The sequence below is a fragment of the Caretta caretta genome, chromosome 1, assembly GCF_965140235.1.
Source record: "Caretta caretta isolate rCarCar2 chromosome 1, rCarCar1.hap1, whole genome shotgun sequence".
NCBI lineage: Eukaryota > Metazoa > Chordata > Testudines > Cheloniidae > Caretta > Caretta caretta.
In genome coordinates this window covers 259,806,759-260,087,786 of record NC_134206.1, presented here as the reverse complement: position 1 = coordinate 260,087,786, position 281,028 = coordinate 259,806,759, and the positions used below count along the sequence as shown (strand labels likewise).

The 281,028-nt window shown below is 47.3% G+C and overlaps 12 protein-coding genes and 3 long non-coding RNA genes across 42 annotated transcripts; 9 read left to right on the top strand and 6 right to left on the bottom strand.

Moving 5' to 3' along the window:
• Positions 1–2,949: 2,949 nt before the first annotated feature.
• On the top strand, positions 2,950–8,985 carry DNAL4 (dynein axonemal light chain 4). 4 transcript variants are annotated; one of them, XM_048834293.2, is made up of 5 exons: positions 2,950–3,101; positions 4,830–5,046; positions 6,142–6,248; positions 6,641–6,724; positions 7,785–8,985. In XM_048834293.2, exons 3-5 carry the CDS (start codon positions 6,204–6,206, stop codon positions 7,947–7,949), a joined length of 294 nt encoding a protein of 97 aa, XP_048690250.1. In that variant the 5' UTR covers positions 2,950–3,101; positions 4,830–5,046; positions 6,142–6,203; the 3' UTR covers positions 7,950–8,985. The 4 variants fall into 4 exon arrangements, with proteins under 4 accessions (XP_048690250.1, XP_048690244.1, XP_074980260.1 ...); XM_075124159.1 differs by lacking the exon at positions 6,142–6,248 and adding an exon at positions 3,526–3,669 and having other exon boundaries at positions 3,023–3,101; XM_048834287.2 differs by lacking the exon at positions 6,142–6,248.
• Positions 8,986–12,176: 3,191 nt separating this feature from the next.
• On the top strand, positions 12,177–29,812 carry LOC125629002 (extracellular serine/threonine protein kinase FAM20C-like). The gene is made up of 10 exons (XM_048834280.2): positions 12,177–14,387; positions 17,294–17,469; positions 17,623–17,701; positions 19,876–19,968; positions 21,442–21,557; positions 22,210–22,390; positions 23,776–23,885; positions 27,793–27,874; positions 28,127–28,186; positions 28,553–29,812. Exons 1-10 carry the CDS (start codon positions 13,891–13,893, stop codon positions 28,824–28,826), a joined length of 1,668 nt encoding a protein of 555 aa, XP_048690237.2. The 5' UTR covers positions 12,177–13,890; the 3' UTR covers positions 28,827–29,812.
• A 17,241-nt stretch (positions 29,813–47,053) lies between these two features.
• On the top strand, positions 47,054–71,365 carry SUN2 (Sad1 and UNC84 domain containing 2). 3 transcript variants are annotated; one of them, XM_048834254.2, is made up of 18 exons: positions 47,054–47,262; positions 49,110–49,269; positions 50,304–50,392; positions 51,117–51,251; positions 51,639–51,734; positions 52,699–52,792; positions 53,184–53,254; positions 55,408–55,544; positions 56,163–56,372; positions 56,830–56,907; positions 58,106–58,149; positions 59,392–59,557; positions 59,955–60,182; positions 62,382–62,466; positions 62,948–63,063; positions 64,252–64,419; positions 65,354–65,446; positions 67,793–71,365. In XM_048834254.2, the coding sequence occupies exons 2-18, from the start codon at positions 49,145–49,147 to the stop codon at positions 67,904–67,906; spliced, it is 2,049 nt and encodes a 682-aa protein (XP_048690211.2). In that variant the 5' UTR covers positions 47,054–47,262; positions 49,110–49,144; the 3' UTR covers positions 67,907–71,365. The 3 variants fall into 3 exon arrangements, with proteins under 3 accessions (XP_048690211.2, XP_048690181.2, XP_048690192.2); XM_048834224.2 differs by having other exon boundaries at positions 50,304–50,494; XM_048834235.2 differs by lacking the exon at positions 47,054–47,262 and adding an exon at positions 47,684–47,785 and having other exon boundaries at positions 50,304–50,494.
• A 2,046-nt stretch (positions 71,366–73,411) lies between these two features.
• Positions 73,412–92,569, top strand: LOC142070477 (uncharacterized). Its single transcript, XR_012666364.1, has 2 exons — positions 73,412–75,068; positions 83,491–92,569. It is a non-coding gene; the product is annotated as an uncharacterized LOC142070477 (long non-coding RNA).
• On the bottom strand, positions 75,612–98,665 carry GTPBP1 (GTP binding protein 1). Of its 2 annotated transcripts, XM_048834268.2 has the most exons (13): positions 98,246–98,665; positions 97,405–97,516; positions 95,262–95,442; positions 94,131–94,479; positions 93,110–93,233; positions 82,412–82,526; positions 81,807–81,951; positions 81,481–81,663; positions 80,420–80,555; positions 79,362–79,540; positions 78,656–78,856; positions 78,015–78,056; positions 75,612–77,600 (listed from the first exon to the last, which is right to left on the bottom strand). In XM_048834268.2, the coding sequence occupies exons 1-13, from the start codon at positions 98,483–98,485 to the stop codon at positions 77,508–77,510; spliced, it is 2,100 nt and encodes a 699-aa protein (XP_048690225.1). In that variant the 5' UTR covers positions 98,486–98,665; the 3' UTR covers positions 75,612–77,507. The 2 variants fall into 2 exon arrangements, with proteins under 2 accessions (XP_048690225.1, XP_048690232.1); XM_048834275.2 differs by lacking the exon at positions 78,015–78,056 and having other exon boundaries at positions 98,246–98,664.
• A 6,233-nt stretch (positions 98,666–104,898) lies between these two features.
• Positions 104,899–109,336, bottom strand: LOC125628970 (uncharacterized). 2 transcript variants are annotated; one of them, XR_007354323.2, is made up of 3 exons: positions 109,160–109,336; positions 107,118–107,288; positions 104,899–106,922 (listed from the first exon to the last, which is right to left on the bottom strand). It is a non-coding gene; the product is annotated as an uncharacterized LOC125628970 (long non-coding RNA). The 2 variants fall into 2 exon arrangements; XR_007354324.2 differs by having other exon boundaries at positions 109,235–109,336.
• Positions 109,337–109,404: 68 nt separating this feature from the next.
• Positions 109,405–119,629, top strand: JOSD1 (Josephin domain containing 1). The gene is made up of 5 exons (XM_048834161.2): positions 109,405–109,480; positions 109,902–110,690; positions 115,306–115,434; positions 115,555–115,749; positions 117,279–119,629. The coding sequence occupies exons 2-5, from the start codon at positions 110,506–110,508 to the stop codon at positions 117,376–117,378; spliced, it is 609 nt and encodes a 202-aa protein (XP_048690118.1). The 5' UTR covers positions 109,405–109,480; positions 109,902–110,505; the 3' UTR covers positions 117,379–119,629.
• A 326-nt stretch (positions 119,630–119,955) lies between these two features.
• TOMM22 (translocase of outer mitochondrial membrane 22) lies at positions 119,956–124,306 on the bottom strand. Its single transcript, XM_048834200.2, has 4 exons — positions 124,150–124,306; positions 123,882–124,000; positions 123,239–123,356; positions 119,956–120,673 (listed from the first exon to the last, which is right to left on the bottom strand). Exons 1-4 carry the CDS (start codon positions 124,255–124,257, stop codon positions 120,599–120,601), a joined length of 420 nt encoding a protein of 139 aa, XP_048690157.1. The 5' UTR covers positions 124,258–124,306; the 3' UTR covers positions 119,956–120,598.
• Positions 124,307–125,136: 830 nt separating this feature from the next.
• Positions 125,137–132,615, bottom strand: CBY1 (chibby 1, beta catenin antagonist). Of its 3 annotated transcripts, none has more exons than XM_048834187.2 (5): positions 132,246–132,615; positions 130,337–130,456; positions 129,560–129,665; positions 129,361–129,476; positions 125,137–125,998 (listed from the first exon to the last, which is right to left on the bottom strand). In XM_048834187.2, the coding sequence occupies exons 2-5, from the start codon at positions 130,412–130,414 to the stop codon at positions 125,918–125,920; spliced, it is 381 nt and encodes a 126-aa protein (XP_048690144.1). In that variant the 5' UTR covers positions 130,415–130,456; positions 132,246–132,615; the 3' UTR covers positions 125,137–125,917. The 3 variants fall into 3 exon arrangements, with proteins under 3 accessions (XP_048690144.1, XP_048690127.1, XP_048690136.1); XM_048834170.2 differs by having other exon boundaries at positions 132,251–132,547; XM_048834179.2 differs by having other exon boundaries at positions 132,237–132,257.
• On the top strand, positions 132,590–177,459 carry FAM227A (family with sequence similarity 227 member A). 10 transcript variants are annotated; one of them, XM_048834088.2, is made up of 17 exons: positions 132,590–132,645; positions 134,117–134,298; positions 134,403–134,557; positions 137,553–137,638; positions 139,355–139,445; positions 145,237–145,340; positions 151,514–151,666; positions 151,987–152,088; positions 162,260–162,364; positions 164,198–164,321; positions 166,174–166,281; positions 167,148–167,227; positions 171,321–171,423; positions 171,808–171,932; positions 175,006–175,163; positions 176,356–176,511; positions 177,051–177,459. In XM_048834088.2, the coding sequence occupies exons 3-17, from the start codon at positions 134,431–134,433 to the stop codon at positions 177,154–177,156; spliced, it is 1,728 nt and encodes a 575-aa protein (XP_048690045.2). In that variant the 5' UTR covers positions 132,590–132,645; positions 134,117–134,298; positions 134,403–134,430; the 3' UTR covers positions 177,157–177,459. The 10 variants fall into 10 exon arrangements, with proteins under 10 accessions (XP_048690045.2, XP_048690057.2, XP_048690050.2 ...); XM_048834093.2 differs by having other exon boundaries at positions 132,603–132,645; positions 134,192–134,298; XM_048834100.2 differs by lacking the exon at positions 134,117–134,298 and having other exon boundaries at positions 132,599–132,645.
• LOC142070420 (uncharacterized) lies at positions 148,373–181,165 on the bottom strand. 3 transcript variants are annotated; one of them, XR_012666362.1, is made up of 5 exons: positions 181,064–181,165; positions 177,112–177,307; positions 158,061–158,704; positions 157,615–157,737; positions 148,373–148,975 (listed from the first exon to the last, which is right to left on the bottom strand). It is a non-coding gene; the product is annotated as an uncharacterized LOC142070420 (long non-coding RNA). The 3 variants fall into 3 exon arrangements; XR_012666363.1 differs by lacking the exon at positions 148,373–148,975 and adding an exon at positions 156,408–156,733; XR_012666361.1 differs by lacking the exon at positions 148,373–148,975 and having other exon boundaries at positions 157,206–157,737.
• DMC1 (DNA meiotic recombinase 1) lies at positions 180,660–222,929 on the top strand. Of its 8 annotated transcripts, none has more exons than XM_075124154.1 (15): positions 180,701–180,742; positions 180,983–181,096; positions 189,045–189,135; positions 189,699–189,743; positions 190,842–190,988; positions 191,293–191,375; positions 194,327–194,379; positions 197,572–197,613; positions 199,351–199,423; positions 200,137–200,228; positions 211,603–211,676; positions 211,797–211,911; positions 212,784–212,844; positions 216,493–216,609; positions 218,575–219,651. In XM_075124154.1, exons 3-15 carry the CDS (start codon positions 189,079–189,081, stop codon positions 218,741–218,743), a joined length of 1,128 nt encoding a protein of 375 aa, XP_074980255.1. In that variant the 5' UTR covers positions 180,701–180,742; positions 180,983–181,096; positions 189,045–189,078; the 3' UTR covers positions 218,744–219,651. The 8 variants fall into 8 exon arrangements, with proteins under 8 accessions (XP_048690086.1, XP_074980255.1, XP_048690078.1 ...); XM_048834121.2 differs by having other exon boundaries at positions 180,983–181,124; XM_048834135.2 differs by having other exon boundaries at positions 180,703–180,742; positions 180,983–181,124; positions 217,402–218,702.
• LOC142070689 (uncharacterized) lies at positions 181,328–183,650 on the top strand. Its single transcript, XM_075124626.1, has 2 exons — positions 181,328–182,703; positions 183,092–183,650. Exons 1-2 carry the CDS (start codon positions 182,124–182,126, stop codon positions 183,631–183,633), a joined length of 1,122 nt encoding a protein of 373 aa, XP_074980727.1. The 5' UTR covers positions 181,328–182,123; the 3' UTR covers positions 183,634–183,650.
• A 9,379-nt stretch (positions 222,930–232,308) lies between the features above and the next one.
• Positions 232,309–263,229, top strand: DDX17 (DEAD-box helicase 17). Its single transcript, XM_048834066.2, has 13 exons — positions 232,309–232,613; positions 237,660–237,798; positions 247,254–247,353; positions 247,682–247,815; positions 249,319–249,384; positions 249,715–249,856; positions 252,887–253,047; positions 253,132–253,304; positions 253,655–253,765; positions 254,265–254,326; positions 254,718–254,777; positions 258,978–259,217; positions 259,969–263,229. The coding sequence occupies exons 1-13, from the start codon at positions 232,570–232,572 to the stop codon at positions 260,469–260,471; spliced, it is 1,935 nt and encodes a 644-aa protein (XP_048690023.1). The 5' UTR covers positions 232,309–232,569; the 3' UTR covers positions 260,472–263,229.
• Positions 263,230–263,978: 749 nt separating this feature from the next.
• Positions 263,979–272,946, bottom strand: KDELR3 (KDEL endoplasmic reticulum protein retention receptor 3). The gene is made up of 5 exons (XM_048834062.2): positions 272,362–272,946; positions 270,345–270,445; positions 269,018–269,176; positions 268,019–268,271; positions 263,979–264,385 (listed from the first exon to the last, which is right to left on the bottom strand). Exons 1-5 carry the CDS (start codon positions 272,450–272,452, stop codon positions 264,345–264,347), a joined length of 645 nt encoding a protein of 214 aa, XP_048690019.1. The 5' UTR covers positions 272,453–272,946; the 3' UTR covers positions 263,979–264,344.
• Positions 272,947–281,028: the final 8,082 nt, after the last annotated feature.

Sequence of the window (281,028 nt, the reverse complement as noted above, 5' to 3'; positions counted from 1 at the left end):
ATCAGTTTCATTGCTGCTGCATTTAGAAACCTGTGGCCAGCAGTTAAATTGTCAAGAGTCAGGGCACTCTACTATTGCTTGGGAAAGGCATAAGCAGCAGCCTAGATGAGCACTGAAGTTATTCAGAGGGGAAGAAGACCCATGTGGAGGCTGGGGATAGGGGCATCTGACTACACCTTTCATGTTCTCTCATGCTTACCTCTGTGCCTTCTTTTGGATGGCCCCTTACCTCTAGAAATCACTCCTGGATAGAATAGCAGAAAGAACTCCTCACTACTCATCTCTGGGGAGAGAGAGCTCCTTCTTCCAGCTGCTGGACAGGGGTGGCGGAAGCTTCAAACAAATCCAACCCAAAGCTGATAGGAAAGATGGAGCCTGCAAGCAGAGTGCAAGGACAGCATCCCACTAAAAAGGCCTGTACCCTGCCTAGCAGTTGGGCTTGGGGAGCTAAATTTCTCCTCAGGGTGTTGCTGTTGGAGCTTGCTGGTGGGGACGCCATTCATGTATTGACTTTGGGCTAATCTAGCCCAAAGGCCCTATTAAATTGTTCAACCTCTAGTTTAGAAGGGAGTCAATGCTTGGCTAACTGGACAGTAGAGCTGATCAACATTTTCTGAAGGAATAGTTTTCCATCCGAAAATGCTGATTCCACATAATCAAAATGTTTCACAGGAACATATTGATTTTGTCCAAATTTTCAATGGGAAATCATTAAAACTGTTTGATTACTTAGTATTATATTATAGTCAAAATGAAATGTTTCAACCTTATTGAAATGAAACATTTTCATAAGGTGGCGACAAAATATTTTCAGAATATTTCATTTTGCAAAAAATGCTGAGCTTTCAACTATTCATCCCAATTCAGGACTAAATGAAATTTCAAAATCTCAGAATTTCTGACAGGACAGAAATTCTGTTGTTTTTTTTTACCAGACCTACTCTATAGCGAGAGATGCATCACTTTGGGGACGTAGAGGATTTCATAGACAATTACAGGTATAGAAAACCCTCAAAGCAAGCAGAAATGAAATGTATAAAGGTCTTTGCTGAGGCCGGGGGGGGGGGGGGGCGGGGAGTGGTTAGTGTCACGCCAGCTTCTTGTTGAACCATAACACCCTTCCCCTACCCCTCCTCACCCCCCAAGATTCATACAGGCGTTTTTCTCCTCCCCAACATGAAAGTCTTAGGCTTCTCCCAAATGAGTTTACAACGAGAAACTCAAAAGCTTGAGATTTTCCAGACCCTTCCCAGCCGCACTCTCTGCTATTTAAAAGGGGTGGAGGCCTAATATCAAAAATGTTTTTTTAAACCCGAAAACATTACATCCAAAATTTAAGTGGGTTCAGATAATGGTAGAGCTCAAGGTCTATTGTCTTTGCAGTCTGTCTGATCAGAATGCACAGTTCAGGGTCTTTAGGTTTTGATGGCTGATTAGAAAAGTCTCCTTCTCAAGTCAAAAGCCTGAGGTTAGGTAGCAATGGCCCCTCCCCTACAGATCTGGTGTCCAGGGGCATCCCTCTCCCAGGCCACAACTGTCCTTAATCATGCTAAGGAAGTGGCATAGCCATGGGTGAAAGGGGGTTAAAGCTAAACAGGAACAAAGCACTCATATTCCAGACTAAGAGAGTTATTCAGGAACAGCTATTGGTCTGTAAATTCACAACTTGCCTTAATCTTAATTAACTTTCAAGTGTAGACAAGCCCTAAAGTATTGGTTAGCAACCTTTTTGGGCTCAGTACCCATTTTTAAACCTCGATGGCCTGTGGCAATGCTGTAAATAGCTCATAAAGCCCTCAAGTGGCCCCAGAACTGCCCTGATCTATTTGAAGAATTGTCTCTTGAAAATATTACACTCCTCACCTCCAAGGGGGAAGGAGGTGGCATTGCAGCACTGCTGCTAATGCAATGATCTTGTTGCAGAGGACTAATGAACAGGGATGTGAACCTCAAGGTAATGTCAGCACGAGAAGACAAGGTGTTGGGGTGGCATAGACGTGTCATGACATCACAGCATGGCAGGTCTGCACATTGCAGCAGCATGAAGGCGTCTTGGAGTGGGTAGTGCTGTGGCACAGTGATGCCCAGGCATGATGCCCTCACAGTGTTGTGACAGTAGGGCAGTTTTATGAATTGCCAGTCTCAGTGGCGCCGTGGCATGGATAGTGTTGTGGCATGGACGTGTCACAATGCCATAGTGTCATGGCATGGATTATGCCATGACATGGCAATGTGATGGTATGCAGGTCTCACTGTGCCATGCAGAGGCTGCTTTAGCTATATATCAGCTAGGCACCTGCCTAGGGTAGCAGATTCCTCGGCAGCTGCCAAGGGTGGCAGATTTGATCCAGCTGGCCCCTCCATCATGACAGAGGGGCCGCCGCGCCAATTTGAGTGATATTGCAATACCGCACTCCAGCGTGTGACGCCACTTGTAGCTGCCTAGCAAATCACATTTGGCCTGGCCGCACCTTTGTCATGACAGATTGGCAGCCGGGTCAATTTGAGTGTTATGGGGCACATGGAAGTGTTGCCTAGGGCTGTAGATTTTGTTGAGCAGCCTCTGGTGCTATACTGTCATGGCATGGGTGGTGTCAGGGCATGGAAGTGCACGGTGCAGCGGTCTCCCCACGCCCTGCTATCTCAGTGTGGGTGGTGCTGTGCACACCACTGGCATGGCACGGCAGCCTCAATGTCATGCTCTTGCAGGCAGGGTTTTGCTATGTGGGTGGCACTGTGTTGTCAGGGTGCCGTGCCAGGGCGTGGGAGCTATATCCCGTGACGCTGAGGGGCTAGTGCCTGCTCTGAGCACACCCCCTCAAGAACCTGAACCACTGCCACAGGGGCTCCCTCCCAATACTTTGAGCTCACATGTGATCAGGCAGGTATTGGACGCCTACCACCCCAACCCCGAGGAGGAGGAAGGACCCTTTCACGCCATCGACAAACCTTGGAACCAATAAGACGTTTCGAATTTTCCAAACCAACCAATGAGAAAGGGGAGGCGGGACTTCCGGCGCTGGTTGCTAAGGCAAGCACGTCTCTCTTCCTAACAACGGAGCGAAGCTGATATTTTGGGGTTCAGAGCCGAGGAGGCGCAGGTGAGACCGAGTCCCTCCCCCGCCCCCGCCAGCCCCCTGCTCACCCCCCCAGCCAGGGCTGTCAGCGGGCAGGCCCCACCCCCCAGCCATGGACCCCACCCAGCCGGGGCTCCCGCCGCAGCCAGGGTCCAGCCCCCGCCCGGGATAGCGCCGTCCCCTCCCCCCAGTCCCTTCTAGGTTCTGGTGATAACCCCTCCCCCGGCCTGTGCGATCTGCCGGGCCCCTCCGTGATGGGGTGTGGGGAGGCTCTTGTCCTTCTATGGCTTGATGGCCCTCGCCACCCAGTGGGGGTCTCCCCTGTGATCTGTGTGTGGGGGGGGCTCTGATAACCCGCCCTTGCCAATCACCCAGTGAGGATCCCTGCATAAAACACCAAGGCCCAAAGCATTCTCTGTGTGTGTGTGATTATTTTTCCTCCATCCAGGCCATCTTTTCCCTCTACCCCCCATCGCCCCCATGTCAGGTGGGTCCGATGCCTGGAGCAGGGGGCGTGTGAAGGAGGTGCTGTGCTCAGAAGCGGGTCTGATGCCGCAAAACAGGAACGGGTCTCCAAGGACGCTTCCGTGGGGTTGTTATAAACCAGCTCTATTTAAAATTAAAAGACTTATGGGTGAAATGCCTCTCAACAGCATTTCTTCCCAACCTGTTTGTGTGTTTAAACTGTCTGCTGTATATGAAGGACTCGGAGCTGGATTGTGTATGTCATGGGGCCTGGGGTTGTGGGTGTGACGTTTGGGAGATAAACCTGAAACACCGCAACAACTCAAAGGAACTGCCTCATTCCAGCCATCTAGTTTGCTATCCTGGCTTCCACCATCTGTGACTCCGTGCTGACTGAGTATTTCAGAGGGATGTGTAAAACTCCCACAATCCCTTCTGGGAGAATCCGTAGCCCTAGTACTTGTTACTTCAGTTATTGTGTCTGTAGACTGGCTTTACTATGGCCTCAAAGAGGTGCTGGGTGTGTTATTGCCCAGTGATGGATCATTAGCTTGTCAGGACCTCTTATAATGCTCCTGTTTTCTTTGAGGGGATAGGGGAGTGTCTTATGCCAGATAGGAGAACCAGAGGAGACCAAGGTGAAATGTTCTGAATTTGCCCATCAGAGAGTGCTGTAGGACTGCGTCACCTTCTGAGCGACTGGCCAGGCACAGGCCCAGAGAAGTGGTGCAACAGAGTCTGATGTGGCACTTCCCTGATTGGCAAACCCTGGAGTTGAAAAAAGAAGTCGAAAAACAAACCAAAACAACCCATTAACTATTTCCATCCTGAAATGCACACAAAATCTGTTCCTGTTGCATGCATACTTTGGCCGCATTGCAAACTGTATTGTGTCCTGAACTGGACAACAGCCTAAGGCAGGGGATGGTTGATGCTATGCTCTCTGTTCGGCTATTGGAAAGCATTGCTGTAATTTCACTGTGTCCTGCCCCTTCACTAGCAACCAAGCTGCCATCAAGTCAGAGCCCTATGTCTCTTTATGGAGTTGTGCCCTGAGAGGTGCAGCACATTTGAAGTCTTGACTATGGAAAGTGACAACTTTTTGTAAGCTCTTTGTCTCTGTAATATCTTGTAACAGAGTTCTCCAGGTTAATTTATATACCCTGGAAAAGGTATGGAGAAGCAGTAAGCAATGGAGGAGATGGCAGGATTCACATCTTGCTTCTCATAGTGATCAAACTGAATCTTTTTAAAATTAAACTTTCTTCCCCCCCCTCTTTTAACTAGTTGGGCAGAGAACCACCTGCTTCTGCTGAAACTGTGCTCTCCCTGATTCTCGAGAGTTCCATCCCTCTCGCCCACCTGCACTGCAGCATCTGGCTGGTCCTAAGTAGGCACCTCTGCCCCCTCTCAGGGTCACAGTGGAAGGACCATGGCAGACACCGGGGAGGGGAAAAAGGAGGAGGCAGATTATAAAAGACTTCACAGCTTCCCGCTGATCAGGGTAAGAACAAGGGTGGGCATGTATGATCATGAGAACGTCAAGGTACAAGGATGGGAGATAAATGTATTTCATTCATACCTACCCTCCAAATCAGTTTGTCCTCAACTTCTGAGTAGCTACAAGAATATGATCGTATCATATCAATTCTGCCTGAGGACTGCACCCTCCTACCATTTCCCCATGTTCCACTCTACTGTGAGGCAACTTAGAAGCAGCCTGCTCCAAAGTTTACTAATGTTGCCACTCAGTCAGCCACAGCAAGCTAGGGCAATAGAAAGCAATCCCTTTCTGACCCCACTCCTTCAGCACTGAACATGCTGCCTTTACAGCACTCCCACCACATTCAGGGTACTCTGTGCAGCTTGGGGTTTTTCGGAGGAGCTTGGAAAAAAGACCTCTCTAGGCAATGAGATATGGAACAGAGGGGAAACTATGTGTAACTTAGATTTCCCTGTAGGGCTTATTGCAGTAATATCCAAGGGCTGCCTACCTACTTTTACCAAAATATGAGCACAAAATATTATGATCTATGAGGAAAGGTTAAGATAAATAAATCTTAAATTCAGCTTGGAATAAACAGGTGCAGTTCCATGGGAGTGTCAGGGCTCTAATCACCAGTGTTGTAAATAGTAGTATAAATTGTTCAGAAACTAGTTGTAAGTAGTAACGGAGCATAACTTTTACCTATTTGGCATTGAGTGGCTGTGCAGAAATGAGTGCAGCTGACATGTTGAGGCCATACAGGAGAGGTTGGGATGTATAAGAAAAAGACATTAGAAGGAGAACAGCTAACACACCTTCCCTTTATCTTAATTCCCCCTTTAGTTATTTTTTTCTCATATACCTCCCTCTTCTCAACCCTTTATTCTGCTCTCTCTTACTCTGGTCTCCCATTGACTACACTGATGCAACTGAGAGCAGACCTTGACTCATTGTATGTGTCACGCTTGTCTTGGAAACACAAGGAATGCCAAATTGTTACAAGTCTCGTTGCTTTGTCACTTACACCCATTTTCTTCTCCAACTCTCCCCACTGCTCACAACACTCCTGAATTTGGCCCTAAATATGTCTAACTTGGCTATGTGGCAATGAAGCACACCAAGAAGGGAAAGGAATGGTTTAGGAGGATCCCAGAGGTACAGCTAGGAGTGAAAGGATGAAACTGAGCGAAGGGAAAGCCTCAAATAGCTATCACTGCAAGGTATGTTAGGCTGTGGAATACTCTCCTAAAGGAAAAATTGGAAACTTCATCACTTGTAACTTAAATCACTGAATCTTTGGAATATAAGAAGGGAACAATTCTGCATTGACTGGGAGGGAGGGATGAACAAGAGGTGACCTAATAAGCCTCTTCCATCTTGAACATTTGCATTTCTCCAAAGGCAGAGCTATTTCTGATCTCAAGCCCTTGGCATTTGAGCTCCTATTGGTGATGCTCTTGCGTCCTCTGTGGTACAGATCAGAGGAGCTAGCATGTGTGATTTGTAGGGCACAGCTGTGGCATGATGGAGGGAGCAGCTGACACCAGTTTATCTGCTCTTCTGTCTTGTGCCCAGCTCTTTGGGTTGCTGAGCTCCCTCTTGTTTTTCCCAGCACACAGACATGCCAGAGGAGATGCGAGTGGAGGCCATGGAGCTGTGTGTCACCGCCTGTGAGAAATACGCCACCAACAATGAGGTAACAGTCAGTGCTAAGAAGGTTATTTTGTCTGGACATGCTGGTTGCAATCACTCTGTCTATATGTCTCCATACTTGGAGAGTCTTCTGGAGCAGGAGTAAAGGGGGAGGCAGAAAGGAGGTCAGACACTCTGGTCCCGATTTTCTGCTGCTTTGTTCCTGCACTGGGCACAAGGAGAAAAGGGATGGGGGAGGAAAGGTGATTGGAGTCTCAGACTAGGCTCCGAGCATTGAGAGAAGCTTCAGGCCTGTTCTAACTTAGTCTGCATCCCATTGGCTCTTGTAAGCCAGTTTTCTGTATTCTGAGCGAAGTGGGAGAGAGGTCTCTGATCCAAATATCACTTGGCGGTGCTGTACAGGTAGGGGGGTTTTGCTCCCTCCTGAATTAACATACTTGGTCTAGTACATCCCGTTATCCCTTGGTCTCAGATGATTTCTCGCTGAGCAACAGGGGACAGTCTGCTTGTTACAATGCATGTTCAGTGCTGGGAATGAGTAAGAACTAGAAGGGAGAGTGGGGGAGTTTTTCATATCTTCCATTTGCCCCTCAGGCTGGGAAAAATGCCTTGTGCCACTCTCCAGCATCTCCCCACATCTCCCATCCATTCTCTAGCTGATGCGTGGTGTGGGGGGAAGGAGCTATTCACAGCCTGGCCCAGTCACAAAAGTTGTGTCTTGCTGATTCACTGCAAGGAAAAAGGAATTCCCTCAAAAACAATAAAGAATAATGATCTGATTCTCCTGTCAAACTCATTCTTGTGTGACTTAAATGGGCCAAGTCCTGATTCAAACCAGTGTGAGTGAGAGGAGAATCAGGTTCTAAATACAGACCTCTAATATCTCCTACTGGGTTTTCAGAAGTCTGCAGCAAAGGAGTCTGGGTACTCCTCAGTGGAGCTCTGCTGTACTGTAACCTCACCCTAGCTCTCACCCTCCTCCTGAGAGTCATGTTAAAGAGAGGGCAACAGTGGGGAATTTGTATGCACAAACACACCCCTCCCATCTCTCTGACCTGCTGCTCCCTCTGCATACTCCTGGACTCTTTCTCTTTATTCCTCAGAGTGCTGCTAAGATGATCAAAGAGACAATGGACAAGAAGTTTGGCTCTTCGTGGCATGTAGTGATTGGTGAGGGCTTTGGCTTTGAGATCACCCACGAGGTGAAGAACCTGCTGTACATGTTCTTTGGCGGCAGCCTGGCTGTTTGTGTCTGGAAGTGCTCCTGACACATCTCCTCATGTCCAAGGCTCACCACATACAAGGGATTTCTTCATTCCTTTCACAGGTTTTTGTACAATCTTGAGGCAGGGCTTTATTTTTAATAGGAAAATTTGGGGATTCTTTTTCATACGCTGTGTCTGTGCGTATGTAAATCTGCTGAGCTATCTAATCCAAATTCAAGGGGTATCTCACTTTGATCTTGTGTGTCTCATTGCTTAAACAATAAGGTTAGGCAGGAAGGGATCTGGTGGGTAGGTTATCCCGTGGGGTGCTGTTTATGAAGCCATACATCAGAGCTAGGAGTGTGTGTGAAAGGGAAAAGGGTGCTAATCCAGCCATGCCATCTTCTTCTCCTGTCTTTCCACACTATTTTCTCTCTTCTCTGAAGTCCCTCCTACAGCACGGAAAGGTGATGATCAATGTTGACAGTATTCCTCCCCTCTCATTTTCTTTCTGTCCCTATCTAGGATGACCTTTTGGAACAGGTCATGTGAAGGATCCTCCCCCACTGTCCCAAACAGTGCTGGGGGCTAAGTCTGCTGTCCTGCACCTCTCTCCCACTCTCTGACAAGAACACGACAGCTGAGCTGCCTGGGTGTGAGAAGAAAGTGACAATTTAGAAATCCAAACCCAGTGGGTGGTTGCTGTGCAAACTGACCCCTCCTTTTCACACCCACTGAGCAGTGGCATAGCTCTAAAATGTTTGCAGTTTCTGGCACACGGGGGAGTGGGTGAAAACTCAATACAGCATTTGAATGCATCCTTAAGAAAGGCAAAAACTCTTTGCACACCATAGGTGCCAGTATTGTGCACACTCCATATCTTGTTTAGAGGCTGGTAGTGGGGGGGGCTCCATGTGAGCTGCCAGTTTGTCAGTCATCAGAGATTTAATATACATTTGTTCTTGAGTCTGTTTTATCTTTTTGAAGCTGTGGGGAAGATGTTAAGAGAGAGAATGAACCTACTTGTATTTTACATATATGGCTTATTTATATGAATATGGGGATTTTTTTTAACAATAAAAAGTTTATTACAATGGTGGCTTTTGTGTTTGAGGTTTTCTCTTTAGAACCCATCAAGGTGGGGGCCCAAAGGGAAGGCAGCCAACTGTGACTTAGTTCAGACTTGGGATATGTCTTCACTATTCTGCTGTTGGCTGGGTGACTTGTAGCAGTGGGAGGAAGGAGTTCTGTCCTCTTTAATTTTGGTTTTGTGCTGGTGGAAGGATTCAGTGCTGAGGGAAGGTTGCCAGATCAACAATGCTGGAGAGCAAAGTCGTCTGTTTTATCTCTAGAGCAGGTTCAATATGAGCAGCAGCAGGGCAAACTACTCACGCTCCACACCTTCTGCCAATCTGCCTCAGTCCTGATCTAAAGGGGCAACCTCTAAAGAGGATTTGAGTCTCTGTGGATCATTGAATTGTTGGCATTCTCAGACGAGAGCCCAACAATGCTACAGTCCATGCCAGGTCTTGTCTATCCACAAGACCTTTGGAAAGAAAAAAGTGGAACTAATTGACTTGCATTTAAAAAAAAAAAATCTCCATTTGTCCCCTAATCTCTGTTTTACTTTAGACTGTGAGCTCTAAGGACAGGGCCCATCCTTTCTTGAACATCTGAAAAATGCTTGGCATACCATGGATTCTACTGTAAACAAATAATCTAGTATTACAAAAGCCATCAGAATTTATTTTTTAAATGAGACTATCTGTGCCACTTGCAGTAGGAGCAAAGGCCCTGTGTCCTTTCACATAGGCCTCACCTGTCAGATGGGAAATAAATTTTCCCCTCCTGCCAATGTGGAAGTGGGGACTTAGAGTAGCAAATCCCCATATCCCCTGAGCCATCTACTCCCGTTTCTCTTACCTCATAGGAATTACAGGCTGCATCCCACAAATGAGCCAGCTCCCCCTTTTTTTAAACGAACGTAGCGCTACTGGAAAGGGCTCTAGGGTGATCCAGACATTTAGCCAATGAAAATCTTGGTCCTTTTGTTCTAAGTCTTCCATCCTCCTCAGTGCTATGTTTACGTTCCTTAGGGCCCAGAGGGTAAGTAAGGCAAGTGACTCTGGAAGGCCCTGCCTCTTGTGGGTTTGCAAGCTGTTATGGTGTTTCTGAAACGACACTTTAGTTTCTTTAATTTTATTTCTTTCATGCTAATGAATAGTTAATAGCTGTGCACGTGTGCACACACACACACGCATCCTGGTCATGGGTGCCCATGCTAGGGTCAGGTTGACCTGTAGAGATCAGACAGAGGGAGGGGGGTTACCTCAGCAAACAATCTCTTGGCCCCACCAGCCATCTGTTATCTGGCCGGTGGTCATGTGGCTGCAGCCATGTCTCTGTGACCTGCACAAAACAAGCACATTCTGCTGAAGTTGGCTGGTCCCCAGCAATTAGACCCCATGTCAGGAAGATAAAACCCCTCAGTTACCCCAGTTGCACTTGCTTTAGGAATCTGGGAGGTTCCCATCTTCTCCTATGCCTTTCCCAACAAACACTTCCCTCTACAGACAGCAATCTTGGGCCTTTCTGGGGCCTACCCTGTTCTGGGAGTAGCCACAGTCATTTTCACTATTGGCTGGAGTGTTCCATGAGTGCGTCAGCAATGGAGTTTCAAGGAGATGCCTATTGGTCTGGCAGCAAGTGTGTTTCTCCTGTGTTAAGGGGCAGGGAGAGGAGAGGTTTGTCCTAGTGTAACTTTTCTGGCACCCAGTCCATGTGCTGTTACCATCATCCTACCATCAAACAGTGCTTGAGTCACAGGTGGGGAGGGAGGTGGAAAACTGCAGGGTGGCATGTGTCGGCACCAACCAGCATGACCCTTCCTATCTGCCAGTTGGGAAAGGCCACAATCCTTCAAAATCCAATTATAAGCAGTGAATCATTTGTGACTGACTTTACTGCAAAGGGGAGCAGGGATCCATAACGTTCTGCTATTGGACTGCATGGTGGGGAGTCCCTGAGTCCTTGAAAGCACTGGAAAGGTTGCAGAGGGAATGACCATCATGGACTCCCTGCCCCAAGGGTGACTCAACTCCAGCAGGCAGGGGATGGGAGGCATGAATCTGATCACTTCCCTGCAATGATGTCATGGCAACCAGATGCACTGCTACACAGCCAGATGAGGAGTGTTGGCTTTGAAGCGCTCCATCTCTCGTTTCGCTGCAGGCTCAGACCTGACTCCATGAAAAATCTTTTGGTTAATATTTAATGCTGGCATTGAAGTGATGCAGAGCCTGAGGGTTGCCAGGGCCGTGCCCAGCCTCCTTTCTGCTTCCCACTGTGACACTAACTCACTGTTGTCACAAGGGATGAGGGTTTTGAACACTTCTCGTGTAAGGCTGGGATCTTTGTGAATGGGCAGGCTCCCATACATACACTGATGATGATGATGAGCCCACAAGCTGGGTATGGGATCCTCCTTGCACACAGACTGACCTCAAACCCAGCTCTGTGACCCGGGGAGGTGTGGGGTCCCCACACACCGACCCAGCTCGGAACTGGCCCTGTGACATAGGAGATAACCTCACTGCTCAGTTGTGGGGGGTCCCCATTCACAAAGCAGTGACCAACTCATTTCACATAAGCCACTGAATAGCTTATGGTGGTAAAAGGTTTTGGGAAGCAGGAACCTAATGGGTCTGTATTCCATCCGCAATCCCTTTGAGCCACTTTGTTCCTCCAGGCCAGGGCCAGCTTGGAACCAGTGGCCGCCCTGTGAAGGGCTCTTCCCCAGTCCCTCAGCCTTATCCACTCCCTGCTGCCTGGCTAGGTCAGCAGGACTTTGAAGTCAGTCATTTTGCTGGAAAGCTCTGCTCATGTGAGCCCAGAACACGGATGCACTTAAGAGTTAATGTCTTTAGCAGAGACTAAAGGGGGAAATAAGACCTGTGCATTTACTATCGGCCATGTTATTACTGCAGCGCCAAGGAATGAAATATAGCATTGTCAGAATCTGGGGCGGCCGAAAGCATCAGCTGGAGACCGTTACTAGGCAACCATTGCACCATGGGACATGAGCAAGCAGAGAACTCATCGTTCTCTCCACAGCAGCTCTGTGTGTATGTGTTCAAGAGAGTGTGCATGTGTCCTAGAGAATGTATGACTGTGTCAGAAAGAAAAGTGTGAAAGGGAGGGAAGTGATACTGAGTCAGAGGAATGTGTGTAAAGAAAGTGGGGCTCTGTGTGTGCCCACTGGTGCCATCCAGCCCCCTGGACCTGGGCCCAGGTTGGATCTGCTGACATGGCCACGAAGGGCTTCACATCTTAGCCCCAGCCCCCTGAGTTATCTATTCTCCTTTCCGCAGATCTCCTAGGTGAAAGGAAGATTTAAAAGAGAAAACTGGCATCTCTTTGACTCCTGTACCCTAGTGCTGGCCTCTCACCCACAAGATGGTCTGGGTCCCACTGCCTGTTGCATTAAGTTTGTGATTGCAAGCTTTGCAGGGTTGGTTAAATCCGGGAAGCTCTCCCTTCTATTTACCTCCTTGGCCTTCCTGATGGAACCAGCTTTGTGTGCTATACATCACTGGAAAGGTGAATTTCCTGCAGGAAGGTTTCCCAGAGTTAAGGAACTCTTCAAAAAGATTGAAATCCTCCATACCCGTTTGGCTTAGAAAGTTGCTAGCAAGCTCATTTGGAACGGAGTGAAGATGCAGCTTCCTCTCTCACACTTCTGATTCCTACTTGTCCCATTCTGTAAAGTGCGGTATCAGCAGAAACAATGTAGTGCAAGGGGCAGGTATCATATAGTGCAGGTACTTGAATAACTCTTCCATGGCACCTTTAGCATGACATCAGCACCCCTTGCTATTCCAGTGCTGGAACCCCACCCCAGAATTGATGATGTACCTAAATTCTGACCCAAAACATCCTCTATTATTCCAGTTCTAGGATTCCCCAAAGCAGTTGTACCATCCACCTTGCTCCTGACTTACAGCAACAAGCCTGGGACCCCTAAAGCAGCTTTGCCAGCACACCTCACTCCTGATCTGCAGCCACTCTTGATGTGCCAGTCCCGTCCCTCTCTTCTAGCTCTGCCAATACTTAAATTGTTGATATATCCAGTATGAGTGTCTCTGTGTCTGCATGTCCGTGAAGAGGTTGGTATGTTCAAGAGGCCTTGTAGGTATGAGGGGGGATGTTAGTGTATATGTGGTTGAGTGAATATATTTACATATGTGTGTGGTTATCTGTGAGTGTCCCATTGCGAGCAGGAGGTGGGAGCAAGTTCTTTATAGGTGGATGAATATGTAGGTGCATGCACGTAGATATAAATGCAGATGTAGATGAGGGCATATTAGTGTATATGGCAAGGTGACTGGGGGGTATGTGAGTGGGTATGTCAGGGTGAGTGTGTGGGGCTATGTATGATTGTATGTCAGTGTGAACAGAGGGGGGTACTAGAGTATGTGAAGAGCAGTCTGGGAGAGAGGCTGCAGGGTGGATTAGGTGAGGGGATTGTCTGCAGTCACTTCTGTCATTGAACAATTTGCTGAAACTGATCTGGAACTTGCCCTGTTCACTCTAACCTTGGCACTGCCTGCTCTTCTCTTATCAACATTGATAAACCAAGCTGCAACCTCCCTTCTTCTCTCTGTCCTGCTGACAGCTGCCACATCCAGGGGGTCCTCTCCACAAGGGACCTTGGAGCTGCTCCGGACTCACTGCTATGGAGAGACACAATCACCTTTTGTCCTGAACAGCAACAGCAGCAGAAGAGAAGGTGACAGGTGTTGCTAGCTTAGTTTTCACCTGCAAACCCCAACTTCTGCATTGCCCTTGTTTTTTAACGCTGAAACTCTAAATCCAGGGTGCTACACTGCTTGGGACTTCTCCATCCTTCTTGTTTTTGGCAAGGGGATCACACCGCATAAGTATTAACTCTGTCCTACCCACACGTGGATGTTCGCTCCTTGCCACGTGTATCAGCTTGGAGAGGATGTTACGCCGACTGCAGATTCTGCTCCAGAGGAAGTTTAAAATTTTGCTTTTCTTTCTCCTCCTCTTGGCTCTCTTGATGCACATGGCTTTGGATTTGGCTCTCCCAGCTGCTCCCAGCTCCTGCAGCTGTATCCCAAAAGCAGCAAACCCCTTGGGCCTCCCACCATCTGGCCCATTAGTCTCAGTTCAAAAAAAGTTGAGCCTGCGGATCCTTCAGGATTTCAGTGGCAGCAATGGCTCCTTGGAGAAAGGCTCCCATTCACTGGAAGGGAGGCCACCAGCAGGTGGTGGAAGCAAGATGGTTCTCAGAGATGGTGACTTTGAGCACCAGTGGGAAGATGTGAAGTCGGCACGGACAGGGCGGTCAAAGATGGCAGCACTCTTTGAGCATCCCCTCTATAAGATCCCAATCCCGGAACTGGTGAAGGAAGACAAGCTCTTCAGTGTCAACCCCAAAGAGAAGTTCACACTGAAAAACAGTGGGAGTGATGAATGGTGAGAGACCACCTAACCCAGCGTATTCTTTAGGAACACAATAACCAGACCAGCCTATAGTCCATCTAACGTGGTATCGTGGCCAGGGCTGGCCCTAAATGTATTTGGACCCTGGGTAAATAATTATTTTGATGTCCCAACTCATTCTTCCCCCCTTGGTTTAGAAGAGCCAGGTCCCAATCCCAGAATGCGAGGATGCAATGCCAGCTGGCCAGCCAGCCTTGCAGGGCTTGTGTTCTAGCACAGAGCTGTAACCATAAATGTGGCATCCTAAGCTGTTACCGATGTATAGATAAAGCCAGCCATGGGCCTTCCTCCATTAGTGGCCATTGTCAGATCCTCTGCAGGAAGGCACAAAATCCCCATAATGCACCTAACTGTGCAATACCATACCATATTTTGGTGGGGGTGGGGATGTTTTGAATTCAATGGGTGATCAGCTTCTGCCCAGGAGCATGGGCCATTGTAACTTTATCCTAGTCAGAGTCACTGTTATTCCACATCTCATAAATGGCCTCCTTTTAAACTTTACTAAACTATTTGCCTCAGCTGTCCTGTGGCAGTAAATTCCACAGGTTATTGGCTATGGCCTGTGTTTTCAGAAGTGACTAGTGATTTTGCGAGCCGCACTGGAGGCTCCTCAGAGGGCAGCTGCATGGCACTTTCTGACAATCAGGCCCCTTTAAAGTGTCTCACTGGGCTGCCAAAATCAGACGATGTGAGTAAGTATTTCCTTTAGTCCATTTTAAATGTACTTCCTTGTAATGGGAGGGCCCCCTTGTCCTTGTCTCCTGAAAGGAAGTCAAATGGGAACCTCTATAAAATTCATTATATTATATTATATAAGGTACCTTTATTCTATCGCCTCATCTCCTTTCCAAACTCAACAGTCTTTAATCTCGCAGTGCATAGGAAGTCCTCTTCCCCCTCTCCATAGCGCTCACCATTTGTGTTCCTGTTCTCCAGACTGCCCCCCTTTGAAATGAGATGACCAACAGTTAAGTTACCTACAGTCTCAGCGTTACTTCCTGCCTTGCATTTCATGAGATGTTCTCTCATCTGCAAGGGACTTGGTGGTGCAACGATCACACTGTTGGCATGTGGTTATTTGCATCCCCACATGCCCATGTCACCACTACTCCTAGATGAAGAAATAAAAGCCAGTTGGTAATTAATATTGTAAATACGTAGTAGCTACTTTAAAGGAACCACACTGTAGTTATTAAAAATAGAAGTTAGAAAGAATGGAAATTCAGAGCTATATTCCACAAACAATCTTAACCCTATCTATCTCAGAGGATTAGTTTGTCATATGTCTATAATGTAACCTGAAAGATGGGTATGTGTTGTTTAAGGTATAACTATTAGATGATGTAGTTTCAGTATACTTCCAGGGGAGGGGAGTAGATTTAGAGTATAAACTCTTTTGGGGGTGGGACTGTCTCTTTGTTCTATGCTTGTACAGTACCTGACACAATGGGGCCCTATTCTCAAGTGCCCAGATCCTCAAAGCTATTTAGGCTTCTAAGTACATTTAAGGCTCTGGGCCTAGGTGCTACTGTAATATAACATCATAATGCAAGTGTGCAGAAACTACACTGTATGATAGTTTTAACAGAGATAACGTGAACTCCTCTCCCCAGGTAAATCAGAGGTATAGGACAAACTAATCAAAGGGAAATGGTGGGTCAGGATAAAGGGTCGGTGTTAAGGTTGTTTCTGGAAAATAACTATGAATCTCCTTTGTTCTAACATTTAAAAATATATAAATACAGGTGCCTCCTTTAAAGTAATTGGTGTCATACAACTAACTGTACACTCTGGTGGTAATCCTTATGCTGGGGGAAATTCAGTTAGATTTGGACTCCAAGTTAAAATACATGCAAAGCAGGACTAAGAGGTTTAAATCTATTGTCTTTCTTAAAGTGATACTGTGGAATCCTTCTCGGATCATCAAATAATGCATCCTCCCTCTTCTGTGCCCAGCAGACACTGTGGGCCAAAGGTTTAGTCTGTCCTAAAATACTTGTCATCTGGTAAGACCAGATGCAGAGGATACTTTGGAGAGGCCCAGTCCAGGAAGAGCCAGGGATGGTGTAGGTCAGGACTGAGGTGTGTGTAGGAGCCTAGGCCTGGAAGAGCAGGGAGTGCTCTCCCACCCTCTCTTTGTATTGCCATTCCTCCTATCTCCTTTCCATCGGCTGCGAATGACTCTCGTGTTTGGGGAGGCTGGATCCGAGCGCTGAAAGCTCCTTAGAAGCGGGACGCCGGCACCCGGACTGTAGCCCTGCTCCCGCTCGGCCTCCTCCCCCTGATGCCCCACCCACCTGACGCTCCCTTCTCTCTGCCCCCTCCTGCCTTAGGGGCAAGCGACAGAGTGGGAGGGGGTGGAGAGGAGCAAGCCGTGGGCGGGGAGGGACCTTGGGGCAGAGCATGGGCAACACCATGGTCCAGGTGCTGGTGGCATCCCCACCTCTCAGGAGCTTCTGCCGGCTAGGGTGACTGGATGTCCCGATTTTATAGGGACAGTCCCGATTTTGGGGTCTTTTTTCTTATATAGGCTCCTATTACCCCCCACCCCTTCCCGATTTTTCACATTTGCTGTCTGGTCACCCTACTGCTGGCAGTGCTCCAAAGGAGGCAGGTCATGGCGCCTCCAAAGGGAGGTGTGCCACATCCGGCATTGCTTGCCCCGCATGGTGAGGCTTAGCCTCCCCAAGCCTCGTATACCCGCCACCCCTGCTCCTCTCCACCCGGTCCCCTCCCAGCTTCTTGTTTGCTGATAGGTGTGTGAGAAGGGGCTGATCTTGTCTTGGTGTGACCATACGGGAACACTTTGGAGATGGAGAGTACATTGTGCATGTCCTAAACCCTGTTGTTATGCGGTGGTGGCTTTGGGGCTGCAGGGTCAGCAGCAGTAAAGCAGAGATGGTCCTTCCGACTGGGAAGACCCCATATGATACCTACCCCACGTGGCTCAGGTTCCACATTGGCATCAATCGCTATGAGCTGTACTCCCGGCAGGACCCCATCACTCCTACCCTGCTGGAGGAACTGGCTACACAGAAAATCATCGGCTCAGGTACCAGTCTCGCTTGCCTCCCCCTGTGTGCCCTCCGTGTCTGCGTTGCTTTTTGTCCCTCTCTCTGAGTCTGTCTGTCTGTCCGTCCCTCTCCTCATTCTCTTTTCCCCTTTTCTCCTGCCCTGGCCCTGATTCTCGTCTGTATCATTTCAGTCCAGAAACCTGGAGGGACCCAGCTGAAGTTGATCATGACGTTCCCAAATTACGGGGAGGCACTCTTCAAACCCATGAAGTGAGTAAGGCCAGCAGGAGAGGGGCCAGGGCCCCGTCAGTTCCAGAAATGGGCCTGTACCAACATCCTGGATCCAAACACCCTGGGCTTGGGCTTGGGCTTGGGCTCATTGTAAATCATTTCATTACCTGGTGAGGAAATCCAGGTAGGAGACTGAGGGAGGCAGGGACTCTAGCCTTATTCCATGAGCTCACTTACCAGGGCCCCTATAAGGGAAGCTGGTGGGAACCTGAGGTGACCTCCCCCACTGGCACCTTCTTCCTGGGAACAAATAAGATGTGCTGTTCAGCTGTTTGTTTCTGATGGGGCGGTGCGACCTCTAGTGGTAGAGGAGAGCAAATCCTCAGAGTGGATCATTTTGTATATTCGCAAAAAGAAAAGGAGGACTTGTGGCACCTTAGAGACTAACCAATTTATTTGAGCATAAGCTTTTGAGAGCTACAGCTCACTTCATCGGATATTCACATCCAGTGAGGTGAGCTGTAGCTCACGAAAGCTTATGCTCAAATAAATTGGTTAGTCTCTAAGGTGCCACAAGTACTCCTTTTCTTTTTGCGAATACAGACTAACACAGCTGCTACTCTGAAACCTGTCATTTTGTATATTGTTTGCACAACTTGCAGGACTTACAAGAGGTGGGGGGCAGAGAGGACGGTTGTACCAGGGGGTCCCGAGCAGGGTGCCCCCCAAAACGTCTGTAATATCTGTGTAAATAAATAAAGAAATGGGAGGGGTGAGGCCCCAGCCAACACGATGTACTGCGGCTGTTAATTTCTCTCTACGGGCCTGACAGCATGTTAGGGTGACCAGATAGAAAGTATGAAAAATCGGGACAGGAGGTGGTGGGTAATAGGCACCTATATAAGAAATAGCCCCAAATATCAGGACTGTCCCTATAAAATCGGGACATCTGGTTACCCTACAGCATGTATATGTAAAGAATAACAGGAGGAATGTCAGGATGGGGGACTCTATCCTGGGAAGCAGTGACTGAAAAAGGGTGGTTTCCTGGTGAATAATAAGCTGAACTTGAGCTCCCTGTGTGATGCTGTGGCCAAAAGATGCAATTCTGGGACGTATAAACAGGGGAATCTCAAGTAGTAGTAGAGAAGTTATTTCATCTGTGTATTTGGGATTGGTGCAAGCACTGCTGGAATACTGTGTTCAGTTCTGGTGCCCACAGTTCAAGAAGGATGTTGATAGATTGGAGAGGGTTCAGAGAAAAGCCATGAGAATGATTAAAAGATTAGGAAACATGCCTGACACAGTGATAGACCCAAAAAGCTCAATCTATTTATCTTAAAAAAGAGACAGTTAAGGTGACTTGTTTATAGGCTATTAGGGTGACCAGATGTCCCGATTTTATAGGGACAGTCCCGATTTTGGGGTCTTTTTCTTAGATAGGCTCCTATTACCCCCCACCCCCGTCCCAATTTTTCACACTTGCTGTCTAGTCACCCTATAGGCTATAAGTATCTTCAGTCTAGCAGAGAAAGGTATAACATGACCCAATGGCTGGAAGTGGAAGCTAGACAAATGTAGACTGGAAATAAGGTGTAAATTTTTAATGGTGGGAGTAATCAATCATGGGGACAATTTACCGAGGGCCGTGGTGGATTTTCCATCACTGGCAATTTTTAAATCAAGATTGGCTGTTTTTCTAAAGATCTGCTTGCGGAATGATTTTGGGGGAGTTCTATGGCCTGGGTTATACAGGAGGTCAGGCTAGATCAGTGGTTCTCAACCTCTTTACCATTGTGGGCCACATATGCAGCTCTCTATGTATTATGTGGGCTGCAGCTGTGTGCTGTATGGCCATGAGGGCGTCACATGGGCTGCAGCTGTGTGCTGATTGGGCCACAAGCAGCCCCAGGGGTTCAGAACCATTGAGCTAGGTGCTCATAATAGTCCCTTCTGGCCTTGGAATCTATGAATCTATGAAACATATAGCAAATGATAGGATGACACTGGGGCAGTTCATGAATGGGGATGGGAGGTGGTTTCCACAGCTCTGGTGTCCACAGTGAGTTTGGAGAGGGAAGTGACATAAAACATGCACCTAGATCAGAAAGTGAATGATTCTAAGTTTCTCCCATAGTGGTGAGCAGGCTTAGGCTCGGCACTGGAGGCTTTAACCTCCTCTGTCCCATCCCTGCCCTTCCCTTTCATTTCAGGCAGACCCGGGACCAAGAGACCCCAGCAGATTTCTTTTACTTCTCGGACTTTGAACGACACAATGCAGAAATAGCAGCCTTTCACCTGGACAGGTGCGCGCCTCAAAGCCCTTCCAGCTCTGTTCTTCAGGAGACAGAGAGTACATCTATTAAAGGGGGCTGGCAGCAGCCCTGAGATCTTAGCCACAGGATCTGCCATCTGCAGGGAGCCCCCTTTCTCCATCTGGTGGGGAAAGAGGGGAATCCTAATTCAGACTGTTAGCACCTTGGGGAAATAATTGTGTATGGCACCAAAACATCATGCACATCTACGATGCTATGTAGATTCAGCTCCACATTCATTCATTCATAAGATCCTGCACACTCATTGCTTATTCAGTGGGCCCAAACCTGGCCCTGGAAGGCATATGCCTTTGCCAGTGCACCTCAGTCTTGACCTGCAGCATTTCCTACTTTAGCAGTCCTGGGACCCCCTGATACAAGCAGCTGTCAATACCCTTCAATCCTGACATTAGAGCACCCCTCGCCTTCCCCCCAATCCAGCTCTGCCATGTCCTCTTGTCCGGACCCATAGGATCCCCACTGGCCTACCCCTGGCCAGTTCTGGTCCTGCCACACAGCTCTGCTGATGTACCCTGATACTGACCCCAGGCACTTCCAGTGCAGGCCTCTCCTAAACACAGATAGTCTGAAGCCCCGCGACGGGGGGATGGAGCCTGAAGCCCCGCGACTGGGGGATGGAGCACGAAGCCATGTGGCCAGAACCTGGGGCCCCGCTACTGCACAGCCAGAGCCTGGGGCTGGAGACCAAAGCCCTGTGGCCAGAGCCTGCTGCCCCACCACCCCAGGGCTGAAGCCTGAAGCCTGAGCCCCACTACCCATGGGAAGGTGGGGAACTCACCGCCTGCCTGCTCCTTCAGTGTTGTGCCTCAGGTGTCTCCAGAGTGGGGCATGGCCCAACCCCTGCTGGCAGCCCTCGCAACCAATACCAAGGGAGTGCATCTTGGCGCACCAGGGAGGGGGAGGGACTACTGCTTTGCTCCCCATCACATCCCCCCCCAGTCACAGTCCAGGAGGCTGTGGCCGCAAGAAAAGCCCCTGGTGGCCCCATGTGGCTACAGTGGCTGCATTTGAGAAACACTGCATTAGCGTATCTTCTCCAGGAACTTAGGAGTTGCTGTATTGGATCAGATCACCTGTAAACAACCTCCACCTAAGGGAGAGCAGGGCAATGACCTATGGGGGCCATCTAGCCCAGAAACCCGTGTCCAACACCTGCCAGTATCTGAAGCTTCAGAGGACGGTGCAAAATCCCTGTGATTTGCACCTAATTTGTGCAATACTACGACAGTGGGGTAGCAGAGATTTTCCTGAGCCCACATCTTACACACCAGAGCATGGTGATCAATAGCCCTTGTCATTTTTACTCTAGCTAAAGTCGCTGCAGATGCTGTTCTTATTGCTGCGTCTTCCATCTCATTGTGAAACAAACACTCAGTTTAGGGAAGAAACTGCTTTGGTCCTGCGTTTTGTTTAGTTCCTTGTGTGCTCTCCTTGTCCCCGAAGGATCCTGGATTTCCGGAGAATCCCCCCAGTGTCTGGCCGTTTGGTGAATATAACTAAGGAGATTCGTGACATCACAACTGACAAGAAACTGGCTAGAACCTTCTTCATTTCCCCAGGTGAGTGTTCTCTGTCACAGGCTCCCCGGCTGGGCTGCTGCGGGGGAACTGCAACTCCGGTGACAGGCAGCTTCATGCCCCACGTGCCACTGCCCAACCCACATGTGATTAAGGAATGATCTGCAGTGCATCTGGAAAGAGAACACCTGCCTGAGTGCTCTGGAGCCGTTCCTGGGTTATCTGCCTGGGTTCTATGTCTTCCTCCAATTCAGATTATCGGCCTGGTTGCTCCATCTCACTAGAGATTACCTGCCCAGGAATCCCATCTTCCCTTGGAGTTACCTGCCTGAATGCCTCTTTCCCAAGATACAAGACTTCCCAATGACTTTACCAGCGGGCATGTCCTCTCCCCCAGCCCATTGATCTCCTGCTAGCCATGTATTTCAGGCTGTGGGTGTTATAGTGGGATCCCAGCTATGTCCTTGCTGCGTTCCAGCCACATTGGAGCCCTTTTAGGTTAAGTGCACAATGATAGCACCTCTTCTAATTCAGATCGATTGCTGTACAGAATTACTGTCCACGTTCTGCAGGTGAGCTCTCCTGAGCCAGCATGCCATCGCACTCACCAGATAGGCTGTTACTCCTTGGGTGGGTTGGGACTGCTGCTCTTTGCTGACCTTTGCTCTGTCCTGATTTGACCGGCTCCCCACAGCCAGCAATGTCTGCTTCTTCGGCGAGTGCTCCTACTACTGCTCCACGGAGCACGCCCTGTGTGGCAAACCGGACCAGCTCGAGGGCTCCATGGCGGCCCTCCTGCCTGACAAGGAACTGGCTAAACGCCACTCCTGGCGCAGCCCCTGGAGACGCTCGTACCACAAGAGCAAGAAGGCGGAGTAAGTGTGTTGGAGGGGAAGTTAGGGGTGCAGGTGGGGTGGGTGGTGAGTGTGGCAATGGGATGGGGGCTGCAGGAGAGATATGGCGGCGGGACAGGAAGACTGACAGCTGTGTGGGGAAGAGGAGGGAGTGGGAAAGGTGGTACAGACAGTGTCAAGGCACTGGGTCAGGGATGCAAGCTGAAAGTGGTGATGTTCCCCACACCACAGCCACACATGAGAGGGGACATCAGGATTGCCAGGTGTCCAGTTTTTGCCTGGAACACCCGGTCAAAAAGGGACCCTGGTGGCTCCGGTCAGCAATGCTGACTGAGCCATTAAAAGTCCAGTCGACGGCACAGCAGTCGACTGCCTGCCGTGGGTCCATGCGGCTCCTGGAAGCAGCAGCATCTCCCCCCTCTGGGTCCTACACATAGGGGCAGCCAGGGGGCTCCGTGTGCTGCCCCCGCCCCAAGCGCCAGCTCCTCAGCTCCAATTAACTGGGAACTGCGGCCAATGGGAGCTACGAGGGTGGTGCCTGTGGATGGGGCAGTGTGCAGAGCCGCCTGGCTGCTTAGGAGCCTGAGAGGGGACATGCTGCTGCTTCAGGGAGCTGCTTGAGGTAAGCACTACCCGGAGCCTGCACCCCCAGTGCCCCAACCTCCTGTCCCAGCCCTGATCCCCCTTCTACCCTCCGGACCCCTCAGTCCCAGCCTGGAGCACCCTCCTTCACCACAAACCCCTCATCTCCGGCTCCATCCAAAGTCTGCACCCCCAGCCAGAGGCCTCACACACACCCCACACTCCAACCCCCTGTCCCAGCCCACAGTCCCCTCCCACACCCTGAACTGCTCATTTCTGGCCCCACCCCAGAATCCACACCCCCAGTCCAAAGCCCTCACCCCTTCCCACATCCCAACCCTCTCCCTCAGCCCCCTGCCTCAGCCCGGAGACACCTCTCATACTCCGAACCCCTCAGCTCCACCTCCCATCCCAGAGCCCCCTCCTGCACCCCAAGCCCCTCATTCCTGGCCCAACCCCAGAGCTCATACCCCCAGCGAGAGCCCTCACTCCCTCCCGCACCCCAACTCCCTGCTCCAGCCCAGTGAAAATAAGCGAGTAAGTGAGGCTGGGATGGAGTGAGTGGTGGGTGGAGCCTTGGAGAAGGGGTGCGGCCTCAAAGGAGAGGTGGGGCAAGGGTGTTCGGTTTTGGGCGAATAGAAAGTTGGCAACCCTAGACATCTACCATGGAGTGTCCCTTGAAATCCGTTCCTGGGTGTGGGGGTTGAGAAGGCCCAGGGAAGCCAAAATGGTTAAAAAGAGTCATCCAAAGTTTCTGTGATGATCTCCCCACTCCCGGAGCCCAGGACACCCTGTGATTTCCTCCCTTCGGCCTCTCTTCTAAGGTGGGAGCTGAATCAAAATTACTGTGCTCAGGTGAGAAAGACACCACCTTACGACAGTGGCTCCCGCCTGCTCAACCTCATAGACATGACTGTGCTTGACTTCCTGATGGGTGAGTGTGTGCCCCTCTAACAACCTGCCCATGCCTTCCCAGGCCTGGGGCTACAGATCTGCCCACATGTGACACACTCATGCCTGCAAGGAGGCTCTGAGGCTTTTGCATAGACATTTTTATTCACAGATGACTAGGGTTGCCAGTTTTGGTTGGCTGTATTCTTGGAAATTTCATCACATGACATAATCTTTAATTAAAGATTAATCTTTAATTCCTGGAAACTCCAGGCCAATCCTGGAGGGTTGGCAACCCTACAGATAACCCATGCCTGCAGATAGTAGGGGGGCAGAGTCAGGGCAGCTGGCTTCAGCAGTGTTACTGAGCATGCTCAGTCTGTGTGAGCATGCTCAGTACAAGCCAAGCAGCAAATCTGGGAAGGCACGTGATCCTGCCTGCCACTTCTGCTTTTATTTATAGATCAGACAGAACTCACAGGGCAATGACAGGGCCCCTTCTGGGGAACTTGTCTGTCTCCCTGCCTGCTTTCCCACGCTACCCCTTCACAGCTGTTACCGCATGAGTCCCTTGCTCTGCCCCCTATTGGCTGCACTCTGGTATTGCACTTCACACCATATTAGGTATTTCCATCATTACACTTAATTTTCATTTTTAACTTCCAGAATTTTGTTTTAAACCAAATGAACCCTGGGCTCATCCACTCTCCCCCGTTCTGAAATGTCGTTCTTAGCACTCTGGTTATATATTACACTTTCTCCATTACCAGCAGAAAGCCGTTTCCTTCTTGACTGTTATTAATGCCACTGGCACCATAATGACCTGCCCTAGATCACTGAGGTTCAGGTTGTTGTTTGGGAGGATGAAGCCCAGCTTGTCAAGTGTTCCAGGGTAACATTCACAACAGTGGGTGTAATATTGTCCTTTCACATGCTTCCTTGTTGACCAACCTACAGCATTGTTGGTCTACACCACATTGGGAGAGCTACTTTCCTTTTAGTAAAGGTGCCTTTTTATCTTATCTGTGTCAAGATTTGCACCCCCACACATCTAACTTCAGCATCCTGCTTTGCTTAGCTGGCCAGCATTTTCTACATCTGTTTTTGCATCTTCCGGACTGAAGTGTACAGCCAATGGCTCTCCCCTTCGAGCACTGCCAACAAGTCACAATTTCCCCTGCAAAGGTCGTAGAAATAGTACCAACTAATGAAATTATCCCGTTCTCCAGCTGTTGTGGCCCTGGGAACTCCTTAAATCGAGGCAATAAGGCTCAATAGCATCTGTAAGCTTTATCATTCATCTGTCTTCTCCCTTCTCACAATAGGCATTCAGAGCATTATGGTGCCATCTATTGGGAAGCAAGGGTCAAAAAAATGGTTAAATCCTGCTGTTACAGTAGCCACAGAGAGTATGTCTACACAGCAAAGAAAACCCTGTGGCTGGCCCATGCCTGCCAACTTGGGCTCGCGGGACTTGGGCTGCAGGGCTGTTTCATTGCTGCGTAGACTTCCAGGCTCTGGATGGAGCCCAAGCTCTTGGACTCTGCAGGGTGGGAGGATCCCAGAGTTTGGGCTGTGGCCCAAGCCCGGGAGTCCTCAAAGCAATGAAACAGCCCTGTGAGCCCAAGTTGGCTAGCACAGGCCAGCCACAGGGTTTGATTTGCTGGGTAGACATCCGGAGTCAGTGCATCCTGACCCCTGCCATGTGACAGGGACCTGATCTTTTGTAACCCCACATCTGATGACTAAAGCCAAGAATAAAAACCAGTTGGTTATGTTCTGAATGTCTGTCATAGGATGGGAGAAGAACTTACATTTACTTCAGTGGGGCCATGTGGGATGTAAATCTATGTGGCCTATATGTCTTGTGCTCTTACACTGGGTGGCTAGTGTTTTTAACTTATCTCCAAGCTGTTGAACCTTTGCTACTGTCAATATACAGCATTTGCTGCACAGGGGCATTCAGCCAAAAGACAATGATGGCTATTGCCCAGTCATTGGCTAATGCTGTTAGTGTTTTTTTCCCTACCACTCTCATTCCTACCCCTCCTGTTTCAGACCCTTCTTCTTTGCTGTGGATGTATTCCAGTGCTGTGCCTCGGTGCTGTTCACAATGTTCTGTTCACTGAGGGATCTGAAGAGCATGTCTTGATCACTGCTTGTTTGTTGTCTCTGCTGAATCCCAGTCTCTTTAACTGGTTACATAACTTGGACAGTTTCCCTTTTCCACTATGTTTTGTCACTGATGCAAGCAGTTAGGCTGATTTTGCTGCTGGTGCCATTGGACTTACTTCTGCTCCATTTATGGCTATTGTCCGTTAATAGCTTTCAGGGTGCCCCAGATTGTTGCAGTGAGAATAGTTGGAGGCCTTCAGTCTCAGCTCCATGCTGGGGACAGATTGATCCTCCAAGTCCCACACACAACTTAGACTTGGAAATTAATATCTTAGATTTGTCCTCAGTGATCTCTTCTCTTTCATCCCTTTCTCAATTTTCATTCTGCTACTTATCTACCTCTTCCTTTTCTGGGATTCAGTTCAGGTTACACCCTATCAAATACCACCAGACAGATTAATGGGGCATGCTGTTGTGGGCAATAAGACTTACGAATGTATTGCTAAGCATTGCAACTTCACTCCCTCTTTGGGAGTTGCCAGTTTCTCTGCAGGCCATTTTCCTCCCTTGACCCTTCTGTTAGCATTATCCATGTTTTCAAACACTTCTGTCCTTTGACCCCAGAATTCAAGGTTGTTCCCTTAAGCAGATGTCTGAATGTTGATTCCCCAAACTGTAAGGGGTCTGTAACAGACCATGCCTCCCTCTCTCTAATTTTCTTTTGCTGGAATAAATTTGGAACTATGGCCAAGACTTTCAAAAGTGTTGAGTGATTTTAGATGCCCAACTTGAGACATCTTAAAGTGGCCTGATTGTCAGAAGGTGCTGAGTACTGGCCCTCTGCAAATCAGGCCTTTTAAGCTGTCCCAGATCAGAGACCCCAAATCACTAATCACCACTTTTTAAAATCTTGGCCTGTGTCATTGTGCTAGCCAGTGTTCACCCTCTGGAGCAGGCCTTTTGCTGCACCTGGATGCCTTACGCCTGACAACATACTGGAATAGTGTTCACCATTTTTCTTCTCGACTCTTCTTTCTGCTGCTTGGACAACAGCTACATCCCTGGTATCTCCTTGGCTGGTATCTCATCAGTGTCCTGCAAGGGACTTTGGAGATCTTCCCCGTTAGCTTATTTCACTTGTTTCCCCACATAGGCATATTACTGGATAAATCGTCCATTAAGCAAGTGTTATACTTTCCCCTGAAGTATATTGCACTGGCTATTGCTAAAGAGAGGAGGCTGGACTTGATTGACCGTCAGTCTGATCCCTGTGACTTGTCTGCTTATCTCTGTTGTCATGATTAGCTGTTTAACTCTACGGGAGTTTCCCTGGCCATTTACAGCACCTTACAGTTCTCAGGGTCCTGACATAGTAAGTGTTCCATGAGACTGAATTTTGGTATCTGGAGACAAGCAGATCCAATCACTTTCTGCTGATTTTTTTGCTTCCAGTACTACCACTGAATGCATGTGTTCAAGCAAAAAGAAAAGGAGTACTTGTGGCACCTTAGAGACTAACCAATTTATTTGAGCATGAGCTTTCGTGAGCTACAGCCCCACACTGACAGTTAAATCAGTGCCCCTGGCTCCTGGTGAGGACATGCACTGCTGACACAAGAAGCATAGTGTGGACAAGCAAAGTGATGTAATTACTGTGGTGGCTGTGTCGACGTAACTTAGGTCAACATAATTTTGTAGTGTAGACGTGCTCTTTGTCTACTCTATCCCTGGAGCGCAGGATGTGCTTGAAGCAGAATGTCCAGTTTACCTTCTCTGCTGCTTCCCCCCTTCCCCTTTGCCTTTCCCCTTTCCCCATTCTCCTCTCCCTTCTGCAGGTAACATGGACCGACACCACTATGAGACCTTTGAGAAGTTTGGCAACAACACCTTCCTGCTTCACCTGGACAACGGCCGAGGGTAAGGGTGGGAGATGGACTCCTGCTGACAAGGAGTATGGAGAACAGCAGACACAGGGAGGCCAGGGGAAGGTTCTGGCAAGGGGTGTCTCTGCATATGCTGGGAATGATGTGGCAGTCCAGACATTGCTTGTGATGTCATTGCCATATTGCTGTTGAGGTCTCTGGCCCAGGTGGCTGGACAATATTGCACAGCCCATAAGGGGCACATTACACTCATTCAGGAAATCGATACTCTCTTTGCTCTCCTTAGATTTGGGAGACATTCTCATGATGAAATGTCCATCCTGGCCCCTCTCCAGCAGTGCTGCAGGTAATGGCTTTCTTTACCCCTTCCCTCCTGCCCCATTCCACCCCCGAGGGGGTAGCTTTCCAAGGAATCAGTGGAAATCTGATTGTTCTGGTTCAGGAAGTGCCCTGTCTGGGCTTGGGCGACTGGATTTTCAAAGTGGAAAAGCAGGATCTCTGTCACATGGAGTAGAGTGGCTGCTGTGGCCCACCCCAGAGGTGTCTGTTTCAGCAGTGGGTGAGCAATCCCTGCATATACTGTCTGCAAAGCACTTTGGGATCAGTCAGGATGGACGGCACTGCATGAATGTCAGGTATTGTTGCAGCTGTCCCGTTACTTGGTTGATTTTTCTTTTCTCCTTTCTTCCCTTCCCCTCACCCCCACTCTTAGTATCAAGAAGTCGACATTCTTGCGCTTGCAGCTGCTTGCCACGGAGCCGTACCGCCTCAGTGATGTCATGCGGGAGTCGCTGGCCTCAGACCGCCTCTCGCCAATCCTGTCAGAGCCTCACCTGAAGGCGCTGGACCGGCGGCTCCAGCGAGTACTGGACATGGTGCGCGTGTGCATGGCAAAGGGAGGCCAGAAGGCAGTGCTAGTGGATGACATGGGAAAGCTGCAAAAAGGGAAATGGCAGCACCAAGAGACAAGGAGCAAACAAGCGTGATGGGCTGAGCAGACACTACTTCCCACCATGACCCCTGAGGCTGCCTCTGCAATCTGGACTCTTGCTGAATGAGACTCAGCACCGGTGCAGCCACGGCTAGGTGCCCATATTGGGGGCATAGTCCCTGGATCTACTGATGGTGGGGAGAGGGAGACAGTTTAGAGGGGGAAGTGAGTGGGGCAAAGAGAGACAAATGGGAGGTCTGGCTGTAATCGAGGGGGGAACCCTACATAGTGAATCCAGGGGAGGGAGGGAAGTAGCTTTCAAACTCCGGTAAGCGTTCAGCTCCTACAGAGTCCTGGAGCCAGCAGGGCCAGTCTGCACTAGAAACTTGCATCAGCACAGTTGCGCCGCTGTAGCACTTCTGGTGAAGACGCTCTAAGCTAATGGGAGAGAGCTCTCGTATAGGCATAATAACTTCACCTCTTTGAGAGGCGGAAGTTATGTCAGTGGGAGAAGCTCTCCTGCCGCCATAACGCTGTCTACATGGTGGGTTAGGTCGATACAACAACATTGCTCAGGGGAGTGGATTTTTCACATCTCTGAGCAATGCAGTTATAGTCTTGAAGGGAGTATGTAGTGTAGGCCTGGGTTTAGGTAAGGCTAAGGACCCCGGACTCCCTGCATTAGGGAGAAAGGTTGCTCTTGTGGATAAGACACTTCTGGAGACTCAGGAGATCTGGGTTCATTTTTTGGGCCATCGCCTCTGTGACCTTGGGTAGGTCACTCATCTCTCTGTGCCTCCGCTCCCCTTCTATAAAAGGGAGATAATAATCATGCCTTTCTCTCACCTGTGTCTGTTTATTTGTAAGTTCTTTGGGCCAGAGACTGTCTCTCGCTATGTGTTTGCACATCACCTAGCACAATGGGGCCCTGATTTTGGTTAGCGTCTCGAAGCACTGCTGGAATACAAGTAAATAACATGAATATTTTGCAGGGGGAAAGCCTCCAGGGGGAACTCCCTGTCTTACAGTGACAGTCACATTAAAAAATCATAGCTTCTTAGTCTACATTTAAGGTGTTTCAGTGTTTTTGTCACTCAGAGATAAGCCTGTGACGTGTGAGTTAATAAATAACCCTCACCTAGCTGGGAGCGCGCTGCCTGCCGTGGCTGGAAACTCACGGACACAGTAACTGGGGGGCTATGGGGGTGCATCAGGTCACCAGGGAAGCATGGTGTAGTGATTAGTGTGTGGCTTGGGGAGTTGCATTCATGACTCCTCTGGGTTCCATTCATGACTCCTCTACTAGTTTGCTGTGCGCAGCTTGGAGAATTCAGAGAAGAGCTGCGTAAAGCAAAAGCAGTCATTATTGTGATAAAAACAACAAGGAGTCCGGTGGCACCTTTAGTCTTTAAGGTGCCACCAGACTCCTTGTTGTTTTTGTGGATACAGACTAACACGGCTATCCCCTGATTACTGTGATCGTGGTGGATCTCGTATTGCCACTGCAGACCTTCACTGCATCTCAGCTTGTGCCACTGCCATTACACTGTACTCTTCCTTTGCTCGGTATAGATCATTGCCCTCATCCTAGCGTGAAAACAAGGTGCTAGTGACTGCTGGCACTTTAAATCTCTAGACCTGTTCTGAGCAGGGTTGGGTGATACAGTGGTTAAAAACATTGGCAGATAGCCTACAGGAGAGCTCCTGCCAGTGAAACTGCCCCAGTGACAGCAATGGTGGAAAATTAGTCCAGTGTGGTAGAAAAGCCCCAGTGGAGTTGGAATGATCAAATCCCTGGTACACAGAGCCATGGAGAGAATCCACCCCAACCTCCAATAAGGAGGCAAAACTTTGCAGATTCTCATATAATTGCCTTTCACCACTTCTTAATTCTCCCTGAATAAGGGTAATAGCAATATACAGGACTGTTCACATTCACAACACTTTACCTGCTAGATCCTCACAACCAAAAAAAGAGATAAAAGATGGTCCAGTGCTCCAGGCATCAGCCTGGGGCTGGAGAGAGCTGGATTCAAATCCTTCCTCCGCTGCAGACTTCCTGTGTGACATTGGCCAAGTCACTTAGCCTCCCTGTCCCTCAGTTCCCCCTCTGTAAGATGGAACTAATTGTGCTTCCTTACCTCAGGAGAGGATTATAAGGAGAACTACATTAAAAACTGGGGTGCTCAGGTGCTGTATTAATCGGGGGTAGGCAACCCAAATCTCCCTTGCAAGGTGGGTAATTCCCATTTACAGATGGGGAACTGGGAGGTGAAGTGAGAGGTCAGAGAAGAAGCCATTGGCAGAGCCAGGACTAGCACTCAAGATTTCCCATCCTGTGTCTAAACTATTGGATCATGTGTCTCTCCAGATCTTTTCCCTCCTCCGTTTTTCTTGATAAATCCTTCACAAACTCTGCCATGGTGACATCACAGCAGCTCTCATGGGAACAAAAGGCATCCATCTTTTAATTACTGATGGGATTACATGATTTTGCACTTGGAAGAACCTGGACTGTGGTCTGGGGGGCGGGGAGGAGAGCAAGTGAGCCTGCAGTTCCAGCACAGTTATCTAAAGACACAGCAAAGAGAAACATAAATTTGCCAGCCAAGGCTTTGGGAGAACAGGGTCACTAATCTGCCTTTCCTCTTCAAATGCCCCCTGCTTGAATTTTCTCTCACACGTGAGAGTTGTTCTTTTAAATGGCACAGATCTATTCAGGGACTAGCACCATATTTAGCCCTGGTGGCTCAGCACCTAGATTATCCCCCTAATCCCTCTAGGGGGAGTTGGAAATTAATCTGCAGTAGGTTTCCGTCAACAAAAACTGCGATGGGGGCAGGGGGAAGGCAGGTGCTGCTAGCAAGGTTGGGGGTGCTGGTGCTACTATTAGGCTGTGGTAGCGTCCAGGATGTGCTAGGTACTGGTGTTCTTGCTTTAAGGAATGGAGAGCTTGTGTTACAGGGAGAGGTTAAAAGAGTTTAAATACATCTAGTCTGGTCAATGATGATAAATGGGGGATTCAGTCTACGAGTAACTGGGTTGTACACAACAAGGACAGAGGGGCATACGGTGGGATTTAAAGGAGTCTCACTAAGGCCTTGGTGGCACTGAAGGTATGTCTACACTGCAATAAAAGACCGGCAGCACGGCCGCAGCGGGCCTGGGTCAGTTGAGTCAGGCTTGTGGGGCTGTAAAATTGCAGTGTAGAGGTTGGGGCTTGGGCAGGCGCCTGGGGGCTCAGACCCAGAGAGGCAGGTGAGTCTCAGAGTCTGGGCTCCGGCCCCAGCCTGACCGTCTACACTGCGGTTCGGGCAGCCCGAGCCCAGTGAACCCAAGTCAGCTGACCCAAGCGCTGAGACTCAGTGTAGACATACTCTGCAGTCCAGCCCAGCGGTGGGGAAAGCTCTGGTGTGGGCTGGCTTCCAGGGCGTCAGCCCCCATGTTGTCTAGGCCTGCTCTCCGCTGGTTAAATGACCTGGCCCTATAAACACCAGAGCCTTGCTCCCACTAGAGCTCTCCCCAGTGCTACTATGGGCTGTGCCTAGGGCCGCCCCAAAAGCAAAAAAAAAAAAGGGGGCTGCCGGAGATGGGGGGCGGAGGAGTCCGGGAGGGGGGGAGGGCGGCCTCTCTTCTCCGCCTCCGCTCTCCCCTGCAGGGGCAGAAGCTCGGTGGTGCTGCGCGCCCCGGGCTCTGCCCCGCGGCTCCACTGCAGTCAAGCGCCCGCCTCTTCCCCCAGCGTCCTCGGCTCCCTGCCCCGGCCAGCGGCCGGGGAGAGAGAGGAGGAAGTGGATAAGAGGCGGGGGCAGGGCCTTGGGAAAGGGGGTGGAATCGGGGTATACCCCTCTCCAGCCCCCTGCTGTGAGCCGCTCAGGGCAGGGGGCTGGGAGCACCCCCATGACCCGAGCCCACCTCCCGAGCCATGACCCCTGCACCCCCCTCACACAGTGCCAGTCCTCTGCCCTGACTCCTGCACCCCCCACCCACTCCCAGCCCTCTGCCCTGACTCCTGCACCCCTCTCCCACACCCTGTCCTGCCCCCCCACACTCCCAGCCACCTGCCCTGACTCCTGCACCCCCTCACACACCCCAGTCCTGATTCCTGCACCCCCCTCACACACCCCAGCCCCCTGTCCTGACTCCTGCACCCCCTCACACACCCCAGTCCTGACTCCTGCACCCCCCTCACACACCCCAGCCCCCTGCCCTGACTCCTGCACCCCCCCACATGACCCCAGCCCTGACTTCTGCACCTCCACACATACCCAGCCCCCCACACCCCATGTCCTGATCTCGCACCCCCCACACATACCCAGCCCCCCCCCACACCCCATGGCCTGACTCCTGCACCCCCCCACATCCCCACCCCAACCCTGAGAACCAAACGGGGAGCTCCTGCACCCTCCTGCCTACATATCCACCTGCACCCCTCGCACCAAACGGGAGCTGCCCCAGGTAAGTGCTCCACACCCCTACCTCCTGCCCGAACACTGAGCCCCCTCCCTCATTCTAGCTCCTGGCCAGACCCTGCACCCCAACTCCCAGCCTGCTCCTGCACCCTAACTCCCTCCCAGACCCTGCACCCCCAGCCCTGTACTCAGTGCACCCCCACCCTCAGCTCGATGTGGAGAGAAACAAAGAGAATGGGCTAGAACTAGGGAGAAGGTAGGTACCCACTTTATGTGGGAAGGAGTGCGAGGGATCCTGTTTACCCCCTGCCCAGCCCTGCTGTACTTGCAGTTTACCCCCAGCCCCTCCCTTGCTCCAGGGTCTAACCCTAGTCCCCGCCCTTCTGTGCTTTTGCTCCTGGTCCCTGCCTCGCTCCAGTCAGCAGGGACTAATCCTCCCCCCCCCGCCCCACTGTGCTCCTCTTGCCCCTGGCCCCTGTCTCACTCCAGCTGGTGACCATTCCCCGCTGTGCTCTTGCCCCTGGCCCCTGCCTCGCTCCTGCTGGGGACTAATCCTCCCTCCCCCTATCCCCCCCATGCCCAGCTGTTAGGGTGGATAAAAATTAATGACTTTAAAAAAAAACCAAAAATATCGGATTTTTTTATTTAAATTGGATTTTTGAGGAAAAAACATATCTAAAGATAGTTTTAATTAAGATACATTATATCTCATCATGGAATAGGGATTATAAATTCTAATTCTATGGTATGAGACAATATATTAATGTAATATTTAAGAAAAGTTTTGTAAATGAGTTCTAATAGTTCATGAATTAGGGACCCAATCTTATGGGGTTCCACAGGCTTCTGAATAGATTATTTAGGTTAATCTTTCTATCTACCCAATGGGAGTCAGTGCTCAATCTAGAAGATACCATCAGAAATGCTTAGTTTAGCTGTATTATGTTGTATTATGCAATAAGCGCCGAACTGCGTGATATAGATGTTATCAAAATGTATAGAAAGCCCGCGTTCGCTCGCAGCATGCGTCCCCACTACTGCAGCGCCGCTTTACCATTGGTCCTCCCCTCCCCCTCCGACTACTATTCTAGAAAATTCTTTGACCTATATAAGTGGCCGGGTCAGGCATGCCCAGTGCAGGGTCTACAGTGTTTGTCATCTTTGTCGCGTGTACTCTATTGAAATAGCATAACAAGCCCGTGGCTTTATGTTTTAATTCAACTGTATGATACCCCCTTTTAATTTTAAAATATGGATTGGTTCGTTGTTGATATAAGAAAAGGAGCAGACAAACTGAATTATAATGAATGTGCTGATGGTAGTGCAAATACCTTGGACTTCTCGGTTAAGAACTTACATAAAGATAATACTGCCACCAGTTCCAATGTGTGCAATAAACTGAGTAATGACCAACAGAAACAGATTGTGTCTCTTAGTTCAGGTCAGTGTAGTTCCTATTCAAAGCCATCAAATATTCCATCTGATGATTTGGTCTGTGATATTCCAAAAAATAGATTAGAACACCAGTCTCGATTATCTAGAGGTCCTTATCAGCCTAGATTGAGTATGTTTCCTAGAAGTAAAATAGGGAAGAAACAAAGACGTTTTCAGTCCAATTGGTATGAAAAGCATAGGTGGTTAGAATATAGCCCATCAAAGGACGCAGCATTTTGCTTTTACTGCCGTTTCGTCCCCTTTAATGATGCAGCATTTATTGATTTATTGATTCAGAAACTGGCATAGGGCTAATGAATGTTTTAAAAACCACCAACTGTCAAAATCTCATGTGTCGAGCTGTTCTTCATGGTCAAGTTTTAATGAAGGGAAACCTGTTGATGCATTGTTGGATGAGGGCAAGCAGGCTTATCTGTCTAAGCAAGAAGAAGAACGGTGCCATAAACGAAGTGTAATTGACATTGTTCTGTGTTTGGCGAAAGGCGGGAGACCATTCAGGGGTCACAATGAAAAAGCTGACAGTTTTGAGAAAGGCTTATTTCTAAATCTTGTCAATATGCTCCAAAAATATGATCCTGTAATGACAAAGCATGTGCAACAATCTCCTCGAAACGCTACCTATCTGAGTAATCGCATCCAAAATTATTTAATTGTAGCCTTGCACAACATTGTGCAACAAAAGATTGTGTCTTTACTAAATGGAAAAATGGTCTCAATAATTGCCGACGACACTACTGACTGTGGACACCATGAACAGATGTCCATGGTGGTGCGGTATTTTGACAATGAAAAACATAGTCCAGTTGAACATTTTGTGTCTGTTCAGAGACTATTAACAGTTGATGCTCAGTCTATTTTTGACCAGTTAAATGATGTCCTTGGCATTCCTAAAATTGACTGGTCATCAGTGATGTCTGTCTGTTTTGATGGCGCATCTACTATGTCTGGATGTACTGTGGGAGTTCAAATGAAGTGTAAAGAAAGAAACAGTGAAATACTCTATGTATGCTGCTATGCGCATTGTTTGAACCTTGTCCTAGAAGATGCATGCACTGCAAGTAAACAAAACAGAACTGTCTTTGATTTTTTTCGTGTTATTCAGACTCTTTATGCCTTCATGGAGGGGAGTCCTGTGCGACATGCAGTAATGGAGAAGATTTCACAAGAAGTAGGATCCCAGTTGAAGACTTTGAAGTCCCTGTCAAACACAAGGTGGGCATGCAGAGCAGAAGCTGTGGCTGCTGTAAAACAAAACTACTCCATCATTTTACAAGCTTTACAAGAGATTATCGAAACAACTCGCCTTGCTGATGCTAAAATAAAAGCCAGGGGCCTTATCCATGAACTAAATTCATTCAAAAAAACCCAGGAGTACTTGTGGCACTTTAGAGCCTAACAAATTTATTTTGAGCATAAGCTTTTGTGGGCTACGGCCCATTTCATTGGATGTATGCAGTGGAAAATATAGTAGGAAGATTTTATATACAACAGAGAACATGAAACAATGGGTGTTACCATACACACTATAATGTAAATTAGGCTTGAATAAAGACTGGGAATGGATGTGTCATTACACAAAATAAAACTATTTCCCCATGTTTATTTTTCCCCCCTACTGTTCCTCACACGTTCTTGTCAACTGCTGGAAATGGCCCATATTGATTATCACTACAAAAGTTTTTTTTTCTCTCCTGCTGGTAATAGCTCACCTTAACTGATCACTCTCGTTACAGTGTGTATTGTAACACCCATTGTTTCATGCTCTCTGTGTATATAAAATCTTCCTACTGTATTTTCCACTGCATGCATCCGATGAAGTGGGCTGTAGCCCATGAAAGCTTATGCTCAATTTGACGGGGCAAGGCCAGATGGCTATAGAAAAGTAGTGGGAGATAGATATATTAGCTCCAGGCTAAACAAATCCCTGGTACCAGGATAAGTGAAATGGCAGCTGCTCCAGGTCAATTAAGACACCTGGGGCCAATTAAGAACTTTCCAGAAGGCAGGGAGAACACTAGGTTGATTGGGACACCTGAAGGCAATCGGGCTGGCTGAAACTAGTTAAAAACCTCCCAGTCAGTCAGGTGGGGGTGCATGTCACGAGCTGTGGGAGGAAGTTGTGCTGTTGGAGAGGCTGAGTAGTACACACCATATCAGGCACAAGGAAGGAGACCCTGAGGTAAGGGTGAAGTGGAGCTTGAGGAAGTGAGGGCTGCTGTGGGGGAAGTAGCCCAGGGAATTGTACCTGTCATGTTTCTAAAAGGTCAGCTACCATAACTGATACTATTAGGGTCCGTGGGCTGGAGCTCGGAGTAGAGGGTGGGCCCGGGCTCCCCCCCCCCAACCCTTTGCCCCCTGATTAATCACTGAGACTGGGAGACAACAGAGGCTGTGCAAGGAAGGATAACTTCTCCTCACCTCCCTTGCTGGCTTATGATGAAAATGGCTCAGTAGACTGTGACTCTTGTCTCAAAAAGGGTTACGTGGAGGGTCACAGTGAGCCTCTGAGGCTAGCGAAATCCGCCAGGAAATGCGGGACCCACAGAGGCAAGGACAGACCTTTGTCACATCAAATAAATTTGTTAGTCTCTAAGGTGCCACAAGTACTCCTGTTCTTTTTACGGATACAGACTAACACAGCTGCTACTCTGAAACCCAAATTCATTCCAGTTCATCTTTGCCCTTTGCTGTACCCTATTCTACAGATGGTGGTAAAAGTGAGTAAGGCTCTTCAGGCTCCAGATCTCAACTTACTTACTACAATGACGGGGGTGAAAAGCTTGTGTAACTCTTTGGCTGCGATGAGAAGTGGCCCAGAATATTTTCAATCTATTTTCAATGACAGTATGAAAATGTGTGTAGAGAATGATATATCGATTCCTCCAGTTAAGAAGAGAAAAATGTCCACTTGTATTGATGACGTGTTTGAGTCCCAGCATCACTTTGATACAAAAGAGGAGCAGGAGAGAATAACTTCATTTTACCCACTCCTAGACTCAGTGATTACCGGTATTGACCAGCGATTTGAACAGGAGACTTGTAAAATTGTGACTCCAGGGAAAACTGCTGAGCTTAGACATAGGCAGGGACGATATGAGAATCATTGCCAACAAATGTAAAGTGTCCTTGGATGAGTTGGAAGCTGAAGTCAGATTGCTTCGGGGTTATGACGGTTCTGTTCCTAACGGTAGCACTACGAACACCACCAGAGAGTGGCTAGATTGGCTAAAGGAATTGGATCGGTCTTCCATGTTCCAGGCCTTTTACAAATCTATCCAATGCTTTGCAGTCTTACCTGCTACAAGCTGTTCATGTGAAAGAGCCTTTTCGAAACTAGTACATGTATAAACCAAACTAAGAAGTACAATGTCCCAGCAGTGCCTCGACTCACTCGTGATTCTGTACATTGAACAAGAATTGGCTTCGTCAGTAAATTACAATGATGTGATTGAGGAATTTAAGTCCATAACACCTGGTGAGCAACGTCTCATTCTCTAGGACAGGAAGATGAAGAAATCTTAATCTGTTTTGGTCAATTTGGGTTAGCTCATTATCTGGTTAAAGACAAAGATCATGAAAATTGACTGTATCTTTGTATACGCTTGGTTATCACTACAGCAAAAATTTGGTATTTTGTATCTCATTTTTTAAGTTTGTATTTTTTAAGTAAAATTTAGTTAATTTAAAAAACATTAAGTTTAGTTAAGTTTTAGTTTCTTTAGTTTGTTTGATGAATAAAAATATGTACTTTATGATTGAGTATTCAATAAATGTTCACCTTTAAAAAAAATTAATAAATAAAATTCCCTGGGTGCACACCCTAATGAAATGTGTTGCACACACCTATGGTAGAGCTGCACAAGCAGCTGTACGATGGTGGGGGTGTTAAGGAAGAGCTTGGTGGAGACACGGCTAAAATGGGATGAAGTTGAGCAAAGAGAACATTTTAGCTGGATGTCAGGAAACCATTCCTACCTGACAGCCTGTGGCAGGCCTATTGCATTGTGACCTAGCCTCCCAAGGGAAGGGATGGGATAAAGCCCTGGGAATGTACTATAAGGAACAGCCCTGCTCTGGGCAAGGGGCAGGCAGGGACGTGCAAGAAGTATCCAAATAGGTCTTTGCCGTCTCCAGCACCTGTGATTCTACATCCTTACGCTGACTTTTGGGAAGCAGAAAAAAAACATTGACTGGGGATAGGCTGTGACCCACTAATCTCATGTCATTTGTGAACCCATGTCTCTAGAGATGAACGGGCAGCATATTTTCTCCCCAGGTTTTATGCTTCTGAAATGGCAGAAATTACCAGTCATTGTGCTGGCTCCAGGAGACAGGAATTTCATATTTCCTGCCCAGCCCTCTGTCCGTAATGGTTACCAGGGGCTTTGTTGTTCTGTGTTTGGGTTTAAGAGATTTTTTTTTTTTTCCTTTCTTTCTTGGGGGTGGGCAGGTGTTGGCTTGCTTAAAAGGCTGGCAGGCCCTGTTCTCTCCCAAAATGGTGGGAAATTGGCCCCAATTATATAATGATGGCATGAGAGAGCGGGACAGAGGAGGGCAGGTCAAGTGCCTGCTGAGTGAGCTAGGCTGAGTGCTGATCATTTTTTCCAGAGAGGATGGGAACAGGGGGAAAGGACTTGAGGGAAAGAGAGGAGCACTGTTTGGGCATGACTGACTCCTACAGCTGCAGGAGGTGCTGTAACCAACACTGGCTGTAAAGGCACCTGGCTAGTGCGAAGGATTTGGAGTCAGTGAGAACGTGCCCATTTACTCTGGGGCTAAATTTGGCTCTATCTCTTTGACATTCCATATAAACAGTTCCCAGCATAGTCAGACTCCTGAAAGCAGAAGCAGCACCCAACCCTAGGATATGAGAACCCGTGAAGTGGCCAGGCCATCAGAGGTGCTCAGTAGGGGTGGAATTAACCCATGCCCCCCTCTCCACCACTACCTATTAAAGAGAGAGAGCAATATCAGAGGGATAAACTGTCCAGATACACTGGGTGTGAGCTAGAGATCACCAACTGCTCCCCCGCCCCTGCCCCAACAGGTGTAGAACTGATAAATGAAATTGGTTTTAATTCTTCACTTCATTAGTATAACTTCATAAGTAAAGTTTTGTGAATGAAACTACATTCATTCATAAAACCAGGTACCCCAATAACTGGCTAATTGACAGTTAAGCTGCTTGCTAAGAGCCACAGCTGTTCAGGCCTCTGCCCTTGTAAATTTCACTTTCAATCCAATTGCTGCTTAAATCCCTGAAATTTACACTGTTTCAACATTGCAACTTCTGTTCACTGTTTGTCATTCATTATACTTGTCTATATTGTAACTTCTGTTCACTGTTTGCCATTCCTTACACTTGTCCATATTGTAACTCAAACTCCATTTTAACTTGTCCCAAACTCCATTTTAAAATGCTCACTCAATTTTGTAAAAGCTTGCTGCAACCTTCATTTTTGCAAAACCCTGCTGTAATCTTATTAGTTTAGTTTAGATGTGTGAATGAGGTATGTATGGATGATGGAATCAACCTCCAGCCCCAGACTGTCTTGATTAAATAAAGTGTAATAAGCGATGGTCACATAAACACCACCCTATACCGGAAACCTACTGACCGCTATTCCTACCTACATGCCTCCAGCTTTCAGCCAGATCACACCACATGATCCATTGTCTATAGCCAAGCTCTACGATACAACCGCATTTGCTCCAACCCCTCAGACAGAGACAAACACCTACAAGATCTCTATCAAGCATTCTTACAACTACAATACCCACCTGCTGAAGTGAAGAAACAGATTGACAGAGCCAGAAGAGTACCCAGAAGTCACCTACTACAGGACAGGCCCAACAGAGAAAATAACAGAACGCTACTAGCCATCACCTTCAGCCCCCAACTAAAACCTCTCCAACGCATCATCAAGGATCTACAACCTATCCTAAAAGACGACCCATCAGTCTCACAGATCTTGGGAGACAGGCCAGACCTTGCTTACAGACAGCCCCCCAACCTGAAGCAAATACTCACCAGCAACCACACACCACACAACAGAACCACTAACCCAGGAATCTATCCTTGCAACAAAGCCCGTTGCCAACTGTGTCCACATATCTATTCAGGGGACACCATCACAGGGCCTAATAACATCAGCCACACTATCAGAGGCTCGTTCACCTACACATCCACCAATGTGATATATGCCATCATGTGCCAGCAATGCCCCTCTGCCATGTACATTGGTCAAACTGGACAGTCTCTACGTAAAAGAATAAATGGACACAAATCAGACGTCAAGAATTATAACATTCAAAAACCAGTCGGAGAACACTTCAATCTCTCTGGTCACTCGATTAGAGACCTAAAAGTGACAATTCTTCAACAAAAAACTTCAAAAACAGACTCCAACAAGAGACTGCTGAATTGAAATTAATTTGCAAACTGGATACAATTAATTTAGGCTTGAATAGAGACTGGGAGTGCATGGGTCATTACACAAAGTAAAACTATTCCCCCATGTTTATTTCTCCTCCCCTCTCCCCTCCCCCCCACTGTTCCTCAGAGGTTCTTGTCAACTGTGGAAATGGCCCACCTTGATTATCACTACAAAAGGTTTTCTCTCCCATAAACACCCCCTCCCACCCGCCGCTCTTCTGCTGGTATTAGCGCATCTTAAGTGATCACTCTCCTTACAGTGGGTATGGTAACACCCATTGTTTCATTTTCTCTGTGTATATAAATCTCCCCACTGTATTTTCCACTGAATGCATCCGATGAAGTGAGCTGTAGCTCACAAAAGCTTATGCTCAAATAAATTTGTTAGTCTCTAAGGTGCCACAAGTACTCCTTTTCTTTTTGTAAACACCCAGTGGCTGAAGATGCAGACAACAGCCCTGACAAAGTAAGAGGAGTCCACCCTCAAAAGAAAAGAACAAAAGAACAATTGAAAAAACATCAAAGCCGGGTCCTAGGCTGAAAGTCATGTCTGCAATTGACGGGTGATCAATCACACCGAACCCAGAGGCAGCTTGACACAGCAAGACCTATAGACTCTGGATTCAAACTAAAGCCTACAAAAAGGATGGATGAGATGGAAGACTTTGGAGGGTAACATTCTGCTGCCAACATGGAAGGGCATCGGTGCATGCCCAACAGAGACCCAGCCCTTCCTTGTGCCCGGCTTTCCTGTCCAGTTAGCCGCTATAAGCTACGAACCCAAGCCACGAACTCAAGCTACATTCAGGACTGGTAACTATACAGCAGCTGCAGAACATTTGGGGTGTGTGTGTGTGTATACGTGTGTATACATAGGTGTTAGATATTAGTTATTGGTCATAAATCAAATTGTATTATAATAAACGTGACATCTTGTCTTGTCCCCTGAAACGATCCTGTGTAATTTTGTCTGCATAACACAGGGACTCTGAGTCTTAATGCAGGAATTTCTGAAAAGAAGGATTCCAGTCTGGGGACTCAGGGTTTCCAAAGGAATCCAAGTGGCAGAGTCCTCAGGGGTGAATTATGGCCAGACGGAATGGACTGACCAATCCAGAGACTACATCCTGATCCAGCAAAGCACCTAAGCATGCAAGAAATACCACTGAAGTCCTGTGCTTAAATGTTTTGCAGGATTTGGGTCTATGTGACAGAAGAAAGACAAATCATAAAACAAAATTATTGTTAAGAAAGATAAATGATGGGGGGGAGGGGGGAATCAATGGGAACATTAGTAAAGGGTGAAAAACCACAGACAAATCAGTTGTGGGGAAACAGATTCTGCAAGCCTGTAGAAAAAGGACTGAATTAGAAGAAACAGAAGAGACCAGGAAGAGAAAAAGGAAATAATACAAAGCAGATCTAGTCTATTATTTTTACTGTAGAGAAAGGTTGCTTCATGCAACATTTTGAAGCTGTGGTTTAATGGTGAATTGGCTGCTTCTAGCAACAGCAAAAAATCTATCCATTTCCCTTGGCTATGAATGAGGGAAGGTGATCTTCCTTTCCCAGGCCGCTTTGGATGCTGCAGAGCCACCTTAATTTTCTTCCTGAAAGTTGGCCCCTGGGTCTAAGAGATTGCTATCGTAGCTGACATAACTTGCGGTCACCTCATTTACATACTTCAGCCTATCTTGAGACTGAAAGGTGAGACCTAAGGTGAAACAATGGGCTTGTGCCCTATTTTGTGATAAACACAGGAGGCCCAAAAGGTGTTTTCCACTCCCCACCCCAACCATGCTTGTTTGTTTTTATCCTTAAACTATCCTGACTGTCAAGACTGTTTCTTCCTGTCCTGCTAAAGGACTCGTTGGAGGTCTCAGATGTACCTTGTGATTCTTATCTTCCCTCTCAAAGCTTTATAGCGTTCTACTGATCTTTCTTTGTCATGCTTGGAAATAATCAGGGTGTTGTTTTTTAATTAAAATGTCCTACTTTGTCAATGTTTTTCAAGTCCCCTGTCTGTCTTGCATGGACATGGAAGGTTCCATTGCACTTTTCTTAAGAGCATGTTGTTGCCCCAATGTCTTTGGCCAACATTTCCCTGCACCACATGTGTACAGCATACTGCACCACCAACTATCATTCCCCACCTCAGGGGGGACTGCAATTCCAAGCAGGTTTTTTGTCTACATTGTGAAAAAAAAAAGTCTTAAGCAATCTGCAAAGAGAGCCTCAAAACTCATCTGCCAGGTAGAGTTTGTTCATTAACAAGAAGTTGAACCAAACAGCATTGGAAAACTTGGGGATGTCATAATGTAGTTGCTTAACCCTGGGTGTTGCCTTTTGGAAATGCACTGTTTTATACAGGTTTCACTGTATTTTGTAAAGATTCGTAGATATTAAGGTCAGAAGGGACCTTTATGATCATCTAGTCTGACCTCCTGCACAATGCAGGCCACAGAATCTCACCCACTCACTCCTGCTATAAACCTCTCACCTATGTCTGAGCTATTGAAGTCCTCAAATCATGGTTTAAAGACTTCAAGGTGCAGAGAATCCTCCAGCAAGTGACCTGTGCCCCATGCTGCAGAGGAAGGCAAAAAAAACCCAGGGCCTCTTCCAATCTGCCCTGGAGGAAAATTCCTTCCTGACCCCAAATATGGCAATCAGCTGAACCCTGAGCATATGGGCAAGATTCACCAGCCAGATACTCAGGAAAGAATTCTCTGTAGTAACTCAGATCCCACCCCATTTAACATCCCATCACAGGCCATTGGGCCTATTTACCATGATATTTAAAGATCAATTAATTACCAAAATCATGTTATCCCATCATACCATCTCCTCCATAAATGTATCGAGTTTAATCTTGAAGCCAGATAGGTCTTTTGCCCCCACTGCTTCCCTTGGAAGGTTATTCCAGAACTTCACTCCTCTGATGGTTAGAAACCTTCGACTAATTTCAAGTCTAAACTTCCCAATGGCCAGTTTATATCCATTTGTTCTTGTGGCCACATTGGTACTGAGCTTAAATAATTCCTCTCCCTCTCCAATATTTATCCCTCTGATATATTTATAGAGCACAATCATATCTCCCCTCAACCTTCTTTTGGTTAGGCTAAACAAGCCAAGCTCTTTGAGTCTCCCTTCATAAGACAGGTTTTCCATTCCTCGGATCGTCCTAGTAGTCCTTCTTTGTACCTGTTCCAGTTTGAATTCATCCTTCTTAAACATGGGAGACCAGAACTGCATGCAGTATTCCAAGTGAGGTCTTACCAGTGCCTTGTATAAGGGTACTAACACCTCCTTATCTCTACTGGAAATACCTCGCTTGATGCATCCCAAGACCGCATTAGCTTTTTTCACGGCCATATCACATGGGCAGCTCATAGTCATCCTGTGGTCAACCAATACTCCAAGGTCCTTCTCCTCCTCTGTTACTTCTAATTGATGCGTCCCCAACTTATAACTAAAATTCTTGTTATTAATCCCTAAATGCATGACCTTACACTTTTCACTATTAAATTTCATCCTATTACTATTACCCAGTTTACAAGGTCATCCAGATCCTGCTGTATGATATCCCGGTCCTTCTCTAAATTGGCAATACCTCCCAGCTTTGTATCATCAGCATACTTTATTAGCACACTCCCACTTTTTGTGCTGAGGTCAGTAATAAAAAGATTAAATAAGATTGGTCCCAAAACCTATCCCTGAGGAACTCCACTGGTAACCTTCCTCCAGCCTGACAGTTCACCTTTCAGTATGACCTGCTGTAGTCTCCCTTTTAACCAATTCCTTATCCACCTTTCAATTTTCATATTGATCCCCATCTTTTCCAATTTAACTAATAATTCCCCATGTGGCACCGTATCAAACGCCTTACTGAAATCTAGGTAAATTAGATCCACTGTGTTTCCTTTGTCTAAAAATTCTGTTACTTTCTCAAAGAAGGAGATCAGGTTGGTTTGGCATGATCTACCTTTTGTAAAACCATGTTGTATTTTGTCCCATTTACCATTGACCTCAATGTTCTTAACTACTTTCTCCTTCAAAATTTTTTCCAAGACCTTGATGTCTGTAGTATGCAAACTAACAGGTCTGTAGTTACCCGGATCACTTTTTTTCCCCTTTCTTAAAAATAGGAACTATGTTAGCAATTCTCCAGTCATATGCTACAACCCCTGAGTTTACAGATTCATTAAAAATTCTTGCTCATGGGCTTGCAATTTCATGTGCCAATTCCTTTAATATTCTTGGATGAAGATTATCTGGACCCAGCAATTTAGTCCCATTAAGCTGTTCGAGTTTCGCTTCTACCTCAGATGTGGTAATATCTACCTCCATATCGTCATTCCCATTTGTCATGCTACAATTATCCCTAAGATCCTCATCAGCCTTATTAAAGACTGAGGCAAAGTATTTGTTTAGATATTGGGCCATGCCTAGATTATCCTTAACCTCCACTCCATCCTCAGAGTTGTGGTTCTTTTAGTGCTATAGGATGCAGTAGAATCTTGCTCTGGTAAAGTCTTTGTGATCCCCAAACCCTAGTAAAACTGAGGGTTGGCAAAGTCAAACATGTATTGTAATAAAGGTGTAACACACAAGTGCTGGGACCTTAAGCACTTGATCTTTATTTCCTGTCTCCATCACCTGATGTAGGTCAGAATTATAACGACAAAAGGTTAATACCCCTGTTACATGACAGGGGTTGGTATCCACTGACTACAGCTACTGTTGTAGGGAAGCAGGGCTGAAGTTGTGCTTTATTTGGTGGGAATTTATGTGAGAGGTGGAAGCTTCAGCTCTGTAATATGTGTACCAATTGGTGCAATGTGGCCAACCCCGCATGTTCAGAAATCATGAGTCAGGCCCCAAAAATCATTAGATAACTTACAAATCATGGGGTTTAAAAATAATAAATTGTGAGTCTTTTTATTTCATTTTTGCATTGCCATAACACTGCCAGTCTTTGCCACAGACTTCCCATGTGACCATGGGCATGTAACTTAGCCTCTATGTGCCTATTTCCCATCTGTACAAAGTGGATAATAGTACTTCCCTACCTCGCAGGGTTATTGTGACGAGACAGCAATTAAAATGACTGTGAGACCTCAGATACTATGGCAATGGAGCCATATAAGTACCTTAGATAGATTGACTGTGGCACTTAGACTTAGACCTGGACCCCAATGTGCTAAGCACTGTACAAACGGAACAAAAACATTGTCCTTGCCCCCAAAGAACTTGCAATCGAAGTATTTGCTTGCTTGCTTTTGATCGGTCACATTTTCAAGCTTATAAGCACTTACAAGGACCAGAGACATATTTAAAAAAAAAAAAGCTGACAGTCTCACATTATCACAGGACTCGAGGAGCTAAGGCTTTAAGAAAACACATGTAATAGCACAAGACTCCTCATGAAATCTCAAGAGCTGGTAACACAGCTGGGTATTGTTACTTTGGGGGAGGAATGTGTTGCTGCTTTGGCTTTGTAGTTATTTGTAATAGAGGGAGAGCTGGGGTTATGTTCCCCTGTGTTCCAATCCGGATTGAACAGGAAAGCCAAGAAGCCACTATTAGGCTGGGGATGGGGGGAGAGATGGTCCATTGTTACTGCAAAGCAGATACTTTGGTAAATAGTAACGGGAATGTGGATTAAAGCTAGGGCGCCATTGTCTTCCCGGGTCTCTGGGGCTGATTAGCGATCGCCCAGCGTGCCCGCTCCTTCGGGCAGGGGCTCTCCTGTTTGTACAGCGCCGGGCACCCTGCAGTCTCCGGCTCTGGCCGGCGCGGGACCCCAGCCGGCGAGCTCACGGGTTAATGGCCGCCGCCTGGGCCAATGACGGAGCCAAGCGGCGGGAAGGCGGGGCCCAGCCGGGGCCTTTGTGTTCGAACCGCCCAATGGGGGCGGCCGGCGGCGGGTGAGTGGCAGCCCCGGCGGCGGCAGCAGCCGCAGCGTGTGGCAGTGACAGGCGCCCGCCCCAGGCCGCGCCGCGCCCGGAGCCAGCCGCTCTCCGCGGGGAGCCGAGGGGGCCGAGCCGGGGCGCTGCCCGCGGGGCTCAGCGCCGCCCCGCCTGAGACACAAAAGGCGTCCGACAGCGCGGCGGCTGGCGAGAGCAGCGGGGCGGGGAGCGGAGCCTCCCTCCCGAGCCACCCAGCGGCCTGGAGCGCGCCGCAGCCAGGTGACCGTGCGCCCCCCCCCCCCCCCGCCGGGCCAGGCTCGGCTCGGGGGCCCGCCGCGCTGTTCTCTGCCCCCTCAGCGCGGCGCCTGGGCGGGCGGCCGGGGAACGCACCGCTGCAGGAGCGGGCGGCCGGAGGGGATGCCCCAGGGCGGGGAGGCGCAGTGGAAACAGCAGCCCGGGGCGGGGGGTTCCCAGTTTGCAAGTGACAGGCTCCCTCCTCCGAGCCTCGCTCTGCCACCCCCGCCGGGGAAGTTGCAGCTCCTGCCTGAGCCGGGGTAGACTCCGGCTCCCCGTCCCCGTCGCTGGCCGTGGCCCCCGCAGGCCTGGCCCGCCCGTGGGGCGTGAGGGCACCCAGGAAGCAGGAGTTAAGAGGGGCCATTTCTGCAAAGTGTTTGCTTTGACTAGGGGCCAGGTTTATCCCATGCGGCGGGGTAACTCTGTTGATCTCAGTGGCGGTAGCCCAGGGCTGAATGTGGCTCCCTAGCTGCATTTGAAGGGTGACTTGTGCTGCTGCTGGTGAGATGTAAGTAGTTTCCCCCCGCCCCTCCCTTTCCCCCCCCATGCACTAGGAGGGAGGAGTTTAGAAGCAGGATGTCAAGGGGGGGGAGGCACGCACAGAAATGTCTGAGCTCTAGCAAGGTGTGGAAAGAGTCTGGGCAGGATGCGACCACAGAGCGGGAGTTGCCAGGGTGTGGGTGGGAAGGAGCCAGATACGGAAGCATCTCTGGAATTGTGCCAGCTCACAAGGTGGGATTGAAAGTTGTTACTTTGTTCAGTTGAACCCAGTGTTTGGTGCAGTCTCTGTGCAGCAAGACAGCAGTTAATGTGAGGAGTTTGTACCCATGTGGGTGGGCTCTTAGAGGGGGGAATAAAGGGAGGGGGAATTTACAACCCTATAAGCGGTGGAACATAGTGGTGGATTTGGGCCAAGTATCTGCCTCTGCGGCTGTTTCACGTTTTGGCTGGTGTGCTGCGGGGAGGCTGCTTTATAGAAACAGGTGCCAGGCAGGCACTAACATGGACGAAGCTTTGCTCAAGTGGGCTTCTTTCTGCAGGACATGTGTTCTTTTTCTGTCCACAAGACACCTAGTCCCAGTCAGAGCCAAGCTGTTTGCGTTGTGACATGCTGGAAGAAATAGGCTAGTGTCTGCCTGCTGGCTTGTGGAGAAGCTGAGCTAACTTGTTGTTGGGGCAGCCTGGGGCACTGGAAATGGAGGTCATGGGGAAGGTTGCATATGCTGCGTCAGGCCAGTTACTGGACTAGTGCTGATGCCCACCTGGCCCCCTACCGCTGCCAGGGCATCTCGGTCCTGACCCGTGGCGTCTGTTGCTAATTTAGCTTGGCCTTGGCTGAGCAGAGATTGCTCAGTCATGCTGAGCTGTTGGGTGGCGATGAGAAGAGTCTGGCTGAGATCCACTGAACTCCTCTCGCTTTTGGCACGAGGCAGGATTTGAAACCATATCTGCAGGGGTGAGCAGCCGATGCAATAACCCTGCTGCAACACTCGCCCCACCCCACCTCCAGGATAGGAGACTGCCAACCCAGTCTGTTCTGAGCTGCTGCCTTTCAGGCTTTGCCCGTCCCCACGACTCAGATGATGCAACCCCTGAGACCCCAAATTCCGGTGACATCTCAGGGAGTGAGGCTGGGTGAGTGAGGATTGCATCTGTACATTCAGAGCATTTCCACGGCCCTTTTCCCTGTCTGCCCCACTGCAGGACATCCCTTCCTCTCCCCCACAACTGAGTGAACGTTCATGGGCCTACCCCTTGCTCAGCCCATTGCCAGCGCCAGGCAGTACCTTCGAGTTCTCACGCTACCTCATCTCTTTCCGTTGCTCTCCCAGGTACCTTGTTGAGGGGTGATTGAGCCTCCTCTGTCATGTCCAGACGCAGCCAGCGCCTTGGGGCCACCCGCTATTACCAGGGTGATGATGATGGCAGCAGCAGCGGTGGCAGTTTGCTATTGGGTGGCCAGGAGCCCCCCTTTAGGGACAGTCCTAACAGGTAAGTGGGTACAGGGTGGGGGGCCTATATACCTCATCCCCACCTGCAGTGGTGTTGCGAGGTTTGTCCGTAGCCCAACTTGAAAAAGATGAGGAGTCAGTTTGCCATAGTGTGAATTTCCTCTCCTGAACCCCAGGTCAGGGGTCACTGAGAGTCCAGAGCTCCTTACCCCGTTCTGTGCGAGGTGAGGGTCTGTCCCTGAGCGCTCTGCACTTATCCTTAGAGGGGCAGGGTAGTTCACCCACTGGTGGTGAAAGGAGCATAAGAGAAAACCTACTGCTACTTTCATGACTTTACCAGCTGGATTTCCTTGCCGAACCCTCCCATGGCCGGCTCTGGGTAACCCCCTGTGTGCCCCACAATCGTCTTCCACCTTATTCCTCCCAAGCAGGAGCACAGCACTCTTGCTTGTCAGGCATATTTTGGTGTTTCCTGGCCATTGCCCTCACTCTCGTATCACTGAGGGGGGCTGCAGTGATCAAAACTGGGGTGTGGGGGCCAGCTGTGCACAGTAATGCAAAGAGCTGAGTCGTCAAGCCTGTCCTGGGAGGCCCCCAGTAGAGGTTAGGGGTTGTTATCAAACCATCTTTCCCCAACCCAGCAACCTCTCCTGGTCACAGACACCTTCCAGGAAAACCACAGCAGCTACAGAGGAAGCAGACAGGAAGCAGAGGGCAGGGTGTTCTCTTGAGGGTGGCAGGACCGTGCCTGTGATAGGCCAGAGGTGTGTGTGTGTGGAGGGAGATGGCAGGGGACTGCCCCCAGCGGGACTCTTATTTTGCAAGGACAGATGACAGCAGTTTACACTGTTTAAAATGTGCTGCCTGCTCTGGTTCTCTCCTCACTCAGGTTGGTTTCACTCCAATGACTTCAGCAGCGGTGTGAATGAGAGGAGGGCAGGCAGGGCCCCAGGCAATGTAAAACCTGACCAGAAGCAAGGCTGGCTCTAGCTCGCCCCTCCCCACTTCCCCCTTGTCAACCTGCACATGTGCACGCAGCGTATGAACTCTCTCTCATTTCCTTGCTTCGGGCAGGACCCTACGGAGGAAACCGAGCAGCATGAAGCGCCTTTCTCCAGCCCCGCACCTGGGACCTCCCCCTGCCACCCAGACCTCCTACTACAGTGAGTCTGTGATCAGTGAGTCCTACCTGGGCAGCAGCAGGGGACTTGCTGGTGGGGGCAGCACTGCCTTTGATGACCCACAGGACAGCGACTCCTACTGGGGTGAGTGCTGTCTCCCCTCGGTGCCAGCTGTACCGTGTCCTATCACCCAGTGGGGCCCCTGTCCCTCTCCCTGCAGCGACCCTGCTCCCCTCCTCTTTGATGTGAAAGAAAAACCTATGAACTGAGTCCTGGGCTTCATCTCCAAACTGCCTCAGCAATGGGATCCCAGAATGTGCCCTCTTTGCTGGGAGCAGGGGACACTTGAGAGGAGAATTGAGTCTTCTCAGTTCCTCTCCCCTGGGCTGCGTGGGTTGCCAATGACTTGAGTAGTGATCACACACTCACACACGCACCCCTCCCCCAATGGAGCAGCCCTGAGTGAAGGAATGCAGCCCCACAGGGAAAGATTGTTGCCCCCCTCAGCCAGTACTGATGGGGCACCAAGATCAGTCCAAGGGAATTATCAGGGCGGGAGGTATTGGGATTGCTGAAGACCCCGATAAGTGTGTAGGGATAGGCCTCCCTAGTGCTGCGAGGGTAATTGGGCACACCCTGAGTCACTAGCAGCAAGCCCGCTACCCTACAGAATTCTGTCCCCTCCACCGGCCCCAGTGTGTGCCTGGGGAGGAGGAGCACAGAGGCTGTTGGGTAGTTTCTCAAGGGGACTCTGTTTCCTGGACAGGTGGGGAGCTCTCCGTGAGGAGAAGAAGAGGCACAGGAGGTACGGAGTCCAGTAAAATCAATGGGCTGGCAGAGAGCAAGACTTATGACACCTATGCCTCTTCATCTGGCTACTCCTCTGAGGATGACTATGCAGGTAGGGATGGCTCTGACACCCTGAAGGTGGCAGCAGCATGGGTAGCAAGGTTGCCTGGGATAGAGGCCTCCCAATAGAGACCCACTTAGGTCCTGGCTCCATTGCATGGGGAGAGTATAACCTCACAACCAGGGCTGGCCATCATCATTTCAGGATCACCTCAGACCTGCCTCTGTGACTGCAGTGAGATCAGAGTGAGGGTTCCCCACCTCACCTCAGGCCTGGCTCTGCAGCTGGGGGAAGAATAGTGAACATTCACTAACTAAGGCATCAGGGCCCCTCAGCACTGGATGCTGGAAGTCCCACCCCCCATTCCAAAGCGAGTGAGTGAAGACATGAGACCTCACTTTTGTGACTTATGGCCTCTTCTTCCTTCCTTCGCACCAGGTCGCTCTTCCTTGGACCAGAGCAGTGCTGGTTCTGGGTTCAGGAATGCCATCTCACGAGCAGGCTCTTTTCTCTGGCTGGTGGTCACTTCACCAGGTAAGTGTGGGGCTGTCAGCATTCTCTGTAGGCAGCATTCTCCCACGCACACTGACACCCACCACCCTCCATGTGCACACGTGCAGTAGTCATGGGTCAGAAGGGTATTTTCTCATGTGCTGGTTTAAAAAAAAAAAAAAAAAAAAAAAAAAGTAAAAACCATGTTCACTAAAGCACTGTGAAAGTTAGGAAAGAGGGGACCTGGTACCAGGGCAGGAATGAGGGCATTGTCACAGGTCCCAGGGCTGGAATAGCCGGAGTACTGAGGGCAAGTCTGGTGTGTATGTGTGTGTCTCTTTGAGATGGATTATGCATACTTATCGTTTGTTTAGCATCATTGGTGTGCTTGGTCTTTGAAAACCCGAGAGAGAAAAAGCCTTTATGTACCTCAAATGACATTATAATGACATTTATTTTTATTGTGGTACAGCTCAGGGGGCCCATTCATACTATTTATTTGTATTGTGGTTGTACCTACAGGACCAAGTCAGGGATCAGGGCCCATTGTGCTAGGCACGGTACAAACACACCACTAACAGATGGTCCCTGCTCCAAAGAATCATTGCCCAACACACTAGGTGCTGTACAGTCTAAATTAGATGGTGCTGCTAGGATAGATAATGCAATAGGCGAGCAGGGATGGTCAGAACTCCTAGAAGAACAGCTCTCATTCAATATAATGGATTTCTTTCTTCAGGGAATTAATGCCTCAGGGAAGAAGTGCTTTTAAGGAGGGATGGGCGTTTCTGTTTGTGCAGCACCTAGCACAATGGGGTCCTGGTGCATGACCTTGGGCTCTTAGGTGCTATGGTAGCCATAATAATAACAAAGGGTGAGTAGCCTTCCTAAAGAACAGGGAGAGGGCAAGAACTCCGGAGAAAGGAAGCAGGGATGCTGGCCCAAGTGTGAGGAAGATACGAAAGGGACATCTGAATGTTCTGATGCCATGTGTGGGTCTTTGCAGGCCGGATCTTCGGACTGTTGTACTGGTGGATTGGAACCACATGGTACCGCCTCACCACTGCAGCCTCTCTGCTGGATGTCTTTGTCTTAACAAGGTCAGTGCAGATTGGAACCAGAGACATGGGGAAGCAAGTTGGTGTGGGTCTGGACCTGGATCCGGACAGGGCAATGGACAGGTGGAAGATGTGGGGCAAGGAATACAGTGTCCCCACAGGGGAGGAAACCAGTGAGATATATATGTGAAGGACCCCAGTAAATCTGTGAGGAAAATGGTCAGGGTTTTTATTTGTTTTTTTCTTTTCTTGTGGCCAAAACTGACTATGGACCCAAGCTGGGCTGTGTGAGTTAAGATTCAGGGTGTAACTTTCTTCCAGAACTTCCCCTTCTCCACTGCCTTGTACTGTCCAAGTGGATGCAGAAACTCCCTGGGCGACAGGTTCTGGGCAGCTGCACTAATGTCTGTTCCTTGTCCCCTCTGCTCTCCAGGCGCTATTCGGCTCTGAAGAAACTCCTTCTGCTCCTCCTGCTACTGCTACTCCTGGCTTCCATTGCTTATGGTGAGTCATCCCAGGCTCCCAAGCTGTTCTCCCTGCCCCCTCCCTTATGCCCTGGACAGCGTGGCTCTAAGGTCAAGAAGACATCCTGAGCTCTCTGCGGCAATGCGATGCTCCTGTGAGGTCACAGGAGAGCCTGCTTCCCTCTGTGCTTTACATGTGTCTGTACCCAAAGGCACACTCCCTAAGGCAGGTTCCAGTGGGCGGGGAATGCTTTCACACAGGGCCAGGATGTTGTGAGTTTGGCCTTGGCCCGTGTAAATCCAGCATTAGCTCTGTGCTTGGTGACCACTGTCTGATATTCTGAACCCATCCCCTGACTCCCAATCCTCTGGACTGTGAGGGAATCCAGCTCCAGTTCCAAACGCTACAGCTGACCCGTATCTCCAGAATGAGCGAAACCAAACCCTTCCATCCAGCCTCCCCTTGTAGTCCTTGACTTTGTGTTCCCAATTTGTAGTTTAATGATCAGGAATAAAACCAAACTGAATTCTTTAAGGTTGGAGCCTCCAAGATGGTTCAGGTAATTTAATTTTGTGGAGGACTGTGAATGACACGAGTGCTAAAATTAAAGACTTTATTTAATATCAAATAGTTAGTTAAAGAAAACAGGCAAGCTCTGCATTTATGCCCATGTTCTAAGATGAAATGATGCATCCCGTGGTGATCAGTCCTGGATGAGAAGAATGGGTGTAATCCTTTCTCCGTACCTGGATGGTAGATGGGCGCATCAATCTAAAATTAGCATGCTGTCCTTGTTGTAATTGCTTATAACAACACTCCACAATTAATTAGCATTAAGCCTGCCTATTAATATATATCTATATTTCCACCACCATAATGAAAATACCTTCTACTCCCTCACTGGCTATTTAATATTAGACTTGCCTTTAATTAATATCTGCGTAAATGCCATACCAATGACTCTATCCATCTAGATAACGTTTTCCAAAACAATAACATTTTATCTAAAACTCTTTGAAAAACAGTTAGGACCAAAACCTGTTTGCAACATGATGGGGGGCAGGGCTATGTCCTAACTCAGTGCTTTTCAACCTGGGGTCAGCAGACCCCTGAGGGTCCGCACACTATGCCTAAGATTTCCAAAGGGGTCTGCACCTCATTAGAAATTTTTTAGGGGTCAGCAAATGAAAAAAAGTTGAAAACCACTGGCCTAACTTGTCTCTGAGCTGCCTCATTTTACTTCACTCAGATTTTACCAGGCCTCGCTTGGCTATTGTCAAGCCTATTTTTAGGAGGTAGATTTTTGAGCCTACTTATGTTTCAGCACATTTCTGTATAACATAAGCAAACTATCTCTGTGGGCTACACCCTATAGCAGCAGTCCCCAAACTTTTTATGTCACCCCCCGCCTCCCCTTACCTGTAATGGACTCTACTTGTGCCCCCCTGGGAGCTGGGGCCGGGAACCAAGCTGGGACCTGAGCAGAGCTGAGGTCAGCGCATGGCTGGGTGGCAATCCCTTCCTGCCTCCTGTCAGGGCTGGCCTGGGCCCTGCTGCACCTCCAGGATACCCCATAGTTTGGGGACCACTGCCCTATAGCCTCTGGGTCAGGAGCTGAATTCTATTGCTTTGTCCTAGCTTCAACATATACAACACTGCAAGGGGGTTCTCTGCTGCCTTGTGTGGTGGTGGTGGTCATTGCTGTGAACTGCATCAAAAATGAAAAGGAGTACTTGTGGCACCTTAGAGACTAACCAATTTATTTGAGCATAAGCTTTCGTGAGCTACAGCTCACTTCATCGGATCCATACATCGGATTCATACAGATCACTTCATGCATCCGATGAAGTGAGCTGTAGCTCATGAAAGCTTATGCTCAAATAAATTGGTTAGTCTCTAAGGTGCCACAAGTACTCCTTTTCCTTTTGCGAATACAGACTAACACGGCTGTTACTCTGAAACCTGTCATTATGCATCAAAAATGTGTACCTGAATGAGAGGAACCCATCTTCCGGTCACTATGGTGAAGTCACAAAGCCTGTTTGCTTTCTGTTCACATCTGTGAGCAAACCGTTTCTGAAGCCTGTCTGGGCATTTCTAATGCACCTCCATTTGTGGTCTATTGTACACATCTCCTCTCCCCCCCTCCCCCTCCCCCCCTTAACCAACCAGTCCCCTTTTTGTGTTGCCAGGTGCTTGGTATTTCTACCCCTTTGGATTCCCGATGCTCTACCCTGCCATGTTTTCTTGGGGCACAGCAAAGCTTTCTCCCCCTGTTGCTGGGAAAGAGGAGATGCTTAGAGCCGGGGATTCATCTGCGTTCTTTCGGGTGAGTGCCAGACGGATCTGGGGTGTGGGAGGGGAGTTCCAGCATTTCTTCTCATCCCTCCTGCTAATGCACCTACCCCTTAAAATCTCCAGTAGCAGGGTTAGGCAGACTGAATGTGGCTGAGGGACTCAGTCTCTAATCTGAGAGCAGCTCCCTTTTCATACCCTGAAAATGAAAGATGCGGGAACAAGGGAGATGTCTTTAGCATCTGGGCTTGGATCATTTCCAACCTGTGTGCATACAGCCCTCTCTGCTAGCTGAGCAGAGGGTGCGTGCCCCTTTAGTCCGAGATGGATGTGTGTGCCTGCATGCGCACCGCTGCCCCCTGCTGGGGGGTGACAGACGTGCTCGCTTATATAAGTTCCTTTGAGTGGTCGGCTGCCCTTCATATACCTCAGCCGTCCAACCCTGCCTGAATTTGTGCACACACCACTGCCCCCTAGTGGAGAATGGAGGACATGCTTGTATATATCCACTCCCTCTGCAGCCTGTGCTGGCGGGTCACAGTTTGGTACAGAGCTGCCGGGACAGCTGGGTAAGGCTGCCAGTCCTACATATGCCACAGTGTGTGTGTGTTTGTTTGTTTTTTCTTTCTTTTTGCCACCCTGGGGGTAAAAGGCAGAGCAGCAAATCCTGTCTCGGTTTCAAAGTCTGGAGAAACGCTTCCAGACCCTAGAGGCTGAGGCATCCCGGCTGGAGAAGCTGGAGCTCCAGAGAGGGGTGGCGGCTGGTGGAGGCCTGACACATGAGGCCACCCTGACACTCCTGGAGGGGCTGGTGAGCCGTCAAGAGGCCGCACTGAGGGAGGACTTGGCCCTGCACATCCAGGTAGGGGAAGTGGGGGCTTCTCCTGGGGAAACCTGGCCTGCTCCGCCTACTTCTCCTTAAAGTCACAGCCACCTTTTTCCTTCCCGTCCCCCGGGCCTGTTGCTGTGGGGGTGGGAGAGGGGGGTGCATAAGGCTGATGTGGGTCTGGGGGTCAAGGTGGGTGGGTGGGTGGTGGGAATGGTTGATGGTGGTTTAAGTGGTAGGATTGGGGTCAAAGTGGGTGGATGAGGGTGGCATAAGTGTGGTGAGTGGGGGTGGGGTTGGGTGTGTGTGGGGAGGGTGGTGGGTACAGGGAGTATGATCTGGGGTGGGTGTTGTGTAGTGGGATAGGGTTGGGGCAGCTGGAGTATGGCAGGTGTGCCATGAAGGTGGGTGGGCAGCAGGTGTGGGGGAGAGGATATATTGTGGGTGAGATGGTATATGTGCTGATCTCTCTCCCAAACCTATCTCCCTGCAGAGTGAGCTAGATACCATCCAAGGCCACCTGCAGAAGGATTTAAACGGGCGCCTGGAGAAGATTACTCAGGCATCTCAGGTAAACTAACCTCCCTCTTTAAAGCATGCAAGTATCAAAAACTGGGGATGGTACAGTCCAGGGACTTTGCTCCTGTCCAACAAAAGGTGTCACTATAGGGACCAGCCACGCTTAGGGAAGGAGGTGCATTTCACTTCAGTGCTTGCAGCTGTGGGACTGCAAGCTCATTGGGTCCTGTAAGCTAAATGCAGTTGGACTGGATCAATTCTCGAATAAGGAGATCACCAAGGAGAACCCAGGTGCTGCAGGAAGTGCTGCTGGTGATGCAGCAGGGTTTGCTCTTCCCTTGAATTAGCAGGTGTCCTGTGCAGCTGATGGAAACCTAAAACCCAGGCCCTGACCGCTTGTGTGAGTCAGGATCTCATACCACTTTTCACAGGTGATGAGGCGTTGGCTCTGAAGAGCTTGCATGTTCTAGGTACAGTCATACATTAACTGTGCCTGCAGAGAGACGCACAACAACGCCCTTCCTCAAAGATGGCAAATTCAAAACATACAAGGAAATACTTTTTCACACAATGTCTAACTAGACTGTGGAACACACCGCCACAGGAAGTTGTTGAATCCAAGAACTTAACAAGACTCAGAAAGAGATTGGACACTTACATATTCATAACAAGAACATCTGGAGTTAGCATAATTAGGAACAAAAATGTTGTAGGGGATACTAACCTCATGTTTCAGGGTTTCAGCCGGTCTCTGAGTATTAGAGACCAGGATGAGACCTAATGAGGGGGGCAGATTATCCCACGCATACCTACTATGGGATTCTTAGAACTTCCTCTGAAGCGTCTGGTGCTGGCCTTGGTCACAGACAGGATACTGGGATAGATGGACATGGGGCAGAGCCAGATTAACCTTTTGTGGGCCCAGTGTCTGGACTGTGGCCTGGCTACCACCTCTGCCCATGCTCCAGCCCGAGGCCCCAGCCTTGCGTGGGCTCTTTCCCCAGAGCCACTTGCCTGGAGACAGAGTGGGTGGAGAGAAGTGAGCGGGGCCAGGGCCTCAGGGTGGCACATGGGGGTTGGGGGGCCTTCTGAGTGTGAGCACAGCGCAATTGGCACCGCTGTAAGCCTGGTACTGACCTGGGGTTTAATCCACTCTGGCAATTCCTGTGTTCCTACGCGAAGTAGTTAAACACCCATGTGGCGGATCTCATCCTGTCATGTTTGTTTCCTTTATACTGCTGCTTTCACAGGAGGTGGAGGCCCGGATGCTCCAGCTGAATTCGGAATGGCAAAGGTAATCCTGCCAGTCTCTCGGGAACTATTCAAGTGTAGCCATAACATGTCCTCAACTTGCTTGGGGTGATGAGATTTCTAAAGGAGCAGGTAGCAGGAGGCATCTGTTGGAATCCTGCAGGGATCACTCTTAAGCCTGGTGTGGAACCCGGGGCTCATGGCACATCTACGATACCAAACTGGGAAGGGTTTCAGATTCTGATGCAGCCTGGAAAATATCAACAAACATGGGCAGGAACCAAGATGAGATTTGACTTGGAGACAAGCCAGACAATATGTGGAGGGGAAAGGACCCAGCACACAGCTAGTGGGCAGGAGAGAGCGAAACCTGGAAAGCAGTGATGCCGAAAGGGAGGTGGCAGCAAGACTCGGCAGTCTGGTGGATGTGCTCTTGCAGTTTTGAGATGGTGGCAGAGAAAGCCAGTGTGCTCTTTGGCTACATGTGCAGAGGCGGTGTGTCCTGGAGCTGGTAGCCTGCAGTCCCTCTCTCTGTGACTGCCAAGATGGCACCTAGAACACTGTGCTCGGGTCTGGCACAGCAACCCCAGGAAGACATCAATACATTGCTGCTCTTCTCTCAGCTCCTCCAGAAATAACCAAGGGGGCTGGATTGGCTAAGGGCAGATGAGAAGAGCCGAGGACGTATCACTAGAGTAAAGGAAACATGATAATCCACAAGCCCTGGAAGGGTGCTTGCACCAGGAAGGAAGGGGTGGGGGATTGTTCAAAGGGACATGTGTCTCAGAGCTAGGGAATGGAACTGAGCAAAGGGAATTGCAGCTGGAGATCGAAACCATCTCTTGGGAGCAAGGGCTATTAGGCCTTGGAGAAACCTCCCATGGGAACCAACAGATGAGCTGGGGATGTGTAAATCCAGTTGGTCAGAGCCCTGGAGAATGTAACTTGGATGGGGACAATCTTCCGTTGGTTTGTGGGAGGGGTGACAACAGGAGGGAGGGGATGTTGAGTGAAAGAGATGATGTGACCTACCAAGTCGCTCACCAACAGATTACTTTGAGCCCTGGGGTGGGGTGTAAATCCAACAGGAATATACGCTCTGGTATTTATGGCTGTAACTTTCTGGCTGGGTTCCTCAGTACACCTGCTCCTCAGCGTCGTCCTCTGGGACCATGGCTGGAGGCGCCAGGGGGTAGCTCACTGCCTCCATTGCAATTCGGCTGTGGTCTGTTCGTTTGCTTTATTCTCCCCACCACCACCACCCTCCTTTTTTTTTCCTCTGTAGCTCGACACAAGAGGGCCTGCAGGGGAGCTTCCGGCAGGAGATGGGCAGGCTGGAGACGCAGCTGGCAGGCCTGAGGAAGGAGCTCGCACTCCTGGCATCTGACCAACAGGCAGTGGTGAAGCACATGGAGTCGCTCCCGGGACAAATCAAGGGAGTGCGGGAGGACGTGAGTCCCCTTTAACAGAAGTCCCATTTTACCTGTTCTCTGCTAAACGGTGACGTGGGAATGTCTGAGTGATGCAGGACTTTGTGGTCCCACCATGTGCTAGGCACCTCTGGGTTGATGAGTTCCTCCTCTTCCCCCCCCCCCCCCCCCCCCCCGAAGCTGGACACTTCCAGGAGGGGTGACCTTTCTTCTGCCACAACCTGGGCACTGTTAGGGGTGGTCCTCACGCATCAGGTGTTGTCCAGGGATAGAGGCTTCCCCGCACGTAAGAGTCTGTAGACCAGACTCCCAGGGTCCTTGTGTGGTGTTGCTCTGCCCATTTGCTCTCCATAGTTTGTCGTGCTCTGCAGTGCAGACTCCCTCTCCTGGGCTGAGCTCTTTCCCTTGGTGGTTTCAGGTGGAAGCACAGTTCCCCCAGTGGATCAGCCAGTTCCTGTTGCAGCCCAGGGAGGATGGAGTGGGCAGCCTGGTTCTCCAGCGCGAGGAGCTACAGGATCAGCTCCGGGAGCTGGAGCGCAAAATCCTCGCCAGAGTCTCTGAGGACCAGAGGATGTCTGCGCGGGATGCCAAGGCTAGCATTGGGGTAGCGCTGCAGCAGGAGGGAGTCACAGGTGTGACTGAAGAGGTGAGGCCTGTCTGCTTCGCAGCTTCCCCTGAGTAACTTACGTGGCTTGGGGGTTGTGGCATGGCACTGTCGACTGTCAAACAGGCTGATGCTGCTTTCAGTGTGTCAGGGCTGTCTGCGCAAGTGTGCAGACGTGGGGCAGGCCAGCCCTGAAACCCTCACACACTTGCATACATGGGGCATGTGTGTGGCAGGCCGGGGTCCACGTGTGTGTGCTCGTGATGTGATGAGTGCAGTGTGTGTGGCTGAACTGCTGTCCCTAGCACGCACCTAGGTGTGTGTATGCCAAGCCTGCATGTGTGGCTATGTGCTGGAGCAGGTTGGGCTGTGAAGATCAGGGGCTTAAGGCTTCATACGTTTTCTATGACCTATTTATTGCTTTTTTTTTTCTTACTCCCAGAACCCTGACAGTAAATTGGGTTGCGGTTGCCAGGGACTTGCTTTGGTTGTTTTTAAAAAAATCAGTTTTGTGATTTACACATTTTATTAAACCCTCATGGAGAAAAGGAGGAGGCAGGGTGGGGAGTCAAGTCACTTACAGCCTGAGGTTTTTTTTTTTTTTTCCAGAAGTGCTGAGAGTTTGCAAATCCTGCAGTGAAGTCACTGAGTAGCAGGGGCTTGCCACCTTCAATAATCAGGCAATTAAAACGCAAAGCACTAAATATATCTTTACATAGGAGGAAGGATGAGCTTGTGGCTCAGGCAGTGGATTGGGACTTGGGAGATCTGGACTCAGTTCCTAGCTCTGCTACCAACTCCCCCTGTGACCTTTTAATTGTTTCATCTCTTTGTGCCTCGGTTCCCCCTCTGAAACATGCAGATGATATTCCCTTTCCCGCACCCTTTTTCTGTCTTGTCCATTTATGCTGTAAAGTCTTTGGGGCAGGCACTGCCTTGCTATCAGGGCCGGAGTAACTCTCCTGTGGGCCCAGGGCTATTAGATTTTGTGGGGCCCCTGTATTACAAGTCTTTTTCCTAATTTAAAACAATTAATTATGGCATCAAGGCTATTAACACTTTACTAAACTTGCCTTTTAATTAACATAAAGCCATTCTGTGGTGACATTTCAGTCTTAAAACATGAAGAATATAGTTAAGTTAGTTCAAAATAGCCTACTTCTTACCTTAGAACAGCTGTTATATTAGTTGCTTTCTGGGAGGGAGTTTGGGTGCAGGAGGGGGTTCTGACCTGGGGCAGGGGGTTGGGGTGCAGGAGCGGGTGCGAGGTGCAGGCTCTGGCTGGGAGGTGCTTACCACAGGTGTCTCCCTGCTGGCGGTGCAGCAGGGCTCAGGCAGGCTGCCTGCCTACTGTGGCCCCACGCCGCTCCCAGAAGTGGCTGACTGCTGGCACACCTCTGTGCGCCCCTGGAGGGATGGGGACAGCGTGTCTCAGTGCACTGGCCACAAGCGCAGCACCCTGCGGGGAAGGGGCCCGGGGCTAGCCTCCCTGGCCAGGAGCTCAAGGGCCAGGCAGGACGGTCCTGCAGGCTGGATGTAACCCGCGGGCCGTAGTTTGCCCACCTCTGTTTTAGATGCTGCCTCTCATTCTAAGAAGGTTCTGGTCTGTGGCTGTAACAATTCAGTGGCCTCACGTGAATCATAGAATCATAGAATATCAGGGTTGGAAGGGATCTCAGAGGTATCTAGTCCAACCCCCTGCTCAAAGCAGGACCAAGCCCCAACTAAATCTGAAGCCCATAATCAGCAGTTCTTTTAGTTCCAACAAACATGGTTCACATCACTTCTGTTCTGTGACTTCTTTCAGTGGTTTTAGACAACATGTTTGGAGTGCAAATGGCTGCCCTGCTACCTTTCACCCGCTTTGGACAAGTCAGCATTTTAGCCAACGGCAGAGTTCAACCCAGTGCTCGCTCACTTGCTCTGTGTGTGAGTGAGAGAGAGAGTGAGTGTGTCCTTGTCTGTGTCCGTGCATGAATGGCTGTATACAATGTGTGTGCAGATGAGTGTGCCCTTAGGGACACATGTATGTGGCAGGGGTTTGAGTGTGATGGGTTGCACGTTTTGTACCTTACTGTTGCATGTGCTGACCATTGCGTGCATTGGTGTGTGTACGCAGAGGCTTCATATACGGATGTGCATGCAGGTGTGTGTTGGGATTGTGTGCGTGCGTGCGTGTGTGATCTGTATGTCTCCAACCTTTGCATTCAGCTCTGTTGTGTCCTTTACTCCTTGTTGCAGCAAGTGCACCTCATTGTGAACCAAGCCTTGAAGCGCTACAGCGAGGATCGCACTGGAATGGTTGATTACGCCCTTGAGTCAGGGGGTAGGTGAATCAGTGGCCACCTCGGTTCCCTCCTCCAATGGCCTCAAAATACAGAAAGGGGGTGTCAGACTGAAGACGCTTTTCCTTCAGAGGAAGGACTTGCTAGGAGACTTCTGACAGCTTAGCGCATAGCTGGCCACCTGGGCATGTGAAGAGGGAGGGTACTGGACTATCTCTCACGCAGGCAGAGCATTACAGTGGGGCTCAGCTGGCCAGTCCAGCCTCACTGGGCGAGAGTCCGTGTATGGCACAGCACACTATGGTTAGAAGGGGAGTTCAGCCCTGCCTGTAGGAGGATTCTTGTCTATCGCCCTGTGAGCTGAGCTGGAATATCTCCTCCCTGCCCTGTACGTTTATGCTCTGTCTGGTACCTCCCGCTCCCCATGCGAGACCATAGTTGGAAGTTATGCTCTCTCTGTATATCTGTCACCTGGTGAGGATGCTGTGGTCTCACATGTCTTTGTTTCCCTTTCAATCCCAGGGGCCAGTGTTATTAGCACCCGGTGCTCAGAAACCTACGAGACAAAGACGGCACTGATTAGTCTGTTTGGGATCCCCCTGTGGTACCATTCTCAGTCTCCACGGGTTATCCTGCAGGTAGGGACCAAGCTGAGTAGAGAGATGTCCGTATTTCCCCCTGTGAACTGAGCTGGAACTTCCTGCCACTGTCCGTGGACTGTTCCCTGCCTGTTGCCCCAACATAAGCCCAGCTGGATAGTTCTCATAACACCTCCCTGATTTAGCTAATTCCTCATTGGTGCTGAGAGTGCCATCACATCACCCTTGAGTCATCTCCTCTCCTGTCGCTACCGAGTCAGGCCTCCCGTCCTCTGAAATCACACTTCCCCCATTTTCATTCCCTTTCTCTGGGTTCTCACAGTGTACTGATCAGATCTGAACGTGGGGATAGGGATGCCTCCCTGACACCTTGTGCTACACAAAAGGCCTGTCCTGGGGCGAGGGAGGGGGAACACGGGAGTTAGATGTGTTGTTTGTCACCTGATCTTACCTTAGCTGTGATCACAGCTGGGTCCTCAAACTCTGGTCATGGGTATGTGCGCACTGACCTCATTTGTGGCTTCAGTTCAAAAACCAGGCTGCAAATGTCCTAGGAATTTCCATAGCAGACCAGGTCCATGCTCCTTCCAGCCCCATGTCCTGGCCCTGATAGTGGCCAATGCCAGATCCTCCAGAGAAAGGTGTAAGAAGCCCCATGTCTGAATGCAATGCTGTAACCAGGGGGAGACCTTTCTTCCTCATCCCAGCTAGTGAGCTCTTTGTCATGAAGCCTGAGGGCTGACCGCGCTTGTCATTGTTAATGGAGCTAGCTGGTGTCACTGCAGATGTTGCACAACTTTCTCTGTGGCAGTCAGGTTCTTGAGTCCTTCTGCCGGCTGAGGATAGGCCAAACCCACTCCTGCCCCTGATCCAGAACCAGCCCCGGGGCACATCTGTGTCTTCCTCCCCAATGCCCACAATAACAGTGGGTTTCACGCCAGCCCAGGCTTAGGGTGACTCCTTCACAACATCTGAAAGGTAACTTTGTGCCACTCCAGTGGGGCGGGTTGAAGGTCAGACCCAGTGTTTTCTTCATGTCTTGCACTGTGGTGTGTTGTTAACAGCTGCCACGTCGAATTCCAGAGGTGGCTGCACGTCCCGGGAGGGTGAGGGATTCCAGTATAGCAGCCTATAAAGTGCTTTGAGTCGAGAGGGCCTAGAGAATTGCATGAGGTGATGATTATTACTGTTACCGAAAGCTGGCTTGGTTTTGTGTTTTGGGTGTAGCCGGACGTTAACCCTGGGAATTGCTGGGCTTTCCGTGGATCGCAGGGCTTTGCTGTTATCCGTCTGTCCAGCCACATTCGCCCCACTGCTGTGACTCTGGAGCACGTCCCAAAAGCCCTCTTGCCCCTGGACACCATCCCCAGCGCGCCCAAGGACTTTGCCGTCTTTGTGAGTGTCTTTCTCTGCGCACGGAAATCGGGGGTAGAGGAGGAAAAATCTGTGTTTGAGGAAGGGGGCACGGGTGGTCTTGGGATCTCTTTCCATTCATAATCATCCGCCATTGGTCATTGGGGATGAGGATGTTTCCTTGCCTCAGAGTTGGGAAACTGCTGTCTCCCTAGGGGGGGCTCCAGAGGGCTGGTGTGTTAAGCCAAGGGACAGGGTGTTGGGGAGCAGGGTGAGATGGGGAACATGGGGCGGGACTATCCTGCAGAAGGAGTCGAGATGAGCTAGGGGTTCGGTACATGGGGGGGAGGAAACATGTTTGGGAGAGGAGGACGGAGACTGAGTACCTGAGGGAGGAGATGAGGTCTGAGGGGAGAGGGAATGGAGTACATGGGACAGGGGAAAGTGGGGGAGGAGGGAAGGGAGAGGTTGACTGGGGACATTTTAGGGGGGGGAAGGGAGGCTATGGCTGGGGGTACATGGGAAGGGGATGGTTTGTGGGGAGGCGGGTGGGGTGGGTATATGGTTGGGGAGGAGGTTGGGGGTACAAGGGGAGGGGAGGGAAGGGCTGAGGACGTGTAACTCTCAGCCATAGGTGCTGGAACTAAGGGGGCTGCTGCACCCCCTGCTGTAAAGTGGTTTCCATCCTATCCAGGGTTTACAGTTTGGTTCAATGGCTCTCAGCACCCCCACTCTACAAATTGTTCCAGCACCCCTGTTCACAGCCTTGTCCCGCCACTGCTCCTGCATGTTCCCTGTTTGTTTACTTTGGCATGGGAAAACAGGAGTGGAGTTTAACTGCACTTGTCTCTGTCTCCCTCTGCCCCTCTGGGCGCTCTGATCACCCCACATTCCTCCTCTCTCTCTCGCTCTCCCCCTCTCTGCTTCCTCATCACTCCGCCCCCCCTTTCTTCCCCACCTTCACTTGGTCTCACAGGGTCTGGACGAAGAAGGACAGCAAGAGGGCATCGTTCTCGGACAGTTCACCTACAACCAGGATGGGGATCCCATCCAAACGTTCCACTTGGAGGTACGGAGGAGGAGTGGTAGGGCATGAGGGAGAAGAGCCCAGAGAGCCCCGCACGTCTAGTATTTAGAAGCCAGTTGAAGGTGTCATCACACAGGCCGTGCCCCTGCCAATGCTGTTACCTCTGCTGTGCCAGGGTCTCTGCCTGGAGCTCTTTGGACAGGGTGGTTTGGCCCAGTGCCCTCCCAAGATGGGCCCGCTGCTGCCCACTGTCGGAGGTACAGTAGGATGCAAGGATAGGTGGGATAATGGCCTGATCCAGTGCAACAGGAGCAGGGAGACCGGAGCAGACAAGTTAATGGTCTGATTTAGTGCAGCATGCACTTGCATGTGAACTACAGGATGTTTCGGCTACTACTCGACTGACTCTGGAGGAAGCCCCCACTGTGATGCTCCCCAGGGGTTCCGAGGTTCCTGGCCATGACCTGGCCTTTGTGAGAAGCCGTCCTATCTGTGCCTGCTGCGCATCAGCTCCCTGACACCCACAGCCTTGGGCCCACAAGCATGGACTCGGGTCTCCACAGACCTCCCCCTCTCTGTGCCGGCTAGTGCTAGGTACGGCCCCCACCCCCGAGCACTGGGTGCGTTCCCTGCCGTATCCAGGCCCTGTCACTGGACACGCACAGTACTACCCAGGTTTGCTGTGCCCAAAGAGACTGTGTACACGCAGCTTGACTGGCCCAGGTCCTTGATGATAACACACAGCACTGGAATCTTACAGTGAAAACAAATGGGTTTATTTACAAAGATTAAGATTGAAGAGGGAGTGAGCAAGGACATTAAGAACAGGTTCCTTGTAAAACTAAAGGTATAACACGCTTCTTAGTCTTGAACTCTGACGGGCTAAAATCCTTGTCAATTCTTCACCTAAAGCAACCTCCCAGCATCACTAGCCCACAATCCAACTGTCTTGAATGCAAAGAGCGCTGTCCTTTCTGCTTTGTCAGTGAAGTATGACAAAATTTTTTTTGCTTCTTCTATTTCCCCAAACTCATTGTTTTCTCCCCCAAAGACAGGATAACTCCTGGGGTGCTGGCTCCAAGGTGTCTTCCCATACTCCTGTTCGATTCACATTTTCCCCCCGCCATCCCCCCCCCAGTTTTTCTTGTTGACTTTCATATGTAAGTAAATAGGGTTTCCACTGCGTTGGCTTTACAGTGCTTGATTTCCGTCAGAGGCAAGGATAGGTGAATAGACCTGCTTTGTCTAGCAGAAAACCTGTTTGTCCGCTCTGCGTGGTTACAAACTTTTTAAAACCTAATTTCAGTGGGTATATGTAACTTCTTGGATATCATCAGTACGTACATTTCACTATGATATTAATGACCAGTAAGTTACCAGCTTTCTTTTGATATCTTACAAGACACTATTTATGGATAAATAAATACCATGAAGGCAGTGCGTTAGGTGTAGGGAGTTTGTCAGGCCTTGCTGTCACAGAACAGTGACCCCTTCACCAGTTGGCATGGAGGGGGTCTGAGGATCAAAGTGACCCAGACCCCTGGCTGGGCTGTGGCTTAGTTAGAGAGGTGACTTTCCTTTTGGGAAGGTCCTCTGGACTTGAGTGGATAATGCTGTAACCTCTCAATAGGGTTCTTTCTGAGCCATCCTGTAGAACGGAATAGCAAATTCTCCTCCTGCTGTAGAATCCTACAGGAAGGCTCCAAAGCCTACAGAGAGGTTCTCTATCTCTGATAGATACCAAGGGCTAGCTCCTCTGCCCCACTCCAGTCTGTTTGCACTGCTCTGGTGGCACAAGGCAGTTCTAAAGCTGGCTTAACCACGCCTGGGGATTCCCCCTGCATAGGGGACCACTTGGCTGGTGTAGAGTCACTATTGTGGCTCCTATGCCCCACCCCATTTTTGGTCTCCCTGGCATAGGGGGTGTGGCCTGGGAGAAGGGTCCTGTTGGCACCACTTCTGTATCTGGCGGACCCGTGCATGGCTGGGGCACATTTGCATTTAGATGATCCCTGGTTGCTGGGGCAGCCTGGGGAGACCACTGGATAGGACTAATGCAGAACCAGGATCCAGGGGCCACAGAGATGGCTTAAAGCCACTTCTTCCCCCACCTTTTCCCCTCTGGTCTTGTGCCAAGCACAGCTTTGCCAGACCAGAGGATCGGGCCCATTTAAGTTTGTAGAGTACTTTGCATAGGACCCTACTCATTCCCTCCCTATTAAATTCTGAGGGTGAATAGGAACTCTCCAGCATAGGTGTGAGTGAAGACCCCTCCTGAAATCAGTGAGGCATCTGTGGGGAACGGGGGCTGACTCTTGCCTAGAAGTGGTGCTGCTTTCTGCAGAGAACGACCCAGACTATGAAATGTCTCCTCTCTTCCTTGCCTAGGGTGAAGATGTGGGCACGTTCCAGGTGGTGGAGCTACGGATTCTGAGCAACTGGGGCCACCCGGAGTACACCTGCATCTATCGCTTCCGTGTGCACGGGGAGCCGGTCCACTAACCCCGCCCTGCCTCTCCCCTGCCCCCAGCTGGCTACCTCAGGTTCTGCGCTGGCCGCAAGCAACAACCATGACAGAGAGAGGTTGTCTCCAGAGAGAATGGCAAGCCGGTTAAGGAAATTCTTCTTTTTGCTGCTTCTCTCAAGTCCCAGGGTGGGAGATGTGGGGGAATGACCACCCTTGGCAAACCTAGTCCCCATATGCTTTTCTGTGCTGCCGCTTCCAGAGGGAAGAGTTTGTATTGGGGGTGAGGGGGGTGGGAAAGGATTTTAGTGTTCAAAAGGTGGTGTGATGGGAAACGAGGCTCCGATCCAGGTCAGACCAGACATTTTAACTTTTTAAAAATTTTATTTTTAAATGAGTCTATGCAGTCCAGACCTTTCCGCACCTCCCTTTTCCCAGCCCCATCCCTTCCAGATGTTAAAGAAGACTATAGCATAGTGTCCCAAGTTTTATGAACAAACATGTAGTTGTTATTATATAGCGGGGTGGAGGTGATATATTTATGGCATTGTTGGCTAGGTAAGCAGCATCTGAATGTCATAGAGGTTGGAGGGAGGGTGGGCACATGACCAAATAATTTTGCACTATCGCCCGTTTCCTTCCATTATTGGATCAGTGGTTTGTTTTAGTTAGACCCAGTGGCTAACTTGCCATGGGTTGAATTTGCAACTCATGACCCTGCAAAGTAGCTAGCAGGCATGTTAGCAGAGGGAAATAATGAGGACACAGACATGTATTAAAGAGGTAATATATAAGCAAAAGACTGGGGTTTTAGTCCTTGGGGGGGAAAAGATAATCTAGTCTCCCTGGGATTGTAAACCAGCCTCAACAATGGAAACCTTCCACTTGGGTCAGTGTCTTATGTAGTCCCCAAGATACACTGCAGCTGAGTGCTATTGGATTTCACCAATATGCGAGGCTGTGGCCCAGAGTGGGAGAGGGTCCTGTATTATTCCCACACACGTATGTGTGTGTCGTTCTCGCATGTAAATCCCCAAAATAGTGCTAAACATTCACAAGTCAAAATGTCTGTGTTTGATGTCCTTTAAAACTCTTCCCCCGACACTGTCTTTAGTAATAATGGATGTACTTTTCCATGCAACGTATAATTAACGTGTAGAACTTCATACCACAAGGGATACCACTGAGGCAAATCGCTTAGATTAGACCGTTACAGTAGCATTTGTAGTAGCACTAACTAGAGTGAAATGGCCAGGACTGTTTAATCCTCAGGCTTTGAGATGTGAACTGATCAGTAGCTATATTCAGGAGAAAATTTCCCTCCATGGCTGCTGCATGATCAGATGCCATGGCCCAGGAGTTGGAGACAGGGTACTAGGCTCGATGGGCCAGTGGTCTGGTAGTGCCTGCCTGCTTTGCTTTTGGAAAACCCTAGTCAAAATTATAACAGTCTGTGGTGGGTGTAAAAATATCTAATTACACCCCCCACTGGTTTATGTACATCTGTATATAGACAACTGTACATAGCGGGGTAGAGTCTAGGCTGTAGTTATCCAGACACATGGGGTTTGTTGATGGGGACGCAGGGCAGACATGAGGGTATCAGTTTGATCGCTGGAAGTGGCACAAACCCTGCAGGATAACGGGGGAAACGAGACTATATTGTACAGGCTTTGGGGATAAGGGGACGACGACCCTAACGGCTCTGATCTGGGGCGAGGGTGGGGAAAGACAGCAGGCTGAGCAGAGGGTATGGTGCCAAGGCTGGCTGAAGGGTGCTGCGACACAGCTCGTGGGGCTTACTGTAAATAGGGGCGGTGAGGCAAGCCAGTGCAGCTTGGTTCAGACCAGTAAGGACCCTGCTACCGAGCCTCCAAGGGAGAGTAGTAATGGTGGCAGCAATGGTTCCAGGAGGGGGCTTGTGGCGGAAGCTGGGCCTGGCCTGTCCCCTCAGGGGAGGGGTGGGCAGGTCTGTGTCACAGCCCTCCCCCATTCACAGCTGCTGTCCTGGGCTGAGGCAGTGTATGGGGGTGGTTGGACAGGGCACATGTGGGCAGCGCGGGGCTGACAGCTACCTCTTCCCATGGATTTATCTGGGAGCAGGGAGACAGCACCAAGGTGGGAAAGGCCCCTCCCTGCCAGATTTGAGCCACAAGGACCTCCCCCAGCCTGTTCGTGTTGTTCCCAGCTGGCAAGAGAAGCGGGGTGAGGGGGGAATTGTGAACAGGCTGGCGGGGCCTTCTAGTGGGTGTGGTTGTGAGAATATCAGCTTTGAGCTGCAGGACAGAGTAGGAGCTCGTATCAGTGGCCTTGAGAAGGTAACATGTGGCTGCTCAGAGAAGGGTTTTGTCTCTCTAGGTTTTGGCCAGCATGCTCTGTTCTTAGTTGAGCTTATGTTTTGAATTGTTTTTTACTTATCCATATTGTCTTGTCTTTATCTGAAAGAAAAGCTAAGGGCTCACTTTGTTTCAGCCCCATTTGAGGCTGCCACCCCCCCCAAGTCAAATTGGGGCTGTGAGCTGTGGGGGGTACTGAGCACTGATTTTTGCCAGGTTGTCTCCAAAAAACTGTTGAAGTCCAGTAGGGCTGGGATGGTGTGAAGGGGAAGTGAGTGGGGTACTCCCTTCCACAGCTGGCAATGGGCTTTTTCTGGCCTTAAATCAGCTGGAGAAGTCAAGCTGCGCACGTCCTCTTGGTCTGCTCCTCCACTGCCTCATCAAGCATTTGGCTCTGATCCATGTGCCCATAGGGATGAGGGTGGGACAGCACCTCCCTTTGGAATCAATCACCACTACACCTAAACGGGCTGCAGGGGGTGGTAACTGGGTGAAGAATGGCTTCTACACCAGATGCTGATTGCCCCAGGCACCAAGAGATTGGGAATCAAACAGCGGGCTCCTTTATGGAAGAGCACGGCCCCGGTCCCTAGAACTCGGAGTCCCACCAGCAGGGGACTCAGACTGGCAATTGAAGATGGGTTGTCCAGGGCTTTACAACCCCCTAGGAGCAGTGGACCTACCCTCTGGTGAGTCTTTAAAATCTGACTACTGACCCAACCCTCCCCCAACATCTAGGCATGCTGGAACAGTGAGGAAAGGAGAAAAGGTTCATTAACTTTTCCTGTGCTCCAGCACCAGCTGTCAAATCACTGCTTCAGCTGCAGCCCCACTTCTTATCAACATGCTGGGTAATCATGGTACTAGATACAGAAGGTGAGAACAGCAAGGTGGTAATACATGGGAAAGATCTGCTAAGGCAGAGCTTCTCTGTTTACTCCCCTTGAGCTGCCTCACTTTTCCCCATATCTTTCTGTGTGTGTGTACCAGGAAAGTGTTATAAATTAACCTTGCACAAACCAAGCTGGGTACAGGCAGATTAATCTGTGTTTAATTCTGTAGCCTATTGCAAATGCTGCACTGTTTTGTTTGTTTATCTACAGACTGTAATTTATGCCTATGCAAAAAAAATCCAAGACAATAAATTGTGTCAAAACAGTTGAGATTTGTAGACAGTCCTCGGATGCAGTTTGCAGTGGCGAAGGCGGGGGTCAGAGCTTGGACAGAACTCATTTTCCAGCGGGAGCAGAGAGGGAGAGACACAAAGCAAGATTCACAAGGGGGACGAAAGCCTTGCCGCACCTGACTTTTGCGGCCCTGCCACCTACGTATTCAGGCTCTCTTGGAAAAACTCCAGCAGAATGAGTAGGGAGCGGCCTAAGAGAGCCAGTAGGAAATGTAGGAAAGGGGTGTGGCCTAAGCTCTGACCCTCCAAGGGAGTTAGGCACCTAACTCTGCTCAGGATTCACAACTATGAACCCTACCTGGGAGTTGGCCACCTAACCCATGGCAGTCCTCCTCTATAAAAACCAGGAGGAAATACCCTTATCTTACAACCTAGTGGTTAGAGCACTCACCCAGCATGTGGCAGGTCTGGGTTCAAGTCCCCACTCTGCCTGATGTCAACGGACTTGAACCAGGTGAATGCTCTAACCAGGAGGGTATTCTGGGTTTTCTCAATCTCTTGTTGAAGCTGTCCCCCTGTGTAAAATACTTAAATTTGCCAAACCAGCTTCATTTCCTTCTTTGACAGGGTAACCGATTTGTTGGCTAGGGGGGAATGCAGTGGACATAATATACTTAGACTTCAGCAAAACTTTTGACACAGTCCCACATGACAGTCTGATAAGTAAACTGGAGAAATGCAAGCTTGGCAGAACTACCATTAAGTGGATACATACTTAAACAACCACAAGCAAAAAGTAACTATTAATGGAATGATGTCGGATTGGAGGGAGGTCTCAAAGGGGGTTCCACAGGGATCTGTTCTGGGTCTGGTGTTTAACATCTTTATTAATTACCTGGATGTAGGAATAGAGAGCATACTGATCAAATTTGCAGATGATGCAAAACTGGGGGGGTTGCTAACACTTTGACGGATGGAGCTAAAATTCAGAGGGATCTTGATAAATTGGAGAGCTGGGCTATAGACAAGAATGAAATTCAGCAAAGACAAATGTAAGGTGCTACGCTTCTGGAAGAAAAACCAAATACAGATGGGGGATAACTGGCTTGGCAGCGGCAGCACTGGGAGTTGTGGTGGATCACAGCCTCAACGTGATCAAGCAATGTGATGCTGCTGCAAAAAAAGTAAATGCAATTTTAGGTTGCATTAATAGTGGCATGGCAATCAAGTCACAGGTGACAGTACTGTTCTATTTGGTCTGGTTAGGCCTTGGCTGGAGTATTGTGTCCAATTTTGGTCACCAATGTATAGAAAGGATATGGAGAAATTAGAAAGGACCCCGAGGTGAGCTGCAAATATGATCAAAGGGATGGAATGCAAGCCATCTGAGCAAAGGCTGGAGGAACTGGGTATGGTTAGTTCGGAAAAGAGGTGATGAAGGGGAGACATGATAGTGGTCTTCAAATACTTGAAAGGCTGCCATAAAAAAGACAGAGAAAAGTAGTTCTCTTGCCACATACAGTGGGACAAGAGGCAATCGGTTCAAACTACAGCATAGCAGATTTAGATTAAATCTCGGGTAACACTTCCTAACTGTAAGAACAGTAGGACAATGGAACAGACTGCTTAGGGAGGTTGTGGAAGCTTCTTCAGTGGAGGCTTTCAAAAGGAGGCTGGATCGCCATCGGTCATCTGGATGGTTAAAAGCAACAAATCCTGCATTGTGGCCAGGGGTTAAATCAGATGACCCTTGTGGTCCTTTAGAACTCTTACAAAGTCTCAATAGTCACTGGGCCAGAGTGTGATTCTAGCTTAGCAGTTAACTTGTTCCCCTGGAGTGTTCTAGGTTCCAGTCCCTGCTTCACATACCAGCTGAGTGCTCTAACTCACTGGGCTGTAGGGCATAAAGGGAAGGGAGTGGGGGAGAGTGCAACACCTTCATTCCTGTTTTTTTTTATTGGTGGTGGGGAGGGCAGATCCAGTGCGCACACTCTTAGGCAGCCTTTGCGCATCTCTACCAGATTGTTTCCCTACCTAAATTGCCTGTAGAGCTCACCAATAGAGCTCACCAGTAGAGTTTAGGCTCTCAACTGGTTGGTGGTGACAAAAATGGAAGTGGCAGGGGGCCTTTAGGTACCTAGAGGGTTAGGTGGTTTTAAAAATCTTAGCGTTGCCTAAATGTTGGACTTTGTCTCCTGAAGTGGCAGTCTCCCTTGTGAATCTAGCCCATGTCTTACCCAAACCCCTTCCATCCTCAGAGCACTGCAGAATTGTTCTTACAAATGCATTAGTCCAGTCCAATTCCTCATATCCAGCCACCATCTGACTTTGGCACTATTTTATCTCCTGCCTTATGCATACTCCCTACTTTCTCTAATACCCAGCTTGCAAAATCCCCTCCCTAAGCATTTTAGAAAACTGATTCAAGTAGTTTTTTTCCCCTGGCTAACCCCCTTGAGTTATCTTGTTTTCCCCTGCTCCAAAGAACAGCCTAGCTCTGCTTCGCACCACAGGGCCTCAGAAGATATGTATGCTACTGCTCAAATAACCTAGCTAAGCTGGAAGTAGCCTGTCGGTGTAGAGGCAATTTGCAGGAGGATCCACTCACAGGTCTGGAACAACTGCTGTGTAACTGAACAGCTGCCTCAAATGAAGTTTGGCAACACAGGCTATAAGCATTTTATATAGTAAATGGAGCCTATGCTTAGGAAGGCTGCTCAGCTCCCCCTAGTGTGTGGATTCCTTGCTCTGCAAAGCTGCCCCTACCCCTGCTCTCTATTTGTAGTTGATGCTATTTGCATTGGAAGCAAGATTCTGAGGCATTCCCACTTTTCTGGCTGGCTGGGGAGCAACTGAAGATATTAAATGGATGAGTTTGGACTCTGGCATACTGGGGCTTGGGTACTCATTTATTTCCCAGCTAGCGTGAGGGATGAAGACAAGGATGCTGCATGTGATTACAGCTGCATGGCTCTTTGGCAAGGAAAAATTGAGGCCAGATGTAGAGATACCATATTACGCTACAGCAGGTCCCAGTCCACACTTAACTTCAGCAATAGAGAGACAGTGCCTTCATAGCAGGAAAAAGTAAAACCCTAAACAGCTCTGAACTGCTTGGACAGCAGATAAAAGGACACAGTTCAACTGCCCCACACAGCAGATCCAAGTGTTCGTACAAGAAGCTAGGTGTAGAGAATGGCAAATTTTGCAGTTTGAATAGGCACTAAAGATTTGATTCGGTTCTATCCTCCATTGCAAAAGGGCCAGAGAATTAGGGTTTAGTCCAGTGGTTCTCAACCAGGGGTACGCAGAGGTCTTCCAGGGGGCATGTCAACTCATCTAGATATTTGTCTGGTTTTACAAGAAGCTACATAAAAAGCACTAGCAAAGTCAGTACAAAGACTTGTTTATACTGCTCTACATACTATATCAGCAGTTCTCAAACTGGGTCATGACCACAAAGTAGGTCACGAGTTTGTTTTAATGGGGTTGCCAGGGCTGGCATTAGATGCACTGGGGCACAGGGCAGAAAGCCCAAGTCCGAACAACTTAGCTTTGCAGGGACTCCCTGTGGCTTGGGGCCCCAGGCAATTGCTCTGGTTGCCACTCCCTAACGCCAGCCCTGAGAGTAGGAATAGACTCAGTGTAAAGAGAAACTTAACCGTTACTGTCACTTCACTGCTTCCCAGAATGAGAAGGCTCACAAGTGAAAAACGGACTCCAGTATCACACTGAAATGTAAGTACAGTATTTATATTCCAATTGATTTATAATTACATGGTAAAAATGAGAGAAAGTCAGCAATTTGTCAGTAATAGTGTGGCTGTGATGTTTTTGTATTTTTATGTCTGATTTTGTAGTTTTTAAATGAGGTGAAATTTGGGGATATACCAGACAAATCAGACTCCTGGTAGAGTAGTCTGGAAAGGTTGAGAGCTCCTGGTTTAGTCAACCTGTAGAAGAGAAGTGGGGCTCAGATTGAGCTGTTCCAGCATCTCCACCCCTTCAAACTGAAAGCATGTCTTTCACCTACAGCTCACGGTGTGCCATGGTTCTCAACCCTGTCCCCTTTATATCATCCCTACATTTCCCCTTGTATGGGAAAGCAGCCTAACTTCACCAGTACTCCTCTGGAACCTATCCCCCTACATATACAGAGGCTGCTCTCACATCTAGATTAGAGTAAGGGGCAGGACTTTGTGAAGGCACAGGGATTCAGGGGTAAGTGATGGCCGTTCCCATGATTAACCTTTAAGAGCACTTAAAGCAACAAGACACTACTTAACTTAGAACAAACTTTTTATTTTATACATCACACCAGTCTCAGTGATCTTTGTATGCGGGTCACAACAAAAAGGAGATCACACCACCTCCTTAGCATGAATTGATGTAAATCCTCTTCAGGCCCTAGGCTTCCCTCTTTCAGTTGGGGCACAAGGAATGAAGAAAGAGGAAAATGGGTTCAGGAATGAAGAACGCCCAGAGTTCTCTGCCTCCCTGAAGAGCAGTTTTAATGCTACTACAGGGCCTGGGCATGAATGAAGCCGGCCCTCATATTTTGCTAGCAACAGTTCACACTCCTTCACAATTGGGGTGCCATTAATAGTGTAGCTACTTATGGTTTCTCCCCAGACAGCTCTGGCAGTTAGGCAACTGGCTCAGGAAGGACCATGCTCTACCTCCTCAATTCCATTTGGTTTGCCCTCAAAGATGGCTTTAGGCTTTAAGTCTCTCTAGTTAACAGCTTCCCAAGGTGGAGGCTCCCTGAAACAACGAACAGTGACTCACTTCATTCTGAGTAGAAAGTGATAACTCTGCCTCAAGATATTAAGCTTCCCATTAGTCAGTGGAGGATAAGCATTATCCTCGAGGAAGCTCTTCTTTTGAAGAGGCAGGGATGGGAGAGGAGAGAAGAACAAGTTGGGAGGTGACCAGCTACAAAGCCTGAGGTAAAAGGACATGATACTGATAAAATAAGTCACTTCAGAAGGAGTGTCCTGGAGGGCTTGTCCAAGAAGCTAGAACTTCATTTAAAAATAAAATAAAATCTCCATGGGTTCCCCAGGCTGAAAGTGCTTCCCTCAGGTTGGTACCAACTAATCACTTCCCCCTTCTGCAAAGAGTGGGACTGACCAGTCTTACCACTGCCATGGCAAAGCTTGGCCTGCAAGTTCCAGGAGAGAAAGGAGCACTTGGAGCAGGCAAAGTCAAATGAGGGTGGCATTTGTTTTCAGTCTCCAGGCCCAAAAGGACTAGTCTGCTTGTGATCATTGTCTAGTCGTAGGGGAGACTTATGCTGGTCGCAGGCCACACGGTGTTCCTGCACCACAGAGCAGTCTGGAAACATTCTCCCTCTGTCACTGCTGCCAGGACCTTGAGGGGTAGATAAGAGTTGTTCCAGCATGCATTGAACAGAGGTTAGAAGAGGAAGGAGGATGAGATGGGCAAGTAACCTCTATACTTAATCCTACCTCTGATTAAAGTTGTAACCGCTATTGGCCTTACATTTGGGGAGGAGAGGAAGAAGTGTTAAGAAAAAAAAATTTAAACATACCTACTTAAGGTCAAGGATCTCTCTTGAATCCACCTTCCTCTTTAAGGTCCATCTGTTCAGTTTTCTGCATCCCCCTCCAAATTGCAGTCACTGCCATATTAAAATTAACCCATTTAAAAAACAGTTTAAGACAGGGAGAGTCCAGAACTCATTTGGCACCTTACCAGAGAGTGAGGAATTGCTGCCCCCCACAACCACCCACCATTCAACACATTTTAACCCTGGAATTTCAGGTCTTCTAATGCCAATGGACTGGGGACAGTGTAGAAGGTTAAACAGACAGGACCAGATGGGGGAAAGGGAAGCAGCCAAAGGGCTCTTCTCCAATATATCTGCATTTTCCTCATCTTCATGCACACATAATATAATAAAGACTAAGAGCCCAGGTTGTACAAAAGTGTGTTGGGGTAGGAGGAGAAGGAAGGTGTCAGTCGATCAGTTCCACGTGTCTTGTCACCTTCGTTAGCTTATTATAAGTTACAACCCCTCTGTCATTCCTTGGGAGGGAAGGTTCTTCTGCAGCAGATCAGCTGGATGGGGTTTGGTTTAAGCTGCTCTGGATCTCTTGGCTAAGAAATGGAGGGAGGGGGAGAATTCCTCAGAGGGTGGGGGAAAAGGGATATTCAGCAGCCACTGGCGGGAGTCACACAAGCCCCCTGAGACTTCACTTTATGGCGCTGGCCCCCACGTCGCCGGCCCCCTCCTCCAACCTTCGACTGGAAAACAAGAAGGGGAATGTTAGTTTGTGATGACCCCAAGAAATCAAAAGTGACAAACACAGAACTGAGGCAAGTGTTCTACCTGCACTCTCACTGCTAGGGCATTGGGGGAGCACCTCTCACAGGATCAGTTTCCTACTATCGCAGGTAGCAAGGAGACAAGCAGAAGCTAGTAAACTTTAGTTCTAGTCTTTTGGGGACCCAATTTACAGAAGCTCTGAACACTTAACTCCTATGAAGTCAATGGAAGCTGAAGGTGCTCAGGATCTCAGAAATCCAGGACCTGGGTTTCCATATTGTGGGTGATGGAAGCAGAAAGCCTCCAGGATTGTTTTGCTAACACGACTCTGTTCCCAGACTCAGGCCAGCAAGCCCACTTATCTCAAATCAGCTGTCAGGGTGCAAAAATACCTTATTGCCCTCGCGGTTGTGGGGCTCTTCATCCAGTGCAGTCTGAAGGAAAGCAGCAGGAAGAGAGAAGCAGAGATGAGCAAGAGCACAGCCACAAACACACCCAAGGGACAGGGCAAAAATACAGAGCAAGCGTAACAGGCTGGGAGTGCAGCCTTTATCCAATGACACCGCAGCAAAGAGGAGACAGAAAGGCATACAGAGACATGAACTGAAGGAAAGAATGCTGTGTCTTTCCAAGCCAGGCTCTGTGGTCTAAGTGTGATTTGACCCAAGGGAAGTGAGACAGCTGGCCTAGTGCCCTTACTTGGACTGTGAGTTCATTGTGGCAGGTGCTGTGTTGGCACAGCACCTAGCACAATGGGGCTCTGGCCCACAACAAGGGCTCCTTGGCACTGTCTGAATACAAATGTTCCATTGAGAGGACAAGCTGACATCAATGAGCTGTCAGGATTTTCTCAGTTATCAGGGGGTCTAGTTCCTTGCTGGGGCACTGCTGGCTGTACCCATATAATTTGTTATTGCCAAGGGAACAGTCCCAAGAAGGGGGAGCAATGCTGACGTTTTATGGGGCTGAGACAAACAGCTGGCGGGAAGGAGGATGTGACTAGCCAGAAGATACTTCGATGTCTTTTGCTAACCTGTGGTTGCAGGGCACTAGAAGGTACTGATGGTGTTGCTCCTGATGAGGTGGCATCATCCCCCACCAGGGCCCCCCCGGCTGCTGTCCCACCCTGGGGCACACCATCCTCTCGTTTCGTAAGGGGTCCTTTTTTTGTTGACTGCATCTTGATCTGCTGGGGCTTGGAGTTCATTGGAGAGTTGTTGGTGGTCTGGAGTAACTGCCGGGTACAGATGGAAGAATATGCAGCATTAAAATGGCAGGGCCAGCCAGGCAAGGTTCAAAACTTCAGGGTTTCTTGAAAGTGAGGAGTGCTTAGAGAATTACTTCCACTAGCCATAAAGTGAACTATATAGCTAGCATCAGCCCACAGTTGCCCACACTGGCCCATCACCGTGCCTCAGAGCTGTCCCAAAGAAGCTATGTAGGGCTGAGAGGGGTGTTCAGTCTCTATAGCACAGCCAGTCCTTCATGTCAGGGGGACACCTGTCTGGAAGACACAGACACCCGCAGCCTCCCCATGCAGTCAGTTTCACACAGGCCAGATGGCCATCAGACTGCAATACATGCTGGTGGCCACTAGCCTGAGTTTTGCTTGAAATTAGCAACCAAGATAGTGAAATTATATCCTCCCATTCCCTGATTCCCCTACTTGTCTCCTCATTGTAGGAGTAAAGGTTTACTGGGAAAGCAAAATGGCAAGGGTCTGGCTCCTCGGCCTTTACCTTGGTGATAGTACCCACTGCTTTCGTACGGCCCTCACGAAAGACCAGCCGCTGGTCTATATGCAAGTATTCGGGGGTCTTGATGAAGCGGAAGTGCACTGTAGCCTTGTCCCCTGTCCGTAGGCAGTCCTTGTCCATGCTGAGGATAGTGGCTGTCTGGCGGATACTGCCACAATGCACTGCAAATGATAATGTACCAGAGGCTCTCAAGTAGTAAATGCCACTAGTGGAACAAGCCTCAGATTAGAGTCCAAGGTCATTACTGCTAATCTATCCACAGCACATTTGAGTTCAGAATGAAAGAAACCTATTGTTTTCTAATCAGTGCAAAGTTGACACTACAGATGCATTTGTTTGTTGCTCAGAAAAGAAGCTAAGTATTGGATACAGCAGTGGGTCTCAAACTGTTCTGCACTGACTTTCCTAGTGACCACGCACTGAAGCATTAAGAACCAAGCAGTGGGGGACCGTGGTATTGAGAAAAACAGGGTATGTCTACACAGACAAGAAAAACCCGCAGCAGGCCTGTGCCAGTCGACTCGGACTTGCAGGGCTGTTCCATCACTGTGTAGACTTCCAGGCTCGAGCTGGAGCCCAAGATTTGGGACCCTGTGGGGTGAGAGAATCCCAGAGCCAGCCCAAGCCCAGAAGTCTACACAGCGAGGGAACAGCTCCTCAGCCTGAGCCCCACGAGCCAGAGTTGATTGGCACAGGCCAGCTGGGGCTTTTTCTTTCCCCTCAGTGTCTCAGGCAGTTTGTTGTGCAAATGATGAAGCTAGAGAACCACTGGGCTACAGACAATGCTGACTCTTGGTAGCCACTGTGTAGGCTTTCCTCTTCCCAAGCACACTGGTTCTTACCGGCAGCAATCCTTGCTCTTCTAGATCTGCTCTCTCACCCATAATGGAATTGGGGAAGTTAATACAAGGAACTATGCCCTACATCCTGGATAAAGCAGAAATCACAGGTGGATTAAGCAGCCTAAGGCTAAAGCAGAAGTCTACAACTGTGAGCTGTGCAACTGGGATCTAAGGGTCAGAGAAAGCTGCTACACCTACCCATGGCCTGATAGCGTGGGCTGATGGTGGTGGGATGATGTAGCACCAGAATCTCTGCTTCAAATTCCCAGGATGCTTGTGGATTCAGCCGGGGGGACACCATCACCATGCCTTTCCGGATGGAGGAACGCTTGATCTAGGGAGGAAACAGGAAAAAGACAAAGAGTTAAGAATCATGCTTACTACAAGAATAAGTTCATTTCTTTTGCTCCTTTCATCCAGAGGGATCTCAAGGCATTTTACAGATCAATGATTACTCCAGCCACCTCTGGGATGCAATGTGATCACTATTCAGCAGCATACAACAATGTTATGCAGGGGTTCCAAAGAATGACTACAGCTGAAACTTTTGAAGAAGTTGTAGATAGAAGAATGTGATTGCCCAAAATTCAATTTTCAAAATTCAAGGACGCTGGGGTTAATATAGCTAAGAGTCCTTTTTACCTGTCATTCAGACAGGCACTCCATCCACCAACACAATGCCCACTAGCACTATGCTAAAGGCTTGTTTACACAGTTTTTGTACAGCTTTTACGATATGGGTTTGAAACCCGTGCAACACCACTAGCATGAATGCAGTTACACTGGTATGAGGCACCATTATCCCTAGGTACTAGGGCTTGTACCAACATAACTCTTTTGGTAAAAAACCCTAAAGTCAGACTCCTAACGGAAAGTTAAATTGGTGCAAACGCTACATATAGACCAGGCCTAGGACATTAGCTTCGTTCTGACAAGAGTGATTCCTTGCAACACTTGTATTTAATGAGCGATCTCCTACAAGCCACACCTACTACATTAGACTATCTGGTGAGAACACGGTTCAAGATAAAGGCACAGAATTATCAGACTGGTGACAACACGTGAAAAGGGAGTGATATGTGGAATATGATCCACTAAATTCGTACGGGACTTTATGGTGCTGGTGGATGAACTCTCCCCCTGCCCTTCAGCGTTGGTGAAAGCAGTCTCATTTTAACCAGGATTAGAAAGTATCCTGAAGAAGCAAGGCTCTTGATATCAGGAACTAGGGCAGTCCCCCTCCCCATACACACACTCACCTTTTTCAAAGCAAAGGAGGCAGTCTGGCCACCACGCACCTCCTTCACAGGCATGCGTTTGCGGTGGATGGACTTGACAGCAATGGCCAGGAAGTTGCCCAAGGGGTCTGGACCCAGAAGCAAAGTGTCATTTAGCTTGATCAGGCCTCTCAAGGTTGTTCCAGACACAACTGTTCCCACACCCTGCACAAGAGAGAGAACCACCGGTAACTGGAGTCACTCAACCACGCTGTTAGAGCAGTAATGGAATTCCCCCTTCCAGCAGGCCCACCTCCGGTCCAGTCTCAAATGTGGCAGAGAGCCCTTCCCAGCACCAGTCCCCTTACCGGTACAGAGTAAGTGTCGTCTATCTGAAATTCTGCTGGCTCTTCCTCCCTGTAACTTGTTCGGGGAGACAGGAGATTGAGAAACATCTTAAGCAACTCCAGATTCTCACCAGTGACATTGGAAATCTGGAATATTGGGCACATCCTATAAGGGGGACAGACAACAGACAGCAGGAAATTAGTCCCCTCACCTTGATTAAAGTTCAAGGAGACATCAACATCTTGGACTGAGATAAATACTCAGCACTGGCAGGGGAAAGTTTGGCAGGCAGTTAGTTGCAGAACACCTCATAATTGAAATTCTGCAACACTGCATCTAAACTTCCTTGTGAGATTCAGAAAAGGGGCTTTAGATTCCTCCACTGAGGTCTGGGCACTGTGCTTCCATCTTATGTGGATAGCTCATAAGAAGCTCCTCACTTCCATCTGGGAGAGGAAAACATGGATGATCAGTCTGAGTTTTCCCTTTATGGAACCGATGTATTATGCAGTAGATGAAACGTTAGTACATCTAAGCTGTGGGGATTCTGCTCCCTATCGCCTCACGCAGACACGCTCCACCCCCAAACAGGACTAATACAGATCACTCTCTCCACTCCCATTACCTCTCTGAGCTGAAGTTGGAGGCTGTTACAATGACATCATCTTTGCTCTGAACCAGCACCGGGATCTTCCTGCACCCTGGGGACTTCAGAAGTCGCTGTAACAGCTTCAGAGTTTCTTAAAGGGTGAAATGAACATAGTTAGGGCAGTATCCCCCTCTTTAAAAATTGCCTTGGTCAGATTTCCTAAGGGAGACAGGCACATTTCCAAAAAATTGACTTTCGGGTCACATCTTCCATATCAGCTAGCCTGCTGCCAAGCCAGAACTGTTCCAAAAAAGTATGAATTTGCCTCTATATACATCTATTAGAGTTGAGTTTAAGTTTTAAGGTTGCTTATTAGAGGTCTGTTTTAAATGGGAGTGGATTAATTTAATTTGAGACAATTTAAATTAGCGATTTAAATCACTAAATGGAAAATGTCAATTTAAATTAGATTTCAAGCAGTTATTTTCTAACGAAAGATGACTTCTCATTGTTTTATAATCAACCAATCTGATTTACATTAAAACATGTTGATTTACAACTAAATAGACCCTTTATACTAGATTGGGTACATGTTTTTGTGATGCAGGAAGGTACACTATAACTATATACACTTATTCAAGCAATTATATAGCTCAGTATTTTCATATTCTTAATTGTACATTTTCAGTATGTTAGAAAAAAGGTCAGTAATATATTGCTTATTTACTACAAAATTAACTTTAGCTCATGATTTGTGTCAAGCTGCATCAGGATGGCAACTGGAATTAATTAAAACACAAAACAGCATATAAAATTTATTTGCATTAAAACAAAAAAAGGTAAATGTTTTGGATACATGAACTTAAAAGATGTTTCCTATTTACAACCAAATGATTTATTAAAGGAACAGAGGGCTCAACTGTAGCCTGTGAACTAAACTGATTTCAAGTCAGCCTGTGAAATTTTTCAAATATGCACAAGTGAAAGTGACTGGAGCTTAAGTTTCTACTCACTTAAAGTCTTTTGAAAATAAGACAGTCTCCTAAATTACTTACTCTGTCCTTCAAACTTTTAAAGCTAGATCTCATCCCCTCCCTCCTCATTTTTATTCATAGACTGGAAGAGGAAGACAAGTTTTCATACTCTTTCAACTTCCAATTGACTTCTCAACTTTGAATGAATTAGTCAAAATGAAGAAAATATTATTTCCTGATTGCAGAAGAAGCTACTAGTGTCAAAAGCTGGTTTAGCACTTCAATACACTCTGGTTCCTGGTGCTGAGCTAGTGACTTCTACCAATTCAGAGGTGGGACTCTTAAAGATCAGCCAACATGTACTGCTTGAATGGTTCACTTCCAGCCCTGAAATTTATTATGGTTGGCATGATTGAGGGGTGATTACTGGATGCCCAAGTCATAGCAGCATCTTCTTCAGCAGTTGGGCATCTGTCCTGGAACTCTGAATTGAAAATACTGGCAAGAAAGAGGTGGAGTAGGTGCTTGATCCATCCACTTCTTTACTGCTGAAAATTTAACTTTGTTGCTGGGTATTTCTTTCTTCAATGTCTCTTGAGGTTCTTTCCAAATTTCAACAGCATCAGCAATACAGCGGCAATCTTTCTGCAGTTTGCTCAAGGCTATACTGAAACCTATTTCCATATTCAGCATATCTTCTACAGTTCTCTTTAGTCCAAATGTTAACTACACTGGCTGTGAGAGTTCCATCTATTGTGTTATGATTTTCTTCACAAAATTGTCATCAGAAGAGGCCAATTTTTAATTAATAGCTCAAAACAGTCAACCACTGAATTCCATCACACATTTTGGGGGAGAATTAGTTTGGATCCTCATGCTTTGTTCAGTGAAGCTGAAGCACAGTGGTTGTTATGAAGTATTCCGCAATGTCAAAAATGTTTTCCTTTATTCCAAAAGTTGTACTTAAGTCTTTGCTAAAAGATGCAATCAAGGAGCACTGCACACCCATATGTTATAAGTTTGAGGTTCCCTTTATTATCTTCTTCTAGACTTCTCATCTTTGCTACATTTGCAGCATTGTCTGCACCAAAGCTATATGCTCAATTGTTTAATTTTTGTTCTGTTTGTTACAGCTTTTACTTCTACTTTAAGTATTCTGCTGAAAAGGCATTTCCTGATGTGTCAATTTCTGTAAAATAACATAAGATGGGGTTGTTGTGTGTCACACAAGAACAAATTACTGGATCATTGCATACAGTGCTCCACCCATCAAGACACACATTACCAAGGTTCCCGGTCAATGTTTTTTTGCACACTCTTCAGATTTCCTTTTCTTATACTGTATTCAACAACCTTTCAACAATGTCTGCTCGGCCGGATGCAGTGCAGCCTGGTCATAATGACTGAACTACGTCCAGTGAAGTGTTTGCTTTGAACAAGCTGAAATGAAGAATTTGTTGCATAAATGAACCAAGCAATCTTTAATCTATGGAGTCGTTTTATCTTGCTGGAATTTGCTGGTCCTACTTATGAACTCATCCATGCATTTCTTAACGCAGTTAATTTACTGTCTGACATGTTTAGTTGCAGCACTCCTGGTGGTATCAGCAAGTGACTCTGAAGTTGTAGACATTGCAGGTGGATATTCATAACCCCTTATACCTAAACTGGATCCTGAAACAAAATGGTTAAAAAAGGGGGGGGGGTCACTCGCTCACGGATTACTGCTGAGTGCACTGCTTTAAAAAAAAAAAATTGTAAATGAACGATTCTGCCTACTAGTATTTGTACCACTGTTCAAATGAGTTTATTTTAAACCCAGTTTTATAGAGAAAATCAAAGGATTATCTAATTCTATTTAAATCCTTATCTTTAACAACATACCAAACAAATTTTAAAAAAAGGTTAAGTGCTAAAATTCATAAATGCCCAATCAAACTTTAAACAGAAAGTCATCACTTAGGATGTTTGATTATACTAAGGAATAAAGAATTTCAGAAGTCCAGCAGTGACAGTAAAAGTGTAATTGATAAATACTCCCACAAACTAACATACCGATTATATTTTGAACATATTTTGAAATTCATAAGTAATCCACCCAAAACACAAATTTATGACAATTTAAGTTATTTAAGGTATGGCAGGCAATGCATAAGAAAGATGCAAACTTATGTTTACTAACCAGTTGATCCAGATTGTTCAGATGTGTTCACATCATCATCTTCAAAGCCATTACCTTCTGAGGAGCATTTTTCATAATGCTGTTTCATTCTTACAGCCAGGCCTTGCATCTCTTTTTGCATTACTGTGTTTGGCACATTCCTTTTGTACCCAGGGGTACAGGAGTTTCTTGAAAATATTCCCAAATACGGTTTTATGACATTCAGCCATGGCTGATTATTTTCCAGTTCCCAGGTGTTGAAGTCAACACTAGAAGTTGCACTCTGAAGAACATTGTCTCTTCTTCACAGTATCCTACTTTGACACCATTGTTGCTCCTTTCTGGTTGCGTACACTGTTCCTTCTGCCGTGTTACATAACTCACCCGCCCTCTCCTACCCCAAGAAAAACGAAAGAACTAAGAACAGTCCAAGACTTCTGTTCATGTAACCCACATGCCTTTTGCACTGCACTATTTTACTTGTTGAGAGAGGGAGGGAGGCAGTTGAGAAGTCAATGGATTTCTGTTTGTATCTGTCTATGAACACATGCAAGGAGACAGAGCAAGGCCATTTACTTTAAATGTCCAGAACCACCCAGAAGCAAGGGTGGGCAAATACTGGGCCTATCAGTGTTTTCCCATGAGCTGGAAAGTAAGTTTGCATGGTGAGTGTTGTCAAATATTCACAATTTGAGACCTAAGCCAATTAGAGCTCAGGTAGAGAGAAAAGTTATAAAACAGGAGTATGAGTAGGGTCCTACCAAATTCATGGTCATGAAAAATGCGTCACTGACTGTGAAATCTGGTCTTGTGTGTACGTACTTTTACACTATACTATAGAAATTTCATGAGGGAGACCAGCATTTCTCAAACTGGGGGTCCTGACCCAAAAGAGGATCATGGGGAAGGGGAGTTGCAAGGTTATTTTACAAGGGTCGCAGTATTGCCACCCTTATTTTGGCACTGCCTTCAGAGCAGGGTGGACGGAGAACTGCATTGTTGGCCAGGCACCCAGCTCCGAAGGCAGCGGCCTGTCAGCAGCTGCACAGAAGTAAAGGTGGCAATACCATAGCAAGCCACCCTTACTTCTGCACTCCTGCCTTCAGAGTTGGGTCAGGACCCCTACAGTTACAACACTATGAAATTTCAGATTTAAATATCTGAAACCATGAAATTTATGATTTTTAAAATCCTATGATGGCAAAATTGACCAAAATGGTCCATGAATTTGGTAGGGCCCAAAGTATGAGGCCACATAGGTAGGCTCAGCAGAAGATCCTGATGAGCAGGGTGTGGCACTCTCTACCTCAAAGCAGCACCCTAGAACTCCCATATTCACCCATCACACAATGATGATATATTTCATACAAAGCATGCCACCTAAGATACCATGTGACAGATCATAGTCTGCTGAAACCCGTTGGTCTGTCAAAATATGTATATGAAGTTATGAGATTTTGCTGTATGGTTGTTACTGATCTAAAATAGGGGATAGCGGCATCATTCTTTGACTTTTTTCTTCCCGCACCTACGCCAGAAGCAACAAGAATGGTGGGAAAACAAAGTCTTGAACTGAGGGGACTGGTCCCAGGCTTAAAGGGAAGCCTATGTATTAAGAACTATAACATCTAGTGGGGTGAGAAAACGGTTTATCCAAATACTGCCTAGTCTAATAAAGACTAAGATTTAGACTATGTACTAACTTTTTGTGCCTACCACTTATAATCACTAAAAATCTACCTTTCTAAAGTTAATAAATCTGTTTTATATTTTACCTAAAACAGTGTGTTTTGGTTGAAGTGCTTGGGAAACCACAGCTCAGTTTACAAAGGCTAGTGTGTCTCCTCTCCACATCAAAGGAGTGGTAGACTGGATAACAAACTTACATGGGTCAGGCTTCTGACTAGGACAAGACGGTGCAGTTCTGGGTACAATGCTGGGGGGTTGGGATATTTGCTGATGCCTTTCTCTGTCTGATTTGTGAGTGGCTCAGGTAGAATTCATGCAATCCAGCTGGGTGTAGGGCTCCACATGCTGTTATACTGAGTGATAACAGTGCCTAGAGGGGTTTGCTGCTTGTCACTAGCAAAGTGTTGGGAGAGATAGCCCAGGCTGGAGAGTTAAGGGGACACAGTGGTACTCTAGTTCCAGGTTGTACCCCAGGGATCCTAGAAATCAGTTTGCCATGGAAAAAAATGCAGAATTTGTATTTTTACAGAGAATCTTTAGTTTTTACATTTTGTGAAAAAATAAAAACATTAACTACATTTTACTGCTTGCAACCTCCCTCACTTGTGGTTGATTTTTGAATGCGCTTTAAATTTACATACTCCAGTAAACTGCTTCTGGTGCATAGAGGTTACTCAACAGCATATAGAGGTTTGTGTTTCAATGCATCTCATTTCAGCCTCCACAAGTAATTAAAGTTATGAAAAGATGCTGTAAACTTTAAAAATCACCCCTAATGACCCCGTCACTGAGTTTGGAAAGGACAAATTTCACGTTGATAGCAATGTGCTGTTCTGTACTGTATGCAGCAAGGGTGCAGATTACGTTCAAAGGCAGACAATGGCAGAACACATGGAAAGCGCCAAACTGAATAAAAAAGCTAAAAACAAGAGGCTGAAACAGCAGGGCCATCCACAACACTAAAGAAACAATGCACTATGACAGGACCATTCTATTAATTTTATTATAATGATTGGTACAGGTAGGCTTCAAACTTGCTTAAAAATTGTAAATATATCAATAATACATTGTGTTCAACTGATACCTACATTACGACTAAGGAAACTAAAGTTCAGCATCGCATTTTAATTGTGGAAAAACATGGATTTTATTTATTTATTTATTTTTTAAATCACAGAAAACTAGAATCCCTGCTGATGAGATACATGTTACTGTCTCCTGAAGTCAGAGACCAGGTCCAATGGGTGGGATGACTGCCATAGGGTTGCTAGGTGTCAGGTTTTCGACTGGAACACCAAGTCAAAAAGGGACTTTGGCAGCTCCAGTCAGCACAGCTGACCAGGCTGTCAAAAGTCCGGTCTGCAGCACAGCAGGGCTAAAGAAGGTCTATCTGCATGCCTTGGCTCTGCATGGCTCCCAGAAGTGGCCAACATACCCGGCTCTTAGGTGCAGGGGCAGCCAGGGAGGCTCCACGCACTGCCAGAGTGCCGACTTGGCCACAGTCCCGGCCAATGGGAACTGCGGAGTCAGTGCCTGCAGGCATGGGCAGTTCGCAGAGGCCCCTGACCCCCTGCCTAGGAGCTGCAGGGACATGCCACTGCTTCCAGGAGCTGCATGGAGCCAGGGAGCCTGCCGACTTGGAGTGCTGGAAGTAAGCGCCACCCTGCCAGAGCCTGCACCCCAACCTCCTCCCACACCCCAATTCCCTTCCCAGAACCTGCACCCCAACCCCAAGCCCCCTCCTGCACTCTGAACCCCTCAGGGCCAGCTCAGAGCCCCCCTCCTGCACCCCAAACCCCTCATGCCCCGCCCCACCCCAGAGCCCGCACCCCCTCTCACATCCCTTGCTCCAGCCCAGTGAAAGTGAGTGGGAAGCAGAGCATCAGAGAAGGGGGCAGGGCAAGGGTGTTCGGTTTTGTGCAATTAGGAAGTTGGTAACCCTATTTTGCCAGCGTCTTGCACAGCCCCCCCATGCCCCATAGGATCAAGCCCTTAATAGGGAGCATGATCTCGTGGCATCTTTATAAAACTATATTTTCTCCTGATCTCCAGCCTTCAACTTAAAGTTTTTGATAGAGGCTCACAGATTCAGCATATTGTTTTATTTAAAATGACTTAAGAAGTAAGTTTAGGCCTTCACATATCTGTATTAAATTCAGATTTCATTTTAAACAGGTTTATTTTTAAAAGAAAATTTAAATATGAATTTATTTTTTCAAACAAGTCAGTGATCTTTATGCACTCCAGTTTTAACAATCATAATGTGATTGCAGAGCCATTGGTCATTATCTTTGAAAACTCACGGCGATTGGGGGGAGGTCCCGGATGACTGGAGAAAGGCTAATGCCCATCTTTAAAAAAGGGAAGGAGGAGGATCTAGGGAACTAAAGGCCAGTCAGCCTCACCTCAGTTCCTGGAAAAGTCATGGAGCAGGTCCTCACGGAACCAATTTTGAAGCATTCAGAGGATAGGAAAGTGATCAGAACAGTCAGAATGGATTCACCAAGGGCAAGTCATGCCTGACTAACCTAATTGCTTTTTATGATGAGATAACTGGCTCTATGGATAAGGGGAAAGCAACGGACATGTTATTCCTTGACTTTAGCAAAGCTTTTGATACGGTCTCCCACAGTATCCTTGCCTGCAAGTTAAAGAAGTATGGGCTGGATGAATGGACTATAAGGTAGATAAAAAGCTGGATAGATCATTGGATAGTGATCAATGGCTCCATGTCTAGTTGGCAGCTGGTATCAAGCGGAGTGCCCCAAGGCATGGTCCTGGGGCTGGTTTTGTTCAATGTCTTCATTAATGATCTGGAGGATGGCCTGGATTGCACCCTCAGCAAGTTTGCACATGACACTAAACTGGGAGGATAAGCTGGAAGGTAGGGATAGGATACAGAGGGACCTAGACAAATTAGAGGATTAGGCCAAAAGAAATCTGATGAGGTTCAACAAGAACAAGTGCAGAGTCCTGCACTTAGGACGGAAGAATCCCATGCACTGCTACAGACTAGGGACCAAGTGGCTAGGCAGCAATTCTGCAGAAAAGGACCTAGGGGTTACAGTGGACGAGAAGCTGGATATGAGTCAGTGTGCCCTTGTTGCCAGGAAGGCTAATGGTGTTTTGGGCTGTATAAGTAGGGGCATTGCCAGCAGATTGAGGGATGTGATCATTCCCCTCTATTCAGCATTGGTGAGGCCTCATCTGGAGTACTGTATCCAGTTTTAGGCCCCACGCTACAAGAAGGACACGGAAAAATTGGAAAGAGTCCAGCAGAGGGCAACAAAAATGATCAGGGGGCTGGAGCACATGACTTAGAGGAGGGCTGAGGGGACTGGGATTATTTAGTCTGCAGAAGAGAAGAACAAGGGGGGGATTTGATAGCTGCTTTCAACTACCTGAAAGGGGGTTCCAAAGAGGAAGGATCTAAACTGTTCTCAGTGGTAGCAGATGACAGAACAAGGAGTAATGGTCTCAAGTTGCAGTGGGGACAGTTTAGGTTGGATATTAGGAAAAATTTTCACTAGGAAGGTGGTGAAGCACTGGAATGCATTACCTAGGAAGGAGGTGGAATCTCCTTCCTTAGAAGGTTTTTAAGGTCAGGCTTGACAAAGCCCTGGCTGGGATGATTTAGTTTGGGGTTGGTCCTGCTTTGAGCAGGGGATTGGACTAGGCTACCTCCTCAGGTCCCTTCCAAACCTGATATTCTCTTATCATAAAGGATTTGACCTTCCTTAGTTTTCCATGATGAGCTGAATGCTAATTAGTGGTCAGGACTAGAAAGTGTTTGAATTATTACTTGATTTTGCCATGATAGGACAGGACAGTCTTACTTCTGAGTATTATTACCACAGTTCCACAGCAGCAAGAGGGGAGCAGAGATTAGCATAAGAGCCAAGAGCAAAATGAAGTCCAAATAGGGGACACGCAGGAATCAGTGTTCCAGGGCAGAGGATTTGGCTTTCAGATCCGATTCCTGCCCTCCTTCTCCTGCCATGATGGAGCCAGTTCTTTTAGTCCAGTTTCTTGCTTCCAGCAGTGGCCAAGACCCAATGCATTAATGAAAGGTGATCTCCTACAATGTAACTGTACAATGCTATGCATGGGGGAAAACAAGGGGGATGTTAAGGACTTTAGTTTATATTGCACAATTGTCAGCTGATCAGATTACAGCCAGGTTATGTTATTAAGAAAAGGCAACTGTAGGAGACTAGTGTTTTGGCTAAGGAGATGCTGACATCTGACCATGTCATCTGTTCCTCATACAGAGCTCAAGATAAAGGGGCCACATCTTCCATTCAAATTAAACATCTACATCCTTCTCTTGGCACTGTAGTGGGCTCAGATCAAAAAAATTCTCCTCAAAAGGTCTGCTCTTTTACCCTAAACCAAATATGCTCCTCCCTCCCCAGTTACTCGCTTTATGACTGGGCTTCCATTAGTTTGCCAAACATCTTTTACACCTCCATTTCCTATGATTTCTAAAAGGTACTGCTCAGCATCCCGTTTACTGAAAGCATCTTCCGACAGAATTTATACAACAGGCAGATTGCTAGTCTTCCTGGTTCTCAAAACTTCTGACCAAAAACATGTCACTGTTCCAAGTAACTAGAGCCAAATCCTTATGGGCTAGGAATGAAATCAAAGTAGGAGTATAAATTCAGGAAAAGAGCTGGCCCACATCCAGTGGTGTGCATCAGAACAAAGGGAAGTGCCTAAGCAGGTCACTTGACCTTCAGGTAGGAAACAGAGCAAGACCTTTTAAATTAATATCCATCCCCTACATCCCAACTGCAGGCTTCCCCCCCCCCTTCAAATTTAGATACCAGGAGAGAAAGATAACCCCCCAACTCCAGCTAAAGCACTTGGCTGCCTCTCCCCAGAAAGTCTGAGACTGCCTGCAGTTACAATCTCTCTTTGGGGACCATTATATTAAGTTTATGAATGATTTATGTATCACTGTGCACAAGGGATTGCATAGAACTCCAAGAGCAAGGGTTACCACAGCTCTTCCAGGAACTAAAAACTGGGTGGGTGATTAAGATGAATCATACAACGCCTCCCTGGGGAGGCTTATATATACTGGTTCCAACTGGGTTTTCCAAGGATCAAAGAAAATTTTTTTATGCCAAAAGCCCCAAGTTTAAATGGACATGGGGCCTTCTTTTGATTCAGCAAGTGGACAGGACCCTCTGGCCAAGGGATCCCCTAACCCTTATGGAAGGGCTGGAAGGACTTTGGCTTACTAGGACCCCATAAGTGTGATGGGTGACCTCTACCAAGCTTTTAAAAAAGTTTGTATTAACTGGTGTTAATATGGTTTCCTCTGTAATGCTTTTACCCTGAGAATAAACTTATTTTGCTTTATGAAGTCTGCTTGGTAACTGGTGTACACTATTGTAGTCCCTGGAGAAAGAGTTAACCACAGGTGCTGGACCCCAGTCAGATCTGCTGGGGAAATCACAGTAAGGCACAAAGTGAAAACAAGCATAAATCCCCAATTCAGGGTGGGGGTGAGACAAGTGTCTGCCCAAGAAAAGCATTCAGGATCCTGGCCATCACTTAAGTGGGTGCCATCGAGGAAGACCAGGATAAGGGCCAAAGGTTTAGTTAACCCTGACATCGACAGCCTAATTAGGCAAAACCCCACAGCAAACACTTTATTGCTGCACAACTAAGCAATCCAAACAATAGAAGTGAGAGCTGTAACAAGTGAGGGGAGTGTCTTGGGAAAAAAAAAAGGACTATTTCAAGAATGTATTTGGGCTACAGCCTAAGCCATATTAAGTATGAGGCGACTTCCATTAGCCCTGATTCACCATCCCAGTTGAGGGGACACTAGCAAGCCTGTGGATACCGAGTGTTCTGAGGACAGAGGAGCAGTTGCTGGCAAAGATCCACATTTACCTTGCAGGATGTTGGCAGGACACATGTCGATTTTTGTCACCACGACAAAGACCGGAACATTGAGTGCCAGCGCTAGGCCCAGGTGCTCCTTGGTCATCCCAACAATCCCAGCATTGCTGCCAACCTGCATCAAAAAGTCATACAACTGCAGGTAGTTGGATCACATAAGATAGTTTGGCCAGAGTATGCAGTAGACCAGCGGTTCAGGACCTAGTTTTAATGGGGTCTCCAGGGCTGGCTTACACTTGCTGGGGCCTGAGGCCGAAGCCCAAGGGCTTCAGCCCTCGGCAGCGGGGCTCTGGTTACAGCTCCCCTGCCTGGGCCTGAAGCCCTTGAGCTTCAGCTTTTCCCCCCACCTGCCTGGGGTGGTGGAGCTCAGGCTTTGGCCCCCAGCCCAGGATGGCAGGGCCTTGGCAGGCTCAGGCTTCGGTCCCCGCTCCTGGGGTCATGTAGTAATTTTTGTTGTCAGAATGGGGTAACAGTGCAATGAAGTTTGAAAACCTCTGCAGTAGACTATGATCAGATTGTAGAACTGTTGTGTGTGGGGAGGAAGGATGCAATTCCAGGTCCCGTCCCCTCAACATCCCACCCCACCCCAAGAATTTTAAACACATCAGTAGGAGAGAGAGCAGTGAGGAAAATAATTCAACTCATAACTAGTGAGTACAGTATTGTATTCCCAAGTTCAGAAATCTTTCTGATGACAAAGAAAACAGATATCCTGACCACTTATGGGTATTGAAGATCCCATGGCACTTCTCAAGAGCAGGGACACAGCCATGGAGTCCTGGCCATGCCATCATATTGGGAATTATATTCTGCCTACTGAAGCTATTATTTATATTAGCACAGTACCTAGGACACCCCACCCCATCATGGACTAGGTATTCACTGTGCTAGGTGCTGTAACAACACACACAAAACAGAGTTTCTGCCCCAAATAAAGTCATCCACTTCTCCTCTGTATTGGTATTTTACAGGTTTGAACAGTGGCATATTGCACTGCTTTATTGCCACTTACCATAAGCATGCAGAAATCTGGTAGGTGACCAGTCATGCCGAAGACTGTGGTCTTCAGGTACTTCTCATGCCCAGCCAAGTCAATGAAAGTGATGACCTTGGTAGATTTCTCACAGATTTTGGTCCACTCCAGGCTGCCACCATGGCTGTCAGGCTTGTTCACCACATTTCCCTCACTGTCAAAGCCCAAGATGTCATTGCCCACACTGCTGGTACGACCTGACTCTATCTCATGCTTGTGGCGGAAGAGCTTTTGCCGGGCAAAGCCCCGACCATTGTCCAGCTCACCATGCGTCAGGACACCCAGCAACGTGCTCTTTCCTGCATCCACATTGCCAACCACTGCTACCCTACCGGGGAGAGAATAAAGTAATCAAACACCTGGAGAAGAGTTAATGTCAGCTTGGTCGTCCCTTAGAAAAGTTTTTCATGTTAATACAAGCTAGCAATGAGTGCTGTCACCAGAACCTGAAATCTGTTTTTAGAGTTTGCACAATATAAGCAATATAATCCAACATAGAGGGACACTTTGGGGGAAATTCACTGTCCAAGGCTCATTCATGTATTAATATTAATATCTCTATTGATGCTGATGAGGGTGGCCATTGTGGTAGCATGAGTGATGCGAAAACCCAATCCACCTGGAACTAGACAGACTCCCAAGTCATTTTTATACAAGGTATCAGACACCCATCAAGAGATCACTTAAGTATTAGGCTGGAATTGAAGTGGTGACTGATAAGCAAAAGGTTCCATATTTCAATATCTGACTTATTTTAAAGAGTCCACTCCTTGCAAGGCCCCAAAATCCCCTGCAATCACAGAATGACTGAGTCCCCAAATAACTCCTTGATGGATCAGCAGAGAATCCCTGAAGTGCTCCCAGGCCAGGGAGAGCTCAAAACAGAGGCTGTCACTCAGACACTGAAACTTTTGAGCCAAGAACAGGAGTGCAAACTAAAGATTACAGACAGCTTGTATAAGGAGGAGGAAAAAGATGTAATTAGCAAGGAGTGTTCAGACAGCTGTCTTTTCTGGGTTCATACAACACCCAAATTCAAACCACCACTTGCTCAGATCAAAGAGATGTGGCTGTGTTGCTGCCTAATCCTGCCTCCACCCGTCTCCTCACCTGACCTCCAGGAAGTCGTTGTCACCCACACGTTTCCGAACAAGGTAGTCGCGCACCTTGCCCCCTGCCTCCTGGTGCTCCCGCAGAAGTATCACATCTGCCTCAAGCTGCTCTGCCATGCTCTTCACGGTGGCATAGGATGCTTCCATATCTGCCTCACTCAGACCATATTCAGTCCCATCTAATGAGAAGTTGTGAGGGGGAAGGAAATAAGATTAGCAACACTTCCCAACAGCCTGGAGTAAATGGTAATTTTATTCTCTCTTCACATGAGCTGCCTGTAGCACTGATTATACACATGAGAAAGACACCAGTCAGCCTACAGAAACACAGGAAGAATGGCCTATTCCTGAAGGAAACTTTAGGCTTAATTTTAAGACTCAAAGGAATTAAAGCGTCACTAACAGCAAAAAAATGAATAAATCCTACTATCTGAGAGTGCTTTACCTACTCAAGTTACAAGCAACACCTAAAATCACTGAAGGATTAGCATAAAAATTCAAATATTTCTCATTCTGCTTACTTTGTGCATTTAACAGCACTCTGGGTATTTAGTCAGTTTCCCCATCTACAGCCAGATATTGTATTTCCTCTATTTGTCTTTCACACTACAACAGGGGAGAGAAAGTGTTTTAAAAAAGTTACCAAGGGGATGCAGTGGAGAGGGTAGCTTTTGAAAAGCACTATTAACATGTTTTGTAAGACTGACTAGATCTCAAGTCTAGTTTTTCTTTACATTATTAAAACTAAAGAAATTCAAAGGAGTCTACGTGGGTTTGGGGGATTGTGGCTGTGATATGAAGTCTTTTTCCTCTAGGTTACTGGTTCCAATACAACCCCAGGTTTGTATACAAAAATGAATATTTCCCTCTTCGGAAGTCGTAACCCAGGTCTTAGCAAGCGAGTGCCTATCTCTAAACAGTCACAAATTATCCTCCTTATGGGCAATCTCAGCAGAAAGCACAAGGACTGAATTGACTAACCAAACTTCCCTACCTAGCTGTCATTATTCCCTGCAACAGGGATACAGAAAATAGATAGGACTGATATACATGGGAAGCTTGACTGAACACTGTCAATGTCCCTGTACTGCAGGCATAGCAATTGTAATGAATCAGACTAGCAGTCTACCTAATCTATTGTCCTGACAGACAGTGGCCACTTCCAGATGCTTCAGAGGAGGTGTAAGAAAATCTGCAGTAAGCAGTTATGTGGTAACCTTGCAAGGGGGCAGGTTAACTGTTCCATAGCTTGAGGGTTGGCTTAGGCACTAAAATAGGAGATTTATATCCCTTCCAAAACATAGTAAACATTTAAAAAAAACCACTTATTACTCTGGATAGTCTTAATATCCATGTACATGTCCAACTATTTTGAAACCCACCATGCTCCTGACCTTAGTGACATCCATGAGCTAATTGTACTTTCTATGAAAGGAAGAATTTCATGCTCTAGGGGTGTCAAATTCAGTATTTTTCTTTAGCACAACAACATTCAAAAATGTGATTTGCAAAAGAAAACGAACGAACAAGGGGCAGATATATGAAAGCCATGTTAAAGGATCAGGTGCGAAAACAGCAAACCACAAATATGCAAAGGCAGGTGGCTGCTGCCACACCTAGAATATATGACATTAAAGGCATTACATTTAGAAACAAAAAGGAACTGCTTTATGTACTATAGACAGCCTACAGGGGAGTAAGAAGCAGCTATTTTGGTTAAAGTTGATAGTTAAATATAAAGTGCTTCTACTACACTCCTGTGAAGTATTCCCAATTTACAATTGGGAAAAAAGCAATGACAGAGGTAAAGCAGACACCTTGGAACATGAAGGAAGTCTCAAGACTGAGATTATAACTCCAGAGCTCCTATCACCCAGTGCTGTATTCAGATACCTTAACCGCTCTTATTTCCAAAGACATTTTATCAATAATACTTATAGTTATGCCAGATATAATAGTAACAGGGTAACCAAATTATGTTTCCAAGCATAGTCACCAGCAGGGCATGTCCTGCATGTGGTATTATATTGGGGAATGGGGTGAAGGGAATTCTACTTTCCGCTGAAGCATCAAATTAGATGAACCAACACTTCCTTTTGAAGCAAGAGCAAACACCAACTTTACAAGAAAGCTGTACTCACCTGATCCTTGTCCAATTACATAGATAGTCTCCCCACAGCCCTCATCCATTCTCTCCCACATCTGCTGGAGCAGGCTGTCATACTGTTCCGATGTCGGACTCACCATCACCAACTAGAGTGAAGATCAGACAAGTTTAAACGCATTACCTGGGGGGGAGGGGGGCCAACAATTCCCAAAACAGCGCGAGATAATTGTCCAGCCCAACGTGCTCTACGTGGGAAGGAGGCTCTTTCAAAGCCCCTTTCAGTCAGTTTGGACACGCTGGTCAGTTACAGCGCAGGTCTCCTCCCCACACTGCACAGAGGTATTGGAGAGAGACACTCACCGGTTATGAGCCTTGAGCGGCTTTTAAACACTACGAAGTGGGGGGGGGGGGGATATCAGCCTCTGGGGTTGCCCAGTTAAAGATCCCAGAAGGCGCCAATTTAGGGGGAAGGGCAGCAATGTGCGGTACATTAAAAAATTTAAAAAAATAAAATAAAGAAGCTGCCAGCTCACAATCCCCGCCGGGCCACATCCAGGAGCCGAGCCAGGCGCTCTCCAGGCATGAGAGCAGCGAGCTCCAGAGACACCTGCCGCGCGACGTTTCCCGCCCTGCCGGCGACCTGCCGCCCCCGGCAGCGTCTGACCCCGGCCCCCCGCGGCTCCCCAGCCCCACCGCCTCGGACAGGGGGCGGGCACCGGCCCAGCTCCCCGCGCTCGACGAGACCGGCCGTTTTCTCAGCGGGACGCCCCCACAGGTGTGGCGCTGCCCCCGCCAGGGACACGCCCCGACCCGCGCCGCCGGGAGAACCGGCTCTCGCGCCCCAGCAGCCACACGTCTCCCCCGCCCGGGCCTACCTTGCTGGTGAGGTCGAGCTCGGGCTCCCCGTTGAGCACCTCCCCGTCCTCGCTGCAGTCGGAGCCGAAGGCGGCGCGGTGGGGCCGGGAGGAGGCGGTCGCCTGGGCCGCCCCGCCAGGGGAGCTGGGCTCCGGCGCGAATATACAGGCCGGTACCGGGAAGCCCTCAATGGGCGAGCGGCTCCGCTCCGCCGCCATCTTCCCTGCTGCCCCGGCCTCCTGCACCCGCCTCATCAGCATAGCTCCGCCCTCCACCTTCAGCCTGGCCTATGCGTAGTACTCCCTCGAAAGCCCGCCAATAGGCTTGTTAATAATTAAGCAGACCCCTCCAGCCAATCACCAGGCAGCTTTATGAATAATTAAGCATAACCATAACAACTACGGCCGTGCTCATAATTATTCATAAGCCACGCCCCCAAGCCAACGCTTCCTACTGCAGACTGGAAAGTAGAAGCGGTGTTGCCAGGTCGACTCCTTATATCCTCACAAGCTCAGAGTCCGCGCTACGTGGTAACTGCCCTGTAACCAATGGAAGAGGAGAACAGCATTACGAGCAACACTCTGCGCCAATCAAACAAGAGATTTAGAAAGAGGGGTGGGCCCTGAATCTCTGCCTATCATGGGACAGAGACAGAGAGATGGGTCAAAGGTTTTCCCGCAAAAGTAAAAGCAGGCATTTAGGTTTCCTAGCTAACCAATAAGAGAGTAGGCTTTTCTGACAGACATATGGAGGGACCAGTCAAATGAGAAGACACACTCTGGGCCTGCTATCTGTGGGGATTTCCCACCTGGGATGAATTGTCTTCCTCCTTTGGCAGATGCTGATGACATGGGGCTGAAATAAATCTGCTGGAACCACTTTATTCTGATGCAATGACTTTGTCAGTGCTTGACCGGGCTGCTTCTCCACTCCCACCTCCATGATTTTGGGGACCTAAAAAGGTCAGGGCTAATCTCTGTCCCAGACCTTTTCATTAGTGTAAAGCCAGTGTTGATAAACTTCACATTGCCCCCTCTGACTAGCCTGTGACCTCTGTGAAAGCTGATGGCCGTAAATCCATCAATTTTTAGGAGGGTAACAGTTCCCCAATCAACTGCTGTATCTGCAGTGGACAACAGTACCTCCCATGTTACCACTGCATACTCCCTCCCTACCAGCTGCTCCACGGAGCAGCCAATGCAGCTTCTACCCACAAAGAAAACAGCTCAGCGTCACAAGGGATAGTGTAGTCTTAGAGTTGCCAGCCCTCCCACATTGGCCGGGAGTCTCCCAGAATCTGACTCAACCTCCCGGTTGCTATTGAAAGCAATCCGAGAGATTCTAATAGGCCAAAAGTCCAGTTGGCGGCACAGCGGGGCAAAGACAGGCTCCCTACCTGCCCTGGCTCCGCGCAGCTTCCGGAAGCGGCCATGTCGCTATGGCTGCTAAGGGCAGGGACAATCAGTAAGGCTGCATGCACTGCCCCCGCCCTGAGTGCTGGTTCCGCAGGTCCCATTGGCCGCGAACCACAGCCAATGGGAGCTGTGGAGGCAGTGCTTGCAAGCAGGGGCAGTGCGCAGAGCCACCTGGCCACCCCTGAGCCTAGGAGCCACAGGGACAGGGCAGTCACTTCTCGGAGCCATCTGAGGTAAACACTGCCCAACTGGAACCCACACTCCCTCCAGCACCCCAACCCCTGCCTTGATCCCCCTCCCAGAACCCACACCCCTCACCCCTTCCTGTACCCCTGCCCCAGCCTGAGCCCCCTCCCACACCCAAACTCCCTCCCAAAGCCTGCACCCCCTCCTGCATACCAACCTCCTGCCCCAGGCTCAGCCTGAAACCCCCCTCCCACATTCTGAACCCCCAGCCCCACCCCCCAGCCCAGAGCCCGCACCCCAACCCCCTGCCCCAGCCCGGTGAAAGTAAGTGAGGGTGGGGGAAACCGAGCCACTGAGGGAAGGGGGATAGAGTGAGAAGGGGTGGGGAGGTGCAGGGCCTCAGGGAAGCGGCAGGACAAGGATGTTTGATTTTGTGCAATTAGACAACTGGAAACTCTATGTAGTCTAGATGATTACTCCTGGGATTGAGAACAAGGGTCTAAGCACTCACTAATTTTTTTCCATGGGTGATCCAGGGCTGGAACACTCACGGAGTCAGCGTCTATGGTTCCTTTTAAGGCAGATTCTTTTTGTTAATAGAATACCATCTGCAGTCAGTCTGAGGCCCTCCTTTTAGAAACTTTCCCTTATTTCATTCTTTGAACCAGACATCCTCCCGACTTCAAGAAAACATTCTACAAATATGTTAGAAGTAAGAGGAAGACCAAGGACCAAGACCAACAGAAAATGTGGAAATAGCAGAAGTGCTAAATGACTTTTTTGTTTCAGTTTTCACCAAAAAGGTTTGTAGTGATTGGACATCTAACATAGTGAATGCCAGTGAAAATGAGGTAGTATCAGAGGCTAAAATAGGGAAAGAATAAGTTAAAAATTACTTAGACAAGTTAGATGTCTTCAGGTCACCAGGGCCTGATTAAATACATCTAGAATACTCAAGGAACTGACTGAGGAGATATCTGAGCCATTACCATTTATCTTCGAAGAGTCATGGAAGACGGGAGAGATTTCCAGAGGACTGGAAAAGGGAAAATATAGTGCCAATCTATAAAAAGGGAAATAAGGACAACTGCGGGAATTAAAGACCAGTCAGCTTAACTTCTGTACCTGGAAAGATAATGGAGCAAATTATTAAGCAATCAATTTGCAAAGACCTTGAAGATAATAAGATGATAAATAACAGTCAGCATGTATTTGTCAAGAACAAATCTTGTCAAACCAATCTAATAGCTTTCTTTGAGAGGGTAACAAGCCTTGTGGATGGGGGGAAGCAGTGGATGTGGTATATCTTGACTTTAGTAAGGCTTCTGATACCGTCTGACAAGACTTACTCAAAAACAAACTAGGGAGATACTACCTAGATAGAGCTACAAAAGGTGGGTGCATAACTGGTTGGAAAACTATTCCAAGAGAATAGTTATCAGTGGTTCACAGTCAAGCTGGAAGGACATATCAAGTGGGGTCCTGCAGGGATCAGTTCTGTTTAGATCAGTTTTGTTCAATATCTTCATCAACGATTTAGATAATGGCATAGAGAGTACACTTATAAAGTTTGCAAACCATACCAAGCTGGGAATGCTTTGAGGATAGGATTAAAATCCAAAATGATCTGGACAAACTGGAGAAATGGTCAGAAGTAAAGAGGATGAAATTCAATAAGGACAAATGCAAAGTACTCCACTTAGGAAGGAACAATCAGTTGCACACATACAAAATGGGAAATGAGTGACTAAGAAGGAGTACTGCGGAAGAGGATCTGGAGGTCATAGTGGATCACAAGCTAAATATGAGTCAACAGTGTAACACTGTTGCAAAAAAAAAAAAGCAAACATCATTCTGGGGTGTATTAGCAGGAGTGTTGTAAGCAAGACACAAGAAGTAATTCTTCCACTCTACTCTGCGCTAATTAGGCCTCAGCGAGAGTATTGTGTCCAGTTCTGGGCACCACATTTCAGGATAGATGTGGACAAACTGGAGAAAGTCCAGAGGAGAGCAACAAAAATGATTAAAGGTCTACAAAACATGACCTATGAGGGAAGATTGAAAAAAATGGGTTTGTTTTGTTTAGAAAAGAGAAGACCGAGAGGGGACCTGATAACAGTTTTGCAGTACATAAAGATTGTTACAAGGAGAAGGAAGGTAAATTGTTCTCATTAACCTCTGACGATAGGACAAGAAGCAATGGGCTTAAATTGAAGCAAGGGTGGTTTAGGTTGGACATTAGGAAAAACTTCCTAACTGTCACAATAGTTAAGCACTGGAATAAATTGCCTAGGACGGTTGTGAAATCTCCATCACTGGAGATTTTTAAGAGCAGGTTAGACAAACACATGGCAGGGATGGTCTAGATCAGAGGTGGGTAAACTACGGCCCGCGGGCCACATAGAATCATAGAATATCAGGGTTGGAAAGGACCTCAGGAGGTCATCTAATCCAACCCCTGCTCAAAGCAGGACCAATCCCCAATTTTTGCCCCAGATCCCTAAATGGTCCCCTACAAGGATTGAACTCACAAGCCTGGGTTTAGCAGGCCAGTGCTCAAACCACTGAGCTATCCCTCCCCCCCCGTAAATCTGGCTTGCGGGACCGTCCTGCCCGGTCCTTGAACTCCTGGCCGGAGATGCTAGCCCCCAGCCCCTCCCCTGCTGTCCCCCCTCTCCCGCAGCCATGCCGCTGTGTAGGCAGCGCTCTGGCCCACTGCTCCTGCTGGTCAGCGTGGCTTGCACCCACCCACCTCCCAGGCTTTCCAATAAGCCTGTCTTGCTGCTCTGAGCGGCATGGCAAGGGGGCGGGTAGCGTGGGGAGAGGGGGTTGGATAAGGGGCAGGAAGTCCTGGGGGGCAGTCAGGGGACAGGGAGTGGTTGGATGGGGTGCAGGTTCTGGGGGGGGTGTCAGGAGACAGGGTGCAGGGGGGGTTGGATAGGGGGTGGGGTCCCGGGAGGGGGCGGTCAGGGGACAAGGAACGGGGGGGGTTGAATGGGTCAGGGGTTCTGAGGGGGGAGTTAGGGGGCGGGAAGTGGGAAGGGATGGATACGGGGCAAGGGCCAGGCTGTTTGGGGAGGCACAGCCTTCCCTACCCGACCCTCCATACCGTTTTGCAACCCCGATGTGGCCCTTGGGCCAAAAAGTTTGCCCACCCCTGGTCTAGATAATACCATGAGTGCAGGGGACTAGAGTAGATGACCTCTCAAGGTCCCTTCCAGTCCTATGATTCTATGATTATGTAAAAAGAGATTTATTTTCAGTAGCTCATTTAGTCTGAGACTGAGCTGAGACTGCCAACATGGGGAATACATTATTGCTAAATATGGTATTGGTTTTCAGTTCTGTTTCACTAGTAATTGGACTGAAATCCGTAACACTGCATATTAGGATACTGAGCAGCCATTGTATGGTAACATTTTGAAATCATGTCTCGTTTGGGATTGTAATGGAATGAGTGACCTTGGGGTGAAAGGCTCTATATCCTGCCCTGGAGCAACCCACGGAAAAAAAATTAGTGGGAGCTTAGCACCCACCGGCAGCCAACTCCTATCCCTGCCCCCCCGCCAGCACCGCCTCTCTGCTGGCGGCCCGGCAAAATAACTCCTCCCCCGTCCCTCCCACCGTCTCCTCCCCACAGCAATCAGCTGTTCCGCTGTATGCAGGAGGTGCTGGGGGGGGAGGAGTGGGGATGGGGCGCACTCGGGGGAGGAGGCAGAACTGGGTGGGAAGAGGTGGAGGTTTGGGAGAAGGGGTAGGGTGGGAGTATGGCCTGGAGTGGAGCAGGGGTGGGAAGAGGTGAGGCGGGGGTGGCGGCTTGGGGTCAGATGGGGTCGTGGCTTGGGGCAAAGCTGGGGGGTTAAGCACCCCCGGGGCCAGGAGGAAGCTGGCGCCTGTGAAAGGAACCAACATGGACATTCTCACCACACACATCAGTGTTATCTTAAAAGTAAAACCTATGGGAACCGAGGTATGACAGAAAAGCTGTTGGGCAGGAGGGGAAGAGATAAGGAGAAAAGACCTTGAGGAGAAAAGCGATTGTAAAACTTATCTAAATTAAACTTGGAAATAGAGGGGGGAACTGTCTTGAATTGATTTGTTAACTAAAGTGGTAATTAGCTCTGACATCATTTGTTAGTTAAAGGGTATAAAAGTAGGATGACCAGATGTCCCGATTTTATAGGGTCAGTCCCGATATTTGGGACGTTTTCTTATATAGGTGCCTATTACCCTTCACGCCCTGTCCTGATTTTTTACACATTCTATCTTGTCACCCTATATAAAAGAGTTGTGATTTTGAGGTTTCTTTGTCAGACTCTACCTGATCATGCTGGAACATGCCAGGATGAGATGGTTCCCTGTAGGTCTGGCCTACTTGTAAGTATACCGATCAGCTGCTTATGAATACTTTGTTTACTCCTGGGGGAATTCTGCACCAAACAATTAAAAATTCTGCACACAATATTTTAAAATTCTGCATATTTTGTTTGTCAAAATAACACAATATAATCAAGCCAGTTTTAATTATTTTGGTAATTTATTTCAAAATACCTGTCAGCAAGTATGGCTGTAACAATACAGACAACAAAAAAGATTCAGGAAATGTTTCTTGACAAAGAGATTCCTTACTAGGCATATTAATACTGAACTTTGAACAATAATGCATTTAAACTACAATACAGAACCGTATTTCCTGTACTCCTCAAGAAGCAGTGCAAAGGCTTGGGGAAGTCAGGGGTAACAAAGGAGCAAGGGAGAGGGAAGTAATTGCTGGGAAGGAGCCTGGGAGTGAATCTGTAGGGTTGTTGCGTGTGGGTGGGAGAAATATGGAACAAGTTTTTTGGGGGGATTGTTAGGGAGTTAGGGAGCCTCCCGCACACAGACCCTTGCTGACCCCTAGCCTCTCTGATCAATCAGACACATCTGCCCCCCGTCCCGACATGTCCCTGCACCCCCACTCAGCCACCCCTCTTCCCCTGTCCCCATGCATCCCTGCACCTCCCCTCCCCCTGTCCCCATGTGTCCCTGCATTCCCACTCAGCCACTCCCACCCCCCTGCATCCCCACTCAGACACTTTCCTCCCTTCTCTCCCCATGTGTCCTTGCACCGCCTGGTTTGCCTGTGTCCCTGCACCCCCACTCCCATTCAGCCCCGGCTGTCACCTCACTAGCTCCTGTGCCCCCACCCCAGTCTGTCCCTCTCACTAGCCTTTCTGAACCCCAGACTATATGACCCTCCAGCAGCCCCATGTGCCCCGTTCTGTCCATCCCCACCATATTCTGTGCTTCCTCACCTGGCCCCACGGGCAAGGCGTTCTGAAGAAGGCAGACACTGCCCCCTCCCTCTCTATGGCTGGCTGCTCCAACCCTGAGCTGGCTGTCCTCTCTTCTGGCACCACAGCAGCTCCTGGTGGGTGAAAGGTGTAACTGCAACACCTCCCTGGCAGAATGTATTTTCTGCAGGGGAAAAAAATCTGCAGGGGACATGAATTCTGCATGTGTGCAGTGGAGCAGAATTTCCCCAGGAGTAAATTTGTTACTGTACTGGGTGTAGTACATGCTTATTTTTAAATTAGCAGGCATGTTTACAGCAATTGTATATAACACCGTTGGGCCAAATTTATGGTCAAACTGGTGTCTGGTACTCTCCCATATTAATAATTTCTAATATTATTGATAATTCCAACAGCACAGAAGGGAACTAGTGACCTTTTAACAACCTAATTTCCTTTTTGAAATTCCTCCATATGTCAGGGCCAGACTTTTCTACACCTCTTATTTCAGCAAGGTACCAGGCAATCAGTGCAGAACAGTTGGGTAAATCTGAAGCAAGAAAGTATTTCACTAAGGGTATGTCTAAATTACGAAATTAGATCAATTTTAAAGAAGTTGATTTTTAGAATTCAATTTTATACAGTCGATTGCGTATGTCCACACTAAGCGCATTAAGTCGGCGGAGTGCGTCCTCACTACTGTGGCTAGCATCGACTTATGGAGCGGTGCACTGTGGGTAGCTATCCCTCAGTCCCCGCAGTCTCCGCCGCCCATTCTGGGTTAAGCTCCCAATGCCTGATGGGGCAAAAACATTGTCGCGGGTGGTTTTGGGTACATGTCATCAGCCGCGCCTCTCTCCGTGAAAGCAATGGCAGATAATTGTTTCGCGCCTTTTTTCCTGGGTTACCTGTGAAAACGCCATTCCACAGCAAGTATAAAGCCCTCTCAGCTCACTGTCACCGTTGCTGTTGTGGGCAAGTCTATTGTGGGGGCTGCTGTGATCCAAGTAGCCAACGCAATCATTAACGTTCTTTTATCAAGGGTAGTGACTCTAGGAAATGTGCAGGCCTTTTTAGATTTTAGGTGCATCATATTCCTGTCCTTTGCCGCTGGTGAAGAAGTCTTGCAGCCATCCATTCCAGTCTGGTTGGCGCTGTAACACCCCATAGCACTTCTGTGGTTGACACATGTAACAGCTCCAGGGCTCTTGCTCTTTTGCCGTGGCCGAGGTACCTTGCCCTACCAGGACCTCCAAGCTTTCGACACAGAAGCACTTGCAGCAGCTGGCATTGCTACACAGCAGCAGCTCCTGGGTGCCTTTGAAGCAGACGGTGCAGTAGGACTGCTAGCTGTCCTCATCGGACATGTAGCTTGGTCGGGGGTTCTGGGAACGTCTTCCCTGCCCAGCTCTAGGAGCCTCGTCGGGGAGGAGTACAGAAGTCGATTTTAAGACCCCTTTAGGTCAACGGAACAGGGTTGGTTGTTTGGACGCAGTCATTTTTAAATCGACCTAACGTAGCTACATTTGACTTAACCCCATAGTGCAGACCAGGGCTAAGTCTTCTAGCACTGCGAGGTGCAAATTCCAATTAGCAATCCTAACAGATTGACTAAAGAGCTGCAAAGACTCACCCACAGCTGGCACTTGTCCCAGCATCTTCAACTTTTTCTGGTGCTCAATGTACTTCTTCTCCAACCTTGTCAATTCAGTGTTTGGATGCACTAATTACAGCCCCATGCATTGTGTTTAACCAGGTCCTCCACACTAGTATTCTCCAAAGATTCATTTACTAGTGAGTACTCTTTGTCTCTCCATTGATGCCTAAAAATGATCAAGACCAAAGTAAAAACACAGATTTTGTAATAAATTACTTTGGGATTATCATTATGTTGCATCTGATGAAGTGAGCTGTAGCTCACGAAAGCTTATGCTCAAATAAATTTGTTAGTCTCTAAGGTGTCACAAGTACTCCTTTTATTATGTTATGTAATATACGTTATGTAACTTTGTGCATACCATTTGTGGATGGATTTCAGTAACTTCTGGCTGCATGTGGACATCATAACCAGTGCCTCATTACAACTCTTTTGGTGTAACAAACAGAGCTGATAATCAATACCACAGAACCTCTTCTTTTTTGCTGATGACGGCAAATCAAGTTGAAGCGCTCCTTCCATGCATAGTAATCTGTAACATTAAAAAAAATAATCAGCTATCATATTGGGAGAATTAACTAATAACACAGTACTGTCAGTTGATGGTCATAGTTTAATTATGTGAGGGCTGCATGTATGACACACTTGTGTTAAAGTATAATTAAAAAACACTGTTTTATAAACTTTTTCTCAAATATATATCTACATAATTGTTCTGGGTTTGTGACATTTGGTACCATTGCGTTCACGGGAGAAAGGGGTTTCAAATGATACCCAACTCAACCTACTTCCAACCACATTATATCAACATTTTCTCTACCCAGAGGGCCTGGAGCTGGGAATGTGTGGTGGAGGCAGGGATTGAGTCCCCTTTGCTATGCCGCAGAGGGTGACACCATTGAAATAATGATTCTGTAGATTTTTGACAAATCAAACGACACCACCCTTAACCTTCTATCATTAACTTGCCAACAGAATTATAATGCTCCCAGATTGTAATGTCATTAACAGGATATCGAACTAGATGAATCACGGGATCTGATCTTGTATAACCCTATGGAAACCGAACTTCTGTCACACCCCACAGAAGTAACTCCAGGTTAGGGCTGAGCCATATATGCAGACTGTGTATTTGTCATCTTAAAATGTTCCCATGGTAAATCCAGAGGTATCCAAAGGGTTAAGCATGTCATCCAGATATCAACTCCCTGCCAGCATTATGCTCTCAACATTCCAGACACTGGTTTAATTCATAAATAAAGAAAACTGCAGCCCAGCAACAACAAATTACTCACACTCTTCTTCAGGGTTCATTACCACAGTAGAAAGTATTACTGTTATTGGGTGTTAGTTACATCACATATGAAGAAGGGAGGAGTGTGCAAAAGGAAGAAACAAAAAGGGTCAGAGTTAGAAAGCTGCAATAGCTATGCAATCCAGAGCTGGCACTAGGCATAAGTAGACTAAGCAATTGCTGAGGCCCCAAGCAGCAAAAGGGAGCCCCCCATTCACTTTTTATTATGGCATTGTGTATGGGGGCCCTCACAAAATATTCCTGCTTTGGGCCTCCAATGGATGCTATCCCACAACAGTGTGCAGACTGTGGGAGCTAGAGCAAGGGAGTCTCTGACCCATGCATAGGGTGTAAACCCAAAACACCATGCACGGCTACAGCCAGCTCCAAACTGCAACCCCCTCCAACTCCTCCTCTGTCCTTTGTCTCTTCCCCGGGTCCAGGAGGCCACCGGATCAGTTTGTTCTCCAACACCTTCAGTTGCCCCTTTGCAGGGGTGGGGCCCAGGCCATCAGTTGCCAGGAGACAGGGTGTCAACTATTCTCTGTGCAGACAGCCTAGGGCTCTGCAACAATCACACACACTTACCTCACTACCTAGATACTTAAGAATGCATAGGGGAAACTGAGGCACCCACACAGTATTCAGAGAAAACATTTAAGAACATTCCCACTTTGTCACACTGGAGGAAGGGCAGCTCAGTGCAGAGAGAGATTAAGAGAATGGGCTAGAACCAGGGAGAAGGTAGGTACAAGCTCTATGTGGGCAGGGCGGGGGGGATTCTGTTTACCCCCTCCCCAGCCCTGCTGCGCTTGCAGTTTACCCCTGGCCGCTCCCTTGCTCCAGGGACCAACACTAGCTCCCGCCCCAATGTGCTTTTGCCCCCGGCCCCTTTTACAATCATTCCCAGGGGGGCCCACAAATATGTTTGGAGCCAGGCCCACAAAAAGTTAACCGGGCCCTGGCTACAGGAGCTGTTAAATGGCGGTGCTGAGGGTCTGACTCCTGCCCGGGCTGCAGCTCAAACTCTGTGCAGGGCAAGGCACTGAGCCGGCAGCACAGGCCAATACAAGGGGTGCGTAATCCACGGCGGTCTGTACGGTCCATACACGGTGGCCTGCAGGGTCGCTTCTCTAGCAGGGCACCAAGCAACACCGGCTGATGCCGTGGGTGACGTGACTAACCCACGGCCAGGCTGCAGGCGCGTGCTCCCTGGCCGCGGGGAGTCAGGCCCGCACTCGGCACAGGGGGGCGAACAGATTGCAGTGACGTCATCACTCGCGTGGAACTGCGCCCGGAGCGTTCAGGCTACGTAAGCGTGTGCGAGGCGGGGACAGAGCACGCGCCGTACGTGGGGCGGGTCGGCCGCGCGCGTGCGCGGGGACACCCGGGGGTGGCTGTTGAGCCAGGGAGGTCGGGGCTGGCCAGCGGTGAGTAGGGGGCTCCCCGGGAGAGGGACACCGCGGCCGCTGCATGTCCCCGCCGGGCGGGACCGGCCCCGGCCCCGGCCCCGGCCCGCCTTGGGGAGCCGCCCCGGCCCCGGGCTCTCCTCGGGCTTCCCCCTCATGCGGGGAACCCCCCCGGCCCTGCCCCGCTGCTGCCGCCGCCCCCCGCGCGGGGCGAGCGCTCCCCGGCCACACGGTGCCTCAGGGCCGCGCTGGTGGGGGGCGCCCTGGCACCTGAGGGTGGGGGCTGCCCGCTCGCGCTGCTTTCCGAGGGGGGTCGGGGTAGAAACGCCTCGAGCGGGCTCCCCGCCCTGCCCGGAGCCCCGCGGGAACCTGCCCGGGCCCGATGCGCTTTGTGCCACTGCTTTTCCTGCCGGGCTAATCGAGGCTTTTCTTCCTTGCTCAGGAGCGTGGCAGGACTTGGCGAGGAGCTCACGCCTTGCGAGAGGCCGCTTCCCTCCCCAGCCCTTGGCATCTGCTTTTCAGGACACAGCCACTCCCAAAGGGATGGAGAAAGGCAGCTGAGAGGCCCCCAAGGCTCCTGCCAAGGGCCTCTGAGACTGGCTTCATCTTACCTGGTTTGGCTTCGTGGGGGTGGGCATTTTTTCCCAGCCTGCTCTGGATCCTTTTTAGCGGCGCTAAGGACCAAAGGAGATGGAAGAAAAGGAGCGATGTGATAAATTCCAGCTGGTATCCTGATGCTAAGCGGATTTAAATCTTATTTTGATATTTTTGGAGAGGAGACAGAGGGAAGGAAATACCCCAACAGCAACTTTTTATGGGGTGGGGGAGGAGGGAGGGCGGGAAAAAATGTTACAGATCCCTACGTGATTTTTGCAAGCAAGCAATTACTAAACAAACTGAAGCACAAGAAAAGGGCTTGCCAGCTGGAAGCAGGATTTGCTGATAAAAGAAGGGATCAGTGGGCTCTTGTTTTGATTGTGGAGCAGGGGAGAAACTTCAGACTCCTCTGTTTCTCACCATCTTCCCCACAACTACCCTAAGAAAAAATGAGTTGCGTGCCATGGAAAGGTGACAAAACCAAATCTGAATCTCCTGAGCCACCACAGCTGGCACCACTACGTATTTACCATGAGAAACAGCGTAGGGAGCTGTGTGCTCTCCATGCCCTCAATAATGTCTTCCAGGACAGCAACGCCTTCACCCGGGAAACACTGCAAGAGATTTTCCAGAGGTAGGGAGCACCCTGCACTGGCATTGTTAGTTCCATTTTTGCACTTCATTGCTGGGATGAGTATCTGAAATACCCTTTCTGTGCGTGGCAAGGGGGAGAGGAAGGTTGTTCAGAATCTGACACTGCTGAAGGCTAGACATGGCATCTTCTCTATTCTGTCACATAAATCTCCTATATTAATGATGGAAAAACCCTGATCTTCTCTCCCCCCTCCCCCCCCCATGGTTTCCTGTCCCTCATACTGTTCAGGCTGCCACTGTAGGGTGCAAGGACTCAGTTGCAGATGCCCTTATGTAATAGGCCCGCTTTAATTATCTCTCCCTCCCCGATGCTCTTTCCACCTGGTTCCCAAATTTCCTCCCTTCCTGTTTTTTAAAAGGTAAATTATTCCCATCAAAATACTTTGTTTGCCTTGTGGTCAGGTGGTTGGCCTGAGTGGGGAGGGTAGGAGAGGACTGAAAAATGGGTCAGAATGAAAACATTTTGACGTAGTTCTGTCCAAAAACTTCTAAACAGCTGCAAGTTAGAGCTTATGTCTACTTCCTGTGCTGTTCTGTGATGAAATGAGTGACTCTTGGTGTTCATTTATGAATGAAATATTATTGCCTCTATATTTTCACACAGGCAAGGTCCTGTATACTCTGGCAAGCAAGATCTAAATTCCGCAGCTAGTTCCCTATGATCTGTGACACTGTGGTGCAAATCCTGCAGCAGTTTTGGATAACTTTTAAATATGGAGTTTTTTGTTTAAATATGAAAAGAAATAATCCAGTCAAAAGCCTTGATTTTTATGATCAAATTCAAAGTGTTTTATGCTTTTCCTACACTTTCATGGGAGCACTTGTGAATACTACTCTGAAAGTCACTTCCCTCCACCAATATACTAAAGGGAATCCCCTTTGATTCTCCATCTCTATCCATAGTAGTCATTGCAGATTAATCTAATTTGGGCTGGAGGTCCATTACCAGAATCTGATAGTCTAGAATATGTGAGAAGCCAAGCTCCATGTAAATAAATGTGCAGGAACTTCATGCCAGGGGACGTGACCTAAAGTCTTTTCTGCCATTGATCAAGGTTTGTGTAGTCCCTCAATGCTGACAACACAGTAGCAGTATTCTGTATCAGTGAGGTGTTTTCCCCCAGCTACTCTTCTGAGAAGCCACGGTCCCATGAGAATGGTATCCGGCTCGCCTATGTATCTTTCTTTGATTATCTCTAACACATTTTCTTTTTCAATTTTAAATCAGACTACAATACTATCATGAGTAGTCTTCAAAATGGACCATAATTAACATACTGATCAAGAAGTGGAGCTGTCCATCAATGGTCAGCAATGAAAAGTGCTGGTGGTTTTGTTCCAGCACAGGGACAGAAACGTAATCATGGATCATTTCTATTGGACTGGGCTTCTGTGTTGAAGATCTTTCTCAGAAGTGGAAGAGGTTTTGCATATGGATAGTGGAAAAGAACCTATCTTGGATTACTTGCTGAACTTAATTGAAGGCAAGAAGAGGTTGAAGGACTATGGGCCATCTTCAGCATACTGTGCTTCAGTTGACAGTTCCACTGTCTTCAGTCATCTCACTGTGTCTCATCAGATTCCCTAGAGGTTTGGTAAATGTATCCCCACCAAACAGTGAACTCACTGAACATGGGATCTAAACCTGGGGGTGACAAAACTAATGACTTGCCCTTTGAGTCCTTACCAGTCACCAAAGACAGCCTTTGTAACCGTAATCACATCTACAAGAAGAGTTATTGAATTGCAGGCTTTAATAGTTGATCCCCCAACCTTCATTGTATTCCATAGAGACAAAATGTGTCCTACATATTCATCCCAAATATATAGCAAAAGTTGGGTCCAGGCTTCCATCTGAATTAGACCACTCATATCCTGGTATTCTTCAGACCTTATTCCTATTCACAAGAAATTAGATTGCATACCCTAGATGTCAAGAGTCTTTGATTTGCATATCCACACATCATCTGTCAGAGGACTAGTTTTGTGTACTGAGACCTGATTAGCCAGGATGACAGTACCTTAGGGTCTTGAGGCTTACTCTATTGCACATCAGTGACATACTTCTATAATGATTCTGTTTTATAAATCTGTAGGATGGCTACCTGAAATTCTACACATACATACACAGCTGTACTTGTACAGCTTGGAATCTAGATTGCATACTCTGTTTTGGGAGTGCAGCTTTGCATTCCTTGTGTAATTAAACTCAGCTGATCTATCTTTCTGTGGGTTCTACAGTACAAGTTAAGTGCACATACGAGTAGAAATACATAGAGGCAGCTCTCAAAGAGGAAATGTTACTCACCGGTAACAGTTTGTGTGTTACCTCCGCATATTTATACAACCTGCCCACTTTCCTTTTCTTCTCTGAATTCTACTCCTCTGGAAAGAACAAAATTGGTTGTAGCCTTACAGCTCTCTTATAAATGTGCTTCTGGACTGTTTACTAGAATGTAAGCTCTCTGGGGAAGGGTCTGTGTGTCGGGTTCTTCCCCCCCCCCCCCCCTGTTTGTACAGTGTCTAGCACAGTGGGGTCCTGGTCTGTGATTGGGGCTCCTAGGTGCTATTATTTCTATTACCATGATAGAATTACCAGCCTGCATGTCATATGAGTGTAAATATGCAGAGGCAATATTCTTGAAGAAGTAGAGTTAAGTGTTTGGAAGTGGATATACTGAAAGAGTTGTGGTCAACTATCTGCAAAAAGCAGCTTTTGTGTGACCAGTGAAAGCCAGTCGAAGTTTTGGGACCATAATTACTTGTGAATATTACTGCCTCTGTTTTTGGCACAGTAATATTCTGATCATGTTAAAAGAAGCAGTAATTTGACCTTTGCTCAGAAACACACCAGTGATATTAGTTGCCTTTCCTATTAACAACTTGTTTCAAGCCTTCCCTCCCTTTTATAGGCCCATCACTTTTGGGTTGGATTACACCAACATAGTCTACTGTAGCTGCCTCTGAAGACTAGAAGCTTATGTTAGTGCAAAATGCTGCCCACTTAGGCACTGGTGGCCTGGGACCTGGCTATGTGAAAAGCTGCCTATCCCCTCCTGGTGTCAAAGACTTTACGGTAGAATGCTCTAGGATCACAGTATTTTTAGTGGACAGCCTTAGCCTGCACAAGTCGTTCCATCTGGCTGTCCACCAAAGTTTGACAGCCTTCAGGGCACAGTGTAAGAACCAAGCAGGCATCTCTGCTCCCCCAGCCATGTGGGAGGAAGAGCAGGAGCTCCTGGGAATGGAGCTAATATGTGGGTGACTTTTCCGGCTGGAAGCAACAACCTTTGGACGCTAGTGATGTCATCAAACTAATTTCTTCAATTTAGCCAAATCAGCAGAGGTCATCTTACTTCAACTCCCTCCCACCCCTTTTCCTTATGGGTCCTCTGTAGGTAGCTGCACTTGCTGGCTATTGGGCCCCCCCTCAGCTACCCCTCCACTCTCCCTTTCGCTGCCTCTATTCCTTCCCTATCCTCTCTTTCCTTCCTGCCTTTTCCTCACTGCAAAGCATATTTTAAAAAAATACAAAAACAACAAAATGTAACTGGATATTTGCCAACCATCACTCTAACTGACCTGCTTGTATGATATATGCTTTGCCCCGTGCCTTGTCTATTGAGATAGTAAGCTCTTTGGTGGGGAGACTGTCTTCCTATATTTTTGCACAGTACACAGCATGATGGGACCCTGATCCTGATTGTGGCTGCTGTTGAGGTGCTATCACACTACAAACAAACAATAATGTCTAGGCAAGCTTCTGAGTGAATGTTTAAGTGGCAGCGAAGAGGGATTTCCCACCAGCAAGCTTAGCCGTTGAGCTATTATTGTAATAGCATTGACAGTTGGTCCATGCAGTGGTGATACTGCTTGTTTTAATAGGTTTCAGAGTAGCAGCTGTGTTAGTCTGTATTCGCAAAAAGAAAAGGAGTACTTGTGGCACCTTAGAGACTAACCAATTTATTTGAGCATAAGCTTTCGTGAGCTACAGTTCATTTCAATCTGATGAAGTGAGCTGTAGCTCACGAAAGCTTATGCTCAGATAAATTGGTTAGTCTCTAAGGTGCCACACGTACTCCTTTTATTCTTGTTTTAATAGGTTCCCAGATGCTACAGTGTTGGATTTTATAAACATGAGTTCTTCTTCCTTGGTATGTTTTCATGTTTGCCAGCAGCCAAACCACTCCAGGGTGCTGTGAGCTCATCCATTATTATGAGTTTAGTAGGGTCAGACCCAGTCAATACCGGTACTCTTTGGAGGTTTCCCATCTAAATGACATTACCCTTTTCCTTTTGAGTCAGGGCTGAACTAATATCTTGTCAATTTCTCTGCCTGCTGGGTAAGAGAGAGAGCAGAATAGTTCAGGTTGAAGATGCCAGGCTTTGCCAGTCGTCCAATTGGGATTTTGAACAGTGAGGATGTATAACAGGATTGCACAACCTTCCCATTGAATCATCATCTTTCAGCTGAACTTTGCATGGGATACAGGTACAACAACCAGTGCCACTTCTAACTAGCGTATGGATGTGTGAACCTGGGAGATGGATACAATGAACTCCTGCAACAGTATACTTTCACTTTGTGTTCACAGACTGTCTCCCAACACTATGGTGACACCACACAAGAAGAGCATGCTGGGAAACGGAAACTATGATGTGAATGTCATCATGGCAGCGCTTCAGACCAAAGGCTATGAAGCAGTTTGGTGGGACAAGCGCAGGTACTGAGAACCAGCTTTTAATTGCTATAGTTTGGGAAATGGCTGCCTCATGGTAGGGTTTATAACAGAGGAAGTAGGAGAAATAACTGAATACCATCTCTGCTCTCTCTGCTTCCCCAGGGATGTTAATGTCATTGCCCTCTCTAATGTGATGGGCTTCATCATGAATCTGCCCTCCAGCCTCTGCTGGGGTCCCCTGAAGCTCCCCCTTAAACGACAGCACTGGATCTGCGTCCGGGAGGTGGGAGGCACCTACTACAATCTCGACTCCAAACTCAAGATGCCAGAGTGGATTGGAGGTGAAAGTGAGCTCAGGTGAGTCTCCTTCCATCCTAATTCCCTACTCCTAGCCCCTATTACAGATTGGGCATCTGCTTTTAACACCTAGTATCTGGTACAATATAGTTCATGCTTTACTGCCACTGTAGAATGGCATGAATTCTGATAGCAAAGACTGAAGAATGGGAATGAAATTCGTATGCCCCTCCTGGATCTTACCCCATGTGTCTTATTTATGTGAAGCTAAGAAAACAATGTTAGCTAATAGGAGACTTCAAGGTTCAGGAGAGCCTGGGCTTCTTTCCTAAGGCAGCTGGTTGTGTCACCATGATGAGTGTAGATTCCTAGATGGTTAATCTGTGGTGACACCTGTAATGGACCGACCTACCATGCTCTGTCATGTTTCTTCAGATGGGGAGCACTTGACAGCGTTCCACTGATGGTCAGTTATTGCATGTGTCCAACAGAGAGATGATTTAATTTGAAAAATGCAGCTTTTTTCCTTAAACAGTTTCTACAGAGGCTAATGAGCCTCTCCCCATTTTCCTGTTCTTTCTGAGATCCAGGTAGCACTTCTGTGCTTGTACTAAATTTTCCATGTCTTTCAGAGTGTAAAATTGTGGTTCTTACCAATCATGGTCAATGAAGATTCGTGGCATTCGCCCCTCACATGCTGAAAACCATAATGATTAGCCTTGATGCCCCAAATTGATTCCATTTGGAGAATTGTGCTCTAGCAATGTCTGTAGAGCTGGTCATGCCAATCAAGAATTAGTGAATTGAGTGTCAACCTAAAATTCCATGTGTGTAACTTCCAGTAGAGAATTCATTCACTCCTATGATTGCTGCTTAATACTGCTGGTTTGGAATGATTACTGTTTCAGTCTCAAGACAGTTGCATTTCAGCATTAAGTGAATGATTCCTGTGTATAAAATTTTGGGAACTTTTTTGGCAAAATATATAAGGGAAATTTAAGACTTTTATTTTCATATTATTTAAGTCCTTCTATCTTTGACTACCGGATAAATCACTCAGTCAAAAAGAGGCTGAAAAAATGTATTGGATCCCAATTCATGGGCTGCCAGTAATCATTCTGTGCCACTAGGTTTACCATGGCATCCTACTTTTTCCTGCCAGTCACTTCACCTTGGGGGGGGGGTGTGTGCTTTGAAATGGATGAGATTGCTGATCTCTGAAACCCAAAGAAGTAAGTTTGTTTATTTCAGTTGTATTACATCTTGCCAATTCACGAGAACAGTGTGTGTGGCCTTGGAGAATGGGCAAGATTTTTTTGTATAAACTCTAATAATGAGGTTAAGACTATGCCCATGTGGTTCCAAAATAACCTGCCAGGTGGTGTATGCATTTAGTTAAAAATTGAATATGTAGTAGTCAGAAAATTGATTGTTAAAAAAAAAAAAGACCTTCACCTATTATCTTCCTATGTATTTTGTCACATCTGCTTATTTAATAAGTCTTTACTCCTAAAGAGCTTTGCAGAGCCAATACTACTTATTCTGGATTTTGTTGTTTCACCTCACTTTTGCCCTTCTCCTTTCCATAGGAAATTTTTGAAACACCAGCTGAGAGGAAAGAACTGTGAACTTCTGCTGGTGGTGCCAGAGGAGGTGGAAGCACATCAGAGCTGGAGAGCTGACATGTGACCCGGATTTGCCCTGTCTTTTCTCACTACAGCTCCAGTCCCTCCCCCCACAAACCCCTGATGTCTTCTGACCTGGATAATGGGTGCCCTAGCTCTTTTCCTCTGGAACTTCCTTTCACTGGTCTCTTCTTTTTATATTGACTGTGCAATAGAACAGTGGCATAGGGTATTGTGGGGGCCAGAATGGATGAGGATGGAAGCCAGTCACTTTTTAATGAGGAGAGTGAGCTCTAAGCTTTTAAGCTGATTACCTTGCATAGTGCTCTTTAAAATACGCTTTGGGGATAGGGTGTTTGGAACACTCCTGCTGATTCTCCCCCATGCCCTAATATCTTAAAGACTGATTGTGGCTGGACACTACTCCCTCCAGACTTAACAAAACTTCTTTGGATGGGAAGTGTCAAGCATGCTGCCTCCTCTCTGAAACAGTCTCTACCCCCAAAGCAAACTATTCTGGATACATTTGCAAATCATGGGGGACTCAGGAAACTCTCGAACACTAGCAATGGTATGGTGCTCTGTAGAATCTCCTGCTTAGTGAGGGTTTGTGCCAAGGGTTAGGGACATCCTATTTTTAAAGAAACTGTTGGGGTAAGTTGGGGGATTCTTCTCTAAAGTTTTTAGGGATTTTTGTTACACAGATGGCTTAGATGCTTCTTTGGATAGGGCAGGCTGATTAGGGAGTAGAAGTGGTAACAAGTTTAGGCTGGTTCAGAAGCATCACATATCTGGAGTAAGAGAGGCCACCAGGGGCTTGTAGAGGGTTTTCTTTGGTGCAGTATATAACATCTTAATTGTTCCTTTATGTGCACTTGTTAGTTCAGGAGCTGATTGCAGAGAAGGGAATAAAACTGAAGGTGTTTAAGAGGAAGGAGGGAGTCATTTCCTCTTATTTTCCTCCTCTGTGGAAGACTAGCCACGGCCATGAGAGAGGAAGAAAGAGGGTGGAGAAACTCTTCTACAAATAACCTAGAAGTTACGCAAAGCAAAATCAAAGCGAGGCATTGCAATTGTAAATTTCTCTGCCTCCTGTTGTCACTAGCAGTTACTGGGGGAGATGTGTACAGGGTTCATGAGAGAGTCTTCCTGATGGTAAGGGCAGACTGTCTAGCATGGTAGCTGAACCAGGTACTTTGGTTTTGGCTGACAGACATTCCCCCTGACTGCTGAATCACCTCACCCTCTGTTCCCTCCTGCAGAGAAGAGTGACTATGACAGGGAGACTCCAGTAGGAATCTTTCACTCAGTTTTTTTTCTATACCACCCGGTGCTGGGTGTAGTTCAATCATTCCCTCCACAGCAGAAAGGAAAGGGTGAGTTTGGGATGAACTTCACACTACTATTGACTCTTCCTGGTCAAGCTATGTTACAACTGTTTGTCTCATTTCCTAATACACATGCTGTCCTCCCAGTTATAACAGCAAGTGTAGAACAGTGATGGAAACCACCCTGGGTAAGCCAGTGTCTGAAGCTAAACTTACAAACCACCAAAGCCTTCCCTTTGCAACAGAAAACAGAGGCCATGTGGCAACAGGACAAGAGTGGTGGTGTGGTCAACCCCGGACATCCTACAGGTACCATGCTTCAGCCTCCTGACAACACATTGGCAGTGGCTCTTCTGCATGTTCTGCAGTCCAAACCCAATGTTTCTATTTCTACTTCCTTCTTACCACATTCCAATGACCAAAACCAGCTGGCAGAATTTTTAAACACATCACAAGGAATTCTGCTAATGACTTGAAGCCATTTTCTAAAAGGGAAGGAAAAAAACAGCAAAAGAATTTTCTATGTTGATTAAAATCGCACTTTGGAGAGACCCTGTTCGCATGGAAGCTGCAAGCCAATGGATCAGTGTACAATATGCAAAGATGTTTTAAAAACATTGTAGGGCTGCCTCCCTATATTTGTATCTAATATCACTGCTTAACCCCCAGGGAAAAGGTGTGATCCAGCTGCTCAGGAAAAGGGAAACTGTATGATCACATCCCTGGGGAATAGTGCTGTGGTGACAGATGGAGGGGAAACAGACTAATCTCACTGCTTAGGAGTGGGGAAGCCCATGTTTGTTTTCTTGCTTGTTTGGTTTTGTTATAGCCTTGTCTTGGGTTTGTTTACAGAGATGTATTTTGTTTAACCAAATATTAAAAATGGAAAAATCTCCATATAAAGTGTCCTGTCACTTCTGTGTGTTCAGCTGAATTGTTCTGTAACATGGTATGTAAAGGAAAAAATAAATTGTTCTTTGTTATGAAGTTGTGGCCTTCTTGGGAGAAACTACCTTCATCAAACTGCTTCGGAACTCTGATATGGAACTCATCTAGTTGACTCTAGGTAGCCCTAAGATACCACTCTTGAGACATGGCTAAGTTATCCAAAACTTCTTACCTATCTAAGCTGTCTTAGGTTGGAACCATCTCCTCTCCCACCCCATCACAGCTAACACTGTATACATAAAGCTGGAGAATAACCACCCATCTGGGTACAAAGCAGTAACAGCTATTCTAGTCTTCCATTAGTATCTGGGGCCATGAACGTTGAGCCCTCAAGGTGCAAATCCACAAGGGATGTCTACTAAACACACGTTTGGGTTCAATTTATTTAATATTTAATACAAAAAAGATATGCAGCCGATTTCCAAAGTGTAGTTGTTTTATGATGCAAACAATCAGCATAGGCACAATCTTTAACCAAATGTGCTCCCCTTTCCTCCTCCAACAAAAAAAATACTGAAAACAAGTTTTCCTACAGGGCTCAGATGAAACTTACTACTCTTTGTACTCTGCCTCTTGGTAAATTCACTCCTTCCTTTCTATCACTGGCCTCTTCCGGCCTTGATTTAGCCAGGAGAAATACAGGATTTTCTTTTAATTGCAGAATTTACTGAACAAACTGGCCAGAGCCTAATTTTGTGTCCTAAGGTAAGGAGCCCACAGCAGGTGCTCTTCAATTTGAAGTCTCTGTAACTGCTCACTGCATGGACTGACTGGATAAAAGGAAAAACTTATTACCTCTGGAGGGGAAGCTACAGGCAGAAGCCCGTCAAAAAAAAGGTCCAGGAGAGGGGATTTTGCCCCATTATGGATAGGTCAGTGTCCCAAAGTTTAAAAAAAAAAAAAAAAAAAAAAGAGGCAGGGGCAATGCCCAGCCTGACAAACCAACAGTTCAAATGAATCAATGTTGAGGTCTCCCCATGTAATATGGATTGAAGCAGCTTTTGGAAGTTAGATCTTTCCAGAAAGTGGTGGCAGGGCCCCTGGTATACTGCCAGACAACCCTGTAGTGGGTCCTAAGAGAATCTGCAAGAGATGATACTGGGTTAAAAAAACTATTTAACTATAAAGATTGAAAACAGCATAGCACCCCTCCCTACCCCCATAGTTCCAGTAAGGAGGAGGTTTAGCATCTGATAATAAGGGTTCCACATTTGTGACTGGGCAACAAAAAGGTAGATGACATTCAATGTCAATAAATGCAAAGTAATGCATACTGGAAAACAATCTCAACTATACATACAAAATGATGGGGACTAAATTAGCTGTTACCATTCGAGAAAGATCTTGGAGTCATGGCTAGTTCTCTGAAAACATGCACTCAGCGGGTGCAGCAGCAGACCAAAAAAAGTGAACAATGTTATGTGGCGAGATTAAAAAGATTGGGACTGTTCAGCTTGGAAAAGAGACAACTAAGGGGAGATATGATAGAGGTCTATAAAATCCTGAACAGTGGGTGAGGAAAAAGTGAATAAGGAAGTGTTATTTACCACTTCACATAACCAAAAATCAGTGGTCACCTAATGACAGGTTTCAGAGTACCAGCCGTGTTAGTCTGTATTCGCAAATGCATCTCATGAGGTGAGCTGTAGCTCACGAAAGCTTATGCTCAAATAAATTGGTTAGTCTCTAAGGTGCCACAAGTACTCCTTGGTCACCTAATGCAATTAATAGGCAACAGGTTTAAAACAAGGAAGGTACTTCATGCAATACACAGTCAATCTGTGGAAATTGTTGCCAGGGGATGTTGTGAAGAGCAAAAGTATAACTGCGTTAAAAAAAGAAGTAGGTAAGTTCATGGAGGACAGGCCTATCAATTGCTATTAGCCAGAATGGTCAGGAATGGAATTCCATGCTCTCAGTATCCTTAAGCCTCTGCCTGCCTGATGCTGGGGATGGATCACTCAATAATTGCCATGCTCTGTTTATTCCCTCCAAAGCATCTGGCATTGGCTATTGTTGGAAGACAGGATACTGGGCTAGATGGACCATTGGTCTGACCCAATATGTCTGTTCTTAACTCACGCTGCAGGGCTGAGAGTGCAATACTCCTGTCACTTTGCAATACCATTCCCGCTCTGCTATGGCAGCTAACTGTTGTAGACTTATTCAGATAGCAAAGGGAAAATAAGACATCTCATCTCAGTACTCTTAGTCAGGGGTATCAAACATGTGGCCCATGAGCTGGATCAGGCCTATATGATGCATTTGATGGCTGCATGATATACTCACGTTATGCAGAACCTAAGCCAATGGTGGGCAACCTGCGGGCTGTACGCAGCCCATCAGGGTAATCCGCTGGCAGACCAGGAGACACTGTTTACACTGACTGTCCGCAGGCACAGTCACCCGCAGCTCCCAGTGGCCGCGGTTCGCTATTCCCAGCCAATGGGAGCTGCGGAAGTAGCAGCAGCCAGTACATCCCTGAGGCCCGCACCGCTTTCTGCAGTTCCCATTAGCCGGGAATGGCGAACCGTGGCCACTGGGAGCTGCGGGCTGCCGTGCCTGCAGATGGTCAATGTAAACACTGTCTCATGGCCCGCCAGCGGATTACCTGAAGGGCCGCAGGTTGCCCACCACTGATCTAAGCGCTCTTCCCCCACACCCCAGCCTAAGTTCCCTCTAAGCAATGCGGCTGTGCAGCAGGCTATCAAGGTCTATGCAGGCACACAGCGCGGAGAGGTGCCTCTCCCCCGGCCCTGGAGCTGCTGCGGACAGGGAAAGGCTCTCTTGCCCAGGCCTGGGCTGCTGTGGCAAGAGAGGGCTGGGGGGAGTTCTCTCTCCCCACCACAGCCCCAGGGCAGCCTGTACCCCAAACTCCTCATCCCTGGCTCCACTCCAGAGCCCACACCTCCAGCCAGAGCCCTCACCCCGCCCCCAACCCTAAGCCTCCTCCCTCACTCTTAACTCCTCGGTGCCACCCCCGCCACACATCACCTATTGGTGCACATAACAAAATTTATTCCACACGTGGATGTAAAAAATGAGAGGGAACACTGCCCCCAGCCCAAATCAGCTTTTAGCCCTCACTGCTGCAAAGAGCACCTTCCACATACAAACTAAATGTAAACAATGTCATGTCAGCTGCCTGAATCTGCAGAGAGCTTGGAACAATGAGTCAGTGATGAATTCCCCTTCTCCCCTTTAAACTGATTGAAGTAGCCACTGTAAAAATCCAGTGATGACATGCCAACATCAGCATTAACTGATAACTCTAGCAGATGGAATGGGGTAGTGGGTGTGAGTGCAGCCTTCAAGAGAGAGAGTTGATCTCTGTGTGAGCCTCCCACTGACATCAGTGGGATTTCTGCTGTGGATTGAGGATAATAAGCCATCCTGAATTTATGCCCTGGCTCACGGACCATAATTAAACATGAAATCAAGCCCTCTCCTCTCTGCTAAATGAGTTTGAAACTGCTGGTATTAGAAAAAGTAGGGGAGGGAATCCTGGTGACGCAAGCAAGACAAGGTTTATGATGTCCCACAAACCCCATCATCATCTGCTAATCTCTCAGTTGCAAGGCAACCAAAGAGTATTAGCCTGTGTTCATGGACTGCAATGGAGCAATGGTCTTGAGGTTTCAGGCTCACCTGTCGCTGCTGCAGCTGCTGCTGTTGCTCCATCTGCAGTTTCTCAGTTTCAAATACAACAGGAAGAACAAGGATCATGAAGGAGGTAGTCCCAATCCAGAGAGCTGCCCTGGAGAATCTAGAGAGAAAAAAATAATCAAGACAGAAAAATCTTGATTTGAGTTCCCTTCATATGGGAGGAACAACAGACCCCTGTATATGGAACAACAGACCCCTGTTCCCCTTCTACCTCTAGAAAGGGAGGACCAAGAGAAACTCCCATACAGCTCTGCCTGGGTACCTCAATCCTGATTTGGACTAATTTTTGATATTCCAGTCTTGCACACTCCAGGTAGCTCTGCCAAAGCACCTGAACCTAATCTGTAGTCCCCATTGCTATTCCAGTCCTGGCTCCCATACTCTGCTATGTGCTTGAGCAGGATGTGTAGCGTTACCACACACCCCTTCAGCACAGTCTGCGCTGCTCACTGACGCTCGCGCACAAGCCCAACAACCGGTGGCAGGGGCAGAGAACGCAGCCCGCAAGCGCGGTGCCTGAGCGGCCAATAACCGACCCTGACCGGAAAAACGGCACGCGGCCCTGACAGCCCACCCGGGCCCGGGAGAGCCAGACCCAGCCACGCCCCCGGCGCCGCCTTCTCACCGGTACATGCTCTGGGCCACAGAGAGGGACATATCGAAGGTAGCTCCCGCCGCGGTCCGGACGCTCTCCGGGAACATCTCGGTCAGGCCCCAGAGCCGCTCGCTCAGGGTCTCGTCCAGCTGCGGGGGAGGCTCAGAGTCAGGCCCGTGAGATGCCGCCGGGAACGGCCCCTGCCCTGCGCCCCCCACGCGCAGGGGTCACCCCGGCCTCGCACATGGAGCCCGCGGGCGGCCACGCTCCCCCTGCTCCCTGCCCCGCGACCCGGTACCTCGTCATCGTCGTCCTCCTCCAGCTCCTCCGCCAGCTCCTCCGCCTTGCCCGGGCCGCCCTTGGGCAGCAGCAGCTCCTCGGGGGACAGGGGCGACGCGGCGGCCATGGCTGCAACCAGGAGAGCGGGGGTGACACCGGAAGCGGAAGGGAGCCGACGAGACGGAGGCCCCGGGCCATGACAGAGACAGCGGAAGGGAGGCGAGCGGCAGTCACGCGGGAGGGGCTGAGAGCTGGGGGGAGAGAGCGGCCTCTAGCGGTCAACCTCCCCCCTAGAGGCCTCTCCTGCCCAGTTCTGCAAATCCAGCAGGGCAAAGGGCCCTAGCCTGCGCCCCTGCCTAGGTGCTCTCTCCCATGCTCCATCGCTGCTCCCCCACACCCGCTGCACAGCCCTTAGCCTTGCCTATCCGCTCCACCTCTTCCATCTGTTCCTAACTCCTAGGTGGCCTCCTCCATTGCCCACAGCTTCCTGGCCCCTCTGCTTCCAAAGGCTCATGCCCTTAGCTTAACAGGCTCTTGCCCTGACACCTTGCGAAGTGGGTATGCAGGGGGGAAATTAGACCCCAGCCCTCCCCCACTTGCTCATCTCCTCTGCTGCAGAAGGAAATGGCCAGTAGTTGCGCCATGGCTCATGGAGGAAGGGCATAATACATCTCTGTGAGATAGAGGCAGTGTTGGTTTAGTGTACAGGGCACTGACGTGGGACTCAAGCGACTGGCTTTCTATTCCCAAATCTGCCACTGACCTGCTGTGTGACCTTGAATGAATCACTCCACCTCTCTGTTTCCCCTCTCACTCTTTGTCTATCCTATGTAATCAGACTGTAAGCTCTTCAGGGCAAGGACTGTTTCTCACTACATGTCTGTGCAGCATCTAACATTCTGGGGCCTGTTTTCAGTTAGGGCTTTAAGAGTGCATGTGGGGGGGTGGGGGGGGGCGGTAACCTGATCCCAACCTTAGCAAGAACGTAACAGATTCACAAATGTGGTTTGTTTTAATTTTATACAATTTTTTTAATTTGTTTTCATTTTATACAAATGTAAGAAACACTCAGGAGAACAAACAATTCCAGAAACCCACCTGCCAACAGCAGGAAGCAGAGTTAGTGGTTTGTACAAAAATAATAATAATAAATATCTGAAAATGGAAAGACTGTTTTAGTTTAGGATGTTATTTGATTTTTAGAACAGGAGTTGGGGAAAGGCCAATCCGAAGCTTGTGAGATCAAAGATATTAGCAAGGAGACCCATACAGAAGCTGCAAACCAGAGACACTAAGGCTGTGCACATATACAAAGCCATCTTCCCTACCATCCACTCACAAATACTCCTCTGCTCACAGTATAGAAAGGACTCTTGCCCAGCACTCCTTGATAAAACAGATTATCAACATGTGCTTCCACCAAGGGCTCTGTGCCTTGAGTGGCAGGTCTATAGAGGAAAAGAAGTGAGGAGTGGTCTGGGCAGAAAGAGATGTTCATCGCTACAGAACATGTCCTACGGTGACTTATCAAGAGCATTGCGTCAGCTCTACGGAGTAGTATAGTAGATGCCTTCTGGTTGGAGGCCGCATTAACATTTCAAGCCTGGGAACTTGGCTACCTGTCTAGTGGACTGTAATATCACCATGTGCTACCAAGACAATGAAGCTGTCCCAGCCAGGCTTTAAGAGCCCTTCAGCTTTAGCAGCCCTGCTTGCATGCGTGATGGAGATTTCAAACCAAATTCCCTTGCTCGCCCATCCCCTAACCCCCTGTTTCTTGCTGTTGTTCACCTCCTCCTCCGGCTGTGACTCTTCAAGTCCTCCAGCTCCTTCTCCATCAGATGGGACTCAGCTGTGGTCTCAGACAGCTGCAACCAAGAGCAGACAAGAATAAGAGTAAGAATAATCCCTCACATCCCCATGGAGTATTGTTTTTATAAAATATACATCAGAATAAGGAAAGTACTATCTAACAGAGGGGTCGGCAACCTTTCCGAAGTGGAGTGCCGAGTCTTCATGTATTCACTTTAATTTAAGGTTTCGCGTGCCAGTAATACATTTTAACGTTTTTTAGAAGGTCTCTCTCGATAAGTCTATATATTATATAACTAAACTATTGTCGTATGTAAACAAGGTTTTCAAAACGTTTAAGCAGCTTCATTTAAAATTAAATTAAAATGCTGATCTTACGCTGCTGGCCCGCTCAGCCCGCTGCCAGCCTGGGGTTCTGTTCACCTAGGCTGGCAGCAGGCTGAGCGGGGCCTGCGGCCGGGACCCCGGCTGGCAAGGGCCGGGCAGCCAGAACCTCAGACCGGCAGTGGGCTGAGCGGCTCAGCCCGCTGCCAGTCTGGAGTTCCGTCCGCCGCCTCCTGCCAGCCAGGGTCCTGGCTGCTGGCCCCGCTCAGCCCACTGCAGGTCTGGGATCCCGGCCCTGCCCACATAGAGTGGGTACGTACCTTCTCTCTGGTTCTAGCCCATTCTCTTCCTCTCTCTCTCTGCACTGAACTGAGGGTGGGAGTGCACTGAGCACAGAGCTGGAGGTGAAGGAGCAGGCTGGGGGTTGGGGTGTAGGATCTGGCCAGGAGCTAGAATGAGGGAGGGGGCTCAGGGTTGGGGCAGGAGGTTTGGGTGTGGAGTGCTTACCTGGGCAGCTCCCATTTGGTGCGAGGGGTGCAGGTAGGAATGTGGGGGAGGGGGGTGCAGGAACTCCCGTTTGGTGCTCATGGTGGGGGTGAGAACGTGGGGGGTGCAAGAGTGAGGTCATGGGGTGTGTGAGGAGGGTGCAGGAGCCAGGGCATGGGGGGGCTGGGTATGTGTGGGGGTGCTGGAGTCAAGGCTGGGGTTGTGGGGGGTGCAGGGGTCAGGGTAGAGGGCTGGGAGTGTGTGAGGAGGGTGCAGGAGTCAGGGCAGAGGGCACGTGAGGGGGGTGCAGGAGTCAGGGCATGGGGTGTGGGGGCTGGGTATGTGGGGGGGGTGCTGGAGTCAGGGCTAGGGTTGTGGGGGGATGCAGGGGTCAGGGCAGGAGGCTGGGGTGTGTGTGAGGGGGGTGCAGGGGTCAGGGCAGAGGGCTGAGAGTGTGGACTATGGTTGTGGGGGTGCTCCCAGCCCCCTGCCCAGAGTGGCTCATGGCAGGGGGCTGGAGGGGATATGACCTGATTCCACCCCCCTTCCCCAAGGCCCTGTCCCACCTCTTCTCCCTGTCCCTCGCAAGGTCCATCAGCTGATCGGCAGCAGGGAGGGAGAGGAGGAGGGGCAAGAACCCAGCACGGCAGGGGGAGCTTGCCTGCTCTGCAGCAGCAGCTGGCAGGACCAAGCTTCTTCACCCTGCCCTGGGGGGGGGGGGGGGGGGGGGGGAGCAGGCTGGGGTGGGCTGGATTTTTAATGGCACTGGGATCCCAGCCTGGGTTCGGCAGCGGGTGCTGAGCGACGCCAGTGGCTGGGCCCCAACAGACAGCAGCATGCCATTAAAAATCGGCTCGCGTGCCGTCTTTGGCACACGTGCCATAGGTTGCCGATCTCTGATCTAACATATCTCTGAAGTCCCTTATACCCAGCAGGATCCCTAAGCACTTTACAGACATACACCACAGATACACAAGTGCCTTTGGGGTGGAACTCAGCAGGTTCTGAGTCTGTAACACACTATACGACAGCTTTAGGAAGAAGTGAGAAAGAGCTTCCGCAATTAATACTTTGGATTTCACAGCACACTGTGTCCAATGACCTTGCAGAGATTTACAAACATGAATGAATTAGCTTTCACCCATGTGAGGTAGAGAAATATCACTCTCATTTTACAGAGAGGGAAACTGAGGCATGAAGGTTCACTGAATTGCCCAAGGCCACCCAGAAACACTATGGAGAGCACAGACCTCCTGACTGTGCTTTAACCACAACAGCATCTTTCTAACTGAAACTGCAGAAGGAATTTAGGGAAGGAGAATGTAATTACCCAAATTGCTATTTCGTCAGGATGACATAGCACGGGGTTAAAGTGCAGCTCACAGACCCCCCCACAACACCCCCATTCTCCACCTACCAGATTGCGGGGGAGCCTGGGGCTTCTGCTAGAGACAACTGGTGCCTGAGAGTGGGGGGAGGTCACAATTTAAAGGTTCAACCCCTCCCAACAGCTTGAGTCACGCCCTCCCAGGCACGCCTCCCTCTTAACCTCAGGAGTTTTCCCTGCAACTGCCAGCTGTTTGCCGCTGCCTCTCCTCACAACTGCAATCCCAGCTTGCCAGCTCCAGCAGATGCTGTGCAGGGAGGGGGCCCGGTGGCGCCATGTGACTGAGCGGGGTCAGCAAATCCTAGCAGATTTTGGGGGGCATGTGACCCCACGTACCCCCATCCTGCGCATTGCCTCTGGCTTCTGTTCAGCAGGAAGTGGGGGTCTCAGGGCTTCAACCCTATGGGGTGCACCGGCCAGGGTTTGAGGCTTCAGCAGGACCGTGCTGAAGCCCTGAGACTCCCCTCTCTGCAGGGCATCGCCCCGCCACAGGGCTGAAGCCCCAAGCCCCAGCAGGTGTGCCTCAGCTCTTGAACTTCTGAAGATTGTCAAACATGACTTGGAGGCTCAGTAAATTTGGCCACCCCTGACATATCGGTTAACATTCTTACTTTGTTAAATAGTTACCATGTTTCACTCCAGGCGTGGCTGCATTTTTTTCCATGGAAGCTGTGACCCCTGTGTATTGCTGAATTTCAGTTTATAATGGTCTTTGGGGTGAAAGACTATGGGGTGGAGATGAAAGATCTTTTTCATTACTCTTGCAAAAAAGAAGGCCTTATGGAACCTAAGATCTCAAGAGACCATGAATGGTCAAGGTCTTCATTTCACTGACTGCAAAAGCCCAATAGTGACAAGCAGAAGATACTAATATACAAATAGAAAATGGAAAACACTCAAGGTATGGGGGAAGTCTTCCTATATCATCCAGATGTTCAGGCTCCTCCTCTCAACTATGGTACTCACTGTAATCCAGCTCTTCTCCTGAAGGGACCTGGACCTTCTCCTCCTCTTGGGGAGGAAGTGGATGAGGTCAATCTTCACTCTTGCACAATCACTACTGTGTTAAGTGTGTCTAACAGCGGGGTAGGGCTCAGTGTGAATGGGAGCAGGGACACAGGTTGGCATTAGGACCTGTGTTTTTGGGATGACCCAGAGCTCTTCACTCTGTCTCAGGGGCATTTCTGGTCACTTCAGAGAGGTGAATCTCCCCATCCTCACCATGTCCAGCAGGATATCCACTTTCAGACGCAGGAGATTGTTCTCTTCCTCCAGCTGCTGGTTCCGTTTGCGCAGGCGCTGTGCCTCCCTGCGATCCCCACTGCTGCTCCCTGACTCTAAAGGAGAGACAGGCCAAAGTTATAATCATCATGTAACTCCACAACTCTCCCAGACCAAAGCAACAGGAGCAGCTCCTCACCTGCTATCCACTGGCCATTCTCAAACTTCAGACTCTGTCCAGTGAGGTTCATGTTGGGAGTGCCATAGTCCAGGCCCAGCTCAATTTCACGGGTCGATCTGTCCAGCTGCAGAAAAAAAAGTCAATGTTTTCTAAAATTTTCATTTTCCCTCTCCATACTTTCCCTCACACCTTCACCTTTTTTTTAAAGTGACTGGCATTCTTGTGAAAGGTGCTGTATCAGTGGCCATAGAATCTGATGTCCTATTATTAACATTGCACATGCTGCTGCAGTACAAGCTTCTGTCTCACACACACCTATACAGAGTCTCCTTCCAACATATGTCACCCCTGAACTAAAAGAGCTATCTTTAGGGACATGAGGGGAGTTCATTCTCCGGGTCCTACTCTATCTTTGGTGCCAACTGTAAGGAAAGCCCCTGCCCCACTGCCGTCTGTATTAAAAGCACACATTAGAAGTTTCAGGTGCCGTGAATCTGGCTTCTGACTGAAGATGGAGTGAAGTATGTCACTAACTAAAGATTCCACTTCTTCTCTCACTATCCAGCCATCAGTAAGTGGTCATGACTCTGGACCAGAAGAGGAAGGAGAAACAGATGGGAATATGAGAGCGGAGAGACTGTGTGTGTGTGTGGGGGGGGGGGGGGGGGGGGGGGGGGGGGGGGGGAAGTGTCTAATACTTTGTTATGAGAGTTGTTACAATAACATTTTTAAGGCAGATTACCTGTCCCTTGTTCTTAAAGGGTTGATAGAAGATCCCTAGAATCCCGCACTTACCAAGTGCAGGTTGGAGAGGGAGGCTGATTTCCTAGGTGGGGTTTTCTTTGGACTGAATGTGTTCCCAAAGAGAGGCATGGCTTTCCAATCTCCAAGCCTGCTCACTTCTGCTGCCTTGCCCTGTTTTCCAGATACAAGGACAAAACATAGAAAGAAAAGCTCAGACATTTCTTATCTATCCAACCTCGCACCACAGGATGATTCCCTATAGAATATTTAGGAGTTCCAGTTTCTGATGTTTGTTGGTTCCAATTTTCAGTATTTATGCTTAGACAAATTATGGCTTTTAAAAAGTAAAATGATAGGATATATTTAAAATCACTGTTTAACTCTTCTTAAGACCTAGGAATGAGCCCTCAGTGAGCGAGAATCTTTTAGGCTCTTTCTGGAAAGTGTCTTCCTGAGTGTACATATTGTAATTATAAGAGTATTTTCAGTTACTATTTTATAGAAACCTACTGGTTTCCTCAAATATTTGATCAGCTAAATTGATTAAATTGTATCAATTTTAATCAGTTGTACTCTAAAACCAGAAACCCCAAGTACATTTTCAGAGCTTTGTTCAGTCCCACTTTAAAAAGAACAAAGCTTCATATGAAGCATTCACCCTGGAATAGCCTCATCTGCCTGGAGTAAGTAGTCCCTTTCAGGGGATGTCTTCACTGCATGGTGAACCCAGTCTCTTAACTAGGTTTTAGCCCTAAACCTCGTACTGTCACCACACAAAAACCTTTGACCTGCTTTTGGAGTGGCTTTGAATCCAGATTTGCTTGCCTGGGTGGGGATTAGAGCTTGGGTTCTGCTTTAACTCAGGCTGTGACACCCACCCTTTGCAGTGTGGAGGCGAACTGTAACCCAGGTTACATAATTTGGGTGCTACTAATCCTTCAGTCCCTTCCCACAATTCCCCAGGACTGGATTTTCTTTACCTTCTACGCAGGGGCAGAGATTGGGGAGAACAGGGGGGCACTGCCCCCCAAACCAGAGGTGACATGGAGTCACATAATGTCCCCCCCCAGATTTGTCTTCCTTAGCATAAAGGTTTTCAAACTATGTGGTATCCCCCTGCCCCACAGTTTGAAAACGGTCACCTCCTGCCAGGAGCTGGCAGGTTGGAAGCAGATGGGAGCCACCCAGCCTGCCCAGGCCCCTGGCTCTCCACACTGGGGGAGCCAGGACGCTAGCTGGGTGCCTGGCAGCCATCCCTGTTCTGCTCCCTGAGCTGGGCTGCCTCTGCACAGCCGGGCACTCCACAGGCAGGGCGGGCAGCACAGCTCTAAGCTGTGCCTTGATGTGCTCTTGCCTCTCCCACAAAGGAGCTCCCTGAGATGCTTGCTCACCGCTGCCCTGGCTCCTCAGGAGCAGAGGCAGGTCCAGGAGTGCAAGGGCAGCAGCGAGTGAGCACCTCAGGGAGCATCTCGTGGCAGCCGGGCTCCACGGGCAGGGACCAGCTCTAGGGGGTGTCGTCGGCCAGTGCCAGGCTCCTTCAGGGCAGAGGCAAGAGTGTGTCAAGGCGCAGCTTGGAGCTGTGCCGCCCACCCTGCCTGGGGAGTGCCCAGCCGTGCAGAGGCAGCCCGGCTTGGGGAGCAGGGCAGGGACGGCTGCTAGGCTTCCAGGCCCCGGCGGGGGCTTATCCCCTGGGGTGTCCCTCGCTCCTCCTCACGGCTGGGCGGCAGCGGCTGCTGCTGCCGCCGGGCGCCACGTGCCCACGCTGGGGGTGGGAGGGCGCGAAGTCACCGGCTGCCCAGCCACGAGCCGGAGACACGCGCGTGTGTCGGGGGGAGGGGCGGAAGGGGAATGCTGGGGTGTCAGTGGAGATTGTCTCTTTCGATCAAAAACGAGGCTGAAACATCCGGGTCCCCCACGACCCTTCTAGTACCCGCGCGGCAGGGAAGCTCACCATCCTCGCCTCACCTGCACCAAGCGCCCCACTCTGCCTTGTTGTCCACTGCTAGCCGTCCTGCGCATGCGTATCTGACGCCTTCGAAGTCCGCAGTTGTTTGCGGCGGGGGAACGGTCCGTACCACCTCGGTGGAAGAGATTAGGATTCTACCACTGGGGAGAGGGCAAGGCTGGGAACCGGTAGAACGTTATTCTGTATGAGGGCATACGTTAAAGTACATCCTCTCCCCAGGGATCTGTTCATGAATGGAACGATCCGTATTCAGAGCCCTGGAGAGAGTTCAGAGGTATGACCCGGTATCAGATGTCAGACCCCCCCCTTCCCCAGCCCGGAATGGTAGTGTCGGACTCGCGAATAGTCACGCGGGGGGAGACTCTGAAGCTAGACAGTACCATGGAATAGGGAGGTGAGTGCGAGCCAACAGCATTCTCTCTCTACCTCACCTCGAGTTCCTTAGCTCCCTCCTCCCGCACCAGTGGGAGCGGTCGCTCCCTTCGGAGTGCGGAGGAGAATGGTTTGCGCCGCAGGGTTACCATGGTGATAGAGGGACGCCTAGTATAATGAGCCCTCGCTGGAGACTTCCCCCGCCTAGCGCTGGCTGGGGGCTCGCGCGAGCGCTCAGGTGAGCCGTGCGCGGCCAGCGCCACCCCGGCAGGCTCAGGGGCTGCCGGGGCCTCTTTCCCGCCCGGGCTGCGTCCGCGTCCGGCGCCCCCCAGCGGGGGTTCAGCCGCCCTCCGCGCTGCGGGGCCGGCTCCTGTCTCACCGAGGCCCCGCCCGTGCGAAGCCGGGGGGGCTGTGACGCTGCGCCCCCTAGTGGCGTCAGGAGGCGCTCGGGGCCCGGGCGGGGCTGCAAATCCCTCCTGGGCTGAGGCTCTGCGCTGCAGCCGCTGGCAGCCCGGGGGCGCTGTAGGGGCCTCCCGGCTCCGAGCTGCTCCAGGGGCTGACGGGGAACGTGGGCAGCCCGAGGGCTCCGTTCAGTCCCGGCAGGGGAGGAGGCGCTGCCCCCGTGCCCCCTGCGTGTACTGCTGCTGCCCGGTGCCGTGCCTGGGCCGGGGCACTTCTCCCCTGCTGGCCCGCCCGCCGCAGGGGCACCCGAGTGTAACAGCCCCGGTCTGGCCTACAGCGGCGGCGGGGGTGACACAACCAGCCCTGCCATGTCCTAGTCACTTCCCAAGAAAACGTGCTTTTGAGGAGTGTGGTGGCGTGGCCCTGTTGGTCCCAGGGTGTGTGAGAGACAAGGTGGGTGAGTTAATAGCTTGTGTTGAATCAACTTCTGAGGGTGAAAGAGGAGACCAGCTTTCCCGCTCGCTCCTCTTGAAACCTTCAGTTCTGGTGTTGATCCAAAGCCCGTCTCTTTCAGCAACAGAAGTTGGTCCAGGAAAAGCTATTACCTCACTCACTGTGTCCCTCTTTTAAGGAAACTCATTGCTTTTAGGACAGAGGGCCACTTCTCCACCTTTTCCTCCTAACCAGCTGCTTTCCCAGATGGGAATTATCTTGGTTAATATTTTCCTACAGGAACTTTTGACAGGCCTGCTCGCTGCTCATTTGTTGGAGGAAGGCCCAGACATCTCACATCATACCTTAAAAATGCTACCAAAATCTGATATTTTAATGTCTCCCTCCCTCTTCACTCCAAAGTTTCTCTGAGCTTCCACACATTTCCCATTTATTATTATGGTGTTATAGGTGTGTAAGGCACTGTACAAGTAAAGTATATAACAAGGTGCCTGCCCCAAGAAAATTACAGTTAAAATTATAAAAGTAAAATAAATAAATACAGCATATATATAAGGGAGAAAACAAATGGTCACAAAACAAGTGTCATCTGGAAACATCTGAGCTTGCTGAATCCTTGTTTATGCCTTAAAACATAGCCTGGCTGTTTGTTTCCATTGTTATGGGGAGAATCATCCTCAGATGACCTTCTCCCACTCATCTGAGCCCCACAGATGTCCTGACCTTTCCACATGAGGTGCAGTGTCCTTACTGCCTGTGGCAATGAAGAATTATCAAGAGGGACCTCGGTATGAACCCATGCAAAGCAAAATCCAATAAGGTTTGTCAAAGGGCATTTGGTTTTGAAGGCAGTAAAGTGGGAGAGAGGAAGAGATTCTATAAAAATATTTTTGTAATGGAAATGTTTTGTCCCCACTTTGCTAGGAATTAGTTTATATTTTGCACTGGAAACATGGCAGCCTTAAATAATACTTCACCAATTATCCGATTCCAAGAATTTGTGGGGGTATTGCCCATGCAACAAGCAAAGGAGACTGAGAAGTTGAACATGCAGCAGAGCGTAAACAAGAAACCTTTATGTATCTTCTGCCAGTGAACAATCAATGCTAGAGAATCACATACTGTGTTGCTTATGTAGGCCAAGCTGTACACCCAGATGTGCATCTTGTGCTTCCACTCCAGCCAAGCCCCTTGCCCCCATCCCCCACGATGGGCAGAACTCTGTTGATTTTGGTAAACGTTAATGGAAATCAAGCTTTTGGGGTTTCTAAAATCAGTTTGTTTTTTGGTTTCTGATTTTCATCAACATCAATAGGGTTCTGTTCAGTGTATGGGTGTGGCAGGGGGTGGCAGCTAAGGGCTCTACTAACCGTAACTGGACTCTAATGATGAGGTCACCGTCTCACTCTACATCCTCAATGACTAAATAGGGATTTTAATGGCAATTAAGCTTTTCTAACTTTCTGATTTTCACCAAAATCAATAGGGTTCTGCCCATTGATACCTAGAGGAGTCCCTGAGATTCTGGAATTGATGAAATGTGATTTTTCAACAATGATCATGTTACAGACACACAAAGAAATGCCATTGAGTTGAGTGTGAGGGATTGCTTCACTTGGCCAATTAAACATAACCTACCACAGTTTGGGCTGTTCTAATAAGGGCATGATGCTGAGATTTCAGCAGTGAAGAACTGCTCAGATGCTGGGAAAGGGAGAGGTAAGACTTCATTTGTTTCATCAACACTTGGTCTGTAATAGACCAAACTTTTTGACTGTCAGTAAATGGTTGGGGAGATTTTGCTGTTCTATTTCTTGATGACTGGCTGATGTATTGTGCTGTGAAGGTTATTGTGACATCACCCAGAGTACAATCTAGACTGTTGAACAGCTGTGTCCCCTCAGTTCTCCAATCAGAGGTGCCTTTGCACTGCTTTGTTGGGAGAACAACCACTCCTGGCCAGTTCACCTACAGCATCTAACACGCAAAAATCACTCCCAGCTGAATTACATTAATGCTTTGGCCAGACACCCGTTAATTCCATACAGGGCGATACCAGCAAACTCCCAGTCCCAGATCTTCCCCCAGAAATGTTTCTTATACTGCCCAGCTCTCTACTGGATGATGCAACCTCATATAAAGTCTGTCAGTTCATCAGTAGAAAAAGATATGCACAAACCTTGTTATCTCAAGTGGAGGTTCCCAAACACTTCAAACCAAACACGCTCGTTTAGACAAAACAATAAAACAAGTTTATTAACTACAGAAAGATTTTAAGTGATTACAAGTAAAGAGGCATAAAAGTCAGACTTGGTCACAAAGAAAATAAAAAGATAAAATGCAAACTAGTATGTAATTTACCAAGCTAGGTAGATTCTAAGCAAAGGTTTTTCTCATCACCTGCTCTTTGTAGTCTTTAATGGCTAGAAGCTTTTAGGCCAGGACCCCTCCCTCAGTTCAGTGTCTCTTAAGGCATTGCTGCCATGAGCAAAGGAGTAGAGTAGAGAGGTAATTTATGTTGTGTGAGGATTATCTTTGGGGATTATCTCCAGCTGGGGTGCAGGTGATAGCCATTCTGTTTACATGGGAACCCCTAGTTGTTCTATTGTCAATATGTAAAGTTCTTGCTTACACATTTCTTCCTGCCAGAGAATGGCCATTTAACTAGGTGATGGTCCACTTGACTTTGTTGACATCAGGATAAGGTGTTGGTTTGTCTTTTCTTTTTGATGAACTGGTTTGTGCCTGCTTTTCTAAATTTGGATCATGTTACAGCAATATTATACAGTAGAAGCTTATAATTTTTGACATGTAATTTTGCCACACATATTTTACCAGGACAATAATGTTAAGCAAATTGAATTTTTGAAATGATACCTCACAAGGCATACTTAGTACAAAATTTATCATGGTCTTGTAAAAAGGGTGAAGATGGGGTACAGACTGTATTTATTGATATGGAATGTATTTTAATGGATGGCAGGGTGTCTAGAGCCTATGAGAAGCATCTCTTTGAGGCAAAATCAAAATAAATATCCCTTCCCTTTTAATCTTTCAAGAGGTCCCCAATTTGCCAAACATTTTGTTGGTAGTCCAAAGTCTGCAGCTCCACTGTACGGTGTTACGAATTACACCTGAGAGGACACGCACACAACTGCTGCGAATTACACCTGAGAGGACACGCACACAACTGCTGCGAATTACACCTGGTAGGACACGCACACAACTGCTGCGAATTACACCTGGTAGGACACGCGCACAAATGCTACGAATTACACCTGGTAGGACACGCACACCAATGCTGCGAATTATACCTGATAGGTCACGCACAGTTCGAATCTAGGCTGAGGCACAGAAACAAAGTCCACAACTGCAGAGTTCCCAAAAGACACTAAGTTTATTACGCTGCTAGCCAGGAGGGGACCCTGAATACAGATTATACAAAGGTTATATACTTTTTAGCAAAGCATGTTGCCCTCGTGCATCGGAAACCTTAGCCAATAAACAAACCCTTGTCTTATCTACCACCTATACCTGCTTAGTGCATTCCTCATGCTATACCAGTATGTTAATTACACAGCATGGTCGTAAAGCTATGCATCAGTAACCTTTATTATCAGGATGGGAGGCCTCACATCAAGGCCAAGAGACAGGGAGTTAGAGACTGACAAAAACCAGGTACTGGGAGTCAAGGCAGGCTGGAGACAAGGAGGAGGATTTTCACAGGGATTCAGTATCTAAGGATCACTCCTCCTGGTGTATGATGTGCTGGCATTTAAACAATGGTGGGCCCCAAACCAAAATGGAGTCACATGTGCTAACTTTTCCTTAACAACGGATACCATTTGCAACAGGTTTGGAGGCTTTTCTGAAAGATTTGGATTGTGCAGTTAGTGAGATGAGTCAGGGCTGCAGAGACAAGGGAAAACAAGTCAAAGAGAGAGAAAATATGGAAGAGAAATAGCAGCAAATAGAGAAAGTATCAGAAAAAGAGTAGCAGCATGATTTTTTGTCTGGTTTGTTACACTTATTAATACTCTCCAAAGAGGTTCCTTAACATACCTACCTTCTCAGTGTGCCCAATTGGCAGTATGCAGAAAGTGAACCAGAAAATTGCACATTTGCGACTGGAGTTGGAAAAATTCCACACTGGTGACCTGGTGAGTAAAGACAGTTTGCTGCAGCATATGCAAGGAAAAGCATAGACTTAGTACACTTGGGGGAATTCTGCACCACTGCGCACACACGATTAATGAGCCATACATATTTTTATTTTTTTGTGCAGAAAAAAGCTTCTGCTCAAAAGTTGCTGCAGTTCCGCCTTTTGCCCACCAGCAGGTGCTGCGGCAATAGAACACAACAGCAGCTTCCAGCAGCAAGTAACTTCTGCAGTACTGCTTTTTGCCCACCAGAGGGCACTGTGGCAATAGGACACAACAGGTGGTCCCAGCCAGTTAGGGAAGAGAAAGAGCCTTCTTCACAGCCTCTGTAGGGCCAGGTTAGGAGACAGGGACTATGGGGAGACAGATAGTGTGGGCTGCTGGGGGGTCAGACAGGGGCTCATAAGGGCTAGTGGGGGAGGACAGACTAGGGCAGGGGCTCAGTGGGAGTGGAGGCTCAGAGCCACAGTGGGGAGGGAGGTGCAGGGCCACATAGGGACAGGGGAGTGGCTCAGTGGGGGCACAGAGACACATGGGGACAGGGATGGGGTGCAGGGCCACATAGGGACATGGGGTTGATGAGTGGGGGCACAGAGACATGGGCAGGAGGTACAGGGCCATGTGGGAATGGGGGAGTGGGTGTCTGAGTGGAGGTGGAAGGACACACGGGGTCGGGGGGGGGGGCGTGTCTGAGTGGGGGCAGAGGGACACTTATGTCTGACTGAGAAAGGCTAGGAGTCAGCCAGGATCTGCATGGGGGAAGTTCCCTAACAGTCCCTTGCCGCCCCCGAAAAAAACTTCTTCCATACTTTTCCCACCCATACCCAACAACCCTCAAAGTTCACACCCAGGCTGCTTCCCAGCAATTATTTCTCTCTCTCTCACTCCTCCGTTACCCTTGATTCCCCCCAGCCTTTGCATGGCTTCTGGGAAGTGCAGGAAATTTGGTTCTGTATTGTAGTTTAAATGAATTATTACTCAGAGTTCTGTATAAATATGCCTAGTAAGGAATCTATTTGTCAAAAAATATTTTCTGAATCTTTTTTTATTGTCTTTATTGTTACAGACATATTTGCTGGCAGGTAGTTTGAAATGAATGACCAAAAATAATTGAAACTGGTGTGATTATATTGTGTTATTTTGACAAATAAAATATGCAGAATTTTGCAGAATCTGAAAATATTGTTTGCAGAATCTTTAATTTTTTGTTGCAGAATTTTTAATTTTTTGGCACAGAATTCCCCCAGGAGTAACTTAGGAGTGACTCCTAATGGTACATTTGGGCAATGCATCATTCCAGCAGGGTAGATGTTGCAAAACAGTGGTCTCCTAACAGTGGCTTCCGAGGAGAGTAGGTGCTGGAAATTACTTAGTCCTTTAAAGGGGGGAATTATAGAGCAGATACCCCAAAATTAGAACAGAATCTTGCAGTTTTGAATGGGGATTTTGTGAATTACCTGGATTTTGTGCATGCGTGTGTGTGTAGGTATGTATGTAGTAGGGAGAGGAAAGAGAATGGAAGAGCAATGGCACGAAAGGTAATAACAGAAAAAGGAAGCAAGAGAAAGTTAATTGTAGAATTATATTTCAGAACTGAAAACATTTGAGCTTAAGTAGCTACTTTAGGAGTCCGGGGTCCTTTTGTTCCCAAGCCCCAAAACTTAGTGTGGAATTAATCCCTAACACCAATTGCTGTTGTTTTTGTTATTGTTGAAGGTGATTGAGGACTTGGAATCATTAAAGAGATACTCTGGACATAAGAGCTTCAGAAGAGAGAAAAAGCACTTCAAGACATCCAGGGAAAGAGGCACACATGCTTTCTAATTACATATCTTTGGGGTTTTATTGGGGAGATGAGTACAGCTTAAGGAGCTCAGATCAGGACATTTCCTGCCAATGAATACTGGGGTATTAATGATCCCCTTTCCAGTGGAGTCACAGTTTAGGACATTTCCTGCAAGCTCCAGATTGAAATGCCCCTGGCATCTCAAGCAGCTCACGTCCTCCTTGTGTATTTGTCCTAGCAAAAAGTAATTTTACCATGTAATTTTTGAAATTCTGAATGTACAAACCGTGTGTGCCCTCATGTCCTGGAGACAGCTCTAGATTCCTGATGAGGACTTTGAAACAAACAAAGACACCTCTTGCAGAGAATCAATGACAGGTTTTGAGCCCAGTGAATAATTGGGACAGGGTTGGGGGAGTTTAGGCCCTGAATCTGTGAATACTTCTGCCCACGCTCAGGGCCAGCCTTTGGGGTGGGCTGTACAGGCCCTTGCCCAGGGTGGCCCACCCAAGGGGGCGCCATGCACAGGGTTTGGATTCCCACCTGTCCTGCTGCCGAGAGGCCAGCTGGGCTGATGGAGGCAGCAGGGCAGGCAGGCGAGCAGCAACATGGAGCATGGGGAGAGACCCAAGCTGCAGGGGGCAGTTGGACGACCAGCCCTCAAGCCAGGTGACTCCTCTGGAGCAGGGATGCCCCTCCTCCGCCCTGCTCCATGGGTGCAGCCACTGCTATTCCTGTCCCCCACTTCCTCCCTTCGGACTGGGAGCCATAGGTGCCAACTTCTCCTGGCACCGGTGGGTCCCGCCCCAACTGTATCCCTGCCCTGCCCCCATTCCAACCCCTTCCCCAAAGTCCCAGCTCCAACTCCGCCCCCTCCCTGCCCCTATTGGACTCCTTCCCCAAATCCCCACCACGACTCCTCCCCTGAGCGCTCCAATGCCTTGTTCCTGCTCCTCCCCCCTCCCTCCCACAGCTTGGGCAAGCGCTGGAAGGAGAAGTGGGGAAGGTACACTCAGGGGAGGAGGTGGAGGTGAGCTGGGGCAGGGAGCACCTACGGAGTCGGCGCCTATACTGGGAGCATCCTCCTGTCTGCTCTGTGGGGGGGAGAGGGGCTGATGGCAGGGTGTCCTCCTCCTCCCCCACCTGTGTACCCAGTTTCCACTAAGCTGGGGTGACTGGACAGGGGGAATCTGTGTGTGCTGGTGCCTCTCTGGGTCCAGAGCTGCTGGCAGCTGCTTGTGTTCCAAGGAGCCTCGTTCAGGCTCCTGACCCTGAGTGCTTTCTTAAAGAGACAGCATACTCACTCAAGCACACACACTCCCCTCAACACACACACGCTTTCCTTCACATAGTCCCCGCAACACACATACCAGGGCTCCCTGCATCCAGGTCACTTCCCCACCTGGGCTGTGCTGAGGCATCAGGAGCTGCTGCTCTCCTGCCCTCCCCTTACACAGTCCGCAGGGAAAGTGACCTGGATACAGGAAGCCCTGACATCTCCTTGCTCACAGACCCCTAGGGCTGCGGGGAGGAGGAGTAGCAGTCCAGTGGGGGAGCAAGCAGCAATGCCAGCTGCTTTGTGTATCCAGGTCAGTTTCCCAACATAAGTGCAGGAGGGGGATGCAAGGGTTAGGGGCAAAGGGGGCACAGTGCAGGGGTTAGGGGCTCATTAGGGGACAGGAGTTGGGGTGAGGAGGCATGCATACTGCAGGGTTTAGGGGCTCAGGAGGGAGGTGCAGGGGGTAGAAGTGAAGGGGTGCAGGAATTGGGGCACAGGAGGGGAGTGCTGGAGTTGGGGTGAAGAGGGCACAGTGCAGGTGTTAGGGGGGCTGGTGTTGGGGTGCAGGAGGGGGGCAGAGGTTGGGAGTGAAGTGGTGCAGGAATTAGGGGTGCAGGAGGGGGAGCAGGCATTTGGAGCGAAGGGGGCACGGTTAGGGGGGAAGGCAGGATGGGGGGCCAGGGGCAATGGGGGGTGCCACACCCATGGGGGCCAGGGCCATCAAAATACAAGTTCGCCTACGGTGCCATTTTCCCTAAGGCCAGCCCTGCCCATGCTGAACTTTATGCATGTAGATAGTTCCATTGAGTTCAATGGGGCTATTCACTTACATAAATATTTGCAGCATTGGGACCAGAATGAGTGGTGTGAGAATAATGCAGTATAGATATGATAAATAATATTCAGTGTCACATACATCACTAGCAAATCTCATTGTTTTGATTTAAGGAACCCCCGGTAACCTGGAACACAGATTGTGCATCAGCTCCCCCTAAACTACTAAGAGCTAAATGTTTTGGCATATGTATTTTTCCATTGGCATGTGTAAGGCACTCATGCCTACAGTAATTGAGAACCTCATAAAAATTAATGAATATAGCCTTGTAACACTACTGTGAAGTGATTTGGTATCACGTGATATTTTGATAAAACTAACATGGCACACACTAAATGAATTAAAAACTGGCTAACTGGTAGGCTTCAAAATGGAATTGTAAATGGGGAATCGTCATTGAATGGATATGTTTCCAGTGAGTTCCCACGGGGACAGTTCTTGGCTCTATGCTATTTAAAATTCTTATCCATGACCTGGAAGAAAACATAAAATCCTCACTGATAAAATTTGCAGCTGACACACAAATTGAGGGAGCATTAAATAATGAAGAAGACATGTCACTGATTCAGAGCAATCTACATCACTTGGTAAACTGAGTGCAAGCAAAGAATATGGGTATTAATACGGTTAAATGTAAATGTATACATCTAGGAACAAAGAATGCAGGCCACACTTACAGGATGGGGGACTCTATCTTGGGAACAGTGATTGAAAAAGATTTGGGAGTGATGGTGGGTAATCTGCTTAACATGAGCTCCAGTGTGACACAGTGGCCAAAAGAGCTAGTGCGATCTGGGGCTGCATAAATGGGAATCTCGAGTTGGAGTAGAGAGGTTATTTTACCTCTATAATTGGCACAAGTGCTACCACTGCTGGAATACTGTGTTCAGTTCTGGTGCCCACAATTCAAGAAGAATGTTGATAAATTAGAGAAGGTTCAGAGAAGAACCACAAGAATGATTAAAGGATTAAAAAACATCTCTTATAGTTATAGACTCAAGGAGCTCAATCTATTTATCTTAAGAAAGAGAAGGCTAAGGGGTGATTTGGTACAGTCTATAACAGGGGTTGGCAACCTTTCGGAAGTGGTGTGCCGAGTCTTCATTTATTCATTTTAACTTAAGGTTTCACGTGCCAGTAATACATTCTAACGTTTTTTAGACGGTCTCTCTCGATAAGTCTATATATTATATAACTAAACTACTGTTGTATGTAAAGTAAACAAGGTTTTCAAAATGTTTAAGCAGCTGCATTTAAAATTAAATTAAAATGCTGATCTTACGCTGCTGGCCTACTCAGCCCACTGCCAGCCTGGGGTTCCGTTCACTGAGGCTGGCAGCAGGCTGAGCGGGGCCTACGGCCAGGACCCTGGCTGGCAAGGGGCTGGCAAGGGGCTGGCAGCCAGAACCCCAGACCAGCAGCGGGCTGAGCGGGGCCAGCGGCCGGGACCCCAGACCAGCCGTGGGCTGAGTGACTCAGCCCGCTGCTGGTCTGGGGTTCAGTCCGCTGGCTCCTGCCAGCCAGGGTTCCGGCTGCCGGCCCCGCTCAGCCCGCTGCCGGTCTGGGATCCCGGCCCTGCCCACATAGAGTAGATACCTACCTTCTCCCTGGTTCTAGCCCATTCTCTTCCTCTCTCTCTGCACTGAGCTGAGAGTGGGAGTGCACTGAGCACAGGGCTCGGGTTGAAGGAGCAGGCTGGGATGCAGGGTCTGGCCAGGAGCTAGAATGAGGGAGGGGGCTCAGGGTTGGGGCAAGAGGTTTGGGTGTGGAGCGCTTACCTGGGCAGCTCCCATTTGGTGCGAGGGGTGCAGGTGGGAATGTGGAAGGGTGCAGGAGCTCCTGTTTGGTGCTCAGGGTGGGGGTGGGAATGTGGGGTTGCATGAGTCAGGACATGGGGTGTGAGAGGGCTGGGTATGTGTGGGGGGTACTGGAGTCAGGGCTGGGGTCATGGGGGGGTGCAAGGGTCAGGGCAGGAGGCTGGGGTATTTGGGGGGTGCAGGGGTCAGGGCAGAGGGCTGGCTGTGTGTGAGGGGGTGCAGGGTTCAGGGCAGGGGGTTGGGGGGGGATGTAAGGACCAGGGCAGAGGGCTGGGAGTGTGGGCTGGGGTCGTGGGGGTGCTCCCAGCCCCCTGCTCAGAGTGGCTCACGGCAGGGGGCTGGAGGGGATATGCCCTGATTCCACCCCCCTTCCCCAAGACCCTGTCCCCACCTCTTCTCCGCCTCTCCCGGGTGCAGCGAGCTCCTCTTCTCCCCCTCCCACGCAAGGGCCATCAGCTGGGGCCATCAGCTGATCCTCGGCAGGGAGAGGAGGAGGGACAGGAACGCAGCACACTGGGGGAAGAGGCGGGGGAGGGGGGAGCTTGTCTGCCCTGCAGCAGCAGCCATCAGGACCAAGCTTCTTCATCCTGTCGGGGGCGGGGGGTGGGGGCGCGGAGAAGAGTGGGCCAGGGCTGGCAGGATTTTTAATGGCATGCTGCTGCCTGCCAGGGTCCAGGCCTGGGTCTGGCACCGGGCTGAGCGACTGGGACCTGGCAGGCAGCAGCGTGCCATTAAAAATCGGCTCGCATGCTGTCTTTGGCATGCGTGCCATAGGTTGCCGACCCCTGATGTATTATATAACTAAACTATTGTCTTATGTAAAGTAAACAAGGTTTTCAAAATGTTTAAGAAGCTTCATTTAAAATTAAATTAAAATGCTAATCTTACGCCGCTGGCCTGCTCAGCCCGCTGCCAGCCTGGGGTTCCGTTCACCTAGGCTGGCAGCAGGGTGAGCGGGGCCTGTGGCCGGAACCCTGGCTGGCAAGGGGCTGGCAGCCAGAACCCCAGACCGGCAGCGGGCTAAGCGTACCATAGGTTGCCGACCCCTGGTCTATAAGTATCCACATGGGGAACAAATATTTGATAATGGGCTCTTCACTCTGGCAGAGAAAAGTATAATATGATCTAATGGCTGGAAGTTGAAGCTAGACAAATTCAGACTGGAAAATAAGGTATACATTTGTAGCGGTGAGATTAATTAATTATTGGAACAATTTACCAAGGGTCATGGTGGATTCTTCATCACTGGCAATTTTTTAAATCTAGATTGGATATTTTACCTGTTCTAGGAATGATTTTGGGGAACTTCTATGGCCTGTGCTATACAGAAGGCCAGACTAGATGATCACAAAGGTCCCTTATGGACCTGGAATCTATGAAGCAGTACAGAAATAGGAAAACATTTTGAAGCTGGAGAAATGGAGGCAGGGAGAGGTTAAATTATTTCTCCCAGGTCATGTAGGGTTTATGTGGCAGGACCAAGATAGAACCAAGATTTCATGGCTACTAGTTCTGTGCCTTAACTGCAAGGTTGTCTTTCCCCCATATGTTGTTGGAAAGGTAACTGTTCCTATATCTATAATAGTGTTTCTTATTTGATATATAACCTGGATGTCACCATAATTTTGCCATTTTACTTCCTTGAGCCAGTACCTTAACTGATTCTTTAATACTGAGATAGCGGAGAAGGGTACATCCATTCCCCCCCTCCCCCCGCCTCCCTTCATCCTCACTCTTATTCACTGGAATGAAGTAGGGTAGAGAGTAGCATGCTGCCTCACCTTTCTGATTCAGCTGAAATTCTCCTGGTTTGTGTCATTTTGGCCTCAGTCATGCTCTTCAGCCCCTCAGTATTCTCATTCTTCTATCTTCTTGCTGCAGACAGAGATAGGAAGGAGATATGCCGCTTTGCACAGAAGTATGAGCATCCTATGAATGTGTCAGACTTTGACTCACTAGATCAGACCAAGATCACCTACAAGAAGGTAAGATCACCTATGAGAAGGGGCAGAATTCTTCCCTTCCCCTACACATATGCAATATTTCTTGGAAAGAGACAGAGTCCAGTTCTCTAGATTGCTGGGGGAAATAATTGATGTTTGTTTTATTTTTGGGAGGGATTCATAGGAATGTAGGAATTGCCTTATTGCATCAGACCACTGGTCTGTCTAGTCCATTTTCCCCCCCTCCTAACAAATTGGATCATATCACTGGTCCATCCCTTCCTGTATCCTCCTTCATTCCGTACCAGTTCCACAGATTGATTATACTGTATGCTCTGTAAAGGGTTATTTCCTTTTTATTGATTTTAAATTTTACTGCCCTTCAATTTCACAAGTCTTGTTTGTGTTCTGTTGTGGAACAGGTAAGAAGGGGAAGGTCTGATCAGTTATCACTAGGGCCAGGTCTACACTACAGACTGGTCAGTGCAAGGTATGTCAGCATAAAGCCACTGAAGTTGGTATATTCACTTGTGAGCATGCACACTTGTCTGCTTGCTTTGGCACTTTGTATACTCATCAAGCATGCTTATCTCAATGCAAAGTGCAGTGTACCATGGGTAGGTGTCCTAATGTGTCACACACCACCAGTGCTTAATTTGAAATGAAAGAGGTGCCGGGGCTCAGGCAATTTTTTTACTTTCGTAACTGATTTGGCAAGCCTAGAGATGCCAGGGCTATGAACTGCCAAGCCTGGAGGTACCAGGGCTTAGCCATAGCAAGCCTTGGCACAAATTAAGCATTGTGCACCACCCTCCCGTGCAATACCTTTTGGGGGATTTTTGCAATGTGTTATCGGGTAGAAATGAGTCGCACAAAGAACTCTGGGACCTGGGAGAGTCAAGTTCCCATCATGCAGTTTTCTCCATCTCATAATGCCATCCCTATCCCTAATTTTCACGCCTTTTTTAAAATCCCACAAACCCACGCAGCACTTGTCCACCATCTCTGACAGAAGCATGGAGCCCATGCAGCTCTGCACTATTGTCGTGAACATTGCAAACACAGAACCAATGACTCCTCCAGTATTTGCAGAGCTGTAGGAAGTATCATAACAACTGGGGACATGACGATTTATTTGAGGACAGATTGCTAAGGGACATAGCGAAATCCAATTTAAGGTTGTTGGGATTCATGGATCAGCTGCAGAGTGTGGAGCGCTGCTTGAGAAATGAGCAGACAGGTGGGATCGCATCGTAATGCAGATTTGTGGTGATAAGCAGTGGTTGTAGAACTTTCTGATGCAAAAGGCCATCTTCCAGGATCTGTGTGCTGATCTTGCTTCAGCCCTCCCACGCAGGACACAAAACTGAGACCAGCACTTACAGTTCAGAAGCGAGGGATGATCTAACTGTGGAAGTTTACAGTGCCGAACTGCAGCTGGTCAATGGAAAATCATTCTGGAGTTGTAAAATTCACAGTGCGGGCTGTTGTCATACAATTGAGTAGGGCCGTTGTATCCTGCTACACTGGACTGCGACTGTAGGCAATGTTCAGGCTATCATGGATATATTTGCAGCTCTAGGGTACCCAAACTGTGGTAGGGCATATACAGCACATCCCTGATTTGGCACCAGCCACACATCTTGCAACAGAGCACATCAACAGAAGGGGCTACTTTTCTATGGTTATGCAAGCACTGGTGGATCACTGGGGACACTTCTCCCATATCAGTGTGGGCATGAGGCTTTCATCTTTAAGAACAGAGGACTGCTCAGAAAGCTGCACACAGTAACATGCTTTCTTGACTGGCGGATTATCATTGATGATATTGAAATACCAGTTGTGATTCTGGTGAACCCAGAGTATCCCTTGCTCCCCCTGACTCATGAAGCCATACACTGGCCAACTTGATAGCTCCAAAGAAAGATTCAGCTACCAGCTCAGCAGGTGCAGAATGATAGTTGAATGTGCTTTTGGAAGACTGAAGGGATGCGGGTGATGTTTACTCACTAGATTGGATTTCAGTGGAAAAAAATATTCCAGTGGTTATAACTGCCTGTTGTGTCCTGCCTAATGTCTGTGAGGCAAAGGGGGAGAAATTGCCGCCGGAGTGGAAGGTGGAGGTGGAGTGACTTTGAACAGTCAGACACAAGGGGATGTAGGCTTGGCCTGACATAAATAATTAAACGTTGGGGAGGCCTCATGTCTTGGAAGACAGGAGTAGGGAGGTAAATTAATTAGCTGGCTGAAAATGTAATAGTTGTGCTAAATAATATAAGTAAATGGGTCAGTAATCTAAGAGACAATGTCTGAGCTAACCAAGATAAGAGGGAGAACACCCAAGAAACTATTTACTATAAGCAATATAACAATGGACAAGATAAGTCAGGAATGTAAAGATGAAGTAAAGAGTAGGTCAAACGTGGACAGTGTGTGAATACAGCATGCTGTACAGAGACTGGTCCCTACAAAGTAACCAATCCAATCCAAAAATATGTGATGCAATCTACAGTAAACACAATGTAGTACATGTATATGAAGGAAGACATTTGCTTTGTAAGTCTGGATTTATGGTATGCCTTATACCTTCTCCCACTATGCTTGAGTCTGATCAACTCAGCTTAACTTTGTTGTATGCCAAATAAAGGAACCTGAGTAACGAGACTGGAGTAAAAAAGAGTTCTCAGGGAACTGAGTGGATGAGAGCTCAGTGCAGAGCTATGGGGTTGTGGGAGGCTTTGAAAGAGCACTTTAACTGTCAGCCCCAATAATGTGTCATGCTGGATAATGCTGTATCTGGCCCTGAAGTTTTGGAGATTGTTAGGAGTTGTGCAGTGCTTGGTGTACATTTATGAATATCACACGGTCTTTTAATGAACCTACAAATTATGTGGTGCTTATTGTACATTTATCATTATTACAATGTGTTTTGCACTGAACGTATGAGTTCTGTGATTATGTCCAATTACAATTAATGCGTGCTTTTGGTAGTGCTAGGCATTCTGCTGGATATGCTATGAAATAATAAAGATGAATTTATTACCAAAAAATTAAAACGTATTGTGTAACCAAAACAGTGCAAAGAATAATGAGCAATTAAAAACCCACAGAGTGTAAACTTATTCAATAAATTAACAGAACAGACCTTTACAATTAGAATGCTAGAAAACATTTGTGTCTATTTTTGCCAAACATACAGTAGTCGTGGCTCTCACAGGTCAGTGTATGTGAAGCTGTGTTTTTTACTGTCCCCTACCGTGGAGTTGTAGTGGTAGGGATGCAGCCCATGTTGCCGCATGGAATGTTGGGGGTTATAGGGAACTGCTCAAATGGAGTTGTCCATTGACTGCAAAAGGAGGTAAGCATGTGATTGACTTGTAGGTCAACAAAAGTCTGCAGCATTTGTGTTTCCTGTCTGAGAAGCCCCATTATGTCCAGGTGCATCTCCCTCTTCTTTCCCTGATAGGACTCCTGGGCATTTCTCCTGTCCACTCTTTCCTTCTCCAAGCTGTCTGCCATATGCACTTTCCATGCTTTCTTTTCATAGTCTGATGCAGCACTGGTTTGCAGGATCTCACTGAACGTGTCCTCTGTAGTCCGCCTCTTCCTCCTCCTCATCAGGGATTGGTGTCCCGTGGGTGTGGAGGGGGCACTTTTCAGGGCTGTAACGGCAGCAACTGCAGATAAAAGATTGTATTTACAGTCACAACAGAAAGTAAAATATTTAATTTCAGAACTCCCTTCCTTCTCCCATAAAAGTTTTAAAATCAGCCATGCTTATTGACCCTTCAGCCTTGGAGCATCTCTCCACAGCACCACTCTCCAGCTGCAGCAAGGTGAGTATGGCCCACGGGGAGTGTGGGTGAGGGAGGAGGGAATTGTTTGGTTGTGTAAAACAGGAAAATTTCGGCCCCTATTTCCATGGATACAAGTACAGGGCAATGGCACTGAGTACTGGCACTATTTGCCACAGGTGGTGGTGATGATTTTAGCTGATATCTCACTCCTGAGGGTAACAAAGACACAGAGAGCACAGCTGCTGCTGGGATCCTGAAGCCTCCTGGGTCCATATGCTGCTAGCCTGTTTACTACAATGGCACCTGCCAAAGTCGGCATGGAGTGTCGTGGGAAAGCATCCTACCATGGAAGAAGAAATCAAGCAGCCACCCCTAGAAACCTTCAGGAGAGGATTGCAGACCGTCTCCATGAAAATTTCATCACGATCCCTTAGGAGGATACAAGGAACATCCTTATGCACATAAACAAATTGCTACACAGCCTGCCCCCAACCTGACGGGAAAGAAAAGCAGATACCAGCTCTACCTCTAAGTTTTGTTGTACCTTTACCTCTTCTCCTGCTCATCTCGTAGGAGTAAAATGATGAAAAGCAGAAACCTGTGTTCTGCTAACCTGGTGTTGACCCTGGTGTCATCTTCACATATATTCTTTTTAAGGGAGAATGCACTCACACATGTGTCTAAGGTTCTTTACCCTGGATCAGGCTTATCTGTGCTCAGCTGGCAGGAATGTCTAGACTGCAGTGGAGTCTCTAAAAGATCCTGGCTTGCAGCATAGCAGAACCCACTCACCACATGTCCCTCCTCCTCTTCCTTGCTATTCACAACAGTGGTCTCTCAGGCTCCACCAAGGAATCCATAGTGGTCTGAAGGATGCTGTTGGAGTCTCCACCAAGTATGGAACGCAGCTAGCTGTAAAACGAGCAGGTCTGTGGCTTGGCACCAGATCATCTGTTGGCCTCCCTGGCCTTTCATAGTGCCTGCCGCAGTTCCTTTGCTTTCATGTGCTATTGCTGCTGATTCCTTTTGTACCCTTTTGCCTGCATCCCCAGTGCAGTCTTTTTGTAGATGTCCATGTTTATGTGACTGGTCCATAGCTGTGCCTGCACAGTCTCTTCTCCCCAGAGGCCCAGGAGATCCACTGTCTCCCGTCTACTCCAGGCAGGAGTGTGTCTAGAGAGCATGTGACCAGTATGGTCAGTAAGGCAGCTGTACACAACAAGGGAGAGCTGCTAGGTGAGCTCACCAAGCTGGGCAATCAGGAATGGCATTTCAAAAATACAGAGGTTTTAAAGGCGGGATTGGTAGCTTCCGTTCTCTGTGACCCCTAGGCAGTGGAGTTTACAATTGTGAGCAGAGTGCTCGCTGTCGAGAATTGTGAAGACCTGCTGGAGGACTGTTATGGTCAACACAGGTCATGCAGTGTCTACACTCTCGCTGTGTTGACCATGGCTCAGTGCCATTCAGGGAGGGGATGTTACTGTGACACCTGTAATGGGACACTTACGTTGGCAGGAGACAAATTTGAGTGTGGACTCATTCATAAATGGGTCAATGGGAGGCAACTTACATCAACCTAGCTTTGTAGTGTAGACCAGGCCTAGGCTGCTCATCATTTTCGACTCATCAATCAAGTCCCCTCTAACTTCTCCTCTTCAAGCTAAATAATCTCAACCTTTCAGTTTCTTGTGTAGCTGCTACACTCATGCCACTAGTGGTTTCTGGCATCTTACTCTGGATCTTTTTCTAGCAATGGATGACTAGTCACAGATCCAAGAGTAGTGGGCTCTATACAAACGGAAATCATGATTTCCTTCTCCCTGGAGTTTGCAGAGGATAAGGGAAGTCACACAGGGAAAAGAACAGCAACTAGTATAAAGACTGCAGCATGCTCTTCTTATTCCTTTCCCCGAGTTCCATCTTCTGCTGGGCGTCAGCTTCAGTAGACCAGTGATTTTCAGCCTCTCAAACCATGATTCAGCCATTTGCAACCAGTCCTCCAGGAGTGAAACCTCAAAATCTTTTGTGTGATACTTCGGAGTAGCCACCATGAAGATCAGCACAACACTTAGGGTCTGATCCTGCTGCTGTTGAAGTCAATGGCAAAACTCCCATAGACTCCAATGGGAAATGCTCAAAAACCCTTATAGGGCACTCCTGGTATCTGGACCAATTATAAGTGCCTGAACAAATCCATTTAAATAGGGACAAGGAATGGGCTGGTGACCAACCCCCACCTCACAAACTCCCCATTGAAGTCTCACAACCAAGAGGTTCAGAACCACAGATAAATCAAGTCTTGAAATAGCCAGTTCCTGGTCTTGAGACATAAAGCACCAGAGGCTGGGGGATTTGCAGGCACTTGTCATAAGTATATGTGTTTTGTATTGGGTCTTTCCTCCCTCTTTGTCACCCTAGCCTCAGAATACATCAGAAAAGAACAAGCTGGTGGAACTGTATCAATACCCAGGGTACAACATGCATGAGCCAACACCGCTGCCTAATGGGACGGAGCTGACTGATGTCATAGAGAAGGTGGTGTGTGCCCAGAGAAAGTCAGCAAGTGGGAAGGTACTCTACATACTTACAAAGAGCAGCAAATGTGTGCTTGCGTGCGTGTACCTACATATGAGTGGATATGCATGATTGCCATGCACATGTATGTGAATATGTGTGTGAGTGCTGTGAGAATGTGTGCATTTGTTTCCCAGAAATGGCATGCTGCTTGTAAGGCTCTGTGAATGAGAAATTTGGAGGTTCTTAAGGATGGATTAATGGTAGAGTTGAGAACAGGAGAAAGGATGTGTAAAGATCAGAGAGTGATTTGCCTTGTGAGTGTATCTTCATCTGTCTGTGCTGCATGATGTTGCAAAGTTTCATTTCTTTGCCAGACACCTTTTCCTTCAAAAATGCTGCAGAAGTTTCTCACAGCTCCAGTCTCCCATGCTATCCTGTTGGACAGCTTCTGGTGGTTTTTTCTCCACTTATATCAGGTAAGGAAGAGACTAGGACAAGGGCTGGATATTGATGTATTTCACATGGTTCCACTGGGTATAGAGTCTCTGACAGAGGGAAAGTTTAATAAGTGTCTTAAAATAATATTGAAAACAAAAGGTCAAAATTGTGCATTGTGGTCCAATCCTGCTCCATCTGTCCCTTGTAGGGAGCAAATACCTGCTCCAGCCAGGCCCTACAATGCAATACAGACTAGAGGAGGTATTCTCCCTCCCACTGTAGTAGCATTTAGGGTTTGTACAAATCCCTTAACTAACCAGGGAGGAATTTGCCTGGGACAAGCACTGTATAAGGCAGATGCCCTATGTAGGATCCCTTGGAAACACTGGTGTAAAGGTGTACTACCAGCAGGGCTGGGAATGAGGTTTTCATGCTGAGCACAATGGCGATTCTGGAGCAGCTTCAGGTTGTAGATCTGACCCTTGGTAGCATCAGAACAGTTGCTATAACTTAGAGCAGCCCCCAGGGCTTTTTTGGCTCCTGAAAAGCTCAGAATCAGGAGGGTACAAAGCTGTCTTAAAGCCACCTTCCCTCCAGCGCTCCTCGTGGGATGTTCCTGTACCTTAGCTGTTTTCACACATACTGGGCCAAATTATTATGCTCTTAGTTATGCTCTGATTCTCTCAATTTCAGTAGAGTCAATGGAGTTATTCCAGATATATGCTGGTAGTGTAACCGAGAGCAGACTTTGGTCTACTGTATTTATATTCATTGTTGTTGCTTGCAATTCCTTAAATTCACTGTTGGGCTAAATGAGGAAAAGTTTAAAAACTACAGCAAGAATATTTATTTTGTTTAGTAAAACTCTCCATGTCAGATGAATTTTCTCACCAAAAAGACACTTCTTGTGTGATCTGATGTCCAGAATAAAAATCGGTGATTAAAATGAAAATCTGGGGGTGTCATATATATAAAAATAAAGGGAAGGAAAAACCCCTTTGAAATCCCTCCTGGCCAGGGGAAAGCTCCTCTCACCTGTAAAGGGTTAAGAAGCTAAAGGTAACCTCGCTGGCACCTGACCAAAATGACCAATGAGGAGACAAGATACTTTCAAAAGCTGGGAGGAGGGAGAGAAACAAAGGGTCTCTGTCTGTCTATATGCTGTTTCTGCCGGAGATAGACCAGGAATGGAGTCTTAGAACTTTTAGTAAGTAATCTAGCTAGGTACGTGTTACATTATGATTTCTTTAAATGGCTGAGAAAAGAATTGTGCTGAATAGAATAACTATTTCTGTGTATCTTTTTTGTAACTTAAGTTTTTGCCTAGAGGGATTCTCTATGTTTTGAATCTAATTACCCTGTAAGGTATCTACCATCCTGATTTTACAGAGGTGATTTCTTTACTTCTATTTACTTCTATTTCTATTAAAAGTCTTTTTGTAAGAAAACTGAATGCTTTTTTCATTGTTCTCAGATCCAAGGGTTTAGGTCTGTGGTCACCTATGCAAATTGGTGAGGCTTTTTATCCAACATTTCCCAGGAAAGGGGGGGTGCAAGTGTTGGGAGGATTGTTCATTGTTCTTAAGATCCAAGGGTCTGGGTCTGTAGTCACCTAGGCAAATTGGTGAGGCTTTTTACCAAACCTTGTCCAGGAAGTGGGGTGCAAGGTTTTGGGAAGTATTTTGGGGGGAAAGACGTGTCCAAACAGCTCTTCCCCAGTAACCAGTATTAGTTTGGTGGTGGCAGCGGCCAATCCAAGGACGACGGGTGGAATATTTTGTACCTTGGGGAAGTTTTGCCCTAAGCTGGTAAAGATAAGCTTAGGAGGTTTTTCATGCAGGTCCCCACATCTGTACCCTAGAGTTCAGAGTGGGGAAGGAACCTTGACAGGGGGTGTTTTCTTTTTAAATATAAACCTATTTAAAATTAAATTTGGTGTGTGTGTGTGTGTGTGTATATATATATATATATAAAAAGAGAGAGAGAAAAAAACTATATATATTGTGTGTGGGCAACACAAGAAAAAAATTAGAAGTTCTTTGAGTGCTTGCTCATGTCCATTCCATTAGGTGTGTGCACGCGCCACATGCACCAGTGCTGGAAGTTTTTCCCTAAGCATCCTTAGGGGACCAGCTCTGGTACTCTCTGGAGTGGCGCCCGCATGGCACGGTGTAAAGGATGCCGCCAGCTCCCCCAACCCTCAATGCCTTCTTGCTGCCAGTGACTGTGCTGGAACATCTGCTGCTTCTGCTAACATTGTTTCGTTCTCTGTTCTTGTGAACTTTGAAAACCTGTAATATAGGTGTATATATTTAGTAGTTGAATTAGTTACCCTTAGCAGTAGTTCTCGAACTCTTCGTTAGTCCCGAACGGGACTCAGCCGGGGGATGGGGCATGCCCCAGTCCCCAGGCTTTAAGCCCTGTGATCATTGCAGATGGCCTATGCCCATCAGCGATCCACATAGTAGCTGCTTACGGTGCTTGGGTGAGGGCACATAAGCGACAAGTGTCATCTTTGTAAGTCCTTCAAACCCAGGATGAAAAAGGACAGGGACAATCGCTTAAAGGCGCTCCTGATGGAGTGAGTCAGCACTCACTCTAGCACCAGAGCAACGGTCTGACTCGGCACCGAGCACCACAGCATCGGTGCACAGTTCTCCGCTCACACCGTCCATGAGTCGGTCCCGGTCCCCACCCACTGCAGCTCCAGCCAAGAAGCCAAACAAGACAGGGAGGGGAAGATCCCCTACTTCCTGCAAGGGAAAAGAGAGGGCTGGGGGTGAGCCAAGACCTGTGCCGAGCAGCTCAACACCCCCTTTGGGAAGTCAGGCCCCAGCTCAAGCCAAACGGTGCAGCCCATCCCATGCTTTGCCTGTGACTCCAAATAGTGGTACAGGCCTCCACCAGCTCCAAGCGCCATCGACTCCTGAGGCTCTGCAGGCAGTTCAGGAGATCCTGATGCTTCCAGTGCCACCCACACCGGCTCCAGTGGTACTCAGGTCTCAGGGTAAACCCGCCTTGGGACCTCCGCATGTGTCCCTGCCTCAGCGGCACCATTTCCCATCACATGGGATGTCCCGCCACTACTCGCCCGCCTGAAGCTGTCACACCTCAGATAGGCAGGCTTAGCGAAGCCCTCTTCAGTCCTCGGACCTTGGGCACAGACAGTGGGATTCAAGGCGTATCTCGCCGGTAGTCTGGCACAGACCCACTGAGGTGTGTGTCCCGTGGCAGGAGCACCGAGACTGACCCCTCACGTCACCAAAAGCTCGGTACAGATCCCAGGACCAATCAAGGGGTTGAAGTCACCAGACCGCCATCATCAATCTCCGAGACTGAGATCGCCACGTTCAGGGACTTCTTCCCAGCAACTGGTGTGTGATAGCTCCTGGTCCTACTAAACATCCTGGTACCAGTTGGGTAGTGTAAGGCATAGATTGCCAGGTTTCTGACACCGATCTGCCAAATGCTGTTGGTCCCCAAGGCCCAGACCAAGACATTTGTCCCGTTCAAACAGGTCTGCCTCCAGGTGCAGCGACCAGCACCAGTCAGATAAGAGCTGCTGCTCTGCCCGATCCTGGTCACCAGGTAGCGACTGCTCCGGCTACAGCTCCAGCACCGAGCTGGGCTCCCTAACTGCAGGACTGCCTGGGGTGCTGCCTACATCTTCAGCATCCAAACCTATCCCAGGGCCCCAGGCAGAGTGGCTGGCACCATGGTATCCATGGAACCTCTTGGGGTTCACCCAGCCTTCCCAGGCTGCATGCTTGGTGTCAGGAGCCTCAAACAGGCTAGTGACCTTGGCATCCTGACCACCTACAGTGCCCGAGACTTCGGGGAGAAGGACCCCACAGGTCCAGGAGGACCCAGGGGAGCAGCCTGCTGGACCATCAATGGACATGGAGGTTCCTGCGGTACCAGCATCACCCATATCATTGCCAGACGAGAGTATCACGGAGCCTCCTCATCCAGTTCCTCAGGATGATACTAAGGCACACCAGAAACTATTGAAGAGGGTTGCATCTAACCTTGGGCTCCAGGCCAAGGAGTTGGAAGAAACTTCAGACTCCTTGTTTGATGTCCTATGCTCCTCAGCTCCTGCCAGGGTGGCTCTACCGCTTCATGAGGGGGTATCAAAGATTACCACTGCCCTGTGGCCGACTCCCTCCTCCTTGCCCCCATTTCTGAAAGGGCCAAGTGCAAGTACTTTGTACCAACAAAAGGGCATGAGTCCTGGCCCCCAATTCCCACCTGGCCCCCAGTTCCCTTGTGGTTGAGGTGGTTAACCACAGAGAGAGGCAAGGCCAACCCGGGGCTACCCCCAAAAATAAAGACTCAAAGAGGCTGGATCTTTTTGGGCATAAGATGTATTAATCTTCCAGCCTGTAATTGAGAGTGGCCAATCACCAGGACTTTCTTGGCTGCTATGATTAGAACATAGCAGGTCATGGGCAAGTTCAAGTATTCACTCCCCGAATGGTCCAGGAAGGAATTTCGGGTGATACTCGCAGAGGGCACAACGGTGGCCAGAACGGACCTCCAGGCGGCTTCTGACGCAGCGGATTCTGCAGCCCGCACCATAGCTTCCGCCATCTCTATGCGGCGAGCTTCCTGGCTGCTCCTCTCTGGCTTGTCCACCAAACTCAGCAGTCGATGCAGGACCTTCCCTTCAACGGCCAGGCCCTATTTGCAGAACAGACTGATACCAAGCTGCATGGTTTAAAGGATTCCCGTACCACCCTGAAAACACTGGGGCTGTACATCCCAGACCCAGCACATAAGCAGTTCAAACCGAAACAGCCTGAGGGACAAGGGAGGCAGCCTCGGTAGGACCTGCCTCATAAGAAGGCCAAGGGCTACAAGTGCCACCCGAGCCACCCTCTTCCACCTCCTGCTCAGTCGGGCTCCACGCAGAATAAGCAAGGGGCCAAGTGACCGTTTTGAGGGTGTGCCCGAGGGCAACGTACCAGACTATTCCCCAGACCATCTTCCCCGTTTTTTTCCAACCGCCTTTCCTTTTTCCTCCCTGCATGGACCACGATAACCTCAGACCGCTGGGTCCTGAACAAAGTGGCGCAGGGAGATACCCTTCAGTTTCTTTCTCCCCTCTCCCCCCACTCCCCTTCCCCATCCCTCTTCAGGGACCCATCTCGTGAGACTCTCCTCGCACAGGAGGTCCAGGGTTGCTGCAGATGGGGGCAATGGAGGAAGTTCCTCTAGAGTACAGGAACGGGGGTTTTTATTCCTGATTCTTTTTAATCCCAAAGGCCAAGGGCAGTCTACGTCCCATTCTGGACCTGCGAGATCTCAACAAGTACCTAAAGAAACTGAAGTTCCACATAGTTTCCCTGGTCTCTATCATCCCCTCCCTGGATCTGGGAGACTGGTATGATGCCCTTGACCTAAAGGACGAATACTTCCACATAGCGATCTTGCAAGGGCACAGACATTTTCTCTGTTTCATGGTGGGACCTCGCCACTACCAATTTACGGTCCTCCCATTTGGCCTGGTGACAGTACCGAGGGTGTTTACCAAGTGTATGTTGATGGTGGCGGTGGCTTACCTCAGGCACCAGGGTATAAAGCTCTACCCTTACCATGATGACTGACTTGTCAAAGACAGCTCTAGGTCTCAGATCCAAAGGGATGTCGCGGTGCTGCAAGACACATGCCGCTCCCTGAACCTACTGGTGAATAATAAAAAGTTCACGTTAGTTTCAGTGCAAAGGGTAGAATTCATGGGGGTGGTGCTCGACTCCTCCTGCGCAAGAGCGTTCCTGCCACTAGAAAGGTTTTGGGCCTTGACAGACCTTATCGCAGAGGTGTCCATGTTCCCCCTGACTACAGCCAGGGTCTGCCTGCATCTGCTGGGCCACATGGCAGCTTGCACGTACGTTGTCCACCATGCCAGGCTCCGTATGCAGCTTCTGGAGCAGTGGCTGACGATGGCCTATTCCCAGTCCAGGGATCACTTGAAAAAGATAGTGACCATCCCCCTGGCAGTACTCACCTTGCTGTGATGGTGGACCGATCGTGAGAAGGCCCTAGAGGGAGTTCCATTCTACAGCCCCCCTCACTCCTTTGAGTTGGTGTCAGATGCCTCGGACCTTGGCTCGGGTGTGCACCTCGGAGATCTCCAGACCCGGGTATGTGGTCCCCGATGGAGAATGGCACTCCACATAAACGTCAAAGAACTCAGAGCGGTCCGATTGGCATGCAGCATCTTCTTACCTCACCTGTCGGGCAACGTGGTGAGAGTCCTGATGGACAACACAGCCTCAATGTTCTACATCAACAGGCAAGGAGGAGCGCACTTATTGGCTTTCTGCCAAGAGGCACTCCGTCTCTGGAACTTCTGCATCGATCCTGGGATCCACCTGGAGGCTTGTCACCTCCCTGGCATCAAGAGCATGCTAGCAGATCACCTCAGCAGGGCCTTCTCCCCTCACCACAAGTGGTCGCTCCACTGCGACGTAGCCTACATAGTCCTCCAGAGGTGGGGAACTCCCCAAGTGGACCTGTTCGCCACCAGGCAAAACATAAACTGTCACTGGTTTTGCTCTTGGCAGGGACTCCCTCTATGATGCCTTCCTCCTGCCATGGTCAGAGGGTCTGATGTACACATTTCCTCCGATCCAACTCCTCGCCAAGGTCCTGGCAAAGATCAAGAGAGACATGGTGCAGGTTATCATGATCGCACTGGTTTCGCACATACATTAACCTATCAGCGGCCCCTACCTGGCCCCTACCCAACAGACCAGACCTGCTGTCACAGGACCACAGTCAGCTCTTACACCCCAACCTTGCATCCCTCCACCTCTCGGTGTGGATGTTCAGTGCCTGAACCCGGAAGAGCGGACCTGTTCGGAGGAGGTCCAGCAGGTCCTCCTGGGAAGTACGAAGCCCTCAACTTGACTGACTTACCTGGCCAAGTGGATGAGGTTTTCCTGCTGGGCGTCCGAGTGTGGCATCTCTCCTTCGCATTCTTCCATACAGGCTGTCCTGGACTACCTGCTTCATTTGAGGAACCAGGGCCTGGCACACACTTCCATTAGACAGGTTTCAGAGTAGCAGCCGTGTTGAGTGCATCTCGCGGCCATCTCTGCTTTTCACCTGCCGATCCAAGGATAGACAGTATTTTCCCATGACATGGCGGACAGATTCTTGAGAGGGCTCGAGAGACTCTTTCCTCAGGTACGGACTCCTGTCTCGCAGTGGGATCTTAACTTAGTCTTCTCTAGGCCCACCAGCCCGCCCTTTGAGCTGCTGGGTTCCTTCTCCCTTTCCCACCTGTCATGGAAGGTTGCGTTCCTGGTGGTGGTGACGTCATCGAGTCAAGTCTCTGAAATTAAAGACTTGACCTCAGATCCGCCATACATGGTCTTCTGCAAAGACAAGGTTCAGCTGCAACCCTATCCAGCCTTCCTACCAAAGGTGGTGTCTACCTTCCATATGAACCAGGACATCTTCCTCCCAGTGTTCTGTCCCAAACCGCACAAGACCAGCGAAGAGAGGCATCTTCACTTGCTGAATGTCCGAAGGGCCTGGCTTTTTACTTAGAACGTACCAAGCCTTTCCGTAAATCAACTCAGCTCTTCATCGCTACAGTGGATGGGATGAAGGGTCATCTGGTATCCTCGCAGAGGATTTCCAATAGGATCACCTCATGCATAAGGAACTGTTATAACCTAGCAGGGGTTCTACCGCCGCCGATTGTCAGAGCTCAGGCGTCTTCGGCAGCCTTCCTGGTGCATATCCCTATCCAGGACATCTGCAGAGCTGCAATGTGGTCCTCTGTTCACATGTTTACCGCTCATTATGCCATCACTCAGCAGGTCAGGGACGATGCTGGGTTTGGCAGAGCTGTGTTGCAATCTACACGTCCGTGAACTCCTACCAACCTCCAGGGGTACTGCTTTGTAGTCATGAGCAAGCACTCGAAGAAGAAAAGACAGTTACCTTTTCTGTAACTGGTGTTCTTCGAGATGTGCTGCTCACGTCCATTCCACAACCTGCCCTCCTTCCCCATTGTTGGAGTTTCCGGCAAGAAGGAACTGAAGGTGGGGAGAGCTGGCAGTGCCATGTAGGGAGGGTAGGGGAGCCTCCAGAGGGCACCAGAGCCAGTCCCCTATGGATACTGCTAAGGGAAAAACTTCCAGCACCGGTGCATGTGGCGAGCACACACACCTAATATGGAATGGGCATGAGCAAGACATCTCAAAGAACACCAGTTACGGAAAAGGTAACTGTCCTTTATTACACTCTACGTTAACACCTACACTTACTGTAATCTATTAAATTTAAAAAGTAATATTCAAGCAGTACATCTTTGCTGCTGAAGTTTTAAAGAAAGTCCAACCATTGAACTGGCTAAACACCTAGAACCAAAGTTGAAGTTCTAAACCAGCTTTTGACTGCCTCTTCTTCATTTCATTTTATTCAACAAGTTCAGTTCAATGATTAGCTCATTCAAAGTTGAGAAACTGATTGGAAGTTGATGACCAGAAACTATCAGTTCAAAATTCATAACTACAGATAATATTTTAATAAATCAGCTAGTTTTAAATGCAAAATATGTTTTGATAAATTTATGCTTTTCCCCATGTATCCAGGACATTAAACATAGTTTTATTTAACTAATAAAAATTTTTAAATTATGTTTTGTGCAGTTTTAATTGAATTCCAATTTTCATTCAAATGTTCCTTGACACAAATCATGAGCAAAAAATTAATCATCAGGTGTAAATACAAAACGCATCATTTGCCATTTTAAACTAAATATATGTTAAGCTATATAATCGCTTAAATAAATGTCCATAAATACAGGAACTCCTCAATTAATGTTGTAGTTATGTTCCTGAAAAATGTGACTTTAAGCGAAATGATGTTAAGCTAATCCAATTTCCCCATAAGAATTAATGTAAATGGGGGGGTTAGGTTCCAGGGAAATTTTTTTCACCAGACAAAAGACTATATTATATTTATTATATTATATATATACACACACAGAGTATAAGTTTTAAACAAACAATTTAATACTGGTACACAGCAATGATGATTGTGAAGCTTGGTTGAGGTGGTGAAGTCAGAGGGTGGGATATTTCCCAGGGAATGCCTTACTGCAAAATGATGAACAAGCCCTCAAGGGTTAAACTCGTTGTTAATGTAGCCTCACGCTCTACAAGGCAGAAGGAATGAAGGGAGGGGAGATAGCATAACAGACAGAGACACACACCCTGTGTGTGTGTGTGGGAGAGAGAGATGTGCATTTCCCCTTTAAGTATGCTGATCCCTGTCTCAAGTACACTGCCTTGTTAATTAGATCAGCAAGCTGAGACCCACCTCAGCTGCTGCCTCCGCTCTATGGAAGATGGGGTAAGCGGGGTGCAGGAGCAGGGGGGAGGGAGACACCCTGACATTAGCCACACCCCACCCTACGACCTCCCCAAGAGGCTCAGGGAGCAGCTTCAAGGGAGAGGGCAGGAGCAGCACATGGCAGTGGCAGAGGGACAGCTGAATTGCCGAACTGATAGCCTGCTGGGCAGCTGCTGCACAGGGAACTTAGGGGAGCTGCTATGGGGGCTGCTATGGTCCACCCTAGTTCCAAGCCCCTAGCAGCTAGCTCCAATGGGCTGCTCTTCCTGCAAGCAGTGGACAAAGCAGGGGGCTGCCAAACCATGTTTGAAGGGAGCATTGAACAACTTTAAAAGAGCATGTTCCCTAATTGATCAGCAATGAAACAATGTTAACCGGGACGACTTTAAGTGAAGAGTTCCTGTATAGTGTATCATCCTGGTTAGCAAAATAAAATAATTAAAATAAAACTTAGCTCTTATATAGTGCTTTTACTAGTAGATCTCAAAATGCTTTATAAAGGAGGTCAGATGTACCAAATTTAGTGTAAAGGCTCTATTTAGTTACAAATCAACATGTTTTAATGGTTACCAACCACTGAGACTCAAACTTTATTTAGGAAAATAGCTAACGAGTACAAATAGATAACAAGATTAAAATAGATTATTTAAATCAACGTTTCCTGCTTGCTGATTTAAATCATTATTAAAATTGGTGATTTAAATCAATCCATTCTGCTCATGTCATAGTAGAACATAAACCTTCAGACAGGCTTGAGGATCTCCATGTTGCTGTGGTTTGATGGGGAGGGGAATGCCTCTATGATGATTCATTCCTTTCTTTCTTTCTTGGTAGCCAAATAGAGAGATTCAGGGACGACTGTTTGATCGCATTGCAAAGAATTATGCCACCCTCCTGTTTGACTGTCACAAGTTCCACTACCAGAATGCTCTTATTAAAGTGAGTGTAAAAAGGTTTAGAAAAAGCAATAGAGTTTACACTTAAGCAGTGAAATGACCTGGGAATATCCACCACTATCCGCCCCTTTATCTCTGGCCACAGGGATAATCTGACACTAACAACAGTTACCCCATATATAACACTTTATATTTTTAGAATGCTGCACGGGCATTTACTAATTAATTCTTCCAGGGCTTGGAATGTGCAGTGATCAATTGGCCTTTAACTCTTGTTGAATATCAGACTATCTTGTCTAATATCGCCACAGTTTGGAATGCTCCATGATGGCCAATATGGTTCATGCTCTTGTCTTGTGAATATCTTTTAATAACCTAAAATCATGGGTAGGGATAATGAGATCTGAGGAGCTGCTCTGTCTCTCCCCATCAAGGTTCATTCTTCATACCCTCCTCTTGTTCATCCTCATGCCTTCACCCCATCCTACAGGCTCTTCTCCTTCATCCTTACTCATCCTCTGAATTCCTTGTTCCCTTCTGTTTCTTCTGTAATTTCTGGTTCATCTTCAAGAAACTAACCCTGATCCCCAACCTTTTTATTTCGGACTCCTTCCATCTCCTTGTCTCATTGAAAACTAATTCTCCATCTGACTCAGCATCTGTGATTGCCTTTTCTTCTCCAATTCTCCCCACTCAGTAAGTTGAAGCATTGGTATCTACTTCTCACACTTTATTATTAATTATTATTAATTATTTATTAATCATATTTATTACAGTAGTGCCTAAGGGACAACCAAGAATGGGGCCCCATTGTGTGAGGTGCTGTACAAACATAGACTAATAGATGGTACCTGATCTGAAGAATTTATAATATAAACAGACAAGACAGACTCAGGATGGGGGGAAGGGGTAGAACACACAAGCAGAGTGAAGTATGTGATGGCAGCAAATGACATGTTAGTGCCGTGGTGGTTTTTGTTTTTGAGGGGATAGGTTTACTTCTCCCCCACCCTGCTCCTTTGCCTCCATTGAGATGCACTCCATCCAATTCTTTCTGCCCTCTCTACTTGAGTTATTTATTTACTGCCACAATTTCCTTTCTTCATTTTCCCTTGACTTTGTTGTCTGGCTCTCTTTCTTCCTCTCACTTCAGTTTTTTATCCTTATTCCAGGGATCTTGTATTTCCACACTGAAGGCCTATCTGATTCTGTGGCCTCTTGCTTCCTTTTGGTAAACATGACCAAATTTAAAAAAGGGGGGGTGGGGGGGTTTGTCTCCTCCTTTGCTTCCAACTATGCAAACATTTTTCTGCTTGTTTCTTAGATTTAGAAATTCCTTTCTCCCCCTAGAAGACTCTATAATGACTGGAAAACTAGTGACATCACAAGGGACTGAAAGCTGAGCAACTTTGAAGGGAAGAGATTTTTATTCAAACTGTTTGAAACTTAGGTTTTGGTTTGTGTGTCTGAACACCTGTGTAATGCCGGTGTTGAACAAATACTTAGGAGACAGGATGGCTTTGTTTAGGATTCAGCATCCCCCTCATCCCCTCAGTTAAGGTATGAGAGGTCCACGTACACTAAGAAGTCTTCCAACAAATCAGACTTAACATTCTTGATGTTTCTAATGTAAAAAAAAACAGGAGAAATGGCACAAGAAACAAAATTACAATGCTGGCTAAATGATTGTTTATATTAAAATGGAGGATATTCCTTTATGACTGAATCTGTGTGGACTGGAATTTTGGATAGTCCCTGTATATAGGAGGAAGGAATACAGCTCCTTTTAAGCTCTAAGAAGGAACAGTCTGTCCCAGTCTCTCATCTAACCTGTCTAGATTGATAGAGTTCTGATTTTTCTTTGCTTTACCCTTAGGTTTTCCCTTCATTGCTGAGCCAAACTTTGTACACCTGCTTCTGCTCCAGTTTTCCAAGATCCTGGTTCAATACACATGAGTTCAAGTCCCAGCTCTGCAATGTGCTGTCAGAGTGGATGGCAGGTGAGAGGGTCTTTTCTTCCCGCTTAAAAGGCAATACGTGCAGGTCATATTCAGCCAAATGGAGGAGCCTTTCAAACTGCCTTCCTTCCCTGGCCTTAATAAAAATGTCTCTAGCCCCCCTTCCATCCTGTGGTACTAAGGAACAAAAAGAATAGAGAGGAACATAAGGATAGAACTGAGTGAATAATTGACTTTTTGGTTCAGAGAGCAGACCAAAAGAATCAGAAAAAATGCTCTGTTCAGTTCTGAAAATGTTCAGAAGTTGTCAGCAAACGTGAAAAGTCGTTGTCAGACTAGCAAACTGCGTGTCCATGTCCAGAATTTTTAGCCCAGTGATTAGGGTGTTTGCCTGGAATATGGGAGACCCAGGTTTGAATCCCCACTCTGGAGCAGGGACTTGAACTCAGATTTCCCCTCTCCCAGGTAGGCATTGTAACCACCAGGCTGGTTTAACCTGTGTTGCTCTCAGTCTCCTGTGGAAGCAGTTTCACTTTCTATAAATACTTAAATATTCACTGGGCCAAAGAGAGAGTGAATGAGGACCAGGGCTGCCTGGAGGGTACGGGGGATGACAATTTGCTCCAGGCCCCCATTTGAGGGCTCTTAAACTGCGTTGGGTTGTAGCCTGGTCTGTGGGGTCACAGTGCCACTCAGGTTTGGTCTGGCAGCCCCTCTATCATGAGGGAAAAGTGGTCAGGCAGAATGGTACTGTGATCCTGTGCGCCATGTCACCATGCCCAGGGTGGGGAGCTGGGCCCAGCCCATTGGGACAGGAGCCGTCACTGTGGGGTGAGCTCGCTCTTCAGACCTCCCCGCTCTCCCGCCGGGGCTTCCCCTTAGTGGTAATTGTTTTGGAAGAGTGTGGTTTTGGATTTTGCCCTGGATCCCCCAAAATCTCTGTGTGGCCCTGGTGACAAAAACTCTATAACCTGGTAATTAAAGCCCTTCTTGGGAGGTATGAGATGTGGATTCATATCTTCTCTCTGCCTGATTCAGAGGAGGGATTTGAATCCATATCTCCTAGTTGCTGGCCTGGAAAAAGTTTTTCTCTGTCAAAACTGAGTCAAATTCATGAATAGTTTCAGGTTGACCAAAACTTCATTTTTTGGTGAATAAACTGTTAATCTAAAAAATTTCACCCAGCTCTAAATATGGGACCCTGGCACACAATTTCCTGATCTCTGGGAGAAATTCCTGGTCATCCTTTGTCCATCATCTTGCTCACCTTGGTGGCCTGCAGCAAACATAAAATCAATTCCTGGGAGTCAGGCGTTCTGGGTGGGATGTTTTCTTCCTGGAGTTCATGCCTCTTTGATAGACAGGAGATAAAAGTCCAGCGGACATTTTCAGCCTCTGAAGCAATGAATACTCCCTGCAAACTGGGTTTTCACTTTGCTCTTACCACCCCCTTCTTCCTCAGTTTATCCCACTTCTATATGTCTCTTCATTCTGCTCTCTGTCTCATTCTCACCTTCATTATCACTCTCTCTTTCTGTTACTTTGATTGTCTCTTATATTCTCCTCTCAAGTGAAATAATAATTTTAATATTAGTCTTAATCATAGGATGAACATAGGATTGGGAGCAAGCAACTCCTGAATTCTATGTCCAGTTCCGGGGCAGATTTCCTCTGATGTCTTGGTCAATTACCAGTTTTCTGCCTTGGCATCTCCATCCGTATAATGTGGATGATAGAGCATCTTCTGGGGCATTGTGAGGTTTAGTTAATGTTAGTTGCAACTCTGAAGATGAAAAGTGCCAAACTGTATTCTCTCTTTCTGTTACTACTTCTTTTGCTGTTTCTCTCTTCTTCATTTCCAGTCTCTCTATTTCTTATTTACCCTCCCCCTTAGGGACACTGCCTGTCCCAGGGAGCTACAGTAGCTGGGACTACTCCCACCTGGAACCAGAGAGATTTAGGAGGGAAGACTTGCTGTCAACAAAGGGAAAGCAGAGGACAGGTAAGAGCACTGACGATAGCTTCACCCCATGTTTCTGCTGAGCTAAACAGGGGGTTGGTGTCCAAACCAGGCATCCACTGTTCCATACAAGATGCCTTGTCTTTGCAGGACCAACAAACAGCTGTGCTGTGGAACTAGAAAAATGGCATAGCATGAGTCAGATGCCTGGCTTCATGCTGATATATTGTATCTGAATGATGTATTCGTGAGCTGCCCTTTTGTCAGAGAGAACTGATAAATACTCATTTGCAAACAGAGCATCCTGGCTAAAGAACTTTTGAATGATTGGCGATGACCTGTCCTAAGCAGGGATAAGTGCTCTTTGCCAGCATGCAGATTTGCATTCAATTCTCTGTTTGTTTCTTATTCTTTATTTCATCAGGCAACGGGAGAGCTGCAGGGACCAGGCTTGGTTCTATAGGAGTAATACTCTGCACTGCCGTGGGGGAGACCTGGCTTCGTTCCCTGTCCTAGGTTCTCATTCCTCTCTGGGTCAGCAAGGGATGCAAGTGCTGGAGGGAAGCAGGGAGCACATTATGTTACTCATCAGTACCCACTCTGGCCAGCTTAGAAGTGGTTTTGACAGATCCCAAAGGGGATCCCATCCGAGGTCATGACATGTGTGATTGCAACAAGGGTGGTGCATTTAATAGGGATGGAGGAAAATATTCATCATTCGATAAGGAACACAAAGGACCTTACCAAATACAGACTGTAAATACAGGGACAGAATCAAGGTCTCATTCAGTGACTGCATTGAGTCGCAAGTAAACAGAGTTTTGTAGAGAGTGTTCTCTCGAGCAGGGCTTGGTCCTAGGTCACAGATTTTAAAATGATGACCAATATGTATCACTGTTTTTTCCCAGAATCCTCTGTCCCCTTTGCTTCCTCAAAGGCTTCTGGCAACCCAGAAAAGACTCCTCAGCCATCCATTCAACCATACAAGGTAAAGAGCATCTTGTTCATGAAGACATGCAACAAGGCAAGGGAGGATGTCATAGAAACAGAGACATTTGAGACTGAAATGATCCATTTCACATCTCTTCACCTTTCCCCTTTCTCCTGCCAGTGCAGATTTGTTCCCTCTTCTTTTGTCCAATTGGCTGTTAAATGACTTGGGAGAAGGGACTTTCCCCTCACCATTTGGAAAGGTTTCCTAACAGCCATCTATTTTTTTATCTTTGCTCATCTTCGTCCCATTACTCTGAGTTATGTTTTTTGTAAACACTTTGTACAATTCCTCTGCTATCTTTGGATTTACACTCAGAGGGAATCCTTTACTAGCTAACCTTAGACCTTGATAATCATTACCCATAGTCTTATTCCCTGAGCCAAGGAAGAATCTTCCCAAGAAACAAAGAAGTCAGAGAGGCAGGGGGGACAGACGGGCATGTTTGGTTTAGACGCCTGTTTCAAGTGCTTGAATATTACTAAGATTCACAAAATCTGAATACAGTAGAATTCCTATTTTACGAAATATTTGGGGATTGAGGAGTTCATAAAATTGAATATCTCCAAATTACAGTAGGTATGGTGAATAAGTTGCAGTATGGTGTACCGCATTCCTTTCCTCTTCTTCAAACTACTGCAAAGCAATTTCCAATGCACTGAAGGAATTGGAACACAAAGGGATGTTAACTTATTCTTTACTGACATCACTTTTGTTTAAATGATTTCTTTTCCTTTCAGAAAAAATGGTTCATATAACTGATTGTTCATAAGACTAGTGTTCATAAAATTGAGGTTCTACTGTATTACAGGTGAAAGTGTACCATGATTAGAAACTCATATTGAAACAGCAAGGGAGCTCTTCAATGAAAAGATGTAGTGCAAGTGAAATGTGAGCACTCCATCTATAACTGTGAATTTGAGTGTCTGGTTAAATGATAAGATAGATATTGTTGCTGCATTGCTGCATTGCAGCAAATAACTTTTCTTGGTGCTTAAAAGTGTTTTTAAAATGTTTTAAATAGCCACAATGGTAGGCACTGACCCAAGTGATATGGTTGTACTCATCTCAAAAGTAGAAAGAGACCGAAGTCAGTGTGTCTGCAGATTTAATTTTGTTACACAAAAAGGGAGATGAAGCAGCGTGAATTATTTTTATGGATAAACGTACAATCACTTCTCACTATTTATTTGTTAATTCACTAATAATCTAGCACATTGCTTGTGTTCCAAGTTTAACCAGCTAGCAACAGTAACTTATTATTTATGGATTTTATGGCATGTCAGCATGCTCTGTCTTCCTCTGTTTTGTACAAGGCCTTATCTTCTAAGTTAGAACATATGAGAATTCTACATGCAAAGAAAGTGCAAGATCAAGTTCATAAAACACAAGGATCAAGATTTTCAAAATTAAGAGCCTATAGCTAGTCTCCTAAATCCATATTTAAGTACCTAAATAAATAGTCAGATTTCAAAAGCGCTGCACACCTAGCATGTCCTTTGGTATTAATGGGAACTGTTAAGTGCTCCGATTTTGAAACTCTCGCTCCTTCTTTTTGAGTCTAAGGTAAGGCTCCTGTTTTTGAAAATCTTGGCCCAAGTGACCAGATGATGGACTGATGTAAAAGCAGTAATGTCTGTACTTAGATAAAAGGTGACCAGTATCTTAGAAATGCTATAGATAAAACAGTTATCTTAGATTAGATATCAGAGTAGGTATCTTTTTGTTGCTTATAAATACATTTCTTTCTTTGATAGATTAAGGAATACAGGACATAGGACTGGAAGAGACATCCTGGGTCATCGAGTCCAGTCTTCTGTTACTGTGGCACTCCTGTCATATAATCCCATTCATAAACTTGCCAAGCTCCATTTTAAAATTAGTTAGATTTTTTGCACCCACGCTTGTTATCGGGAGGCTGTTCCATATCCTCAGTCCTCTGAGAGTTAGAAACCTTCTAATTTCCAGCCTAAGGTTAACACTGATTTCCTGCGCATATTAACACGGATGAGCTTTGCAGAATAGCAGCGTTTTAGGAGGGAGGAAAAGGTGGTCATTTGGTGCACAAGAAGCAGGGAAGGTGTTCTGTGTATAAGGTCTTGTCTACACTTGAAATGCTGTGCTGCTGTAGTGCTGCAGCATTGACACTACTTACACTGGTGGGAGGGGTTCTCCTGTCACTGTAGTTAATCCATCTGCCCAAGAAGCGGTAGCTAGGTTGACAGAATAATTCTTAATTTGACCTAGCACTGTCTACACTGGGGGTTACATCGGTTTAACTATATCTCTCAGGGGTGCGGATATTTCATAGAAGATGAAGATAAGAGTGGAGAAAAAAGTACAAAAGAGGTATTGAGAAGCATGGCATGGAAAGAGCACAGGCAGTGGGAGGCCGGTATTAAGTGAGATGTGGGCAGGGGCTGAATTTTGCAGAAGTCTTGAATGAAAGGTTGAGAAAACTGAACTTGATATAGAAGTCAGTGATTGTGAAGAGCTTCAAAGTGGGGAGTGACATGATTGGAGCAGCATATTTTGCTCATGTACAGTGGGAGTAAATTAGGTTCCAGCTGACCTTTACTGTATTGTAAAGGATGTGTGTTGGGGAAAGAGGGAGGAGGGAATGGATGATCAGTATTGAGGTCTGCCTGTTCCTTAGTAAATGGTGTTAGAAAAATAAACACAATTAGGAGAAAAACAGATTTTTGTCTTTGAAATCCACCATATGGGATATACTAACCAAACATTTCCTTAGGGAAGAATACACTTCCCTTCCTCCCCCACCCCCAACAAAGGCTTTTATTCCCTTCTATAAAACATGTACATGAGGGCTGGGTCTTGCTCATCTCTATATTTTTTTATTGAGAGTGTCTGCTTTCAAATGTTTGTAGACAGTTATATCAAACCCCCTCCATCTCCCTAGATCAAGCTGAATATAGCCGATTGTATTTTGTTCTTTTAATATAAGTAAAGCAGTCCTTCCAGTCCCCAGATCACCTTTATTGTTCTTTGGATCAATGTGTGAGCTGGAAGAAGCTTTGTGTACATCATGATATCCATTTTATCCAAGTGGATTGCATATTCACAGATCTAGTCTGACCTCTTGTGTAACACAGGCCACAGAACTTCCCCCAAATAATTCCGAGAGCAGATCTTTTAAGAAAAATGTCCAACCTTGATTTAAAAATGGCCAGTGACGGAGAATCCGCCACGGCTCTTGGTAAATTGTTCCAGTGGTTAATTACTCTCACTGTTAAAAATTTATGCCTTATTGTCAGTCTGAATTTGTCTAGCCCAAGCAGGACCTATTGGTCGCAGCCCAGCCTAGGTCTTGCCTCTGGAGAAAAAGTATTTCCCTCACCCATACTGCTCTGTTGCTGGAGGGTGGCAAAGGGATATCATGATTCTTGGAGGAGCTATGAGGTGAAGGGATTTCTAGAGATTCAGTAAGTTACAAAACCCAGTCACCTCTAGATGTATGCTGTAGATCTCCAGGCCAGCAGGATGGAAGCTGGGAAAGAATGCTAGTTTGTTGCTCTTGAGCAAACTTGAATTGACAGCCTTTGAAGGAAGCCATTTCCAGACATTCTGCAGCCAGAGCTAGATGGCTTCAGAAGGCTGGAGCATTTTAGGAAGTGTTCCCATCAGTCACTTTTCATTACACAGAGAATTCAGCAGCTGTCTTAGCTATCTACCAACCCACATAGTTACATTCTACCAACCTAAAATTTCTCCTGTAGTTTCAATTTAAGAGGTTATTTTTTATTTCCTTTCGTATGACTCTACTATGTAGCGTTGCTGATAGAGACAGTATTTCTCCTCAAAGGCAGTTATGTATCAGTGGGGGGCACTGATGTATCAGTGGGGGGCAAACAACATTTTTCAGGGGGATAGAGACTATTAAAGCACTAATCCTATCAACATGATGTATGAGTCCATTAAACTTTTTTCCTTCCTTTCCTTCTTTCTTGGTCCCAGAACAAAAAAACAACATTTTTCAGGGGGATAGAGACTATTAAAGCACTAATCCTATCAACATGATGTATGAGTCCATTAAACTTTTTTCCTTCCTTTCCTTCTTTCTTGGTCCCAGAAACGCATGTCTTTGGGCCAAACTGTCAACAAGCACCAACCTGATCAAACAAGCCTGGACCTCGGCTCCAAGGAAGTTGTACATGCATCTATGTCCTTTAAAGGTAAAGGATTGGGAAGAAAGATGAAACCTTCTTTGATTTATTCAGACTTTCTAAGGACTAGCTGTTTCATGCTCCCCTTGCAATGTAATAGGTGTGTGTTCCCCATATGACAAGTAGGAGTGGGTTTGTTTACCCCACTGATTGCTACTGATCAGAATATATCAGAACTGCTTGTATGTGTGTGAGCTTTCTTTCTGTGGTTGAATTAGTGCCATTGCTTCTTTTGGGATGGATTTATGGTGTGCATGTGTGTATCACTGCCTCCTACTACTTCTACTGAATCAGTCACATCTTTATTCCTCTACTATATTGATTTAAGAGAAGTATGATAACAACTGAATGGTGAGGAGATATCTTACAGCTGATGTTTCTTTCTTGCCACAGGCATCAACCCTCATACCATGCCACATGATTTGCAGCCTGAAAAGGATGACCTGAAAAGTGTTTGGAAGCAGCCCCAACACACATTTGAAACAAGGCGGCTAAAGATCGCCCCACTCCATAGAGAGGTAATGCTGTGCGTCGAGACGGGATGGGAGAAATTGTGACAGACTGAGTAAGTGTTTCCTCTCCTCTGGTATGGCACACATCTACTGGTGCCTGTCCCATGCTGTTAACACCAAAATATCCTCGGAACTCCAGAAAGGAATCCTCACCAGCTGCCCCATGTACTTGATTTTAGTACAGCTTTTGACACAGTTCCACTTGACAGTCTCATAAGCAAACTAGGGAAATACGATCCTGATGAAATTACTGCAAGGTGGGTGCGCAACTGGTTGACAGATTTTACTCAAAGAGTAGTTATCAGTGGTTCACTGTCAAAGTGGGAGGATTTCAGAGTAGCAGCCGTGTTAGTCTGTATTCGCAAAAAGAAAAGGAGTACTAATGGCACCTTAGAGACTAACCAATTTATTTGAGCATAAGCTTTTGTGAGCCTCAGCTCACTTCATCGGATGCATTCAGTGGAAAATGGGAGGAGGCATCTAGTGGGGTCACACAGGGGTCAGTCCTGGATCTGGTACTATTTAATATTTTCATGAATGACTTGGATAATGAAGTGAAGAGTATGCTTATAAAATTTGCAGATGACACCAAGATGGGTGAAGTTGCAAGCATTTTGGAGGACAGGATTACAATTCAAAATGTCCTTGACAAATTGGAGAACTGGTCTGAAATCAACAAGGTGAAATTCAATAAAAACAAGTACTACACTTAGGAAGGAAAAATCAAAATCCCATCCATAAAATGGGGATTAATCGGCTAGGCGGCAGTACTGCTGAAAAGGATTTGGGGATCATAGTGGATCACAAATTGAATATGAGTCAGCAATCTGATGCAGTTGCAAAAAAGGCTAATATTCCCAGGTGTATTAACAGGAGTGTTGTATATAAGACACAAGAGTTAATGGTCTCACGCTACTCAGCATTAGTGAGGCCTCAACAGGAGTACTGTGTCCATTTCTGGGCACCATGCTTTAGGAAAGATGTGGACAGTTGGACAGAGTCCAGAGGAGAGCAACAAAAATCATAACAGGTTTAGAAAACCTGACCTGGGGGAAAGGTTAAAAAAAATTACTGGGCATGTTTAGTCTTGAGAAAAGGAGACTGAGGAGGGACCCGATAACAGTCTTCCAATATGTCAAGGGCTGTTACAAAAAGGCTGGTGACCATTTGTTCCCCATGTCCACTGAAGGAAGAACATGAAGTAATAGGCTTAATCTGCAGCAAGGGAGATTTAGTTTTGATATTAGGAAAAGCTTTCTAACTAGAAGGATAGTTAAGCTCTGGAACACGTTTCAAAGGGAGGTTACAGAATCTCCATCACTGGAGATTTTTAAGAACAGGCTGGACAAACACCTTTAGCACTGGTCTAGGTTTACTTGGTCCTGCCTCAGTGTAGAGGGCTGGGCTTGATGACTTCTTGGGGTCACGTGCAGCCCTATATTTCTATGATTCTGTGGTTGTCGTGGTGGATTTGCCCTAGCTAATACAGACAAATACTTGCTTTCCCAGTGCACATCCACATACCCTCCCTCTACAGCCTGTGTAAGTCCCTCATTAAAGTCCTCAGTCTTCTGCCACAGAAGACTGTATGGGAAGCCCTTATTCCCTCCTTCAACTCCCTCCCCTGGGAGCATGTACTATTACAGAGCTTAAATAAATTCCCAACACATTTGAATTATTTTAGAGCACAACTTCTCTACTATAGCACTCTGGGTTTATTTTCATTTTCTTGTTCAGGTCAAGATAATACTGAAGTCAGTGGTTGTGGATTCTCCCACAACCAGCTTCCCTTACCACTTTCCCTTTGATGCTTTTAATCTTTCTCACACCCAGTCTAACAACAGATGGTTGGATTCACAGTTCTTCCATTCCTAACACAGCAACCCTTCACAGCCAGTTTGCCATTGCTGCAGTAGCACTGTGATGGCTGGGAATCAGAATGTACTTATATAGTGAAATGTTCAATTAGAACCACCTCCCAGTAGTGCCCATAATATTTAATACAAGTACATAGCCCATATTCATAACTTCACATACAAAAATGATACACACATACAGACAGCATAATCATAACCAGCAAATTACAACCTTTTCATAGACACCTTACTTGACCTTTTTTGTACAAGATTTGGTGCAACTATACAAGCTTGGTTGCAACAATGATCTATACGGTCACAGTTCATGTCAATAATGTCATAGGGGGTGGAAAAAATGAGGGAGGGGGGTGAGGGGAAGAGACAGTGGAGAAGGAAGGGGGTGGTATAGGGCAGGGGGAGGTGAATGTGGGAGTGAGGGGAGGGGGATGGAGAAGAAAAGGGAATGGGGAACTGTGGGGGGAAGTGGGAGCCTGGCATGCATTTTCCCCTCAGCAGCAGCTGGGGCTCCCCCATTAAACAGGCCCATCGACTCCTCACTCTGAGAAGCCCTACCCTTCTACACCTGGACCCCTCTGATGAGCCCCCCACATCCAGACCCCCAACCCACTGATCCCCAACCAGCTGCACCTGGATCCCCACCCCATCAAGCCCCACTCCCAGACCCCCCCCCCCGAGCCCCAACCACCTTCACATGGATCCCTTCCAGAGTCCCATTGCCCTGCACCCGGAACCCCCAATGAGCCCTGTGCATCCAGATCTCCCACTGAGCTGCCCACACCCAGATTGCCCCACACAGAAACCTCTCACCCCACACCTGGATCCTCCCACAATAAGCCCCTCCACACTTGGATCCTGCTGGGCTAAACCTGCCCAACCACTCCTGGTGCACCTGGTACAGAGGGGCAGGGCCCCAGGGTTTTTCTGGGGCAGGCCCAGCCCTTGCACTGTGTCAGGGTCAGATGCAGCCTCACTGCCGAGTCCCTATACTGGAGGAGGTGGCGGCTTCAGGGTGATCTCCCACCTCAATGTAGTCAGGTGCCTATATGGACAGGTTTCACTGCATTTCCAATGGCTATATATTTGGGGATTATTTTATCTTTCACTCAGAATATGAATCATTAGGGATATTACATGCCTTATTCTTTGGACTTCGTTTTGATATAATTAATAGCCTCTTTTCCTTTGTTTCTTCCCCTCTCCAGTCACACCCAGCTTGTCAGGGCCCTGACTTCACTTGGCATCTCTTTAACATCAATGGACACAGCCCACTAATTCAGCACTTCCTCCAGAGCTATAATGTTGAACCACAGTCTGGACAAGACATCTTGATTCACAGGAGGGAGATCTGCAAGCCTATACCATATCCTTATGATCAACTCAGAGAAATCAGAGATGGAAAAATCTTGTTAGGTTACGTTCTATCCATTCCCCACGAGTGCAGAATTATTCCTTACAGCATATTATTGAATTTTTTCTGGGTTCAATAGTAAATATCTCAAGCTTTAGGGCTTCCCCCCTTCCATTGAGAAACTATTCCACAAGCTAACAAACCTCATACTTTGTGTTTCCTGAAAGCCAGCCTGAATTAATCACCACTCATTTTCATCCAACTACTTCTAGTTCTATCTTCTGACCACCTAACACAATTGTCTCCCTCTTTATGTTTGTACCCTTCATATTATTGTAAATGAGTGACATCCCTTTCTTATACCCCTAGACATTGCTTAGCCAAGTTATACATATTTAGTTATTTTAATCTCTCTTCATAAATTAGTCCTAGCCCCTTTATCACGTTTATAATGCCCTCTTATACGCTTCAGCGAGGAAAACAGAGAAAGGTCCGAGTTCGCTTACTCTCCTTCCCCAGTCGGTGGATTGCTGGCTTAGTCTGTGTGGCTGCAGAACTTTGTTCAATTGCAGGACCAAACCTGAAGTTGATTATGGCTTCAGACTGACAGAGACCAGATTGAAGAAGAGGTGATATAAGAACACGTTTATAGATAGGCCAGATAGTGTGGAGCCAATGTATAACCATACTGGTGGTAACCTTCAAGGGGACTGCTTTGCATTGAACAGAGTCAGGCTGACAGGCTCTCAGTAACAGAACAGAAAGGTTAAGAAAACAAGTATGGGAGGGAGCACCTGAATAAAAATGGAAGATAAAATGCTGTCTAATTGAAAAAGGCATGGAATAAATTAGATTGGGGTTGAAATGCAAGTTTTTCTACTGGGGAGTTTGAGTGCTTATAAAACTTAAGGGAGCAATGCCAGGAGGGAGGCTCAGCCTTTATCACCCTTGCTCCTTTGATCCTAACAATGAAGATCCCTGCTATTCTAATCCTAACCTCCCTGACATAAAGCTCTGCCAGTATGCCCCAATCCTGACCTTAAATGTCCTGTGCTATTCCAGTCCTGAGCCCCCATCCCCTACCTGCTACAGCTCTACCAATTCATCTCAGTCCTAACTTATGCATCCCCTATTGTTCCTCTCATATGTTATTTAGCAATGAAAAAACAAAGCAGACAATATTTTTTTCTTTTACATTTCAAACTACGGAGTCCACTCCAACCTATGCAGATGTGATCCGACAAGGTTTTAATCATATTCGCCATCTGGATGATGCCTTCAAAACAGTGCACCAGAGACACTGCAGAGAAATGAAGGATTTTGACCAGCATCAGTGGAAGGAGAAGCAAGAATTCCTCAGGTACAAAAATGAGTGTAGTTTCATTCTAGCATATTCTGTGATGATCTGAACCCAACTGATGATTTCCTTGTCTGCTACAGGCGAAACCTGTTAGCTAACATTGATTCCAGAGGAGTTTTGCGGCATGAGGAAATATGGGGATGGCTTTGTGCAGCTAGTTATTCCAGGGGGGTACAGAGATGCAGTGTGGTATTTTTCTGATGTTGCTTTAGGTGGAATCTGTGAGCTAATGTTCATCCAAAGGAGTTTGAGAATATAGTTTGTTTTGGAAGGGTGATCATGAATTTTGGTGAGGTTAACAGGGTGATTAAGAGAGTGAGTTTGGAAGGGTTGTGGAATGCAGAGCTTTCAATGTTTATGGATTTGGGGATACAAGGGTTATCTAATGTCAGTTCCAAAGTGGTGAAGAAATCCTCTCCTAAACTTTGTTTGATTGCTCTAGGTGATTTAAGGTTAGAAAAGATTTTTCTTACTACTTTGAAAATACCTTTGAACAGTTTATATTGCTTTTCTCGCTCTCTCGCTTCCCCATTCCACAGAAAAGAGAAACAATTGCTGTCAGAGAAAGGAGAGAAGCTGAACCAATTACTGACCCCTCACCTGGATGTACTCTGTAGTTCTGACAAGAGTTCAAGTCTGTCATAGAAGTGTCTTCATCCAGAAACAGCACCCTGAGCAAACCAGAATTCATGACTTCTCCAACATAAATGTCCATTCAGATCTTCATATGCATCTTAAGAGTATATTTTGGGCAGCCCACCCCAAAGCTTTCTCCACCAATTAGGAACAGACAAACCTGAAAAAAATGTGAAGATTCAGTTCACAGAAGTGCTCTGAGTTTAAAAGTTTGACCTCACTGATCTGTAAAACTGGGCTGGAAAAATCTCACAAGATTGCAAGAATGGAAGTAATATATGAGGATAAAAAGTCACTTGAATATGTTTTTAATAGTTTTCATAGTTTGGTTCTTTGGCAAAGATTTGAGTTGTTTTTATCTGAACTGACTTGGTCCCAAGCTGAAAGGCAGTGTAGTTCAGCCTCAGTGCATCCCCTTGCCAACAATATGTAGTAGTGGAGCTGTGCTGGCCAGCTGCAGACCCTCCCAGACAGGAGGAAAGTTGCGGGAGGCTTGCTGTGCTGGTGAAACCTGCAATGAATCCAGCCCTGTATCTCAGTTTTCCATGGTATAAAATAGGAATATTTTATATGCCACACATGGGTGGTGTGAAGCTTAGTTAAGGATTGTATAGCACTTTGAAGATGTGAAGTTTAAGTTCCATGCATCAGCATTATCATCTTAGCAGCACTTTGGGCTGAGTGGTAGCCTTTCCAGCTTGGACAATTCATCTGCTTCCTGAAAGAGCCTGTCTATAAACAGGAAAAACAGGCCAAGTTTTTTTAAAATAGGAGGCTAAAGCTAGGCCTTGTCTACACAGGAAAATACCAGTTTTACTGGTATAATTTAGCTATTCCAGAATAATTCCCCCACATGGACACACTATTCCAGAATAAAAGTGAGCTATGTGAGTAAAGTAGTTATTTCAGAATAACATCATTTTTATTCTGGAAGTGTCCATATGGGGAATAGCTTATTCAACAAGAGCTCTGTGTAGCAAAAGCCTTAGGCTCCTAAGCCCACATTCAGGTACCTAAATACATGGCTTGATTTTCAAAAGTGCTGAGCACCCAGACACTCCCACTGAGGAAGATGATCACAATTTGCCTTTCCATGTTTCATTTTCTCACATGGCAAATATTAGAAATGCCTACATACACTCCTACACCCTTGGGGACTGAGAGTGGTATTTTCAAAAGTACCTTGAAAGTCATTGGGATATGTGCTCTTTCCACTCAGATGGTTTCAAAAATCTCACCACAACTAAAGCCAACAGCTTTGATATACAGACATTCCTTTCCTGTTGTCAAGGACGATTCCCTACTCTGGCTCTTCAAGTGCAGAAGGTGGGGGCCCATAAGGATTCTAAAACTTAATACTGGCCACTCTTAAACTCCAAAGATTACAGCTTCTCTCTGACCTTGGAGGGGTAGATGCTGCTACCACCCAAATGCAAAAAAAACCCTTTGAACTCAGGAAGGCACACTTGGGAATTCTTCCCTGTGGGGTACTCTCAAGCCCTCCGTGGAAGAGCTGAGAAAGAAAACAAAGGAGATCAGCTATTGCCACCAGCTAATTAAACAACATATGCACAAACCTCTTAGGACACAAAAACCCAAACCTGTTTTTAAAAAGGGTAAACTTTATTAAAAACAAAAAGAAAGAAAACATCTGGAACTTACGCTATTGTTAGATTTAAAAAGAGGAAATATAATAATCAAGCATCAAGAATGGTTTTCTTGAGGTCCAGCTTAATGGTTACAGCAAAACAAAAGCATTTGGGGGTTAGCACAGAGGAGTCCACAAGCCACAAAAAAATAAACCTAATTGCATCTTCCTAGACATTTCCTGATCTACTTACATATATGGGGTTTTCAGTAAGTAGTTTCTAGGTATGATTGATGATTTTTCATACTTGGCTCAAAGCTTTTTACAGCATAGTCCCAACTCTGGCCCTGCTTTGTCTCCTCTCTCTGGGGAACAACAGACAGACAAAGTGGAAGTTTTTTTCCCCCAATTTTAAAAAGTTCTAGCCCTCCCATTGGCTCCTTTGGTCTGGTGCCTGCTCCCTTCCTTTTACCTATTGGCTTTTTTTAACCCTTTACAGGTAAAGCAAGCAGAGAACAGCTACTAACAGGGATTGTGTAGCTAACTGGCTGGCTGGGTGTTCATAAAAGGGAGCTATCCCCCACTCCCCCTTTCATTTATCACACCTGTAGCAGTAAGGATATATTTTATGGAATTATAGCGAACTAGTATTAACTGCAGTATTGAAGCTGAACTTGAAGAAATAATTTTTGTTCACTTATCCAGGCAAGTAAGAGTACAATGTTTGTAACTGCTTTGACAGTATGAAGAGGCAGGATGAGCTGATGGATTATGCATGTGACTTCCTCAGATGCTGCCTTTTGTGACCTTAAACAAGTTACTTACATCAACATAGTCAGAAGAGGTCTATAATTTTGCATGTCAATTTTTTGCCAGCTAATTTGGAACTACCATGACCCTTATTTAGAGCTGCATGTGCAAGGCACCTTTGAAAACCAGGTCTAAACATTGCTGTGGTTTGGGGGTAGGTGGTGTTGCCCCCGCAAACTGCAAGCCTCAGACAGGTGAAGATGAATTATTAAAATGCTTTGAAGACAAAAAGCAATTTAAATGTACTATGTATGTTACATATAAATATTAGGACTTTATGCAATTTTTAATATAAATGTATGTGCCAATGCAAGATATCTGGTCCTTCCACCAGCAAAAGAGCAACGAGCAGGCTTGTCAAAAGTTCCTGTATGAAAACATCGACCAAGATAATTCCCATTTGAGAATCTGGGAAAGCAGCTGGTTAGGAGGAAGGGTGGAGAAGTGGCCCACTGTCCTGATAGCAATGAGTTTCCTTAAAAGAGGGACACAGTGAGTGAGGTAATAGCTTTTCCTGGACCAACTTCTGTTGCTGAAAGAGAAGATGGGCTTTGGATCAACACCAGAACTGAAGGTTTCAAGAGGAGCGAGCGGGAAAGCTGGTCTCCTCTTTCACCCTCAGAAGTTGATCCAACACAAGCTATTACCTCACCCACCTTGTCTCTCACACACCCTGGGACCAACAGGGCCACGCCACCACACTCCTCAAAAGCACGTTTTCTTGGGAAGTGACTAGGACATGGCAGGGCTGGTTGTGTCACCCCCGCCGCCGCTGTAGGCCAGACCGGGGCTGTTACACTCGGGTGCCCCTGCGGCGGGCGGGCCAGCAGGGGAGAAGTGCCCCGGCCCAGGCACGGCACCGGGCAGCAGCAGTACACGCAGAGGGCACGGGGGCAGCGCCTCCTCCCCTGCCGGGACTGAACAGAGCCCTCGGGCTGCCCACGTTCCCCGTCAGCCCCTGGAGCAGCTCGGAGCCGGGAGGCCCCTACAGCGCCCCCGGGCTGCCAGCGGCTGCAGCGCAGAGCCTCAGCCCAGGAGGGATTTGCAAACCCGCCCGGGCCCCGAGCGCCTCCTGACGCCACTAGGGGGCGCAGCGTCACACACACACACACACACACACACACAGCCCGGCTTCGCACGGGCGGGCGCCGCGCTGAGGTACGGAGAGAACGTCGCTGACTCGCCCTCCCTTCCATGGTACTGCCTAGCTTCAGAGTCTTCCCCCCAGTCCCACCCCGCGTGACCGTTCGCGAGCCCGACACTACCATTCCGGGCTGGGGAAGGGGGTCCGACATCTGATACCGGCTCATATCTCGAAACTCTCCCAGGGGCGCTAAATATGGATCGTTCCATTAACAAGTAGAGCCCTGGGGAGAAGATGTACGTTAACGTATGCCCTTATACAGAATAACGTTCTACCGGTTCCCTGCTCCCCAGTGGTAGAGTCCTAACCTCTTCCATCGAGGCGGTATGGTCACGTTCTACCGCCGCAGACGGCTGAGGGCGTCGGATACCTACCAGTGCGCCTGTGCAAGATGGCTTCGAGTTCGGGTGCGCGCGCGCGCGCGCGCGCTCTCGGGTAACTGCCGCCTCCTTTTCGGTTCAGTGCCAGCCCTTGTTAGCGGGAGTTTTGAGGCGGGAAAGGGGAGGCGACTCGAGCTTGTCCCTGGCCCCTCTGCCACGAACGGCGAATAACGGGCGGGGCGGGGCAGGGGCTCTCAGGCGGCGGGGGCTGCGCTTGGGGTGAGCGGGGGATGGGTCCCGCCGGCTGCTGCGGGGCTGAGAGCGGCCAGGTCAGTCTCTCGCTGCGCCTGGCCAGAGACTCTCTGTCCCGCACAGAGCAGTAGCGCTACTGTGGCCTCTGCTCGGCTGAGGCCTGAGCTAACCGAACATTAGAGCGGCCTACCTAGGGGGCTCGGCGCTGTGTCGCCAGAGGGCTTGGCTACGCTTGCAAGTTAGAGCGCATTAAAGCAGCCCAGGGCACCCCAACTCCTGAGGTGTCCAACCTGGCAAGGCACTTAGAGCGCCTGGACTCTGCAGCTGGAGCGCTCCCGGTAATCCACCTCCTCCAGCCGCATAAAGCTTGCTACAGCCTCCCCCCCCACATCCATGTGGAGGAGGTGTTGCATTACTGTGCTCTGATCAGCTTCCAGAAACTGTCCCATAATCCCCTGAAGTCAAGTGGCCACTCTTCTCATTGTTTTGAAATCAGCTGCAGGTAAGCCCTGGTCTACACTAGGACTTTAGATCGAATTTAGCAGCGTTAAATCGATTTAAACCTGCACCCGTCCACACAATGAAGCCCTTTATTTCGACTTAAAGGGCTCTTAAAATCGATTTCCTTACTCCACCCCTGACAAGTGGATTAGCGCTTAAATCGACGTTGCCGGCTCGAATTTGGGGTACTGTGGACACAATTCGATGGTATTGGCCTCCGGGAGCTATCCCAGAGTGCTCCATTCTGACCGCTCTGGACAGCGCTCTCAACTCAGATGCACTGGCCAGGTAGACAGGAAAAGAACCGCGAACTTTTGAATCTCATTTCCTGTTTGGCCAGCGTGGCAAGCTGCAGGTGACCATGCAGAGCTCATCAGCAGAGGTGACCATGATGGAGTCCCAGAATCGCAAAAGAGCTCCAGCATGGACTGAACGGGAGGTACGGGATCTGATCGCTGTTTGGGGAGAGGAATCCGTGCTATCAGAACTCCGTTCCAGTTTTCGAAATGCCAAAACCTTTCTGAAAATCTCCCAGGGCATGAAGGACAGAGGCCATAACAGGGACCCGAAGCAGTGCCGCGTGAAACTGAAGGAGCTGAGGCAAGCCTACCAGAAAACCAGAGAGGCGAACGGCCGCTCTGGGTCAGAGCCCCAAACATGCCGCTTCTATGATGAGCTGCATGCCATTTTAGGGGGTTCAGCCACCACTACCCCAGCCGTGTTGTTTGACTCCTTCAATGGAGATGGAGGCAATACAGAAGTAGGTTTTGGGGACGAAGAAGATGATGAGGAGGAGGTTGTAGATAGCTCACAGCAAGCAAGCGGAGAAACCGGTTTTCCCGACAGCCAGGAACTGTTTCTCACCCTAGACCTGGAGCCAGTACCCCCCGAACCCACCCAAGGCTGCCTCCTGGACTCAGCAGGCGGAGAAGGGACCTCTGGTGAGTGTACCTTTTAAAATGCTATACATGGTTTAAAAGCAAGCATGTGAAAGGATTACTTTGCCCTGGCATTTGCGGTTCTGCCTTTGCAAAAGGTTTCTGGGGAGGGCAGCCTTATTTCGTCCTTCATGGTAGGACACTTTACCACTCCAGGCCAGCAACACGTACTGGGGAATCACTGTAGAACAAAGCATTGCAGTGTATGTTTGCTGGCATTCAACCAAAATCCGTTCACGCGGTGGGAGGAGGCAAAATGCGACCTTGTAACGAAAGCACATGTGCTATGTATGTAATGTTAACTTTCAAGGTTTACCCTGAAAGAGTGTAGCCACTGTTTTATAAAATGTGTCTTTTTAAATACCGCTGTCCCTTTTTTTTTCTCCACCAGCTGCATGTGTTTCAATGATCACAGGATCTTCTCCTTCCCAGAGGCTAGTGAAGCTTAGAAAGAAAAAAAAACGCACTCGCGATGAAATGTTCTCCGAGCTCATGCTGTCCTCCCACACTGACAGAGCACAGACGAATGCGTGGAGGCAAATAATGTCAGAGTGCAGGAAAGCACAAAATGACCGGGAGGAGAGGTGGAGGGCTGAAGAGAGTAAGTGGCGGGCTGAAGAGAGTAAGTGGCGGGCTGAAGACAGGGCTGAAGCTCAAAGGTGGCGGCAGCGTGATGAGAGGAGGCAGGATTCAATGCTGAGGCTGCTGCAGGACCAAACCAGTATGCTCCAGTGTATGGTTGAGCTGCAGCAAAGGCAGCTGGAGCACAGACTGCCACTGCAGCCCCTCTGTAACCAACCGCCCTCCTCCCCAAGTTCCATAGCCTCCACACCCAGACGCCCAAGAACACGGTGGGGAGGCCTCCGGCCAACCAGCCACTCCCCCACAGAGGATTGCCCAAAAAAAAGAAGGCTGTCATTCAATAAATTTTAAAGTTGTAAACTTTTAAAGTGCTGTGCTTAAAGTGCTGTGTGGCATTTTCCTTCCCTCCTCCACCACCCCTCCTGGGATACCTTGGTAGTCATCCCCCTATTTGTGTGATGAATGAATAACGAATGCATGACTGTGAAGCAGCAATGACTTTATTGGCTCTGCAAGCAATGATTAAAGGGAGGAGGGGAGGGTGGTTAGCTTACAGGGAAGTAGAGTGAACCAAGGGGCGGGGGGGTTCATCAAGGAGAAACAAACAGAACTTTTACACCGTAGCCTGGCCAGTCATGAAACTGTTTTTCAAAGCTTCTCTGATGCGTACCGCGCCCTCCTGTGCTCTTCTAACCGCCCTGGTGTCTGGCTGCGCGTAACCAGCAGCCAGGCGATTTGCCTCAACCTCCCACCCCGCCATAAACGTCTCCCCCTTACTCTCACAGATATTGTGGAGCACACAGCAAGCAGTAATAACAGTGGGAATATTGGTTTCGCTGAGGTCTAAGCGAGTCAATAAACTGCGCCAGCGCGCCTTTAAACGTCCAAATGCACATTCTACCACCATTCTGCACTTGCTCAGCCTGTAGTTGAACAGCTCCTGACCACTGTCCAGGCTGCCTGTGTACGGCTTCATGAGCCATGGCATTAAGGGGTAGGCTGGGTCCCCAAGGATACATATAGGCATTTCAACATCCCCAACAGTTATTTTCTGGTCTGGGAATAAAGTCCCTTCCTGCAGCTTTTGAAACAGACCAGAGTTCCTGAAGATGCGAGCATCATGCACCTTTCCCGGCCATCCCACGTTGATGTTGGTGAAACGTCCCTTGTGATCCACCAGAGCTTGCAGCACTATTGAAAAGTACCCCTTGCGGTTTATGTACTCGGCGGCTTGGTGCTCCGGTGCCAAGATAGGGATATGGGTTCCATCTATAGCCCCACCACAGTTAGGGAATCCCATTGCAGCAAAGCCATCCACTATGACCTGCACATTTCCCAGGGTCACTACCCTTGATATCAGCAGATCTTTGATTGCGTGGGCTACTTGCATCACAGCAGCCCCCACAGTAGATTTGCCCACTCCAAATTGATTCCCAACTGACCGGTAGCTGTCTGGCGTTGCAAGCTTCCACAGGGCTATCGCCACTCGCTTCTCAACTGTGAGGGCTGCTCTCATCTTGGTATTCATGCGCTTCAGGACAGGGGAAAGCAAGTCACAAAGTTCCATGAAAGTGCCCTTACGCATGCGAAAGTTTCGTAGCCACTGGGAATCGTCCCAGACCTGCAACACTATGCGGTCCCACCAGTCTGTGCTTGTTTCCCGAGCCCAGAATCGGCGTTCCACAGCATGAACCTGCCCCATTAGCACCATGATGCATGCATTGTCAGGGCCCATGCTTTCAGAGAAATCTGTGTCCATGTCCTGATCACTCACGGGACCGCGCTGACGTCGCCTCCTCGCCCGGTATCGCGTTGCCATGTTCTGGTGCTGCATATACTGCTGAATAATGCGTGTGGTGGTTAATGTGCTCCTAATTGCCAAAGTGAGCTGAGCGGGCTCCATGCTTGCCGTGGTATGGCGTCCGCACAGAAAAAAGGCGCGGAACGATTGTCTGCCGTTGCTCTGACGGAGGGAGGGGCGACTGACGACACGGCTTACAGGGTTGGCTTCAGGGAGCTAAAATCAACAAAGGGGGTGCCTGTACATCAAGGAGTATTTCAGGCAGGACTGCACGGAGGGTTCCAATAAGAAATGGTGCACCTAAGTTATCGTTGTTATTGGAACAAGGAGGTTAGCCTGGCCTCTGATTGATACATGGCTAGATTTACCTCGCTGCACCTTCTCTGTGAGTGACTGCAGTGTGACCTAGAGGAATGAGTCCCCTAGACAGGGGAGGAGGCAAATGAGTACAAAACAAATCTGGTCTATTTCTTGTTTTGACCCACTCCATCTATCTTTTACATCTTTGGCTGGCAGCAGACGGTGCAGAAGGACTGCATGCCATCCACATCTCATGGCTGCTTGGCAGAAGATGGTACAGTACGCCTGCTAGCCATCCCCATCTCTTGCCTGCCTGGCAGAAGATGGTGCAATACGACTGCTAGCAATCCTCATCTCTTGCCTGCCTGGCAGAAGATGGTACAGTACGACTGCTAGCAGTCCGTATCGCCTGCCTGCTCACCATAAGACGGTTCAATAGGACTGACTGCAGGACTAAAGAGAATGACCTGGTCAAGTCACTCCAAATTTAGTCCCTGCGCCCATGTCTGCCCAGGCGCTCCCAGCCGACGCGGCCAGGAGCACCTCGGACACGATGAGGACGACTACCAATCGTATTGCACCGTCTGCTGCCAGAAGGCAAGGGGTTGCTGCTACTGTGCAGCAAAGCCGTACCGCGTCTGCCAGCACCCAGGAGACATAGGGTGACGGTTACCTGAGCGGGCTCCATGCTTGCTGTGGTATGGCGTCTGCACAGGTAACTCAGGAAAAAAGGCGCGAAATGATTGTCTGCCCTTGCTTTCACGGAGGGAGGGAGGGAACGGGGGCCTGACGACACGTACCCAGAACCACCCGCGACAATGTTTTAGCCCCATCAGAGCGCTCCATTGTGACTGCTCTGGACAGCACTCTCAGATGCCCGATTGTTTGCCATTGCTCTGACGCTGGGAGGGGCGCTTACAGGGTTGGCTTCAGGGAGCTAAAATCAACAAAGGGGGTGGCTTTACATCAAGGAGTATTTCAGGCAGGACTTCACAGAGGGTTCCAATAAGAAATGGTGCACCTAAGTTATTGTCCTTATTGGAGCAAGAAGGTTAGCCTGGCCTCTGATTGATACATGGCTAGATTTACCTCGCTGCATCTTGACTGCAGTGTGATCTAGAAGAATGAGTCCCCTAGACAGGGGAGGGGGGGGAAGCAAATGAGTACAAAACAAATCTGGTCTATTTCTTGTTTTGACCCACTCCATCTATCTTTTACATCTTTGGCTGGCAGCAGACGGACTGCATGCCATCCACATCTCATGACTGCTCGGCAGAAGATGGTACAGCACGACTGCTAGCAGTCCGTATCGCCTGCCCGCTCACCATAAGACGGTTCAATAGGACTGACTGCAGGACTAAAGAGAATGACCTGGTCAAGTCACTCCAAATTTAGTCCCTGTGCCCATGTCTGCCCAGGCGCTCCTGATCGACCTCACAGAGGCGACCAGGAGCACCTCAGACATGACGATGACGGCTACCAGTCGTACTGTACCGTCTGCTGCCACAAGGCAAGGGGTTGCTGCTACTGTGTAGCAATGCCGTACCGCGTCTGCCAGCACCCAGGAGACATAGGGTGACGGTTACCTGAGCGGGCTCCATGCTTGCCATGGTATGGCGTCTGCACAGGTAACTCAGGAAAAAAGGCGCGAAATGATTGTCTGCCCTTGCTTTCACGGGGGGAGGGAGGGAACGGGAGGCTGACGATATGTACCCAGAACCACCCGCGACAATGTTTTAGCCCCATCAGGCATTGGGATCTCAACCCAGAATTCCAATGGGCAGCGGAGACTGCGGGAACTGTGGGATAGCTACCCACAGTGCAACGCTCCGGAAGTCGACGCTTGCCTCGGTACTGTGGAAGCGCTCCGCCGAGTTAATGCACTTAATGCACTTAGAGCATTTACTGTGGGGACACACACACTCGAATTTATAAAACCGATTTCTAAAAAACCGACTTCTATAAATTCGACCTTATTCCGTAGTGTAGACATACCCTAAAAGTGCTACCCCAATGCATTGCTCTTTGTGGCGTTGCAAGAGCTGCTAATGTGGCCACACCAGTGCACTTGCAGCTGACAGTGTAAACACATGGCAATGTTTTCGCTGCTGCGGTCTCCGAAGGCTGGTTTAACTTCTAGTGCTCCACATCTGCAAGTGTAACCAAGCCCAGAGTCATGCTGTAGTTAGGTCGACCTAGCCCCCGCCGTTCTTTCAACCCAGCTTCGGCCTCTGGGAGAGGTGGATTAAGTACAGCAATGGAGAAACCCATTCCATCGGTGTAGGAAGCAGCTACATTTCAGCACTGTAGTGGCACAGCTACTGTAATGTGTAGACATACCCTGAGAAGACAAGTAGGATTTGCCCCTTTATTTCTTTAACACGTATCTTGGGAGGTGTAGAAATAAACATAGCGGGGCAGTAACTCTGGTTAAGGTTGGAGTAATAGCGAAGGGTTCACGCTTTTTCCTTCTCAAGGCTCCCCCAACCCCATGCACAGCCCCATGTTCTGTCTCAACCCTTTATCTCCCGTCTCCACGCCTTGTTCCATGTTGTCCCGTGTGCTTGGAACCCTCCTTATCTCAGTGCACCAGACTAACAATAATGCGTGTCACACACATGTAAAGATAAAAAATATACTTCAAGATAAATTCATCCTCTGGGTGCATTTGTGCCTGATTTTTGGAGTTGGTCTGTATAAGTTTTTAGATACAACTCCAACTTGGCTGTGGGGCAGAGACACATTACCACAGTAGGAGCAGTGGAAGGCTCCCCAGAGAACAGGGGAGTGTCTACACTGCTACACTTCTTAACAGGGTGTGGCATAGTTTTTCCTACATCCGTTGCTGGCCAGTAGGAAGGTACAGCCTTGGCTCTGCCTACTCTGCCAATTTTGAGTTGCCATTTGCCCAAAGGGGAGCAGTCCCCTTGCCCTTTTGAATGCAAGGAATGCAGGATTATATGCATTTCAGGACAGGGAAGGGAGGATTTATTTTTAAAAAGTACAGAGAGAGGACTGTAACATGCCCTTTACCTTTTATATTAATTTTTCTTCTGTCAGTATCTGAGGGCAAGGAGCTTGTTAATGTTACTTCAGGAAATACTTCACCTCTTGTTATTAATATATTAAAAGAAAATTGATACAGATGACTAAATTTTCATAACTGGCAGGGATTCCATCCATTTGTCTCGAGGAAAGAAATACATTGTGGTGCCATGTGGAGGTTTCAGAAACAACTTATCTGAATATTTTTCATTAGAAAGTAAGATAAGTCATTCCATTTTATTTTTACTTCCAAAGAACTCCTGTGAAATTACACCAATTTTTTCTTCCTTTATTTCCATTTCCTCTAGTCAGGAAGGCTCTTTGTCACTTCAGTCCTCCCTCCAGAAAGGGAAACCTTGCCTAAGCCAATTTGGGCAGAGTGGGTTTTCTGAGAGCAAAACAAGATTCTCCCTCCTTTATTGGGGAGCTAAGCACCTTTGCCACACATCCATCCCCTGCTGGCACGTGCGGTGAAGGACCAAGCTTAGAATCTGAATTTGGATTCTTAAGTGATGGCGCATCGATATCCCACTATGCCATTGAACCCCTATTAAGAGTACTTTATAATTACTTTATGTATTTCCACCCTGATGGTGTGTTTGTTTGCCTTTTTTAGTACTGACTGACTCCTTATTGCCTGCTCTTTCACAATGAAAGCCATGGAGGATCAAGTAGTGCAAGAAGAAGTAGGGTACCAGGATGACGAGGTATTTATGGATTGTGAAAAAATATGTTGCAGGGTGGTACATTTGATTACAATCTAAAGCAAAGAAAATCTTGCTTCCCTGCTCCCTGTACACCCTTATCCTTCAAGATCAATTGTTCTTTATCAACGTCTCAAAACACATACACCCAAATAAATTATGTAGGCTTATTGTTATCATCAATACATGTTTTACGCTTAGAGTAAAAGAGATCACAAAAAATTGACTTTGAATAAGGGGTCTCCAACCTGAGAAGGTTGAGAAACACTATAGTAGAGGGTCAGAGGGAAGAGTATCATTATATGGCTTCATTAGTAGAGTTTCTCAGCATGATTGGTGGCTGTGTTTCTCTGGATGGTTACACAGTATGCAGACAAGAGGAAATGCTGAAACCCTTTTGCTTCTTTCTTTGTTGTGCCTATATTGGTTGGTAGTAGGACATGTACTATTATGAAAAGCAATCCAGGTCTAAGGATTTAAAACTGACACATTAAATTGTCAGTAAAGGTAACAAAGGTGGTGAAAAAAAATGACCAAGATTCTATCTTTCCTCCTGCCTCATTTAGGAATCCTTGTTTCAGGATATTGACCTGTTGCAGAAACATGGAATTGTAAGTATAAGTAATAGATATTATCTAGACAGTTCTGCATGGGATGTTATTTTAGGAAAGTTACCAAAAACCACTTATCCGTGAGCGGCGGTAGCGACGTCAACTGAATAATTCTTCTGTCAACCTAGCTGCATCTACACTGGGCAAATTTTGTCTTTGATAGTTTACATATTAAGGACCACATTTTCAAAAGTGCTTACCACCCTGCAGCTCTTGAAAATATGGTCACTTATTTTAGCACCTAAGTGAGAGCAGTTGGATGGTGAGCATTTTTTGAAAATCTGGCCATAGATTAGTTTCTGCACTAGCCAGTAACTATCTATAATTACTCCAATGTCTTCTCTAGCCCCTACATTATACTGTGAGTGGCTTTGTTATGCTGTTCTCAGAATGCTGGTGAAATGGGGAGCAGTTTTCTTACTAGTTAAAAATTCTTCAGTAAACTCCACCAGTAGGCTTCTCTCAAACTGGAAAAAATAACTCAATGATTTATATTAAGTGAATATAATATAAGCTTATTATACCCCTTTATGTATAAGACTTTTCTTCTTCATGACTGGCTTTTTTTCATCCATCCTTGTCATCATGATATGCACAAGATAAACCCAAGGAGAAGACAGAAGCTTCTCAATGGAAGCTATTAAGTTATTCATTATTCTCCCTCGTGTCATTTGCACACAGCTCCTGTGCATAAATGAGAGACACATTCAAGTTTTTACCCAAAGAAGGGACTTGTCTGGGGGTGACAGTTTGAAGCAGTGTCCTTTAAACCTTCTGCTACTATTTTATCTAAGTAACCCACTACACTGCCTCTGTTCCATTACATTTCCATTGAAGTCATGGCACAGCCATTATTCAGAAACACCGCGAATGCATTCCCACCCAGGAGTATCTGTAACATTTGACAACAAGCAAGTGTATTCTTCCCTGGACATATTTAGAACATTCAGAAGCAACAAAGCAGTTATATCTATTTTTTCTTAGTGAAAATAAACATACATGTGAACGTACAATATAAAGGGCTACAAAAGCTTTCTTTACTTTCCAGTCGTAGCATTTCATGAGCTAGTGATCACAGAATGTGAACTTTCTTCACAGAATGTGGCTGATATTAAAAAGCTGAAGTCTGTGGGAATCTGTACCGTCAAAGGGATCCAGATGACAACGAGGCGGGCATTGTGCAATGTGAAAGGGCTTTCAGAGGCCAAAGTGGACAAGATCAAAGAAGCAGCCAACAAACTAATTGTAAGCAAATCACATACCTAGCATTTTCAACTTAGAAGCCCACCCTCCCTCCTCTGCTAAGATACTTTGCAGCATTTTCCACTGCAAGCATTAGAACAATCATGCTTACAAGTGATTGTGCTTATTAGTCTGAAGTCAGAGATACTACTTTATAGTCAATAGCAGCCAGACTGACAAGTATGATGGCCCTTGACAGGTTCAGCCAGATGAGAGGTCAATGAGGAGAAATGGATTTTGGCTGAGGATATCACATTCTTCCTAAGTATCAGACCAAACTGAATAATTTCCTTTGGTGTTCCCCTAGGAACCAGGATTCTTGACTGCCTTTGAGTACAGCGAGAAACGGAAGATGGTGTTCCATATCACCACTGGGAGCCAGGAATTTGAGTAAGTTTATCTCTACTTAACCCCTGCCTGAGCTTTGCCCAAAAAGTAATCATATTCTTTTTCTCCAACTGGCTACAAAACAACTATTAGAGACACATGTTCAATTAGGACACAGTGGGTGCACTTGCAAAAAAGCAAGTGGAAGTGAGTCATTTAACCCTGCTCAGAGTAGGGTTGGGTGACACTGATAACAAGCCTGATTCCTGCTTACTCTGCAGTCTCCACTCTTGCTACCACCTGTGTAACTGTAATGGTGGTGAATTGTAGGACCTAAATTTGCTTGAGTAGACTCAACCTTTTTGTATGCTAATCAAGCTCACACACATGATAGTTTCATGTCAATAGCATGCACCTCAAATCTAATTTCAAAAAGTAAAAGTACTAGCTGACCCTGTTTATTTTGCTTGAGGTTTATGCAGGAAAACCAGAAAAAAATTCCCCACATTCATCCGCTTTCCCAGAAGTGACACAATATATGTGCAATATGGTGGAATGGTTCAGCAGCAAAACCCCCATCTGAATCAGAAAGGACTCTTCCTCAAAATGTAGGAGCAGACTGTTTGGTTCTTGCATGCGCATGCACAAGGAGGCTTCCCTCCTTTGTGTGTTCTGCAGAGGTGCCAGGCACAGTTACAATCCGGATACTGTCTTGACTGCAATGACTACTTCTTCAAGCACCCCCAGTTTGTTAACCATCCTACAGGGGACAAAGAGGAGGTGGGTGTCTTTACACACTGTCTCATACCAGACAGTAGAATAGCTGACTGTGCAAGGCAGCACTCCTTACACCCTTCTAAGGGGTAGTGTAACCAGGGCCAGATTAATCTTTTGTGGGCCTAGCACTAAACATATTTGTGGGCCCCCATGGAGGAAATGGAGCATGGCGTGGGGAGGTCAGTCCCCAGACAGAGGGGCCAGCCAGGGTCAATGGAGCATGGCATGGCAGGGGCAGCCCCACTCCACCCAGCCCAGCACGTGGGCACTATTTACAAACCGGCAGTTGCCAGACGCACAGTGGCCTGCCTGGCCCTGTGCTGCCAGCAGACACCTTCCCCTCTGGGGCGGGCCCATGCCACACCACACAGTGCCCCCTGCCCAACACCCTCCGACTCCCTATGCCCAGAGCCCCCCGGACCCACTATGCTCATCGCCTCCTCCAGATCCCCCACACACAAATGCACCATGCCCAGTGCCCCCCTGCCCACAGCCCCACCACAACTGCCCAGAATCCCCCACAGAACCCACACTCCCTAGTGCCCCAACACACACACATCTTCCCTGCCCCCTCACAGCCCAGTACCCGCCCCTTCTGACCTCCCAGAGACCCACTCCCCCAAGCCCTGTCTCCTGGCTGCACTCACCGGCCCTGCTGGGAGGCGACTGTGTCTGCCGGGCCTGAGCTGGCTGAGCAGCTAAGGCTGGTTCTGGGGCCAGGAGTCGCTCCGTCCCTTCAGGAGTGGCTTGATCAGCCAGGCCAGGGCCTACCCCGGCCACGCTCCCTCAAGATGCCTTGCCTGGAGGGGCCCAGCCAAGTCCCCCACACTGTCCCGTCCCCCTGACCTGGCTGAGACTGGCCAAGCTTCTGCACCAGTCCCAAGTGGCTCGGCTCCAGGGAGATGGGTGAGGCCCCACAAATGGTAGGAAGCAGAGACTGCCAGGAGCCAGGATACACTGGGGTCCGGCCGGGGACGGAGAGGAGCAGGGGGTGAAGCCAGCTGGTGGAGAGGAGCCCTTGGTCAATGGGCACGCAGGCGGAGAAGAACAAGTGGTGGGCAGGGGGAGCCAGCAGGATCTCGGGCCACAGTGCAAGCAGAATAGTCCGGGGCCCCTTCTGAGCATGGGCCCATCTCCATGGAGCCACTGGCGCCATTGTAAACCCAGCACTGAGTGTAACAAGTGCATTCCCCAACCTGCTTGGGAGCTTTAAGAAGCATTGTTTCTAAAAGAGCGTTTCTCAAATGTGGCTACCAGTGGATTTTTTTGCAGCCATGACAACCTCCAAAGCATGGGCGGAGATTGGGATGGAGGGAAAAGCAGCGGCCCCTCCTGCAGTGCCTAGCTGTTGCTCCTGAATAGCTGTTACGAAGGGCAGCGAGAGGCACTGCCTTAGTGTTTGCATTGGTACCACCAGCAGGGATTGGCGCCCTGCACCACAGAACCTTCTTGGGGGTTCCAGGCAGCGCTTCTGGAGATACATGGGGCTGGTGTGTATGGTGTCAGAGGTGGCTCTTGTCAGTGGAGGTGGCTGTGGTATTCGGTCACTGGGATTCTCCCCTGAGCAGCTCCCCCACTCCTGACCAGCCAGGGCACGGGGAGCCTGGGACTTCACAGGTGGCTGGTGAGTTCCCAACCCACCTTCCCTGGGGTGGGTTCTTGCTGCAGGGCCGCAGGAGGCAGGGACAGAGAGATGGGTTTGTCAGAGTGGCCATCAGCAAGAGTTGGTGGCCGTACACTGACACCACCAAAAATTTTGTTGTGAGAACCCCTGGTCTAAAGGAGTTCTTTCTGGGCTGGTGCAGCTCCACACTATTCTTAACAGTGACTTGTGCCTTAAAGGTACTTTCTGGATTTTTTTTCTTGGTGGAAAAACCAGGTGCAAAATGACTAAACATAAGCAGAAAATAAATTGAAAATGTGGGTAAATTAATAGATTAGGATTTTTAGCAATCCCATGACCGCTTGTTGGTGGAGCCTTATCTTCTCAAAAAATATTTTTTCTCTTCTATCTACCAAATGGCCACTCGAGCACCTGTAGAAGGGGAAGCTGAGACAGAATTAGCACTCTGTATACCAGGGATCATGTGGTGCCCCTGCACCATATCACATCATGAGTTACGTGCAGGGCCTTTTGGATGAGAACAGATTTTCTTAAAGTGGCAAAGATTCCCCTTTTGACATTACTCTCATGACTGCGGGCATTTCAATATGCTTAACTCTTTCTCTCCCTCCAGTAAACTATTGGGTGGTGGGATTGAAAGCATGGCAATCACAGAGGCCTTTGGAGGTGAGTGAACCATATTAAATGGATTTTATTGAGTGGATTACCAGTAGAGAGCTGCAGCAGATGTTTAGGTTTTAAAGCAAGCTACATTATTTCTATCAAATTCTCATCACACTGGACCTGAAAAGATGGAGGTTGAGGCTCAACTGTAATGGACGGTCCCTTTCCAGGGTTGATGTAAGCAGAAATAATCCCATCTTTGTCAGTGTTTTGCCATTGTTCTTCTTCAGTTGCTGCAGATGAGGGTTGAGCTGAGTAACGCTCACATTTGGAGGCATGCTGGTTCAGTATGATATACCATTATGAACAATGTTGCTCAGGAAACATTTCCCCATTTTGCTTCCCCATTTCTTCCCAGTAATGAAACCTTGATGTGAGATTTCCTGCTGATACATACTCTTCTCCACAAAGAATCAAAACTTAAAGTTCAGTCCAAAATAGACTATTGTAATTCAAGAGATGTGTAAATATTTGCACCCAGCTTCTCTCATTCATCAGCTTTACTACAGGCAAAAGTCACAGTGTAAAGCAATATAAAGTATGCAGATCCACGGATGTGACATATGTCATTTTGGCAGCACCGTACAGAATTCAAACAATGAGATATGAGCAAATAATGAATGCCCTTCATATCAGATTTAGATAGTAAGCTATTATTACAGCAAAAGTCAATCAGCAAGATCAAAAGACTTCAGCAGCAATAACTACAGTTTATCAAATAGAGCACGCTCCCCTTTTAAAAAGTGTCCTTGAGGCTTGAACAGTTTGATGAAATATTTTCTTGACATGTTGTCTTCAAATATTATCTCCTGGTCTTCAAAGTAATACCACCAACTTGAAATCTAGATAAAAATGAGATAAAAGTTGTTTCAGGTGTTACCCCCACCCTTGAGTCTCTTGACCAATTTTTATGGATTTAAAATAACATTTTTAAAATTTGATTTTCTGTTCTCATCTGTTATGTGGAAGACACACACAATTGATAGTGGAAAATAACTATCTGAGTGTATAAGGGAAGTAGGGAAAATAACTATAGACAAAGTGCTGTCAAATGTACAAAGTAAGCAAACTGAAATATATTTTTTTAAACCTTTTAGCTATTGCAAACTTAGGTATTACTTGTAAAAATAGTAAGTTAAAATATTTTAGATGGAAGTATGTTTTTTTTAATTTATAGTATCCATTTAAAATCGATGCTAATATTTCCATTTGAGTGCAACATACCTCTGCAGTAAATGGAATTCTTTGTAGGTTGATTGTCATGATTATTGCAGTGTTTATCTCTTTTTTTGAGAAACGGTTTCACCTTCATCATTCTTGTCTCCAGTAAGATGTCTTGATGTGTGCTAGGTTTGCTGGATCCTACACACAAGTGGGAATGGCAATCACACCACCATTTGGATTGTTAGTATTATTGTACTAACTCTGAGCAAGGCTATTTCCCATCTGCATTGTCAGTTTTCACTGGTGCAGCCATTGCACCAATGCAACTAGTCTCTCAGTACAGTCACAGAATGCTCCAGTATACCCTTTACTAATAACTTTGACAGCTCATGGCAGTGCCTTTGGCACCTGTCAAGATGGCTCCGTATGGCACAACAGCAGTTATGGCTCTATCTGGACCCACAATTCCCCCCACATGTCTCTTCCTTTCAGAACTGGCCAAAAGTAAATGAGGCAGTATTTGGATGGTTTCAGGTATTCCCAGGCACCTCTTCTGAGACCCCTGCCCTAAGAATAACGGTGGACAACCAACAAGATAATACAAAATACAAATTTACAAAACATGTAACATGTTTTTCTCTCCCCTCTCCCCCTGTTTTTTGTTTTTGTTTTTAAATTCTATGGACATTATTCACTTATTCCAGGGAGCTGTGCCAGGGACTGTGGGATAGATGCAATAATCCATAGACTCTGCAGTACTTGCAGTGAGTGTTCTTGGTGAACAACATATATTGTGGACAACCAGAACGAGATGCCTAGTGTAGACACACTGCACCATAGTGATCATATGGTGTAAATTACAATGGTGCAATTCTCAAACAGCTTTGGAGAGCAAAGCTGTGGCTATAATGGGTTCTGGGATTGCTCACATGGCTTCTGATATTGGAACCCATTTGACTGAAAATAAAGTTAAGCCTGGTCAGTGGAATTAACCCAACACCCTCAGCAACATCTAACATTTTTCCAACAGTGTCTTGGAGTTGATATTATTATGGGCTGGGTATAACCATTGCTCCTCATTTAAGATAGTTGTAAGAAGACATTAAGCTCCTTTATGGAAGTAGAGGGGGAGTACTTGTGGCACCTTAGAGACTAACAAATTTATTTGAGCATAAGCTTTCGTGAGCTACAGCTCACTTCAAACTGGACAGTCTTTACATAAAAGAATAAATGGACAGAAATCAGACGTCAAGAATTATAACATTCAAAAAGCAGTCGGAGAACACTTCAGTCTCCCTGGTCACTCGATTACAGACCTAAAAGTCGCAATATTACAACAGAAAAACTTCAAAAACAGACTCCAGCGAGAGACTGCTGAATTGGAATTAATTTGCAAACTGGACACCATTAAATAAGGCTTGAATAAAGACTGGGAGTGGATGGGTCATTACACAAAGTAAAACTATTTCCTCATGCTTATTCCCCCCACCCTCCCGCGCGCACTGTTACTCACATCTTCTTATCAACTGTTGGAAATGGGCCATCCTGATTATCACTACAAAGGTTTTTTTCTCCTGCTGATAATAGCTCACCTTAATTGATCACTCTTGTTATAGTGTGTATGGCAACACCCATTGTTTCATGTTCTCTGTGTGTATATATATATATCTCCCTACCGTATTTTCCACTGCATGCATCCGTTGAAGTGGGTTTTAGCCCACAAAAGCTCAAATAAATTTGTTAGTCTCTAAGGTGCCACTAGTACTCCTCGTTCTTTTTGCTGATACAGACTAACACGGCTGCCACTCTGAAATTGTCAAGCATGATACCTCTCACAGTGCAGCACTTCTAAGCCCTGCTGTTCATAAGTACAATTTGCACTATACTTCATATGATTTATGAGTGGGGACTGAAAGACAGAAAGCAATACAGGTGATTGAGGTTTTATAAATGAGAGTGTATTCTTATTGAAACAACTCATGTATTTGACAAACTGCAAAAACTTTTCCCCTTGTTTTTTCTCTTTAATAGAATTCCGAACAGGCAAAACCCAGCTTGCCCACACCCTTTGTGGTAGGTACACAGTCTTAATATTGACAGTTATATCCCTCTGTAATCTCATTCATCAAGGAGTTCTATGGCAGTATCAGTCTTTGCTCTCTAAAAGAAACACGCTACCAACCTACTAAACAGCATTTAGGAGGTAAGACCTGCCTGCATGTAGCTGGGGTACACATACCTAAAGATGAGCTCCTTTCTTAGATACATGAGAAGGAAATATCTTGTCTTAGAGAAGTGGAAATATGCCATCTTCTGTTACCTTTAGAAATGTTGTGAAGTAAAGACTTCAGTGAGTGTTATTTCTACTAATTCAGATGTATATGAATTGTAAGTTTCTTTGTTTACATCTGTTCCTTTGCCATTATTCTATGCTTCAGAACATTATTGATAGTGTTTACATCCTCTTTGAATCCATTCAAAATGCTGTGGCAAAAATATTCTTCACAGTGTGTTGCTTTGACCACTTTTTCCTCCTCTTTGCATCCCTCCACTGGATCCCCCTTTTCCACTGTGTCAAGCACAAGAGCATAAGGCTCTTTATAGCTTATCCTTGCCCTACCTCTCATCTTTATACTCTGTAGAAATGTAGACTTCCACCTTCACTCTTCCAACAGTGCCACCCGTGATTGCCCATTTGTCCAATTTTTGGATAAGCACCATCATACATTCTCTCATGCTTCCCCTTATGCTTGGAAAGAGCTCTCGGTAATAATTGGTGAGACCACTACATTATCCTCCTTTTAATCTCTCCTTAAAACCCACCTTTGCCACAATGCCTACAAAATGGTTAGGCAGCTGATGTGCTGCAACCACTGAGACTGCTGCTTATTATTTTAACTGTTTTGCTGTTAACTTGTGCTCTCCCCAGTCTGTCTCTTCATATCCAACTATTGTCTCCTATCTTAAATTTATATTGTAAAATCTTGGTTAAGGACCATCTCTTTGTAATACGTTTGTACAGTGCAAAATATAATAGGACTCTTGATGCTACCACAGTACAGATACATAATAATAAATAATGTAGTTGTTAATAATATTGGAATTTAGTTACTAAAAACTGTGGAGAACCAACAATTTCTCAGTCTGATCTCCCTTTATGACAGATATTGAGGCTCTTCCTTGAAAAATGGGAGTGTTTTCATTTAGTCCAAGGATGTCCAAATTACAGCCTGAGGGCCACATTTGGTACAGAATAATAATTTTTTGCATGTAGGATGAGGACAAAACTGATCATTTGAATTTGTTCATTGCGGATAAACTCAAACAACAGTCGGCATCTATTCATCTACCAAGAAAGATATATATCCAAATAAAGTGAGGTAAAAGCGTAGTAGTTAAGAGATGGAAAGGCCCTATTAGAGCATTACCATTGATCTTAGCGAGAAGGCCAAGAAGATGTTTTTCTTCATTAATTATTACTAGTTGTTTTCATTAAATATTTATTTTTAATAAAAATTATGCAAATTTAGATGCAAAGTAAGTGTTGGTGCTCAGTAACATAAAGTTTGATTAAGTTTGACCTGACATCCCACAGAGAAAATTTACTTTGGTTCCTTCTTAAGCTAGCTGTGGAGGCAAGTCAGCCTTGCTATAAAGGCAACTCTGGTTATTAGTACTGGATCATTTGTGTGTTGTTTACAAACTGTTGGATCTGTTATTTGTTAAAAGTAGTAGCAGAGAGAGTTGGAGGGGTGGAAGGGGCTTTTTCCCCTCTGCTCATTTTGATCCTCTCTTTATGATGCATTCTAGTGACAGCTCAGCTTCCAGGAGCAGATCGCTACACAGGAGGAAAAATTATCTTCATTGATACTGAAAACACTTTGTATCTTTTTTACTTAAGCAAGTTGTAGGTATGATAGAAAGGGATGTTGATGCATCTTGTAATGAGTACAGCATCCTCATAATCTTCTGATGGAGTGCATTTTGTTGCAGAAAGCAGATGAGATGCTCTAAATGGCTCCATTCATGGATAAAAGTAAGGAACTGTCTATTAAATCTGGCCCATGGCATCATGAAGAAAAACAAAGTCAGTGCTGTCCACAACAGTTTATTCTTATTATAAATTACTAAAGCAAGACGCCAAAATGATTTAGGTATTGGAGTTTGGACATGGTGCTTTTTATCTCTAGGTAATTTGTTATAATCCAACCCAAATGGGGGATAGGGGTGGGGTTAAGATACAGAACTTATTTTATATTTCTATTTGTGTAGTTCTAATGTGCTCATATTTTTAATATCTAGGTGATAGAAGCTTTTCATATCCAGATTACTGCTTCAAAAGTGATTCCACTGTTTGTTACTATCTCACAGCTTTTTGATGGACTATGTAAAGAGTTTGCTTTCTGTCTAGTTATTCTGTATCACAAAAACAAAACAAAACACATCACCATAAGCACTAATTGCTCCTCTTGTTGGCAGTATCAACAGAGAGGCCAAGGCCTTGTCTGGGAGCTCTGGATTTGCACTTGAGTTTTATGGATTTTCATAATTTGCATTATGTATATAAAGAGAATCCTTAAATCTTACACATTCCAGCCGTCCAGATCGTCTTCGTGACATTGCTGATCGCTTCAACGTAGACCATGATGCAGTGCTTGACAATGTGCTGTATGCACGTGCATATACCAGTAAGATCATCATTGGAATGGGCACAACAACCCTTTCCCCCCACCTCTAAAACTACTGTTCCAGCAGTTCTCAAGTTATTGGCTAAGACCTTTTCCTGGGGATCACTAACATTTTTCTGCATGTGGGGAGTCACAAGCCTGCTTCAGTTTTCTGTTGTGGTCCTCTGCTGCCTTAGATTTGCTCAGGATAAGTGGTCCTACTCAGTTACATTCTGTAAACTATTTGGCAAATTCCAGAAATACTAAGGGCTTGTCTAACACCAAGGTTTAAACCAGACTAAATAGAGTTAATCCATTTTCAAAATGCTTGCATACACATAGCGTAATTTATTATAGCACATTAACTCTGCGTTTATCTCATACTCTTTCAAAGTGAACTAAGTTTGATGCAGTTGAACTAGGTCAGTCTATTGTCCATATGCACACAATGCTGCTGCATGCTACTTTGGCAGTCCTCCAGCTACTGTCCCACACTGTTTTGTGGGCGACTGTTACTGACCTGTCTGTTTACCTGTGTGGCTGTGATGCTTTCTGGGGATACACAGGGTTGTGAGGAATCTCACTACCACCTGCCCTTAACATGACGAAACCTTGTCTGTGTCTGCAGGGAGTCAGCTCCCCAACTCCACTGGCCAGGGGTAACACAAGCACTCCCTACTAGGCCTTGCAGACCCTGCTGTCTCTCTACTGGTTAACAATAGGCAAACTCCAACCCTCGACTCTTCCGAGTGTCTCCCTGGAGTGTCCAGTCCCTGGTCCAGTGGACACTTGCAGGATTCACAGATCGCCTGCTTCCTAAAAATCAGTAAACCCCAGTTTACCAATTCCACCTTAGATCACTTCTCTGCTTAACAAACAGCACTAAGATATGCTTATAGTGAAAACAGTATGGCTGTTCTTATGTTCTTAGGTATAAGTTTATTTAACAAAGCATAGAGATTCAAGTAATAGTATGTAGAAGTTCTGGAAAAAATGGGTACATATAAAATGAAATCTTAATATGCATTCTAGAACCTAGATTTAATTAACTAGATACTCTGATGTCTTAAGCATAATGCTCACCCAATGTCCTTGCAGCATTTTATAGCCAGGCTTGGCAATGAACTTCCTTTCATGAGACAGACATGCTTGTCAGCTTGTCTCCTAGTTGGCCCATTGTGTTCCATTGCCTCCTAGGATATAAAAGTTCCATCCTTTGTCTTCATTCATATACAGGACACCCCCTGCTGTTTTGGTTCTTGTAGATTTTGTCTCTTGTAGATTTCACACCCTTTCAGTTGGCACCTGGCTCAGTATGCAAATAGACCTCCATTGTGATTCAGACAATACACAGTACACATATGACCAGACAGCAAGATAAGCATCTGTTACTTCCTGCCTCAAAGGAGTACATCTGAGCATGTCACATCTTGGTGACTGGCCTTAACTCTCTAGTACCTTAAGAATGTAACTTTCAATATAGATACATAATTTCTTAAATATTATCCGTACATACATTGTGCAGTAATGATGATGACCAGTGATTATGGTGGCTCTTGGTATTGACTTTGCATGCTACCCTTTGGTATAGTATTATGAATATATCTGACAGAGGGGATACCTGCAAAACCCCATGCACCCCCTGTGCCCTCTGCCAGTTGACACCAAGAGGTTCCTGAGTCACAGAGCCCTCCACTGTTCTGCTGTTGATCAGACATCCCCATATAAAAATTGGCCAGAATTTGCTCATTTACTCCTGGATTTGAGTATATCAGCCATGCTGTGATATTACTCTAGAAGCCTTATAGTATGCCTTGAGCAGCCTCTTGGAGCTATGCAGAGACTCTAGATCTCATCGCCCCCTGCAGAGAAACATTGATGCAGGAAGCTCTTGTGGCTAGTCACCAGAATAAAAATCTTTCTGTAGACATGGATAAGTACATCTCCATGAAGGGCCACAGCTGGGATACCTAACAGTGCAGGATAAAGAACAAACAACTCAGGAGAATGTACATTAAAACCAAGGATGCTAGGAAAAGGTCCAGCAATCGACAGGTGTCATGTCCTTTTTATGAGGAGCTGGACAGGATTTTGATCAATTATACCACTGCAGAAACCAAGAAGTTTGCTGCTCCACCTCCCTCCAGACAAGCACCAGGAGTCATTGGAGGATGAACACGAGGAGGTCAGTGAAGAACTGTCTCCAGAAAACCAGGAGCTTTTTGGGACTGAAGACCCTGAGGATGGCTGGGTAGAAAGCAAGCCTGATCCCTGCCATGCAGGAATGAGCCTATTCCCAGCCAGAAACCCAAAATGGTACTGAAGAGGTAGATCCGATCCAGGGAACAAGAGCATGTAAGTATTTATATCTAAAATGTATTATTATTTTATTTTGTTATGCTATACTGCTGTGCTAGCTTCTGTTCCAGGTGCCCCGTGGCCGCAGTCATTTTTGACAGGTGTTTATCCAGCCCCCTGTCTCCTTCGGCTCAAGCTGCCTCTCCCATTCCCCTCCCCCCACCATCTCTCCCATACACTTCTTCAAAATGGCAGCTGCTGTAGCTGGGCATTCAGCCTCTGTGTCATGCTAATGTCCCGACCATCAACCAATTTGAAGCCCACGCCATGGAGGACACAAAACTATTAACCTGTTTTTCCTTCCCTGCATCTGTCCTTCATTACAAAATCCCTCCTCCCAATCCTATTCACCAGCTTAACATGGCTGCTGGCAGTATGGTGCAACCTCAGCCTGTACCCAAACTGCCTACTGCAGCAGATGCAAATAATGAAAACATTCAATTGTGTGAAATTCAACCGGAGTACTTATGGCACCTTAGAGACTAACAAATTTATTTGAGCATAAGCTTTCGTGGGCTAAAACCCACTTCACCGGATGCATGCAGTGAAAAATACAATAGGAAGATATATATATACAGAGAACATGAAACAATGGGTGTTATCATACACACAAGAACGAGAGTGATCAGTTAAGGTGAGCTATTACCTGCAGGAGGGGGGTGGGAACCTTTTGTAGTGATAATCAAGATAGGCCATTTCCAGCAGTTGACAAGAACGTCTGAGGAACAGTAGGGGGGAAAAATAAACATGGGGAAATAGTTTTACTCTCTGTAACGACACATCCACTCACTAACACGGCTGCTACTCTGAAACAGTTTATTGAGAGACTGGTTGCATAAAAAGAAGTTTGATTAGTATTCTCACTTTACATGAGGTAGATGTCGACATTGCATGGCAAAACTACAGCTTCCACTCAGAATTATCATAGAATATCAGGGTTGGAAGGGACCTCAGGAGGTCATCTAGTCCAACCCCCTGCTCAAAGCAGGACCAATCCCCAGTTTTTGCCCCAGATCCCTAAATGGCCCCCTCAAGGATTGAGCTTACAACCCTGGGTTTAACAGGCCAATGCTCAAACCACTGAGCTATCCCTCCCCGCAGATGTCCGGTAGCACATATATTTACAGGTAAAAAGCTTTGCCTTAGGGACAGCAAAGTTCTTAGTACCTTTTAACAGGTGTATATTGAGAAAGACTCGCAATAATTAATGCTTCAGACAATCACTGCAGAACTTTATCTGTTTTTCTCTGCACTTTCACCATGTCTGCAGGAGAGAGAAAACAGAATCTAAGGGTACGTCTACAGTATGAAATTATTTTGAAATTATTCGAATTTTTGGAAGCTATTTTATACATTCGGTCTTCTGTGTCCCCACTAAAGCGCGTGAATTCGGCGGAGTGCGTCCACACTACCAAGGCTACATCGAATGTCGGAGCGGTGCACTGTGGGTAGCTATCCCACAGTCCCCGCCACCCATTGGAATTCTGGGTTAAGCTCCCAGTGCATGATGGGACAAAAACATTCTCGCGGGTGTTTCTGGGTGTGTGTCGTCAGACACTCCTCCCTTCATGAAAGCTATGGCAGACAATCGTTTTGCACCTTTTTGGCGTGCAGACGCCATACTGCTTTCAGCAGACGGTGCACCACTGCTCTCTGCTACTGTGAATCCACCTCTCATTTCCTCTCATCTTCCTATGTAATCACTACTATCTATTCTTTCTCTTCCTCATTGAACACTTCCGCTGCCAACTCTGCTCAGCCATTGTGAACTGAGCAGCACAGCTTCCGCCGCCAGCTCTGCTCTCCCGCTATTGCTGCGCTTCCGAGCTTCTCTGTGTTGTCTGTCCTGGACTCCCACCTCTGTGAAAGCTACAGAAGACAACCATTTACTGCCTTTTTTCGGCTACCGTGAACCGAGCAGCACAGCTTTCGCCACCAACTCTGCTCTCCTACGTTTCGCGCCCTTTTTCCAGGATTACCTGTGCAGGCGCCATAGCCATGGAGCCCGATCAGATCTCCGCTGCAGTTTTGACCATTGTAAATACCTTGCGCATTATGCAGCAGTATGTGCAGTACCTGCAAAACCAAACAAGGAAGCGATGACAGCACAATTACGATAGTGATGAGGACATGGACACAGACATTCCTAGAAGCACGGCATGTGGCGATTAGATCATGGTAGTGTTGGGCCAGGTTCATGCCGTGGAACGCCGATTCTGGGCCCGGGAAACAAGCACAGACTGGTGGGACTGCAAAGTGTTGCAAGTATGGGATGATTCCCAGTGGCTAAAAAACTTTCGTATGCGTAGGGCCACTTTCATGGAACTTTGTGACTTGCTATCCCCTACCCTGAAGCGCAAAGACACCAAAATGAGAGCAGCCCTCACAGTTGAGAAGTGAGTGGCCATAGCCCTGTGGAAGCTTGCAACACCAGACAGCTACTGGTGAATCGGGAATCAGTTTGGAGTGGGCAAATCTACAGTGGGGGCTACTGTGCTGCAAGTAGCCAACGCAATCATTGACCAGCTGCTATCAAGGGTAGTGACTTTGGGAAATGTGCAGACCATTGTGGATGGCTTTAATGCGCTGGGGTTCCCTAACTGCGGCGGGGCAATAGACGGAACGTATATCCCTATCTTGGCCTCAGAACACTGGGGCGGCCAGTACATAAACCGCAAGGGGTACTTTTCCATGGTGCTGCAAGCACTGGTGAATCACAAGGGACATTTCACCGACATCAACGTGGGATGGCCGGGAAAGGTGCATAATGCTTGCATCTTCAGGAATTCTGGTCTGTTTGAACAGCTGCAGGAAGGAACTTACTTCCCAGACCAGAAAATTACTATTGGAGATGTTGAAATGCCTATAGTTATCCTCGGGGACCCAGCCTACCCCTTAATGCCATTGCTCATGAAGCTGTACACAGGCACCCTGGACAGTAGTAAGGAGCAGTTCAACTTTAGGCTGAGCAAGTGCAAAATGGTGGTAGAATGTGCTTTTGGATATTTGAAAGTGCACTGGCGCAGTTTACTGACTTGGTTAGTTCTTAGCACAACCAATATTCCAATTGTAATTGGTGCTTGTTGTGTGCTCCACAATATCTGTGAGAGTAAGGGGGAGACATTTATGGCGGAGTGGGATGTTGAGTCAACTCGTCTGGTGGTCAGTTTCGCACAGCCAGGGCGATTAGAAGAGCGCAGCAGGGCGCACTGCATATCAGAGAAGCTTTGAAAACCAGTTTCATGACTGGCATGCATACGATGTGACAGTTGTGTTTGTTTCTCTTAAAGTTACCCACCCACGATATAAATGAAAGGAAATAAAGTCACAATTGTTTAAAAACCGTTCTTTATTATTTGTTGCACAAAACATTGAGAGAAATCAGAAGCTAGACGGGGGAGGGGGGGTATTGGGTTATGGGGGTGGAGGAGGAGGAAAGGACAAGTCCAGAAACCAAATCAAAATTTAGGATATGCCAGCTTTCTGCTGCTTGTGCAGTCCTCTGGGGTTGACTGTATGGGTCCCCATAGCCTCCTCCCCCCACCGTGTTCTTGGGCATCTGGGTGAGGAGGCTATGGAACTTGGGGAGGAGGGAGGGCGGTTATACAGGGGCTGCAGCGGCAGTCTGTGGTCTTGCTGCCTTTCCCGCATTAGATCCACCATACAGCGAAGCATTTCCAGTTTGCTTCCATAGCATCCTGCCTGCTCTCATCACGCACGTCCCTCCTCTCTTCATATTCATGTAACGCTTTACGCAACTCCACAATTGTTTGCCTCCATGCATTCAGCTGGGCCCTATCAGTGCGGGAGTGCATGTCGTCCCGAGTTCATTTTTTCTGCCTTCTAATCTGGACCAGCCTCTGGGATGGAGTAGATAGGGGCCATGTTGAAACATTTGCACCTGCTATGGGAAGAGAAAAAGGGAGGGTAGTATTTTAAAAGATACATTTTAGAGAACAAAGGGGACACTCTTTCTCAGTGAAACAGGCAATTCATAGTACACAGTACATGTTCTTTCTGTACAAGGTCTCATTTTGTCTCTTATACTGAAGTTCCTGCCACTTTCATGTGAGTAAGCCATCACATGCGGCCGGGCAACAGAATTCAGCTTGCAGGCAGCCATGGTAAGCCCTAGGGGCATGTGGGTTTCTGCTTCTTCCGCATTCATTTCAATACTTTCAAACTGCCGGGCCCCCTTTCCCATAGCAAGCAATGTCTGATGGGATGATCACTTCACACAACACCCTCCCCCCACACACACACACCCACCGCGTGGCTCCGATAAGGCTCTAAGCAGGGATGAGCCCTTTAAACTAAACGTGAACAGCCCAGCATGGCTGGGTTTCTCCCCACCCCCCACCGCGTGGCTCCGATCAAGCTCTCACTCACCAGAAATGCCTTCTCCAGGGTCATGGTCCGGGAGCATGCCTTGGGAGTGGGGGGAGGCTATTGGCTCCAGTGTTAAGAGTAGTTCCTGGCTAGGGGGGAAAACAGATTCCCCACTTGCCGCCTGCGCACGGTCCTCCTCCTCCTCTCTTTCGTCCTCCAAAAACTCATCCTCCTCGCTCTGTGCTACTCCCCCCTTGCAGGTGTCCACGGACAGTGGTGGGGTAGTGGTGGCATCACCTCCCATAATTGCATGCAGCTCACGGTAGAAGTGGCATGTATGGGGCTGTGACCCAGAGCGCCTGTTTGCCTCCCTGGCTTTTTGGTACACTTGTCTGAGCTCCTTGATTTTTGTACTACACTGCTCTGTGTCCCTGGTGTAGCCGCTTTCCGTCATGGCCCTGGAGACTTTAGCGTACGTATTTGTGTTTCTTTTTTTGGACTGTAGTTCTGCCATAACAGATTCATGTCCCCAACATGCAATGAGATCCAGTACCTCCCGTTCGGACCATGCTGGAGCTCGTCTGCAAATCCGGGACTGCGTGGTCTCTTGTGATGGTGGACTCTGCATGGTCGCCTGTGATGGTGGACTGTGCTGATGGTCATCTGTGCTGATGGTGACCAAACAGGAAATTCAGACGTTCCTGGGGCTTTTACTGCCTACCTGGCTAGTGCATCGGAGTTCAGAGTGTTGTCCAGAGCGGTCACAAGGGAGCATTCTGGGATAGCTCCCGGATGCCAATATCGTCAAATTGCGTCCACAGTACCTGTAACCCGGAACTGCAATCTCGATTTTAGCACTACTCCACTTGCCGAGGTGGAGTACAGAAATCGGATTAAAGAGCCCTTTAAATCGAAAAAACTCGTTTGGTCGTGTGGACGGAATCAGTTTTATTTCAAAGTAACTTGGCTAATTCCAAAATAACCGCGTACTGTAGACCAGGCCTAAGACTAAGAAGTGTCTCAGTTTTAGTCCAGACGTGAGGGATAGCTGCACAGTCATTTTCCCCAGTATAGCTTGCAACGCCCTACCACTCCTGAAACACTGCTGGGGGGGACCTCCTGGGTGAATAACTTCACGGTGTATCTGACTGTTCTGCCCTTTTCCTTTTTGAATAAGGCCATTCTCTGCCTCCTAATCACCCACCTCAGTGTCAAGTCATAAAGAATCAGGACAGCCTAAAGGGGATGTAGAGAAGATTACTATCCCAGTCTCCCCCAGATTTCCTCTGCTAACCTCTCAACACCAGATGGCTCAAGAACAGGAAGATGCAGAATTGAGGCGTATGCTCACCTGTGACTTGAATCCCCCCCTGCCCTTGTGTTCTGCCCTCCACTGCACTGTGTAACTTTGAATTTTGGTTTCATTGTTGTTTTAATTAAAGGTTTATTTCTGGTTGCTATGTAATAGATTGAATATTTAACTATTTTTATTATTATACATAGAGTTGTCAATGCATTTTAATCAGAAAATCCCTAAATTTTAAATAATAGGGTTTTCCAAAATATTGAGTCACAGACACAAGGTAAAATAAGGATTGTCACAGTGGTCCACTTTCATTGCCCATAAACAAGACTTGCATTCCCCACAATTCATCCCACTCAAGCCTGTCCGCAGGTTAACAGCTGGATGTACAGCTGAACATTTTCAGGCCTCATACTCAAAGTAGGAACAGTAGGCATCCCTGACAGTATTGCCCTGGCTTTTTCCATTTTCTATTGGATTACTTGTTGGCTGTTCAAACTGCTGAGCAAGTCCCTGCACCTCAGCCTCCCACTCATCATTAAGGCTTTCTCCCTTACTCTCACAGATATTGTGCAAATACAACATGGAGCGATCACCTTTCTGCAGCTTCCAACCTACTCCACAAACAATATCACTGTCCTTTCGAACGGGCAAATGCACGCTCCACTGCCATTCTGCAACTACTGAGGCATAGGCGCTGTCTTTATGAGTTACTGTGGGGTACTTGACCCCCATTCCGCCCCAGGGCCCATTCTGTCCCTTCCTCCAAACCCCCACCCCACCCTGCTCTTCCTTCCCCTGCTCCACCCCTTCCCTTGAGTGCCCTCACTCCTCATGCACACCGCTAAACAGCTGATCTGCAATGGGCGGGAGGCACTGAGGGGTAGGAGGAGCAGCTGATTGGCGGTGCTGCCAGTGGGTGCTGAGCACCCGCTCTTTTTTTCTGTGGGTGCTCCAGCCCCGGAGCACGCATGGAGTCAGAACCTATGTACTGATGTGGTAAACAGTTTTCTCCTTCTGTCCGTGTGGCCTGTGAATGACTTCATTAACCAGGGAACCAGAGGATAAACCAGGTCTCCCAGGATAATTGGAGTAGTCTCCACACCATTCATGTCCATAGTGATCCTGGGGGAAAACAGTCCTTTATTCATGAAGGTAAATAGAGCTGAATTCCAAAAGATACTATCATTGTGGACCCTTCCAGACTCTGCATTTTATGTTTGTAAACCTGCCTCCATGGTCAACCAGCCCTTGGAACACCATGGAGGAATATCTCTTTTTGTTTATAAATTCTGAGCCCTGCAGTGGTGGGGATACACAAATAATAGGCACATTGGTCTCATCAGTTGCCCCAATACAGTGTGGGAACCCCATATATGCAAAGTCATCAATAATCTCCTGAGCATTATCAAGCTTTATAACCTGGTGGAACAGTACCTTATTCAGGGCATCACATAACTGCATGACAATGGCCCCAACAGTAGATCTCCTTACACCAAATTAATTGGCTATGGATGGTAACATTTGGGAGTGACCAGCTTCAAGGTGTCAGTGGCAACTTGCTTCTCCATGAATATGAGATGCTGCATGTTGGTAAGCTGCTGTTGCAGCTCCAGGGCTAGTTCAGCACATATTTCAAAAAAGGTTGCCTTTCCCATCCTGAAATTCTCTTGCCACGGCAGATCATCCCAGGTCTGCCAAACAATCCTTTTCCACCAATTGACGCTGGTTTTCCGAGCCCAGAAACAATGCTGCATGTTGTGAAGCTGCTCCAGGAACAGCTCCTTTAGTAGCAGTTCCTTGGTGTCTTCCTCTTCTTCCTTGTCCTGTGTAAGGAATTATTTTAAAATTTGAACCTGCCTGGCTTCCCCTATGCCTCCTCCAGTGAACAGTGAGAAAAATCCCAGAATGCATGCTGCTCAACAAAGTACCCTCTGAGAATGTCATGTGCTTAGTATGCAGCAAGCTGCTGCCATGTGTATGCAATGATGAGAATTGAAAGAGAGTCCAGCCATCCTGTGTGTGCATGCTATTAGTGTGGCTTGCATACTGTGTGTTAAATAATGTGCACCAAATCAATCTGGTTTAAATCCTCTGTGTAGACAAGCCCTAAGCGAACTCCATATCTTATAATATTTGTGTACCACCATGATATCTGAATTTGCTTTCTTTGAAGCACTATGGAAACTGGTATATTTGTTGGAGACTAATTGTGAGTGCTTGAATGTAAGTGGGCAGTATAAACAACATTGAGAAAGTCTGTCGTTTTGTGAATGGAACCTTATAGGCATGATCCCATGCACTATGTGGCAAGGCCTCTATATCCTGCAGCATTGCGGTGCAACAGACTCGAAATTCTGTGGCAGCTTCAGTTACATTTTTTAAATGGAAGTTTTTATTGAGTTAAATATGAATAATGCAGTTAGTATAATATTCCTTGTGTTATTTCACTTTGTCCCTCCATTTGCCCCGTTCTGCAAAGTCATGTCCTGATGCATAGTAGAAATTGTCTTGGGGAAGTTGAAGGTTTTGGTAACTGGATAGGGAGTGTTTGGAATCTGCGGAGGCATGAGAGGCAGTTGTAGATTTTGGTGGGGGCGGGGGAGTAAATGCATTAGTTGGAATTGCGACTAAAACTATTAGTAGTGAAATACTAAACAATGTTGACATTTAAATTGTCATCTTAGGTTTCATAGTTAATTTCATATGAATGAGGCAATTCACCCCTCCCAACTGCGCTGATTTACATTTTTAAATTGTTTTGTAATTTTTTTAACCATAAACACTAAGAACTTAATGTTTCAAGAATGAAAACTAATATGATGCACAGTTCCATGCATGTGGTGGGCTCTGTAGAAAATTCTGCAGCCGTGGAATACCAGGGCATAGTTTATGAACACTCAGTTTACTGTCCTTTGCCTGCACCTTAAGAGTTAGGCCAGGTCTACACTAGGAGCGCTTTGACAGTATAGCTATGCTAGTATAGTATCATGGCAAGATGCTCCTAGTGTGGACACAGCTTTTACTGGCAATATTGAATTTTTGGTGGGATAGCTTATTCCAGACCACCTGAGCAAAATAAGCTATACTGCCAAAGTAACACCCTTGGCTGACACAGCAAAAGTTTGTATGTAGTCCTGGCCCTAGTGCAGACATCACTTACCCTGACAAAACGTGTTTTTGCCAGTATAGTTTATACTGGTTCCATGAATGAAATAATGCTGGTATAACTGTGTCCACACTAGGGTTTTTGCCAGCATAGAAATGTTGCCAAAAAAACCCCACACCCCTAACTGATATTACTACATCTGCAAAAGTTTCTAGTGTAAACCTGGCCTTAGTGTTACCTCACGCCTCAGCTCCTTCTGGGTCTTAATTTCATTGTCCAACTGTACTTCCCACCAGGTGAACATCAGATGGAGTTGCTTGACTACGTAGCAGCCAAGTTCCATGAGGAAGCTGGCATCTTCAAGCTATTGGTATGAGCCTTTAGGTCATTTTACTCTTCTGCATCAGCTTAATGCTTTCATGATAATTTCCTCTTTTCCTCCTTCCTTTTCTTTCACTACATTTATTTATTTCGTATCTTTACCATGCAGATCATTGACTCCATAATGGCACTCTTCCGTGTAGATTTCAGTGGCCGTGGAGAGCTGGCTGAACGGCAACAGAAACTTGCTCAGATGCTATCAAGGCTTCAGAAAATCTCAGAAGGTAGGGGGGACCTTGCAGGAAAAGTGAAAAATGTATTGGAACTACTGTGAAAAGGCAGTTGGTAGCCCAGCATTACCACATGGTAGCCCCAATGAATTTAATGGTAGACATTGCCCAATTAATCTTTCCTTGCCTTACACAACCACTTACTAACAAAAATGTGATACTTAGTTAGAAATCATGTGACTTCAATTTGACCAATTGGCCTCCAGGATTCTTCAACATTCTGAGGCATCTCAGAATTATTCTTATTTGTATTTCAGTAGCACGTATAAGCCCCGGTTGAGAGAATTGGGACATTGTTCAAACATAGTAAGAGACAGTTCCTGTCTTGAAGAATTTACAGTCTAAATAGACAAGAAAGACAAATGGTGGAAGGAAAAACAGAAGCAGAAGGGGTAAAGTGACTTACCCATTGTCACAGTCTATTAGCAATATTGGAATGTTGTGATGGTTTATTACTGGCTGAGTAGGAAGTTACATTTTCCCCCATTTTTTGAACGTTTCACTACAACTGGTGAAGGGAGTGACAGAGGTTCTTTCCATACAATAAATTTTAAAAAGTTAACAGTTTAAAAAAAAAAAAAGGTTAGGATGGGTTTTCCAAAGGAGCTCAGTGCTGGCCTAACTGCTCCCACTTTGGGTTCAAATGGAAGAAGAATTAAGCTAGCTCTGATCGCTTTTAAAAATTCTATCCCTAATTAGTCCAAGCCATCAGAAAGATAGGCAGGAGTGTTCTGTTGTTTGTGATATGGGTGCTGGACCTGACAATCGGAAAGTGTCTCCCTTGTGGCACTCATGAGACAATATGCATGAATTGTAGTGTGATCTCTTCCCCTTCCTTTAGGTCTTTATATTGTTCTTTATTGCAGAATATAATGTGGCTGTGTTTGTGACCAATCAGATGACTGCTGATCCAGGAGCAACTATGACGTAAGCCACGTGTTCTTCTCTTTTTCTTTTAAATTTCTCCTCTTGCACTAAACCAGGGGTGGCCAACGTGTGGCTCCGGAGCCACATGCGGCTCTTCAGAAGTTAATATGCGGCTCCTTGTAGAGGCACCGACTCCGGGGCTGGAGCTACAGGCGCCAACTTTCCAATGTGCTGGGGGGTGCTCACTGCTCAACCCCTGGCTCTGCCACAGGCCCTTCCCGCCCCCTCCCCTGAGCCTGCCATGCCCTTGCTCCTCTCCCTCCCTCTCCCCCCAGAGCCTCCTGCATGCCACGAAACAGCTGATCAGGAGATGTGTGGAGGGAGGGAAGGAGGGGGAGGTGCTGATTGGCGGAGCTGCCGGTGGGCCGGCGGGAGGCGCTGGGAGCTGGGGTAGGGGGGAACTGATGCGGGGCTGCTAATGTATTACGGTGTCTCTTTGGCAATATACATTGGTAAATTCTGGCTCCTTCTCAGGCTCAGGTTGGCCACCTCTGCATTAAACACTTAATAGATATGGGAAATGGATTTTTGTTGGGAAGGGCAAGCTCAGGTGTGATGATGCACCCTACATCTTTAAACAGGTTTAATACTGGGCTGTGATTTGTTGAGGCCATGTCTACACTAGCAAGATTACAAGTGCACAGCTGTATCAATGCAGCTGCGCTGCTATAAAATTGCTTGTGTAGCTGCTCTATGCCGATGGGAGAGAGCTCTCCTGTCGACATAATAAAACCACCTCAATGAGCACTGGTAGGTATGTCGGCAGGAGAAGATCTTTCGCCGACATAGCGCTGTGCACACTCCCAGTTACACCAGTGAAATTTATGATGCTCAGGGGTATATTTTTCACTCCTCTGAGCAACATAACATTTTACCAACGTAAGTGGTAGTGTAAACATGACCTGAGAGGTACTGGCTGCATCAATCACAAGACACTTTAAGATTGGGTGTGAATGAACTCTTCAAATAACAACTGTTAGGTGGGTTATCAGAAACTCCCCACCTAAGACAAAAGGTGGCTGTGGAACATGCCCAGAAGTGCAGACTGAGTGAGCATAGGGGTTTTACTGAGTATCACTTAGTGTATGTGTGGTGGGGGTCGGGGTGGGGGGCTTGAAACAAGGTAGGTGAGGTAATATCTTTTATTGGACCAACTTCTGTTGGTGAGAGAGACAAACTTTCGAGCTTACACAAGAGCTCTTTGTCAGGTCAGGGAAATGTACTCGGAGTATCACAACTAAATACAAGGACAAATACCATAAATCCAGTGCCTCTATTCAATTCATGACTTTTAGTGTCTAGTAAAGTTATGAATTTAAGCTCCCAGGCTCATCTTTTGAAGGTGTTGTGCAGGTTTCCTTTGAGGATGAGGACTGATAGTTCAGACATAGAGTGATCACTTTGTCAAAAGTGTTCACCCACAGGCGATAGGCTATTTTTGTCTTTTATCATTTTTCTGTGGGAGTTCATTCAAGAGTGTAGTGATTGTCTGGTTTCACACATGTAGTTGTTATTGGGACATTTAGTGCACTGGATGAGGTACACCATAAATTGTGATAAGCATGTGTAGGACCCATGGATCTTGAAAGGTGTGTTGTGGGGTGTGTTGATCACTATAGCAGTGGATATATGTCTGCAGGTTTTGCATCTGTTGTTCTGGCAGGGTCTGGTGCTGCTTTGAGTTGGTGTGTCCTGGTCTGTGGGGAGTTTGCTTCTGATGATGAGCTTGGAGAGGTTGGAGGTGTTGTTTGAAGGCCAGACGAGGGGATCCAATAAAGATTTATTTCAGGATAGGGTCCCCATCGAGTATGGTTGTTGTAGTTTGATGATACTCTGTATGGTTTCCAGTGTGGGATGGTAGGTGACAACTAGGAGTGTGCGGTCGGAGGAGATTTTATTTCTGTATTGAAGCAGCTTTTCTTGGGGTATTTGGGTGGCCAGTTCCATGATTTGATCTACTTCTCTGGTGGAGTGTTCTTGTTTTGGTGAAGGTGGTTTTGAGTGTGTTAATGTGTATATCCCAGACTTTCTTCTCAGAGCATATTCTGTGGTATCTGAGTGCCTGGCTCTAGATAACAGATTTCTTGGTATGTTTGGGGTGGTTACAGGATCTATGAAGATAAGTGTGGTGATCCACGGCTTTCTTGTATCTAGCTGTCTGTAGGGTTCCATTGTTGAAGTTGATCGTGGTGTCCAGCAAGTTGATGCTAGTAGGGGAGTGTTCCAGAGAGAGCTTAATGGACAGGTGGTGGTTGTTGAAGTTGTTGTGGAAGTCTGTGAGTGAGTTTAAATTGTGTGTCCAGAGGATGAAAATATCATTGATGTATCTCAGGTATATCATTAGTTTCGTGGTGCATTTGTCCAGAAATTCTTCTTAAACGTGGCCTATGAAGAGGTTGGTGTATTGGGGAGCCATCCTAGTAACCATGGCTGTGCCATGGTTTGGACAAAGTATTTGTTGTTGAGTGTAAAATTATTATGGGTGAGGATGTAATGGAAGAGTTTGGTGATGTATTTGGAGTGGATATCTGAGGGTTGTCCATTGTCTTGTAAATATTTGAGTCAGACAGCTGTGTGAGGGAAGGCAGAACATTCAGAAACTGAGAACAGAGAAAAACTGAGAGAGAGGCAGAGGCAAAAAGCAAGAAATTGAAGCCGTAGCCTGTAAGTACTATATACGAACCTGGAAAAATGCTAGAGAGAGAGCTTTTAGGTTTGGTGTTGGCTAAGGAGGCTTGTGGCTGTAAGCTAAGAAAGTGCTCCATTTGTTCTTGGTTTGTCCAGCATTTGGAGAAGCAGGATTTTGTATGTTACTTGTAAATAAAGAAGATTGCATCAAAGAGAATACCAGATGCCACTAATTTCTACTTCCAACTGAGACAACCCCAGGGCCTGAAGTTTGACTAGCCACTCAGGTCAAAAAGGGGCAACAGATCATTCACAAATTACACTCATGGGTTTCTCTGAGTCTTTAAATTCTTTTCCTTTCATTGTCCATGCCCTGTCTGTCATGATGACCCCTTTCACCATGAGTTGAACTTAGAAAACATATCACAAGAAATGTTGAAAATTTTGAGCAGAATTGTTGTGGAACCAGTTTAGTGCAAAGATTAAGGGTGAGATTTCTCAAAACATTCAGTGTTGGCCTAACTTTGCGCCTGTTGAAGTCCATGTGAGCAGAGTTAGGCCAACACTGAGCACTTTTGAAAACCACACCTAAGAGCATACATGTAGTAAAAACTTAGACCTGGTCTACACTAGGAAATTAGGTTGGTATAACTACATTGCCCCAGGGTTGTGAAAAATTCACATCCCTGAGTGATGCAGTTAAATTGATGTAACCTTGGTGTAAACAGTGCTAGATCTATGGGAGAATTCTCCTGTCTCATGGAGGTGGAGTACCTATGCCAACGGGAGAACCTCTTCTGTTGGCATAGGAAGTATCTTCACTGAAGCACTACAGTGGAGCAACTGCAGCGGTGTTGCTGCGCCACTGCATTGTTTTAAGTATAGACAGGCCCTTTGCTAAATCCTCTTGTTACACATCCATTCATCTGATATCATCATGTCTTGTCTGATGACTTATTATGATTGTTAGCCTATGGAATTCACCAAGAGAAACTTAATAATTATTTTTTGTTAATTTAGTTTTCAGGCAGACCCTAAGAAGCCCATTGGCGGCCACATCCTTGCTCATGCTTCAACCACAAGGATTAGTTTGCGGAAGGGAAGGGGGGAGTTGCGTATTGCCAAGATATATGACAGGTAAACACCTCTCTTTTGTGGGACAGGAGTTATGTTGGGTGGATGGTTAATAGCTGACATAGCTCATGCTACTGGAACATGATAGCATCGTAGCTGGTTGCTGAGTTCCAAATGAATCCTGCTTCTGAATGACATCTTGAGAAAACAATGCACAAGAAAATTAACTAGGAGACCTAGATTGAAATTCTTTACTTGTGACCTAAGTCACAAGTAAAAGAAATTAGAGAGGTCTCATCATAATTGCCAGTAGAGATTTGTCTCTATTAGGAAACTACTAAACAATTTGGTATAACTGGCAATCTCTGCCCAGAGGATGTCCAGGACTGGAACAATAGAGAGTTCTGTGGATCAGGATTTAAATCAGGTCACCCATGAAGGGGGCAGGTCAGGACTGAGGCCATGTGTACACTACGTATTTTGCTCGACACAAGTTATGTCGGTGAACAGTCACCAAAGTTTGTATATTGGTTAGGCGTGTACATACTTGGCTGCTTGTGTTGGCCTGCACATACTCATCAGGAGTGCATGTGTCAAAGTAAAGTGCAGTGCACCACCAGTAGATATCGCAGTGTGTCTTGTGCCATCATCTGGGGCAATGCCTTTTGGGATATTTTTGCAGTGTTTTGTGGATAGTAATGATTCACGCAGGGATCTCTGGGAGCTAAGGATCAAGTTCCCAGCATGCAACTTTCTGCATCCCATAATGCCATTCATAGCCCATAATTTCCATGCTGTTTTTTAGAAATCCTACACACCCCCATGGCACTTTTCAGTCTCTGTTATCTTTGACAGAAGCACAGCGCCTGCAGAGCTCTGCACTATTCTCATGAACATTGCAAATACAGGACAGCACAATTCTCCTGTATTTGCAGAACCTCCAGAAATACCGCAACAACTGGGGACATGAGGATTTCCTTTAGGACAGTTTGCTTAGGGATGTAGCCAAAGACAATTGAAGGTTGTTGGTGGGTGTAAATGGAGAAGCTGCAGATCGTGGAATGCTGCTTCTGGTCCTGAGAAATGAGCACTGACTGGCTCCCATTGTAGTGCACGTTCGGAACAGTAAGCAGTGACTGCAGAGCTTTTGGATGCAGAAGGCCACATTCCTGGATCTATGTGCCAAGCTTGCCCCACCCTCCAGCACAGGGACACCAGAATGAGAATTGCACTAACAGTGGAGAAGCAAGTGGTGATCACACTGTGGAAGCTTGCAACACCAGCTTGCTAGCAGTCAATGGGAAATCATTTTGGAGTTGGAAAATCTACTGGGGGCTATTATCATGCAAGTGTGTAGGGCCATTAATCGCCTCCTACAGTGTAAGACTGAGACTCTTTGCAATCTGCAGGACACAGTGGATGGATTTGCAGCAGTGGAGTTCCTGAATTGCGGTGGGGTGATAGATGGCATGCATATTCCTGTTTTGGCCCAGTCCCACCTTGCCACAGAGCACATCGATAGAAGTGCTACTTTTCTCTGGTTATACAGGCGCTGGTGGATCACTGGGGATACGTCACCAATATCAGTGTTAGCTAGTCAGGGAATCAGGTTTCAGAGTAGCAGCCGTGTTAGTCTGTATTCGCAAAAAGGAGTACTAGTGGCACCTTAGAGACACGGAATGTGCATGATGCTTGCATCTTTAAGAACACAGGACTGTTCAGAAAGCTGCAAGCAGGGACATTCTTTCTCATTTGGCTGGTTACCATTGTAAATATTCAAATGCCAGTAGTTTCCAGATTCTGGAGGACCCAGCCTACCCCTTGCTCCTCTGGCTCATGAAGCCAAACACTAGTCAACTTGATAACACCAAGGAAAGATTCAGCTACCAGCTCAGTAGGTGCAGAATGACAATTGAATGTGCTTTTGGTAGACTGGAGGGATGCTGGTTGTGTTTACATGCTAGATTGGATCTCAGTGAGAAAATATCCCAATGTTTATAACTGCCTGTTGGGTCCTCTTAATATCAGTGAGGCAAATGCAAAAGGAGCAAAAGGAAAAGCTGCTTCCTGGGTGGAGGTGGAACGACTGTACACTGACTTTGACCAGCCAGGCACAAGGGCTATTACAAGACTGCTGCATGGAGCTATACAATTGAAGGAGGCTTTGAAAGAGCACTTTAATGGTCAGCCACAGTAGTCTTCTGTGCTGGAGTGTTTGAGCCTGCAGCTTTGAGTGCTGCTAAGAATTGTGTAATGCTTGCTACTGCACATTTATAAATATGACTGGGTGTTTTTCTGAAGCTATGAATTCTGTGGTGCTTAATGTGCATTTACAAGTACTGTTTGCTTTGACTGCTGCTATGAATTCTGCAATATTTGTTGTAAACTAATAAAGTTCCAAAAATAGAACTTACTGAGTGGGAAAAAACAGTGCAGAAAATCAATGTGCAAATAAAACCATAGGCAATGTTATACACATTTTTAACATAACTTAATGGGGTGAAAATTTAAAATTAGAAAGGAGGTAAATATTTATGTCCATTTGAATAAACAAATGTTGTCTGTTGCGGCTACATGTACACCAGTCGTGGTTCTCACAGGTCAATGTATGTGAAGCTGTGGTTTTCCTTGCAGACCCCCAGCGTGAACTGTTAGGCTAATGTCGTGCCCCATGATGCCATGTCATATGTTTGAGGGTGCAGGGAGTAGTGACCATGGAATTCTCCAAGCCTGCAAAGGGTGGAGAGTCCAGGATTTTTGAACCTGTATGTCAACTAGGGTCAGCAGTGTTTCGCTTTGCTGCCTGAGAAGACCCATTATGTACTGGTGCATTTCCTGCTCCTTATCCTATGGGGAATCTTGGGCCTTTCCCCCGTCCTCTCCATAGTGTTGGTGATACTGGCCTTCCAAGCCGCTTGCAACACTGGCTTGCAGGATTCTGCATAAGTGTCTTCCCTAGTTCTCTTCCTCCTCCTCCTCATCGAGGTCAGGCATTCACCAGGCATGGAGGGGGTACCCCTCAAGGCTGTCACACCAGAAGCTGTGATAAAAACAGGCAAATATACCATTGGATTTACAGTCACAAGGGACAGGGAAAGATACATTTTCCCAACTCCCTTCCCTTATTCTGATAAATATGTTTAATAAGAAATGCTTAAGAAACACTTCAGCTTTGGAGTGCCTGGGCAAAACACTGCTTTCCAGCCCCACCTGTGGTAAGTAAGGTCCACCAACGACAAAAGAGGGAAGGATTTTCTGTTGTGTGAAGCTATAAAATTTCAGTCCCTATTCGTTGGGTATGAATATAGGATAATTGCACTGAACACTGGCACTATTTTTCACAGGCTGTAGTGATTTCTCACTTCTGAGGGTCACAAGCGCATAGAGAACACAGCTGCTACTGCTGTCCCAAAGCCACCCAGGCCCATATGCTGCTAGCCTGTTTATTGCAATGGTGCCAGCCAAACTCATCACAGACTGGCATGGGAAAGCAGCCTACTGTGGAGGAAGAAATAAGGCAGCCAAGTCCTGGCCTCCCTAGCCCCAGCAGCACTGAAGAGGAGCAGCCTGCCTGGGCTGGGGCCAAGGGGGAAAGAGCAAGTAGGAGGGGGCTTTGGGGAGGAGCATGTGCGGGGCCACAGAAGGCTGTTTGGGGAGGCATAGCCTTCCCCAGCCTATTGGATGTGTCGCCCATGTTGCACAGCCTATTCTCCTCACAGGCCCAGGAGATCCAGTGACTGCTGTCTGTTCCAGGCAGAAGTACATCTAGTGCATGGAGCTGGTGTGGTTGGTTGGGTGGTTGCATGCAAGGGAGAGCTGCTAGGTTTGCTGTCCAAGCTGGGCAATCAGAAAATGGCATTTTAAAAAAATACTCAGGGAGCTTTAAAAGGGGGAGTGGCTTCCAGTTTCTGTGACCCCCTGGCAGTGGTGCTGGAACCAAGGGGGCCATGCCCACCCCCCACTTTTACCAATGGGAGGGCCACACCTGCTCACCTTTTAACATGAGTGTAGTAACCTCAGGCAGGCACAGCAGGGGCTGCGCTTTGCAGCGGGGGAGCTTATAAGGTGATCGGCTCCCCTGCCGCAAAGCACAGCCCCTGCCAGTGGCACCGGCTTCTTCCCAGTAGGGGGGCTGAGTTGGGCTTTAGCCCCCCCCTCACCATGGAGCCCTGCTCCTCCTCTTCCTCCTGAGGCCCTGCTCCCTGGCCAGGCCGGAAGCTGGAACCCGGCTGTGCTAAGAGTCACCCAAGGAGCCCAGGCCGCTGTGGGCAGCCTCAGATCCTCCACCTGCCCCAGACAGCGCGTCGTGGGGTCGGGGACATGGGCTGGGGGCTGCTCTCAGGCACCCTGGATCCCTGCCCAGGGCAGGTGGAGGGTCTGGAGCTCCCACAGCATCGTGGGCTCCCTGGGCAGCGGGTCCCATAGGCTGTGCCTCCCCAAACAGCCAGGTGAGGCCCTGCTCCCTGCCTGCAGCAGCGCCACAGCTCCAGTCCTGCTCCAGCCCCCACAGTGCTCCAGCTGGGGCTGGGGAGGCTGCAGCCACCCGCCACCCCCTCCCATGCTCTGGGGCTGGGGCCGTGCACCACTGCCGCTCTGGAAGCTGGGGTCGCACGCCCTCCCAAGCTCCGGAGCTGAGGAGGCTGTGGTTGCATGCCTCCCGGCGCTCCAGGGCTGGGGGGCTAGCCCGGGGTGAGATTGGGCCAGGGGGTGGGGGCGTCCTCTGGGCTCCGGTGGGGGTGGAATGGGCGGGGCCTCAGGTGGAAGGGGCAGGGCTGGGGCTAGCCTCCCCCAGCTGGCGGTTCATGCGCCGCCCATGCTGGGCAGGTATCACTGCCTGGATCTGGCCTGGTCGGGATCTCAGGGGAAGAGGAGGAGCAGGGGCGGGGCCATAGTGCCAGTGGCTCCCCCCCCCCACTTCTGTACAGGTTCTGGAGTTTCTGCCCCCTGTGCAGTGGAACTTACAGTTGTGACCAGAGCGGTCACTGTTGCAGGGAATGGGGGATTGCGGGGACAGCTGCTGGAGACTGTTAGGGTTGACAAAAGTCATGCAGTGTCTATATTTGCACTGTGTTGACCTCAGTAGGTCAACCACGGCTCTGTGCCATTTGGGGAGGTGATTTTACTGCATTGCCATAACAAGGAGCTTATGTCAGCCAGAGATAAATTTTAGTGTAATGCAAGCACTAATAGGTTGATGCAAGGTGACTTAAGTTGACCTAACTTTGTAGTGTAGACCAGGCCTTAGTTGTATTGGGCAGAGATGTGTGGAGATTCAAGGTGGTGATGTGGCAAACCTAGGATATGGAGGGAAAGCTTCCATAGCCAAAACTGTTTGGTTCTGCCACATCACTTAAAAAAAAAATTGGAAACCACTCTAAACAGAAAATCTAAACAAAAATATATGCACTTTTGTGTGCAATTCGCTCCAGTCTGTATTTTTGAAACGTTTAAAATAAAGTGGTGTACAGACTTGGTGTTTACCCTCTGCACAGGGATGGATTTCGCACTTTTTGGTCATAAATCCTGATGGACAATTTCTATAATTTACAACTAAGAACATGAACTTTGAGGTATTCTACCTGATAAAATCTTGGATACTGCATCATGACTACATTTTACACAGAGAACAGCCATTTTCTTGCTTCTTTCTTTTCCCAGCCCTGAGATGCCTGAAAATGAAGCTACATTTGCAATAACTGCTGGAGGGATTGGGGATGCCAAAGAGTAGATGGAAAACTGGTGCAAATCTCCGTTTGAAAACAACCCGTGCACCTCAGATGAAGCCATGATATCCAAGGTCTGACTCCTTGGTTACTTAGTGTTTTTCATACACAATTTGGAAAGTTTAGAATTAGAGGGATGCTGGGAAGAGCTTTTTAGGTATCATATTTCAATAATCTTAACAGTTCCTGGTTCACCTTAGTGCTATTTTAAAATGATCTTTCAAGCAGCCAGAAGTTGAAAAAGCACAGAAATGTGACTTATTCAAGGAATACCTTCCTTATTGTTCAGGAGAAGCAAAGCTGTTTTGTCACATCGGCTTAATGTGCACTTTTTATAGTTTCTCGGGAAAGGAATGTCTGTGGAATAGAATATAATGGCATGGAATGGAACAGCACTGAAACATAGTTTTTACAAAATAATGAGTAACTAGTACACAGAGGGAAAGTGCAGTGAAAGAGAGATAAGAATAGGTGAACTTACTAATGTTTCATTGACAGTAGAGGAATGATAGTTGCTTGAAAAGATTTTTAGAAATCTTGATTAGATTATTTATTTGTTTTTAAAGTGCCTGTATTTCTGTTTTGGAATATTTAAAGCTCTTGTCTATTTTTCATATCTATGAAAAATGCTAAATTAAAATGTTTCTCTTCTTTATACTTGTGTGCAATACAGCCAACACATAGTTTGAGTGAGACCCTGGTTCTACCCTGTGAGTAGTCTTGCTGATTTTGTTGTGAGAACTTGCATGGGTAAACTAAATGGGATATAGCCCAACATTATTATTTTTAAAAAATATTTAAAATATTAAGAAACACTATGTTTAACATTTTGGGGGGGATTCTTCAATTTTTCATCTTACTTCAGCTGCTATCTATGAGGGTCCCAGGCTGCAGAGATCCTCTCTGCAACTGAGGAGAGCCAGATGGGATGGGGCTAACTGGTGACTGACAACACTATTAAGATTGGTCAATGAGACAAAAGCAACACAGCTTCTCCACTTGCTCTAAGCTGGTGGTTTCCAAACTTTTTCAGAGTAAAGAACATGTTAATAAGCAAGATTATTTTGTGGACCACCTCCTTTCCATTCACAATCACATAATATCCCTGTGGCCATAACAGCAATTGCTCTCTTAGAAAATATTAGGATGTTATATATTTTTTCACCACCTTTCAATACAATACAAGGAAGAGACTCAGCACCAGGTGATGAGTTAGTGATAACAAATCTCATGAAACACAAGATAGAAGACTCCATGAAGCCTATGGGACACCACCTTGAGCACAAAGCTGCGGAGAGTCCACTCTAGACACTCTCTCTCTTAAGATGTCAACCAAAACAGGAAAAAATTTGAGAACCACTAGACTACAGGGTTTGGTCCTGTGTTTGGATCAAAGGTTGGCAAAATATAAGCTCTTGATATCCACATGAAACTCTAGATGATCAGCCTAATTAAATGTATCTGTTAAAGTATAAACTTAAATGCAAAGCAGGCAATTCATTTATAGTGCATAAACAAGCAATGAAAGAAGCTTCAATACATGAGAAAATAATATTTTCTCACAGTCTCATGGATGGCCCACAAAGAACACACATCATCAACACATTCTTCTAAGAGGAAATTGACAAAATATGATATGACCTTCCCCCTCCCCTTGGCTTGCATTCTCTTCATCTCTCCCCTCCTACTATTCTCTTCTGCTTCTTCCCTGTAAGGGATGCAGAAGTTTCTTGTCCACTTTCCTCCTTTAACTAGTCCACTTGCCCTAGTGACTGGATGCAGTCACATCTTCTGATCTTCCTCCTGCCTATACACATCCCCTCCCTTACTCTTAACTTCTTTCTCTCCTCTGGCTTTTTCCTCTCACAATACTAACATACTTTAGTCTCTTCCATCTTAAACAAACCCACCCTTGACCCAATTTACCTCTCCATCTACTGCCCCATTTCCCTTCTGTGACCCAGTGTGCCTAGGCTAGACCTCACTGAAAATGCCAAGATCAGGGCAGGCTGCAAAAAGGAGAGCAGATTCTCCCAAAATGCGTGGTTAACACTGAAGTTAGACTCACCAACCAGTCAAAAATTGTGCTCCTGATCACCCATACTGGTTTTCAAGAAGCTGAAAAAAGAAATCACACAATCCTCTTTATTACATTCCAGTTCTCTGGCTCCCAACTAGCACATAGGTCCAGTAATGTCAGGAGTTATTTAAAAACTCTGCCCACTATATAAAATGTTCTTCTGAACCCCACAGAGTTCACATTGCCAGGTCAGTATTAGTTTGGGTCTTACCCAAAATACTCTGCTGCCAGCCAATCCTTTAGTATCTAAAACTAAAGGTTTATTAGAAAAGAAAAGGCAAGAACAAGAACAAGAAGAGAATTGTTAAATAGTAAAGCAATCAGATACATATATAAGTCTCCAGATCCATATATCTGTTTCTTAGCAGTACTGGTGAGTTTGTTGACTTGAAAGTCCCTCTGGAACACATCCAAAGCTTGGATAGGTCATTCAGTCCTTTGTTCAGAGCTACAGTTTGTAGAGAAGTTACTCCAGAGGTAAGAAGCAGGATTGAAGACAAAATGGAGAATGATGCAGCTTCCTTTTCATATCTTTTGCCATGTGGCTTGTACATCCTTTGTCCCAAACACAAGCTTCACAGCACATGGTATGGAAAAGCCTTAGAGTTCTCTGTTCACAGGCATGCCCCTACAAGTCTTGTTGATTCATAAGGTGTAGCCTCTGGCTTCCTTCAATGGGTTCACTGTCACTGATTGCCCTTGATGGGCCATTGAACAGGCTAGGCAGTGCTGATGCATTTCTGTCTGGCAGTGTCACCCAGATACACAGCACAAGTTTGAAATACAAATATACCACACATATTTATAACTTACAATACAAAGATGATACAAACATAAAAAAGATTATCATACTTTGCAAATCATAACATTTTCGCTGATACCTTACATGGTATATCTGGTAAGATTATAATATGGATATCAATAATATCATAAAGTGTCTCTCATATTCCATACAGTGTCACACCTCCTTCCTTTCATCTCCAAGCTCACTGAGTGTGCTTTTTACAGTTGGTGTCTGCAGTTCTTCAAGTAGATGCAGACATATTCCAGTTAGGTGTGTGTGCCCAATGCACTGGACCCAGAGACTTTTGCCTAGCAGTACCTGTAAAGGTGTGGTACCTGCATCTAGTGACTGTGGCCCCTCCCTTGGCTAGATCAGGTGGCGTGGCCCTGACTCTCCTCTGTTCCTTCTTACCACCTGTAGCTGGAGTTTGAGCTCCAAAGCAGGCAGTGTGTGTGGGGATTGCTGTTAGGAATCACTCCCACACATGAAGGACAGTGTTTGAACTGCACTGAAGGCATCACGGGGGCGGGGGGGGGGAACGACTACTAGAACTAACTAACACTAAACCACTAACGCTAATACTGATTGCAAGGTTGTGAGGTTACATAGATCATCCTCAAGCTCAAAGCAGATTGGGCCAAGCTTATCCTCCTCGTCCTGGTGTGGCCGAAACAGTGCTGGTTCTCCGACCTTCTTGTGCTGTCGATTCAGCCTCCCATACCATTTCCTCCCCATCTCAACCTGCTTACTCAGAACCACGGCCGCATTTGCCATGCTGCACTCCCTGCACCTCATGGCATGGCTGCTGCACGGTTTAATGAAGAAGAGCATTGTTCAGCGGCTGTCCAACAAGTCCTACTCAACAGTAGAAAGTCCTCTACCAGGATGGTCTACTTAGCAAAGTGTAAAAGGTTTCTGGTGTGGTCCTTGGCTCACAGGAACCAACCAACGTGGACTTCCATTCAGGACATCTTCAGATATCTGGATGTGCACTCAGTTCACTGAGGGTGCATTGGACTGCAGTATCATCCCCCTATTTAGGGGGAAAAAATTGGTTTTTGCCAATGCTATGGTGACAAGATTTCTAAAAGGGCTTCTCTGTTTATACCCTCTGATCTGAGAACCAGTCCCTTTGTGGGACCTAAACATAGTTTTGGTGGCCCTAATGGGCCCTCCATTCGAGCCCCATACGTCCTGTAGTGTCCACTGCCCCTCTTGTGTCAGAAACCCGCATTCTTGGTAGCCATTATGTCTGCAAGGAGGGTGTTTGAATTGCAGGCTCTGATGGCAGGGCCTCCTTGCACACAGTCCTTCAAAGACAAAGTAACTTTATAACAAAGTTTTTATCCAGATTGGTCTGTCAATTTCATCTGAACCAGGTGGTGTATTTACCTGTGTTTTTCCCTAAGCCGCATTCATCCCCTGAGAAACAGCACCTCCAAACTTCGGATGTCAGGCAATATCTAGCCTTGTATCTGGATAGGATTGAACTGTTTCATGTTTTGCCTCGTCTGTTCATGTCTTATGCGGACCGCATGAAGAGACAAGCGGTCTTTGCACATACCATCTCTAGATGGATAATATCCTGTATCAAGACTGCATATGAGATAGCTTCAGCTATGCCTCCTCAGCGGATATGATTGCATTCGAAAGAGTGCACGCAATGTCAATAGCAGTCCTCAGTGACATTCCCATATTGGACATTGGCTGGGTGGCCATGTGGTCCATACATACGTTTACAGACCATTATGCTATTACTGTATCTTCCAGAGCGGATTCAGGCCTCGAAAAGGTGGTTCTGCAATCCCTATTTCAGTAGACTTTGAGCCCGCTTTCTGAATGGGGTAGCTTGTAAGTCACCAAAGTGGAATACACATTGGCATCAACTTGAAGAAGAAGAAATGGTCACTTACAGTAACTGTGGTTCTTTGAGATGTGATGACATGTATTCCACCACCCACTCTCCATCCCCTCTGCAACAGAGTCTCCTCTAATGGGCTTTTGGTGCAAAGGAACTGTGGGGGGTCAGGGTGGTGGGGCACCGCCTCACACAGCCACGAGGCATGAGTGCTGCCCTTCTATGTGTACTGCTAGCTAGAAGTCTCCAGCATGCTGTGCATGCACACACCTGAGTGGAATACACTTCTGCATCACATTTTGAAGGACCACAATTACAGTAAGTAACCATTTCTTCCTCTCCTCAACTTCTATTCTAGACTGGCTTTAACCCAGGGATCTCAATCTCAATTTACCTTAGGGCCAGTGCAAGTCCTCAGATCCTCCCAGGGGGCCAATAATGTCACTCATGCCGCCCAGAACCTGCCCCCCAAAACTCCACCCCCCACCTGCCTAAGGCTCTGGGAGGGAGTTTCGGTGTGGGAGGAGGTCTGGGATAGGGGATTGGGGCGCAGGCTCTGGGAGGGAGTTTGGGTGCAGAAGGGGTGACAGGTTGGGCTCTGGGAGGGAGTTTGGGTCGGGGAGGGGGTCTGGGATGCAGGCTCTGGAATGGAATTTGGGTGCTGGGTGCAGGCTCTGGGCTGGGGCAGGGGGTGGGGGTGCAGTAGGAGGGGGTGGGGTTGCAGGCTTTGGGAGGGAGGAGGGGGAGGGGTACAGGCTCTGGGAGGGAGTTTGGGAGCTGGGGGTGTGTGGGGAGGGAGTACAGGCTCTGGGAGGGAGTTTGGGGGCTGGTGGGGGTGCAAGCTCTAGGAGGGGGTCGTGGCACTTACCTGAGGCTCCAAGGCGGGGTGGGCCAGGGGCCTTCTGCGTGCTGCTGTCCCCAAAGCTTCCCATTGGCCGCAGGGGCGCTCGGGGTGAGGGCAGCGCATGGAGGTGCAGCCCCGCCCTGCCCCGGGGCCACAGGGCAGGTCCAGCAGACACATGGAGCGAGCAGGCAGAGACCGCTCAGCTCCGCTGCGCTGCCAGGGCCCTGGGCCATTTTAAATCGCCACGAGGGGCGAAGCGCCCGGGGGCGGCAGGTGAGGCCAAGGGAGAGACCCAGCCCCAAAACTGGTGGAACCCCACTGGCCACATTGCGGAGGTTCGCAGGCCGCAGATGGCCCACGGGCCGGGAGTTTGAGACCCCTGCTTTAACCCCTTGCATTCCACTGAAACCTCTCTCACTAAAGTCTCTAATCATAGAATCATAGAATATCAGGGTTGGAAGGGACCTCAGGAGGTCCTCTAGTCCAACCCTCTGCTCAAAGCAGGACCAATCCCCAATTTTTGCCCCGATCCCAAAATAGCCCCCTCAAGGATTGAACTCACAACTCTGGGTTTAGCAGGCCAATGCTCAAACCACTGATCTATGACAAATGACCTCTTAATGACCTCTTCCTAGCCAAAACTTAGATCCAGTAGAAGAACACAGAAGAACCAGTTACAGTAAGTAACCGTTTCTTCCACAGGGCTCTATCCTTGGTTTCCTTTTTCCCCTCTCTGCATTTTATATCTAGGTTCTCTCATCCACAGACACAGATTCAACTACCATCTCTATGGTGGCAACTCACAGGTCATCTTCTCTGCTCCACACCTGCCTCATTCTGTCCAAATGAAAATTTTGGCCTGTCTCTGACATCTTGTCATGGGTGCCTAGCTGTCAACTCAAGCTCAACATGGTTAAAACAGAGCTCTTAATCTCACTATCCCCCCCCCCCCCCACGACCTTCCTGGTAGATTCTATAGATTTAATAGAGTTTAAGGCAAGAAGGAACCACTAGATCATCTAATCTGACCTGTATATCACAGCCCCTTATATTACATCCAATTACCCCTTTTGGGAAAACAATAATCTGTATTAGACTAAAGTATTTCAATCCTCAGCAGACAACGTTGTTAAGTACCACAGACAGAGAATAGGAGAGATCAAGGGGCCACCAATGACCAAGACCCATCCAACTGAGAATTGATTAGATAAGACCAGATGATCATAGCAGGTTATCTGTACTCCATGCTACAGAGGAAGGCAAAACAAAAAATACTCCAAGGTCCCCGCCAATCCGACCTAGAGGAAAATTCCTTCCCAACCCCAAATCGGGGATCAATTAGATTCTGAGCATGTGAGCAAGACTCACCAGCCAAGCATTTAAGGGCATGTCTACACTGCAGTCTAAGGTGTGATTGTAGCACAGGTAAAAATGCCGATGCTAGTATGGCTAAAAATAGCAGTATAGATGTGCTGGTGGAGGCTTCAGCACAGGCTACACAAGAACCCTGGGGACCTACTCGTATTGCTAGCCTGCACTGAAACCTATGCCGCCACATCTGCTCTGCTATTTTTAGCCATGTTCGCATGGGTATGTCTTCCTGAGTTGCAATCACACCTTGGATTGCAGTATAAACATACTTTGGGAAAGAAGATTCTCTGTACCACCACAGAGCATTGGTCCTTTCTGTCTGGTGCCTCTCTCCAGCTGGCCAATACTGGATACTTCAGAGAAAGGTGGGGGGGAAAACAGAAACCCCCGAACACATCTGACCAATTGTGCATCAGGGGAAAAAATGCTTTCTGGCCCCTGAAGGTGATCAGCTGAAGCCCTGAAGCATGAGATGTGATTATAGTAATTGTCTTAATGCAGAATTTCAAATGTTATTGAGCATGTTGAAGGCAACAAAGAATTTCCTGTTCCTTCCATAGCCCACAAAGGGAGTGATGGATCTTGATCATTGTGGACAACCCCACCATCCTGCCTTTCACTCAGGTCCATAACCTTGGGACCTCTCTCTAGATTCTCGCATCCAAGCTATGTCTAAATATTGCAGCTTCTTTCTGTCTAACATCTCTAAGATATAGCTTTTCCTACTATCCACACAGCTAAAACTCTCCTGTAGGCTCTCATCTCACATTTTGATTACTGCAACATCGTTCTCTCTAGCATTGACAAATGGAGCTTTGCCCTGCTCACATCCATTCAGAATGCTGCAAAAAAAAAAAAAAAAATTTCCTAGCCTGTTGCTTTGACTATGTCACCCCTATCTTTGTGTCCTTCCACAGGAGCGCACTCTCTCTCTATTACTTCAAAAACATAAAGTACTTGTATTTTACTTTCAAGGCCCTCCCAGCCTATATATGCCCAAGCTACCTATTATCACACATTCACTATCAAGATGTCAACTCCCACCTGGCACAATGGGGTCGGGGTCCAGGAGCACAGCTAGGGCTTCCAGGCACTCCAAATAATAATAATAATTAATAAAAAACATTAAAATGGTGTTCAGATTGAATGAACTCTTGTTTATTAAACAGAGTTGAAATTAGTTTGTGTTAAACAGGAAATGGAAACATTTTTAACCTGTATTTGTATATTCAGCCACTGCGTAAAAATGACTGTGTGCATGCAGCATCCCTTGTCCATTTTCACAAAGGTAATGGTAGTAATCCCAGTGTTTTGGCCATATTCTAAATCAGGTGGATAGGTGAAGTTCCCCTGTAGTTTCAAGTGGACACATTTTTATTTACATTCCATCTGAAAGTTTATTTAACTGTATAAAAATACAAGCTGTGTTTCTTCACCAGAGGTGACGGCATTTGAAAGGTGTATGAATTGTGATGCCTGAATATAGTTTTCCCCTCCTCTGTGAGGGGAAAAAGCTTGCGCAGGGCACCAAAATTATGCAAGGTTTCCCCTTTGGAGCTTCTGTTCACAGTTGAGGTGTTGTGGGGTGATGCTGCTGCAGAGCACAAACAACTGCTAGCCCTGCACCCTGCCCTCAGTCAGTGTTTCTAAAGGATTGGAATGACACTGCAGAGCTGACATTACCTTATCTCTTTCAACTTCCCCCACTGCTCAGATCAGTGGAGTTTCATGCCTTCCACTTGTGGAAGCATAGAAAAGATTTGGACCATGTAAAGTACTTAGGAATCCTTCAGCATAAGAGGAGCAGAGGAATACAATATACAGAGCCAAATTCATTTCACATTTACAAACCTATGAAATCCTATTGATACTAGTGGAGTTACATAGATGTAATAGAAGGCAGAATTTTGCCAATTATTATTACAGGGTTGTGGAACGCTTTAAAATATTGTCCTTATTCATACTTTTTAAAATGTAAACTTTTTAATTGCAACAGAACACTTTAAAGCACACAATATACTATCACACAAAATAACATTGTTTGCCCTGTTGTTGTAGCCGTGTTGTCCTGAGAGACAGGGTGAGGTAATATCTTGTTTGGACCAGCTTCTGTTGGTGTAAGACAAACTTTCAAGCTCCACAGAGCTCTTCTTCAAGTCTGGGGAGTAGAAGTGTTTTAAATGCTTCTGTAGTTTGGGTTTTTGCACAGGTCACAAGGAATCTCTTTCCTATTGAAGGAGCTGTAACCACGCAAATAATTACAGTAATTTAGCTAAATATCCTTTCCCCTTCCATTTACTGGAAATAAGGAGAGAGTAAATATCATGGCGGCTACTGCTACTGAGCCTGTGCTGTGTGTGCACTGCGGCAAGATCGCTTTTATGGCATCTGTTCAACCGCAACCCCTTGTGTGCTCCAGCAGACACTGAGCTTAAATGTTGTGTCTGAGGGTGTTTCCTGCAAAGGGGGCAGCAGGAGGGAGATTCCTTGGACAGCGAAGATTAATTGCACACTAAGGCCCTAAACTCTGCAGCTTGCCACAGAGAAGTATTGTCTTTCCAGCCTATTGCCACCTCCCACACATGCAGTTGCTGCTAAGGCAAAAGGCTTTCCTGTATTCTCCAAACACAATACGTTACAGAATGCCTGTAATCTTGCACACACCCCTCCCCCCAGCTGAGCAAAAAGCAACTGAAGAATTTTACGCAAAATGGAAGGCTCTTCCTTCCCCTACTTACGCTAAACCCACCATAGAACAAGGGAGAGCTACGAAACTTCCGTATAATATTTAGTTAATATGCTGCTTGGCCAGGGTTTTCCTCTCAGTTCGTAGGTGGGTTACATGATTGGCATTTTTCGCAGTCGAATTTCGGGAATAGGGAGAGCGTTGTCTCCACACGCAAAAAGCCGACTCAGCTCCTGGGCACTACTCAATTTGCGTACACTGCTCGGTTTGGGTTCAGTTTTCTGGCCTCGGTCTCGTACGTACCCGGATTTCGAGAATAGGCGCAGCGGCATTCACGTCCCCCTCCCCCCGGCTATTCAGGGACGGAGTTTACGCAACGTTCAAGCCGTCCTTAACGTAAGTAGAGCGGGCTGGGGTGGCGGCGGCCATTTTGTGCGGGGAACCCGGAGGAAGAGGACGCTGTTTTGTCTCCGCGCCCGACGGGCCCTGAAGCTAACTGAGCCGCTCTCGGCCCCGCACACCAATCGCGACCGGATCTCTAGCCTCCCCGCTCCCTCCCCCGGGAAGCGAGGCGGTTACGGGCGACTCCACCGGGACACAACAGCCGCCGCCGGCCGAGCCCCCCCGACCGGCGCCACCCCCAGCTCGCGCCCCTCGGTGCCCCCCTCGACGGGAGCATGCGAGGCTTCGGAGACCGGGGCCGCGACCGCGACCGCGGCGGGTAAGAGGGCGGGGGCGCGGAAGCCCGGTGTGGGGGAGGGGCGGGGCGGAGTAGCCAGGCAAGGCCCCAAGACGGGGGCGGGGGGGCGGCTCGAGCCCGATCCCCGGCGGCGGGGGGCCTAGGTCGGGGCCTTGGGGTCAGGGTCACGTCCTAGGGCCACGGGAAGGTTCCGGAGTAGGGCGGGGTCCGGCCTGTGAGGAGCTGAGTGACGGGCTGGGACCCCGGAGCTGGGGTGCCCCCGAGGGGAGGAGCCCGGTGGATCCCTGGGGTGGAAAGTGAGGGCCCTAGATAGCCGCAAGGTTTGGAAGGAATCGCCCCCGCACGCCGTTCTCCCTGCTCGGCGGTGTCTGGTGCGAGAAGACAGGGAAGTTTCTCCGGTGGCTGGCAGGATACGCTTTACCTGTCACTAGGCCTGACTTCACTTTGCCTTTCCGTCCTCCGCACTGTTCCCACTTTGATCCCTCTCCCTCCCGCTGCTAACCTCGCTTCAGAAGCCCTTGCTCACCGTGGAGGACACACGTAACTTGTAGAGTGGACTGGACCTGACTCCTTCTCTGAATGTCCTTACCATTCATATGATCAGAAAGATTGCTCTTAAATAACCGTGCATATCTCTGCAGTATTCCCGGCCCCTGCTGATGGAGAGAGTGGAAACAGACCTGGAAATTGAACGTGGGCCTCTTGTGTAGTAGTGGAGCCCTGATCTCAGGGACCAGGGCCCTGGATTAAGCCTCAGGAGTCTGTCCAGGGTTGCGGGGGGGGGGGGGGGGGGCGCGGATCTGCAATCAAACCACAATCTTCCATATTACTGTGCAAAGGCCTAACAATTTGGTTTCCTACTCTTTTGATTATTCTTGGTATCACTCATCATGGGGCCTCATTCTGTTTAGGAGAATCGGGTTCAGTTGAGCTCTGATGTTGTGGAACAAAACAAAAGTATAAGAAAGCATCTAATATCATGAAATGCTTGATAGAAAGCATGTGAATGGTCCAGGGTTGTTGTCTGAGTGTTGTTCTTTTTAGTAGAAGGGGGTTAAGTAATGGCAGTACTCCAAGTTTTTCCTGGAAAAGACAAGTACTGGGGATTAAAGAGGAGGAATCAGGCCCTGAGAGAGAGAGAGCAAATAATAAAATATACTTGTTCCTCTTATTTCTTCTTTGATTTTTTTGAGTCAGGAAAAGTGCCAGCTTCCCACATTTAAATTTATTTCTTCCTTTACTCAGGTGAAGTTCAAGAATGTTTTCCTTGCACACGGAAGTATTTGTTAACATCTTTCCCAATAGAGCAGGAGAGGCTAAGAGTTCCACTCTAATTTTATATTTGTATCCTACATACATACAAACAACCCCCTTATGAAATAAAAAGATCCTGTCAGTTATATTGCAGAGAAGAGGGCCCCACTGTACACAGGTACTTAAAGGGGCACTAGCCAGATTTTAAGGCATGAGCATTTGACCTGCCTTGACATTTACATGATCTCATTTGGAGTAAAGAGATGTTTCTTCTTTTTAAGAACTTGGCTTTCAGATTTTAAGCCATCATTGGTTTAGAACCTACAAAAGCACAGTACTTTGTTCTCTTTAGAATTATGCTGATATCGTTGATAAATCTTGCACCATCAAAATGTATTATGACAGGCTTTAAGGCAGAGGTGGGCAAACTATGGCCTGCGTGACTGTCCTGCTGGACCCTTGAGCTCCTGGCCAGGGAGGCTAGTCCCCAGCCCCTCCCCCGCTGTCCTCCCTCCTCCGCAGCCTCAGCTCACCGTGCAGCAGATCTGCTGCAGATCGGCAGGGCTGCAAGCTCCTGTCTAGCAGAGCAGCAGGAGCTAGCTCTGGCTGGTGCTGCTGCCAGACATGCTGCTCTGAGCCGCATGGTAAAGGGGGGGGGGGTTGGATAAGGGGCGGGGGGTCCCAGGGGGCAGTCAGGGAGCAGGGGGAGGGCGGTCAGGGGATGGGGAAAGGGGGGGGGTTGGATAGGTGTGGGGTCCGGGGCCCCTGTCAGGGGTGGGGAAGGGGTCAGGGCACAAGGGGGATTAGATGGGGGGTGGTCCCGGGGGGGGGCCTGTCAGTGGGCGGGGGTGTGATGGGGGTGGGGTCCCGGGGGGGCAGTTAGGGGATGAGGAGCGGGGGGGGGTTGGATGGGTCGGGAGTTCTGAGGGGAGCAGTTGGGGTGGAAAGTGGGAGGGGGTGGGGACCAAGCTGTTCGGGGAGGCACAGTCTTCCCTACCTGGCCCTCCATACAGTTTTGCAACCCCAGTGTAGCCCTCGGGCCAGAAAGTTTGCCCACCCCTGGTTTAGAGTGACCCACAGGAAACGAATTAAAAATCTTATTTCATCTCCATGCTAAATGAAGGTGGGAGAAAAATATTTTAGTCAAATAGAAAAGGACAGAATCAGGAATAGGGAAACTACTTGACAATGGATCTTTTTTTAAAAAAAAAAAAAGTTTAATTCACATAAAGGCATAAGTAATGGGCTTTGACCCTGATCTCATTCCAAGTAATACTTTGCTTTGTTGCATATCTTTATAAACTGCTACAAAAATCTCACAAAACTTAGTTTCTGTAATATCAAAAACTGGGTTGCACGTGTGTATATCTATATTGTTAATTTTTTTTGACATTGAAAACTCTATACATGGACAATTATATACCAGAAGTTCAGCACATCATGACTCTTCTTAAAAAAATCATTTCTGAGATGTAAAACAATGTTTCCAATGATTGCAGTCATCAAAAATTGTACGATGGTATTTGAAAAACAGTTGGGTACTCCACCCAGTGTGCTGGACAAACTCCAGTTGTATGTTTACATTCTGTTTACTGTCCATTCCTGTTGTAGGGCCAACTAGATCTGGAATTTTTCTTTGCTTCTTGTCCTGAATGAGTTGGAGATGACTTTTTAGGACTGGAATGGTGCACTTTTACTTCGCCACTTGAATAAGCTGCTGTTGCATTCAGTTCTGGAAGTGGCTGCATTTCAGTTGCTGATGAAGTGATCACTGAATATCTAAGACCAATTTGGATTCAGTCACCACTGAACCAGGGAAAACTAAATAACTCTATGCAATTAAATAGAATTACTCTAGATTTACACCAGTGTAACTGGAATTGTAATCTGTTCCATATCAGTATGTAAAATGTCAATTAAGTCAGGATCAGTGAATGAAATATGACACATATTGGGGTATTATAAATTCTAAAAGACTCACTTTTTGGAAAGCCAATCTAAAGCTATATTGTGTGTACGCAGAGCAACATGGAACTGAAATTCTGCGAACTGCATTGTATTTTTATGTTGATGGCAATAAAGCAAACACTCAATGTCCAAATATCTAAGGCCCCGAATTTGCAAACATTCATGCATATATTTAATTTTTACTCACCTATGTACTCCTATTGCCTTTGTCAGTAAAATTACTCAGGTGCACACCTTCAGGGTTCTAAACTAGCATAGTCTGAAGAATGTATTCGATTGTGAGATGCTCCTGTAACTAGTAACTTGCATTGACAGCCCTAAGAAATCATAAAAGATTCAAGTCACTATTTTTATTTACAGGTGGGTTGTAAATTACTTTTATATGTTTTATAGTGTTAAATGTGATAAAAGTAAATAAGCACCCGTTTTAGCAATCTGATACAGAATAGAACTACATTTATAGAAAGGAGAAAAGGGCTGTCAAGACTGCAGCTTAACCAACATTTTTGAACCTATAACTTAAGTGTTTTAACCAGCATCAAATTAACTATAAATTTACCTTGCATTCTACGGGTGTAATCCCCTTTCCTGTTCTGCTTTCTCTGAGTTCTACTGTTTATTGTCACTCTAGCTTCTCTTAGGAAATAACTTTCAGAGAACACTTATTTAACTTTTAAAACATTTCCTTGCCAATATTGCAAATAAAACCATGAATTATTAAAACAAAAACGCTTAAATCTAATTTAGTTTTGACCAGAGGGTACATTTTAAAATTTGTCTCAGCTTGGGTATTGTAAACCTTTTTTGTTGATAGTTTCTAATTAGTTTCATTTTCTGGTACTCATGCATTAGCATAATGTTCTGTTTCAGTGGAAATACTTCAGAAGTCTTTATTCAACTGGAGTTTTTAAAATAATCAGACACACTTTCTTGCCTGTAGATTTTTCAAAAGCTTATTCTTTATCATATCTAAAGTTAGAGTAGTGTTTGACCTGACATTGTTTAAAATAGCAGCTTCGATTGAAATCTGGCACAATAGTGAAACAATAGCAGGTTTTTCAAAGAACTATTTGAAAGATGTACTATTAAGTGAACATTTATAATTATAATAGTTAAACTCTTCATGCCAATTTGTGCTTCAGTTTTCAGTACTTCCCAACTGTGCTGTAGGCCAGAAAAACCATGTTTATTCTCCTTTGGATAAATGAATCATTACATATAAATCCCTACCTCTTTTAAAAATAAACAAAAATTAAAAGCAGGGTGGAGTGTATTCCTTATATGGAGGATACATTGTACTAATTTCTGAGTAGCTTTGCCAGGTATTAAAGAATAAAAACTGACATTTATTTTCTCTCGAGACTTTCTCAGAAGTGTCTAAGAAATGGGACTCGTTTTTTTCCCACCCATCCAAATACTTCTGCTGTGACCCTGGTAAAAATTGTGGCTGCTTTGTAATTGCTTCAGATCTGCTTAGCAAAAACTTTGATATGGACGTCAACTTTTCTCTGTGCTTTATTTGTACATTGACTGGGGCATATTGATAAGGAGGGAAAGAAAAGGTGAAAGGAATGGTGAAATAGTTAGATTCTACATTAAAAGTAACACTGTCGTTGGAGTAGTGGTAATTGGGTAATAGACTTTACAGAAGGGAGCAAGAATACAGAAGACCTTCCCAACCCTTGTGTCTAGCAATGTTTTAAGGAGATTTTCAGATTAACTAAAACTTCAGTGTTTGTTTTAGCTTAAAGATAACTGTGAAAACATCGGAGGAACCTACAAATGCCAGAGCTGTGAAATCCTTTTATAAATTGCTTTTTAAAAAACTTATGTTGATACCCCCAGGTTTGGTAGTCCTCTGCCCCCAAAGAAATTTGGTAATCCAGGGGAGCGTCTACGCAAAAAGAAGTGGGACCTAAATGAGCTGCCCAAATTTGAGAAGAACTTTTATGTGGAACATCCAGAAGTGGCCAGGCTTACTCCTGTAAGTTTCCTTCTCCTGTCCTTGCCATTTTCAGTGCACCAGAGAATCTTTAAAAGTGGGAAAACGGGATATGCAGACTGTATTCTACTTATACTCTCCCTTTCCCTATATTGTTTTGTATATACACTTTGCAGAAAGGTATTTCGAGTGCTTGCTCATGTTCATTCCAATGTAGGTGTGTGCTCACCCCGAGCACTGCCACTGGAAAGCTTTTCCTTTGGTGGTATCTGTTGGGTTGGCGCTGGTGCCCCCTGGAGTCGTGCGCTCATAGTCCCAGTATAAAGGTTCTGCTGACCTGCAACCCCCGTGGTTCCTTTTTACTGCCTGTTGCGGTTGCTGGAACTTCAGTTCATTCTTGCTTTTTCCACAAGTACTCCTCTCAGTGGACTTTGATTGTACATAGTTATCTTTATTCGTAGTAGTTACGTTTCAGTTGTTAAATTAGTTAGATTAGCAAACCCCGCTCAGTGGAGCTAGTCCCTCCTGGCACTGGGGAACGCCTTGTGCTTCGTGCCACAAACTGAAGCCTGTCAGTGATCCCCATTCTAGCTGCCTTAAGTGCCTGGGGTACTCTCACGTGTGGGAGCACTTCAAAATCTGCAGAGACTTCAAGCCCCACACCAAAACAGAAACGGACACCAGGCTTAGGTTCCTCCACATGGAGGCAGCACTTTGCCCTCCTTCAGAGCGTAGTCACTCCGACTTGGCGCCGAGTACTTCAGCCTCAATAAGAAGCGCCCTGGCTTCTGTTAGGAAGATTCAGTGCCATTCCACATTTCTGGTGCTGAAGAAGGACATTTCTGCTTCTTGGGACTCCCAGCACCATCCATCATCCTAGGTGCCAAAGAAGATCACTCCGGCAAGGGACTTCCGGCATCGTTCTCCATTGCCGGTGCTGAGAAAGAAATAGAAGTCGACGGACAGGGTGTGATCCCTAACTCCGAAGTCGTGAGGCAAAGAGACACTAACAGTGCGACCCTTGCTGGGCCACTCAGACCCTTGCAACTCACCTGGTGCCGTTGACATTGGCCCCAGAATGGACACCTTTGAGGCTGGCATCGATGGACTCCTCACCATACGAGAGCCGTCGGAGCTCTGCTGCCCTGGCAATACCATCTGTGCCAGAGGCTTTTGAGGCCACGAGACATTTACTATCTCTCTTGGTACCACCACCCCCTGCCGTATGGGAGATGTCAGCGGCGGCGAGAGCTCCCCTGGCGCCAAGACCCCAGGTGCCTTCATAAGGGAAACCGGTCATCATGGGGCAGCCCCAGTCTCTCCTGGCACTCTTTGCTGGCACCACTCCACTCTGGTTGCCTAGAAGGGAATATTTGGAGACTGACTGAGAGGTGGAGTCATAAGTCTCCTACAGAAGCCGGCATCAACACTCTAGCCAACATCATCCGTTGGCAGACCTGGGCCAGGCCACCCCACCTGCGATTTGGCCTCAAGCACAGTGGCAAGTGCCACTGTGGTGGCCATTCTGGAACCCCTGGGCTTTTCCTCCAGTCCAGGGGTCATAGTCCATAAGGTGTTACTCTATTGTATCGGAGTCTAGAGCACCCCCAGTGACCTCCTCGGAGCAGGACCCAGGTTTTGGTACTGAGCCTGGGGCTGAATATCAAGACCTGGTACCGTGAGACCTGTCCTGTGCTGAGAGCAAGGAACAGTGCTCCCTGCATATGCAGGTTTTCTCTTCCTCCTCTCCAGATGAGGCGGTGACGGGAATGGACATTGTGTCCTCCCAGGTTAATTACAGGGCGCATAAGTAGCTCCTCAAAAGAGTAGCACAAAACCTCGGTTAGAGGAGATAAAGGAGTCCTGCCATGCTCTGGTGGATATTCTAGCTGCACTGGACCCCTCAAGAGAGACTTTGCCCTTCAATGAGGCTATTATGGACCCCATCAAGGCCTTATGGCAGACCACAGCATCCTGTCAGCCGATGGCAAAAAGGATGGAGAAAAAGTACTTTTTTCCAGCTAAAGGGTTTGAACTCCTGTACGCTCATCCACCAACGGGCTCATTGGTATAGTATCAGCAGCCAACGAGCAGGAGTGACAGGATCCAGAAGGTCCAAGGCCAAGGATGCCAAAAAACTAGACCTTTTTGACAAAAAGGTCTATTCAGCTGGCAGCCTCCAGCTCAGGATCGCAAATCAGCAAGTGCGCCTGAGCAACTATGATTTTAATTCCTGGGACTGTGTGGCAAAATGTAAAGAATTATTACCATAGGAGTCCAGATGCGAATTTGCAGCCCTAGAGGGAAAATCCATGGCAAGGGTGTCCCTACAGGCAGTCTTGGATGCGGCAGACTCTGCAGCCTGATCTGTGGTGGCAGTGTGGAGAAGCTCCTGGCTTCAATCCTCGGGCCTACCCCACAAGATGCAGCAGACATTGCAGGACCCCCTTACCAGGGTACATCACTCTTTTTTGAGCCGGCAGACTCCAAACTGCACAGCCTGAAGGACTTGAGAGCCACACTCAAGTTTCTAGGGCTTCATACCCCAGTTCCCTCTAGGAAATACTTCAAGCCCCACCCAGCTACTGGTTTCTAACAGGTAAGACTATAATAAGAGGGAGGAGCAGGGGCTATAGGAGAAGATCTCCACCCCAGTCTAAGGGTGTACTGCCTCCCCACCCCTTCTTGACACCTGGCAGGGTCTAAGCAGGCCTTTTGATAGGACACTTGGGGATGATGTACCAGAAAAATTTGTGGATCCATTTTCCTCATTTTTTGTGAACCGATTATCCCACTTCTATCAGGTGTGGGCCTGTATTACTTTGGATCTTAGGATGCTACACAAAATAGCACTGGGACACACCCTTCCATTCAGTTCCTTCCAACCCCTCTCCCTTTCCCTCTTCAGGCACCCTTCTCACAAACAACTTCTAGCCCAAGAGGTGCAGTTGCTCCTAAGGGTGAGAGCAGGGGAGGAGGTTCCACAGGAGTTAAGGGGCCGGGGGCTCTACTCCCATTATTCCCTAATCCCTACAGCCAGTGGCAGTCTCAGACCGATTCTGGACCTGTGAAACCACAATTGATGTATGAAAGAGCTCAAGTTCCGCATAGTTTCCTTGGTCTCCATCATCCTCTCCCTGGATCCAGGGCACTGGTACGCCACTCTCGATTTGAAGGATGCTTTTTCATATTTCAATCTTTCAGGGACACAGAAGGTTCCTCAGATTTATTGTGAAGGATGAGCTCCCGTTCAGCCTATCGGATCAGTCCCCTCAGATGTTCATGAAGTGCATGGCAGTTACGGCAGCCTTCCTGATGAGACAAGGGGTTCAGGTCTACCCTTACCTCAACGACTGGCTGATCAGAACAAGGCCCAGGTGGAATCCGATATAACGTTAATACAGTCAACTTTCTAGGAATTAGGTCTGCTAATAAATGTGCAGAAGTCTACTCTCTCCCTGGTTCAAAGAATAGAATTAATTGGGGCGATCCTCAGCTTGGTCCCAGCCAAAGCCTTCCTCCCAGAAGCTTGATTCCCAGCAATAGGGATGCTTATAGAGAGCCTCAGAAATCACCCCATCACCACAGCACATCTTCAAGCGTGGCTGGCATCTATATACTTAGTGGGCCAACCTCATGGTTATCACACTTCCCTCATCAGTGATCACCTCCCTTCTTTGGTGGTTGGCAATGTTTGCAGGAGTCCCATTTTCAGGACCCCAACCATCAGAGTGTCTCATCACAGATGCTTCTGGGATGGGCTTGGGAGCTCACTTGGGGTCCCTCAGAACCTCTGGTCTCCAAAAGAGCTCACTACACATCATCAGGGAACTTTCGCCTGGACTGCCAAGCATTCCAACCCCACATGGTGGGCAGGTGCATGTCAGTTCTCACAAACAACACAACAGTGATGTTCTATAGCAACATGCAGGGTGGAGCATGCTCTTCTCACCTGTGCCAAGAAGCACTTTGCTTGTGGAAATTCTGCATAGCCCACTCAATCCACCTCAAAGCCTCCTATCTCTCGGGGTTGCAGAACAAGTTAGCGGTCTACCGTAGCTGATCCTTCTCCAACCATCACAAGCGGTCCATCCGTCTAGATGTTGTGAAAGGCATTTTCCAGAAGTGGGGGACTCCCCAGATAGATCTGTTCATGATGAAGCACAACAGGAAGTGTATCCGGTTCTGCTCCTTCCTGGTTCACAGTCCGCAGTTGCTCGTAGATGCCTCTCTTCTCCCTTGGATGGGCCATCTTTTCTACACATTCCCTTCCATTCGTCTCGTACACAAGGCCTTGCTGAGAGTCAAAAGGGACAAAGCGAGTCTTATCCTTATAGCCCCGGCCTGGCCATGTCTGCACTGGTTCACCATGCTCCTAGACCTCTTGGTGGAAACGCCAATCCATTTGCCACCGTTTCCAGACCTCATCTTCCAGGATCATGGCCATCTAGGTCATCCAAACTTCAAGTCCCTTTTTCTCATGGCCTGGAAGCTCTATGGCTGAACCTCGTAGAGCTAGCATGCTCAGCGCTGGTTCACAAGGTGCTTATAGAGAGCAGAAGATCCTCCACTAGAGCCACTTACTGGCAGAGTAGAAAAGATTCTCAATCTGGTCTACGAAGAAAGGTGCTACAGCTACACAGTTAACATTACATTCGTTCTAGATTGCTTGCTGCACTTGAAACAGGAAGGCCTAACCGTGTCATCTGTTAGGTCCATCTAGCTGCATTCTTGGCCTTTTACCCATGGGTGAACAGCTGTTCTGTTTTCTCAGACTCCATTTGCAGTTGATTACTTTAGCGCCTTGAGAGATTGTATTCCCATGTATGGCAACCAGTCTCTCCCTGGGATCTCAACTTGGTGTTGGTAAGGCTAACAGTACCCCTTTTGAACCATTGGCAACATGCTCTCTGCTCTACCTGTTCTGGAAGGAGGCCTTCCTGGTGGACATTACTTCTGTCAGGAGTGTCTCAGAGATCCGGGCCTTCACTTCAGAACCACTCCATACGATATTGTTCAGGGGCAAGGTCCAGTTGCGTCTGTATCCGGCCTTCCTCCCTATGGTGGTTTTACAATTCCATAGTAACTGGGATATCTTCCTACTGGCCTTTCCGAAAACTCATGCCAATAGGGAGGAACAGAGGCTCCACTTGCTGGACATCAGACATGCACTAGCCTTCAACGTAGAAAGGACTACATCATTTTGGAAATCTATTCAGCTATTTGTAGCTATTGTAGACAGGATGAATGGTCTTCCCGTCTCAGCCCAGAAAATCTCATCATGGATCTCCTCCTGTATCCATACTTGCTAAGATGTGGTAAAAGTCGCCACTCCTCCTGCCCTGATGGTGCATTCCACAAGGGCCCAAGCATCTTTGGCAGCATTTATGGCTTAAGTTCCTATCCAGGATGTTTGTAGAGTGGCATCGTGTCATCAGTTCACACTTTCGCGTCTCACTACACCATAACCCAGCAGGCTAGAGATGATGCTGGGTTTGGCCAAGTGGTGTTACAATCCGCATATTAGAGAGCCCTTGAAGAAAAAATGGTTACTAACCTTTCATAACTGTTCTTCGAGATGTGTTACTCATGTCCATTCCAACCCCCCCGCCTGTCCCTCTGTTGGCGTTAGCTGGTGAGAAGGAACTGAGGGAGCTGTGGGTTGGCGGAATCCTTTATACCAGCCTTTTTCATCTGTCCTATGTGCTTCTGAATTTCCTTTTCCCCCATTGTTAAAATTGGATTTTAAATACAAGACTTAAAATATAATTCTTTTCTAATCCATCATCTCCTTGCTTGACCTGTCTGGCTCTATCAGTGAGGCATATCTGATGCCATGATTTATTATAGTGGATATGAGCTACACTACATCAGGAAAGTTTTTGAACAAATTGAACAGTTGACGGAAAACAAAACAAAATAGTCTGTTTGAATCACAGATGCTGCTGCTAATGGATGAGAAATTTTAGGAACAGTCCGTTGCCCTTTTCATCATTTATTTTTAATCCCATCTTCCTGGTTTTTTCCTTTAGACCCCCTCTATATACAGAAAATAAAAGTTGTGTAATAAACTGAATTATCTTTTTAATCTTTCTTGGCAAATTCCATACACCCTCCATAGGAAATAGTTCTTTGACCATATGTTCATATAGGTGCTCAGTTGTAGGATGCACACGCCTGTGTGCTCAGTCGGACCATTGAATCAGCAAGGTCCTCATCTTCACACTGTGCAATCTCAAGCGAGGGTATGTAGGGAGGCACAGATAAGCTGCTGCTGCAGTTCCTTTTCAAACATCTGCAGCTCTAGACAGAGCAGATGCATGTCCACTGCTTCCTAGAAGCTCTTTCCAGCCTGTATTGTACTTATTTCCTCTTGCTTTGCACAAGATTGTGCTTTGGTGGGAGGGGGATTCCACCATCCCAGTTTCCTGGGAATGTTTCGTTGGCCTTTCTCTTCAGCCTAATTTCTGAAGTATGCCAAAGGCCTCAGAATTCAAGTCCTGCCAGAGCTGCAATACGTTTTTTCCCCCCAAAGGCAACAGGTTTTCTAGCTGTCTCCAGTGTCCCAGAGGTACTAATGTCGCATCCAAATGCGAAGTTTGCACTGGGTTTAAGAACAGGTTTCACAAAGAAATGTTCTTGAAATCAGGGGAGTTTGTTACACGTGCCAGCATTTTTCCCACAACATTCAGGGTCACACTACTAGAGTAATGGATAGACAACCGGGTGGACGTGTACTGTATAAATCGGGGGGTAAGAGGACGCAAAATCCCAGTTTTTGTGCATAGAATTACTAAAACTATGGAACTGGTGCATTGCCTATGTGGCCTCCAGAACACAGTGGCGGATGCCCTAAGCAGAAACTTCAATCAGGACCATGTGTGGGAGCTCAATCTGATCTGCCACAGCAACTGTGAAGCATAGGGCCCCCCATAGTGGATCTCTTTGCAACCCTGACCAGTATGAAATGCCAAATCTTCTGCTCCAAAATGGCATGCAGCTGCAACTCTTTAGGGGAGAACCATTCTAGTCCCCTGGCCCTGTGCTGTTCGCTGTGCCTACTCTCCAGCACCTCTAATCCCCAGCACTTTAGTCAGATTGAGGCAGGAGCAAGTGAGGGTCTTCTTAATAGTGCCATCTTGGCCCAGACAAGTGTGGTACTCATATCTACTCCACTTTTCTGGAGGGATATCTCAACACCTCCCCCTTAGATGGGAGCTCCTGACACCCCAGCCCCAATAAATAGAGGTGTTTATCTGAACTTCAAGGCACTGGCTCTCAGTGGGTCTCAAATTTTAGAATGGGACTGCCTGGTTTAGGTTCAGGCTGTACTTTTGAATAGTAGGAAGCCTTCCACATGTAAGACATACCTGCAGAAGTGGAAACACTTTCTTTCCTGATGTTCCTGTCACTCCATATCCATTTCTGAAGCTACTCTCTCAAGGATCCTTGGCTGCTGGTTAGAAGTAGATCCCATCTTTTTACCTGAGTTTTCTCTCCAGGTGCACCTAGCTGCTACTATGGCCTTCCATTTGTCTCTTGAAAGATTTTTTTGTTTTGTTTTTGCTCACCCTAGGATGGCCAGATACTTCAAGGATCTGTCCAACTTTTCCTCATATCTGGAACCCCATGCTTGAGGACTTTAATTTGGTCCTCTGTGCCTTAAACTCTCCTTTCCAACCTATGGCCACCTGCTCATTCCTTCATCTCTCTGTCAAGACCTCATTCCTGGTAGCTGTTGTCTCAGTAGCTATTGTCTCAGCTGGAAGCTGATCTGCCGTACACTGCCTTCTGTTGTGACAAGGTCATATTATGTCCTCGTCTTCATTTCCTGCCGAAGGTCAGGATATCAGTCTACCAGTATTCTTTCCCAAATCTCTCCCCTTGAGGGAAGAGGCTTGCCACCACATGTTTAGATGTTTTGAGGCCCCAAATCATCTATCTGGGCAGGACTAGATCCTTTCAGATGTCCTTAGGACTGCTAGTAACCTTCTCTGAAAGAATGAAAGGACCATCTGTTGCCATTCAGACTGTCAAAGTGAGTTTCAGGTTATATCTTAGCTTGCTCTTAGGCTGTCAGGGTACAATTCCCACCTCCAGCTTACAGCCTGCTCCACCAGGGCTCAGTCTGCTTCTTTTGCCCTTCTCAAAGATATTCCCATCGTAAAAATTTGCAGGACCACAACCTGATCCCCTGTTAACATGTTTTCTAAACGTTACGCTATCCTACCCATGTCCAAGATGAATGCATCCTTTGGCTACGCAGTTCTCCAAACTGTCCTGGATCCACTTCCTCAGCACCCACTTCTTTGCTGACTTACTGCTTGTGAGCCTCCTGTGGTGGAGCACCCATAGGGATATAGATTTGGAGGAGCAAAAGTTACTTACCTTTCAGTAACTTGAGTTCCTTGATGTTTTGTTCCTGTGGGTGCTCTACCTCTTGCCCTCCTTCTGCTCTGCTGTGGAGTCTTTGGCTCTGTAGTTGAGAAGGACCTGGAGCATCAGTAAATCTATGCCTCCATATACATCCTCGCTTGGAAATAAGAGGCTTTGTATTGTGTGGGTGGACCCAGCTGATTCAGATCTCCAGTCGAGCACATGTGGGGGTATGCGCATCCTATGATGATGCATCCCTGGGGACAAAACGTCTTGAACTCAAGTTACTGAAAGATAAGTAATCTTTCCTTAATTATCTTATTTACACAATGCAAAGGGATATCAACTTTAACTCATTAAAAAAAAAAACACAACGAATTTCATTAGTTGCAAGTACTATACTGCACTTGAAGGTCCCTGTTAATTTCTGTTGTTTTACAATCCCATGTTTGTATTTTCAGAATGTTTTTCCTCTTCTCTGTGTCTATGTGAAGGGGTCTCACAAATGGGAAAGTAACATAGGTTTAATCCAAAACATGCATTAATGGGAGTCTTTCCATTGACTTCCCTAGGTTTTGGATTAGGCCCAATACTGGGGAAATAGTGAAACTGACTTTGCACAAAGTGCTGTGAAATGTGCAAAGTAAACTGGAAGCGTAGAGAAATATTTTTCCTAATCCTTCAATTAAGATAACCTGGGATGTTACTTATAACAATTAAAGAGGTACAAATGTTTTAGAAAATGTTGTCAGTGTCCTACTTCAAAAATAATTGGGACTTAATTTATCATTGCTATGTTTCTGAGTAATGTTTTCAACAAGAAAGGAAATGTTAGTTCACAGGTGGTTCTGAGCAGCAGTTCTAGGTGATGGCTGCTATAGCACGGAGCTCTGCATGTAGCTCCCATTTAATTGCATTGCTGGAAAGAGATGGACCGCCCTGCTTCATCCTTAGTGAGTAGAAATCTGTTTTGCTTCCTTACACAATCAGACCTCTCAACCAGGCTGTCAGCTAAAGCATTTGTGGAATTTATTAATAGTTGACATCAGAAACGTGTATTAAGTCGCTTCTGACAACCTGGAACTTTGTGTTTTTGTTTTTTTTCCCCTCTACCTAACTAGTATGAAGTTGAAGAACTGCGACGAAAGAAAGAGATTACAGTTAGGGGGACAGATGCTTGCCCCAAACCTGTGTTTGCCTTCCACCATGCTAACTTCCCACGTGAGTATTGTGTCATTCAAGATGCTGATCAGCTTTGTTGTTGGAGTAAGGGAGGAGTGCTGGGATAACACCCTTCTGATCAGACCCTGTTTTGGTTCTAGAAAGATTTTGTCAGATCTACTGTAGCTTTAGAGATCTTCATCAGAAAAGTTAACCTTTAAGGAATCCTCCTGCTTGTCATACCCGAGACTCTCAAAGTGAGAAACTTGAAATTGCTCCCAAACTGGGTTCTGTAGGAAAATTTCCCCAGCACTTCTGTCTTCGAACTGATGGCTTTTACTAAGATGTACATAGTTTGTATTCTTCACTTTTTTTGTTTAACTTGCAGAGTATGTAATGGATGTCTTGATCGATCAGAATTTCACAGAACCCACTCCAATTCAGTGCCAGGGCTTCCCATTGGCCCTCAGTGGCCGAGACATGGTGGGCATCGCTCAGACAGGCTCCGGGAAGACATTGGCAGTACGTGTTTGTGACCATTTCCTCTTAGTTGCTTTGTATGAGTTTCTTCTTGCTTTGCATCTCTTGGTTGATCATTCAGACATGTGCAAAGGAAGGGTGATAGCGTTTTAAAATATGTTCTGTCTGTGTTGTAGGTGGGATAGTTAAATAGTAACGAGCACGTGGTTTGTTTTGTGTGCCTGATCTTGTCTATTTTCTGCTTGGCTGTCACACAGCCAATGTTTCCATTTTTTAGAGGGGAGCATATGTTTGGTTTTTTTAAATGGACCTCACTTACTGGTTGATTTAGTTACACAAGTTAAAACCACAAAGGCTAATACAGGCTCGTACTTCCAACTGACATAGGCAGGAGTAGTAGGCATGTTCCCTCTAATTTTTCCCACCCATGTGCAGAATGAATTTGTGGTGATGTGTGACAATCTCCATATTGATGCACATAACAAAATTCATGTGGCGGGGGTGGGGTCAAGGGGTTCGGTGTGTGGGAAAGGGCTCAGTGCTGGGGCGGAGGGTTGGAGTTTGGGGGAGGGGGGGTGAAGGCTCCGTCTGGGGCTGTGGACTATGGGGTGGGGCCAGGGACGAGGGGTTTGAGGTGCAGGCTGTGACAAGGAGAGAGGACTCCCTCCAGCTCTCTCTCCCCCCTCAGGAGCACCTGGGCTGGGGAGGAGAGGCGCCTGTTGCACGGCCCCGGCAGGTCCGGGCTGGGTTGGGGCCATGGGAGGGGCACCACGACCCTGGACCCAACCCAGCCTGGCCTGGAGCTGCCGCAGCCATGGGAGAAGCGCCCCAGCCACAACCCAGCCTGGCCCAGAGTTGCTGTGGGACAGGCACCTCTCCCCCCACTGCGGCCCAGAGCACACCCAGCACTCGCTACGCATTAGGTGACTCCCTGGCTGTTGCCTGGGGGAGCACGTTGAGACGCTGCATGGGACATAATGGCAAAGAGACACTCCTCCCGTTTCACGCATGGCGTGTTTGAGTCGCCTTGCTGCCACTGTGCCAAAGCCTTGGCGTGAACAGAGCTTGGAAACGCGTTTTGGCTGAACAAGGCGCTCCACGGCAGCTCCAGGACAGGCTGGGTTGGGGCCATGGGAGAGATGCCTCTCCCCCGCCCACGATGCCTCTCCCCCAGCCGCAACAGGTCTGTGGCTGGGCTGGGTTGGGTCCGGGGCTGGGGGAGAAGAATCTCTCCCCACTGCAGCCCTGAGTTGCCTGCGTGGCGCTTAATAGGCTGCTGCAGGGCCGCGCAGCTTAGAGGGAACTTAGGTTGTAGGTGCTCATTAATTCAGAAAGTCAGGCTGTCTTCTATTATGTACCTAAATGTAGACATCCAAGTTTGAAAGCTTTATTTTGCGGACACTAAAGCATGTGGTGTTTGTCACTGCTTGAGGAAAGATGTTAAGCTAAATTCAGCATTACCAGGATCCAATATGATAATCATTGGCATGATCTAATATGGAAAACCCATGTCTCTTAATTTTCATTAATTTTCTTCTATTTCAGTACTTGCTGCCTGCAATTGTTCACATTAACCACCAGCCATATTTGGAGAGGGGAGACGGTCCAATTGTAAGTGGTCCTCGGTTTTTTCCTTTTTACATGTATAATACGCAGTTAACAGAAATGTGTAGATTAATTTTGCACCACAGTGCCATAGAGAGGAAGTTGAGAACTGTTCATTGTAGCAGTGTGGGTAGCACGTTCAGTGTATCAAAAGCCCAGTGATGATTATCCGCATGTACTAGTGCTGCTGTTAGTTGTTTTCTAGGTAATTGCATGCTGACAATCTAGTCAATTCTGCCTCTGATATCTGAACAGAGATAATTAATTATCTTAGCTTGAAACAGTGTTCTCCACTCAGCTATCCGGGACGGGTTCTTTTTTTTTTTCTCTCCGCAGTGTTTGGTTCTAGCTCCTACCCGAGAACTGGCCCAGCAAGTCCAGCAGGTGGCTGATGATTATGGCAAATGCTCAAGACTTAAGAGTACCTGTATATATGGAGGAGCACCCAAAGGTCCCCAGATTCGAGACCTGGAGAGAGGTAATGGTATTCTTGTGTGTTTACAAATTCACTGTTGCAGGAGCTGTGCTTAAGGTAGCAGGAAAATATGATACTGTAAAATATATAGTAAGAAGTGATTTTCTTTTTTAAAAAAAGCCTGTTTGGGAAGGTGCTAAGCATGATCACAGCCCCATCTACTGCTACAATTCACTGCAGTTGTACCTCCAGTCAGAGCCATGGTGTGCATACAACAGTACCAGTCATCCACATTTGTCTTGCAACTTATTTAGATAGCTCTTTTTCCTCCCCTCTTTTCTCTGTGCACCCTCCCCGTATGACAGTCTATACAGTTGCCAACTTTCTAATCGCACAAAACTGAACACCTTACCCCTGCCCCTTCGCTGAGGCCACACCCCCTTCCCCTGTGGCCCCCCATGCCTAGGAGCCAGACCTGCTGGCTGCTTCCAGGGTTCAGCACGGAGCCAGGACAGGTAGGGGCTAGCCTGCCTTACACCCGCCACTCTGCCTACTGGACTTTTAACAGCCGGTCGAAAACTGGACACCTGGTCACCCTAAGTGTCCGCTTCTCCCTGTTTGTTGGGAAGAGACCACATTTATTGACTGTGGGTCAAGGTTTAGGATTGACTGTCCCTCAGGTTGAACTCCAAGCATTCTGCCTCCAAAGTTGTTTAAAGGGTCAACCTCAATTTCTTAGTATATAGCAGAACTTTTTTTAAAAATATCTACAAGTTTCCTTCAGACTTTTTTGTTCTCAGAGGTTTGCCTTCATAAACTGTATCTTCAGTTGGAGTGGGGGAGAATTGGCATGATTTCTGGAGTGTGATTTATACTAGAAATTAGGTTGGCATAACTCCTGTTCAGGGTTGTGAAAAATCCACACCCCTGAACAACATAGTTAAGCTGACCTAAGTCCCTGTGTTGACCCTGCCCTGTCTACAGAAGAATTCTTCCGTCAACCTAGCTACTGCCTCTCGGGGAGGTGTATTATCTACGCCATTGGGAGAACCTTTGCCGTCAGTATACGTTTTGCTTACACTGAAGCGCTACACTTCGCAGCTGTGCAGCTGTAGCATGTTAAGTCTAGACATACCCTACAGCATGAGCTTCTCTACCCTATTTCTCCTCAAAAATAGTGACACCAAGGGGAAAGAATAAATGCCCTACTGTTTCTCACCCTTCTGAAGCAGTCCTTGGATGCAAGAATGCACAGGCTGCATGGGCCTCTGAAAGATGAGGTGTCCTCTGAAGCACTTAAGGCCAAATCCCCTGCACAGCAACCAGGGAGCTTTTCTTCCTATGCATAGTCAACATACCCTTTCTAACTGCCATCTCTTCCATAAGGATGGTTCAGAGTTAAGCATGCTGTCCAGAGAGCCACAGTTCTGTGTGGGCCACCAAGATAAAATAGTGCCCTAGAGTCACCCAGTCTCCCCAAGGGCAACTTCATTGATCCGAGAATGTAGGGTTAATTTCATTCTGCCCCAAACCAAAGAATCATAACATAATAGAATGGCGTGAGAAAGATGGGAGGAGGGTCTGTCAAGGTATATCTAAACTGTACAGACCTCTTCAGGAAATCCAAGTTTCTCTTATACATCCCTGTAGTCAAAGAAAAGACCTGTTCCAAAGCTTCAGTATTCCCATAGATAAAGGCATGCATAGCAGAAGCCTAAAAGACCAAAGGTGCAGCCCCACCCAAGAAAACCTTCACACAATCCACTCGAGAAGCAGTGACTTCCTGGGTAGAGAGGTCAGAACTCATGAAGAGATCTGTGGAGCCACAGCTTGGTCCCTTGTCATGCTTTCTCCAGGTGTTACAAAGTAGACATCCTCTCCTCTAGGAGTGTAGCATTTGATTGGGAAGTGCTAAAGAATATGTTGCCCTTAGTCTTTCAGATTGCCCTCCTTTTTGTGTAAATAGTTGGTGAGAATCCTCTTCTCACTGTAAACGCTGTCAAATATAGAGAGTATAGAGAAGGAAAAACTTTTTTCAGCTATAAATTTTCTTTTTGGGATTCTTTTATGACCACCTGTTTACACTGCTGTGGAGGAATGAATTAACATCAGTGTGTGTTAAATACAGTGGATCTAAGAGGAGTCTTTCTCTTGAGTCTCTACTTTGACCTTGGACTCAATGCTCTGTTACAAATGTTTGTTCTGTATGTTGCCCTTAAGTATATTAATATTTTTTTCCTCCAGCTTTAGAAGCTGTTGTTCAGACCAAATTCCAAGAAGTTCTGGCCTAGAACTAAAAGATTTGGTCTGCCACCAGCAGCCAGGGAGACTGTTGGATATGGAGTTTCCTCAGAGAGGAAAATTCTACCTTCCTCAGTCTCTAAACTGCTCACTGGACAGCTCCATGAGTTTGGAGGGCTTAATTGTGAGACTCAAGTGGAAATAATGTCTCCTTTTTAGGAACATGAGAATTGTCATACTTGACCATTAGTCTGTTTAGGCTTATATCTTGAATAGTAGCAGATGCTACAGAGGAAAACAGATGCCCATCTTCCACAATAATTACCTAATTTAAACAATACTGTACAACACTTCCTCTTTCTGTATACAAAGCCATCTGAGAAAATGAAAGGTTGAGCTATCTAGTAGCTGTTGAATAGGGTGTGGCTTCCTGTGTTACTACGAAGGGGCTGATTAGATACAGTATTGGAAACTTAGCTGGGACTTAAACTTTTATTCCTCTACAAACTAAGCTCTCTAGAGTTAATATCTTTGGATGAGGGGGATTCAGCTGGACTAGAAGCATTGGTTCATTTTACCTTTTCTACTATTGTTGAGTCTTTACATTTCCTCTTCCGTGTAATTTCTGGGAGGAAGCTGTCTGCTCCTGGACTGTATTCAAGGTTCTAATGGTAGTGTAACAGTAACTTCAGAATGGCTAATAAAATGATTAAGGATGTCTAGAGTTCCTGGTAAAATAGTAGTGACTCAGTCTAACGCACACATATAAGGGGAGTGTTGTAACAAATTTACTGCCAAAAGTGTTTTTTTATGACACTAGAAATATAAGCCCCTCCCTCTTGTGTGTTGAAGGCGTTGAGATCTGCATTGCCACACCTGGCCGCTTGATTGACTTCCTGGAGGCAGGAAAGACCAATCTTCGTCGATGTACGTACCTTGTGCTGGATGAAGCGGATAGGATGTTGGATATGGGCTTTGAACCCCAAATTCGTAAAATTGTTGACCAGATAAGGGTACGTGAACCTCTGATTTATAGTTTCCTTCAAACTCCCACTCAAAATATATCATCCAAATAACATCTTTTCCCTTTCTTCTAGCCTGACCGGCAAACTCTAATGTGGAGTGCCACTTGGCCAAAGGAAGTGCGCCAGCTTGCTGAGGATTTTCTGCGTGACTATGTTCAAATCAATGTGGGCAACCTGGAGCTGAGTGCTAACCACAACATCCTGCAAATAGTGGACGTATGCATGGAGAGCGAGAAGGACCATAAGTATGGCCGTTGTTCTGCTATCCCAGTTTTTGGGGGTGGGGGAGGAAGGAGGCTTAAAATCTTCATTGCACAGGAGTATTTTTAAAAATGATCAGTCCACTGCAGTTACTTGCAGTCGTGTAATTTTTCACTACTGAAACTTGCCAACTAGTTTAATGCCCTTGTCATCTAGTTGCTTATAGCTGTTTACTAATGTTATTAAATAGTAAGATAATTTAACTCTTCATAAATAGTACTAAACCAGTTTTCTCTTAAGTGGTTGCTTATTACAGGTGTTCTCTCAAAATAATTTGTTGAAAGCTCTCTCCTGTGTTCTTGTAAATACATCTTGTCTCTTCCTTTTGTTTTAGACTAATTCAACTGATGGAAGAAATCATGGCTGAGAAAGAGAACAAAACTATCATATTTGTTGAGACAAAAAGGCGATGTGATGACCTCACCCGAAGAATGCGCAGGGATGGGTGAGTATCTTGTTTACGGTTTTTATTTCCCATTAGGAATCCCTAAACTGTAGTGTGGGGAGAAAGAGGGGGCAATGCTTATGTTGCTAGACTTGGAAGTGGTCTTTCCCTTCAACCCTGTAGCCAGATGCAGTACTGGGGCCCCTGGAAGGTTCCATCACATTGAAGCACTATATAAGAGGGACAGCGTGCTGGCCTACTTGGGACATAATGAATGCTGCAATGTGTATGAGACTGTCATGGCAAAGGGATTTTCTCAGTATAGTAGGCATGATTGGATTAAGCACTAGTTATTAGTACCTGTAAGAATGATGGGTGCTTTCAGCCTGTACAGAAACAGATCCCTCCTGAATAGTTTACATTTTAAGTAGAGAACTGACAAAGGAGGGAAGGAATGCATAAGTATTTCTTAATGATTTTAATCCTTGCCTGTTTTCTCTTAACATTAATAAAGCTTCTTGTTACCTCTCTAAAATAATGTGTATCTTCCATTTGGCAGCTGGCCAGCTATGTGTATCCATGGAGATAAGAGTCAGCCAGAAAGAGACTGGGTACTTAATGGTGAGTAGTGTCTGGGAGAGCTGATAACTTGAACTATTGAAGATCTTCTGCTTGATTTAGGCAAACACATTTCCCCCTGTGTTGTCTTTCTCTGAGATGCACACACTGTCTGTGTTAACTGATTTGCCTGTAGTCCTAAAATGGTTTTTGTTTAGCCTTTGTACTTGTTAATTTCAGTACTGGGAGGTTGTTGCAAAGAACCACTCCTCTGTGTCTAGCCCGAAAGGATTTGACAACTTCTAGGCAGTCTTTGTGTGCTTCCCATGTTTCTCTCTCAAAAAAATTCCCATTCTGTTTGGATTCTGGAGAGGACATACATAAGTTAAATCCACAGTCTTCAGCATAGTTTGTGACTCCTAGTCTGTTTTCACAGTGGATTCTTGTCTTGCAGAATTCCGTTCTGGAAAGGCTCCTATCCTCATCGCTACAGATGTTGCATCTCGTGGGCTAGGTTTGTACATACAGGCCTCTCTTGCCTGCTGCTCCATATTTTTCTTCTTTGAACTCAAAAATATTTTCTTAAAAAATTCAAAGCGTGATTTTCCCCCACATGTGAAATATCTTTTTTTAACATTGCTCTTTTTTTTCTTTCATATTCAAAGTCTCTTCCTGCTCCTAATGAACAGGCTTTGGTCTGCAGCAAGGCCTAGGCATGACTAATCGATCGCCAAGAGGGAGAAGAGACGTCCAATTATGCTACCCAATCCTTCCACTGCTCCCACTTCCTCCCCAATTCCAGCTTTTTGCGGCTGGATGGCTAGGGCTGGATTGCTCCCAATTTACAGAGGGGATCAGATAAAAGTTGAAATAGAGAGTTGTGTGGAAGAGTAGTTCAACATAAAATAATTAACAATATATAGATGATATATACAAATAAATCCCTTCATACACATAATTTCCCCATCAGATGTGCTCACATCTGGGAAAGCGTTGCTCCAGATTTTCTGTTTTCACAAATAGCTTTCCCAGCTCTGTGTTAGTTGTAGGCAGGTTCTCTTCTATGCCTTCAACATATACTGTCCAAGTGTGGTGTTGGATCAGAATTACATAGTTTATTTCACTGATGTGAAAATGATCTTTCTGGATGCATAAGTTAAAACACCCCCTTTTAATAAGTATATTTGTAGTATGAAACCTTTGTATTTAAACTTTAACCTTTCTCCCTTATACATTTGCCCAGTGTAAGTTTAGAAATATTCTAAAGCATTTTTGGTCCTTCTGCATTCTTACACTTTCCAGAATTGGCAAAGACCACTAATTGAGGGCCATATACCAGAGTTAGTGCCTCAGTGGTCTGTTCCATTGTGGCAAATCTTAAGTAAAACTATTGCAAGTGATCCATGAAGAAGCACAGAGGGAAAATTCTGTGATTACAGAAGAGTTTTAGTTATTTGAAACCCTTTTTTATATTCTGAAAGGGTGGCTGCACTGTGCATCTCAAGGTCATTTAAATGTTGGCAAACTAGTGTTAGACTTGGCAGCCTTCATTCACATAACCTTCACCCCACCCCCACCCCCAAAATTGTCCAATACTTCCTCTAAGAGGTGATTAAATGGACTTCAGTCTCTGCCCTCTAGGGTCATGTCTGGACCTGTGCAGTTAGAACTTGGGCCTGTTGGGAGAAGGGACTGAGGCCGGAAACTAGTTTATATGAAAGAGAGCTGCTTTCTGTAGCAGTGGTTTTTAAACAGGCTTGCTATGTGCTGGTAGCTTCTTTGTGCATCTTGCCTAGACATTTAAAACAGCCCCACCCCCAAAAATGCTCCCCCAAAACAACTCAATTGGATATGTCTTGAGAAAACACTCCCTGTTCCCCCCCACCCCACTTCACCCAAGCTGTGGGGGAAAGGTGCCATCGTCTGTTTCTTGTTACTAAACAACATCTCTGCTTGTTTTGGGGCCCTGAGTTTGCTGCTTTTTAAAATAAAGTCACTTAACTGGCAAACTTCTGGACGACTTCCTCCAAGATCCTGGAAAGTGAAGGCTACTACATAAATAACTTAAAACAGGGGTGCGCGCTTTTTGGCTGAGTCACCAGGGCTTTCCCTCATCCCAATGGATTATTGGTTTCCAAAAAGCTCCTTCCAGGTAAGTTCTGGGTCCCATAATGACTTCTTTGTGATAATCTCCAGAAGAGAGGTCCTCCCTCTGCACTGATTTTTTTTTTTGTTACTCTTCACTCTGTTAAACTAAAAACATTGAATTTCTTTTGTTTTGTTTTCTTTAACAGAAGCTTTGATATCAGCTGCAGATCATTCTCAGTGCAGGGTCGGGGGCATATCTACACTGGTGGTCGAAGCAGCTCTCTAGACGAGCATGTCTGCTAGTTTATATCACTCCTGATTAACAGTCAGAGACTCAATCTGTGCCATAGGGTATTTTGGTTGTCTGACAGAGGGTATGTGTCCCAGGCAGCTGGCCAGATCACTTTTACAATTTGTTCTTGATCTTGCTACGGTATCTTCTAAAAGCGCAGGAAGATTGTGACTGTGCACAAATACATTGGAGCATGCTAGACTGGAGAAACCAAATCTTGTACTTGCTCTGATCTTTCTTCAGCCTGATATGTGCACATACAGGACCACCTTTTTAATCTGGAGAACATCCCCTGCCTTTTCTGGCCTTCCCCTCAAAAAAAAATCAAGTCAGTAGTGTCTGTGCTATTAGCTACAATTCTGGGTGCTTTCTGCCAGGAAAGCACTTCCCTGTACCCGCTTGGTAATTCAACTCGCTTTGCTGCTCATGGATGTGCGGAATGGGATTGGCTAAGGATCATGTAGCCTGCTGCTTGTCAGACTCTAGTTAAACTCTGGCTGTGAAGATGTGATTGTGGCTATCATATTTTCCCCTCCCTTACCGTACACTTTTCCCATTAAAATAGTCTCTTATTGCACCAAGGACCCTAGTTGGAGACTCGCGCAGCCCCCTGTGAAATCTGCCTTCTCACTCCCTTTTTGGTGTGATTCAGGACTTTGGAGTCAGCAAAGACTAAGGAGACCCCTTTGCTGTAATAAGAAACAGACATAAAGTCCCCTCTTGCCACTACAGACCCCTTGTTTTTATTTTCTCCCTGTCCCCTCTTTGAAATTGATGAAGTCTGGGCTATAGATGCAGTCTGACCCTTTGGATATAATTTTTGTATCTTCATTTTTTTGACATTCGCCCCTATTAACCCCGGGTGGGGCCAAAAAGCGTTGGAGGACCTGAAATTTTTACCTGAACCCAGGTTCTCCGGCACTTCACAACCAAATGGGGCTACAGAGAAGCATCTAAGCCAGTTCACAGAGCGAGCGTATGTGGGGACTTCTCGCTGCCATGGACCCTTGATGCATGCTCCCCGCGCTCCAGTGGTCCCGTGTCAGAGGGCGGAGTTTTCGAAAGGAGGCCGCCAAAAATAAAAGGCAAAGAGACGGGATCGGCTGCAGCGGTTTCCCACAGGAGGAGGGAGTGTGCATCGGTCTGGTAACAAACAGAGAATGTTTCTCTCTTTTAAAAAAAAAAAAAAAAAAAATTACAAAAATCTGTGTTTTATCTTGGATATTTTCTGTATATTCTTCTTAAAATACAGATTTTTTTTTCATGAACTGTAAGGACATTTTTTATTGTAATACCATTCTGTTTTAACATTGCTTATCATAGCAAATATTTCTTCTACTGTAGGTGTTTTAACTAAAACGTTACACTAACATTTACTTAGTTTCTGCCCCATAAATTTACAAAATCTGATTTCCCAACACAGAACAGAATATTTTGATATCTCCTAGGGTTTAATGGCATTTCTGCAAAAGATACAGCTTTTTTGTCTTTTTGAGCACAGTTACCCAGTTCAGTCTAACATTTGAAGTTTTGACTTGGACAATCTTAAATTCTATGACTAAAATTCAAAAGTTTGCTAACACTGGGCTTAGTAGCATGGTGAAATGTTAGTGCAACGCATTCTCATAATAACTAAGAAGGCAGGTAAAATGTCTTAGTTGTGGTTTGATAAATTTTTTTAAAATAAGTTGGCAGGATTTGACTTATGTGGTGTAACTGGGATGCCTTAAATTCTAGGATAGGGGAAGTCATTCAGTATATTTTATAGTCCTTAAAACTCATAGTGAAGTAAAAGCCTTTCATTTTTAATTTTCATGTGCTTGATTGGAAGGTAAGTGATCTTATTGCAGTTAGTCTTTAATAGGCTTCTCCCAACAGAGTAAAAGCCTCCCTGTCGCAGATCTCTCCCTCTTCCACCCTAGCTTGCTGTGTCCACAACAAAGGTGGCATTTTTATTTGTTCCAGATCATGTTCCTCTGAAGGAGAGGGGACTAAAGTCAGTTAAAAATTCAGATGGTATTGTGTAAAGAACCTCTCACGTGGCACAAAGATGTACAAGGGAAGGGTGAATTTGAATGGAGAGAACTGCTTTAAGACTTGCCATCAGTTTTCAGGTCATTGGCCTTTGATCCATGCATGGCTCAAATTTAAACCTTCTACTCTTTTGGGATGAGTCTCTTGTTTTTATTCCATTCTGTTACTAACTTGTTTTTTTCTCTTATTACTGTCACCTGCATTCGTGCTCCCCACCTTTCGTTGGCACGTCCTTCTCTTCCTCTCCCCTTTCCTCCACCTACCCCCTCACTGTGCTTCGCTACCTGGGCACCTCGCAAGATGTGGAAGACGTTAAGTTCGTGATAAACTACGACTATCCAAACAGCTCTGAGGATTATGTGCACCGAATCGGCCGCACTGCCCGTAGCACCAACAAGGGCACTGCCTACACATTCTTCACACCGGGGAACCTGAAACAGGCCAGGGAGCTGATCAAAGTGTTGGAGGAAGCCAACCAGGCCATCAATCCGAAACTGATGCAGCTCGTGGACCACAGAGGAGGAGGTGGTGGTGGTGGAGGTAAAGGCAAATGGGAAGGGGTTAGAAAGATGGAATAGGTGCTCCATCTTGAAGGAGGATAGGTGTAAAGAGGCAGAGCAAAACACCTTCATAATTAAACCATCTCAACATCAGACTGCTGCTGTCTGGCTTATTATATGTAGATTTACAGTAATATTTGATATAAAATCTATTAATTTGGGGCATACATACCCAACTTAGGGTCCTTCTAGCTAACTGAAGGAGGCCGTTCAGTGTTTTAATCATAGCCATAGGATTTCTTTCCTCAGCAACAGTGTCCTGCAGAGAATGGCCTCTGTGAATTGGTAAAATAGTTTTATTTCCTGTAGCCATGTCCTGCTTCCCACCTAATTGAACCACTGTTAGTAGTCTGATACATTCTCCCTTCTTACAGGGTGGAGTACTGCCTCCCAGCCCACAAGGAAACAAATGAAATTTGACCAAGTCAGTTTTAAGTCAGTGCTATATTTCTCCCAGTGTGTTTCTGTTCTGCTCTCTCTCATATCTTGGGGTAGATCAGGATTTGAATTTAGTATCCACAGTTGGGAAAAAAGAAGGCAAAGTTGTGCAGGAATATTTGCAACCCAGTCAATTGAAAATGTTGTTACTTACGGCCTCTGGCCCTGTTGTCATGGGACTGTTGACTTTAGTGGTGAGGGAGTAATTAAAACCATTGCGAGAATTCAGTGCTTTATAGACCTTTCTTATTTGAGTTACCCACAGTACTGAAACCCACTGTATTCACTACCAGGAGGTCGTTCTCGTTACCGTACTGCTGCCAGTTCAGCCAACAATCCTAACCTGATGTACCAGGATGAGTGTGAACGGAGGCTCCGGGGAGTAAAAGATGGCCGGAGAGACCGTGACCGTGGCGACAGTTTTGCCAATGGAGCCAACAAAACCTATGGCAGTGCTTATGGAAGTCCGAATTCCACCTTTGGGGCGCAGCAGAGCCAATATGGCTACGCCCAAGGGAGCTATGGAGCAGCTGCCTATGGCACAAGTGGTTATGGCGCCGCCGAATACAATGCTACTGGCTATGCTGCCACTAGCACTGCCACCGCTGGGAGAACCGCTCAAACCGCCGCCCAGCCACAGTATGCAGGGATAGCTCGCTCAGGCCAGCAGCCGCAGCCTCTCATGTCACAACAGTTTCCTCAGCCTCCGGCCACTAACATGATAGGCTACATGGGACAGACTGCCACATACCAGTATCCACCCCCCCCTCCACCCCCTCCTCCTTCACGCAAATGAGACCACTTGGCTGCTGGTGACCAGTCTAGACTTCTTGCATTTAAAGGAAACTTTTTTCTTTCTTTCTTCTCTTTCTTTCTTCCCCCACTTTGTTGTCTTTCTCAAGCAGGTTAGATTTAGCATTCACCATCCCAATTCCTCCTTCCCACCAAAAATGGCCCCCCAGTCCACAATTACTTATCTTGTGGGTTTTTAACTATATATATATCTATACATACACACACAGAGAAACACACACAATTGACTGGAAATTTTTTGGGGGGGGGTTGTTGGTTTTTTTTTTGTTTGTTTCGTTTTTTTGGGTTTTTTTGGTCTTGCATGTTGAGGAAATTGGAACGACTTTTTATTTTCTCTTAAAAGAAAATAGATATAAAGCAGATAAGTCCCAGCCCAATCTTTTTGGGGTCTGAGGTTTGTGTGTGAAAACTTACTGCAGAGCCGGGGAGGCCTCTGTACTATAACATGCTAACTTAATTTCGGGAGGTATTGAGAGGTGGGGAATTCTGGGGATTCAAGGCACGCTTCCTTTAACATAATAAATCCAAGGGAGCAGTGTTCATTTGTTTTCTAGATTTGAGATTTTTTTTTTAAATAACTGAATATTGATGCTTGTACTCTGGCATAAGTAAACTTCTAAGGAAAACTCTTGCTTGTTTGGCTCAGTTTGGAGGCATTCTGAGTGTTGCCCCACAGATAGTGTAAAACTGTTCTGGTTGGCATTTTTGTAGCTCCTGATTGCAGCAGCTTCCTTCTGAAGTAAGTTCTATGATCTGTGGTAAGGAGAAGGGGAATAAAGCCCCAGTGTCAGAGACCAGAAACCTGTTTTCATTTGGTGTCTCAAACCCCAGATCTAATCACTGTAAGAACTTCTGTTAAAATATAACATCTATTTGAAATATTTACCATTGAAGTACTTTCCCAATGATTGTTAAATTGCAGGAATGGATGGAATCTGCAGATGGATGGAAGCTGGTTACTGACTTCTTAAATCAGCTTCTGCCCTCAAATTTCCATTGCTGGGATCACCAAGATAACTATTCAGTAGAAGGCACAGAAACACTGACCAGAATTAAGATGATGATCAGTACTGTTTGTGTATATTCTTAGTGAGCAAAGCACCTGGTCATGGGGAGTGTTCAGAATGCGGCTGTGCTGAGTGAAATGTAGCAAAGTTTTCCCACTTAAAACTTACTGGGATTTGGTGGGGGGGGAGGCGCAACTGGAAACCCCTCTTCATGAGGTGAGGAGAGAGCTGGTTAGTGTCCTGATTCTGAAGCTGCTTTTCCTTCATACGCTGGACTGCCTAGTGTTTTCCCTGGCATTTCCCCTGCCCCGGCAGTCCCTTTTGAGCTCAGCCCTTGCAGGTAGGTAGCATTCTAGGAAATGTTAGAAAAAAGTGGAAATTTAGTAAACATTTTAATTCAATCTTGTTTATTCTACAGGCTAAGGTAGGTGTGGGGGTGTTCCCCTTTAAATAGTAAAGTGTGTCTACTTTGTGATTGCCATGAGGAGACGGTTCTGGGGCAGTAGATCATAGTGAGAGTTGGCTGCTCTTGTATTTGGTTAACTTGGCAGGAAATCAGAGCCATATACCGATGTTGCAAGGCATAATCCTTGCATTACAAGAGTTTGTTGTGATTTTATTTTCTATTGCGGGAGTCTGTAGTAGTCACAAACAAGGCATCTCAACCCTTCTGAAAGGCAGCCCAAACCTTCTGTAGGAGAGCAGAACATTTGATGGCTGCGGGAGAGAGGGCTTGCTTAAAAAAAGCTTTTTTTTAAGACATCTTCCCCTTAGGACATAGTATGAGGGGTGGGATGAATATATGGTTTGTGTACAGCGTACAGGTAGGTTATCAGCACAATGTCAGGGGGACAGCTAACTCCCTTAACACCCCCATCTTTCTTACGTTGAGGCTATTTTAAAAAATTAACTAGTACTTTGGCAAGAAATGTTTGTGCTTGTGTGTTTAAATGATGGCCACAAATGAACTCTTACTGTCCCAGCACTGACTGATCTGTTGTCTTTTATCTCCCCCACAAGCAAGCGTGGAGCTATTCTTCATTTGTGAGTTTCTGTGGGCGTGGAAGGGCATGGGGTGGGACACACTGCCTAGCTGGCTTTAAAAAGGGTCTCTGGAAAGCCAAAACTGCCTTGTAGTGTGCTGTAGCTTTCACTTCTTCCTTCAGGGACTTGGGTAGATGTAAAACAGCTATCCTGAGGTCTTGCAATTCTTTATTGTAACTTTGTCAGCTGCAGTCCAGTCTCTCTCATGCCCAACTTGAATGTTAACTTGATTGTTGAATGCACAGTAGCATGTGCCTGCCCCCTGTCTCACCTGGTGCTTGCTGTTCTGTTCCATATACCAGCTAAAGAGCCCTTGTTGATACAGTGTTAACATCTATTAATGTTTGCATTGTTCTCAATCTGTAAGTGTTTGTGGGAGTGTCAGATGAGTCTGGCATCTCCTCCCTTCCCACTTCCTGAAACAACAGTGCTGTGTGGATTTCTCTCAACAACTGAAGGGTTAGTGGCTTTTGTGGGGGATCAGTGCTCTGTTTCACACCTTTGCTGGTCTCTGGACACATTCCTGTTGTATTAACGAAGACTTGAATTGAGAGATTCATAAATTTGTGATGTTCAGACAGGATGCTAAGAGCTATGTTACTATTCTTAGTTTGTAAATTGTCCTTTTGATACCATCTTGTTTTCTTTTGTAGGTATAAATAAAAACAGTCAATAAAATATGAGCACTTATTTTTGTTTCTAGACCATAAATGGTTTTACCCCCATTCGCCACTTACCTCTCTTTTATATAACAAAAAATAATCCAGGGAATAGTCATGTCTGTCAGCAACCAAATATATTTTAATAAAAATGCTCGCTATCTGTAGAACATCAGGAATTGTGATCGAAAGGGGTTGATTAGAGCAGAATGTTTGAATATTTACAATATTGAAAGATCTTCAGATGTAATCCTTGCCATTTTAATGGAAGGATGTTCCCTTAAAAATATTACAGGGCCTGGATAGACTGGGATATGGGCACTTGCACCTCTTGATTGCCAGTTCATAGTGGCTTAAGTGTCAATAATCACATAGCTGCAAGAACACTGCAAACAAATCGCAGTAATTGCAAGTGGTCTGTCTGCCCCTGGTTTCCCAGTATGAAATCGACTGGTGGTTTTTTGGTGTTTTGGGTACCTGTTTGCTAAGAACTGAGCAACTGTTTTACAGCTGGCAGTCTTGGAAAGACTGAAAAATAGCTGTGGAAAACAAACTTTCACTCCTTGAGGTGATCCCTTAAAGGGTCAGGTTTGAGGCAGATTTTGGAAGTGGCTGGGGGGAGGAAAAGAGAGGAGAGAGAATAAAGCTTGCACTTATGGATCTACTATGAGGATAAAGAAAAGGAGTATTTGTGGCACCTTAGAGACTAACCAATTTATTTGAGCATAAGCTTTCGTGAGCTACAGCTCACTTCATCAGATGCACTACATCTGATGGAGTGAGCTGTAGCTCACGAAAGCTTATGCTCAAATAAATTGGTTAGTCTCTAAGGTGCCACAAGGACTCCTTTTCTTTTTGCGGATACAGACTAACACAGCTGTTACTCTGAAAACTGAGGATAGAGGACTTCAGTCGCTAGCCAGAACCATTCACCAGTACAAAATTCACTTCAGCAAAAACACTAGCAGACATTTTAAGGACAAGCCCTAAGCAGATCAAGAGCTTATCAGCCATCCAAGCCTCACTATATTACTGGTGCTGAGTTGAGATTCTTAGCTGAGCCACTTTTGTCGATGGGGCAGAAGAAGAAAGCTGTGACCTTGGAACTGCATCTGCAGGAACTTCTTGTGTTGTGTGGTGCTGTTTTCAGACTGGCATTGGGAGACTTAGCTTCTTTCCCTTCAGGACTGTGCAAGGAGAGGAAGAAAGCATAATGAATGAAATTTGAGGAAATTCACCGTTTCCCAGTAAAGTCCCTGTGACTGCTCTCTAAAGCATAACATTGTCATCTGCAAGGTTAACAGCTCACAACTAATTAGAATGGGCATCACCAAGAGATTATTGGTGGCAGAGGTGTGCCAAGGAGAGAGTTACTTTTAAGCCTCACAGGACTATTGCAGGTAGAGCATCCTTAACATCACCTTGTTAGTTATTCACTAGGACAGCTGTAGAGCATGCTTATCTTCAAGAGCCAAATGCCTTGTCCTGAGTCTAGTGCCAAATGCTAACACCACCAGAGGATATAACCTTTATTGCCAAGTTCTTGGATGTCACCCTTCCTCAGGGTCTTGAAGAATTGTGCAGGCTTAGTGGGATTAATGTGTGCAAAACTGAGGAGCTTTGGGAAGAGGAGGGAGTCATTCATATTCAGTTCTTGGTTGAAAACAGCTGCTGCAACATGGGCAGGGGGCCCTAGAAATGGAGGAATGCTCTTGATGAAAATGAGTCATTCTAAATTAACCTTATCTCCTCCTTTCATAGCCATCTGGGTCGTGTGGGTTCACTTTCTTTGCTTACAAAATCCTTAATTTCTCTCAATTAGTGTAAAACCACGTAATACGTGGTCAGGGGTCACACTTTGGACCACTGAGTGGTGCTCCTGGGACTGTAGCCTGAACTCTACCAAAAAGTGTGTCTGCTAAGAACACAAGGACCAAGTATTTCACAACTTGTGTCTTGGTGCAGGGACTTGAAAATTGGCAAAAGCATTGGTTGCCTTTGTGTAAGGGATGTGCTTTTTGCTGTTTCCATGAAAATCCACCCACATTTGACTGAATTTGAGAGTCTGTCTGAAAATCTGTTTGCATATGCTCTGTAGAGACTTGGTAAGAGTTTTACAGTTAAACTCTCTGAAGATTCAGTCTACTGGGCATTCCCCAGGAGCTGAGCAGGACCTTCCCTGCAATTAAAAGTTGTGGGGAGGTGTTTCTGCACTGAGATATGGGAGACTCTCTCTTAGGGCAAGTCTACACTTAAGACGCTGTCACGGTGCAGCTGTGTTGCTGTAGTGCTTCAGTGAAGATGTACGCCAAGGTAGTTAATCCACCTCCGTGAGAGGCAGTAGCTATGTCGACAGGAAAAGCCCTCCTGTCGACATAGTGCTGTGTACGCCATGGGTTAGGTTCATATAACTGCGTTGCTCAAAGGGGTGGATTTTTCACAGCTCTGAGTGATAGTTATATCCATGACAGTTTATAGTGTAGACCTGGCCTTATGCTTTTGTATTTCCTCTGCTGATACCTGAACAGTGTGGAGAAGAAGAAACAGCCTGATTGAAACAGAGGATGGAGGAATCAAGGCAGGGGGGCAGAGACTGCAGTAGGAAACAGAAAGGCTGTAATGGAATGGGCAGAAGGAGGGGATGGTGAAAAAGGGGCCTGAAACCACTGAATATACTCTTCCAAAGCCTGGAATGGAACCCACCATTGGAGAGTCTCAACGTTCCTCTGCTGTTTAACAAATATCTGTGAAACTCACTGGCACTGTGTCTCATCCCCCTCTAGTGGCTTGACCTCATAAAACAACAAGAGGCAGAATTTGCTGTGGATTCAAAGGTCTCTCCCTTGCTGATGACACAGGTCAGCATGGTTCCATATAAATTCTTCTCCTCCCCCCCCACCCCCCCCCCAAAAAAAACTTAGGAAACTACACCTTGAGGTTGCAAAGTCAAGCACTCAAAAGTTAAGAAATACCTGATTTAGTTCTCTATACAACTTTAATTTGCCCACCTTGTGCACATGATCACATACAGGTATTCTTTTTCCACAGGGCCCCTGCCTCAGTACACAGGATGGACCTACTCTGGGAAGGAACCAGGGTTGTGAAGGAGGCTGTGGGCCTGCAGGACCCCTGCCTCATTTGTTGCAGTACTTGGAAGGTACAGGATTAATCAGGCAAGAAATGAGCAAGAGAAAGGATGGTCTTCTGGTTTAGGCAGTTAAGTGACACCTGGATGGTTGGATTCTATCCCTACCTCTGCCAGAGTTCCTATATGATGTCAGGCAGGCCACTTAAACTGCATTTCAGGTGGCCACTGCTTGTGTTTCTCATCAGCCCAGCTTGAGACTTTTGGTTCTGCTTTGCAAAAGTATTCATCATTCACAACCCCACTGAAGCCAGTGCTAACTCTGCTCTGAACATAACGTGCTATAAAAATGCAGAGTCCTTTGAAAAGTCAGGCCAGAAGCACCTCCGTGTAGGAACCCAACATTAGTGGACATGTAACAATTTTGGCCTTAATCTTTCTGTGCCTCATTTTCCCCATGTTTGAAATGGAGATACTTGCCCCCCTCATAGGGGAGTTGAAGATAATGTTTGTGAAGCACTTAAATATTGCAGCAATGAACATCATAGAAAAGTCCATGAGGACATTAATTGCATATGCAGAGCAGGCTTTGGACAAAGTACAGCAGTGGTCACCAACCAGTTGATCGTGATCGACTGGTCGATTCTGGAGCCTCTGACAGTCGATCACTAGAAGTCCAGTGGGGGTAAGGTAGGCTCCCTGCCTGCACTGGCCCCATGCTGCTCCCAGAAATCACCACCCTCACAGCTCCCATTGGCCAGGAATGGGGAACTGCAGCCAGTGGGCGCTGCAGGGGCGGTGCTTGTGGGCAGGAGCAGCACACAGAGCCATGGGCCCCCTCCCCAGTGGCCACAGGGGTATGCTGGCTGCTTCTGGGAGCAGTGTGGGGCCAGGGCAGGCAGGGAGCTGGCCTTAGCCCTACTGCACCGTCGACTGGGAGCTGCTGGAGGTAAGTGCTGTCCCGCACCTCAATTCCCTGCCCCACCCCTGAGCCCCCTCCCAGAGTCTACACTCCACACCCCTTCCTGCACCCCAACACTCTGCCCCAGGCTGGAGCCCCCTCCTGTACCCAAACTCCTTCCCAAAGCTTGCACCCCTCACCCCCTCCTATACCCCAACCTGCTCCAGGCTCAGCCTGGAACTCCCTCCCACATTCCGAACCCCTTGGCCCCATCCCAGAGCCTGCACCCTAACCCCTCTCCCCAGCCCAGTGAAAGTGACTGAGGGTGGTGGACAGCGAGTGATAGAGGGAGGGGGGAATGGAGTGGGCGGGGCAGGGGTTATTTGGGAAAGCAGTAGGGCCACAGGGAAGGGGAAGGGTAGATCCTGGGTTGCACTTAAATTCAAAAAGCTTTGTGCATGAAAACGACCACTGATGTACTGTAAGTAGGGCCTGGAGCCACATACTATGTGAGGGGGAGCAAACAAAATAGTGAATAGTTGCTCTTTCAATGAGCACTATCCCTCCTTTTGCACTGACTCAGAGAGAGGTCCTACGTTGGGCATGGGGGGAGGGGAAGAGCATGTGCTCAGGTAATTAAAGACTGTTGCAATGAATTTGCACAAGGGGGTTGAATTAGGTTGCACAAGCAAACTTCATTCTGGCATTTCTGATTTTTTTTTGGGGTGCTTGACTTTGCAACCATAATATTTTAAATATTGTTTTCTTTGTATTGTATTGTTTTGTATGTTTGTTTTCTTCCTGCTTTCACCCTCAGTCCCGCTCCCTACCTACCTTTAGTGACGTAGAGATAGAAGAAATCACAGTAGAAGATGGTCTGCACCACCCCAGAAACCACGGCAATCTGGTCATAGAAATTCTCTGCATGGTAGCGCCAGATCCAGTTGGCAAGGTAGAGTGCACGATAGAGACCCAGGAAGAAGAGGTAGTGGGTCGTGATGGTCTCTGCCTCCCCTGTCTTACTGATCATGAAGAGCTGAGGAAGGATGGCCACTGATTCCAGGTAGATGGAGAAAGTCCAGAGGATCTGTGGGAAGAAGGAAACAATTCAGAGGAGAATCTTATGGGCCAATTATTTTCAATAGCCCTCAAAGGCTTCAATTTGGAATCAGAGCCTCATCAGCACAATCAGATGCATGGTACAAACTGTGTCTTCCCCAAAGAGCTTTCAACCTATTTTAAGACCAGAAGCAACCAGTAAGCAAAGCAAATAATAGGGGGAAAGGGAGGATGAGGGGAACAGTGCTACTCTGTTTGCGTAGGCCGACAATGCCCAATTTTGATGGTTCTGAATCATTTAGATCTTGAGGTGGGAGAAGGAGAGTGTTTAAATACATAACTCAGCTGTTCCTACTGGCCCTTTACCTAATCAAATGTGCCCTGTTGAATGCAGGTGCCAGTCTCAATTCATTTCTTTGTGAAGGGGGAGGCTCAATCCTGAAAACCACTATACTCGTTGGTTTTGTTGGTTTCCTTGTTAGTAGTAATAGCTGAAAGACCGAAAATTGGATTGAGTCATGGAGAATGAACCTATAGGTGTAGCACCTCCAGGTCAGGACTGAGCCATGAGTGAGATGAGGCTGCAGAAACTTGAACAGCTGTTTGTATTGTCTGTCAAAGAGTCTGTCTCCAAAGACTGCCAGTCTGGCCCCTTTCTTCACAAAATTTACTTCCATGCTCCATTGATCATGCTAAATCCCAACTAATTTTCACTAAGTGATTATCACCTTCTTTTTTCCCCCTCCTGTCTGTTCCATTTTTATACTTCCTTACCTCTAAGGGGGTAAAGCTGTGGTTCTCCAGAAATGACAGGCCTGTGACAGGGACCAAGAGGAATTCCAGACGGAAGGAGTCATGCTCTCTGTCAAATGTTTTCTGGAACTTCACATAGATCATATACACTGTGATGTAGGCACACACCAAGAAAATGACCTGCAGAGGAGGAAAGTTCTTTTGAAAGACATTTGTCTTACATCCTATTGTCTTCTCCAGTTAAAAGGGACTGACTTGCTTGTTTGCCTAATTGAAGTCCTTCTTTTAAGTTGCTGGTGGTAGGGAAGTTACTGCTCTGGACTGCCCTCTGGAAGACCCAGGATTGATTCCCATCTCTGCTGCTCTCCCTCCTGGGGATGCTGCAATGGCTAGGCCACGTGACCCTAGGAGTTATTGCTCCTGTACCGCCAGGTCTTTTCTCTTGCTACTTTAGGCTTGACAGGAGGTGTTGGCCTGGTGCTCCAAGGTATTAATACTCCTACTGTGCAGGATGCCCAGGTTTGAATCCCAGTCTCCTGATTCTGGATTTGGTAGGCACTAGTGGGGCAGTGGAATCCACTTGTTGGAGCTGCTGTGATGAGTGGGCTGTTGTCGTTTGTCTCTGGTCATTGGAGGAATAGTCGATCTAAAGGACAGTTTTATCCCTCCCCTGCCAAAGGGATGTTTACTGTAATTTTGGGGGTCTTGTAGGAAGCTCCCTCCAAAATTTAAAATCCCGATTTGGTGAATGTCTATCACAAAGGTGGGCAAACTGCAGGCCACATCCGGCCTGTGGGACCGTCCTGCCTGGCCCCTGAGCTCCCAGCCGGGGAGGCTAGCCCTCGGCCCCTCACCTGCTCTTCCCTCTCCCCTGCGCGGGCAACACGGCGGCATGGCTGGCTGTGGCCGGGCAGCGTGGCTGCCAGTCCTGACACTATGAGTGGCATGGTAAAGGTGCGGGGAGCAGGGGAGTTGGATACAGGTCAGGGACTCCCAGGGGGCAGTCAGAGGACAGGGAACAGGGGCGGATGGATAGGGGTGGGGCCCCAGAGGGGAGGTTAGGGGCAGGGGGTCCTGGGAGGGGCTGTTAGGGGACAGGGAGCAGGGGGGGTTGGATAGGGGCTGGGGTTGCAGAAGCGGGGGCGGCCTGGCTGTTTGGGGGGGGCCTGGCTGTTTGGGGAGGCACAGCCTTTCCTACCTGGCCCTCCATACAGTTTTGCAACCCCAATGTGGCCCTCAGGCCAAAACGTTTGTCCACCTCTGGTCTATCACCTCCCCCAAGTAACTACAATGAGGAACCTATGGGGTTTCTTGCAGTGGGGCTCCTGCAGCGTCTCCCTGCCGTTACCTTCATCACGGTGTTATAGACTGAGATGAAGGTGGTGAACAGGTCAAGATAGCGGGTCGTGAAGACAAGGGTGAAAAGGATCTGGCTCTTCCCGGAGATACCTACACATCAGGGGAAGCAATGGGAGATAAGACAGGTAAGAGAGGAAAGGTTTGAAGACACGGCTGTTGAAAACTCCCCAAGCACATGCCTCCTTATCTTGTATCAAGGTATCTTCTCTGCTAAGTAACAGTTCAGGACAAAAAATCCTTCAGCCTTGTTATCTGGTTCTGTTGGTGTGTTTGTAGGACAATAGCTGTTATACAAAGTGGGTGGTCAGCCACTCCTTCCAGTGAGAGGGATCCCCACCTGCTGCCCCTGTGATACCTGGGAAAGCAGCTACACATGCAGTCAAATTAGTTCACTGAACTAAAATGCAAAACTGATTTGGACAGTAAATAGCTATTGCTATTAATATCCTACCAGATCCATGTCTTCCCTCTCTGCCTAACTAGCATGCTGGAGCTCATGGTTGGCTGGGCCATTCATGGCTCAGTGACTGGCCACTTTGCCCTGACCTATATCTTTCCTGAACTAGAGGAGTGCTCAGAGCATCATTAACCACCTTGTGCTAGATCAGAGCAGTGCAGGGGCAGAGATACATGGAATAAATAGGGAGAAAAGATGGTGGGAGGATTTTGTTGCAATAGAGCCAATGTGTTTAAAACCATTTATCTTGGGATGTTTTAAGTGAGCTTGGCATGGGCAAAACGAGCCAGATTGACAGAACAGGTCTTGCGTGGGCAGTGGCAGTGCAGGATTCCCCTGACACCACCTCACAGGCTTGCCTTGCAGGGCACAGCTCTGGGGTGAGAGGATGGTCCTTTTTCATGCCTCATTCAATCCTGGTTCTTCTGAGCATGCCCTTCTCTCCCCCTCCATCTTGTTCGCACTGGTAATATTTTGTGCAATGTCTGCCTTGGTAGCAAACTGGCTGAGAGATTGGGTCCCAGCCCGCAGATGGTAATAGCTTTCAGTCACCAGTGAACTTGGGGCAAAGTTGAGGTACACTGATGAAGAGGCTGGGGTAGGGAGGGAAACTGGCATTATTTCCACCTATGATGTCCCTGCTGTGAAGGATAATGAAAAAGACTCCAGGTGACGGGGCTCTCAGTTCAGCCTCTTTCCCTATTAGCTCCCATAGCCTAGCACTTGGAGAAGGGGAAAGGACCCTACAGCTGAGTTCTGTTCCCAGCTCGGTCACTGACTCACTTGGTGACCTTGGCCAAATGACTTCATCCCTTTCTGCCTGGGTTTCCTCATTTGTAAAATGAAGATAACCCTCCTTCTTCCCCACAGGGGGTTGAGGCTAAAGGAAAGTTTGTAAAGTGTTTTGAGATGCTGAGAAGGTGCAAAGTATTATTACAGCTCCTCTGCATCATCTGGCCAGCAGATGCGGCCTAAGGGGAGGGACAGCCATTTATCTCCTGTAATGTTACACACCTTTAGCAGGGATGCCTCATAGCCTCTCTTTGTTTCTTTCGCCTGGAAAAGTTTTTACAGCTGCACGCTTGCTAATCCCTCCCTGCCATTCTCCACCCCCAGGAACAGCTCCCATGTTATCGCCACCCCAAGATAAGCACCTGTGCTAAAAGCTGATGCTTTTTGCCACGTCCCAACACCCTCCTCCCAATCACATCCCTGTCCCGCCCTCTGATGGAAATAACGTTGAGCCAGGATGGCTTTGTTGGCCCCTTTGTGTATGTGTGGAAGGGTCCCAGCAGGGCGGCCCACCAAAAAAGTGGGGGTCCCACAAGTGGGGAAGGAGGAGGATGGGGAAGAGGTAGTGAGATGGCAGAGTGGGTGCGATGGAGAGAGTGAGATTTAATTCTCCCTAGAAACCCAGTTAGGGAGGGCACAGAGTGTCACTAACTTGCAAGCCATTGATTTTCCCCACTCACTGCCCCTGCCTCATCTCGTCACGGTCTCTCTCTCACACTCACTCACACACACACAAATTGTCAGGGAGAAAACTCACCAGCACAGGACTTGGATCTCCAGATCTTGACCAGCAATATGATCATAGCCAGCAAATGGGAGACGTCTCCCAGGATCCGGAATATATTCATTGCTCCAAGAACTTCCCCGTGGCAAATGAATCAGTGCAGTTTTGAAGAGGAGGGAAGGCTTGGGGAGTTCTCTTGGTTTCTCCCAAGAGATTCTCTCTGTTACCTGGTAAAACTCTGCAGTGAATCTTTTCCCTTTCCTGTCCCGGATCAGTTAAACTCTCTCTCCCAATTAAACTTTCTTTCTCTGTGAGTATGGAGTCCCCTGTTCCTGTCTCCTGGCAGATGAGTAAACTCTCTTTCCTAGTATAAAAACTTTCTCCCGTGATATTCTTACCTCCAGAATAAACTGGTCCCCTCACTCCTCCTCCTGGTATATTTAATCTCTGTTCTATCAGACACAATTTCTACCTACTCTATGATCTGCCTACGGCCCTCTTCCTCCCCTGTGTGCCAGTGCAAAGTAGGGGATTGTCCCCCAGAATGTCCCTCCCAGTCTGAGCTTGCTTAGCTGTCCCAGTGCAGGCTGGGTGACGTGGCTGCTGCCTGCATGGGAAGGGCGGAGGAGGAGGGAGAAACTCAGCCGAGTTTCTTTCTTTCTTTTTCCCCACTTGGTCTTCTCAAGTTACAGCCCGAAGTGCCCTTAAAGGGGAAAAGGCACATGGAAATGATCAGCCCTTGTCAGAGGCATGGAGCCTTTAGCGATGGAAGAGATCCAGTAGGTCACATCATGTTCCTGCCCTGGTCTGAGCAGGGCAGGTTGTTTCCTGCAGTATAGTCCCTGAGGCTTTGTTCAGTCCCGTTTTAAAGGCCTGCAGAGGTGGGTCTTGCCTGATTCCCCCCCTCTAACAGATGTTGCAGGTGGGAAATATTTCTTGATATTCATGCATAATCCCCCTTTGCTCAATTTTGTCTCTTTAGTCACTTGTGGGTAGAGTGTTTAGAAGATGACAAGTGCAGTGTTACGTGCCTGGTTGTTTGTTTATTGCATCTCATTGAAACCTCCTGAACTATTTCCTCTCCTGCCCTGGTGCTGCCTCTCCTCATAGAATCACAGGGTTAGAAGGGACCGTAAGGGTCATCTAGTCTAACCTACTGCCAAGATGCAGGATTTGTTGAGTCTAAACCATTCAAGACTGACCGCAATCCAGCCTCCTTTTGAAAACCTCCAGTGAAGGAGCTTCCACAACCTCCCTGGGCAGTCTGTTCCATTGTCCTACTAGGATTACACTTAGGAAGTGTTTCCTGGGTGTGACAGGGTGTGCATACCCCGCACTGGCCAAGAAAAGGTTAACCCATGCTATGGGCGGCGGAAGTCCCACCCCGTAGACTGTGCTGGGCATGCTCCAACTGCTGCCTCAGTATAAAAGGGAGCAGCCTAGCTCATTCTAGGCTGACTGCCGGCGAGGAAGGTCCTTTGGAAAAGGCTCCAGCTGAACAGATGCCACAGTCCTTGCCTGCAGGAGCTGGAGATCCTAAGATTAGGTCTTGAAAAGATCTCTGGCCAACAGAGCTCCAGGGAATTACCTGCGCTGAGGAGCATGGAGACCTCAATGCCCCATGGACTACAGCTTCAGGAAGAATGCTAGGAAGTCACCCAGGGAGGGTGAGCGAGTGGTATCTCCCACCTGCATGAGGTCAGTGTGTTTCAGTAGGATTCCCCCCTGACCAGGTGGTGGACCACTCTGCCACTGTTAGGGCCCTGGATTGGGGCCCAGTGGAGTCGGAAGGCCCATGCCTCCTGGTGCCTGAGGGCCGCTGTAATTGGCTCTGGCCGCTAGGCTGTGCCACTTTCAACACAAGGGAAGTCTGGTAGACTGTAAGCATGGTGGTATCACAACCCCGCCCCACCCCAAAGGAGGACGGGGGGTGTATACCACACGACATTGAGATTTAATCTAAATCTGCTATGCTGTAGTGTGAACCAATGGCCTCTTGTCTTGCTGTCTGTGGCAAGACAGAACAACTTTTCTCCATCTTTTTTCATGGCAGCCTTTCAAGTATTTGAAGACCACCATCATATTCCCCCCCTTAATCTCCTCTTTTCCAATCTGAACATACCCAGTTCCTCCAGCCTTTGCTTATATGGCTTGCATTCCATCTCTTTGATCATCTTTGTTGCCTGCCTCTGGGTCCTTTCCAGTTTCTCTCCATCCTTTCTACACATTGGTGACCAAAATTGGACACAGTACTCCAGCTGAGGCCTAACCAACACCGTGTAGAGCGGTACTATCACCTCCCGTGTCTTACATGCTATGCCTCTGTTACTGCAACCTAAAATTGCATTTGCTTTTTTTGCAACAGCAACACATTGCTGACTCATGTTGAGGCTGTGATCTATGACAACTCCCAGATTCTTCTCAGCAGTGTTGCTGCCAAGCCAGATTTTCCCCAGTCTGTATTTGTACATTTGTTTTTTCTTCCCTAAGTGTAGCACTTTACATTTGTCTTTGTTGAATTTCATTTTGTCGTCTATCGCCCAGTTCTCCAATTTATCAAGATCCCTCTGAACTCTAGCAATATCCTCCAAAGTGTTGGCAACCCCCCAGCGTTGTCATCTGCAAATTTGATCAGTATGCTCTCTATTCCTACATCCAGGTTATTAAGAAGGATGTTAAACACCAGACTCGGAACAGATCCCTGAGGAACCCCATGAGACCTCCCTCCAATCTGACATGATGTATTTGCCAGGGCGCTCCCCATTTCTAAATTCAGCACATCACCCCCAAGAGGGTGGGGTGGGATGGAGTTGGGAATAAGTCAGTAAAGAAAGAGATTGTGAGGAACTCTTGCCCTTTGAATAGCTAGGAAATCCTCTAAGGATGCCAGTGGGGAGCATCACAGAAGAGGTCATAGGCTTCCCTCTGCCATTTAACACATCTCTCCATACTCACGCACACAGAGAGCTCCATTTTCTTTTGTAGCTGTGTGAGCATCTGTGTGCACACAGACACAGAGAGCTCTCTCTCCCATATAAAAGCCCCTCCTCCAGACACACCCAGAGCTTCCCGCTCCCTGATGCTAGACCCTCCCACACTCAGCCATACATAGCACTTTTCCCTCCTATACAATATAATAGCCTCTTCCCATGTACACATCTTCCTTCAGTGTGGCAGGCATGGTCGTTAGCACCAAACTGGCCTATCCAATGGGTTGTTTAGCTTTCTCTGAGCTAAGTCAGTGATGTCCCAGCCCCACTGTGGTGTTGTCAGACAAGACCCCTGTGACACATACAGCAATTTCTTGCATATTCTCGGGAGAGCTTATTGAATTAAGTTTGTCTCTTCGGGGTCCATTGCTTTAAATTAGTGGTTCATGTACAATGGTATTCTACTCCCATGGGGAAGGGCTGCCATGGCTCCCCCAGGAACTAAAACCAGTGGGTGGTAATTAAGGCAAATCAGGCAGGTTGTAACCCCACCAGAGAGGTACTACCTCCTGGGGACCCTTACAGGTACTAGTTCAAACTGGATTCTCCAGAGACCAACAGACAACGGATTTTTGGATAAATAGCTCAAGTTTAACTGACTCGGGACTTTCTTTCTGATCCAGCAAACAGACAGGACCTTCTGTCCAAAAGGGCGTGGCCCAATCCTGGATTGGAAGGGTTGACGCTGACCAGAGCCCAAGGTTGGAGTTAGGATGACCCTCTGCTAACCGTTTTAGCATGTGTGTAGGTTCCTTTACTGTTGTTAATACATTTTTCTCTGTGATGCTTCCATCTTAAGAATTAAATGTGCTTGCTTAGAAGGTGCAGTTATCTGAATTATGACAACCCTGCCTATGTTTTCCAGAATGAGTTCAATAGGGTTTATACCCTCCCCCATTTCTATCTTGCTAGTCCTCTCTTTGCCCGCCAACCTCAATTTTCCAGAAGCACAGCCTAGTGTGAACAGGCAGGTTACAATCACATTTCCTTTCGCAAGAGCTTGAACTGACTGGACAGGCAGTGAATGAGGCAGCCACAAGGAATTAAACCCACCCGTGCCCACACAGCATTGAAGTTGGTGGCTTAACTTTTCCCCACTGATGAGCAGCAGAGTATCTGAGCCCACTTTGTTCAGAGATCACCAGTGCCCCCCTGAGAGAAGTCAGATGCTGTCAGCCCCTCAACACACCAGTCGGCCTGTGCTGAAGGAACCAACAGCAGTAGTGAGCTCATCTGCTACTGTCTGGGCTTGGGCCCTTCACTCCAGGGAAGTCATTGAGAAAGACATGGTGGAAAATCTCCAGCATTATCTGCCTGCCTCGGATATTGCGGATCTCTTCCTGCCAGGTTTTAGGTGTGAATGTGCCATCATGGCTGCGCTCTTTGCATTGATAGATCATCTGTGGGGCTCTACTAAATTCATGGGCCATTTTGGTAAATTTCACAGTCATAGGATTTTAAAAATGGTAAATTTCATGATTTCAGCTATTTAAATCTGAAATTTCACAGTGTTGTAATTGTAAGGGTCCTGACCCAAAAAGGAGGGGTGGGGGGTCGCAAGGTCATTGTGGGGGGGGTCTGCTGCTACCCTTACTTCTGCGCTGCTGCTGGTGGCGGCGCTGCCTTCAGAGCCGGGCAGCTGGAGAGCGGCGGCTGCCGGCCGGGAGCCCGGCTCTGAAGGCAGCGCCGCCGTCAGCAGCAGCAGCGCAGAAGGAAGGATGGCACGGTGTGGTATTCCCACCCTTACTTCTGTGCTGCTGCCTGCAGAGCTGGGCCCTCAGTCAGCAGCCGCCACTCTCTGGCCACCCAGCTCTGAAGGCAGCGGCCCAGTGGTGGCATAGTATGGTACTGCTACCCTTACTTCAGCGCTGCTGCTGGCAGGGTGCTGCCTTCAGAGCTGGGCACCTGGCTAACAGCCACCGCTCTCCGGCTGCCCAGTTCTGGAGGCAGCAAAGAAGTAAGGGTGGCAATACTGTAACCCCCCCCCCCAAATAACCTTGCAACCCTTACCCCCCACTTCCCTTTTGTATCAGGACCCTCAATTTGAGACACGCTGCTCTCCCCCGTGAAATCTGTATCGTATAGGATAAAAGCACACAAAAGAGCCGCTTTCATGGGGGGAGACCAGATTTCACAGTCCATGATGCTTTTTTCATGGCCATGAATTTGGTAGGGCCCTGATCATCTGGTCTAGTCATGGCAATGGTTAGAGAACAAAATTAGTTCTGCTAGAGCTTTTGACAGCATTTGGCAGCCCTCGTGGAGAATTGCCCACCCATCTGCAGGACCTGGGGGGCGTAGGTTGTCCGTTTCAGACAGATCCCAGAGAGTCATGGTGCTACAGTAATACAAATAAATAACTAATAGCAGCTGCTTCTGTTCCCAGGAATCCATCATCTCATTCAACACCAGTATGAAGCCACAAGGGGAAACTGTCAGAACACACTACAAACTTTAAGATGCCATTAGTGCCCAGTTCTGTGCCCCGTGAACAAACGTGTCCACCCCTGTCCCCCTCGAGAGGCAGTGCCTGTGAGGGGCTGGACGAAGAGCAACTGGCTAAATGCTGACTCAGGCAAGATGGCAATGATATCATTGGAAAGGGAAAACACTGTGGATCTGGCTAAAAAGGGTTCTCATTCCTGCATTGAGTGTGGCTGACCTCTAGTGAAATTATTATGCAGTTTCAGGGTCCTGCTCCTCTCCACGCTTCTCCCAGATGCTCAGCAAGTTGGCAAGAAGTGTCTAGTATCACCTCTGACTAGCTGAATCGCTCTGCCTATTCCAGTCCAATGCAGACTAGCAACAGTGACTCATGCCTTTGTCTCCCCCGTTGTAACACACTCCATCTTGGACTGACACTAAAGGTATTGGGCCTTCCTCCCATCAGACCTTCACACCCTGAGGTGGTGCCAAATTCTGGGTCCATTTCAAGGTCCTTTTTCTTAGGCACTGTTTTCTCAATGACTGCCTCTCTACCTGCTCTGCTATATTCTGCGGGCTCATTTTGGTCGACAGAAACCATGTTGGAGCTTGTGATGTGGGAAGCAGGGCATTCTCAGGGGAAGGAGTACATTTATGTGACTCAGTGATGCCCTACAGAATACTGATCTTGAATATCTCTACCTTTAAATCATGCCTTATGACATACCTGTTCAAAGCTTGCATTTCCTCCAAACGCCGTAGCACAAAACACCTCAGACAGACTGAGTCAACTACCCGCTCCTACTCAGACTGGAAATCAGCTTACTAGGCGAGCTCTTCCTTCAGAGGGACATATTCTAGCTCTAATCTCGGAGGGTGCTCCCCTACTTCAGTGAGATGAGTGCAGCAGATGCCTATAAATAAATTAATCAGGACAAGGGCAATGGAATAGTGATAAATTGTCCCTGTCTCGAGGTGCCATGTTTCACCCCAGCCCTCATCAATCCCTTCCTGGCTCTCTGATACCAACTCAGTCTTGCTGTTTTTAAGAGCTGTCAGTGTTTCTCCCCCCCCCCCCCCCCCATTTTGATGCTCTTTGAATACAGCTGTTCCTCTTACGAGGTGCAGCTTCACGGTAGCAAGCAGAAGGGAAATGGTAATGCCATTTCCTGTGGCAGAGGCTTGTTCTTTTGAACCTCTGACTTCACAGGATCTGATCGTCACCAGTGACACTCCCTCCCCAAATGGTGAGTTCTGTCCATTGTTGGGGCTGAGCACCCTGCTGACTTCATAGGGCTGGCACGGACAGGCCAGTCGGAGGCATTCCATGGATGTGGCACTGACTGGGTGTCATGGCCTCGGAGTGGCGTTATGGCAGCGATGCCCCGGAGCAAGTGAGGAAATGCCTTGACAGTGACACTGCATCCATTCTTCTCTGTTACTGGCTGGGCCTTGATGCAAAGGAGCAGGCTGGGAAGCGAGCAAGGGGAGCTCTGATTGTCAACTGTGGGATCCCCATGCCACCAAGACGGCTGAGAGGGAGGTGAGGGAGGAAGGGCCTGGAGGAGGAGGAAGAGGCATCCAAACTTGGAATTCTTAAAAAAAGAAAATTGGCACATGAAGTGGGAACACCTAAAAATAAACCTCCTCTCCCCCCCCCACCTCCTTCCCTGCCACTAAATAAGCTTGAAAGCCTCACACCAGGTGTCTCCCTGCCTCCCAAAATAATCCAAGACACTGCCACTGTCTTTCGCTATGATGCTCTCTCTCCATGCCTTGGGTTTCCATGGTGACTGCAAGCCATGTCGCCAGGGTGACAAGGAGAGGAAGCTGGGATTTGGCAGTTGAAACTGGAAGTTTTTTGAATTCTATTTATTTTCTCTCCATTTGCTAGTTTGGGGGCCTTGTTTTCCCCTCCTCCTGGGGTGAGGGTAGTAACTTTTTGGAGAACAGTTTTTCATCACAGGCCCTTTCCTTATCAGAATCATTCCATGATGTGGTAACGGGGGGTTCGAAAGGTGTGTTGCTAACTTGAGTTCACAGCTCGAGTTAAAGCCCAGAGGGAAGGCTGGGGTTGAAAGCAATGACTCGGCTGCTGTTTTAGGCTGAGTTAACTAACTAACCCAAGTTGAGAGCACACCTTTTGTTGCAGGGTAGACATACTCTCTCCTTCCTGCCACACCCACCAGAGCAAGGCTGCTGTGCCTCCCCAATGGGCAGCTGTCCACTTAACCAGGCAGTCCCTCTCCTCACGCTGATCATCCACCTCCATTTTCTTTTGGTCTGTGTCTATGCTGAATGCCAACCCCACCACACTGGCTGAGCTGCTGCAAAGCCCTGGTAAGCTCCTTTCAGCCTGCTGCCAACAGAATCCCCAAGGGTTGAAAGGAGAGTGGAGGGATTTTTGATCCTTGCAGCAGGGAAAAACCAGAGCCTCCAGTCTCCCTCTTGATCTCCATTGCCAGCACCTCAGCCAGCCAAGGGGCTAGATCTAGGGGTGTCTCTTGCCCGGTGAAATAGGCATGTCCCAACATGCTGCCCCATTCCCCTTGCCAACCTCTTCCCATCTCTGGGTTGTATATGCTGACAACTCTGATGCCAGAAGGTGGAGGATTCAAGGTGGTCGCTGCCTTGTCTGGATTCAGCCCCATGAGCAGATCACCACGTCTCAGGCTGGCATTGTTACCTGATATTGGCAGATGCTGTGGGGCTGTGTCTACACTGCATAACAATAGGGTTTGAATCCTGGCTTGACTCAGGCTCAGACCGTCCACTCCTGTGGGATTCTAAGACCCTGGATCCGAGCCCTGGATTAGCATGATGTATGCATAGATAGAAAGGGGGTTAGGCTTGAGCTTGAGTACAAAACCTGGGCTGACAGTGCAACATAGAAATACCTCTAGACAACTCCGTATTTAAACATACCCTCTTGCAGAACTCCAGTCCTCACCCCAAGGTCAGAGCCTTCTAGTTCAGGGCATGGCTTGCTGACCCCTTCCTTCTTCACTTCTGTTCCTGTGTTGCCTTCTATTTAACCCTCAACTTTCCAAATTCTGGATTCCTTTTTTTTGTCTGTTGGGTAACTTTCCACTCACTCCCCCCCCCCCCGCCCCCAGGATAATATAAAACTGCTTTTCCAAGAAGGAAACTACTTTTTAGCATACCTATTGTTACTAAAGTACATTGTTAAAAGTTAAGTACCTTCCTTTTGTTCTCAGTCTGGGGGAAACATGCTTTTCAGGCTGGGAAGACGTGGCGGATACATGTTCAGAGAGACAAGGTAGAT

What these genes read in the sequence shown, in the direction of transcription:
- LOC142070689 (XM_075124626.1), top strand. Translation starts at nt 182,124, where the DNA reads ATGCAGAGCTCATCAGCAGAGGTGACCATGATGGAGTCCCAGAATCGC. An exon ending in AGGCGGAGAAGGGACCTCTG is followed by an intron (nt 182,704 to 183,091) that starts GTGAGTGTACCT and finishes TTTCTCCACCAG; the next exon opens with CTGCATGTGTTTCAATGATC.
- DNAL4 (XM_048834287.2), top strand. Translation starts at nt 4,975, where the DNA reads ATGGCAGACACCGGGGAGGGGAAAAAGGAGGAGGCAGATTATAAAAGA. An exon ending in ACAGCTTCCCGCTGATCAGG is followed by an intron (nt 5,047 to 6,640) that starts GTAAGAACAAGG and finishes TGTTTTTCCCAG; the next exon opens with CACACAGACATGCCAGAGGA. An exon ending in AATACGCCACCAACAATGAG is followed by an intron (nt 6,725 to 7,784) that starts GTAACAGTCAGT and finishes TTTATTCCTCAG; the next exon opens with AGTGCTGCTAAGATGATCAA.
- DMC1 (XM_048834129.2), top strand. Translation starts at nt 189,079, where the DNA reads ATGAAAGCCATGGAGGATCAAGTAGTGCAAGAAGAAGTAGGGTACCAG. An exon ending in ACTGGGAGCCAGGAATTTGA is followed by an intron (nt 191,376 to 194,326) that starts GTAAGTTTATCT and finishes CTCTCCCTCCAG; the next exon opens with TAAACTATTGGGTGGTGGGA. An exon ending in GCTTCAGAAAATCTCAGAAG is followed by an intron (nt 211,912 to 212,783) that starts GTAGGGGGGACC and finishes TCTTTATTGCAG; the next exon opens with AATATAATGTGGCTGTGTTT.
- FAM227A (XM_048834088.2), top strand. Translation starts at nt 134,431, where the DNA reads ATGGCAGCCTTAAATAATACTTCACCAATTATCCGATTCCAAGAATTT. An exon ending in GAAAGTCAGCAAGTGGGAAG is followed by an intron (nt 151,667 to 151,986) that starts GTACTCTACATA and finishes TTTCTTTGCCAG; the next exon opens with ACACCTTTTCCTTCAAAAAT. An exon ending in GAGATCTGCAAGCCTATACC is followed by an intron (nt 175,164 to 176,355) that starts ATATCCTTATGA and finishes TACATTTCAAAC; the next exon opens with TACGGAGTCCACTCCAACCT.
- KDELR3 (XM_048834062.2), bottom strand. Translation starts at nt 272,452, where the DNA reads ATGAATATATTCCGGATCCTGGGAGACGTCTCCCATTTGCTGGCTATG. An exon ending in GAGATCCAAGTCCTGTGCTG is followed by an intron (nt 270,446 to 272,361) that starts GTGAGTTTTCTC and finishes CCTGATGTGTAG; the next exon opens with GTATCTCCGGGAAGAGCCAG. An exon ending in ACAGCTTTACCCCCTTAGAG is followed by an intron (nt 268,272 to 269,017) that starts GTAAGGAAGTAT and finishes TTCTTCCCACAG; the next exon opens with ATCCTCTGGACTTTCTCCAT.
- SUN2 (XM_048834224.2), top strand. Translation starts at nt 49,145, where the DNA reads ATGTCCAGACGCAGCCAGCGCCTTGGGGCCACCCGCTATTACCAGGGT. An exon ending in CTGAATTCGGAATGGCAAAG is followed by an intron (nt 58,150 to 59,391) that starts GTAATCCTGCCA and finishes TTTCCTCTGTAG; the next exon opens with CTCGACACAAGAGGGCCTGC. An exon ending in CTCCACGGGTTATCCTGCAG is followed by an intron (nt 63,064 to 64,251) that starts GTAGGGACCAAG and finishes TTTTGGGTGTAG; the next exon opens with CCGGACGTTAACCCTGGGAA.
- JOSD1 (XM_048834161.2), top strand. Translation starts at nt 110,506, where the DNA reads ATGAGTTGCGTGCCATGGAAAGGTGACAAAACCAAATCTGAATCTCCT. An exon ending in CTGCAAGAGATTTTCCAGAG is followed by an intron (nt 110,691 to 115,305) that starts GTAGGGAGCACC and finishes TTGTGTTCACAG; the next exon opens with ACTGTCTCCCAACACTATGG. An exon ending in GGAGGTGAAAGTGAGCTCAG is followed by an intron (nt 115,750 to 117,278) that starts GTGAGTCTCCTT and finishes TCCTTTCCATAG; the next exon opens with GAAATTTTTGAAACACCAGC.
- CBY1 (XM_048834170.2), bottom strand. Translation starts at nt 132,304, where the DNA reads ATGCGCAGGACGGCTAGCAGTGGACAACAAGGCAGAGTGGGGCGCTTG. An exon ending in GAGTGGGGCGCTTGGTGCAG is followed by an intron (nt 130,457 to 132,250) that starts GTGAGGCGAGGA and finishes TCTGGAAAACAG; the next exon opens with GGCAAGGCAGCAGAAGTGAG. An exon ending in TGGATATCCTGCTGGACATG is followed by an intron (nt 125,999 to 129,360) that starts GTGAGGATGGGG and finishes TCTTGGTTGCAG; the next exon opens with CTGTCTGAGACCACAGCTGA.
- LOC125629002 (XM_048834280.2), top strand. Translation starts at nt 13,891, where the DNA reads ATGTTACGCCGACTGCAGATTCTGCTCCAGAGGAAGTTTAAAATTTTG. An exon ending in AACCTTCTTCATTTCCCCAG is followed by an intron (nt 21,558 to 22,209) that starts GTGAGTGTTCTC and finishes GGCTCCCCACAG; the next exon opens with CCAGCAATGTCTGCTTCTTC. An exon ending in CCTCTCCAGCAGTGCTGCAG is followed by an intron (nt 28,187 to 28,552) that starts GTAATGGCTTTC and finishes CCCCACTCTTAG; the next exon opens with TATCAAGAAGTCGACATTCT.
- DDX17 (XM_048834066.2), top strand. Translation starts at nt 232,570, where the DNA reads ATGCGAGGCTTCGGAGACCGGGGCCGCGACCGCGACCGCGGCGG. An exon ending in GCTCCGGGAAGACATTGGCA is followed by an intron (nt 247,816 to 249,318) that starts GTACGTGTTTGT and finishes CTTCTATTTCAG; the next exon opens with TACTTGCTGCCTGCAATTGT. An exon ending in GATTCGAGACCTGGAGAGAG is followed by an intron (nt 249,857 to 252,886) that starts GTAATGGTATTC and finishes TGTGTGTTGAAG; the next exon opens with GCGTTGAGATCTGCATTGCC.
- TOMM22 (XM_048834200.2), bottom strand. Translation starts at nt 124,257, where the DNA reads ATGGCCGCCGCGTCGCCCCTGTCCCCCGAGGAGCTGCTGCTGCCCAAG. An exon ending in AGGAGGACGACGATGACGAG is followed by an intron (nt 124,001 to 124,149) that starts GTACCGGGTCGC and finishes CCTCCCCCGCAG; the next exon opens with CTGGACGAGACCCTGAGCGA. An exon ending in GTGGCCCAGAGCATGTACCG is followed by an intron (nt 123,357 to 123,881) that starts GTGAGAAGGCGG and finishes TTTTCTCTCTAG; the next exon opens with ATTCTCCAGGGCAGCTCTCT.
- GTPBP1 (XM_048834268.2), bottom strand. Translation starts at nt 98,485, where the DNA reads ATGCTGATGAGGCGGGTGCAGGAGGCCGGGGCAGCAGGGAAGATGGCG. An exon ending in CAGTGGGTACTATCACCAAG is followed by an intron (nt 78,857 to 79,361) that starts GTAAAGGCCGAG and finishes TGTACCCGGCAG; the next exon opens with TTACTCCAGACCACCAACAA. An exon ending in CTAGTGCCCTGCAACCACAG is followed by an intron (nt 78,057 to 78,655) that starts GTTAGCAAAAGA and finishes GCTTTCCTTCAG; the next exon opens with ACTGCACTGGATGAAGAGCC.